Raw genomic sequence first — 221,165 nt, forward strand, 5'->3', positions numbered from 1 at the left:
TATTTGTAATCATATATTAAACACTGCTATGTAAAAGTATCAAATAACTTACCTTTACCATGTTAGTTTAGCTGTGGTTAAACTATGTTTGGTTTCACATTTGGTTGTATAGCAATATGTTTATTTTATCATATTTTGGGGACTGAGCATGTGCAGTGATTAATGAGTCACCATGTGCCAGGGTTTAAAAGTGCCACATCTAAATGAAAATCTTAAGTTCAGGTGGTAGAGTATCAAATGTAATCACATATAAACTAAGTCTGCAGATTTTTGGCAGCACAAATATTAGTGCCGTAAGTCAACACAGCATGTAGATTTTATCCACTTGTACATATTTTGAGGCAGGATATATAAAAAACAAACTAACAACCAAATTAAAAAATAGATATTGTATATTGAATAAAGGCAAATTGCTTTACAAGAAACAACACCACCCCTAGCCTGTAAGTCTTTCGACCTACTGCCTACAACAATTAAATGGTAAATGGTATCACATTTACTTTATGCTAAGGTAAAAAATATTCCATTGTAACAAGTAAAAGTCTTGAATTCAAATGTAAACAAAGCAAAATTATTACATTTAAGAGAACTGTACCATAATAATAATAAAGTTTTTCTTTGGACGTTGGCTGCCTGTTCACTCATTTTCAAGCCATTCCTTGAATCTGACTGCAGACTTCAGACTAATATTTTTCTTTGTTTGTTGAATGATTATGAATCGTTCAAGCTTAAAAGAGGCTCCTAACTCAAGGAGTCAACCAGTGTTGTGTCTACACACGTAATTGACAACTTAGCAGAGAAGTAATTTTATATATACCTTTAGGCACTAGCACTAAACATTTTGAGGAAACTAGACAAAAGAAGAAGCATCAGGCTTAAAAGATATCTGCATCAGATATACAGATCTGAAAGTTACATCCTTAAAAAATAGGAAAAAATATAGCATAGACCTGACACAGGACCTAAGAGATGCATCTGACCCTTCAGTTGATCCATCTACCTTAGCCTCATCAGAAATGGTCTCAGTGGAAGGGTGGCTGTCGAGAAGCCATTCTTAAGAAAAGCAAACAGAGAGAAAAGGCTGAGATATGCCTAACTACACGAGCACAGGACTGAAAATCAGTGGTAAAAACATCTTTAGTGAGCATCTAAGGCCTTCTGTCTTCTAGCCAACATCCAAAGAAGAGCTTCAATAAGCCTGGAGAATTATTCCTGAAGATTACTTCAAGAAATTACAAGAAAGCTTACCTAAGATATTTCAGACTGAATTGTAATAACTCTGGGGGGGGTTTTTTTCGCCTCGTATTTCCATTTAAGTCTGTACCTAGATTACCACCTTTACTTTACTACTTTCCAAGCAAAATATAATGAAATCAAGGGTGGCTCAAGAGTTTTTCACAGTACTGTATGTTTGAATTTCTACATAATTTGAGTATGTGCACATTAAAAGATCTATATGACCCAAAACTGGGATTTATTAGATGAAGTGGAATTGCATTATGAGACACAACACCATCACTGCAAACCTGATTACTGCCTCTAATCCAATTTGACCTGATACATACAACAATCTGTTGTGTGGCCCTGTTTCCTTTTATTTCACTTTATTCTGAATGTTTCTTACTTAAATTATGCTTGTGTGCATAATTCTATCAGTGACAAGATTCAATTAAATTCACCCTAGTGCATGAAAAACAAGACTACTGAAGCTGTATTTAGCACAGTTTCTCTTTTATGGATAATGCGGGACATTAGGTGTCTTTTTGCATTTTGTGAGAGTGGGTCTCACAGGTGGAAACTTTTTCTCTTGCTCAAATAAAAGAAGTTGTACTCCTTTCCCAGCACTAACTTCACAAGTGTGCTGCTGTTCCAAAGCTTTTAATGTGCAAGAATATTGTAAACCCTTAACGTTATTGGGAAAGCTGAGGTCTCTAGTATATAAATATATATATTTTGATACAGGCAGCCATGTAAAGTACTGTGAAATTGATTCATTTTGTTATAGATCACACAAATCAATATTAAATACACAAAGATTCAAATGATATTGAATTTTGTGTCTTTGTAACACAGCTTTATAAGGCATGTCAATCGTATCATTTAAGTGATCTATTGGGTAAATAAAAAAAGGCTGATTTTGAGGCGTATAAACCTTAACTTACACACACAATATTTGTGTATACACAGTTTAATTCTTAAAGAAACTAAATATACAAATCTTGTGAAAAATAGCAAGGAATAATATTATGGACATTTCTTTCTTTTGCTTTAGAAAAAGAAGATGCATTAATCCATGCAAATCTATAATCTGACATCATTAGATTATTAGAGCCTTATTCTCTATTCAATTCCATTCAGTTCAATTAAATTCAGTTGAGTTCTATTCAATTGTTTCTTCTTCACTCGCCTTTTTCATTCACTGTGTTTATACACAACTCTGAATTGCATCATTAGTTATTATTAACATTTGGCTCTTTTAGACAGTGTCTTTTGTCCTGTCTTCCCCCATCAACCACAACAGGTCATGGCAGGTGAGCCTGGTTATGCTGGAGGTTTCTTCCTGTTAAACGGGAGTTTTTTCTTCCAACTATTGCCTAGTGCTTACACAAAGGGGGTCATTTGATTGTTGGGGTTTTCTTTACCTTCTGGCTGTAGCTCAGGATGCAGAGCAGGCCATCTACCAATATTGTTCAATTGGTGGCTGCTCCAGCATGCATGTCAAATATCCTTGGGCAAGATACTAACCCCAAGTTGCTCTCCGATACATCTGGGTCTGAATGTGTGTGTATGTCAGATAAAAAGTACTCAAGCATGGAAAAAAGTGCTTGTATGACAGGGTGAATGAGATACGTTGTATAAAGTTTTGAGTGCTCACGTAGAGTAGAAATGTGCTATATAAGAGCGATTTATTGTGGGGTCTTTAGCTTACTGTGATTTGGCACAATATAAAACATCAAATGCAAGTATTCAAGTACCAATAAATTGTACATGTGAGATATTTCCAAAAGTCTCCATATTATTAAATTATAATGAAATATTACATATATAATGAAATATTTAAATCTTCATAATATTAAACTCACACCAATCAAACAGTGATGGTTGATTAGTTTGGGTGTTTTTTTGTTTTGTTTTTCTTTTAGATTAGGTTTTTAAAGTTACCCAAAATATTTATTTGTTGTATATTGAGAGGCTCATGTGTAATTGTAACTAACATTGTTAATTGGTATTAGTGTAACCAAATGCTTTGGTCCCTTTTAGTATCGAAGGCTTAGGTTAGGCTTGCAAACTTGGAGTACAAGGCCAAGCTTAATGGAAGAGAGGGATCTTTCATATTAGTTACCCTGTACTGTTCCTGTTATGTATAAATGTTTCCTGGAAATGTCTTCAGTTTTCTTCAATGCCGCAGCACTACCTATGCAGACACACAACAAAGCTACTTTACTTTAGACAGTTGAATATGTTTAGTTTTTCTTTCCTGAAAAAAAAAGGCATCAGGTCAACATTTCAAATGATCCTTTTCTTCGCAATCCCTACCAATCATATAACTACAGATGTAGCTCTGACTGGCTTAGATACTCATATTTTGGTGCTTACATAGTATTGATGCCCACAAAGTGATGCTGACAGATATCTTCATTTCCTTACCCAGAGTATCTCAGCTGATTTCTCTTATCTAGAGGGGCAGTAGTTGGCCATTAATTCCTTTGTTACAGCTTCATGAGGTAACCTTACTTTACCCCAAATTTGGGATCACTGATGAGCAGGTAGCTGAAATGGGCTAGCTGTCTTTTACAACAATTATCAGACTTTGTGGAAAACCAACTACATATAACATAGAGCTCCCAGTCTCCGTAATTGCTCCTGATTTAATTAACTTAACCACCACAGTATTTATTTATTTTCGTCATTTTATGATTTCGGTTTATCGAGGTGTAATTTGAAGAAAAATAGCAAAAGCATGCACAAGAACCAGAGAAACACACTCACGAAACTGTATTACCTACCAGATCTGTCATTCAGACCAGAAAACTCGACAATGAGCTTCTCTAACGATCGATTTATCTGCCAGCAGCTCATCATCCTTCCTTCCACTTCCACCTGCACACCGTTAACACAGTAAGCTAGCGACAACACGTTACTTCCCAGTAATACATTGCATCTACAGCCATGGCAGATCCAAGAACACGGCAGATTAAGATTAAAACTGGTATTGTTAAACGGTAAGGCTGGCTCTTCGTTTAACTTAACTAGTATTTCGTATGTTATGCAAGCTACTTATAGATGCTAACGTGAGGTCGGCGTTTTTGAGCTAACTAAGTTAGCCGGGCGGCCAGGCGAAAACCTACGCCGCAGGTCGAAATGTGTTACCAACCACATTTTAACTTTAGTGCGGTGTTGGGGCGCGGCCTATAGCTAGCGGCTTGAATGATAAGAAAGTGTATTCTGTTCAAAGCGGCTATTTCTTACCGTCGCTTAACCCTGAGTAGCTAATAGTTATAATGTGGGGGTTAGAGTTCACTGTTTGTTCAACCATAGCGCTGTATCATAATTGTAGTGTGTGTAATTCAGCTCAATTCAAAGTGGTGGTCGACTGATCCCTAATGTTAGCTAGGTAGCTAACACACTGCTGATCAAATAAAGTGTCCATTTTCTGGCTGCATTTTAAAACTTCCACGTGCTGATATCAACTGGGTCACTCGAACTCAAGTTCGTAAACTTAAGTTATCGCAACATAACATTAATTTTAATTGTCATTATAAAAAATTTTTCAGTGGAAACTCCCTCATCTTTGCTAATTGGAGCTGCTGCATGAAACAGCCCAACGTAGAAGCACCGTTATATTATTATTATCATTAAACTCTGCGGGTGTGGGAAGCACCTGCTGAGTAAGCTACGTAGCTCCGCATTGGTACCATGTTAAGGTGAGATGGACTTGGGGTGAGATTTTGCAAATACTTGCATCCCATTTTGGGGTCAGAATTGTTACAGGCAGGCAGGGATGACAACACAGTCTTGACACGTACATATTATAATGAGGAGTAAAAAAAATGACAACTAGTTAATGAATAATACAGGCCAGTGCACCTTCACTGCACTAAAGTACTGCTGCATATGTACTTTGGACTCCAGGCTTCCTTAAATTGGTAGATGATCATAACTGGTTTAATAAAAACTGTTGTTAAACATTTTTTTGGTGGGGGGGCTGGTTCAAGAAACCGTTTTTTCAGGTTGTGGATTTTTATTCATACGCAGTTTGTACCCAGAGTGTTGGGTAATTTAGGTTGAGTCGGTACAATTCCTACTGAAAGTTGCTATGTGAAAGTTATAAGCTACACAAATGGAGAACAACTGGAAGGAGTTAAATCCTACTGGCATAGGGACTAGTTGGTAGCCAGCTGGCAACCTTTGATCACTCTGGAAAAATATGTATTTGCAAACCTTTCAGTGAGTGTTCCTGGTGATTACTGGCTGTTGGTGGGTGAAATTGGTCGCTAAGAGGGTGCTACATTGAAAACCTTGTTGTGATTGCTTTGGTTGCAAGCATCTTGCTGTGGTTGCCCATAGTTTGCACTATACTTTGCATGGAAGACGTTGGCAAGTTAGGATCTTCCATTCAATCTATGAGTAACCAGAGTCATCTTTTAGCAGTTGCCACAGGACCTTGTAGCTTTTCTTGCGACCAGTTTCAGTGATCGCAGGCAGCCTCATGCAACCACTCACCAGCCTGCCGGGGAATACACATTTTTCCCAGCAGGTGGTGGCTAACAGGGCATAACTGACCGGTCTCCAGCCCAGTGTGACTGAGGCTTTGGCAGTCTTTTTCACAGTGACTGCCAGTAACCACAACCTGCCAGGAGAGTACACATTTTTCCCTAGCGACTGGTGATTCTCAAGCAGTTGCCAACTGACCCAAGGCCATGTGTGACTAGGCCTTAAATGTAACTCTAAACCTAACTGTAGCTGGTTGCCTGATGGAGTTTAAGAAGTTAAAACCTGGTTTGATGTTGTAAATAAAGTTTGTACCTACCTAACCCTGACCCCTAATCCGCATCAAGCATCATTTAAATGATTATTTTTTTAAAATTCATAAAACATGTAAGTAAGTTGTTTGCTTAGTTCTTCACGATCACACAGTACACTGGAGGGCAGTGGTACTGACAGTGAAGTCATGTGATTTGTGCACTGTGTTTGTCTGTGGATGTTCTCAGTCATCCAGGTCATCGTAGTCTAAGGAGCTTGGAAAGAAAGGCGTCTGGACTTCTTTAAGTTGCTTGAAGACGTTTCACCTCTTATCCGAGAAGCTTCTTCAGTTCTAGGGTCAAATTGTGGAGAGTCCCAGGTTTAAGCCCTGTGAGAGTGTCTCTCCCCCCCCAAGAGGGACAATGGATCCCCTAATGATCCTCTGCCTAATCACACGAGCGAAGGTGTGAAGACGGGTGTAGGTCACAATAGGGCTGTTCGATATAACGATATATATCGGGTGACGATATAAAAACGTCTATCGTTTCATTTTACACTATCGTTTGTTTCGTAGTGTGGCAAAATATAATGTTTACGGCAATATTTTTTTCATCGTTTTGATGGTCACTGTAGTGGTTATATTAATTTGTTAAAGTTCTCTTTTTCTCTTATATTTAATATGACCACACTACGGATGGACAAGCGACTGTTTTTACGCATTTCCATTAGCAACCACGACAGTAGAACAATGGCGTGGTTCCGCCGTCCGCTTGTTTGTTTTGCATATTAACCTTTCACAATAAAGCTCAAGATCCTGTTGAGACTTTTCAAAATAAACTAAATCCTGTGAAAGAGTATGCAGTGTTTACGGATGAGAAACAAAAAAGAGGCGTTAGGTGCTAAAAAATAAACCTTAGACTCAAACGTTAGAACAGGCTTTTCCCCGCAGCACGCCGTGTAATAAATATTCACAAAGAAAACGGCGGCCTTTACAACTTATGTCTAAAAATGTATCGCTTCATGGATCGGCTAAAAGTCATAACTCCAGGTACACGACGCCCAGCTGAAAACACTTCATGCAAGTCGAGCTGCCCGAGATTCACAGAATTTACAGAAAACTTAAATTTTTTGTGATTTATATCGTTATCGGGATGATAGATGTCTTATATCGGGATATGAGATTTTGGTCATATCGCACAGCCCTAGGTCGCAATCACCCTATCATGTAATTTACTGAGGTCAGATGGCCCAGGATGTGAGTGGGCGTTAAGGCATCTGGGAAGGGATCTCAGAACTGGATTATAGATGGCAGACAGTTGGTGTCATAAGCCACCACCTCTGTTCAAAGATGGTCGTTCGCAGTTGACATAGAAGGCTTCTTTCACTCCTAAAGAAAAGAAACCTTACAAGAGAAAAGTTCTTTACAATTAGATTAAACGTTTTTCTTTAAAATAGATGTGAGCACCACTAAACTGTTCTGTGTGCAGTGCAACCAGGACATATTCCAGTTCACAGTTACACCTTCCTTAAACAGATATCCTGTATTACACGCCCTGCAATAAACTTAGCCCTTGTGGCTTTAATGTAGAGTTTCTGTTTGGGCTTGGTGTAGAGAGATGTTTGTTATGCTGTTAAATTATGTTGCAAACGGCTGATGAATATCTAATGTCTTCTAATGTATGACAATCAGTGAGGACAGGCTAGATAATAGACTCACCTTTCAAATGCAATTAAATTGGAGATCAAGCATTTTCAGGAAAATTTGAAATAGTATTCATAAAAAAAGAACTTAGGGATGTTTCTGGTTTGTGATTTGAGTTGTTTAAATGACAGAAAAAAATTAGGCTAGTTAACTACCGTATTTCCCGGACTACAAAGCGCACCTGAATATTAGCCGCACAAGCTAAAATCAGGGGAAAATCCTGTTTTGTACATACATTAGCCGCACCTGACTAAAAGCCGCAGGTGTTTCAATGTTGACTTACCATATGTACGAGAATATGCACAAAGCGAATTGTCAGGAAAGAGATGGCTGTTTGGAGACACACCCCTTTTATTAATATTTTGAAAAACAAGTTATGGGTACATATTTGCATAACTTTAAGTATATGTACAAGTAGCAGTAATTACAAGTACGAAACATGTACTGTGCTTCATAAATGAGTAACAAATGTAGTACATAACAATAGGGCTGCTCAATTAATCGAATTTTAATCACGATTATGATCTGGGCTTTCAACGATCATTAAAAATGACTGAGCCGATTATTAGCCCCTCCCTCATTTATCCGCGACACCTTAAAGGCCGGTCCGTGAAAATATTGTCGGGCATAAACCGGTCCGTGGCGCAAAAAAGGTTGGAGACCGCTGATTAAGAGGACCCGAGGGAAGCTCGGAAAGCTAAGCAGAAGTTATTTGGAGAGTGACTGCCGTTGGTTGAAAAGAGAGTTTAAAAAAAAAAACTTCAGTGGTGTTGCACACTATTTTATATTATTTTTTTAAAGTCATTGTTAACCCTTTAAAGCCGGTCAGAGCAGCACGCTCCGTTTTGCGTAACTATTTTTAAATCCCTGTAGAACCTGAACCGTAGCGCAATAATTTGTTTTGCATATGAAACCGGAGGAGTTGTACTTACATCTGATGCCATCAGCTTGTCCTCGGTCACGGTTTCGTTCCACATATAGCTTTGCAAAAATTGCATAAAAAGCGCTTGCAGGAACAAAAACATAATATTGCAGAAACACGCTTTGCCGTTCCTATCAGCTGTTCGTAACACTTCCCACAGTGAAATGATGCACATGCTGTTTTCTTTGCAAATTTGCATCATAGGATTGTTTTTTGTTTTTCCTGCAGTATATAAAAATTGCTGTATCTCCAAAATAAAACTATGAAGACACTCAAAATAAATTTCCTGTGGTGGGAAACTATTTTTTGCAACTTTATTGTATTTAAAGTTTTGAGGGATAAACCTCTTAAATTTCTCCAAGTAGAAATATATGTAAACAAAACAAAAGCAATTTTCAATTTTTTTTGTAGTTTATTGCACTTTTTTGCAATTTATGTAATTACTATGGACTTAATGCATACATATTATTAAAATATGGGCTATAACAGTTGTATTGATGTATAGCAACTTGAAATGCTCCCACAAATGGCACTACAGCATGTAAAAAAATAATATAAGCTCTGGTGGACTTGGTTCTATAGTAGGTCTTAAAGGGTTAAATAAATATCGTCAAATAATCGTGATCTCAATTTCAGTGAAAATAATCGTGATTATCATTTTTGCCATAATCGAGCAGCCCTACATAACAATAACCTACAGCACACCAGAAAAATAGATTCGGCCTACCTTTTAGGCTCAGGTGCAGTGACATGGCTTTAACAAGAAGAAAAGTCAGTCATTCACCACCATCTTCCTGCGCACTAAAACCACCAAAGTCCTCTTCTCCAGTGTCGGATACGAACAGGCTCAGGATGGCTTCGTCATCCACTCTCAGCTCCTTTCCTTCGTTGTCACTTTCAAAACCAAAGAAATCCTCGTTGTCAGTGTCAGAGTCGAACACCCTCAGAAGGGCCGTGGTGGTGTCCTCCTCTCCATCATGCAGCAGTCCAGCCCTTCGAAATCCGTTGGTGATCATGGATGTTTTCACACTTTTCCACGCTGTCAGATTCCACTGGTGGAGTTGAGCATAACTTGCTTTTCGCAAGTTTATCGCCGCTAGTCATCCACACCTCCCGCTGTACGCGTAGCGCTACTTTGAAGTTTGTTTTTTGCGCTACTTGTACGGCACTATGTTGCCTGGCAGATGGACATGTGACCAACATACCACTCTTGAACCCCGATACTGTGTGTCTGATCACATGCCCTTCCGCCAGGCAACGTAGTGCCGTACAACAGCGGAACAAACAAAACAAATCGTCTTACGATATCACAAAAATCATGGACAATCCATGGAAAAGCTGCACCTGACTAAAAGCCGCAGGGTTCAAAGCTTGTGCAAAAAGTAGCAGCTTATAGCCCGACAATTACGGTAGTATAAAAACTGAAAAAAATAATTTAAAAGCACAGAATATCTTAAATGGACAAAGTTAAATAATGGCAAAACAAACATTTTGTGTATTTTAGGAGCTTCATGAACCAGTAATTGCAGTTTTACATTATTAAAATAACTATAATAGGTTTAACCGACTTGTATTTCTGGCGGCAGTTAACAACGGCATCAATGTTTAACATCAAGTTGGCTAGTTGCACAAACTCCTGGCAAGTTCAGACATCTTGTATTGCTTTTTAACTTTAACGGTACAACTGGGTGTACAGTAGCTGTTTCGTCCCATTTGTTTCTTCATTGTTTGCCTAGTTTTCCAAATTTTCTAATGAACATATTCCATCTTTATTCTTTCTCTTTTCCAAACTGTAAATCCTGTCTGTAGGCAAACACTGCTCATCTATAATGGTTTAGTGTTCGCTTCACTTCTAGATAGATTGATATGGGCCTTTTGATGTAGGACCTGCAAACTCATTAACTAGTCTAAGCTGTCCTACTAAAAGAGTTGGCATCTACTTCGAGCTTGGCTCCACATTTGTACAACGGCCAAATTTACCATGCTGGAATAGAAAATGTTGTAGACATTATGAGGATTCTTGAGATAATGGGCTCAGTTGTCTGTGGGATGGTTTGAGTGTACCTATCGTCAATCAGGCAGACCTCTAATTCCCTCCTGTCAGTGCTGTTTGTGTAATACGCTATCGATTGCACTTTGATGAGGGTCAGATTACCAACAGGCTCCCCGGTGGTAATGATGGAGGCTGGACATCCCAGAGAGGATAATGTCACAGAGTGTCCAGGAGTGGTCAGTATAGGAAAAACAACAATGCAAGGGTGCAGTATTTTATTAGCCAGTATCATCCCTGCTTTCTCTTCTGAGGTTTTTAAGTTGAGTATATTATTTGAACAAAAGATAAGATTTAAAATCTTACTCCCTCAAGGCCAACAGCTGTACGTTGACATGAACCTTTTATCAAACTGTTTAAGTGTAGAGTGTCATTGCTCTGTGTTGTGTCCTTCTCTTATAGTCTCCTTTTTGCCTCTGTTCCCAGCTTTTTCACTTCCTCTACCCCCTCTCTCTCTCTCTCTCTCTCTCTCTCTCTCTCTCACACTCACACTCACACTCTCAAGTATACACACACACACACACACACACACACACACACACACACACACATACATTTATATGTACGACTTTAGAGGAAACCTGCCTGCTCTTTTAGCCAGGCCTATTTCCAGTGGCTTCTGCACATTCCAGTCAGTGCCTTTCTGCCCTAGCGAGGCGGATGCCCTTAATAAAATGACAACAGTAATTTGCCTTTGTCATTCCGGTCCCAGCGCAGACTACATCGCAGCTCAAAAATACAGTGCTAGAGCAGGCGACCAAATGTGTGTGTCGGCTGGCTTCTAATTCCTTTTTTTTTTTCTATTTTCCAGAGAGCTGCCTTTTCCATTAAGCCTGAGGTGGCAGGTCTATTTAAAACCAGCCACGACCCCACCCCTTATTCGCACAGCGCTCCAAGTCTGGGAGAAATAAGAAATTAACATCAGGACTGGAAAGGGGAGGAATGGACATTTTGTTATTAGACTGTCCTTCAGTTTTATTCAAATTATTTCAGCCTTCCTACCTCCATCGTTTCTCCTCTCTTTGCCACCTTCTTTGACTCTTAACAGGTGACATAACTCATTCTACATTAAGCATGAGAGTGAAAGACAGGATCTGCTATTGCATACGGTGCCTGTTTAAAAGCTTCCTGATGGAACCGTATTAGAATGAGTGGTAATTGATGTAAAATATGACAGAGTGCTATTGGCTTCCTTGGCTAGGCAAAGAGCAGTGCAACGCGTAGGGAAGGGTCTCCAGTAATGTGACTGACTAATGAAGGATTACTCACTTACACACACACAGCTGATTTTATGAAAAATGAAATTTGTGTTGTCAGTCCCTCCAGCAGGCGCAGCCGGAAAAAGACTGTTAGTTGGAAATCATTATCAATAGCTATATTTTCAAACTCCATTATGCCAATCAGGGTCGGAATCTATTTAAGAGATTTAGTTCCATTTGGGCCGTAATTGATAAATAATCAGAATTTATCAATGTACTCAAGCCTATTTTCACTAATAATCAAGAAAAAGAGGCCCATTTACCACCTGACTTGGTCTAAATTAGGGATTGAATTGATGATCAATTAATGTCTAAAAAAGAACTAGTAGCTTCTGTGTGTGTGTGTGTGTGTGTGTGTGTGTGTGTGTGTGTGTGTGTGTGTGTGTGTGTGTGTGTGTGTGTGTGTGTGTGTGTGTGTGTGTGTGTGTGTGTGTGTGTGTGTGTGTGTGTGTGTGTGTGTGTGTGTGTGTGTGTGTGTCGAAGACAATAAAGGTGGATAAAGGAGCCAGATAATCATGTTGATAGGATGTGAGCTGGATGGCAGTATGCAGGTTACGCTGATTTCTGTGACATGCTAACACAAAAGACATGAGTGACATGATATAATGTCCTACTTTGCACATTTCAAAAGTGTATTGATAAAAGTAATATGTATGATGTAATATGATCTTTAGATGAATTCAGGGCAGAGACCTACTATTAATATTTTTAAATAAAGAATGAAATCTAAATGTGTTTTCAGAGGCTTTCCTCTCTGCAGTAAAAATCAAAACACAAAAAGATCTGTAATTGTCCAAATTCGTCTGCCACAGGCTCGATTTTCCAAAGCCTTTGTTAGAAGATTGGAAATCCACTGGGATTACTCAATTTTAGAATTTTTAAAATTCTTTAGTTAGCTTTCCGTTTCTATTACCCATTTTCCCTATGTATGTAAAGGAGAGAGTTAAATCATTTTAAAAAGAACCAGCCAAATGTAATGAAGTAATGCAGTTTCATGCATTCATATATCATCACTAGGTAGATTAGGCGAAATCATTTATTGCTATTAGATATGCAAAGGAAGTTGACTGACTTGTTGCTCTCATGTAAGCTGTATTGCTTTTTCTTCACATTGAAAATAAACCCTCCCGGCATTGAACCCCCACAGCTTTTCCATTTATTCCATGCAGAATGCTGGAAGTTTCCAGACAGAGCTACATTTATGTGCGTATATAGATTAGAGATGAACAAAATATTTGATGATTACAAAGAAAATTCTGTGTTTGTTGGTCAGCCTTCTCAAAAATGACGATTTGCGATTTTTGCTCTGTGACTGAGAAGTGTGTATATATATTAATTTCTTTATTTTCAGTGCACAAGACAAATGTGAACTTGGGCTTTTGAATCCCTTCTTTGGCCATTATGGCAGAAAATTTAATTGAATCATTTAGTATTATTATTATTATTATTTTAAATCTAAATTCAGTTTAGTTTAACATTTGTATCAGTGTTATCCTGTATGTAAGTTTATGATGTTGCATTCTGTGTACTATCGTTAAATAAGAATCAGATCTCACTCACTAGTGACGCATTCATATATTGTAATATATGAAGTTAAATAATATAATTAGTGAATACTGTTGACTGCAAGATGCATAAGTTCAAGGTTTAAGTGCTGCAAAAACAATAAGAGGATACAAAATGAAATGCATGTTATACAATTGATATATTCTTCCGTTTTAGAGCAGGCCAGACCGTGGACATCAACTGCCCCCTAAAGTTTTTTTTCTATAAAAGTTAACAAAAAACAATCAAATATATTACATTAAAATATATTGCTGGCAGCTCACTAACACTGGTGTACAGGCTAAAAAGCCCGATGTTTCTCCGATGGTTGTAAAGAAACCAAAAACAAAACAAATCTGACTGCAGATGAATGACAGTGTTGTGCTGTTTAATCTCAATTTTAAAGAGTTTAATAAACTCCGTTTTAACAAGTGAATAAAAATAATAAAACCTCATATACTCATATAAACACCATAGTTCTCATCCACATTATTTTCAGGCTTAGATCTGCTACTGCCAGTTATTAAAGAAAAAAACTGTTATCCGGTTTAAATTTAGTGTGAAGTGTTGCTCCTTTCCAGAAATAAAATGTCTTTCATGTAAATGCATCCTATTTTAGCCACTGTTAGAGCGCTGTCTAAATGATAAGTTGAATTTCAAAGCATTATTTAAGGCTGATCTCCACTTCAGAGCAGTGAGGAGAAGTGATGTGTTTGCTGCGTGTTATTGAGGTGTGTTTCTTGCCATCCTGTGGGAGATGATCTCACTGTGTCCTCCTCAGTCACAAGAGTGCTGGGGAGAATGAGGATAGATGGCCCTGTCTGTAAAAAGTGACCATCACAGTCTCCTTTTCTTGGTTCAGCCTATATTATCCGTCTGAGAGGCTGTGCGTTTACGTTTTATGTTTGATGGAACAACACTGTATGGCTGCCTTTAACCGTGTCTTTTCCGTCTTCTTGTTTCTGTGCAGGCTGGCCAAGGAGGAGATTGCGTACATAACTGAAGCGAAGCAGCAGGAAGAGAAGATCGAGCGCCTGAAAACAGAGGCGGCAGATGATTATGTCATCAAGAAACAGGTACATTTTGCTTCTTTGATGCTGTACAGCAATTATGTGTCTTAATTTGAAAGCCTTTGAATTATCCATTTATCACCACCTGTTCCTTCTGTTGATCTCAGCCAGTAAAGTGAGGGAGGGTTGTTGCTCTCGCATAGGTAGGGAGTGAATTGTGTCTTGATAATTCGAGTAGCCCTTCGTTCATATAATGAGGTCAGTCCACAGTGATAATGAAGAATTAGGTTTTGAGAGGAGAATCATTAGTGATTTTGTAATTTGCTTGATTCAGATGTAATTATATCATGTTACTTTAAAAGAGTTTGATAATTACTGACACATGCTGGTAATTTAGTGTCCCTAACAGATCACTGGCCCATATCCTGCTCTCCATTCTCACTGCGCCTGCATCCCTCCATCATTTGTCTGTACACAGGTTGTGGAATTTTCTCACTCCAACATGTTTCTTATGTCTTTTAAAATATTCAATTCAAATAATATAATAATATTAACGTTAGCTAGCAAAATGGACAGTCGTGTGGGCAGTTTTTGAGCTTTTTTTGCTTTACTTATGTATGACACAGACATGTATGGATATTAGGGCTGTTCGATATAACGATATATATCGAATGACAATATAAAAACGTCTATCGTTTCATTTTACGCTATCGTTTGTTTCGTGGTGTCGCAAAATAAACTGTTCATGGCAATATTTTTTCATCGTTTTGATGGTCACTGTAGTGGCTATATTAATTTGTTAAAGTTCTCTCTTTCTCTTATATTTAATATAACCACACTACGGACGGACAAGCGCCTGTTTTTATGCGTTGTCGTTAGCAACAACAACGGTAACACCATGGTGTGTCCGCTTGTTTATGTTCCACATAAACCTTTCACAATAAAGCTCAAGATCCTGTTGAGAATTTTCAAAAATAAACTGAATCACGTGAAAGATGCAGAGTGTTTACGGATGAGAATTAAAAAAGAGCCGCCAGGTGCTAAAAAATAAACCTTAGACTCAAACGTTGGAACAGGCTTTTCCCCGCAGCGCGCCGTGTAATAAATACTCACAAAGAAAACGGTGGCCGTTACAACTTATGTCTAAAAATGTATAGCTTCATGCATCTGTTAAAACACTCGACTCCAGGTACATGACACGTAGCTGGAAACACTTCCCGCAAGTCGAGCTGCCGGAGATTCACAGAATTTACAGAAAATGTTACACTTTTGTGATTTATATCGTTATCGGACGATAGAATTCTTATATCGGGATATGAGATTTTGGTCATATCGCACAGCCCTAATGGATATTGTATCTTATAATTCTAAACATTTTCATTATACCACTGTATATAATCAGATGGCAAACACTTGATGGTTTATAAACACCAAACATCAGAATGATATATACATAAATATATTAATGTGTCATCTTTGCAAGCTACATAGTCAAGGAACATAGAAACCAGTTTAGTTTTAAAGGTTTTGTCCTTGTGAAGCACTGCATCACTTTTAGCATTTTTGATATGGAAGCTGGAAGTCTGGTTCTCTTCCATGTGCACATTTACCCTTTCACCACAGCAAGGTCCATGGTCTGCTTCTTTGTTAGACTGGACCAATCCTCTGCTGATGAAAACAGTCTCTAGATATGGTGTCCAGAGCTTATAATGTCAAAGCCAGAAGAAGAATTTTCTTTTAAATTTGGCACATAAGCTCAACTTTGTCACATAGCACTGTGCCGTGAACCCAGTTGTTGTCCACCACCAGCGCTACTTGCCAAATTTGGCTTTTTACCATTTGCTTCTTCACAAAATAATATTGAAGTTAAAGTTAATGACACTACATCACTGTTTTGATCTAGTCGAGGAAATCTGGTGTGTGTTGCGGATGTGGAAGTGATCAGGGTGATCAGGTTTGCTGTTTTTTTTAAATAAATAAGCAAATGGAACTTTATGATTCCATGTGGTGTTGCAAGCACAGAGACATTTCAATTATGCCTCAAAATATATAACCAAATCATTACCCGCCGTGTACAGAAAATAAAAGGAAATGGCAAAATAATTTAAAATCGGAGTGTTGCGTTATGGGATCTTTATAGCCCTTATTTTGTAGGCTAGCGAGGGGGTTTATCAGCTTTAAATGTTAAATGAATTTCTGAATTTGCCTTTAATGTGTGTTTAATACCTGGGGGAAACTAAATTCACAGCTTCTCTTGATGTCTTTGCTTCATTCCAGTATCACAACGATAAAGAAATAGTGTGAAAAAAAGGTAAATAATACAAATATTTCAAGATCTTGTCAAGAGAGCCTGCTACTCATATATAGACAAATATGAGTTTTGCCTATTACAGTATTTTATGGTCAGCTTACACAAGATTGTTGGAAGGACGTGGTTTTTCATATAACTGCCCTTTATTTGGGCCAGTGTTCGCTGATGCGGATCCAAACTTGATTCAAACGGGGAGGAACTGAACCACAGATATCACATCTGATTATGTTTACGGCTTCCATTAAAATTCAGTGTGTGTGTTGTTTTGTTTGTTCATTCATAGAGTGGCAGCTCAGGCTGAGCAGCAGGCTTGGTTGGTGTTAAATGGGGAGATTGGGAGGCCAGATGGATTATGGTTGGAGATGAGAGGTCTGAGGCAGGATGGATTACAGGTTTTTATTTTAATGGAATCAATACGCTGTAAGTGTCATCTTTATCCTGTGCTGATGGGATCATTCCACCGAACCGGGAGGGCACCGTGACTTTTCTCTGTTTCAGTACTCTTTTGCCTACTCTAGCTTACCTTGTCACATCTAGATGGCAGCCAACTTGACAATTTGTCCACTATTTTTCGGTATGTCAGTTTAGGCACTTGGATGAACTTGTACGCCATCAGGCAGGCAGACTGTTAGTGTGCATAGCCGTGTAATGTACACATGTGCAACTGAGTCCATGTTTTGACTTTTTCCAGCTCGACACAGGCCTAGCTGAGGAAGCATCTGTCATGAGTGACTGTGTCTGACAGTGTTAGCCAGCTCTTCTCCGCTCTTTAGGGTGCCAGCTGGGGGAATTCCACATTAGCCGCGGCTGTGAAAGTACCCCAGGCTGCAACACAGTTACACTGCAGGCGTAGTAATACCTCTTTACGCCTGATCACAATGCTCTCGGCTCATTCATCCAGGTGTGGAGCCAGATCGAGGTGGTCCCCTGCTGCCCAACTCCCGGCCCGATCAATAACTCAATAACATTTTTCATACTGCCGGCTTGTTGAGAGATGTTAACCACAGCAGAGTGCATGAGGGACACCCTGCATGTCACTGCCAGGAGTAAAGCTACAGCACAATCCAGCCAGTGAATACACTTTGTCTAGCTGTTCAAATTAATGGTCAAAGCTTGGAAAATACATGTTCAGTAATGTGTTGACTTTTGTGAAGACCTGTAATGAAAGCTGGTAATAGGAGCAGTGGCAGGGGTTTTCGGATTAATAAAGGTGGTGATGGCACTGATGCGGTCTCTGTGTGCTTTCAGATGGAGGTGTTGCAGGAGTCCAGAATGATGATCCCAGATTGTCACCGCCGGCTGGCCATAGCACACGCAGATCTGCTACAGCTGCTAGTAAGTACCACCATGAGGTGAACTAAATTTTCATAAAACAACAGGACACAAGCTATTGTGATAATTAATTCAGTTGGACTTCTAATATCTCATGGCCTCCCTGAAAAAGAATTTCATGCCATGCGTTTGTGGGTAGAAGAAAAAATGTTCAGCTTATTATACTTTAAAATTCCAGCATCAAGAAAAATGGTTAACCCCAGCATTCAAGTTTTATTTTTAATCTTTTTTTCTCTTTTGTAGGTATATTTAATAACTAATTATGTGTTTCTTAGTAAAGCTTCATTAAAAATGCAGATTTGTAATTATAATTGTATGAAAGACACACAACTCTCATACTCTTGCTTTCTAAACATAGTATGGTATTAGTACTAGCGAATACCTATCCTTTTTCACATCTGGTAGACATGATCAACACCTGGATCATGCTTCATCCTTCCTGTCAGGCTTCATTTCACTAAAATAGTTAATAATTAAAATATTAATAATCAAAATAATTAATAATAAAGAATGAAAAGGCCTAAGATCCCCATTTTAATGTGTTTGGATTTCAGTTTAATGCCAGATCTTTAAAAAGTTGTCTTTCCCAATGAGACCAGCATGTAACAGAAAAAAAAACGATAATGGAAAAGACAACATCAGGTTATGGTTACTGGTGTGATAACAAGCTACATAGTTCCCTTAATGCTGTACCATAAATAAGCAAGGATGTAGTAGTAGTAGTAGTAATAATGTTCCTGTTAAATTTACTGCCATGTCACAACAGGCAGGAATGCCTAGAGACCAGTTACCCACAGTTTGCTAGGGAAAAAAAAGGTTTCCTTTACTGGTTGTGAGTGTTTACTGAAGGTTGCTCGCAGTCGCTCTGAAATTGGTTGCTAAGCCCCAGTCACACAGGGCCAGAGACTTTATTTTGAAGGTGAATGGTCATTTTTTTAGTATGCATTATTCTTTTTTCAAGTTTTTACTACAGTTTAGTAGTTAGTTAGCAAGTATTTGCAGACACATATGCATATTCCATTCAAATTACACAGGACAGCAACAGACTGCTAGTGACAAGCAATCATAAGGAGTTTTTTAGTGCAGTACCTTGTGGCAACTGATTTCACCTACCGGCATCCAGCAACCAGTGAATCGGAGAATGCAAATTTGAATGCACACTTGTGACCAGGGGTTGCCAATTGGTCTCTAGCACTGTGTGGGTGAGGCCTAGCAGACACTAAAAGCCCTTTTCCACTAGTACCTACTCAGCTTGCCTTGACTTTACGCTGTTTCGGTCGTTTTCCATTACAATCATTACCACCTAATGTGTGTAGGGTCCTTATAGCAATGCTGCCAAAAGTCCTGTGATGTCATTTGTATGCGACACAAACACCATAACAAAAGTGGACATCGAGGCGATTGTACACCTGCTGCTCAGTGTATGGCTTTTTGTCACACTTGGGGACCAGGATGTTGTTTTTTGTGCAGCCTTTTCCCTTGTTGTTGGGTTTCAAAAATGGTGGTTTTGATTTTCATGAAGACTCTCATGACTCAATAAGTGACGCCACTGACTAGCCAATTGGGGGAATGCTGTCTGTTGATGTCACGTTTTCGGATCGTCTCAGATCACTTGGAGCCCTGGCTAAGTGGGTACAAAAAAAAGTAACTGGTGTCAGGTACTCCCACCTAATGGTAGACCTTAAAATCCAAGTCGAGCCATGCCAAGCTGACTCAAGTACATACTAGTGGGAAAGGTCTACAATTGGCTACAGTTTCATGCCAGGACACTTGTGGCCACATAATTTAAAGTATATTGTGGTATCCTGGATATTCCAGTGTTGAGTCAGATGTTTTTTCTTTTAAATGTGTGTAGACTTAATGAACTGATCATTAGAATAAGCTCAAGCACCACACTTTGCACTTATATACAGATATATATACAGTATATATACAGCCACACAGCATGCCAAACCCTCCAGGACTTAAGCTGATATGGTGAGAGGCAAACATCAGCATGGATGTCTCAGGGTCATTGAAATTAATGCAGAGCAACAGTCAGACAGCTGGAGGTGTGAGTCACTCACATGGGAGCTGAATGCTGGGCAGGGGGAGCTAACCTGAAATTAGCAACCTGTCCCCTTCCCTGTTACTCATCCTCCCTTCTTTCTTCCCTTCAGACAGGCATACGCATATGCACATGCTCATCACAGGTCATTAGGAAGTGCTGTCACTGTGGTGACTACCAGAGGAATGCAAACACACTTCAGTGTCAGGTTTTACCTCATATCAACCCTTCCTGGATGAATTTGGTTCCTACCATTATGATACAGTTTGAAATATTTCCTCAAGAATGCTTTTATATGAAGACAACAAACCTGTTTGTCTAGTGAAGACAGTTGTAACTCCTTCTTTGGAAGTATAGTAGATGGCACTAAAACAAAACCTATATGTGTGTTTGTGTGTTTTCAGGAAACAGAAGAGGAATTGGCTGAATCAGAGGAGTACAAAGAGGCTAGAAGCATATTGGACTCAGTGAAGCTTGAAGGATGATTTCTGATGCATTTCTGTTCTCACTGTGAGATTCACTTGCTTAAATGTCCATTCCTTTCGTCAGGCCTTGTTTGGAACCGTGGAGGCCAACTGAATCCATTCAAAGTCTCTTTTCTTGATGTAATTATTTCTTTTCTTTACTGCTAACGTGCCACCACATTTTGATCACGCTTCTCCTGTGTGAAAAAAATAAAATAATTCCACAATAATATTATAAAACCTTCAGTTTATTATAGTAGATTAGTGTAGTGTTTTCTTTAAGTGTTGTTTGACCCTTTTATGCACTGTTTACACATTGAAACTGGGAGAAACACATGAAAGTTTAATGTTGATCTCATAGATTAATGAGATTAATGGCATTAACAGTGCTGTTATTCCTGTTAGCAGCAGTGAAATGGACTGTGTCTTGATATCTACAATAAAGGCAAGAGCTCTTTTGGTAACCCTGTCAGTCATATGACAAATGTTAGTGTGAGCCATGAATGACAAAACAGGCCTGTAATGTCGCCTCTGCAGTTACATCTATTACCCAGATGGCCTAAAATAATGACACCTTACATTAAGGCTGAGGGAGTCCTTCCTAAATAGTCATACTAATAAATGAACTCAATTGCCAGACAAATTAAGGTTACATTTGACTTGATCCTTATTTTACAGATTTCGATAATTATCGGGATCACCCCAAAGTCTCATTACCGCCCTAATGAGGCGCTGCTACTCCGTGACATCTACCCCGCTCCATCTCGTTAAGGAAATCGCTCTTCAATGCTGATTATTTTATTTGGAGGTATAATTATATTTCTTTCGGATAAATCACGGGCCTAATCGAGTCCGTGCAGAGGGCAGCGGCGCTAATTGAGGCATGAGATGCGGCGGCGGGGCGCTGCACCTGCGGGTTTGTGTGACCGGAGGACCCACGCAGGCTGCTGCTGACAGCTCGGAACGTGTCGTGGCCGGATGAGAAAGTAACGTGGAGAAAACACTGACCCGAAATCCTGTGTTCAAGTGGACGGAAATACTCGCGTAGACTGCTTATAAAAATAAAAGCACTAATCAGACGTAATAAAGCTAATAGTGGCATGGCAGATGTAGCTTTTTCCTGGTTAATCCGTTGAAATGCATTTTAATTTGCGTGCTTTGTAAACATGTTGCTCTGTAGTAATACATTTCTCAGACTGAGTACAAAGTGGACTACACATTTGCTTCTGAGATGCACGGGAACCCTGCGTCGCTGCTTTTTACAGCTGTCACCTAGAAGTTTCATTTCGCGCCTTCCAGAGTCACGTGACTTATCAGGAAATCCAATTAAGTCTTCAGAAATGACTCCATAATGAGCTAATTGTTATAACTTCGGAGCATGCTCGATAGCCATTTCCAACCTGAAAAAGGTTCCTTTTTATTCACCTGTTCTTTATTTGAAGTATCTACACTTAATTGTGGCATATTTTTTATTTTCCCCTATACTGTAGACAGTAGCCTTTATTTGCAAACTGTGGATTACTGTTAATAAAGTGGGTAGAGCCATACATATTCAAATTTCTATGCATACAGTGATTTTACATTTAAGGAAATGTTTTAAAGTAGGATATTATGTAACAGGCTACATGGTTTTACGCACAGCCCCCATCAGTCATTTCGGTCGACACGTTGTTTTCGTCATATTCTGCTCCTGAAACTTTGTCTGTGTCAAACTTCTTCTTTTTTTCCTTTTTTTTTCATTTCTTTTCTCTCTTTTTTTTTGCCTGACGCAGAGCGGAGAGCTGTAGGTTGCAGCCGAGTTGCAGCATCAGCTGCAGCCGTTTCTCAGCTCCCTCGCCTCTGTATAACTTATTACTCCAAATACCCCAGACAGCCACCAAATCAGCTGCGTGAAACAAGAATCTCATTTGTTAAACCGGGAGCTCGTGCAGATGGAAGATCAATTGTTTTGCTCCTCAGAAATCTCGAACTGAGTGAATCCAGACTGCAAAGGCAAAGCAGGGAGAGCGAAAGAGAGAGAGAGAGAAGTTGCAAACAGTGGCCTGGGCCATGGTTTGGAGAGCCTGCACTGTGAACCAGAAGGTCACGGGTTCAAGTCTGGCCTGTTATCAAAAGTGCCTCCACCAGCAGCAATAACACATGGGTTTGACTACACCACATCGAGCAGTGTTACATTTTTATTTTCAGATATTTTTTTTTACTCTCAGTTTTATTAAAAGTCCTCAGTTCTCATCTCCACAATGCGTGAAAATGTCTACTTTCCACTCAGATGCGCCGCATTAACTTTCGCGGGGGCGGGGGGATTTGTTTGTTTGTCTATTTTTATTTATATGACGGAAAAGATTGATGCGAGCATGTTAGAAGAATTTACAGGAGGATAAACGCAGTAATAGCTGTGCCTAGGTCATTTGCTTACCCTAATTAGCCAACAGCAGCAACACACACACATAAAATCTATTCACGCTGTAAGGTGAAAGGTTGCATTTAATGAAATACACTGTTATATAAAAGTAAACACTAACAGTAATAATATTAAGAAGGAATTAAAGATGTATGTCTGAGTCTCCATTGCACTGAAAACATGAAATATTTTTGATTTCATATTCTCGGTAATGGCTAAATCATTATATACAATCTAAAACAATTAAACCAGTTAAATAAACATGGGGGCCAATATTCCCAGCACTGATATTTAATAATAAATACATTAAAATAAACTTTGCATCCATAAAATAACTATCTCCTCTCCTTTATGTTTGTGCATAAAATTTTTAGGATTCGTTTTTTTTTCCCTTTTCGTTTTGTATCTCAGGCCCACATTCAGCACAAATATCTCACGCTGCTTGACATGTCATCATCACCTCTCACGTTGTGTCGACCTGCCGCAACGAGAGGAGTCATTCGCTCGTGTTTGTACAGCTATAAAAGCGTGCAGCTCTGGACAAGTCGTAAAACGAAGCGCACGATCCATCATCGGGGATTGTGAGGATTTGAAATGATCCTCACAGCTTTGGGGGCGTCAGGAAAACTTCCTCAAACACGATGCCAGAGGAAGAATATATTTCACTTCTGCATTCGAGTATTAATGCGATCAGTAATGACATAGACCCTTTTTGGTTTGTAAAATTTGGATTTAAAACGGTTAGCTCCGGCTTAAAAAAAATCTTCACAGCTACCTCAAGTCCGGCTTTCAAATGGAGCCTTGGAGAGAAAAAAATAGAGACGAGAAATATCTCCAAGTCCCCCCCCCCTTCCCCCCTTTGTTAAAAAATCTCCTCCACATCCCAAACAGACCCCCGAGCACGACTCCTCTCCGTCCGTCCATCCACCCATCCCTCCCAGTGTGTCACTTGTGCCACCAGATTGCATGCAAATAAAAGCTGCGCGGAGGCAACTGAAGTCCGGACGGACGAAGAAAAGAGACCCAATCGAGCCCCGGGTTCACGCTCGGACGCCTCCTTTGTGTCTCTATTTTTCCCCCCAGCACACAATAAATAAACCGGTTCTCTCAAAACGTTCCGACATCTGTCTTAAGTTTTTTTTCTTTTTAAATATATAATGTAGCAGACTGTTGTGTGCATGTGTGTGTAGGCTAGCAAAATAAAAATAAAAAAGCAGGCGTGCTAATTGAGTCTAATGGTGGTTTACTGACAAAGAGAGTTTTCAGTTAATTTTTAAAAGCTTTTTCTTGTTTCTTCAACATAATTTAGACAGATGATTTTTAAAAAAAACAACTGATGCCTCCCCCCATCCCCACCTGAAAGTGTTGGAAACATGATTACGTGGTTGCCCGTGTTGTCAGACTATCTGTTCAGGTGTCAGACTTTCGGGTATATTAGGCTGACTGTGTCCCTTTATCAAAGGCGAGCATCCTCACTTTACTGTTCGCTGAATTAATTTGCTCACACATCATTTAGACCGAGTCCCTCCCTGCCTGACAGTTGGAACTATACAGGAGATCACATCCACTTTATACTGCTTTTATTTCAAAGTGCTCAGATATGACGAATCTTATATAAACCTGCTGGCCTTGAACATTAGCCTGGTCACAAATAAAGTTAGTTGATTCCAGTAACGGGAAATAAAAAAAAAGAAAAAAAAGTCTGACCTCCAAGAGGTATTTAATGTCGTAAATAGGTGGATGATATCGTCAAGCTGACTAAAAAGAAAAAAAAATGAACAAGAACAAGCAGTATTAAAAGATGCAGACTCGTAGCTGTCATGTGGTATCTCTTTATGTGGTTCTTCCTAATACGAGTAATAATAATTCTTGTCCGAGTGGCTTGCTGTAAAAGCACACGCAGAGCAGCGTGCGCAATTAAACAAATATTGTGGTGATCCAACATTTCTTGAGCGGGTCGAAGCTTTCGCTCAGATATTAAATCAGGTTATTTTATTGGATGTAATTTGGGGGGAGAAATCAAAGCCAATTACAGGAATGAGGAGGAATGAACTTGTGGATGGAGAGGATGGAGAAGGAGGAGGAGGAGCAGGTGGAGTGGGTGCTCGGGTCTCGGGCTAAAGCTGACATACCTCAGGCTTCAACTCTGATTGGTCCTCGTTTGGAGAAGCTCATGGGTTCATTCCGTTGTTAAGCGCCTCCCCATTTCGCTAAACTACATTATAATGCAACGAACCTCCCTTTTAACCACAAACCGAATTTGCTTTCATTTAGGCTATATATTTTTCTTAAATAGGTTAAAGTCATAGAGATTTTTTTCTTTTTTTCGTTTCCTTTTTTTTTTTTGGGAATAGCATTTCGCCCTGGAGCGGTGCGCAATGCTATCTCATGCCGACCTCCTGGATGCTCGCCTCGGTGAGTTAACATCACCAAACTCCGGTCTTCAACTCTACTGTAAGCTGGAGGAACTTCTAATCTTAAATCAAGCTCAGAAATGGTCAATTTGCTTCTTATGTGATCTTAATGGGGCTGAAGTGAGCTAAACTCGCTTAATTCATTGGAAAAGTAATTATTATTATTATATTACTGCGTAATTTGATTTAACAATTTTCCAAGATACCAGTGTGATCAAATTGAATGAAGAGTATTTAAGGAGCAGATTGCAATGTGCATGCTGTCTCTTGAAAATAGCTGCAGTGGCTGTTTCTGTTCTTTTTTCTTTTTTCTTTTTTTAAATGTCTGTATTTGTGTTGAGGCGTTTAAAGCATGCACAACAACTGCTTCATCCTCTACTGCAGCCTAAACAATGCTTCAGCGGCTCCTAAATTCGCCTTTTCGCATGTAAGGCATGCTTGTTGTGTGCACTTGAATATGTCACTGCATTTGCCTAACGTGTTCCTTTTCCTTCCTGTATAGACCAAGTGTTTAATGTGCAGCTCTCACCTGCTGCGGTTGTCTGTGCAGGGATGAAGGATGCCGCGGAGCTCCTGGGCCACAGGGAGGCTTTGAAATGCAGGCTCGGCGGTGGGGGACCTGACCCGGGACACTCCGGGGAGCTCGGCCCGGGCCCGGACGGCGTGGAAGGGACTACGATGCTCCCGGGTGACGATATCACCAGCGGCGGGGGATCCAACCCGGTGCAGGTGAACAGCAAAGAGCAGGACAAACAACAGCAGCAACAGCAGCAGAACAACAACAGCAACAACAACCCCAACCAGTCTGGAGGGCAGCAGCCCCAGAAACAGAAGCGACACCGGACCCGCTTCACGCCGGCGCAGCTCAACGAGCTGGAGAGGAGCTTCGCCAAAACACACTACCCTGACATCTTCATGCGGGAGGAACTGGCTCTGAGGATCGGCCTGACGGAGTCCAGAGTGCAGGTGGGAGGCGGCTGGGAGTGTGATGTTGATAAGAAATGAAAATGAAGAAAATGAACTTTTGAAAGCCCAGATTTGAAACATACAGGCGTTAAAAATAAAATCTCCCGGAGTACCGAAAATGCAACAAAAATAATACCTGCACATTAAAGTGATTAAATATTGAACTATTAAAAAAAAGCCCAAATGCTTTCATTTGGAGCTCAATAGTTACTGCAACATAACACAATTAAGTTACTCTGCAGACGCTACAACGGCTCTTTAGAGGAAGCTTACCGAAACACTTTATTAGGATGCAAAACAAAAACAAAAAACAAAAAACAAAAAAAGCAGTCAGGGTTAAGATTTTAGATTCTTTTGTTTAATTTACTCTTTTATTTTTTCTCACAAAAACCAAATTCTAAGCTAGAGGAATGTGTTATATCAATTTGTGCAAATAATCAAGCTTATTGCTTGGTTGACATATCAAAAATATTGCCTAAGAAGGAATGCAAAAAACAAGTTTTAGTATTTCACAGAATTGTAGTCACTGTAAAAAATAAAATAAAATAAACGACGTTTTATGGCATCCGCCTATTATTAATATTATTAGGTTTTTATAGTTTAATTATTTTTAATGTTAATGTGTCTGACACACACTGCGGTTTATCTTCGCATTGAACATAACGAGTGCAGGTGTTATTAAAAAAGCTTGATACTAACATGCCATTCTTTCGTTATAAAAAAAGGTGCATTAATTGGGTTGTTTGTAGTATTTTATTTGATTTTATTCAAACTTTATAAAATATCACTTTTCTTTTAAAAACCGAGGTTGCTTTATTTTAATGTTTACTTATTAAAATGGCCCAAATTCCAGTGTCTGCCGCATGTAATCCATCTACAGGGAACCAAATGCTGACGGCAGCTTTATTATACTCGATTAATCGCCTCGTATCAACCTTTTAACAGTCCTGAACTAACAGTGATGGTCAGTCTACAACTTCATCAGACTGCATTTTATTCTCGCTGTAATGCTGCCACTTCAGTGGCTCACTCTTGCGCCTTATTGGATGAGAACGGAAATTGCGCTTGGATCGCTCGCATGTGAAATAATACCCCATAATAATCATTACTATTATTGCAAGAGTCCATTCAGTCCCTCCGCCATTTACATAAAATCAAAATTAGCGAAATGACGCTCATCTGCTATTATGACAGCGCTGAAAATAAGAAGCAAGATCCAGATTCGATTTAGCGATGGGCCTGTCACCGCTGTCTGCGTCTTAATGCCGGACGCGCTGAAGATGCACCCTGTCTCATTTTTATTTCTGTTTTTTAAGGGGGGATGAGAAATTGCGTTTTCTTTCCTTTGAAGTGTAATGCATTTCAGGCCGGATTTCACGGCTGGGTTACTCCGGGGAAAGAGAGTGCGATTGTCCCGTTCTTATTACTGCGCCCCACTTTCTCAACCAAATCTTCACATTAATCATAGACGCCCGCTTACAGCCAGACCCACAGAAGCACGGGGACTCCGGGACTAACAGAGCAAACCACCGCTCTACAGCAGCAATAACATTGCCTTTTTTTATCCCAGGCCGGATGTAGCACAGGAATCTGAAAAAATGTGGCTCAAACTATACGACGACTGCTACTACTACTGCTACAAATAATAATAATAATAATAATAATAATAATAATAATAATAATAATAATAATAATAATAATAATAATAATAATAATAAATAGCCCACAAAATAACTTTAAAGTAGAAAATATTTAACATAAAAATCTGGTTGAACCTTAAAAAAATAAATAGGTCTCTCTCTCTCTTTCTTAAAAAAAATAAAAAAAAAAAAATAAAAATCGGCACCACGATGTCAACGGCAATGAATAATTAAAATAATATAAAAATAAAACCTGGTACTCTTTAGTGTCATTTCAACATTAATGTGAATGTTCACTCATTACTGCAAACAGCTGTTATTTGAGAATTTAACCAAAATTCATAAATCTGTGTATTTCTGCTGTGATTTATTGCTGGTGCATTTCCATGATCACACATTGATATCATGACCTTTTTAAAAAAAATATATATATATATTATTATTATTGGTGCTCCCAGCGTTGGTAACGTGACCTGTCACTAAAGTCACTGACTCAGCTCCCCCTGACTCCTCCCGTCTTTGTCTGCAGGTCTGGTTCCAGAACCGACGGGCTAAGTGGAAGAAGCGCAAGAAGACCACCAACGTGTTCCGGGCTCCGGGGACTCTGCTGCCGACGCACCACGGTTTGCCTCAGTTCCCATCCGCAGCTGCGGCAGCAGCGGCTATGGGCGACAGCCTCTGCTCCTTCCACGCCAACGACACCCGCTGGGCCACGGCAGGTATGCCTGGCGTGTCTCAGCTGCAGCTCCCGCCCGCTCTGGGCCGCCAGCAGGCCATGGCGCAGTCCCTGTCTCAGTGCAGCCTTGGAGCCGGACCACCGCCCAACTCCATGGGTCTATCCAACATGTCGTCGAACGGCTCCGGGCTGCAGTCGCACCTCTACCAGCCCACTTTCCCCGGAATGGTCCCCGCGTCTCTATCTGGCCCGACGAACGTGACCGGGTCGCCTCAGCTGTGTAGCTCCCCGGACAGTGACGTCTGGAGAGGGACAAGCATCGCCTCTCTGCGCCGCAAAGCGCTGGAGCACACAGTATCCATGAGCTTCACCTAGTGACGACAGTCAGCGCAACGAGCTTTTCTTTCACCAACTACAGAGATCTTGTGCATTTTGTTCTTACCCACCCAGTCCACCCAAAGAGGCACAGTGGGACAAATACACCCGGGATATTTGTTCAGATAACATTTTTTCTTCTTCTTCTACCCAGTTCACGAGAAAGAGGGGGAGAACTGACATTATTCATTGGGCCCTTTGGCCTTTATTAACCATAGGACTGGTTCTGTTTTAGGCTATAATTTATTATTTCGCATGTAGCCTCGATCAGCTATTTATTTCTCTATTTAAACGAACCGATGCGTGAGTTCGGTATTTATTCACTTATTTATTTATTTATTGGGCACATCCAGCCCTGGCCATGATTGCCGCGGGGCACTCGGTTATATTTGCTCGGTGACTGAAGGTTTTTGAAGACAAATTCTGTGGATACTTTTAACTACAAAAACTAGATCACAGATTCAATCTCCCCCTTTCCCCCCCTCCTGCTGCACAGCATGCAACTCTATAAGACCAAAGGGATGCACACTGGCCACGCAAAAGCCACACACCTGGAGATTTAAAAGAAGGAAAACATGGACGATTCACCAGGAGGGAGACTGATTTGACAGGAACGGGGGTAAAAAAAATAAATAAATTAAAGACTTGACTGCATGTGCTGTCCAAAGCAAAAATAAAAAGGGGGGAAATACTCTGAATTAAGACATTGAAAGTGACTTAACTATAATCTGTTATATAGGATGTTTTGTGTAGCGGAAGCACTCTTGTTCCCATTTGGTCAGTTTGTGATAACTTATGTTTCCAAAATTATGTCTGTGCTTATTCTCAGCTATGACTTTCTTAAATGTTTGAACCGTTTTGTTTCATGGACATGTTTATATCAATTCAGTGTAAATGATCAAATAAAAACCATTTTCAATTATGCCACAACACGAATTAACCCTCGTTTCTTTACAAGCTCAGTCCAAAAGGTATTTAGATTTTAAATGATTGTAGTGATGAATCTGAAATTTTTGTTTAGCGTTAACTGTATCAAATTCTCTATCTGGTATAAACTTATTTAAGTTAAAAAAAAAAAAAAGTTATTTGTGATGCTGTTAACTTCTTTGCCTTACATCTATCTATCTATCTATCTATCTATCTATCTATCTATCTATCTATCTATCTATCTATCTATCTATCTATCTATCTATCTATCTATCTATCTATCTATCTATCTATCTATCTATCTATCTATCTATCTATCTATCTATCTATCTATCTATCTATCTATATATATATATATATATATATATATATACACACACACACACATAGATATATATATAGATATATATCTATATGAGCACTTCCACACTGAATGCTCAAAATCCAGAATCCACATTAGTAATTTAGGAGAGATCAAGCGTGTCAAACTCAATCTCAGTAAAGACCAAACTGACAAATTAGAGTCAAAGGTGTGTTTCTTCATTTTGTTATTTTTGTTATACAAATAGCACAAATAATGACCTCCAAAGCCCCAAACGTTATGGCTGCATCACAGAATGGCATTTACAAGCAACATGTAAGCATTTAATAAAATGTTTATGATACATTATGAATAATAAAGACACTTTTATTGGTGTACAGTATTTATCATCAATATAACATTTTCACATATTTTTATATGACTGCATTTTATTGACTAATCTCTCATTCTGCTTCTATGCCAGCCTCCAAATGTGAGTGCTTTAATACACTAATAAGCACTTCTGTCTGTTTCCAGCTAAATTATAGATTTAGTTGTAAGCAGACAGAATTAAATTACAGACTAAATTCAATTATATTTATTAGGTAAATTGATAATACTTATAAAACAGGCTTTATAAAGTAATACCCATCATTTATCTCACCTGGAACATCAATTAGACAAGGTTTATAAATCTCACGGACTCTTTCCAACTTGCTCCAGTGACCTAAATGTGACAACAGACCTGATGGCACTATCTAAAAGGTCTGCTTTCTGTAATAAAAGAATAAAACAGTGAGAAACAGGCTGAACTTGAATGCAGCATTTGTGCAACCAGCTGTGAGATCCTGCTTTTTGTATGGAGTCTATGCCGTACACATTTCAGTGCACTTCACAGTGTTGTATTAATTCATTACCGAATTCTACTTTTTAGGCCTGATCTAAGGCAGCTGGTTTTTTGTTGTCTTAAATTTTCTATCAGGAAGCAAATACACAGTGATAAGTTCAGGAATTTTGAAAACAAAACAAAGCGCTAGCTTAATTTAAAGCATCAGTTAGTAATGGCCTTTGAAATCCCTTAAACTACATATATACAGATATTTATATGTTCCAGTGTTTAGTTTCTCTGATTGTATTCCAGTGTGGAAACGGGACACGAAGCTGCCACTGAGGTGCAGCACAAAATGTGTGTTGGAGTGTTTGTGCTCCACACAGCAAGTGCATCATTTTACTTTACGTTGTTAGGAATAACACATCATGTTTAAGTTTATTTATAATCAGTAAATAATGCACTGCCTCTGCAAGAAAAGGCTATGGTCAGAAAAAATTTAAATAAAATAAAAGTCATTTTGCCCACAGTTGGCAATTGAAGTCAATGTTTCTTGGTTGGCTTTAGAGCTTCTCCTGTGCAGCACCTGTTTGTGTAACAGTCAAGTTTAGGGAAAGCCTTTTTATTAATTTTATGTTAAAGCCTTTTATTAATATAGTTCCTTTGTAAACCATCCATCCATCTTGTGCTCACTCAGTTCAGATTTGTAGGCGGTTTGAATCTACCTGTGATGAGGTAGAACCACTGGACAGGTCACAAATTTTTACAGGGCTAACACAGAGAGACAGATAACCATCCACACTCCCATTCACACCTACGGCCAACTCAGAATCACCACTTCTTCACCATGTTGCTAGATGTAGGAGGAAGCTAATGTCCTCAGACTGAGCCCACGCAGTTACAGCGAGAACATGAAATCTCCAAACAGAGAGCCCCAACCAGCAGGCAGATTTGAATCCAGGACATTCCCAGAGTGAGGCGAGAGTCCTAACCATCACACCTCTATTCCACTTCTGAAATGTAATCTTCAAATGGAACATAGACATTAAAGGCGGACCTTTGAGTTGCAGTTCAGGTTTTAATCAAGGGAGCCTAGTGACGCAATGTTTGCTGATGAAGCTGCAAATCTCCAAACAAAGTGAGTGGAAAGTGCAGTGGAAAAGGCCCTTTAAGCACTCTAATGAGAGAATTAATCAATTACATTTAGAGTTCCCATGATTATAAAAAACTAGAGCAGTAACAGTAGATATCTCAAATGTGAGTGCCTGCCAGCGAGTATCTGATACAACTGTACTTTTAGATTAGACAAGCATTTTGGTCAGCATTTTGGCAACAGAGATTTCCAAGGTATCCATTCACCTTTAAACGAGGAGTATGGATGCACTCATGTCTGAAGTGCAAGCTGCTCTTACACTTTTTTTTTCATTACTGTGTTAGAGATACATTTATATTATATTGAAAACAATACAATATTTTCTCTATTGTGAAATCCAAGCTAAGTAATTCCTCTTCCCCGACATCATATTGGCAAGTCCCTAACCCATATTCTGGAGAAAGGCAAAATGATTATGTGAACAGATTTCTGTGTATGTCAGTCAGAACTTCCCTGAAAGCCAAGATTTTGGAAAAAAAATATAATAATAATTTAAAAAAACATACAGAGGACTGTTTGTACATGGATTTAGGATTTATGGAAAATGGCCCTGCCAGTCTTCCGGATGTGTTATGCTAAATGTATTCTTTAACACTTTTATTTTATTTTACACAAGTCTGGATTCAAGTGTTCCTATACTTTTATAATCATACAGAAAGTTCATTCACCTACATGAAGAAAAAGTGTTAGCTATATTACATCCAATTACTGTTAATCACAGGCTAACTTTAGACAGCATGCTGTAATTAATGTATCCAGTTTTATACCATTCTCCTTTAGACAACTGAATACTTATGTCACCCCCGTGAAACAAACTCTCATCACCTAGAAATATAACACAGAACATAGCAGGTTATCATCTAAAGGATATCACAATACAGTGAGGCCTGCTGGGATGATTGACCCGTGTGTGTGTTTGATTGTATAATCATCAATGACTAAACCTCTACTTGCTTTATTGTGTATCAATTTTCACAGAAATGTTCTGACTTACTTCTTCTATTTGTAGAATACTACTACTTAATTAGCCAGCAGGTACTGTTCTATAAATTATTGTGAATCTTTTTATTTTGATGTAATTCCATGTCATAGACTTTGGCTTTCATTCGTGAGCCCCTCGGGATAAAGATTTTTGCAGTCTAGCAACAGATGTGAAATAATATTACATAAATGTAATAATTTGTTTCACTATCAGCCAGGTTAATTAGTTTGTGGAAATGGGTAACCTGTTTCTCATTGGGTAATTTGTCACACACTGACGCGGTAGCCAATCAGTGACCCTGCTGTTGGTGGGATCATTTCTCCCAGAATGCTGTGCAGCGAGGGTGTCGCAGAAAATGCGAGCGCGAGCCAATGTTTACCTCCTATTTATTCCACACAAATAAATGAAATCAGTCAATAAACCATCCAAGGGTGAATATGGCTCTCTCTATCCTGGATTATGAATGAGAGCTCATTAATTTTCTTGTGTGTGTGTGTGTGTGTGTGTGTGTGTGTGTGTGTGTGTGTGTGTGTGTGTGTGTGTGTGTGTGTGTGTGTGTGTGTGTGAGAGAGAGAGTTTAACAGTTTAAATGTGTGTGTTTGCATGCATTTTCAGGTATGCACGTGTGGTTATTTTCTTTCTGCACATATGTTTATGATGTGCACAAGAAGGATGTCAGAGGGACATTATGCACAAATACTAAAGAGCAATTAGAAATCAGAATGGTAACACACAAATATTCACACGTTTGTAATTATGTTTACAAAACAACAGCAGTAGACTGACATTTCAGTAATTCTGATATGATGATTAGCGGATCAATACAATACTCATACAAACTTGTCCACTGACAACAATGAAAACAGAGGGAAAGTGCTAACCTCTGAAGCTAGAAATTGGCCTATCAGTACCAATAAAGCTTAATAAATAGGTTTAATGTCTCTGTTTTTAATACTTCTTGGAATCTTTGTCAAAGCCACTCGGCCTAGTCATGAAACACAGAATAACTTCAAGTAGAAAAATAAAATAAGGTACAAATATTAAACTTCAGATGTGCACAAAAGTTCTTTTTTCATGCTATCTACACTAAGTTAATCTAAGTTAAACAGTATGTATGACAGGTGTATCCATAATACACACAGATGCTAATGAGGTCAGAAAAATTATTGGCCTGACTGAAAAAAGCAGGTTCAGCTCCTCCCTCTTTATGCCAGCAATCTTACTGACAATAAGATGAAATTAGTCTGCTATCAGTCTGCCATTGGTTTGCTACTGAATGGGGTCAAGTCCTCTGATGCAAAGAGACCTGTCACAGATGTGTTGCATTCATCAGTGCAGACTGACTGTTTAAGGAATCTGTCTATATTTATTTATTAGACAGCAATTATTTGCAAACCTTCGCCAATATCTTTGAGAGTGATTGCAATCAGTCTGATTCCCATTGCTGCTGTCTGTAGACTGGTTACTTTGCGCCAGGTGATTTATGAAATCATCCAGAAACAAGCAGTTTTTACTATATTGTGACTGAGCGACACTGACTCTCTTCTTCTCCCTTGTATTGATCTCTCCTCGACTAATTGCATCCACTGAGGTTGACCTGTTCACCATGCTTGCAGTGCTGGTGTCTTTTGGGGGCATTTTTAATAGAATTATGAAAGGCTCCAGCCTTTCACCCAAATATGATTGTATCTATCAATGCGATCATATCAAATCAGACTTTATTTAACATGAGCATAATAAGTGCTCTTTGAAGTTTACATTGCTTAGTTATAGTCTAATATAGATATCAAGCTGACACTATTAAAACCAATTGACCAATACTTAAATAGCAGTGTAAAAATTATATTAAAATTATAATGCAATATATCTCATAAAACAAGCTACAGAGAAAAAAGAAATTTATGTCTGAAGTCAGTTCAGGCCACACGTCCCAAAAATCTTATCCTCTTAGTTTTAAGGGGTACGGATACATTGGTGGCTTCAGATCCATGCTATGAATCCAAATTCATGGGAGCTTTAATGTTATTTGACAGGCAGAGTCTCGTAGTGTCTCGGTGATCGTTATTCCAGATGGTGGCAAGAAAATTCCATTTGAAGGTTTTATTAATTTTCGTTAAAATGGGGAGGTTCGCTGATGCTGTCTTTGCTCACTCGCTGACGAGGCTGACTGACATCTCGCTGCTCCCTCCATTTGTCTTTGTTTGAAAAGGTCTTAATTGTATTACATGCAAATGAAGAGATTTGATTTTTGTCCATTATCTATTCATAAGAGAAAATGAACAGAACATTAGAGGGTCACCAAATGAGGGAGGGGGGAGGAGGAGGGACGAGAGACTGAGACAGTGATGATCAGTTAGGCAGAGAGGAAGATAATACAGAATAAAGGAGAACTGGCAGCTTTATATTGTATTGGTGTAATATCTCCCAAGTTTTGGTGCTGTGTAAAAATAATCTTTCCACCCTCATGTGTAATCTGTACGTATGTAATACTGCAGGTCAAGGCTGATAATTAACCCATGATGACTGAAACACAGCAATTAGAGTCATGCTCATGTGACAAATCACAATGACAGATGCTTAAATGCATTCCTCCGTCCTGGTCAGCCCCAGACCACCATTACCTGCAATGTAGATTAAAGTCAAGTGCACATCCTGTTTCTGTTTAAATTAGGCGCAGGAGGAACCTACGAATTTAAAGGATCAGCACAGGATAACGAAGAAAAGACAATTTTGATGTCAAGAGAAAGCTCAAGATGCTGCTGACAGTCACTTCTGTGGGTTTTTAATCATGACAGCAGCAACACAAATAGACACAGACGTCTCAAACAGCTCCAAAGGTTACTTGTAATATGGAGAAATGTTAACAGTTACAAATAATTATGTGTTTCTAAGGTTTGACTGTGATTAGCTTATTTAATAAACCTAAACTTGTTAGCTAGAGCTATTTTGCTAACTTTCTTGCTATGAGCCTGAACACATCTTACACAAAGGCCTAAATTGCTACTTGCACATCCACTGCATCTACAAGAAAGGAAGGGTACTCTGGGATCATCCTGAAGTAAAATTCATAATAATTCCAAAATAATTCCAAAGACCAATTGAGCATTCAGAGGTATGCATCAACATCAACGACTGGGTGACCATTTTTGATCACAAGACAATTGCACAACCTGTCTCCAAATTGCTATAGTGTTATATCACCGTCACCAAAGTCAGCCTGAAACTAGCAACTGACTGCAATGGTTGGCTACCTGACGCCTGACTTCAAAACAACCATTTCAAAGGCAACAAAATTGCATGTTCACTGCACATTGTGGCAAAATATTTGACAATGCTCTGATCTCCATCCACGACTTTACCAAGTGTGTCTGTTGCATATAAGAAGGAAGTAGACTCAAAGGTCTGTAAAGTAAATCAAAATGGGAAGTGCCTTAAACATGCTTATCTTCTAATAGCCAGTAAAGGGTGAATCTTCTGGTTTCAAAGGGAACTCTGTACATAGGTCTGTAAGAAAATTACCAAACCTTTCACCATACTCTTCTTTCTTAATTTATGATGGTAGTAAAAATCTTTCGATGAGTTTACAGTCTCAGTCATTTATTTATTTTTGGTGGTATTTAGGTCATTATACTCCCATTTAGAGTGAAATAATGCTAAATGTTACCTTGGTTACCTTTCTTTCGGACAAGTGACTACTATCACATTAAAATGGAGCATCCTCAGCATCCCCAAAAAGAAAAGACGAAACAAATAAACAATTTCAAAGATTTTTATGCAATGAATGTACATAAAGCTGAGTGTCCCCAAACAATTCAGAGAAGCAGAATATATTAATTAAAGTAGCTTTATAAAGAAATTTACAAAATAGGTTTATGTTACATTTTATTTATTGATTTATTGATTTATTTATTTTTTCAATTTTACGTGTGATTTTCTATTTGGCTCTGCAAAGAACTCTGTAATTATGTTTTGCCCTACAAATAAAAGAATATTATTATTATTATCATTAGCTGCGAGCTTATAAAGGTGCTGCCCTGTGTGTTCAGGTCTAAGTGGAGCAGGCCCTCAGTAGATAAAGCAGAACACAGTGAACGCCTGATGAAGAGGGACAGTGAAGTGTGTTGGTCAGGAATGAGCCTATCTCTCTACAAGACCCCTCTGAACAGCAAGGGAGGGAGTGTGTTATTGAATACTGTTGTTGGCCCTTTGTTAAATTACTACTTAATTTATTTTCCATCATCATAACCATTTGTTTTCCTTACAGGCTGGAGATAGGGGGTGAAATCAGGCACTATGGTGGAGAAAGAGGGAGCACACAGACTTCTTTTCTTTCTCACCCTGAATCTGTTGGTCTTTAGTGCTTCAGTGACAATCACATCAGGGCTTTCACATCTTAGATGATTTCTACCATTGGTCATATTTGACACCTCGTCCTCCTCGGCTACAGCACTCAACAAACCCTCTTTTCCACATTTCTTCCCACTGCGCACCTGAATCTGTTCTTTAACTTCTGTTCTCTCTATCAACCTTATTTCCTGTATTTTTCAAAAATCTTGGATTGTCTACATTGTTTACATAATAATATCTGCCACTTGATCCAATTCATTCAATCCTGAAACACTAACAAGTGCTACCATCATGGCCACATGTTCTTCTGATTTTTCTCATTCTCTGACTTTTCATCTAGCACAATTTATTCAGTAACAGTAGACTCTCAGTAACAGGATCACGAGTCACAACTTTTCTAATAATTATATATTGATTCAAAACAGTGCTCTGCAATCTAAATTTTTGACCCATCCATTCAGATATCTAACAGATACTGTAGTAAAACAAACATTCTCACATCTAAAACCCATTCACTCCACCTCAACCGATCCCTTGCCCTAACCCTCCTCCTTTCTCTAGCTGCCCTTGAGCTTTTCTATTACCGCATGGAAAGCACCTCGCAGCCCCTGACAAGCGCAGCGGATCGACACTAAATCAGAAATCAGTGCCAGCCACAGATCTGAGCCACCATGAAGGTCACAGGCCCTACACTGCGTGTCGTCTCAATTGGGGGAGCAGGAGCAGACTCAGCTAGGGGTGCGCGTGTGTGTGTGTGTGTGTGTGTGTGTATGTGTGTGTTAACAGGGAATACACTCAAAGAAAGAGATTGTAAAGCTGAGGAAGAAGGTTTGGTTGAAGAGAAGGTCAGCATTATTGCAGAAGTCGATGAAGGAAAAAAAAATAAACAAGAGGAAGAGAGGAAACTGTGGGCAGAAAATGCTGAACTGACCCATCTGTATATAAAAAAAAAGAATTACATCATAATTTTTTTATACAAAAGGAAACAACTGATAAAAAAAAAGGATTTTCCTCACTAGTAGAGTTTTGAGACTTCTTCTGATCTTGTGTTATTGTTACACACTGCCATCTAGTTGTACGAAGAGGAATGACGCTCATTTAAAGATCTGACCTGATTCCAAAATGTGTTTTAGCAATATTGAATGTTTGAGCTTCATTGTGCAGACTGATGAATGTAAATAATTTGATAGTACTAGGCTGTTTTCATGTATATCTGCAGAATATTTCTTAAAGTGGAGCATAAAAAGCTTCATTTTTGAGTAATAACTGTTTAAAATATTTAAAAAAAATACATCCAGCTTTCCCAGATTAGACTGTTTCCCTCATTTTCTCAACAGCAAGTAATTTTTGCTGTGGATTTGCAGGCCTTGCATCTGACTCGCCTATGTACCAAAAAGGCAACCTGGGTTTTATTGGTTATATTTAACTAAATCTGCTTATATCGCTACTGAGCTTAAAAGTGCACTGAGACCCAGGTTTGGTGTGACCAACATAAAAAAGTGATTTCACTTTTGACTGAAATTCAACATGTGTTACCTTTGTAACAGGATTCATTGAGGTTGTTCCAAAGACTGACCTTGCTCAAGACCAGATTTCTGTCAGTCCCTGTTCGAGACGGAAATTCATAAATGAGAATCTCAAAGTAAAAAACAAAACAAAAACAACAACAAAACAACCCCTCCGGATTAAGTTGTTTTTGGTTTCTACAGGTCCACTGCTATTTCTATCAAGATCTATCCGTTCAACGTGTGTAGCTTATTATTTTATCATTAATTGCATTTATGTCGTTATTTATTTATATCGCCCAATTGTTAATTCAGTATTTTTATTATTATTATTAATACATTTCAAGGTTTAATGTAACATTATGCTGAAAAGTAAAGCAACTTCGGAGTGCAGATTTATTAGTTTTAAATAGGCATGGGCAGATTATTTTAAGCAAAACACACAAACGAATACAAACACTGCCTGAGTGGATGCTGGGTTCATTTTTCCAAGTGTCGCAAAAGTCCATGAAACCTTAAAAATGCGCAGCGGTCTAAATATATTTACTTCCCAATTATCATTCGACTTCAGTGAATCGTGTCCATGCAAAGCTTCCGTAGTGCGAGTCACATGAATGGTTTGTTGTGGTCGTGACTGAAAACCTTTTGAAACATGTAGCTGAAAACTGCAGTATTAACGTGACTCTCTCAGTTCTGGCGAAATTAAATTATCTGTCCAACAAACCGAAGCGTTACCCGCCGAAGCTTCCTCACAGTGAAAACGGCGAGAGGCTATTTCTGTGTGACGCTGGGGACTTTTCAGATAGAGAAGCTTGTAACGTTAGCTAGCTGCTTTGTTGTGCTTTGAGTTTTGGGTTCGTGTTCAGAGAAGCGTTTGTAAAAACTGGCTTTACTGTGTTTGACCGGCTGACGTCATGCTCCGGTGGATTCTCGGTGGTCGGGAAGCTCAGAGCTCAGCGGAGGTAAGCTGAGCCTGGGAGCTCGTGTTTGCAGCATACCTTGTTTGGGAATGCATGTGATGATTTTATGAGTCTACCTGTGTAACTTATGGAAATATGCTGTAATTTGTTCCATAAACGCTCCTCTCCTCCAAACTCCTCCAAAGACTCATGTATTCCAAAGCAGATTGTACCTCCATGTTCAGGAAGCCTGTCTCAGTATGTGATATAAATATCCACTAAATACAGGCGTAAACACTCACCGGTCACTTTGCTAGTTACACATTGCTAGTACTGGGTTGGACACCCTTTTACCTTTGTAGTGGTCACACACAGTTGCTGCCATCTTCCATTCCTTCACATCCCAATCCCATGGTAGACTGGGATTTGGTGACTGGAGACCATATGAGTACAGGAGCTCATTGTCATGTAAAAGAGACCATCTTAATGTGATCTGAGCTTTGTAACATGTTGTGTTCTGATGGAAGCAATCATCGGAAGATGTGTTCACTGGGGCCATGAAAAGATGGACATGGTCAGCAACAATACTCTGATAGGATTTGATGTTTAACTGTTGATCACTTGATACTGAGGAACCCAAAGTGTGCCAAAAAACTATCCCCGACACCGCATCTCTGTGAAGGTTCACAGTCATCCAGGTCATCCAGGCTCTTTTGACTATCCCCAGACCATTTTATCACCACCAGACAGAACTATTCCATGCTTTCAAGTTTTGTTTTGTTTTTTAACTCCCAAATTCTGACTTTACGATCCAAATTTTAAAGCAGAAATGGAGACTTATCAGACTGGGCAACATTTCATATCTGCTTCAAGGTTTGGTGTGTTGTGTCTTCAGAGGTGCTCTTCTACACGCCTTGGCTGTAATAAATGGTTGTTGGATTTGCTTTTATCCCCATTTTAGGTCAAAGCAGTCTGGCTGTTCTCCTTTGATCTCTGACTTTTTCACTGCTGTTCACTAGAAATTTTCTCATTGGACATTTCTCTGTAAACCCTAAAGATGGCTGTGCAGGAAAATCCCAGTAGATCAGCAGTTTCTGAAATAGTCAGACCAGCATGTCCGGCACTCCACGTTCACTCACTTAAATCACTTTTCTTCATCCTTCGCATGCTGAGTTCGAACTTCAGCAGGTTGTTTTTACCAAGTCCACCTGCTAATGAATGCACTGAACTGCTGCCATGTCAATGATTTATTCTGTATTTACTTTAACAATCCGTTAAAAAAGCAGTTAATAATAATAATAATAATAATAATAATAAAGTGATAAAGTGTTTTTTTGTTATTTTCAGTTTGATAAAAGACAGATAATTTCCTTGTTACTAAACTCAATGCTCAAAATATTTTATGCTGGCTTTATTCTCAAAGTAAGGCCAATATCAGAGATGTAGTATTTTAACATGGTGGTGTCAGACCATGCTTATACTTTGTGGACAGGACATAGACTGAAATGTATGATGGTTGCTGAGAAGCCCACTTACATTATGAAGTAGAACATGAATTACCTATATAATATGTATATCGCTAGCTATTCCAAAACAGTTTAGCCTATAAAACATAGGCCTTATCAGCTGTGTCAAAAAGGTATTTCAGGATAACAATGCAAAGTGCTTCCATAAGAAACCTGTAACAGGCACTAAATGTTAAGCACGTTCATGAGTAGTAACAATATCAGGGAAGTAATGAAACCCTCCACCCATCTTATTGTACATATGACAAAAAACTCCAACATATTGCCAGTTGGGATTTAAGTATGAGAAGCAAAACAACTCACTCTACAGAAAAAGTAACAATTGAACAGCTGGTATATTTGTCATGTTTTTGATATAAAATCAGAATGCAGCGATGGCTATTCTTTTTTTGTAAGATGGGTAAAGTAACAAAAACAAAAGTGAATAAAAATATAAATGCCAATTTGTATCCCTTAAAAATATATTTGCTTAGAAGTACAAGTTTGCTTTCCACTTCTTTCTTCCCGTACTCTTGTCTTCCCTATCTACTCTCAGCCTCAGGGCTGGGTGTACAGCACCGCGGCCTGTTTGTCTCACTGCTTTCCCTCTTGTGTCTGCAGAAAAGCCCTGTGCTGTGCATTGGAGAGGAACAGCCCAAAAACTGCTTCACTGAGCTGCAGGTGCTGAAAGGACATTTTGACATTGTTCGATTTCTGGTGCAGATTGATGACTTCAGGTAAGCCGACCGCAAACGGCCCCCTCTCCCCTTCCCCAACCCTCCCTCTCGCCTCTCCTGCCCTCTCTTATCTCTCTTTCCCTCTATAACCTCTCTCCTCTCTACCCTTGGCTGGCCTCCATCCCACTATGATTGACAGGAGATCCTCACCTACAACAAACTTACAGAGCATGACAGGAGCCCAATCATCACCACTATGTGATGGTGTGTGCATGGTACAGTATAACCAAAGCCTTTTAATACTGTCCGTACACACACACACACACACACACACACACACACACACACACACACACACACACACACACACACACATAAAGGTTTGCACCTGCTCTCCTCGTTTGCGCTGTATTGTGGAAGCATGCTACACACTGGGATGGCAGAGTGGACCTGCATAAGTGTAAGATTGGGATTTATACCCGACCTAAGTGTGTGTGTATGTCAGGGTGGAGGGGGGGTTGCTTTACGCCTGGTCTCCTCCAGTAATCACCTCCTCCTTTGGGTCTCGTCCTCTCTGCTCACAGGTCCACAGTTGGGGGCAAAGGCCAGAAAATTCTCTCCAGATTGCTTTTGAAGTCTGAAAATGTATCCTCAACACTTCCTCTCTTCTCATTTTGTCTCTGTTTTATCCGCTCATCCTGTCTGTTGGTTTTGGGAACAGGCAGTTTGGATGGTTCAGGGTCAGAAAGCAAGTAACGCGATAAGCCCCAGGACAGATGTATTTTTTTTTTAACATTTCTCGGTGGAGATGAAGCTGCAGGAAATGATTCCTTGTATGAATAGGTTGTATCTGCAATTGACTAGTCGACCTGCTAAAGCAGAGTCCTGCCAGTCCTACAATTCTCAGCTGAGGGGCCAGTGTGACACAGGAGTCTAAATTCAAGAAATAACTCTTACCTTTCTTCTCATGTTACCCAGATGTGCCTCAGCAGGGGATGATGGCCTTGTTTTGGTGTGGAATGTTGAGGTAATATGCTGCCAGTTTTTTTTCTTTCTTTCTGCGTCTTGCGAAATTGCACACAGCACAGTGGGACTAATTGCTAATTGCTTTTATTTTTGCTTGTCCGATTGCTAGACTGGGGAGAGGCTGCAGGAGCTGAGAGGCCATTCTCAGCAGATAACAGCCATAACCACCATCACCTGCAAAAATGAAGTCACACTGAACACCTCGCTTATCACTGCCTCTTCAGACCGAAGCCTCAGTGTATCCTGAAACAATGCACACAAATGTACAGCAAGTGTTTCATGAGTAATTCATGACTTTGTGATTCAGGCTTGATTCTCCTTAATCCTGCATGTCAGCTGTGGGACCCTGATACAGGCAACAGGGTCCAGACCATTTCAGATCTTCATTCTTCTGTAAAGGTAGCAAAAAACACCTTTGAAATCCCTAAAAACACACACACACACATCTTGCATCTGTATTATCAGCTATTTATTTTTGGAAGTGAAAATGGAAAACTGTGTATACACAGTTTTAAAATGCGCTCCAATCCTGGATATACAAATAGTAAAATAATACCAAACTGCCCCACTGACATCTTCAACAGTGTTGTACAAATGTACTCATGATACAGCTTCAATTGCTGGATCAAACCATCCAATTGTCTCTGTCGCTGCCTTCTTGTGAGAATTGGATGAATCCAGAATCTCAGTTTCTTCCTTTTCTTCATTAGAAACGTCAGGATCTGCTCATCATCTCTTGATGTTGGCATTTTTTTCCTTAGTGCCTTTCTTAAGGATGAATTTTCCACCAAATTATTTTGGTGTATATAGAAATTAAAAATCTAAAACAATTAAAAAAAAAAAAATCTAAAATGATATTTCACATCCTGATCCAGCTGTGTGTCTGTCTCAGTGTTTGCTGGTGCTCGAGCGACTGTGTGTGTGGCTCTCTGGTGGGGAAGAACTATGCGTGTGGAATAGAGACTTTCAGCTGCAGTGTCAGCGACCCAACCACAGTGATACTGGTGAGAAAAAAATGTCCGTTGCACAACCACATTTTTACTGTTACACCAACCGTGCTGGCCGCTGACGCTGATCAATGTTTTTGTGTTTTGACGTGTCGAAGGAATCACTGCTTTGATTGAACTGCCGAAGAACTACATAGCAGCTGCCATGGATAAAAAAATAAGTAAGAGCACAAAATATGGTGCGGATGAACAGATCAGTAGATTAAAAGTGCGTTATTTGAAACAAAATATTCCTTTGTCTTTGCAGTGATCTACAGCTTGACAGTTTCTGCTGATTCCTCTCTGTCAGTGGCTGAGATCCGCTGCCTCTCCGACCACCAGGATCAGATCCGAGCTCTTATCAACGTCAATGGTCAGTCTGAAACTCGGTGTGTCTGTTTGATTTTTAAGCTGCAAAGAGACTGCATTTTGAACCCACAGACCGTGTAAAAGGTGGATGTAGCTACTGAAGATCTGTTTCAAAGGCTTGAGATTAGCGTTTTCACCCTTTGTTATCTTGATTTAAAAACTAAAAAAACTAAAACGGGTCTGACAAAGATGTGCGTGTCTCACTGTTAAACTGCTTTCTCACTGGCTGTCGACTTTCCAATCACCAGCCGTTAGCTAATTAGTGGCCACAGATAATCCTCCTTGGTGAAACATAGTCCAAGATTTACAAAATAGACTTCACTTTTTATCCGAGATGGCCCAAAATGAGGAGCTGAGACCGTGAACTCATTTTTACAGAGTATTTAAATCGGTAAGCTCTTTTCCTGTAGAGTCTCTAGGACTGTTTGCAGCCACAGCCGCCATCACCTGGTCACCAGGTTTGATACATTTAGAAGCTATGTCAACACTTTATTCTCACTGTGTTTGTAGCCCTGGACTCATGCCTTTTCCTCTTGTGTTCTTCAGACGGGCTCTTCGCCAGCGGGTCCCATATGGGTGAGTTGATCTTATGGAATGCGACTGAGTGGAACCTCCTGGCCTATGAACACATTCTCTGGGAGGAGTCTCAAGACTACAATCAGACTGAAATACGAATGGGGGCTCCTAAACCCAGCGAGATGTCCATTCAGCACCTGACCACCAATGGAAATGTGAGGACAGGAAAGGGCAGGATGGGCTTGTATACTGGGAATACTCTGTTGTTTTATTGTCATTTAAAATGAGAACTTTCTGTTTGTGTGTTTTGTAGCTCATCCTTGCTGCTGTGGGCAGCGGTCTCTACGTCTACAGTGTTCAGACCAGAAGCGTGGTGGCCTACAGAAAGGTTGCCCACGACTCTAATGTGTTACACACCATGCTGCTGTCTGACTGGTAAGATCTTACACCTTTTCTAAGACTTCTTTTTTTTACCCTCTAGAACACACACGGGCAAAATACTTTCTGAAAGGAAAACTAAACAACCCACCTAAAAATCAATAGCTGTAGCTTGGGCAGTTTGCACATGCACTCCACGGTGATCTATGCTTACTTGAATACATTCATAAAAAAGAAACCCTCAGAGCTCACTCTCTGGTTAGTATTAACTTTTAAAGGAATACTTTTGTATTTTGTATGTATTCATTTGGTTTTTCTTTGTTCTTTTGAAAAGTACTTGAGCGGTTTGTAGTGTAGTAAAAATCAGATAAGGGTAGCATGATGGAGTTTCTTTCAACTTGAAAGAAAGGCAGATATGAAATGAGGTCAAATGTAAAAAATGAAAAATCTTTATGTGGTACTTCCTACATGCTGACCATAGACACTACAGTTGTAAGAATCATAGTGTCTAAGTTATACCTGCTGTTGGTTGTGGTTGGGGTGACCCTCCAACTCACAGCTCATCTTCATAACCGAACAACTGCAGATCAAGATGGTTGAGTTGGAGTTTGTCCAACTGAAGGATGAGAGTCTGGTGATTGCTATGACGGCAACGTGATTAGATTACTTGTGGGGGAAACGTTAGACACAAAGGATCAGTGAAAGCTTAGTACAATTTACTCAACTTTCAAGAGGGAGTGAGACTGACTCTATAGTAACATGTTCATGTTAGAGTAACATGTTCATGAGCAGTGACTGTTAGCCAAATTAATTCAGAGAAGCAGGTCAGCACTGTAATGTTATTAAAGTCTGAGTTAGCCGCAAAATTAAAAACAGTCTCAGTCAGGTTCATAGGTCAGGACATATTTTACTTAATTCTTAAGAGCATGTACAGTACCAGTCAAAAGTTACTTTTATCTTACCAAAGTTTGCTGATTTTACTTCTTGTTTTTTGTCCATGGTTTTATACAGGGCACCAACCAATTCAATAAGTCTTATTGTATAAAGGATCTAAATGTGCAAAATAAGTAGTAACTACAACTTTGAAATAAATGCGGTGGAGTAAATCTCTGAAAGCTGCAGGTATGAAAGACTGGGCTTGTAGACAGTTTAAAAAGATATCTTCCAAATATAAAGATTATGGAAAACTAAACAAGCAGTCATACAGTCAGCTGATGTTTTATCTTGTTCTTAACATATTGTCTTGCTGTGTGAAACAAACTTGTGGTGGAGCTGAAATAATTGCTTTTCCTCTGAAGTTGTTGAACAGGTGTTTTGATAAAGGACACTTTAATGGAGTTACAGGTGCTCAAATCAACTCCAGGCTGAAATATTTTCTCTCTTTCACTGAGTCAACCCTCATGTAGTTCAGCTGTAGCGCCAATACTGCCTTCCTGCTGTTTTCATCCATAACACTAAGGGAAGCCTCATTATTCCTGGTTTATGTAATGTTGAACCCTCATAGACTGAATCTTAAGGCTTTGTTGGCTTCTGTGCCTTCTCTACTGTGAATCAAGCTTCTGTTTATTATCTAAACATTAGTAGATTTATGCCTACAAGACAAGACGGCCACATGATAAATATGTAGGGAGTCATATCTTTCACTGATAAAAGATTTTTTTGGACAGCCATGAACCAGTGCATTTTTAATCAAATTTAATAATTAATAGTTTTGTTTTCAATATAATTATCTAGCAGTAAATCAGCCTGCGACTATTATTCAAATAGCTGTTGCTATGCAGACAATCTGTGTGTGTATGTGTGTGACACTGCCTCTGTTTTAGTGAGCTGATGTCCTGCTCTGAAGATGGCAGTGTGAGGATGTGGGAGATCCAAGACTTGCCTTTGCCGGCTGAACCAGCTTCTTCAGGTGAGACACACACACACACACACACACACACACACACACACACACACACACACACACACACACACACACACACACACACACACACACACACTGCTAAAACTAGATTCCCCATGATCTATTACTTACTTATGAATAATTATGACTGGAAACTTTAAAGACTGAGGAATGTGTGTGTGGAGGTGGGAGTGCTGTAATGTTGGCCAGACGTGGTATTGTGTATATGAAATAAAAGTGGTGTGTAGCAGGTTAGCACAAGTCAGTGTTCCTGTCACATCATTATTATGACGTTTAGAGCAGACCTATTAGTTACTATTCTGACAGTCATGGTAATGCTGTTTTTAGCCTATCCTGTCATCTGTCATCTCTACCCGTAAACACAGAAAATAAATTTTTAACAGCAATATCATCAGCAACAAGTACAGTTTCCTTGGGTATCCTGTAACAGTAATTTTCTGTCCACGCGACAGGGTTCTTTGGGATGTGGAGTTTTGGCCGTTCAAACAAACAATCTGGGCCTCCTTCAAAGAAGGTTATAGACATTCCCAACATTAGGATGCTAGAGTTGACTGGAGATCTGATTGGACACTCAGGAGCAGTCCAGGTACATAAGGCTTAAACTAAAGTTCTTTCTTATAATTATGTAATGCCAGGGCTGCAGTAATGTCTTTTGGACTTATTTCAGATGTTCGTAAGTTTCACGGAGAAAGGTTTGGTTACATGCTCGGCGGACCACCTGCTCATTCTGTGGAAGAACGGAGAAAGACAGTCTCGTCTCCGCAGCCTGGCCCTTTTCCAGAAATTGGAGGAGAGGGGAGGACTTTGACATTTATGTCACTCGCTTTAAAAAAAAGTTGGGAGGTTGATGCTTAATGGTGTTCACAAATGATTTAAATGTTAGTGTAATGGTTGGTGTTTACATTTATTCACTTTGCCTTTGGACTGAAGATGTGTATTACCTTAAATTCTATAAACTGTCTGTAAATACCTCATCTTCCAAATGTAACAGTACTTTTGTTTCCACACTGGAGTGTTTGAGCACTGTGATGCTGACATAAGTCATTTTGTACCAAACACAGTCTGTTATGGTTTTACATTAGTACAGCCCAATTCAATTCCTGCTCAGGCTTTACTGTAGATATACATTTGTGCCTCTTCATGTTGTGTAGGTCTGCTTCCATGTGCCAAGAAGCACTGTTGTGATCATCTAGCAGTGCAATGAGAGGAAGGTTCAGCAGCTTATACGTGTAATCATTTGCACTATTGCTGTTTTTGTGTGTTTGTTTGGTTTTTTAATATAGTTTGACAATATGCTTTGTGTTTTTGAGAGTTATGAGAATGACAGTGCTTTAGCAGTGGCATCATTCGATAATGCTTGTATTTTTCAAAAATATTTTCCACACTATACATTATCACTTTTTAATTATTGCCATGATTATGCAGTGTGTCTGGAAAGTATTTGCAGAACAGGTTCCACATGTTTTTCCTGTTACAGCCTTATTCCAGAATAAATTGAATTAATTTTTACTTAAAATTCCACACATACTACCCCATAATGAGTGAAAAGAGTTGAAATTCTTGTGAATCTATGGAAACTAAAAAATGAAAATATAAGATTTATATAAGTATTCATGGCCTTTACCTCAGAAACTGGTATCGATGAAGAGATTGGGGGAAAAAAGAAACATATCTGCAGCATTAAAGGTCACAGTGAGCTCAGTGGCCTCCATCAACCATGAATGGAAGACATTTGGAACCACCAGAACTCTTCCAAGAGTTGGCTGCCTGGCCAGTCTCAGCAATAGTCAGGGAGTTCACCAACAACCCAATGGCCACTGACAGAAATCCAGCGTTGCTCTATGGAGAGAGGAAAACTTTCCGGAAGGACAAGTATTTTTGCTGCACTCTACCCAGGCCTGTATGATACAGTGACCAGATGGAAGTGATTGCTTAGTAAAAGCCACATGATAGTTCAGCTGGAGTTTGCCAAAAGGTACCTGAAGTGCTATCAGATGGGAGCCCTTCCTTTTTATCAGATGAGAAACAAAATTCTCCGGTCTGATGAAACACAGATTGCACTCTTTGGCCTGAATGCTAAGCATCATGTCTGGAGCATCAGGTCTTTTAGTTGCCCAACCAGAGTCCAGACCGGAACCCAAACATCTCTGGAGAGATCTGAAAATATCTGTGCGCCAACGCTCCCAACCAACATGATGGAGCTGCAGAGGTGCTGCAAAGAAGAAAAAAGAATGACAGAAACTTCCCCCAAAAAGGTGTGCCAAGCCTGTAAGGTCACACTCAGAAATACTTGTGGGTGTCAAAGACTTTTAAGCATTTTTTTCATTTGTCATTAAGGGGTGTTGTGTGTTAAATTATGTATGAAAATTAATATTATCCATGTTGGAATATGGCTGTTTCATGTGGAACAGATTAAGATGCTATTATTACTTTCCAGATGGACTGTAATATATATAAAATACAGAACTGGCACATTATTGCACTGATGGACTGATGGACATCAGTTTTATTGATGAGAGGAAAATTTGCAATTGATGAAGGATTTTCTTAAAATATAACAAGCTGTTATACAATCTGCTTCTGGCTCAGTAGATTCAAAGCAAAGTGTTCTGTCACTGGCTGTAGTCGAATGTAACTGAGCTCATCATATTCTGCTTCTTACTGCTCATGGAAAAGACTGACATTTAAATCTGAAATATTTAAATTGTCTGTGTGAATAGAAATCTTTATCGTATACTAGCAAAAATATCTTCTCATAGTCAGTGATAGCAGCTATGAAACATTCAGAGGTGGAACTGCTTTTCAAGTCACCTTGAAAAACAGCAGGAGCACATAACATCCACAATAACACCCACAATAAAAATGTATGAAAGCAAAATATGTAGAAAGCTAAAGCAAAAATAATATTGGCTTTAAAAATCTCGTAGTTGTACAAAACATAGGAAAAAGTCTTGGGAGCATCATCACCGACTCAGAACTGTAGCATAAAAGTGTGTATCACCTCTAGAACACCACTAGATGGAAGTCAAAACATAGAAATCCCCCCCACTGGAAAAAAGAGGCCAAATGTCTTCAGCGTGAATTTTGGTTGCAGAATTCAAGCCGAAGTAAAACTGCTTAATCAAAAACCACGAACGAGAGAGAGATGCTGACTCTGCAGCTCCTTCACACCTTTGTCAGCCCAATGTGGGCTTTATTTAATCAACACGTCAACTAAAGGACTTGATGCACTGCATCCTGATCACAACATGTTTTGTACAACATTATATTATATTATAAAAATACATCCCAGCTGTAGTTTATGTCAATTAATGTCTCACAGATCGGAGATGGTGGACAGTTTTAGTTAATTTTGGAATCTTTTCCAACAATTTTTAAAAAACATTAGTAAATACCTTTAAACAAAATACACATAACTTATTCAGTTAGATTTCAGGATGCTGGTAAGTGACTCCTTTTATTTTGTAAAGATGTATCGTTTAGATTTTGTCCTCCAACTTTTGGGAAGAAGGCAAACATTTCAGCTTGAAAGGATTCCTGTAAAACATCTTTGTGCCAAAAACGTAACAACTTTATATTGAAAGAACTTTTTAATTGTCTCTCACAATACAACTTTGTGTTTGACAGAAAACATCAAAATAAGACCAGAGAGAGCAAAATACATTAAACCTTTTCAACAAACATGGCGGCTCTTACGGAAAGCTTTTGTAACTACTATGCTTGAGGCAGTAACATCTTTGAAAACATTACAGTTCTCATGGCCAATGACCCTCATATTTTTCAAAAAATATTTTTCCGCACTCTATACTATCTATCAATCACTTTCTAATTATTGTCATGGTTGTAAATGATAGAAAAGATAGAACTGGCACGTTCTTGCAGTCACGGCCAACAGTTTTATTGATGAGAGGGAAATCGAAATCTTTGTAAGTGATGAAAGCGTTATGTCACCAGCTGTAATCGAATGTAACTGAGCTCATCATATTCTGCTTTTTACTGCTCATGGAAAAGACTGTCTGACATTTAAATCTGAAGTATTGTCTGTGTGAATAGAAATCTTCATCGTATACTAGCAAAAATATCTTCTCATAGTCAACGATAGCAGCTATGAAACATTCAGAGGTGGAGCCGCTTTTCAAGTCACCCTAAAAAACCCCGAACAAACATAACTTTGGAAATTAACAGCAACACATAACATCCACAATAAAAAGGTATGAAAGCAAAATATGTAAAAAGCAAAGCGAAAATAATATTGGCCGAGTATTTACAAGAACAGCAGATACATTAGGTAGTTTACAGTGTATTGCAACAATAGCAGAGCTACACAGTGAGACGTAACAAGATTAAGGCGTTGATTAAGACCTTCATCGTCAGCATAATGACAACATCAGTGTGAATACATCGAACATGGAGGTGAACAAACAAGGAACGTGCGTTTTATCCAACTGCACCTGGTTCAGCTTCTGTCGTTAAAAATCTCGTAGTTGTACAAAATACATGGAAAAAGCTTCGGGGGCCGTCAACACTGACTAACTCAGAACTGTAGCACAGACCGTGATGCATCAGGCCAAATATCCTAGTTTTAAAAACATCTAAAACACATATGGCTTTTCTTCTTTTTGTGTTTTTTTTTAATTTTTAGTTTGTTTTTGTTTTTATGTCTAGAGGAGGAAATGTTTCAACAAAAATACTTGTGTTCTGTAAAGATGACCAAAGAAAAAGGCACCCTAAAGAGCTCTCTGTGCCTTTGGTTAATACTGCTTGATGTGCGTCTCCTGGATTACCACGCACATACTTGCACATGTAGACCAGCAGCTGAGCTGGAGAGTTGGGACAAGAACTGGTAATTACAGAAGTTCACCACATTAGTAGCCTATAGATATCTGGATATCGCCATTTTGATTTTTTGAATTTGTAAAATAATTTATTATGAAAGTCTTTTAAAGATTCTGCTGCTGGCAGTAGTGGATTCCAGTGCTGTTTTCACCTTCTGATATTAAAGCTTAACAGAGGTGATCTTAAATATCCAAGTCTAGTGACTAGTATTATTATAGTAGTATTCCATCCTCAGTCATAGTAGGATGAAATATAATACTAAACCAATTCCAGTCCAGCCACCTACACCCTTTCACTTTGTTTGCACTTTGTGGAGGCCACATTAAGTGCTGTTCCAACAAGCATTATGTGGTGGTGGGCTCTAGAGTCCGCAAAACACCAAGTGTGCACCTGTGCTGACTTACTCGCTACATGGAGGAAACACACTTACAGATAAGAAGGACTGTTTGAAGACTATCTCAGTATGAAAAACACTTTTGTGGAAGTTTTCTACATTTGTACATGTTTTTAAAAGTGCATCTGAATTTATTTGTTCTTATTTTTGTTGCAACAAATTCTAATAACAGAGAGCAGTATGTAAAATCACCATAACGACCTGGAGCATGTTAAAAATACCTGAATCAAACTGAAACACAACACGGCGTATTTTCCAATATGTCATGGACATATTAATACATTCATCTCATAGCGGCGCACATCTCCAAAGGAGCTGTTTGGAAGTACCTGTTTTCACCTGAGAAAGGTGAGGGCATCCCAGACTTTTTCCGCTTTATTTCTGCCCTCCTTCATAATTAACAGACTCTTCCACACAGTGGAAGTGCCAGATTGAAATTGGGCCTTTGTGTTGGTTTGATTTGATTCACGGACAACATGACAAATTTAGAGTCTACCACCTGTAGATGGAAGCCATATCATTCAAATGACACCCACCCCACCGAAAAAGGGGCCAAATGTCTTCAGTGTGAATTTTGGTTGCAGGATTCAAGCCTAAGTAAAACTGCTTAAGCAAAAAACACAAACGAGAGAGAGATGCTGGCTTTGCAGCCGTGCTTTTACAATCTAAACACGGTTTAGCAGCTCCTTCATCTGTTTGTCAGGTCAATGTGGGCTTCATTTCATCACTAAAAACATGTCAACTACAAAACCTGACACACTGTACCCCGACCAATTGCCAAGCATAGGCTCAAATAGAAAGCCAGTAACTATGTTGTTCAAATACTCGCAAGTCAATCATTTTTGGGGGGAGTGAAAATGTCTACAGTTAGTGTCACAAAGCTATGAGTGTAACATCTGGTAACTAAATAGCTCTGATACAGTGCAATTCTGTTCCTCCATTTGTTCGGACATGCAGGTTTGACAAGGATCTTCATTATCCTCATTAGCTGCTTTCACAGTGCACGTAAGATGGTGATGTAGAAGAAATGACAGTAGGTTATCAGGTGGCATTTTACAAGGTATTCTGCAACTATATGATCTCAGGATCCAGCATTTGTCACGAAAATAGCCCTACAATCGGCAATCTGTGGACTGCACCCTGGTACATAGGTAAGTACTCCTGGAAGTGCCCTTTCTTTTAGATTTTGTCTGAACAGGGCAAATGGACAGGGATTGAAGGGAATTTGGTCCCAGACACAAGTCTCTACGTTGTTTCACAGCTAATGCAAAGATTAATTCCAGCTAAGCACCTTTTACTAGCTGGAACTGTGAAAAAGGAAGTATGGAGATTTGCACTCGCTTGTACTAAAATGCATGCCCAGATCATTTCAGATTCTTGTTTTCAGTCAGTGCCTCTGGCAATTGTCACGTTTTACTTTCCATATTTCTTTTATAGCAGTATACAGATACAGAAAGGAAATATTTGCTTTAAAGAAAACTTCCAAAAGCAAAGTCAACAAAAAGGGAGTTCAAAATGTAAGATGTCATGATTAGCTAAAGTGCAGGTTTCTGTTGTATTACACTGTATGGTACAGATTGTCAGGTGACCTATCAGGTCCACACTGTACCATGGAGGTGCTATCAAGATATACTTTAGGGGGCCATAAAGTGGCAACAGGGAGACAGCCTCCAGTGACCACCTGTTCTCTACTGGTACCACCTCCAGCTAGAACCATACAAGAGGCTGTGATTTGAGATGGAAACGGCATATCTGTGTTCTTCCGATTATAAAATTTTCAGGCCGTATCCAGGAACCCCTGAGAGGTCACGGACTTCTGTCAAATCCCAGCTGAAAAGAGTAACTGTTCCACCGCAGGGCTTCATTCACTGTCCTACCCTGCTTGGAGTGATATATGTAAGGAGGGGATGTGGACTCGGTCACGAAGGAGGCGGAGGACGTAGACTCTTACAGTTCATCTCATCCAAGGTCTTCCAGTATTTGTAGTTCTCTGACAGGTGCTCCATTAAGCCAGGAAGAGTGGCAAAGGCTGCAAGGAGACACATTGAAGTTGGTAGAATTAAAAACAAACATGGCTACACAGATGTGTGTTGTTAGGCAGATTTCAGTCATAGTTAGTAACTAATTATAAATTCAAACCATTAAATCATTGAAATAATATTGCACAGATCCTCTTGGTTTCACCAAAATAGCTCAGACAAAAGACAGTGGACGATATCCTGTGATATCTGGCACCAAAGTGTGAAAGGCAGGAGATAAAACCGTCCATGGTTTGGACTTGATTTTCCATTACATCCCACAATTTCTCAATCAGAACATTTGTAGGCCAAATCATCATCTTGACTTCTTTGTAATCTTCCTCAAACCACTTTTGGACAGATTTGGTGTGTGTAATAGGTAATGTGCGCAGTGCCTTTTTCTCATAGTCCCATGGTTTTCCAGGTAAGCAGTTCATCTAGCTGTCCATGTGACGAAAAAGAAACATCACATTTCTCATACACGGCCATTACTTTATGATCCAGTTCGGACATTGATGGCATATTTGGTGATTGATTAGGTAAGCATGAGCACTCTGACTGGTCTGCACTTATATAGCCCCACACACATTACTCTGACACCTTTGTCATACAAGCAGAATTAAGAAATGACCAGACAGACCAGCCTTCACTCCCCACAAGCATGAGTTAGTGTTTGCCGCCAGTGACCACGTCACTGATTCACTGGTTTTTTGTCCATGGTTTGTTTTTTGGCACTGGGATCTAAACAATAAATACCAGGGACACAACAAAGGAACTGCTGTTTCGAAACCTTCTGCCTTCCAGCCTTCACAAATCAGCCCTTGTCACAGACTCTTGGATACTTCACACAAGCTGAGAGACTATTTATTGACACCCCTTCAAGATTCAAGATTTACTTTATTGTCATTCAGCACTACCTCAAAGACGCAATGCAGAATGAAATTACGTAGCACAAGCTTACATAAAGACATATAAAAATGTCAATAGAGTTAAAAAAAAAAGGCAAATTTAATAATTAAATAAATAAATATAAAGTCAGTGGTACATATTTAAAAAGCACAAATAAAAAAACAATTCAATTACTGCAAAAGAGAAATGCTGATTGTTGACCGATTGGTAGAGTATAATAATCTAGAGAACAGAAGCTGTTTTTGTGCTGTTCAGCAGTTCGATGGCTGGTGGAAAGCGCCTGAGGTGCGACCTGCACCTCAGGCTATGATACCGTCTGCCTGAGGGCAGAAGTGAGAACAGGCTGGGGTTGGGGCGGAAGGTGTCCCTGATGATGTTTTTTGCTCTGGATAAGGAGTGTTGTTTGGCTGGACCCTCAATAGATGGCAGTGTGACCCTAATAGTCCTCTCAGCTGATCTCACCACTCTTCTCAGGGCCTTTTTGTCTGAAGCACTGCTGTTCCTGTGCCAGAGAGAGATGCTGCTTGTCAACACACTCTCAATGGTGCCTCTGTAAAAGGTGGTGAGAACCCTGGCAACCTCCGGTCACTTAGGAAAAATGTCTACTCTCTGACTAGTTGGCAAATAGTTGTTGGAGGTTGTTGTCAGTTACTGGAAATGGACAACATCAGCCTTCAGCATTAAAAGCTTCAACCAAAGGTGCAAAGGGTGCAACTAGAAGGCATTCTGGTTGTCCTCAAAACTCTTTACAGTATGATTAGTGTCTTTGTAGTGTTTGCAGACAAATCCATGTCAATCAAAGCATTATCAGAGTGCTTTTTATAGCTATGTGCAATTTCTTGCTAGCAACTGGCAATAACCTTCAGCAGCCGGTTGTGGAATACGCACTTTTCCTAGCCATTTCTGGTTACCAGTGGGTCACTGAATGGTCTCTTGGCCTGCACAGCTGGGGCATTAGCAATCGCTTTCACAGCTACTGCCAGCAACCGCACGCAACTGGTCTCGGTATATGTTTTTTTCCCCAAGTGACTGGCCTCTAGGCCCCTATCCCTGTGTGACTGAAGCCTAAGACTGCAACTAAAAAACTTACTGTTCCCGTTGACACTGTAGTTTTTATTCATTTCACCTGATAGTGGTTTTAAAAAATGTGAAACATATATGGTGACAGATGACAGCTGGCAAAAGATTAAAGGGACACCTGCAGACATAGCCTGGTTGGTCATATGTCTCATATCTATACAAGTAATTTTAATGTATCAAGTCTCAAAATATCAGATTATTCAAAGAACCATGAATAATCCCAGTAGAGAGAATGCAACAAACACATATGTAAATTATATTTTCAAAAAACAAAACAAAAAACAAAGTAACAAACAAACACACACACACAGACACACAAAAACAGGAAATCAGGGATAAACACCTACATTTGCCACTGACTTCCTGTTATCATTCCACACGGACTGTTAACATTTGTAAGCAGGCTATGTGCAGTCAGTTTGTGTACAGTTGCTAATGCTACATAGACTCTACAATGGTTCTCCCACATTAAAGGTCAGCTGGGGCTCAAAGGTCTCTCTGCCTCTCTCTCTCACACACACACCCACAGCCTGAGGCACCACAGCTTCGGCTTGTGTTGTTTACATCCTTGTTTCCGGCCTTGTTGATGAGCCACACTGCATCTGTGGAACTAACAATGACCCCTGCCTTGTCCTGACAGTGACCCTGGTGAATTGAAAGAGGCTGCATGTGTGTTTTAGTGTTTATGTGCAAGTGAAGTTCTGCTCGGCTGCTTGTCGAGTGATTGTAGCCAACCCTTCCACCCTCATCCCTGCCACTATTTCCCTGACTTCCACTCCCCTGATACTCTTGTAATTTCTCCTGATCCCACTGGCGTTTGGAATCTTTCCGTGACATCAGAGCTGACAGTAAACAAGCTGCCTCTCGGGGAGACTATGCTAAGAGGGGAATTCAGTGGGAATGGGGAACTAGTACAAGCAGCATACTATCCCGTTCCACTCATCATCACTTTCTCTCACTATCTCTTTCCTGTCATTTTCTCTCTTGCAATCTACTAAGAAAAAAATCACTGACGGCAATAAAAGAGGCCAGGAGTCAAGATGGCACTGTCAGAGGTTTTGTTTTAGTTGGACTGAAATGCCTAATTGTTTCAATTATTGCATTTGAGTTATGGAACAAACTGGAAATGTGGGAAGTGATTCAGAGGTCTTAACCCAGACTGGTTTAGTGTCCCCAAAGAAAGGTTACACTGAGCAGACACAACATTGCAGTAAGTAACATTAATCATGTTACAATGCAATTTCCTGTTGGGACAGGGTAGGTCCTGGCATTCATGCGGATGTTACTTATCCCCCTATCCAAAATCAAGTGGGATAATGCGCCCCACCACATGCACAAATACAGCTTGAGGAACATTAGAGCTGACCATAAGGCTGTAGCAGGAAGCAAGATTAATAGGTTAGTGAGCTACGACGAGCTTGGAGGTAGAGTCTTCTGTGTCATGAAAGTGGCTCCCTTTCTACCTGGCTAAATCACTATGGTAACTTATGCTGAACAGACAGCTGGAAGAGTCACGTTTTCATTAACGCTTTTATTTTCAGCATATTTTCTCTGGTAGGTGAATAAGTTTTACATGTGCAAGCTGTTAAGCTCTACCTTACTAATGCAACAAATGAAGCCCAGCTGTAAAGTTAGAGGAGAGCAAACTGTTCAGTGATGATAACAAACTGGAGCAAACTGCACTCATAGTAATGATTTTGTGCAGCAGAAGAGTTATATGTGAATGCGCTCAGATCCTGAAAACTAAAACCTGGCTTAACAGAGAAAGAAACCATTAATACACAAATCAGCAGCCATTTGAAGATATTAATGGAGGAGCTTCTTTAAACTGAAATCAAAGCAAGTAGGGATGGGTATCGTTTAGGTTTTATCCGATACCGGTGCCAAATCGGTACTTTTGAAACGGTGCCGGTGCTCAAACGGTGCTCGAACCGGTGCTTAAAGAATGGAGAACACAAACTTTGTCCAAAAACCTCTCATGTTCAGCTGGTTTTTTTTGTAAAAAGATAACAATGTGTGCCTTTTCTGCAGCTATGTGGCATATATGGCATCACTCTTGGCTGGAAGCAGTGCTTAAACAATGGAAAAAACACAAACTTTGTCCAAAAACCTCTCATGTTTAGCTGTTTTCCACTTTTTCTTTGGTCATTTTAGCCTTTTTGGCCAGGGTGAAGGGAGTATCTGCCATCAAACAAGAAGACAGCCGCATGTAGCTATGATGATGTTTGCTAGTTCACCTTACATGCATTAATGTAATAACGTGGTTAGCCTACTCAACGTAAATTACACACGAACAACATGAAGCTACTCATGCAGAGAAGAACGGCTGCTGCTGCCATCATCATCCGTCATCATTTCTGCTACACTGGCAGGGCTAGGGGCCAGGACTCTATTCTTCGGGTTTTTGGGGGATGTTGCTCCGGGTCCGATAACTGGCAACCCACCCAACGTGCACGGTGTGAGGTCTCGCAGCAAGCTATCAAATACGGCGCATTTCTTGGCTTTTAAAAAAAACGCTATGCGTCGCCAGCTGTTTAATCGGATTCTTGGTGTTACCTCCTTTGACAGTATCACAGTATCAGCTTAAAGCACTTGTTGCAGGCTGCTGAGTTTGCATATTTTGCTGTGAAGTACAGCCAGACTTTTGACCGCTTCGCCTTGGACATTTTTAATCTGTAGCTCTGCTCTAACAGAACGTACGTACCTAGCCCCGCCTACTATCCTCGGAAACGTAAAATGATTGGCTAGAAGTGTATCACAGCTCAGGAAAATAAAGCACCGAAATGTGCGCTGCTTTTCGGTCTGGTTACTACCGTTTATGTCAGAACCGGTGCCATCATGGCACCGGACACCGGTACCCATCCCTAAAAGCAAGGTTTATGGTTCAAACAGAAATCATCATCTAGGCTGATGAGCAGAGCCACTTGCTGTTTTTGGAAAAGGATAACTGCAGGACCCTGCACACTCACTGGCTATCAATTTGTGATTGATCCGTTGTTAGCATAACCTGGATAATTCTCCTTTTTCTGATCCAGAAAAATTAAATTTTTCCTGTTTTAGAATCCTGAGCCACAGTATTTCCTAATAATAATCATATTTAAGAAAATGTATATGTTTTATTTCAACATGAGCTGACACTTGTGACTGACCACACAAAGTTATTAGGAAAGTGTCTACTGAGATCACAGCACACGAGAGCAGAGGGCTGTTTTCCCATGGACCTCTATGTTACCAGAAGTTGTTTTGCGGAGGCGTTGCATCCTATTGACCACGGACCGGTTTATGTCCGACAGTATTTTCACGGACCGGCCTTTAAGGTGTCGCGGATAAATACAACAAAATAGAACCAGTACCGGTACAAAAAAAATAAGATTTATTCATAACACACGGGAAAAGACCCAGGGAAACCGAGTTAACGATAACGCTGTCAAGTCGAAGCCTTGCAGGCTCAAAGTTTTGTATTATTATTTGATTCATTCAAAGCACCTTCAGGCAACTGTTGTTGTGATTTATTGCAAGTTATTAGGGGCTTGGCTTTGAGTGACAGGTGGTTGCTGTTTTGTCTTGTTTGGTATATAAATTTACAGTTTAGGATTTTCAGTCGCCAAATTTAGTGTTCCAGTTAATATCAAGCTGATTTATGGATGCAGCTTTCTATTCTTTCACTCAAATCTGGCCTTTCTGGCATCCCAAAAACGAACAAACAAAAGAAAAAAAACCCTTTTATGTCATGGTCTGGGTGTGTGGCTGTAAAATTCCTGAAGGTCTGGACCTCCCTGGTATCCACCCATGGGCAGGGCCTACAGCCTCCCTCACCTGAAGCTGATTGAGGCAATCAGGTTGGAGATTTAAGCTGCTTGCTGACACTGCTTCCTCACTAGTTCGTCAACTACCCTATTTACTCCAGGAAATTCCAGCACACTGAACCACTCATCTTGGAAATCTGGTTAACCCGCCTGCTTTCAGAATCATCTCCTTGCCTCACCTGCCTGCCCTTGCACCACCTCGGGACCTTCACCGCTCAGGACAGCTGCCACACACCACCAAACCCACCTGGACCGCACCACCTCTCCTTCAACGCTTCCATCTCCCACCTGCACATACGTACCTAATCACCAGCCAGCTGCTGTTGCTTTCTTGGACCTGTCCCCTTGCTTATCCCTCTCCCCTGACCAAGACCCTCACGCCCCATGTGTCAAGCCTTAAGTCAGGTACTATCGTAAATGTCATTTTTGTGCTAGTTGATAAACCTTTGTTAAACCCTTTCCTCAGCCTCCGCTTTGGGTTTTCTGCACGTGGGTTTGATTTTTGGTACTCGGCCTCCGGCCGTTTTGTGACATTTTAAATGGTGGTCTATGAACCAGTCAGCAACTGTCCAGCTTATATTACTAGTTTTTGACTTTGTCACAGTCTTTATTTTGCAATCTGAGCAAATCTCACCAGTTTCTGTTGATGACAGTGTTGTCGGGAATGCATTTTCTTTTTATCAATCTCACATCCACAGATGTATTTAGAAACAAGAGAACAAGACTGCTTGGACTAACAGAAGCAGGCTGGTAACTTTAGGACATTTAGTAAAGATTGCAGTCACATGTAGAATGTGAAACAATTATCACTTCAAGAGAAAAGATGTGAAAGATCATTTGGGAAATGGTCTGAGTGAAAGCATTAGAGGAATCCTTAGCAAGCAAATGGCTTCTTATAGAACAACAGTTACTTTTGTTCTGTGAAAGTAAACATTTAAACTTGTTAAGCAGCAAGTCCCAATCTATGATTTATGATCCTGACCTTTTAGCTGCACAGTCAGACTTAATATGTGTGTAAATATAATACTCCACTCTATTGAAATGGAAACAAAGAAGAAAATGACTAAGAAGACTGTGTGGAAAACCACCCCTGAGAGAGAAACACAGAACACAGTTGAATTTTTTGCTCTTACCATCCCAGGCGTCAAACATATCAGTGATGAAGTAGTCTATGAAGGAAATCTGAGATTTGGGGACACTGCAGGTGTTCCTGTCGAAAACGGGCATCACCACTGGCAGCCCTTGTCTCTTCTCCTCATCTGTCTGCAGGGAAACACACATAATTCAATAAACAGGGAGCTTAGACGGCAGGAGGCCATTTATCTAATAAAGTATGCAAAGTGATTAAGCAAAAACAAATAAAATTAAATGAACAGTTAACTATCTTCACAGTAATGATTCTGTTCTAAGCTTTAAACCCGCTATTAAACTAAGCTGTTTTACTGATGCTCCCACACCTGTGCAAAGTACTCCTCAGAGATCCGTCCAGCCCACTCGATGCAGAGCTCGAGTGGTCTGCAGGGGTTTGCCACATCTGCACACTTGATCAGCATCCTCTTTATCAGCAGACGATTCTCTGGAGAGTTTCTGATGTTGGCCTGACCCTCACAGTCACTGTTCACGCTCTGTGGGAAAGACACAGCAGATATAACCATCTGGGACATCCAGAAAAATGAAGGACATAAGACACACAAACACATATACTGAGACATATAGTCTCATCACATATCTGTTTTGTAACTCTGATTTCTAATAACTTCCTGGAACGTTTCCTGGAAAGAGCTAATGTGGAACCATTTGTATTGTTTGCAAAAAAAGAAAAAGAAAAAGAAAAGTAAACCAAACAGGAAGTGTTGCTCTTTTTCTCCCCAGGCCTTCATCCTTCGGCAGACTAAGCAAACTACTGCTGACCAGTTAATCAAATTTTAATCTCAGTCACAGTTTCCCCCTCCAGTATTCAATGCATGAGGTTTTGGGAGTTTTTGCAGCAAAAGAATGATACAAATTAAAACTAATCAAATTTAAAATTGATATTTCATTTCTTGTCCTTCAATAAACACTCCAGTTTCAAAGATTAGAACATTCTGGCTACAATGAGTTCATATTTCAGGCTTTATGGGGTTAACACATATATAATAGTCGAGATAGAATTATTAATTGTTGTAATTAATTGTTTTTTCTTTTAAAAAGTTTATTACATTCAGTATTTTTCCAAAATGTATACACCTTATTATTTGCTCTTACTGAGTGTCTCTGAAGCTATCTGACACTTACACTCGTGCTGGTCTCCTCTATGGCAGCCATTGGCTTGTTGATACTATTCACAAATTTGCTGACGTGTTCAAAGTGTCTGGTCATCTCTGTGGCCAGCACCATGTCTATGATGGCCTGTCGCAGCGTTCGGAACTGAGTCCTGTATGCAAAGGGTAAAATAAAATCAGCATCTATTCACATTCTGCATTGTTGCTGCATGCTAATGTAAATCAGCTGTGACTAAGTAGAAAACAAAAAGAAAAAAAAAAGCAGGTGTGCTGCTTCTACTGACCTGTCGATGTTCTTGAAAATGTTGCTCTTGCTGTCACGGACAGTGAGCTGGAAGGCGAGGGCTGCGTGGTGGCTCTCCAGAACGGCCGTGTCATTGTAGAGTATGGCCAGTTCACTACCTGCATTACACAAGAAGGAGTTGGTCCTGCCTGGGTGGTCCACATCGTGGACTGCTGCTGCTATCAGTGCTGCCACCTCATCCAGCTGGTCCAGACTGCTCTGAAGAAAACAGTGGAAACAAAAGGCCACATCAGTACTGGACTGCTCTGCATATATGGATGCAAGAACTTGCTGGAATAGGTCCTGGCATCTCTGTTTAGATTGCTCCCCTCGTGTTCCAAAGCCAGTAGCAGAAAATGATGGATGGATGGATTTTATTTAATCTTCATAATAAATACTATATCTGTATTGCACGATGCTATATGAGGCTTTTTTCAGTTGCAATTGCAAATAAAATAAAAAAGTGAATTTAAATCCATCCACCATCATTTTCTGCTGCTTATCTGGTTTTAGAACACAAGGGGTGCCGTGAACAGAGACGCCCAGTCCTATTCCAGTTAATCTGTATGTGTATCCCAGCTTTTTTGGAATTGGGATTGTACAATGAATCGTATTCAGATTTTTTGCTTGTGTTCCTTTTAATAAATGCTGGTATGCAAACATATCTAGAGTTTTTTTTTAAATAATCTGCATAAGCAAACAACATCTTCTATCAACAGTATCATTACATTTTTTTGTTATTAGCATAACATGTTTTTTTGGGTATATTTTTGGTATATTTTCCTTAATAAACCAAAATATACAATTCATTAAATGTGTATATATTATTTAGTATCTCCTGTTTTAGATTTATCATTCTCATGTGCCGCTCACTCAGTTTATATGTGTGCTTTTCTTCTAACCTTGACTCTCTCTTTGCGTAGGAAGTAGGCTGTAGCGTGCAGCACATCTGCAGCGTGTGTGGAATTGTGGTAGGAGTTAGAGGAGTGGTAGCTGGCCTCAATGAGCTGCAGCCAGGAGCGCAGTGTAGCCTCCGAGCAGTTTAAGAACTCACACACTCCAAAACTTGTGCAAATCTTCAGGCCTAGGTATGTCAGTGGTCTGCAGGGGATCACACAAAGGACTGGATGAATATGCGTGGAACAGGTTAAAGTAAGAAAAATGCAGCAAAACAGATCACTACTGGATAACGAAATGAATTGAAGCCAATAAGCATACGTAGCTTTTTCGAATCCAAGGAATTTGATATTGTTTGGACTCTCTGGATTAAATCATCTTTGTACCTTTTGTGTGTAGCTGCCTCCAGCTCCAGGATGTTGAATTCCCAGCACTCCTCATCATTCAGCATCTCAGCGATGTTTGGAGGAACATCATTCAAAGTGACTGGGATAGCCAGCTGGCTCTGACTCATGTCTAATAGACACACACACATAAAAATGTCACCATAAAAAGACCAACGAACTATTGTACCTGTGTTGGCTCTGTAATATTTATACCAATAGTTGTTCTGAAAATGTAAAGACTGTGGTAGCAATACAGTGTGCAATAAAATTATTTAGAGAAGTGAAGGAGCACCGGTGGTGTTGCAGTTACACTTACAAAGACACAGCTTTCAACATAATGACAAATTAGACCATATCTCAGAAAATTGACTCTTGCTTTGGGTCATCTCTCAGTTAAGTGCTCTTGTGACTGTAGTCATTATAATGGGGTTATGTAATAAACTGAGATGGAAAAATACACACTCTACAATGTTACAAGAACATTGCGACTCTTTCATCCTGCCAACAACAACTTCAAACTTAATATTTATTCAAGAGATTCCATCAAGACAACAGACCACATTCAACACCCAAAAGGCAACACCCAAACATATCTCTAGTCCCACATGTTTTTAACCTAATGCTTCATTAACAGCTAGCTACTATGAAGTTATTGCCCCGGTGTTGCCAATATATTTATACATACATTGAAATATTTACATAATGCACAGGATTATTGTGCAATATATATTGATTTTTCACCCCCTTGTTGTGGATATTCACTCATGAAAACACACCAGTGTGCAATAGTACCCACTGTATTCCTCTGTTTCTTTTTCTTTGTTGCCATTGATATTACAGTGCATTAAAACTTACTTTTGCAGAAAACATATTCATTCCCAGAGAGTCTGCGCAGCCCATCCTGGAGGGGAAAAAAATGAAGAAAATGATTTTTTGAAAATGATTTTGTTTCTTGAGACAGACAGTGAGCCTATTATTCTTAACATCTGACTATTCCATTAGAACCCCAAAACAAATAATGTGGCAGCCTTGCTCAATATTTCAACTTGCACACACAGTGCAACAAACTGGAGTGAAAGATGCATTTATTGGGGAGAGTTGGTGGATTAACTAAGCATCAAAATAAACCCAACATGGAAGACAAGAAAACTGCCGTTCTCTAACTGACCACTCGAGTCTGCTTCCAAAAGTGAGCCACTCCCCACAGAGATGGTGAAACAAGTAAAACTTCCAAGGAGAGAAAGCTTTTTAAAACTTTATTTTGCAGAGTTTCTTTTGTAGTTGTGCCTCTGTATACCATTAAAAGTGTGTTTCAATTATTGTAATTCAGTGCAGCGCTTTAACCAATGGAGTTTAAAAGTACTGCATTAACTGTTTAGTTTAGATATTTTTATATACAGTACCCCATCATCAGAAAGGCACTTTCTGAAGCTGATTTTGAGTGTTGAACTTGCATTTGGTGTCTTTGCACTGGAACTCTTAACTATAAGGTCCACAGAGATATTGATGCAAGTGAAGGAGGCCATAATTAAGCAGTGGAACTAAAATAAACCCATCAGAGAGATTTTGATGTGGCCAAATCAACAATCTGGTATATTTTTTAAAAGAATGAATGCACAGCAACACTGAAAGACAACTAAAGGGGATAATTAAAGAATTATGTTCTTGGTTAAGACAAACCTCTTGACAAGAAGACTTTTGTCAAGACTCAAAGTCTTTAAGCAAGAGACGCCTTCATAAACGGACATACAGTGTTTACAACAAGGTGCAAACCATTGGTTACTTTCAAGAACATGAAGGCCAGATAAGACTTTGTCAGAAAGAGCCTGTTTTGAAAAAACTTCTTTGGAGAGATGAATACAAGATGAGCCTGAAGGATGAGCCTGAACCATAACAATAGGAGGAGAAAAGTAGAGCTGGTATCTCCTTTACCATCACATTGTCACTGAATTGATGTACTTTTGGTAGTTACTAGAAAACACAGCAGATCTATACTGCGGAGAAAAATCATACATTAAACAATTTGACTGATAGACTGCATCAGCGGTCTATAATATTGCTGCTGGAACCTAAAACTTGCTTTCAAAACAGAAATGTATGCGTGCAGTGACTCACCTCATAGTTGGGCTTATTCAACAAATTCAAATTAAATAAAAACTGTTGGCAGTACAAAAACACAAGCGTGATTGCTGAAGGCAAACATTTCTCGGCTGAATGAAAATACCTTTTTATATTTTATATGCATGAGGTAACAGTTTTACACTGTGATTAAAAACAGCCTGTTTCTTATGTCTCCTTATAAAGTGTTTCAGGCATCTCAACTTACGAACCAATGTTTAAGTACGTATACTAACTAATTCTTACACTCATAAGCCCGCCAACCAGGTCGCTTGTGTGTGGGTCATCTTCTTTGGAGGCAAGCTGAGGGGAGTAGAGCTCAGTGGTCCTCAGGATCTCCAACACACGGTCCAGAGCTTCGGCTACCGTTACTGGACTGCTCTCCTGAGCTGCATTGATGATGTTTATTACCTGGGAATGAGGGAAAAGAGTAGCCAGTTAGCAGTTAGCACTTCCTGTTATTGCTGTGAAAGGTGGTCCCTCAAGCTACTAAATGCTTGATATGTTAGATATTATAAATGTGTCCAAACACTTCCAGTTTGTTCCTGAGTTACTTGGACAACAGCCACAACAGTGAAAAACATTATGAAGTCACAATAAAGCTGACTTTGGAAATAAAATGCCACTATTTTACTTTTTCACAAACGGAGGTTTCATTTTATTTGTGTACAATGCTGTCATCAAAAGAGTATGAAATTTAAAGAGTTATAACCAAGAAAAAAAAAGTGTTTTCGGAGCTTCAGTGACCTTTAACAGGTTAAGTCTTCTAAGTTCTTTGTTGAGTCATTGTGACTTCTTGTAATGAAAAAAAAAAAACCCCAAAACAGATGGATGAACGTACATGCTGAGGGCTAGACAGACAACCCACAAACATATTGTCTCTGGCATCGAAGGATAAAAACACAGTGCAAGTTGTGACTTCTGGTCATTTTTACATAGCATTTGCTTTGGTACATTTAAGGTTTATTTTACTGTAAATGATTAACTCCACTGCTTAAAGCAGCATACCTTTGTTATTGGAGCCTCAATGGTCATAGAATGAATCCTGGCCACAGAAGAGTATCTTCGATTTTGTAAACTGGGAGCTGCAATGTAGAAAACATTATGGTATTGGTATTGTGATCACTATATTATGGCTTGTGGATTATCAGTAATAATAACACGATTTTGGCTTTCATCAAAATGCTCATGAATGAAAGAGATAAAAAAGAGCAAGAGAAAATATTTTGAGGGTGAGCAGAGGAGAAGCAGCATGCAGCTGAGATAACTTAAAATAGCAGCTGCGTCAAAGTGAGTGGAAGAGGGAGGTATGCATGTTATCAGCCCTCAACATCTCTCTGTACGATCTCTTTAGTTCAAGCACCTACCATAACACAGTCTGACTCACTCTCTCATTCGCTATCTCCAATCATTCCTTCATTCTTTCTTTACCCACTCCTATTTTGTGTTCTCCTTTGCTTTATTCACATTTTTTTATTATGTTCAATCTACTACGGTTGTTTTGTGTTCAAACATCTTCTTCAGATATTTAGCTGTAGACCATGGCTCCCGTTACATTGTGTTGTTTAGTTAGCGCTCCACACTTGCCGTACATCAGGATTGGGGCCTGTTTTGTTTATCTTCTCCTCATTATAATCTTAACTGTTATCAGCTTTAGCCAAGCCAATTGAAAATATGTTTAGATGTCTGGTTGTGCTTTTGGAGTGGCGCAAACTAGAGTTGTACCAATTTAAACAGAGGCTCAAAAACGTAAAACACATTTTAAATATCCTTACCGTCACTACTACGGGAGCTCACCGATCGGTCGTCCATCGAATCTTTTCTTCTGTCTCGGTGTCGTAGAGAATAGCACTCTGCGGATGGAAGTAATGCATGTAATACGATCAAGTAATTTCATCTTTGAGAATAATAACAAACGTGGACTTGTTTACTTTGGTGACCCCCTTACAATATCCACTGACATTTAAAGAGAGCATGGATAGGACAGCGGAATTTAACAAAGTAGATTTACTCAAGGACTTAGCTCGAGTACAGTTTTAATGTACTTGTAGCTTGTTTAAAGTTCACTGTTATTCAGCATTCTGCTTCAACTCCATTGCATTTACAGTGTTTTACTTTATACTCCATCACATTTATTTTAAAGCTAAAGCTACGTAACAGTCTGCAGTCTTAAATACTGGAAATAAGGTTACCCAGCAGTTAATAAGTCATCTACATGTGCAACATTAAAATGAAATACACATTAATGAACCAAAAATTATTAAACCAACAGTGTCATTTATATATTCTGCATAGATAATACTTTTGCTTTAGCTGCTTGATTTGATTTAATTTAATTTAATACACTTAACAGCCACTTTACTAGATACACTTTACTAGTACTGGGTAGGATCCCCTTTTTCCTTCAGAACTGCTTTAATTCTTTGTGACAAAGATTCGACAAGGTGCAGAAAACAGTCCTCAAAAATTCTGCTCCACATGCATTTGCTTTATGTTTGTTGGCTACACATCCATGATGTAAAACGGTTGGTTACAGAACACCTTTGGGATGCGGTGAAACGGGAGTTCTCTATCATATCGAGACTATCTCTCCACTCAGAATATGTGACATTCTCTCACTCAGAGAACCAAGGTTACAATGCCTTATGCATTTGAGTACAGCCCGCTGTCATATTCAAGAAACCAGTTTGAGATGATCCATCCTATTTTCTCATTGTCAGACCATTGTGGATGAACTCTATAATTTACCTTCTCCAAATGGAGCCTATCCGAAAATAATTCCATATCATTCTATATTTATCTATTAGTTCTACTTGCGAGAACCATAAAATACACCTCTGCAATTAAGAGATAAAGGAACTGTGAAAGAAAAAAAAATGTTGTAAGATACCTGAGTGAGAATTTTCCCCGCTGTATCTCTCCTCCTTGTTGAACTTGTGGAGCTGGTGGACAGAGAGCAAGAGATGATTAAAATTTAGGTGCGCACTGTGGATATGCATTTACTGTGATGGATATAATCAGACGCATTTGGGGCTAAAGCAAAATGCTGGATTTATTTTAACATTCTGTATATTTTAAGAATTTGTTCCAATCTTATTTCAGCCTTCTGTATCATTGTTAAGATATAGCAGTCTATAAAAATTATTGATTTAGGCAAAGGAACTGCAAGGAATATACAGGTTTGTATTACTATAACAGAGCATTGTGAATACAACCTATGTATGACTGGAGAATTCAGTATGACTATGAATACAGTATTAAAGTCGTTAAGTAAGTAAAGTGGATAGCCTGCAAAGTGATCCAGTGTGTTACCAACGTGTTTGATCAGAATGGATTTATGTAGTATAAAAATGGCATATCATAAAATGTATGTCTGCAGGACAAGATCTTAATAAATATAAACCCACCCTGTCTCTGTATCAGTGACATAGCACTTCTTAATTCAAAGACTAAAAACTAGTAACTACTTAGCATGTTAACACACACTATAGGCTCAAGCGCAGTGACACTAGCAGTATGCTAATTGCGTTTGATTCTTTATATAGTGATATTTATACAATTCTTATGAGTCAAGCTAATGGTAACATACATTTCAATGCACTAAATCATAGATTCATTTATTTTTTAAAAAGTTAAGAAATTTGTGTTTGGTGGATTATGTCTTTATTGTAAGAGTGCTTCTTGGGAATAAATTTTATTTCCTTGTAAGTAAAACACATCTGTGGGTGGAGCAACAGAGTTGATTACGTGGGTTGTGCCCATTAAGAACTTGCAAAATGTCCTCTGCCAATGCTAAGCAGCTTATTCTGTTATTTTCTTTTTTGTGCTAAGGTCATGTGTGGGAGTTCCCTGCTCATGCCCTGAAGCTCTTGGTACACGGTTTTCATGCTGATGTTAAAGGAGTCTGAAGTCTGCACACCGATGGAAAACTTTTTTTCGCTGTGCACTTCTTTGCACTCAGCAACTTTACATGGTCTCCTACTTTGTGGCTCAGGTGCTGTGGTTCCCAAATGTTTCCACTTTGCAATAATGTCTCTTAAGGTTGATTATGGAATATCTAGGAAGGAAGGAATTTCAAGAACTGACCCAGTACCATTGTCACATTCTATTACAGTAACTACTACACGTGATTCAGTGAACCTTTTAGAATGCCCCATTCTTTCACAAATGTTTGGAAAGGCATAACTCATGGCTATGAGCTTTTGTGTATTTCAAATCAAATCACTTTTATTGTCACATCACATGTGCAGGCACACTGGCACAGCACATGCGAGTGAAATTCTTGTGTGCGAGCCCCACAAGCAACAGAGATGTGCAAACACAACAACACAAACGAGCAAAATACAAGAAACTTGTTTGCTGTGTCTGCCTCTCTCTCAATATATATGTGTGTTTGCATGCATATATTTAATACAGCATATTTATATAGGTAACAATTTGCATGGTACATCCTGTTAGTCACACTCAGGTTCTTCGGATGGGTAGAGCCTCTAATCAGGTTAAGAAGATTTTCCTTACCCAGTGACTCACTGCACCTATGCAACTTGCTGACAGCGCAACCTGCATGTTTATGCAATCATTTATGCATGTATACAAACACTGTCTATAACTGTAAATCATTTTTACATATTTAGGAACGTGTAATTTCGCTATGGAGCAATGAAAACTATCCCTTGAACACTTCAGCTACATGTCATTTTTAAAATCCATTTCAATCTCATAGAATTGGCTAGTTGGTCTTTCTTTATACCCCCTTTGCTTAAAGTTTTAAGCAAAGGGGGTATAAAGTATTAGGCATTGAGTGTGTCTCATACTGAGTAAATAGGATTAAGACAGTGTAAACATGTCTAATGACATGCAAAGTTTCCAGATTTAACTGGCTACAATTTAATGTTCTTCTTGGGCTGCAAAGCACAAGCAGACATCTAAACATCTTTTAAATTGGCTTGGCTAAAGCTTGTAATAGTTGAGATTATAATGAGGGGAAAGACAAACAAAACTGACCCAAAACCTGCTGTAAGTCTGGAGTGCTAACTAAACAACACAATGAAACGGAAACCATGGTCTACAGCCAAACATCTGGGTGGGAAAAGATGAGGAGTAATGTGGGGCTTTAAGTGCTCAGAGGAAAAGATCTTAAGCGGGTATCCAATGTCACATAAATGGTATCCTGAAATGGCCTTTGTGGCCTTGGGTTGTCAAATAGATAATCTCAGTGAAGATGTACTACATGCCTCGGGTCATGATTTAGTTCTAGAGAGCCATCAAATGCTAAAACTTTGTTGCTTCTTTGCATCAATTCTCTATGGTAATTTGTGGTAAAAAATGAATAAAATCTAGAAATGACACTGTGATAATACCATCCAGTTTGACACTGCACATCTTAGGTTGTGGGGGATGACTAGAATCGGATCAGTCGCTGCCATGCCTAAGGATTCCCAGCCCCGACAAGCAGGAATGAGTGCCATTTGGCTTTGGCAGTCAAATGTCAGTGGCTGACTCACCTTATGCACACACGATGAAAGAGAGCAATGAGCTAAACCTAGTGCCTGTGCAGCTTTGCCCAGGGTATAAATAGCCTTGGTGCCTGGCTGCTCGCCTTCCTTAGGCCTTAGTGGGAGATCCTGGTGCTTAGCTGTAGCTTAGCATAGTATGACGTTATTGGCTGGGAACCCAGCTGAGCGTAGCGGCACCTGCTTCAGAGTAGCTGTGCATGGTGCTCAATAGTGCTGGAAGCCTGTGAGCCCACATGTTTTGTTGAGGTATTGAAGTAAATCTGACACTTTAGCCTACAGATCATTTGACGCATTTATATAGATGTAACTGCCAGCAGAGTTTGCAATCAGTGACTAAGTGCAGTTTGGACTCAGTGGTATATTTCATCACCAGACTTGATTGGGCCAAAAAGCACTGCAGCATTAGCGCTGCTGATAGTTTGACATTTGTTTAAGCTCCACAACACAAATAATATTTTGTAGCTGCCCGTTTTCTTCTTCTTCTTCTTCTTCTTCTTCTTCTTCTTCTTCTTCTTCTTCTTTTTTCAACTACAAGCACCTGCACGTAGGAGCTGAATATTTTTCATTTAGGGATGGGTAATAACCAAACACAAGAATATGATTTTTTTTTTCAACAATATGACTTTGTTGTTGAAATTGTTCTTGTCTCCTCACCCCCAACTTGGTTGCGGCAGATAGCTGCCGCTTTCTGAGTCTGGTTCTGTTGGGAGGTTTCTTCCTGTTACAAGGGAGTTTTTCTTCCCACTGTTGCCAATTGCTTGCTCATAGGTGGTTGTTATTGTGATTTGGCACTACATAAATATATTAGAACCGAATCATTTAAAGATGTGGCTATAGCAAAACCCAACCAAAACCCCAAGTAAGCAAAGAAAGAGAGTCCCACATTAGAATCCTTAAGTACCTGAATGAGTAAATATTTGATTAAAACCTTTAACTTCTAGTTGTTATTGCCGAAGCTCCTGTTTCACTCCTTGTATAATGACCTCTCCTTTGCCAAGGTTTGTACAATTAGCTTCTACACTAGGTACAGTATTATTAAAGAATTAGCCATGCCTCACTCATACTAAAATTCAGATTGGTATTTCTTTTTTGCAGTGTTAGTGACAAACTGATGGAAATGATTGTCCCTGCCTTGGGTGGAAGGAAACTTTTCAGAGTAAACGATCAGATGATCATTTCACCAACCTGATTGTTGTTGTCAATATGCGGTCTCTTGATGGCTACAAAATGTCGAATTTTCCTGTGGGAAGAGGACAGGAATCAGAGATTTCTTTCTAGGAGCTGTACACTAACAACGTTCGCTTGTTTAACTTGGCTTACCCTCCTTGGCCGATGACTGGTGTTATCCTCACATGCTGTTGTATACTGTCCCCTGATTTCTTTCTGGCATAATAAATGCCCTGCCATTCCTTCAGAGACGACAGACCAGTCAGGGTATGAAATGCTGTCAGATCTCACAGATAGGTTGGATGGAGATGAATGGGTACAGGACTGACCTTTCCTTTTTTGATACAGTTGTTGATGGTGTCCAGCAGATCAGCTCTGTTCTTGTCACTCTTGGGAAGTTCAGTCAGTTCTTTCCCGATCAATTCCCCTTTGTGATAGCCCATCATCCGTTCAAATGCTGGATTCACGTACTGTGAAATAACCACAAAACTATTAGATTAAAGGAAAAAGTTGTATATTTTTCTTATTGTCCTCTTATGTCTAAATTTCCCTGATCACCTCTTCCCCATACAGAGGGGGAAAGGATAATCTGTCTATAAGGAGGTACATGCTGTTTTGCGGTGACTCGACTTCGACTTTTTTATGTAGCACATTGTTGTTAATGTATGTAAAATCTGTAAATGTGATGCTTTGTTGTGTTTCTATTTATTTCACAATTGCCGCGACCAAGACAAAAACTAAGAGAGACACAGTTTATATGTAAAGGTATTAAAGTCATACACAGTTTTTTTGGATTAACTACTTGAGGATGAAAGCCACAGATATTACACAAATACTGACTATCACTAGCTTTGTGATTTAAAGAAAAGCTTTTGCTGCGTTGGAAGGTGTGTAATATGTTTACCTGTATTATGTGGTCCTCACTGGTGATCTCCACAGCTTCTTGGCAGTGCTCCAAGGCAGTGAAGATGGAATTACAAGCCCTGTGGATGAATAAAGCCACCAGACTAAGAATTAGGAAAGTCAGTACCAAAGAACACTTACACAGTATATGTCTGTGCATGTTCACATAATTGCATGATATGATCTATGTGTCTTTGCCCTCCACTTGTACCTGAGTTTGAACTGGCAGCGCACCTCTCCATGCTCCATCTGTATGAGCTCATTATAGCATGCTGACACACTGTTGTTCTCCACAAACCTCTGGAGGCCAAACAAGGTTAAGTGACATTTGAAGGAGAGAAAGGGGGTGGAAAGATTGAATGAGTCAGTAGCAAATCGTATTGAAACCTCCAACGTCATTTTCACACCATTAAAAAACATGGACAATAAGTGCCTCTTTCAAAACTGGCAACACGCTGCTGTTTAAGTGTTTAAAACCTTTAGATGATCAATGAAACGCCTCAAGGAGAAACAAGCATAACACATTGAGGGCTGCATCTGATATAAACAAAGTCACAAGCACAGGCAAAAGTTGTTGGACGTACTCTGCTAAATCCAGCGCAGAGGAGAGGAAGAACAGATGGCTCTTCTTGGTCAGACGGTCTATACAGTGACAGAAAAGAATGATTACCATCTGCAACCACAATCATTTTTCAAAATCATGCTTGGAGTGGTCTGCTCAAACAATGAATGGAAAACTGTGCAGTTTAAACTCTCAAAAGTCAGTCAACTTTTTTTTAATATGAGTGATTGCATCCAAAATGAACAGCACCAATTGAAAATAACAATTGTTTCAATGGAGTTTGCAATGTAAGGTAAAGACTCTACAATAATATAGAGAAAATCCCCAAAATCTGACAACCCCCTATGAGCAAGCACTTGGCAACAGTGGTAAAAAAAACTCCCTTTTAACAGGAAGAAGCCTCCGGCTGAACCAGGCTCAGGGGGGCGGAGCCATCTGCCGTGACTGGGTTGAGGGTGAGGAGACAAGAAGATTTTCAACAGCAAAGTCATATTATTGAAAAAAAAAAAGTTCTTGCATTTGGTTGATACCCATCCTTTTTTAATAGACATTTCTTCTATTTTGAACAAACAATCTTAAAATCAAAAAGTAATACTAAATTATAACATCATCTCGCAACTGAAAATTTGTCTGTTTACCATGTGACTAAAATAAAATCCACCATCCAACCATAACCGTAGACAGGTTGCTGTTGACCTTGCAGATTTTAAGAGAATTATATAAAAATATATGAAAATATTTTGAGGAATAACTTTTTTTTTGGAAAGTGTTGGAATAATCGGTTGATGTGCTGATTTTCAAATTAAAAGTCTAGTTAAAAAATGAACCTGATAGAGTTCATGGTTGCTTAATATGGTTAAAAAAAGTGTAATGCTGTACATGAACCCAACATAGTAAGATAAAATGCCTTTGAAAGACTACCCCATTCAAAGGCATCCATACTAATGGGATACTGTAAACATCTGAAGTTTGTTTTGAAGTTGAGCCTTAAAGACCTTAAAGTCTTATGTGAATAATTTTCTAATTAATTATTAACACAGAATATTAAAATTTACAAAGAAGATTAACTCAGACTTACTTTTGTGGCACAACAGCTAGAATAACTGTGTTTTCAGAGGGCTTTGTGGCACGGATCATCCTGAAAATAACACAAATACAGATACAAAGTCAGCAGGAGTTCAGGAAAAGTGGCTTGGACTCATGTACAGGACAAACATGTGGACAGATTTGGGGGTTGATGTCATTGCTTCAAAAGGAGGACAGAACATTTCTGCGTTTTACACAGAAACACCAAACCAAACATGTACCTCAGAGGATTGGCCACAAAGCCACAAGGCCACTGGCAAAGCGTAAGGGAAAGGGGCCAGGAGGTGGAGGAGGAATGAGTATGCAGTGTTAGAGAATGAAAGCAGGAACAGAAGGAATGGATTATGGAAGAGATCCTCATGGTGGATAAGGACGGGAGGTGGAAAAGGCAAAAAAAAAAAAAAAAAAACACATTGAGGAAAGGAGCGAAGGAGGAAACAGGGAGGAGTTGCCAAACTGTGGTATTCTGGAGACAGGGGAGATAAATGGATCTGTTCCTTTACTTGAGGAAATAACGAAGCACTTAAAATAAATCACAAGAAAATATATGGGCACAGCTTTTTACTATAGGCCAATAACTAAAAGGTCTGGAGGAAAACTAAATCAAACACATAAGTAGTAGTCACTTGTCTTGGCTAAAAATAATATGGAATAAAGTTTTTCTTTAAATAGATGCCAAAAAATCGAAGGAACATCCAGCTTCGATTTATTTATTAAAACAAAGAATAAGCTGACTTGAAAACCTGAAAGTCATGTTATTTACGTATCCAGAACACAGGACTACAGGTCGTTCTCAGTAAATAAATAAGTAAATGAATAAACAAATGCACACAACTCTATGAGCAGTAAGGATTTAACATCTGGCACAGGACTGGGAGTGAACGGGATCATTTCGCAGGCGCATATACTTTTGAAAAGCTGCCAGCACAGCCACGGCCACTTTGGACAAATGGGCAAAAAAAGCTTTTTCAGGCTTTTGGCTGATTTCATGTCAGCAAAGTGCAGACTCACTTTAGTGCCTGCTCAACTATGGCTTCCTATAACTTGGGAAGTCAAATATCTTGTACTTCCTTTTGGAGAAAAACTGAATAAAGAAATCTGTAAATATAACTTGGAGCATCAGGTTTCAAGTTGTAGACTTCTGTGTTGCTTTCAGTGAACACCAGATGGCACCAACCAGTTCTTCACAACAGAGTCCGAAAGCTATAGGAGCTTCAGTACTCACTGCTCCTTGCTATAACTTTTGACTGATGTAGTTTGATCTATATATTGCACATGATTACGTGCAAAAATGTGGATTTGGTTAAATCATTTCTTTGCTAGTATTTTTTTCTTTTTCAGTTTAAGGAGATGGTTTCCAAACATTAAAGAAGTATCAATATACTCTTAAATATGTAATACAACACCAAATTACTTCCTAAAATGTCTTCTCCCAGCTGCTGGGAGGAAACACTCTCAAAACATTCACTGAAGTGAAAATAGAGAAATTACAGAAAATATAGAACCAGTGACTGGTCAGAAAGACTTCACTCACCGGCAAACAGCTTCAGGCTCAAAATAGCGTGAGTGACGTCCATCAATGATTATTATCTCATGGTGCTTGTCTAGGAAACATTCAACAGCAGACTCAGGCGTCCGTGCAATGTTGCACCTGAAACCAGCGCGGTCACAGGCCCACCAGAAGGCATCACTTTGGCTGTCCTCCTTTGCAAACACGAGCAAGACCTGGAGAGAGACAAGGAAATGGGCATGGGGGTAAGAGAGTACTTCTATTGCTGGGATAATTATAAAATAGATATTTCACTTTGTCTACTACTCAGACAGGACACTATTCAGGACAGCAAACCAAGAACATTTTATGTGCCGGTTACATTTTTCACAAGGTTACAGGACAAATGAGGCTACTGACATGTATCAGTGAATAGCAACAGGTACAAATTCTGGCTTAAATTATATCCACTCCTCCCTTTTTGTAGATTAACATAATGCACTGTTTATGGAGTAAGTAAGTAACTGGCTGCATGAAAGAAAAATTAAACAGCCTTATGTTGACGTAATGCAAAATTATTACGCTCAAATCCACCGTTTTAAATCCAAATCACCACTTAATCTACCATGCATATCTTTGGACTGTGGGAAGAAACATGTAGAACATGCAAATGGCAAACAGAGAGGCCCCACCCTAATGAAGAAACCAAAAAGCACGAAATACTGCTCGCATCAGGATCGCTGCCTAATGTTATTCTTACTGGAACCAAAAACAGCTCCTTCCTTTGCCTGTGCTTAAAATGTCAACAAATTTTATGAAATCAAGCCTGGTTGTTTCTTGTCTTTTGCTAAGAACAATCTATATCTTATTATCATTATATTACAAGGCTACGAAACATGACAGTACATAGAGAAACGGCTAAAAAAACAGAAACAATTTATTACCTTCAACATGCATTACTCATAAAATAAGTGTGTTATTGTACCTTTAGGGATAGCCTTAGTGATGGCATGTCATGGGGGCAGTAACCTCTTAAGTCTTACCACTGTACCCTCTTTCAGGGTATTTATAATCTGGTGGTTTGCACACTGCAGGGGCTGGTCTTGGACCTCTGGTGTCAATTTTGTATCTTAATCTTGGGGTCTATCTCAGGAGCCTTTTACAGGCGACATGCAACAAAATGTACGGTACAGTCCACAGAGGTCGGCAGTTCATCACAGGACGAACACATGGAGGCTGCCTTTTCACATCCACACCTACATCTAATTTTAGAACCACCAATTACCCTAACATGCATGTTTTTGGACCGTAACAGGAAATCAGAAAAACAGCCTCTCGGCACGGGAAGAACAAAGATCCTAGAGAGACTTTGCTTGGGAACATCTATCTGTTTGGCCCCTGAAATGGTTGTTCCCTTGAGGTCTAATAATGAGCCCTAAGGAGTATATTCATAGATGCACAGAAATCGAATTTTAACATTTCTGAGAAAGTAATATATAAGAATGTATCGGGCATTTGTCTCTAGTGATGGTTTTCATTTTGAAATGAGCACATAATGTTCCCTTAGTGTTCGTGTAGGCTTGACAAAACAGGAAGTTTATCTGGATGTAATGAAAAGCTAAAAAACCCTACTTCATTTGTAAAGCTTGCATAACTGGGTAAAGTAAAACATAGTATTACCACCTTTATTTGTTTTGTTAGTATAGCGATGTGAGTAAAATCAAAAACTGAGAAAAATAAACAGCGGGAAAATGGTCAACTGTGTCATCATCAGTCTTGATTTTCAGTCTCAGCTCTGTTGCTTTTTCTGGGTTGAGTTTTAATTTTCTCTCTGGCGATTTGTGGATTTCCTCCCAGAGTCCCAAGACACGCATGCAGCTTGGGAGAAATATTGGAAATTGTGTGTGCTCATCCGTGTGCTTGACTTTCCTTAGATAAGCTGGCAAATTGTGCATGGTGCCTCTCTATCTTTTGTTAAAAGCATGCTAGGAGAGTCTCCACCTGCCTGTCCCCCCGATTCTGACTGGGGAAATTTAAAATGGATGAAATGAATAGCTGAATAACCGCCATCATGTAAACGTCATGGTAATGCCTTCTCCAAGAGGTGAATTACTGCTTTGACTGAAACTGAGCAGCGCAGAATCATGACAGACATGAAACCTGCAGAGTGAGGACATGTTTTAGATCCCACACTGTGTTTTGACCATGAACACACCAACCACCTTTGGTACAGTGGTGAGGAAACACAACATATACACGCAGGCAGCTGGACTGCAGCCAGAATCAACAGTACTCAGCTCTGCCTCGCAGCAGCATCACCTCCTGACTCCCTCTAAGGACAACAAAGGATAGAGTGACAGATAGAGTGCATGGAAGCACAGCAGAGAGAGGGGAAAGCTAATGAGTGAGTGGGTGAAATAAGCAGAAGGGAGTCCAAGTCATGATTCTCCACAGTAAAATCAGGCAGAGAGCATTTCAGAGTGTTCATATGTTGTCCTTCACAGGCGGCGACAGAAACAATAGAAAATGAAAAAGAAGAGGTGAGACTGCCAAAAGACGATGTCAGAAGGAGAGGACAGGAGGAGAAAATGGGCTCCCATTTTCGAGTGCCTGTGAAAGATCTACAGTCTTTGATCCTGTGCTGGCTTGTGTAACCATGGTGCTAACATGTGAAATTCCACACACACAGTACCTAGCGTACCCTGGGACAACACAGACCGCACACATCTCTGACCTGCCACCCAAATATGTCACCAATGACAAGCCTGATAGGAGGCGCCGTTGGTCTTAATACCACCATCTAATATACACACAGTCAAACATATTTAAACACATGGTTGCACTCCATCACACCAACATCGTATCTGTCAGAGCTAGACGCCTCTCTAAATGCAACTCACTGTTAATGGTAGGCAAATGGATGTGTGTTTATGCAATTAATTGGTTACAATACCCTTAAAATACAATTTAAGTTTTTAAACCTATCAAGCCACCCAAATGACACAGTTAAGTCACAGCCTTCAAAGTTTACATGAAAACACTGTTCAGCTAGCACAAAGGCTTATCCTCCTGGGCTGCTGCTGTTTTCAGAGTTCAGAGGTTAATCTGCCATGTTTGCACACCCAAGTCAGATGCCATTTAACACTGGGAGACTTCCAAACAGATGTGTCACTGGGATAACTACCTTTGAGCCATTTAACTGTATATCAGGTCAAAGGCTGGCCAATGAAATCTTTTCTTTCAGCTTTCCAGCATTTTATTTTAACAATCAACTTTTTTGGGATTGCACAGCATTATCATCCCTTGTTCCCCTGTCCCGACTCTTGTATGCAAAAGCACACACTGCAGGATGTGCATTTTTCTGGATTTTAGCCAATGGATATGGAGAAAGTAGGGGAGGTTTTTATCATGTTCTCAAGCAGGTTAAGTCTTTGCTGGCAATGCTTTGCTCAATGGGGGAAGTTGCAAGACACTACAAGGTCATAAGCTCTGTAGAATTTGGATGAATATGATGGAAACTGCCCCAAAGATTAGAAAATGAAGTGATAAAAAACTGCAGAACAGGGAAACTGTAGTGTGCAGTGATACAGTATTTAAATGTGGGATAAAAATTAGAATTGTCAGGTGTGGCTCAAAAGAAACTCCACATGTGCACGCCTATTGAGATCCAAGGTAATTACAAGACAGAACAGCAGCTCAAATAGCGGTTAACAACAGTTTTGACTGAGCTAGATATTACTGGGATAAAAAGAGAGTACAAGAGTGTAAGATGACTCTCACGTAAGACTACAACAAAAGCAACTTTCCTCACTATAGCTGGGGAGTTGGGAAAGTTAGTTAAAAAAGTTTTTTCCTTCATATGAATGATGTCAAAACTATAACCTGCATAGTTTATCATGTATATTTTGGAGTACCTCCCAGCTTAGCATATTCTACGTACACATTACACACACATCCCAGAATTAGTTTGAAAATTGTAGACAGTGTTTAGGTCAGGCTGTTAATGAAACACTGATTTCATGCTTTTTAAATATAATTATAAAGTAATGAATTCATTAAAAATTACCTTTCAGTCAGCATTCCAGTCTAAACCTTTTTTCTTTCTTTTTTTTTTACTTTGGCATATTTTAGCTCTGCTACTTATGTTGAGATATTACAAATTACTTTAAAGTCCCATTTTAAGATGACTTAATGATGATAATTGCACTACTGCAGTTTAAACAGTTTAAAACAAACTCATTACATTTTGCATTGTACAATTTTATGCGCTCCAATAAGCATGTTTTAAAAATTTATCAATAAATTAAAGAAAAACAAAAAATAAGAAGCACAAAATCCTAACACCGCTTACCTAACTAGTTGTGGTAGGATTTGGTTAATGGCCATCAATTTTAACTGGATTTTTATCATTTTCTGAATATCCACATGGAAAATCTTTTAAAAAGAAAAGAATTGCAATAAATAAATAAATGTCTGAGGACTTATTTCAGATAAATAAATAACCAAGTAAATCTGTGTCAAAGTTAGAGGACACAAAGTCTGTATGAGTGAGTTGTTTTTCAACATATCACGATAAACTAGATGCAAATCAAAGGTGTGATGCCTTTAACTTACATATAAAATTGTCAAGGATTAATTAGACACAGAAACATTGCTTTTACATTTAACAAGCTCTTATTTTTAGTAAACCAATGATAAAACTTCCTTCCATTAAGGATTCTGCTGATGAACACATGAATTATTTGAGCAACAGCTTCAACTGCAATTGCAGTTGTTTATATAGTTGAGCTTACACACAAAAAGGCATTAAAAGTTTAAAGATACAAAATGACAAAAGTTTTCAACAACAGAATTACCTTTCTTTACATGAATCTGCGATATAATTACAATGCACTTTAGATTATTAATTATGTGTGTAACAAGTGAAACCACATGAAGCATTAGATAAGCTGATGGAGGAGGTATGTAGCAAATCTGAAACTCTCCAGGGCCACTAGGCAGTAATAGTAAATGTCAAGGAAAACCCACAATATATAACTCTCTGCTGCAGAACATTTTATCTCTCTTTTCATCTCTCTGTTCCTGTGGAAGGAGTGAAGTAGAGGAGGAGCGACTCAGGTCATGGATCCAGCAGAAGGTTGGACGTAAAACGAAAAGAGCAGTTTTAGGGTTTTATGGGCCATGAGATGAAGTCAAAAAAGGCTTTTTAATAAAGCCCTCGGTCCCACCACCTGCTTGCATGCTGCCAGAGATTTCAAGCTATAGTGCTTTTGGGTTTGGTAAATAAGGAGGAGGGTGAAGGGATAGAGTGGGATTCTTTAGCTCAGCATGAACACGAGTGGCATGCCAGGCCTCTCACATCACCACACTGGAGTGGGAGCTGAACTGAACTCAAAACCCCCCGGAGATGGGTCAAAGCAGCACAGCTCAAACCAAAGCAAATCAAATAAAAGCAATAAACGAGCAGCTAATAAAGTAGCAGAACTGCTGGAATAAGGAATGCTTTGTAATCTAACCAGCTAGTCACCTAGAGCTCTTACTTTCTCTGTTACATAAGGATAAATCTTGTTAGCACATGTCCTAATCCCTAACCAGAAGATGAGTACAGACAGTCCCTGACTCAACCCTGCCTAACCTCACAATATTACTCGAGTTCTTGATAGGCAAGATGAAATCTTAGCTAGACCGAAATTACAGAGGACAGACAAGGTGTCTACAGGTATTTAAGATGCATAAAATTAATCTAAAATGGCAAACTATATCCAGAAAACATCACAGCAAATATGTCTTAGAGCACTGATTCAAGAATGAATGCAACGCAAGGGATAGAAGATATTATTTCGGGGACATACAAAAGAACATTTTGGACTACAAAGGCAAACAGGGTTTATGTGGCTAAGATCATATTTTACTTTAAATCAAAAAAGTAAATTTATCTTCAACAACTTTAGTCAGGTAAATCATTATCACAGCAAATACTGTTAACCACACTGTGGATAAAGTCACTTTACGAATAAAAATCAATCTGCAAAAGTATTCTCGTCCTTTAGTAGAGATGGAAGGATTTTTTTCTGGGATAAAATCTGAAGAAGTCCTAATGTGATATAAACTATAAGCAGTATAAATGGTATAAGTAGCATAGGCAGTGTATTTGTTTTTCCCTGTTTTAAATGAAGTTGCATATAGAAATTCCAACTGGACACAAACAGGGAATTCATAGTACATTTTGAATCCGTTTTGTTTATCTAGGAGACTAAATTACACTTATGGGGGTGGAAATTTGGTGCCATAAACTGCACTCATCAGTTGTTCTTAAACATTAGATATGAACATGACCCAACGGGCTGTCTTACTCTTACCTGAATTGGCTCTTGAGACAATCTCATGGGTCCTACACATTCTTCTGTAGCTGAAACCTGTTGAAGAAACATGACAGCACTGAGAATGGATAAATCACTCACTTAAAAAAAAATACAGACAGAGCAAAAAGCTGTGAATATTTCTTACCATTTTACCATTAATGTCCAGCAGCATATTAGCATATTGCTTTTCCTTCCACAACCTGTCTGCCCCCGCTGCACTTCACAAACTTTAATCGTCTTCCTTACCACCCACGTTCAGTCCCCAGTGCAACAAGCCAAGTACTTCCTCTTACAAGCCAGATGCGTGAAGTCAAACAGGATAACAAATAGCCTTTTAAATCTACAACAAATATCTGTATGTCTGGAGCCTTAACTACAGATTTTGTGATGACTCTTCTATGCTGCAGACACGCATATTTTCATGCCACAACACCAATCCAGAATGGAGCCGCCCGCTACAAACTTCTTTAGAAGGTATTAACCACCAGCCGCAGATTGAACTCACAGGTTTACCTGATAATCCCACTGCAGGAGCATCACATTCTGCGCTCTATATGTGTGTGCGTGTGTTTTTGCAGCTTGTCTGGACAGCTTCAGCAGGCTCCTTAAGCACATGCGTCACTCTGATGTGAATAAGCAACTCAGCTACATGTGCATCTCTTGAGCATATGCATGCACACACATGCTTACACCACACTTCAAAATACACATTGAGTCAGCAGTGCACCATATCATACTGTATCATAGTGGCCAACATGTGTGCAATACCCAGTTATTTCTTTCTTTCTTTGTATTAGTGGCTTTTTTTCTCATTAAAAATGGAACTTGTTATTGAATGCCTTTTGCTGCTAAAGTGTTCATAAACACAGACTTTTAAACACTCAGTATTAAAATTCCCCTCCCCATGGAGAGAAGCTTGTACTCTTTCTACATGTAAACAGAGAGAGAGATGGAGAAAGAGTGGGAGGAGGATGTCTGTTAATTCCACAAGAAGCACCAGTGCCATAATAACGCATGCTATACACAAACTCTACTCGCAGTCATACAAATTGTATGACTAAAGCAGTGAGGCGGGCAGCAGTCGATGACTTAACCACCCATCATTACAGCATTATTTGTCAGTGGTGCTTAGGCTTGAAGCTGAACATATTTCTGCCCACATTTCAAGAAGCCACTATCACAAACATCAAGACTTCTGGTACAGCACTTGAAATATAAGAAGCTTAATTTTATTAAAGCAAACAGCGACTTCCAGGACTGAAAACTGAAACTAATGGGGAAGTGGCAAAAATGACAATTTGTCAAATAGCCACTTGAGGTTTTAACATCTATGTTAAAATGCAGCAAAATTAGCATCTCTGACTAATATCATAGGCTGTTGTGTGAAGTTTACACTCTAGTTTTTCTAGTCTGTTGCTCAGCACCAACCAACAGATAACTGTGTCTTTACATTACATCTGAGTTGGTCACTTCCACACTGGCTGGATGCTACATCCATTGCATATTCTTCTATCTCTTTTCTTTTAAATGCAGTCTATTGGGCACACATTAACCCATCTTTGCATATTTCCATTTAGTGCCCCTGAACCTTTTCAGCCTCATATGTATAAAGTCCAGCACTGTTTCACCTCTGAGCCACGTAGGCTGAAAAACCCCCCCCATAAAAGCACACACAGAAAAACACCCATTGTCCCATGTTGTCTTGCAAATGACAAAGTACCACAGTTTACTCATGCACAAGAGCATGTGCATTTTCAACTAAAGCAAAACTACTAACTTGAAAAAATAATAAAGCATGTGCACAGAAAGAGAGAGAGGGAGACAGAGTTATATATGGAATGCCTGATTGTAATATAGTGGAGACAATATGTTTAATTTTTTCTCAGTAATAACTTGGTGAAGTTCTGTCATTTTCCAGCAAATGCAAAGCAGGTGTGCAAAGTGCTTTGTGATTTTTCTGCTTCACAGTAAGAAGAGAACTAGTCGCTGTTACTGTAAAGCACCTGTAAAAAGTAATACGTGGATTAAACTTAACATTGTCACGGTCCTGGGTCTTATGGCCCAGTGTTTTGAGTTTTAGTTCATTTTGATGTTTATAGTATGTTTAAGCTCATGTCTCCTATGTTCATTTGCTTATTAGTTCCCTCTTGTGTATTTCAACCCCTGTGAAGTCTCCCTTGCCCTTCGTGTGTTTCATGTCTGTTGTCTTATGTTGTCATGTCTTCCTCTCATGTTTCCAGTTTTATTTTGAAGAGATCTCGTGTTTTTATATTATGGATTATGTTTTGAGTCTTTTGTTGTACTGCTTCCTGTTTCCCTAGATTTCAGTTATGGTTACCATAGGTTTAGTTCTTTGGCTTTGTAATATGGCTTCCCTGTGTTCCATGTTATGTCTACTGTGATGTTTTTGTACCATGTTTCAGGTTCCTATGTTCTGTCTCCCCAGTTGCTGTTGAGTTTGCATGTTTAGATTTCAGTCAGTGAGTTTCCTGTTATACTTTGAAGGTCCATGCCTCATGTGAGTGTTTCTAGTTTTGCTTCCCTTGTCTCGTCCAGCCTGATTACTCCCAGCTGTGCTCTCCTTCTGTGTCTCATTCCCCCTCGTTATCCCTCAGTGTATTTAAGCCCCATGTTTCTCTTTGTCAGTGTTGCGTCCTCCCTCATAGCTGTGTGATTTTTCCCTGTGGCTCCTTGTGCTTTAGTTTTCCCAGTTTAGTTTGTGTTGTTTTTCGTGTCCCACTTCACGCCAGCAATAAAGCTGTGTTTTTTGAGTTTACCTTTTGACTCTGTGAGTTTGCGTTTGGGTCCTACTCTTGCCTGCACACGGCCGTATTGTGACAGAAGGACGCAACCAGACAATGGACCCAGCAACTCATAATCCCTCCGCTGAGCTCCGGGAGGACATGATCTATGCGGTGGAGTTTCTATGCCAGGAATGGTTTGCGCTGCCCTTTGAAGAATACCAGGAGGAGTTAGCCATCCGTCTGCAGAGGATGGTTTCTGGACTTCCCTGGCTATTTGATGCGCTACACCCTCTCATCCAGGACTTCCTCGTTTCCACCGTACACGTCCGCCCGGATCGGCCTCTCCACTATGAAGACTCGGAGGAGGTTCAGCCCGGTCCGCTGGAGGATTCGCGGGCTGGCACGTCTCCTCCCCCTCCTTCCCGGAGAAAACGGCGTTCACGCCGCCATCGTTCCACAGCAGCTGAGCAGACCACTTTCACGGGTAAAAGTGACTGTTTGCCACATTCTCATTCCAATCCTTCTGCCATTTCATCCACGGTTAGTCATGCTGCTCCTATGAACACTTTAGTTTTTCAACCAGCTCCTCCGAACCTTCATGATTCCAATCCTGTATCTGAGATTCTACGTAATGCTCTGCCAGTATCTCAGGCAGTTATTTTTTCTGTGCCTCAGCTGGGAGGTGTAAATAGTAACAGAGTGCCTCCTACCATAGTTAAACTGGCTAGAAGACTTGGACTTGATGCCACTGAGCTCATGAATCAAGTTGAATTTTGTGTTCCACAGCCAGCCATGTTCAAACACACTCACCATGTTTTAGAGTCAGACCAAGTTCAACCTGCACCTCAAGTGACTGTTTTGGGTGTGGCTTCACCCCTGGACTTTGCTGCTCACCAGTCAGCTTATTCTGAGACTGCCTTTGCAAACCTACCTACTCCTGTGACCACTCCTGAGCTCCGCTCTCCACCACCTGTCCCGGCTCCCAGGGTGAGGCCAGCCAGGACACAGCCTACCTCCGCACCCGTACCTACTCCTCGGGTGGGAGTGGCTCGTGTCCGGCGGGTGCCTGCACCCATTCCTGTGTCCGCTGAAGGCTCAGGTAAGCCTATCCAGCCCCTGTCCTTGTGTTCTGTAGGCTCGGAGATATGTCAGCAACAACTACCACAATCACTACAACCTCTCATTTTTTTCCATAGTTCAGTCTGTTGCTCAATTAGCTCAGTCATGTGGTCAGGCTTCAGTTTTGTCTCCAGGTCAGGCTTCAGTTTTGTCACCCATGCCGGTCCCCAGGGTGAGGTCAGCCAGGATACAGCCCGTCTCCGCACCCGTACCTACTCCTTGGGTGGGAGTGGCTAGTGTCCGGCATGTGCCTGCACCCATCCCTGTTTCTACTGAGGGCTCAGGAGAATTCAGTCTACAACCCACACCGCCATCACTACTGCATGCCTTTCAGTCATTAGCTTGGTCACTAGCACTGTTAGCGGCCCAGTCCATAGTACACTTTCCTGTGCTTCCGTTAGCTCAGCCCTTAGCCCACTGTGCCGCTCAGTCATTTGCTCCATCACCTGCTCAGCCTTATGTTCAGCCGGTGGTCTCTGCACCTACTGCTCATGCCTCGTCAGCTGGGGGTTCAGGAGAACCGCACCAGCCTCATGCCTCGTCAGCTGGGGGTTCAGGAGAACCGCACCAGCCTCATGCCTCGTCAGCTGGAGGGCCCGAGGAGCCCGTCCAGCCTCATGCCACGTCAGCTGGGGGTTCAGGTGAACCGCACCAGCCTCATGCCACGTCTGCTGGGGGGCCCGAGGAGCCCGTCCGGCCTCATGCCACGTCTGCTGGGGGGCCCGAGCTGCCCGTCCGGCCTCATGCCACGTCTGCTGGGGGGCCCGAGCTGCCCGTCCGGCCTCATGCCACGTCTGCTGGCGGGCCCGAGGAGCCCGTCCAGCCACCTTCTGCCTCTGCTCCGCCTGGTCCGGCTTCGGCTTCTGCTCCGCCTGGTCCGGCTTCGGCTTCTGCTCCGCCTGGTCCGGCTTCGGCTTCTGCTCCGCCTGGTCCGGCTTCGGCTTCTGCTCCGCCTGGTCCGGTTTCAGCCTGTGCTTCGCCTGGTCCAGCCTCAGCTCCTGCTTTGCCGTCGCCTGGTCCAGCCTCAGCCTCTGCTTCTGTGTCGGCCTCGCCTGGTCCTGCGGCTGTGTTGCCACCGCCCAAGCCATGTTTTGCCCCTCGGAATCGCCGGCCGCTTTCCGGGCCGTCAGCTGGACGTCGTTGCCATCGGGGTCGGCCGCCTGAACTGTTGCACTGTGACCTGTGGTGCTCTCGACCTCCGGGTCGGCCCCCTGAACCTTTGAACTATGACCTGCTATGCTGTCGACCTCCGGGTCACCCCTGAGCTCGTGAACTATGGACTACTGGACCGTTGGCCTCCTGGTCGGCCACCTGAACCATGTGAACTCTTGTGCTGCTGTCGTCCAGGTCGGCCACCTGGACTGTTTGACCATGAACTCCTGTGCCGTCGGCCTCCGGGCCGGCCCCCTGATCACATGAACTATGAATTTCTGGACCGTCACCCTCCGGGTCGGCCCCTGAGGAGTCATGAACTGTTCCCTGCGCTCCTGTGATTTTGATGGACATTTGGTTTTTTTTGGCCTTGTTTCTGGCCCTCCGTCCTGGACCCCCGCCACCCGCCCTTGGTGGGTTTTTGGTTTTTGTTTTGTTTTTCGTGGTTTTTGGGCATCTGGAATCCGCCCTTGAAGGGGGGGCTCTGTCACGGTCCTGGGTCTTATGGCCCAGTGTTTTGAGTTTTAGTTCATTTTGATGTTTATAGTATGTTTAAGCTCATGTCTCCTATGTTCATTTGCTTATTAGTTCCCTCTTGTGTATTTCAACCCCTGTGAAGTCTCCCTTGCCCTTCGTGTGTTTCATGTCTGTTGTCTTATGTTGTCATGTCTTCCTCTCATGTTTCCAGTTTTATTTTGAAGAGATCTCGTGTTTTTATATTATGGATTATGTTTTGAGTCTTTTGTTGTACTGCTTCCTGTTTCCCTAGATTTCAGTTATGGTTACCATAGGTTTAGTTCTTTGGCTTTGTAATATGGCTTCCCTGTGTTCCATGTTATGTCTACTGTGATGTTTTTGTACCATGTTTCAGGTTCCTATGTTCTGTCTCCCCAGTTGCTGTTGAGTTTGCATGTTTAGATTTCAGTCAGTGAGTTTCCTGTTATACTTTGAAGGTCCATGCCTCATGTGAGTGTTTCTAGTTTTGCTTCCCTTGTCTCGTCCAGCCTGATTACTCCCAGCTGTGCTCTCCTTCTGTGTCTCATTCCCCCTCGTTATCCCTCAGTGTATTTAAGCCCCATGTTTCTCTTTGTCAGTGTTGCGTCCTCCCTCATAGCTGTGTGATTTTTCCCTGTGGCTCCTTGTGCTTTAGTTTTCCCAGTTTAGTTTATTTTGTGTTGTTTTTCGTGTCCCACTTCACGCCAGCAATAAAGCTGTGTTTTTTGAGTTTACCTTTTGACTCTGTGAGTTTGCGTTTGGGTCCTACTCTTGCCTGCACACGGCCGTATTGTGACAAACATTGCAGACATGCAGGACTGTGTTGTCTCACACTTGTGGTCCTTACATCAGAGATGTTTGTGTCTAAGCACAAAGACATTCCTGGAAAGCTGAGCAGGGATCACTATCTACATAGTGTGGTCTAACAGGACAAAGAAACAAGGTCAACCAAGTAAGAAATGACCCAACAGAGTTGGTAGGAAAGACTCAGAGCATCTGGTGGCTCGGTGTTAAAAGCATAAACGTAGTTATAAGAAGACTGAGGGGAATGAGTCATTGTTTAGTGCTTCAGTGACAACAAGAAGCCCAGTTTCAAAATATATAATTGGGTTTGAGTGTTGGTTTCTTGAGTATACGAGCAATTTTGTTTTACTTGAGGACGATACAGGAAGGAAGGCAGTAGAAATGGGACTGTTAACCAGTGCTGAGAGATCAATTTGGAGAAGGATGAGTCAGCTAAGTTAGTTAGAAGATGATGGAAGAAGTGTTAAGGAAAGCCATCATTGGGGACCATCTCTTCTTAGAATAGCTGACAGAGTCCTCACGAATAGACATTAAGAGGAAGTAAGTGAAAGACTTTGGATCGAGTGCAGAGACAGATGCTTCTTCGTGTTAAAATAACAGGTATAAATGAGACTATGAAAGCTTTCTTGTATATCCACAGCAGCTGAAAACCAACAACCTAGCTAACAGAAAATGGAAAAAAATAAAGTTGATGCCGATGGCTTATAAATTAAACTTGGTTGAAAGACTGACTGACCTAATGCTTTATGGAGTATTAAAAGAGGCCCATTAACCATGACATGAGACAAAATTTGTTTTCAAAGAACATAATTTGTATCATCTGTTTTTTGTTTGAATCCAACACCAGCAGATATGTAGAATGACAGAGAGGGAACAGAGGATTCTCAAAGTCACTGAACTGAAAAGCAACTACAGCATAATATGTTTATTTAAGCTCAGTCTCAATGTAATGCAGCTGTAATACAAGTTGAATTATATCGTGCAGCCAGTGTCCTGGCAGAAAGGTAAGGTAAAAGTTTTTTCACTCTTCTTTATAAAGTATTCAGTTGTCATGTCCAGGTTTGTGAAACAAGCCATATAAGCCTTTTCTCAAGAACAAGATAAAATAAATTATTGGTTTTAATTAAATGTCCCATACTACCAGCAGCTGTCAGAAATCAGGCAGGTCGTTTTAGGACAATCTTCTTGTATAGCTCCTGTACAGAACTTTTGCTCTGTTAAAACCTTTAAAAAAAATCATAATCTACTTTTACACACTACACTGTTACAGCAACAAGTCGCAAAATATACTGCTAAGATACACTTTAACAAAATGGCACAAAAATACACTAAATTACAGTAATATGTTCTTTGTAAACAGAGCTAAACACTGTAAAAGGATGCTGCTGCTGTACAACGTACAGTACAACACAAATTAACAAAAAAAATAATCAAGTCATTTCTGTTTATTGATTCAGGCCATAATTAATTGCCAAATTATGCTGCATGTCCCACTACCTCATGCGATGTAAAGAAATTAAGAAACAATGTTTGTTGATTACACAAATGAATAATAGGGGTTTAAAGATTTATTGATCTACAGTATTTAAACACATATCACATTTTCATAACATCTTATTATGGCGATTACAGTGGAAACAATAGTGTAATAGCAAAAATTAGCAATATTAAACAGTCACTCAATGACCTCGCTCTGTAACTTTCTGTGTTCTGACACTTGGCAGTTGCTGTGGTTCCAAAATACCATTTACACTTAATTGCAGGATATCTAGGAGTGAAGAAACTTGATTTCTTGAAGAACTTGAAGAAACTGATTTGTTGCAATGGTGGAATCCTATTATAGCACCACACTCAAATTCAGCGAGCTCTTTAGAACAAACCATTCTTTCAAAATGTTTTGAAAGGCAGACTGCACGGACAGGTCTTTGACTAACTGTAGCAATGGGACTAAAAACACATGAATTCAAAGATTAAGACGTGTGGCCCATATAGTGTATGCTAGTATCTATGATCACAATGGACAAATAAGCTACTTTGCTGTACTGAATTGCTGTTTACGTTTTAAGTGAGCTTTCAAGGATATCTGTAACTCTGGAAAACAAACAAACAAAAAACTAGAGTATAACTTATTATAATTGTATATGTACATGTAGTATATGTACCCTATCTCCTCCTTAATGGGCGAGCCAATCTGAACAACACTTTGCACAAACATCGTCACACACAAAGTGACTATTATTTTTTATGTGCTTTTAAAAATCCAATCTCTTTTGATTTTCATGAAAATGTACATTGAGTGATTCTTATATAGCGTTTTTCTACTCTCCCGGAGTACTCAAAGTGCTCTACACAACATACCACATTCACCCACCTATGCTTTTAAGCGCTTACTAACTACCCAAGGATATTTGGCATGCAGACAAGTGGGAGACAGGGATCAAACCACCAACCTTCCAATCAGTAGATGACCTGCTCCACCTCCTGAGCTACAGCCACCCCAAAATGTGATGTTATACTCTCCAGTTGACAGTCAATATGCAGTGGTTCTGTATATAGTGTTTGATTTGGCATTTTAAAACATGACACCAGTGTTCACAAAATTCAGAACAACTCAGCAGTAGATAGATAAGTATACAAATAGTTAATATGAATAATCATTTGAGTCTCTTTTCTTCCAAGCAAAAATGGAAAACAAAACAAAACAAAAATCCCCTGAAAAGGGACGGTTTATTGGTTTTTGTTTTATTTTTGTTTTTTCACACATTTTGCTAAATTAATTATACCACAAAGTAACATACAACACACAAACCTAATATTTCACGTCACACAGCCCTTCCTTCCCACCCCCCTTAAAAATGGCTTCGGTTTTTAAGCCTATGACTTAGATCTTCGACTAATTACAAACTTCTGAACGTTGGAGCTGCCTTCATCTTGGAGTAATTTCAGTCTTTGTTTTTGTGAAGCACTTTGTAATGTTGGCTTTGAAAGGTGCTGTATAAATAACCCCTTAATTGTTTCCTGAGGCCAGGTATATAATGTCATTTAATATACTGTACACACATTGTTATGATACAGATCAAACATTGCTTTCATTGTGAAGGACCATCAAACATTTCGCAGCACATTTAATTGAACAGTTTATTCCCCAGAATGCAATAAACGTAACAAACTTAGTGTATGTTTGATGTGGTCCTTTGAAGGTGTTTTCTCTGTTGATGTTAGATTATGAAGATGACTGGCTAGTTTACAGCATGGCTAGAGAACAGAAACGCTTACGGGCCAGAGTGTAATTGTTTTGAGTAATGACAAAGCGGGTGAATTTCTCATGTAGATTCGACCTTATGAGTGGCTCTTTTGTTGAAAGTCAGACTGTTTAGAAATCAGAAGTGATACAGAATGACGTTACTGTGTCCTTCAGAGCAGGGATAAATCTTTTTTTCTGCTTCTATGCATTATGTCACTTTCAAGTTTATCGAAACCAATAAAGAAATGTTTTGGATTTTCATTTTGTATATTGCCAGATAAATACCAAACACTTGGCGCTTATCGAATTAGGTTCCTCATCATTGTTAACACCAGGCCTTGGTGTCTGCATGAATCACAGTCCTTGCAACAAGGCCTCACCTTATCTGCACTGAAGTGGCCTTCTTAGAATGTCTACATGGACTTGAGGTCGGCCTCTGTCTTATCTGTTAGACTTCTGTCCACAGCATGAAGTCAATGATAAGCTTTCAGTGAGAGTCTGATATTTTGACGTGGCTTAAAGCTGTCGTCTGAACAAACTTCTTGACTGCTACCTTTAGGTGTTAGGTTCATCCTACAAGTAACAGCAAACTGTAGAACTGTAGAGAATAACAGCTCTTGATCACGTTTCTGGATTTATCATGTTTGGTTTGCATAATTTAGCATTTTGAAAACATGCTAAGATATTTTTATTAGAATTGTCAATGTTATTAGTTAATGTCAGGGAATAAGTTAAACATTACATGTTAATCTAGTCATTGTTAGGAAGCAGGTTGGCACTCAAAGAGCTGCCACACAGAACAGCATTTGAAGAAATCGGTCAAAATCAAAGCTTCTCAGTATGCCTCTATGTAACGATCTAGGTATTTGCCTTAAGGTTGAGTCGGGTTGAGTCCAACACTTTGCACGCCATGTTGACTGAGGAGTCCAATTTGACTGGAGCTGTAAATATTAACAGTATCAACATTCACCCTGTTTCAGCTGCAATGTAACTGCGAACTGTTTAGTTTATTCTGTTCCTATTTATATGCTGGGACTTAAGGAGGTTGCTATTGTAGTGTTACTCTCCAACTTACATGAGTGGATTGGGAACCCAACCTAAGTCCTGCATCATCCTGTAGGTCTCAAGCAGGAGGAGCTTTCAGTCAACTTTATGTGGAGTAAAAAATACAGTCGTTTACCATTTGGCGAGGGAAACTCAATTTCAGTATTTAAGCATGATTGTTCCTGGTACTGCTCAGTCACCATAGAAAAAAACTAAATAAATAACACAGAAAAGCTAAGTACACCCTCACTGCTTCATCTTGCAATTAAATGCACTTGATTAACTGATCATCAGCAAGGGTGAGCTCCTCTACAAAAACAGAAGTATAGGTAGTTTACTGGCCTGAAGCATTCAGGTGTGTGTTAACACAGTGCCAAGGAGAAGATAAATTACCGATGAACTTAAAAAAGGAATGTATGCTGCCCATCAGTCTGGTAAGGATTAAAAGTAATTTCCAAACAATTTGAAGTCCATGATTCTAGACAGAGAAAGATTCTTCACAAGTGGAACACATTCAAGTTCCTAATAATCCGCTGACTGGATGTACCAGCAAATTGATCCCAATGCTCAGAAATCCTGAGAGCTACATGTCAGACTCTACAGGCCTCAGTTAGCATGTGAAATGTTAAAGTTCAGTACAAATAAGCCAGACAGTACAATTAGAAAAACACTTGACAAGTATGGCTTGTTTTGGAGGGTTGCCAGAAGAAAGCCTCTTCCCTCTTAAAAATAACATGGCAGCACATGATTGGTGAAAACCAAACACAGCATATTAGCACAAACAGTGTTAATTATGATGATGGTGTGGGCTTGTTTTGCATTCACAGGTCCCGTGCACCTTGCAGTCATTGAGTTGACCATAAACTCCTCTAGAGGCATTCTAGAGTCAAATGTGAGCCCATCTTTCCAACAGCTAAAGCTCAGCCAAAAAGGCTTCGTGCAATAGGACAATTATCCCAAGAAACACCAGAAAATCTGTAACAGAATAACTGGAAAAGAAAAGAATCACAATGCTGCAATGGCCCAGTCAGAATCTAGAGCTGAGCCTGATCAAAAAAGAAAGCTGTGCATAAATGAAAGTCCATAAACCTCAATGAACTGAAGCAATGTTGTAAATCAGAGTTGGCCAAAATTCCTCCATGGTGATATGAAAGACTGATGAAGTCATACAGAGAAAAACTACTTCAAGTTACTTCAAGCTATTCTGCTAAAGGTGGTTCTACAAGCAAATGAATCACGGGGTGTAGTTAGTTTTCATAGTTTCTACATTTTGGCTCAGCTTTTGTTAAATAAATAATGACACTACAATACTTTGTGACTATTATTTAGTATCTATAAGATTTAAGATGATTTTTATTATATTCTGACATGTAAAACCTTAGAAAACAAAACCCAATATATCAACTTAGGGTTACCTAATCTAGCTACAAGAGCATGCAAATACATAACTACATATGACCACTTACAAACATGATAAGTCTAACTGCAGCAGAGCAGCATATTTTGTAAATAAAGAAAAACTATATTAGAAAAATATGAAGAGATTGATCACATAGTGCAGACCCAGAGCAAGACAGCCACAGCAGTGCTGTGCTAGTGTGTTTGTATGTGTATAATAAAAGTGCTGTATTATTGTGTGATTCTACTCAAATCAACGAAGGAAAGATGAGAAGAACTGGCAAGTAGGCTAACTTCAGGAATGGTGAGACTATGTGCCAGAGAACTGACTGGCCAATTTGAAGTGGTTTTGTATGCGATGATCTCTTATCTCAAGCAAAACCTCTTCACGAGTAGGCTAAACGTGTTACTGTGACGATGAACCCACCTTGGTAACACAGAAAACCCAGGGTTAAAACTGAAGTTGGCTCGCTAAGCCCCTAATCCTGCTTTGTAATGCAGGCTTCTGTTGAATTCTTCTTCTTGAACCTCTGCATTAAGATGTCCATGGGCCTTTCCCATCTGTGACTTTACGATTCACTTGTTCAGTGCTGTCATCCTTACAAACAGCTAAAAAATTCACTGCTGCATCAGTGCTGTGTAAAACACTGACATAGGTTTCCCACCCCCCATCCAAACAAAAAGCTCATTTGAATGTTTTTAATATTATATTTTATATATATATTATATTATATATTTTTATGTTTTTAATCTTATATTTATGGCAAAAAAAAGTTGTTTTTTAGTGTGAAAAACAGGCTCATACCTAAAATAAAAAGAGAACACAGAGCTTGCAGTGGATGTACGAGTTCTCCTTAATAGCAAAATAAATTGTTACATTGTTACTTCTTACTGTTATGCAAGACATCACTGATGTGTTTAAATGAAATCAATAATCTGAGTTAAAGAGTAATTAGAGAGGAGGAGGGACTCTAATGCTTGTAGGGCTCTTGCTTTGGTTTTGATGCATTACAAAGGACGTGAGGTTTGTGTATGCTTAGCTTTGGTTTGGTGTGCATACTTGCACAGTTGTCATGTGTAAATCAAAATTACAATCTGGAAAGCCAATGAAACAAAGTATAATGGATCCAGTCTCACAATTTATATGATAAACATTTTCTTGGTTATTATGTGTTTTGTCTGTTTATTAGATATGCTGACTTTGCAGAATAAATTGCATCTTCACAAATTATATCATCATAGCACTGGTCTGTTTGTTGCTGACCTACAACTTTATGTATTACCAGCAGCAACATTCTGTTCCAATCCTGATCTCACTTTTGTTTGCCAAAGAAAAAACTTAAAATAGACCTTCTACAAACTGGCATGAATTTATAAGAATTGTGTTAACTGGGTTTGGTCTGGTTTATTTTATTTTTTAAGAACACAGAACTTTATCATTGCTGAATTTTTGCATGTTTAATCCACGTTGGACTTGTTAAATATGAGTCAATCCCCAGGGACTATCACGTTATAACATGTAAATAATGCATAGCCTGGTACAAAGGTTTTTGGCCTCTAAAGCCGATTTGCTCCAACAATATAGAATTCATTAAATAATATATAATTAACAATTAAGGCCTAGAGTTAGAGGCATGGCCTCTTTTTTAACAGGAGTGCTAATATGGGCAGATCGTATCTGCTATGGCTCATGTCCTCTAATTAAAGTCTCTATAGTTGTGGTTATGATTGTTGTGTTGGTCATTGCGGATGCCAACTGTGACATCAACCTGCAGAAATGCAGTGCTTGAGGTACGTGGGATTTTCTGCAGTTTTCTTCAGAACGTCTCATCTTTTCCAACTGATGCGGCACACTCCCTCTCTGTCATCTGACAATCTCTATTCCCCTACCCTGAAGTGTTATTAAATGCTAGTAAAGACAAACTTATTTGTACATTTGTGTCTCTAACCCAGCCTCTAACACTGGGTTACCGAAACTAAACTAGGTGCCGAAACAACACCAAATGTGTTAGCATCTGCTACTATGCAAGTTGACATTTGCATGAGCAACACTGACAACCATAACGTACTAGTGAACTAGCCGTCTTTAGAGTGTTTGCGCTGATTTGAGCATTTTCAATGAAATTATCTAACAAATAACATGCGTGCTGTCTGAAACAAAGACTGGGATTCCGGTATTTAAGTTTGTTTCTCTGCAGTATAAGCAGAAATGTGAGTCTGTGTAATGCAGATGCACCTTGCTAACCAAGTTTGCTAGCATAAGCTGATAATTTTGCACTTCACCCTATGGTCTGAATATGGTCCCTTGTGACCTTGGAAACCATCAGCACCAACAAAGAGGAGTTGCAGACTCCAGGAACCAGTGGGTCACGTCACAAAAATTACTTCCATCTTTTAAATACAGCCTGTGTTCTAAACAAAATGTGTCTGGTTGATTGTGAGAATCTGCCAATTCATGCTTTTGTTGGTGTATTCCTTTTTTAAATCAGCGCCTTGGCATAAAGCCCTGTGGGGAAACCAGTACCGGTTCTTTACATGTGACACTCCTGATGTACTGACCAGAGGGGTAAACAAATGACTGGTGTATATAAACACACACACACACACACACACACACACACACACACACACACACACACACACACACACACACACACACACACAGGAGTGTGATCAACACTGTGTCAGATGATCAAGATCCTGCAGGGTAAGGCAGATGGCTTTAATAATAAATGGCATCATTGATCCTGTCTCAGTCATGGAGGGGGGTACTGAGAGAGAGCGGTAAGGAACTGCTGACAAACCAGGACACACACACACTGTCTGAGCTACACTTAACTCATGACACAAATCTATAAAAAGTACTCAACTGCTGAACCTAAATGTTACCAAACTGTTTGCTATAATTCCAGCTCCTGGCAAGAAGTCTAGGTTAAGGTGACTAAATGTTTTCATTCGTGGGAATGACTCATGTCATATCGATGTCTTGTCGTTTCACGCGTGCCAAATTTCTTCCATATTAGGAGCAGACAAGACAAATATCAGGAAAAATGAATGAAAAGTGTTAAAGACTATCCACAAATGTGAAATAAGGACAATTTAAAAGCTTTTTAATATGAACAATCAAAAACAACTGGAACCATGCTAGCCTCAGAGATAAAAGTCTCTGAATCTCATCCAGGCCTGAATGGGTTAATGTATTCTCAGAGTCTGATGACACGATCATCTGCTAGACTACTTCTTAGCAAAACACAGTTATATCCTCTGGGGTTTGATCATAAATATGAAGAAGTATCTGTTCACATGCTTCCTCATGAGAGAAATCCTTCATCAAGTAAAAAGCACACGAACTTCATGAAAAGATTTGAAAACTGCTAAGCAGAGCAGAGCAGCGCTGTGCTCAGTTTTGTCTCAGTTTTCACGTGGTTATCAACGTTTTAAATATCTGCAATATGTTGATTAAGTGAGCCGCTTACCATTTTTTTCAGTATAAAAAATAGTGTTTATTTTTAAAAAACGTGTTCTCTGAAAACTTTGAAATACATTTAATGTACTTATCCACAAAAATGTGGCTGTTTCCGAAAGCTTGACTCCTGCATTACAGATTATTACATTAAATTAATAGCAATTAATTCTTTTTTCCACGATGACTCAAATAATAATCCTCTTCATAATGACTTAATTTATTAGATTAATAGGTTTTTACACATCTTAAAGCAAACAGTGTCATAAATGGGGTTGATATAAAGGATATAAACCAAAGTTATCAAATCTGAGCTGATCCTCTGACTTTAGGCAATCTGAAACACACTTTGCATTTTGTTGCTGAAGTACTGACCCACTGCATGTACAGTTGCTCATTTCACGTCTTTGTCTGCTTCCGGGAACCTCTGCCTGGAGCTTTGGGGCTGTACTCAGAGATAATAAACAAAAGCCTGCAAACAAGCTTTTCTTATAGCACAGATTTAGACTACAAGAGATGGCTGATGGCGAGAAACACGCTAAGTGGGGATTTCAGGGAAAGCTAGACCCGAGTTTGGGTTTTTTTGTAAAGTAAAAACTTCTGGTAACTCTTGCCTTTAAAACTCTGTAGTACTTATATAGAACATGGTTTCATAACACACTGCAGAGTACATATGTAATCATGTATAAGTGCTTAGTAACGCATTTATGAGCAATTATAACTCTCCTGTGGATGCAATGAAGTGGAGTGTGGTGCAAACACGTGTTATAAAGAAATACTAAACACAAATATGGTCCATCTTCTGCAGGTACTCTTCAATAGAAACTTAAAATGCCCTTATCTTCTTACTGTGTTACACACTGCTACAGAGTCCTCAGTCAACGTGTAAGCTCATTCTTAAGATTAACACATTTTGTGCATTAAAATGCAATTATGCAGCATAACACCCTGCCTACACCAGATCCTTTAGTAAGGCCACTGTCATATGTCATACATTCAATTATCATCATTGTTACACACATGGCTGGCTGCAGGCATGGCTTGACACAGGGCGAATTAATGAGGAGGGATTGAATGAACTGCAGCCAGATTTCTAATCCCGGACCCACAGGTTTGGGCCTCATCAACTAACAAACAACAACAACAATGGCCCTCTCGCAAGTGCGCTTTTCACTCACGACTCTGCTGATGCGGTGACCATATGCCAGCACACCCATGTTCGGTTCTGTCACAGCCACTGTACCTTGACGCTGGTGTGGCTGGTCTGCGTCTCGGCCTCGATGCGGATGTGCCCTCCGCTGTTCTCCTTGCGATCCCGGCACGAGTTGTTGCGCGAGTGCCGACTCTGGTAGGTGATGACGGAAGGGATGGTCTCGGCCGCATCGGTCTTGATGAAGAGCCCGTGGAGCGTGGTTGCGTTGCCCTGAGAGATGGTGGTGGTCTGGTGGGGGGAGTTGGATTCGTCTGAGTCTCGGCAGTAGATCACCCCGCTCTGAGAGACGTGGATACTGGGAGCGCAGCCCATACCTCAGCGACGTGCCTCCGGAGTCAGATCCCAGATAATAAACACCGACTCGTGGGTACCACCTTCCTGTTGTCCACAGCTGCCTGCACACAGGCTGCTTTTTTCTCCGGGCATCGGCTGCAGGGTCGAATCGCTCTGTTCTCCACACACCTCCGTTCGAGAACATCAAGGGAGGGAAAACGTGAGATGTAGATAATTATTTAAAACATGCGACCTACGAATTCGGTTTTGTTCTCAAGCTCCCGCTATTGGCGGATTTTGGACTTCGACTTCATATTGAGGACAAAATGTGTTTCAGGCTATGATCTAAAGCTTCCCGATAACCCGTTCTCCCCGCCGGCGCTTCCATCAAATGACCCGGACTAATGAATAAAATGAATAGATGGTCTAAACCACCTGGCGGCTCTTCATCACCTCTTGCTTCATATCCGGCTTTATTTCTCCGATCGTCCTCGGTGACATGGTCGCATTATCGGCCTGTGATGAGTAGCCTTTATGAAATCTCTTCTATCTCTCTACTTTAGCTATTCTGCTTGCTGATCATTGGCCACGGTCCATCTCCCTCTCTTCCTTTCTGCTTCCTAGTCTCTCTCTCTCTATCTCCATCATACCAACATTGTATAATTTTTGACTCTGCAGAAAACGAGCCTTCATAACTCCCAAGAGGCCATGCTGTGACTCCAGGGGTCCTTTAAAGCCCCACGTGAATTATGCATAATGCTATCACAGTAATGGGGACCTGATGAAACACCACTTACTGTTCAAACAACCCCCTGCCTCACCTTTAGGCACGTGGTTAATTTAGAGAACAGGGTATATTTACTCTTCAGCCGAAATGGGGGGGGGGGGGGGACATAATTGTTTCTTGAAGAAAATGTTTTATAAAATGTGCTTATAGACCATTATTTATTGCCTTTTGTTACAGTTCTGCTGCAAAAATAAACTAGCGTTTGACATGTAAGCACAATAATCATTATAATATTTCTATTTAAACATTCTACTATTCTTCCACTCAAGATTAGGATAGTTGGTAATAACGTGCTTATTTGTTTATTGAATGTGATGCTAACTGGATCAGAAATTCTGTAAATGCCAGTTATTATTTGATATTTTATAATTTATCCTTAAACATAATTATGTTTTTCAACTGAGTATCTAAGCAGATGTGTCACATAATGCATTTAAACTGTAATAAAACTGCACTCCATTGTATTTTGTATTAAACTATTTGCTTTGATATTTTGGATAAAAAGATATTATTATTTTCCATCACTAAAATTAAATGTGGGCTCTAACAATGTGGGCTTGTTACCGAAGCGTGACCCGGTGATGGGTGTAATCTTAAACCTCTCTGGTCAGTGGTCAGTTCTCCATATATACATATACATATATATATATATATATATATATATATATATATATATATATATATATATATATATATATATATATATATATATATGTGTGTGTGTGTGTGTGTGTGTGTGTGTGTTAGGGAACAGGGCATTAGGGAACAGGAAGTGAAGTATAGAGCTGAATAGAATAGAATAGTCACAAAGCAACATAAATTCATATTTGGCACATTTGGCTTTAGAGTAAAAAATTGCAGTCTGTAATAATACAAGAATATGACAACCAAAAAAAGTCTTCAAAATGAAAGCAAAATTAAAATAACCATCTTCCATGACATCTTATTTAAAATATTCACAGCTGTAGGAATAAAAGATGTTTTTGTAAACCCTTTTCTTACCCAACACGACTACATAACACCAGTCTGATGTTAACAACTGAAAGGACTGATGGTGGGGAATTAATCTGACCTGATGTATAACTCAGAAGTTTTCATGATACTACTTGCATATTGCTGGTATTCCATTACTGAGTTCATGATGGCCATAGCGTCCAGGTCTGAAAATCATAGCCATAACTACAATGAACATGCATTTTTTTGTGGCCCCTGGGGGCGTTACCTGTGGTAGCAGAAATACTCCAGTTTCTTTGGGAGAATGATCCTCTGCCCTGACCTCTGCAAATACTTTCCTGATGTATTTATTGTCTTAATTATACTTTTTAAGTCATATTAAATAAAACATTTAGTGCACGTTAGTCCATATATATCAGAAAAAGAGATTTTTCAGTTTAAGCTAACTTGTGACTAACAACTGATTAGACAACAAGAATGTGGTTTCACAGTCAGATCCACCTCTAGTTTGTCATACATGCTTTCAAAACACCAAGACGGTGACAGCATGAACACTCAACCCGAGGATTCAAACTGAACCTCACCAGCCAGTTGGTGATGTCATGGTGGCTATATCCATCTTTTATACTTTGCACTTTTTGGTAGGCTACCTATTACTACAGGATGCAGAATGACCATCAAAACAAAATAACAATATTTCAGGAAAGGTACAGTGATGATTTCTACATCATTAATAAATGCCTGATATACAGTCCATGCACAAACTCTTAAACTTACTGTGATGTTTAATATACTCATTCAACATGTGATAAACTTATTTTGCTCTGGACATACAGTCAACTGCATATCATTTACTTAAAATCTAACTGCACAGTTTATTCATATTAACTTATGTTAACTTTGTGCTTTAACTAACTAATTTAACGAGGTACTTTGTCCTGAATTATTTTTTCACACTAGCAATTAAGGACTTAAACCACTAACACACTTTGCTCAATATTCTATTATTATTTTCAAGTTTCAATCATTTTAACCATCAAGCAAAATGAATAAAAATTACATGAACTGCTTAATAATTCCACAAACAAAAGAGTTTTTGTTTTCTTTTCATTGTCACTTTATGCTGTGAATTTGAAAGCACTGGATGACAAAACAAGCAAACTGAAGACATTGCCTTGGGGTCTGGGAAACTGTGTTGCACTTTTCCCCCCCTTTTTTGTGAATTAAACAATAAATTAGTCAATTAAAATTATTTTGAGGCCATACCCTCCATTATAATTTGTAAAACTTTACAAATATGAATGACATAATCTCAGAACATATAACAAACATTTGTTTAAACATATTCTTACTTAGTGCTGCATTTAGCCGTAAGCAAAACAGTCATATTTAGCTTTTTATTTGCAATCACCCACCCTTTATTCATTTAGGCAAGACTCCTAAATGAGGACTGCACATAAATAAAATATTATTTTTCCAATCTATTCTATAATGTTTTAAAAAAATTGCTGGTATATTTCGTCAGTGGAGGGGGTAGTGTTAAAACCTTTCGAAAGTATTCCTGCTGATAGTGCTTTAAAACAGTTATTCATATAACTGTATGAATATAGGGAAAAAAAAGGCTAGCCATCAAAACAAAGCAAAAACATATACAGTTACAGAGTGTTTTCTACATGAGAATATATTAAGAGAAGCACTTTAGCAGTGCCTCTAGCAGCAGGTCTGGTTTATGTCCATGTGGGCAAGCAAAGCATATAATTTCAGTGAATGATTCTCTCAGCATCACTTCAGCCATTCCATCCACATGTACCACATAACTATACAACTGATTTGATTTATTGACCTGACAGGTGATCCCTAGAGACAGACACATAGAAATAAGATATGGAAGAAATGGTCCCATACTTTTGGAGGTTTAATATTCAAAGATGAATAGGGAGAAGTGAAAAAGCTGTATTGATAAAGTTTTTGTCCTTTGTCAAAAGTAGCCACGTAGTACAGTTAGTAGTTGTTTTAAGCTGCTTTCCTTCTAATTCACATTCACTATGGGATAGTTTACTTTTGCTCAGCAAAATATGTTTATTTATATATATTTATTTAGGCATTTATAATATATAAATGCAAATAATTTATTTATAAATCTTTATAAATTCCATCCATCCATCCATTCGCTTCCGCTTATCCTTTTCAGGGTCGCGGGGGGCGCTGGAGCCTATCCCAGCTGTCATAGGGCGAAAGGCGGGGTACACCCTGGACAGGTCGCCAGTCTGTCACAGGGCCAACACACAGGACAGACAACCATTCACACTCACTTGCACATTCACACCTAGTGGCAATTTGGATTATCCAATTAACCTATCCCCACAAGCTGCATGTCTTTGGACGGTGGGAGGAAGCCGGAGTACCCGGAGGGAACCCACGCAAACACGGGGAGAACATGCAAACTCCACACAGAAAGACCCCGGCCTGATGGTGGAATTGAACTCAGGACCTTCTTGCTGTGCGGCAACAGTGCTAACCACCGTGCCACCGTCTTTATAAATTAAGTTAAAAAAACCATATAACATGTAACTACACTAAACATGTGATTTTCTTATAATTTGTGTTACATAAGTAACTCTATTGAACCACTTAACAGTATGTAAAAAACACTGAGCTCTCACAGTTGCAACATTTGAAAGCTGTGTACACATGCTGTCACACATACGTCACTAATACTACAATGTTACATTCAGTTTTTTTGTTATCAGCTGCAACAGCGTAGCACTATTTCCCTGTGTGATACTGTGTGTGGGTGTGTGATCATGACAAAGGCAATTTTGAGCACACTGGCAGGAGTTTATGTGTCTGTCAATGCATTTGTCAGCACACTAGCGTCAAAACACTTCAAGATGCAGTCATAAAACTTTAGTGGTGTCTAGCTGAGCGTAGAATAAAGATTATGTTTATGTGTGTATATGTTTGCACTGATTGCCTTAACAATGTGTGTAATCCGACCCAGTAAAGAATGCCAGAAGTAGGGGCTTAGATAAAAACAACAAACATTCTGGCACAGTTTTTTGTTTTAATCTGGTGTGTAGTTTGTTCAATTTCACACATGTATGTAGTCCAAGAACTCACTGATGTCACTCCTGTGAAGTGATCGAAATATGGTCTCTGGTTTAAGGATCTAAATAAATAATAAATATATGGATACCTAAATGAATACAATTCCTCTAACGCTGTTTTTAAATACAAAATGTCTGGTTACTTGCATATAAGAGCACTGAACCTACAGTGAAACCTAATTTTACTTGCTCAGTATGCAATAGGCTTCTGCTTAGAAGGCCCTCTGGTGGCCGAGCTCATAAACTGCTGGTTTACATGGTAAATAAACAGAAAGAAACACAGTCAGGTGGTTGTACAGGATAAAATATCCTCATACGTGCTGAGGGTTCGTCATCACAGCTCTTCAGTTATCTAGGCTATATTTTAGGGGAAAATACTTGCTTTTCATTTGCCAGCTTGGCTGACGACAACTACAAACTATGTAGCGATGTTAATGAGCTTTTCTGACGTGGTCTGCTCAGAGTTTTACACATGACGCGTATAAAACAAGACAATCTAATTTATGATTTGATTATTTAAATAAAACAACACAACGTTGTTTTTTTCAAGAACTACACAGAAATAAAATAACGGCTATGTTCCAATTAAGAACAGATACTACCACTTTTCACGGTAGTAAGTGTAATTTATAATCTTAGATTTCAGCCTGTATTATTTCCTCTTTTTTAGTTCCTTGCTACTAGCCTTAAGCTATAGGCAGTAAGTCTGGAAGTGTACGGTGACAACTAACATAAAGTTTTTTCACTTTAAGCCCAAAATAAGAGTTGGATTTACTTCGGCAAGCGCCTACCTTTCGTGGTCCATTAGGGGGGAAAGACTCTGGTGACAGTCCGCTCATGTTTCAAAACCAAATATTTTGTCCTTCAGTATATAATGCAAGCAGCGGGGAGTTTAAGTAAGCACTGGTTCCGCATCTGAGACCTGTAGGAAGAGCGGCAGAGTTACGTGGAGCTCCACAGGTAGAGAGTGCTGGATGGTTAGTTAGACGCTGGCCTCTGAACTCCATAACCTAGGTTCAGATTGCACCGGGCAGGCCCGGTGTCCGTGCGGCCCTAGTGCCCTTTACACGAACTGGTGAAAAGCAGTAGTAATGTGATATTCTGTGAAGTTGACACAAAAAGAAAAAATGGAAAAAGTTCAAAATTTTGTATAAAGACATGTAGGAGGCATTCATACTCCACCATCAGGTTATTTAAAAACCAGTATATCTGACAGTTATAGTCAGCACCGCCTGAGCTCACTTTCCAGTATTCAGCAACACATTTTCAATATAACTTTATGTTAGTAATAATACCTGTGCATCCTTGTAATTTTATAATCTGCATTTACCACAAACTGCAGTCTATTTTCAGCCTGTCCCAAGTCTCTGCCTTATGGTATATTATTATACAGCGCACAGCATATTATATGACTATTTGAAATTGAAATCTCAGAAGCTCAGAAGAGTTTATCAAACACCACGATTGCATAATTTGAATCTGGAAAGTCATGTGAATACATTTCTTTCACCAGCTGCCGTGATACTGGCTGTACTTCCTTTTATTTGTTTAACAGCTTTAAAGTGCTCTGCTTCTAAAGAGCTCATTATCATCATAAACTGTGTTCCTATAGATTAAACTACCAAAAGAGATATTAAGTATATTTAACTCCACCCTTAGCATCTACAACAGTACAAGACTACTAATAGTACTATTGGGTTAATCAGATGCAGTATTTGATTTGCATGTTAAGCAAAGTTATAACTTTTTAAAAAATCACAATGTAGTAATTTAGTTTATTTTTAGCATGAGTTTGCTAATTTCATACTAAGAGGGATTTTCAGGAGGAAGACATGAGAACTTTAGAACAGAAGACAAACTGTAGCACAGAAATGCATAATCAGTTTGTGAAATCCTCAGACTCACAGTCAGGTAGACATTAAAGTCTCAATATGCAATAATGTCTCCTTAGACTAAAGTGACCAACTGTTAAAGAGAATCTACCTGTCCCCCCTTTAATTTTAGTTTCTTTTGTAAGTGCATAATTTTGTTTCAGTACTTTTTGTTTGTGTGTCTTCACACTTGCAATAAGTTAACAATAATAACACTGACAGTAAGACACCAGCTTTTACAGTCAGATAGACAGACTGTTGTTGAGACTGAGTCAAAGTAGTAAAATAATATTCTGATTAAAAGGGACCTTCAGAAGTCAGACTTTCTGTTGAATTATGCATTTAACCTTTCCTGTGAGAAATAAAAGCATATAGCCTACAATAATGACACATTAGTGTCCTGGACATGTATTTGTCTGTGTGAATACAATTATTTTCAAGACATATTTAAAAAAAGAAAGAAAAAAGACAAGAAAAGCAGAATGTTTTGCATGTAATATATAGTATTGCTTCAGGTTTGCTGCTTGTATACTGGCTGGGAGTTTTTATGTGTGGAGTTTGGAGACATGCATTAATTGGTGATTCTAAATTGGCTATGAATCAATGTCATCTCTGTTTTAGCTCTGTAATAGACTTGGGCCCTTTTGATGGTGTACATACCCTGCTTTTTGCTCTGTGACAGCAGAGGATAGGCTCCAGCTCCCCGTAGCTCCTAAATCAAAGAGGAGGATCATAAGATGAATGCTTTTTTATGATAACTGCAGTGGAGATAGACACAAAAATTGCAAGCAGAGAGGTTAAAGAAGAATTCTCCCTGAGAGGGAGTGGAATGGGGGCTCCATGTGACCATGTGGTCTTAACCACTGTGCCTGGAACCTGAAAAATCATTTGAAACTGAAAAATAATGGACGTCATTTTGTTATTCTTTAGGCTTTTATCTCCACACTATCCATATTAAGCTTGCTGAAATCTGATACAGTAAAGTAAAAAAAAAAAAAGCAATATGATCCTTAATAATCTACATATTTACAAGTTTTGCTGTCTTGTTCAGTTTCATCAGTGGACTCTTTAGTGCTATCACTAAACAAGCTGTAGGTCACATACAACTGGAAAGTGGGATGCAAGAAAGCGAGGGCTTAAAATTTTTAAGTCACTGATTAAAATGTTATGAACAATATTTACAAATGAACACAAGAATATTTACTTTCAATTCTGGAGCTTGAAATTTGCTAAATGGTAAATGTGCTTTGTGTGTTTTTTACTCTGTTTGAGCACTCCAACCTACTTCTATGTTTAAGTGCTTCCTAGCAAACATTCACCTCCTGATGAATGCATCAGGAGCAGGTTGGGGTTCAGGATTATGCCCAAAATACTGAACCTGAGAACTGCAGACTGGATGGACCGACCTTCTGAGATGACCTGTTGGATGTCCTGAGCCACAGCCACATCCATTTGCACAAGTCTTCTTCCGCAACATTTCCAGATATGAATTTTATTGAAACATTTTATATCTTAACCACTTATCCAGCTGAGCTTGGATGTTGTTTAGTCAGCAGTCATCACAAGGTTAACCACACACACTCTCACCAGTTACTCTAATAAGCACGCTTTTGGATTGTTTCCTAGAGAAAACCCACACAAACAGAGGCAGAACATCCAAAGATCACACAGGAGGTGGGAACTCAGAACCCTCTCGCTGTGAGGGTGCCTATCTAATGAAATGTATCTCATTTTGTGAGTCAGCAACACTGCGTGTGCATACAGTTTGAGCAGAAGCTGAAGTTAGAGCCAACACATGCATTTAAAATATGTCATTTGTAAAGAGTGAAGATGCATGATTAACTTTGCAAATGATAACTTTCAGCTAACTGTTAAACTTCTGTCTTTTGATTTGCACTGAAAATTCACAGAAACATTAATGATCAGTAAAATATGTAAAAGCTGGTGGACAAGCTGAAAAAGGTGGATGTGAGTTACAGGTCCATCATCCAGCCAGCAGAGGGCATGAGAAGTACAGTGGATGACTTCCCATTACTGCAATATATACTGACCATTGAGAAGTTTTTCTTTTTCTTTAATATTATTAAAAATTGTTGACTGTGTGGAAAACAACATATGCAGTAGTTATAATAAATATAAACACATGTAAAGGGCTATAAAAAGGCTTGCACCAATTTTGTCTGCTTAAAAAATGAGGAAATACCTTTCTAGGAAGACACCTACAAGCTAAAGATGCTGAATATGCTCTCACCCTGTTTACCAGGAAGCTGGATTTTAGTCTCTTCTGCCTAACGTGCAAGAATGTGTAGCTTAAACTGTTATGACATAAGCAGGCCTTTGTTTCTCTAAATCTGAATTATGCATGGCTGAACTGAATCCTTCTCACACACACACACACACACACACACACACACACACACACACACACACACACACACACACACACACACACACACACACACACACACACACACACACACAAAAGCCTACTTCATCCATCAAAGTGTACAAAACATAAGCCTTTGTGTAAGTGTGTGTGTGTGTGTGTGTGTGTGTGTGTGTGTGTGTGTGTGTGTGTGTGTGTGTGTGTGTCTTTGTATGCATGTTTGTCCAAATATGCATGAGTCCATGGATACATACCTTTCGGTTCAATCATCACTTTTCTCTGTGGATGTCACTGTGTAGGACTGTTTCATAGAAAGCAAATGTATTTTAAGATTATTGCATTATTATTATAATATAACATTGCTGATGTAATAATACATATTCTAACAATTTCTCACCCCAGAAATAAATCTGATATGTATGTTCAGTGGTGTAAGAAGTGTAATATTTCTCTGAAATGAAATGTAAGTGTATTAGTATCATGAAAAGTAAACAGGAGGAATACGATACAAACAAATTCGAGTTGTCAGTGGAGCAGGATACAAACGTGTTATTAATATCCCTCCAAAAGTTGTCATGTTTTCTTCACTGTTTATGTTTGTGTCTTCAAATGAGCCTTTAGTGTATTTTTTAGTAACAGGGTAATATCAACAGCTGTCCCAAGGATCCACAGTTCATTGCTTCTCTACACAGAAAGGCCATGACCAGATGGTGGATTTGAACCAAGGACCTTCTTGCTGTGAGGCAACAGTGTACCATCACACTACCCAATAACATTTTTTTCAACAATCTACATCATACAGCTCAAAGACAAGCTATGTTATGCTTGAAATAATATCACATCAAAGCATGTAATAGACACGCCGGTCCACTGTGTCCTTTTCACGCTTTGCCTCTCCAAAACATGAAATGTACACTCATGCAGAAGTTGTACTAAACTGGAATAACAGCAGAGGGAGGTATTTTATTTCAAGCCAACATGAAAATAATCATGAGAAAGTGTTTAAACAGAGTTATTAATGCACTTACATGTAAACATATATTATCCCCATAGCTAATGATCAAGTACTTTGTGGCTTTAAATATATTATCTCCCCCTGCTATTAATGCAACTTCTGCATGCCCGTCCATTTCATGTTTTGGAGAGGCAAAGCATGAAATGGACACGGTGGACCGCTGTTGCCTTAATGCTCTGTGAACTGCAAAGTAAAGAGCCTGCAATATTAATCCAACAGTCTCATTTGCCTCCATGAGCAAGCACTTGGTGAGAGTGGGAAGGAAAAACTCCTTTTTAACAGGAAGAAATCTCTCCAGTGGAAGTAGTAATGACTGAATGAGGGTGAGGGGAAAGAATCGTCAATAGTGATGCTGACTTGCATTCAGTATACTCATCTGTGCATATTTGTTTGCTTACTACTGAATAGCAAACATTTGTTGCAAACTTGTATTCTGTGCATACTGAAACACATTTTTATTATTTGTGAGTGTTATGTATAATTGTGTATTTGTTTGCATGTATTGGCTTTAAAATAACAGTTCATGTAAGTTCCAGGAGCTGCTTTGTGGTTTGGATATCACTTAGGATAATTAGCAAAAAGAAATCCATACAGTAAAGCAGAATTTTTTAAAATCCATTATTAAGTTCTCTATAAAGAGGGTCATTGTTCTCAGTATCTTCCACTGAAAATTCAGTTCAATTAGTGCTAATGAGGCGGACAACACCACAAAGTCACAAAAATATGGATAGAAATTGTAGCAAGATTATACATTAGTGGCAAAGCTTTATCAGTGAGATGAACAGGTACTGGTAGATGTGTCTCTGCATGCCCCCTCAACAGGTGGTGATTGAAGAAGATGGCACTGTGGCTTAACAATAAGCTCAGAATGATATGATCAAACCTGGACCTGTTCAGCTATTTATATTGGTGTGAGCATCAAACTGTAGAATCGGGGGACTATCTGTAAGGTGTGACAATTTATGGTGTGATGAGAAATGCAATTTTTTTATTAATGAAAATATATTAGCGCCAGAAGAACTGCAATTTTGCTAATGATTTAAGTTTTCATTAACTGACTTTCCAATGATTGTGAAGCCATTCATCAGTGTCAGAGAAGAGCAGATACAAGACAGTGTCAGAGTCAAGTCACAGCGTATCAGTCACACTGTTTGGCTCCTGTGAGGCAACATGTTCAGAATTTGTATTGGCACATTGAGTGCTGTTATCTGTACTATGCATTTATCTGTTTTGGCACATCCATCTTCCCAAGAGAATGTGTTATAATGATTTGTCCTTTAGCTCAACCAGCAGGTCATGGTTTCCACTGACCTGCACATTATCTACACACAGTGGATTAACACTTTGTTGTCTGTCAAGGATATTATCGAAAAACCACTGAGCTGGTGTCGTGAAACTTGGAAGAAAAATGGGGACCAAGCAAAAACAGAACCCAGTACATTTTGGTTTGGATCTTTAAAGCTGCCATAGCTCATTTGCTTTGTTTGATGGTGAGGTTTCCAAAAGCCCTTCTAATTATTATTGTTAATAATTTGCCATTTCATTGTGTACACAGCATTCTGCAACATACGTTCTGTGTCAATGTTTTTGGACAGAGTGATGGATGGATAGATGGATGGATGGATGGAACCGATACTAAGTCCATCTTTTATGTAAATTCGATGGACATCACCTACGCTTAGTGACCCCTGCTACTCAGCAAAAAGTCTTACTGCCAAACGAAAACCTACAGAATCCCTCAGATGGCCAGAATCTTCTCAGATTAATTAGCTCATCAAAAGACTTTTTCCACACATGGCTTAAAAGTGACAGAAGATATATTGCTCGAATGCTAGAACGATAACAATTTGTGTGCTTCGTGCAAAGTGTATTTGCGATTGAAAATATATGTTCTTTGCAAATTATGTGCATGTAGAATTTCTACCATAGAAACGGCCACAGTATATTTACAATAATGAAAAACACTTTGCCTTTGTTAGCAGTTAGGTCCCAGCTACCAGGTGAGATGCATATAGCATTTGACATTTATTACTATTTACAATAATAAACAAAGGATAAAAGCTTGTTTATTACACTCCATTTAAAAAAAATGGTGTGTGCCTGTTCAATATGCATAGCAAGAAAAAGATTTAATTTGTTTGCATTTTAGCCTCTATGTTTTTACTTAAGCGTAATACAGCCGACTAGCAACAGCTTGACCACAGCTCTGCCTCACAAGAGAGTAAAGACACAGTAAACTCAGCTCCTTTACTGTTTGAAAGGCACTTAGATTAAACTTTTATTTGGTCAACATGATGATAAGCTTTTATAGACTGATGTCTATCATCTCTGTCAGGAGAAATTAAAATCTCACCGAATAAAACTTAACTTGCATATCTCTATGATGCTCTTTTAAAAAGGCAAAGTTTCTGGTTTCTTCATGAAGTTTGGATGGTAGTCCAAATGTCTTTAATGACATTTGCCATATAACTAATTCCATTACATAACATTTAACTAATAGTCCATTGACAATCTGTAGTTTGAGCCAACATAGTTGTTTTGTATGGATAACTTTAAAAGCCAAACCATGCTGCTTACAGACTACTTCAAATCACTGAGAAGAATTTAGGAAAAAAACCCAAATGCACAAAACATCTTCTTGAATCTCTTGCAGTAGGAATATCTTATACAGTTACCCATCACTTTATTAGGTAAGCCTGTTCAACTTCAAAGCAACATTAACATAAATATCTAATCAACCAATCCCAAGGCAGTGAACCAATCCTCTTGGGCATCATCAAAGATGATATGAGTGACTTTGAAGGTGGCATTGTTGTTGGTATCAAGCAGGCTGGTCTGAGTATTTCAGAAAACAAAGTATTCCCTCTCATTATTATTAAAATAATATTGTTTATATCAATATATTACTATATTTGCTTTTTAAATAATAACCTTGAACAGTGGGGGGACAGGTATGCAATTACTTTTACAAATGCTATATTGCAAAAACATACATAAAAATTCGATTTGCCTTAAGGGTGTGTGAAAATACGGTAATACATTTTCCAGTTTCTTTAAACATAGTCTTATCTTGGAGAAACAAACATGTTGTTTTGAGTGTGGATTACACCGGCATTAGAATGGATTGACCTTTTCAACAGCCAGAGGCACCTGCAGACCTCAGGGACTGAGCCCAGACAGGTGGGAGACAAGTATTCTGTGTCCTTGACTCTTAATGAGAATGCAACTTGAAACTTTTCACTGCAGTATTGCACTTTACACAAATAATGTGTGAATATGCCTTTTCAGACCCGGAAAATAAGCAAACATTCTTTACAAATGCAATTTGTTTTTCTGTTAAATCATATTAATTAACTATGGTATGAGTTTCTCTTGGATGAAAAATTTTAGGATGACATTTTAAGACACTGCGTGGTGTTTTGTGTTTGGCTCGAGTTTTCTCACCCTAAAAAACAAGTCAGACTGTGCTGAAAGCCCCCAGGGCTTGTTATGACTACATAACATGAGGCAGGCGTAGTGAATGAACTCTGGGTGAGAAGTGAATGGTGTGGAAAACATTGAAGGTTGTTACATGAATCAGTGTTTTTTTGGTATAAACTTCCCATTAACCAACTGTGCTGTGAGACAATCATCCTCTGTCTCAGCCTGTGTTAATCTAGTTTCTGTTGTGTTTGACATTCTCTACATTATTATTTGAGTTAAGAGTAAGCTACACTGTTAGTTTAACTACATATTTGTGCTTAATCTACTAAAAAGTACAAACAGTTTTTGCATACATTCAAACAGTCCAGAGTAAGAATGATCTGACTTTTTCATTCATTTTCTTCAGTCCTTATCCAACTTATCCAAAGCTGACACTAAGAAAGCGACAGGGTACATCCTGGACAGGCCACAAGTCTGTTGCAGGGCTAGCACCATGCCTCAACAGCACTATCTGTATTCATAAAGGAATGGAGATGGTTAGCAACAACACTCAGGTAGGTTGTGGTGTCTCAACATTGCTCAGGTGGTATTAAGGGGTCCAGAATATGCAAAAAAAAAAAAAAAAAAAAATCCCTTACACAATTGTACCACTGCCAGCAGTGTGATACAAAGCATGTCACAGTAAAAATCTAGACTCATCAGACCAGCTAATCCAATCTTTTTTTGTGCATTCAGAGATGCTCTTGTGCATATTCTGGTTGTAACAAGTGGCTATTTTAGTTATGCTTTGATTATACTCCATTGCAGAAGCAGACATGGAAACCTGAGAGTTGAGTAATCATTCTTATTATGCTTCTTAGATGTCCACCACCTGGATGCATCAGTAGTTGGTGCATTTTAATGTAAATTCTGCGCAGACAAGTGTGAATGGTCACAAAAAGCAAGCAAGTACATGGATGCCCACATTGAAGGTTCTAGAATATCTTTTACCTTGACAAGACCAAGGCCATGGTTGACTACAACTGGTAGTTTCTCTTTGCCAGGGAAAAAAGGATTTGTTTTAGAGTGCTTATTGTTTTAAACAGTGCCAAGAAAAATGAATTTCAGTGAAGGTCTAAGAAGAATTGTAGATTTATACAAACTGGGAAGGTCTCTTGGAGTCATTTCTAACCAACTGCAGATTCCAAGATCATCAGTTTAAGAACCGCAAGTTCAAGTTATTTGCATTTATGATGGTGTCGACCAAGAAAGAAGGCCCTGCTCCAGGACTGACACTTTCAAACCTATGAACACTGTACAAATGTCAAGCATGGTGTTGGTAGTATTATGCCACCATGGGGTTGTTTTGCTGCTTCATGGTACAGTTACATTACCTCCAGGAAAATGACCAATTTAAATGACTTCCATCCATCCATATTCTAATGCTTGTCCGGGTGTTTTGATAGCATAATCATTTCTTGTTTGCTCCCAAATAAAATTTCAATTAGAATTTATTGACATAGGTCTTAGAAATTGTAAAAGGAAAAAGAATATTCAGTGTGTCATATTATTTTCATAAAAGATAACTGCCATCATTAATATTTTGTCCCACGAAGAAACAGTGCTTTAATTTGTCACTTACAGATGTAACTTCTGATTCATCAATGAAAGTATCCATAAAGCAGAAAGGGGAAATAGGTCATGTTCAGTTAAGCTCAAGTAAGGAATGTGTATTTTGATTAACAACACCATTTAAGAAGTCATGCTTTTAAAATGTTTATATTTCCTATAATGAATGGGCAATGCCTAACATTTCCAAACATGCATCTAAAGTCATTTAGCCCTGGGGCAGACTGACAGAAGCGAGGGTGCCATATTGCGTCATCGGCCCCTCTGGCCAACACCAGTAGGGTAAAGTGTCTTGCCCAAGGACACAACGACCAGGACAGAGAGCCCGGGGATCGAACCGGCGACCTTCCGGTTACAGATACACGTCCTAACCCCCTGAGCCACGGTCGCCCCAAGTCATGGACATCAAGTCATGGACCACATCAAGTCATGGACCATGGATTGGCCTCTGAAGAACCCAGACTATAGCAATATTGAGAACTGAAGAAAAGGTAACCAACATTCAGACAAGAGCTTTGAATGTCCTCTGAGAATCCTGGAGGACTTTTTTTTTTAGCTAATTCTGAAGACTATTTGAAGAAACTGCAAGAAAGCATGAAAGGTGGTCATAACAACGATGCACAACTATGTTTTTGTCTTATATAGTTCATGTTCATGTGTGTTTTCACATTTCTCAATAGATCATTGCACCTGTGTTCAATAATCCTATACAATATTTTAAAAGGTGTGGCTCAATACTTTTGCACAGTACTGAAAGGATTTAATATCCTTTTTGTTACACAGTGTAAAAGGCCCTTGTGCATGCATCACTCGTTTCACTTTTGATTTAGAACAAAGAGAAGAGGGCAAACATGTTCAATGTGAGTTGTTTAATGATCGGTATGAGTCTGGGAGGGCTGCAGCAGCTACCTGAGTCGCTTTGAGGGAAGATGAGTGGGAAGGGAAGATCAGCTTTTCCCTTTCTGTCTTTGTTTTTTCATCCATTCGTCCCTTGCTCTCGTCACAGCTACGCAATTGGCTGCTTAAGGAGTGGATCGTATGGGAGGGGAGGGCGTCCACGGTGGGCGAACATGTCACTTGGTCCTTACAGTATTTGCTCCTATAAAAAGCAGCGCTTGTCGCGGAGGAGCTCAGACTTTCTCCGCTCAGGTGAGCCTTGCAGACAGAGATGCGCGTTATGGAGCGCACTTTCCGGGAGCAGCTCTTCTTTCTGGTGTTGTGCTTGTCCGTCCTCAAGGGAGACTCCAGGTATATTGAGGTAAGTGTCCGGACAGATACAGAAACTTCTTAGAAGATTCAAAGGTACAAACGAGACGCGCCAAACTTCTCTCCCACTCTCTGTAGAACAACGAAATCACAAAAGATGAATTATATTCATTTTTCAACTCGGAACTCAAGAGAGAAATGCCCGAAGAGTTGATGTATCGCCGACCTTTACGTAAGTCACGTGACATCTATCTATAATATTTTAAATAAACATATAATTGATGGTTTATGCTGGTTTTCCTTGTTTTTGTTTTTTAATTTTTGCAACTTATGCGTTTGAAGAACAGATAAAAGGGGAGGTAGCGTTTTTGTATACTTTTGGTAAATTAGACTTGTTTTCTGTCTCTTAATTTTGGTTTTACCAAAATTGCTCTCGATAAACACCTAAGTATAATCAATAGGCTAAAAGAGCTGGAATGTAGAGAATGAATGAAAACGCAGCAGAAAAATATATTTATATTAAAAAAGGATAATAAATATAATAAATAGTAATTAGAGTAGATCAATGTGTTTTCATTTATTTATAATTTTTCATATTTGGTTGGCAAAGTTTTCACATTCTTTCCTGGAATGCCTTTCAGGTTGTCTGGACATGGTTGCAGTGGAGGGCCAGTTCACCTTCACAGCAGAGCGCCCTCAGCTCAGCTGTGCCGCTTTCTTCATGGCAGAGCCCAATGAAGTGATCAGTGTGGATTATGACAGCGTTGACATTGACTGCACGGGAGGAGACTTCATCACTGTAAGCTAACAGCGCTTCTCGTGAAACACCTTCCCCCTCCTCTTATATTGAGCAAAATATCACAAGATGGGTAGATGCATCTGGTCACGTTGAGCTTGAAGGGCTTAAAACGTTATTTTATTGCATAATTTTTGTATAATTACAGGAAATGACATAGACTTTTTTGTGCTTTTGTGATAAAGCTTTTGCTCTGTGTTTCCATGTCACCAAATACTGGGGTCTGTTATCTTGGTTCCTAATTAGACAAAATGCTCTTTAAACATAAAGTAATTGGGCACAAACCTGCTTCCTTTAGATGAGCTACCTGAAAATCACTTCCCTATTGTTTGCATACTGGTTAAGTTTCGGCCTAAAGAGTTTAATATTCTTTCTCATCATTAGTAAAACCATCAAGAAATAATTTGCGATTAAATATAAAATTCTACTTAAAGCTTCTGTCTTTTAATATATATCCCATCAAGGTGTTCGACGGCTGGGTGATGAAAGGGGAAAAGTTTCCCAGCACACACGATCACCCACTGCCTTTGTTCGAGCGCTATGTGGATTACTGCGACTCTGGATCGCTGAGGAAAAGTGTGCGCTCTTCTCAGAACGTGGCCATGGTCTTCTTCCGCATTCACAGTGCCGGCAGCAGCTTCACCCTGACAGTCAGGAAACACACCAACCCCTTTCGTATGTAGACGGTCATTTTCAGAAGTAAACTCTAAAATTCCCTGCATGCACATAAACATAACCATTTGAGCTTTCAGCCCATTTACACTGCAATTAATGTGTAATTCAGTGGTGATACTGGCAGCCTGACATGGTGCTTTAGTCATCACTTGCACCATTAGTAGACAGTTTGCCACCACTGTGTTCCTGGATGAGGACCAAGGACAGGCTGCAAATGCTCTCCCACAGTAACATGAAAGGAAAGGGCAACTTAGATGATGAACCTGCTTTTTAAGTGTTTTTGAGATTGACCTCAGTGAAGGCATTAAAGTTTTCTTCATTTTCTTTGAAACTACCTGATCTTTACTAATTAGATATAATAATAATAGTGAAATAGTGCTTTGAAAAATGCTTGTGTAACAGACCACAAGCATAGAATTATTTTTGACCTTTTGACATTTGTCATTCAATGCAACAAATTGAAGAGGTACTTTAACACCATGTATATATGAATCATGCATGTACAACCCCAGCCTTTAGGTTATGTGTACATTCCTATGCTTCTATCTGAACATCCATCAAAGTGATCATATTTGCAACATCCACCCTTGTCTATTGTTTTGCAGCCTGCAATGTCATGTCACAGTCACCAGAGGGCAGTTACACAATGGCGATCCCACAGCAGCACAGAAACTGCAGCTTCTCCATCATATATCCAGTAGAGATCAGCATCTCAGAGTTCAGCCTGGGCCACTACAACCACCTCCCCAAGGTAAAGAAAGTCACTAAACACCCTTGAATATTGCCACAGTGCTTTTAATTCATCTTCAGTGTTACAGGGTTTCTCAGTTTATATAGCAACTGAAACCTTAAGTAAAAAGTGATTTTTGCATTGAGAATATTAGTGATTTTAAGTGACCAGACCCCTAAAATTATAACAAATTCAGATCTCATACTAAGGTATAAGGTATATAAGGAATAAGATTCAAATCAGTTATGGAGTGATTTAAATGAGAGTCACAACAAGGTGTAGCTCCAAGAGATGAAATGGCACCAGCCTGTGCTTTCTCTTAGCTCTAAACAGAATAACATCAGCATAAAAAAAGGTAAAAAGCTTTTAAAGTGTGCTTGGTAGGACATTTTCTTTTTTTACAAACTTAAAATAATTTATCTTAGGATATTTTTTATTAAAAAACATATTATCATAATATATGTTGTCCTTAAAAATTCACTATATGTACCTTTATTTTGCACAATAAGTATTTAGTATTTGTTAGTTAGTATTTGTATCACACTCTATGTTGATTTCCATAGAGATCCATGCCCGGATGTGCAGAATCAGGAGACTTTGTACAGCTGCTGGGGGGAAACGGCATTGATACATCAAAGCTGCTTCCCATTACTGACCTCTGCATCGCTTTCACTGGACCAAGTAAGTGCACACCATCTCTCTGCCTCCTCTTCTCTTTAAATAAAACACCAGTCAAGACTTAAGATTTCCTTTTGCTCTACCTGCAGCTCACATGAAGATTGGCTGTGATAACACTGTGGTGAGGATGGTGTCCAGCGGGAAGTTTGTCAACCGCGTGTCTTTCAGCTACAGGCTATTAGACAGCCAGGAGCTACAGACGATCAAACTCAACAACGTGGAAGATTTCTGTTTCAATAACTGATCCTAACAGGATCTTATGTGACAAATGTAGCATTTGACTGCAAATGTTTTTAAAATGGCTTTAAGTGAAAGTAACAGTCAGTCCCTCTGATTAGATAAAATGTCTGAGGACATTGAAATAAAAGTGTATGAAAAATAAAAGATAAGTGTCATAGGACTATTATGATATTACACACTCGACTTTACATTTATTAAAATAGATTTTTCTTTTAAATTTCATTCATCTTATTGTAAATAAATTTAATTAAGTGTCCTTTTGTGTTTGGTGGAACCACACTTGTTTTTATATGCTGTGAGCGCCCTGTGTGCATTTATCAGAATTAGACTTATAATGTTGTTTTGGGAGTTTGTCATCAACATTCTTGATAAGGAATGGTGCTAAAATGAATGTCACCTTCTGTTTGTGTGAGTACTGGTGATGTGCTGAATCATGGACATGGAGGGTGAACGTAAAGTGAGGGAGTATGCCATCGCCATTATGAGGGGATTTGATTAAAAAAAAGACCAAAAATGTTTTTTGTAATAAAATGATATTGCATGACAAAGCACTCAACCGGGGTTTTCTTATTATAAAAAAAAAGAAAGAAAAAAATGGACTCTCTTTTAATTCATTCATAAAAAAGCAGTCAGATCTCAGGTTTTAAGATATTACCTTTATTTGACCTTTTGACCTCTACTTTGACCTTGGATTTGATCTCCTAGTACCAGAAAAATTTTTAAGCATATTAAAATATCCCAAAGATAATATAAGCTATTAACGTGGGTCAGATCTATCTATCTATCTATCTATCTATCTATCTATCTATCTATCTATCTATCTATCTATCTATCTATCTATCTATCTATCTATCTATCTATCTATCTATCTATCTATCTATCTATCTATCTATCTATCTATCTATCTATCTATCTATCTATCTATCTATCTATCTATCTATCTATATATCTGACCCATGTTAAAGTAATGGACTGAACATACACACACCCACTAGCACTTTATATAGCCTCTGTAGAAATTAGCCACATATTTAACTTATCTTAACTGCACTACTGTATAATTCTGTATAAACAATCATTCTGTACAATATGATAATTATAATTCTACAACTGTTTATAACTTGCATATTTCTGTATAGTTTCATATTTATATCCTCTTCATAGACTGTACATAGCTTGTATACCCACTACAGCCTGTACATACTTATAGTTATAGCATATTCATAACATACTTTCATACCGTGTACATTGTAACATACCCATAATAGACACATTTTTGTACCTTCATACCTATAACAGACCCATTTCTGTAATATATCTATATCATGGCTAAAGCACTTCTGGATGGATGCAAACTGTATTTCGTTGCCTTGTACTTGTGACATGTGCAATGACAATAAAGTTGAATTCTATTCTATCCTATTCTATTCTATTCTAGTTTACATCGACTGGTTATTTTGCTAAATGCTTCCTAAATCTTTTTTTTTTTTTTTAACTCATGTTCACCCTCTAGCATGCTTAAATAATCCAGTTTTTGGCTCCATGCTAACATTTGGTGCTTTTAATCTATATACACAACATAGAAATATTCATGGTAAATGTAGATTGCCAAAAAACTAAAACAGAGGTGGAGTAGGGTCTGCAAATCTTAATAAAATGTGTCTGTCATCTCTGTCACAACTACAGTTATGAATGAGTTATTTGCAAAGATATAAGAAGAAACATGGATTCACTGTTGAAAGTAATTACGTGTCACCAGTTAAATGCAGGAGATTTAGGGCATATCAGGTGAAGTCAGACATTGTGGGCTCCTGTCTTAGCAAACCCATGTCTGCAAAACCATCATGTGTTCAGTGGAGTACGTGTTTCTTCATCATTACCTCATATGTGGAATGATGTCACTGCCTTTGATGACTGTCCTGGGTACATAACGAACTCTTGTTGTCACTACAGAGAAAACAGCAGGCGGTATCTCTAAAATATTAATGCCTGAATCACACAAACCAATGGGGCGACCTGTGATTAAAGGCCTGAAGGTGTATTATCATTGAGAGACATGTGCAGGCACAAGCTGGTGATGAACGACTGCCCAAGACTTTATAGCCAACAACTGTAGGTCTGTATGCGTGTGTGTATGTGTGACAGTGTCCTGAAGCCACATTGGTGGTCTTTATCTTTTTTGAATAGTGTGGACAAAGTTGGATACAAAACATATGTGCCGCTGCTGCTATTGACGCTAAATAATAACCTTGTATTTATATTTTGTGAATATCAATGAAGAAAACTGTCACCTGTGCAACAGTGTGCTTCACAAAGGTGTTGTTCTTAATAGTTTGTGGATACAAAAGCAATGAGTGGCAAGACCATTAGGATCTCAGATGCTTTACAGCAGAAAATCCTTTTTGTTAAAGCCTATGTGTTACATGTTTTTCTAATTACACGAGTGTACATTACACCGACTGTACCATCATTCTCAATTATGTTTATATGTTTAAAAATGTGTTCTGTTGCACTGTGTTACTAAATCAAGCAGCTTCCTATGTATTCTCTCTGTGCTCAGTGATGTAGTTAATGAACAAGCCAGATGACGCATTTACTCCATGACACAAAGAATCTAAGACATTATTGGCTTTTTCCTGTCCTGTGCGTACAGTATGATAGACGTTGAATCGTCAACCAAAGCTTTGCAGCAGCCACATCACATTCTTTGTATAAAGCCGTAGTTTAGTTCAAATGTTCCTCACGTGTGTATTTTGGACTCACAGCTTGCTTTTGATGCTGTCAGTTATACCGAACTACTCTGTTATTCTACAGAAAATTATGTTTGACATTTGAATCTGGCCTTTCTCAGCGAAGATGATTAATTATTTGTCGATCACTCAACAGGAGATTAGAGCAGATACAGGCACTCAATATTTTGAGTGCAGTGCATCTCAAAATATCACAGTTGCATAATCACGACGCCACTTTTCAGCAATATTTTTTGCTTTTATAATATCCTGTATTGCATTAAATCTTTACAAGAAATTCAAGACTTTTGTACCCTATACATACACACATTTAGGTTACACACATTGTGGATCTTGAACCACAATGTCACATGATGAGGTACTAAAAGTGTTTCTTACATTTCCATACAGGTTTGAAATTGAACATTATACATTTAACAGACCCACAATTCCTGTTATAGATGAACAATTTATGGAAACATGAGCACTGTCTTGAAGTCCAGAGTACTTCTCCTGGTCGTGTAGTTTCTTTAAACCACAGTAATATTGGAGTTCAGGAAGTGTCCTCTTATTTAACAAATGACCCCAAATACATTGTAGCTCAGTGACACAGAACATGCTCAGTTTCTTGCCAAAGGTCACTACTTACTGAAAGCCGTAAAGTAATAAGACAGGCAGGTGCCAGCAGTCGTCTTTGGTCACATATCAAATCCTATTTAAAAATGATCTTTGATATTAAATATCCTTTATACTGAAAATCATATTTGCTGATCTTCACTGACAAAACTCCAAAGAGTCCATATGTCTGTTTTGACAAATAACATTAATGATTAATTGATGTCCTTAATTAATCATTAATGACCTTACTGTAATTAGAAAGGCCTCCTGGGAAGTTTAGCTCAAACCCAGATTTCGTCTTGAAGCAGCTTCAGTTTAAAATCTCGGCATCAGTTTAGTAAATTCTTGAGTAGAACAATTTTCAGTGAAGAACTGCACCAGTAAGTGATACAAAGGCTGGACTATCAATGAGAGACAGATCAGGCCATACATGTTCCAGCAGGGGCAGCAGGAAAGTGTTTTTTCTCTTGTCCTCTTGTCATCCTCTGATGAGCACACCACTTTCCCAGATAAGGCAATCTGTTGTAGAAAGTCTGCCCCCCTTATTTGTTACTAAGCAACACCAATATGTGTTTAAAATAAATATTAATTTGTTCTTTACAAAAACAAAAACAAAAAAACCCCTGTCATTTTCATTTTCTGGCTGAGTCACAGGGGAGGCTGACCAAGCAAACATGACCAGACTTCATAAATGAAGCTAACTATACCATTTTAATCAAAATACATTATCATCATACATTAAGTACAAGGTTAGTACACAAAGACAACATGCTTTATTCCCCTAAATACAATCTAATAATCTGTTAGGCTGCTTATCCCTCATGTGTGGTGTCGTTTCCACAACTGAGTTCTCATTTTCTTGATTCACCTAGTTATATGAGAACCAAAAAACCAAATACAAAAAACAAGCATCTAGTCCTTTTTATAAATCGGTGGTAGTGGGAAATAAAACTTCATGAATTTTTAACAGAAAACAACTTGGACCTTCTTTATATTTACAAAAAAAAGAAAAGAAAAGAAAAGAGCCACAGTTTGCAGGTGAGTCAGAAGTGGATGGGAATACACAAACCACACGCTTGTGTATTCCCACTGATATTCCCAAGCCCTAACCCTAACCCAGACAGTGTCTGATGTAATACCCTGTGCCAAACCACATATTTTATTGTTAACCTCAAAGAAAATCTATTGAATAATGTTGCCTTGACATTTTCTTAGACTTTGAATTTAGTTTGTGTGATATATAAATAAAACGTTGCTACTAATAGCACACAGTCAGTATTGGAAAATAAAAAGAAATCTCTAATAGGGGATTTTATATTATATTTAAATTATCTTCTCTTATTAGTTTATGTCTTATTATTACAATATTTCTTTACAGATGTAAACAACAAATGATTTCAAATTTAAATGCTCTCTTCACAAAGTTTTAAATGCTTATCAGAAAATTAAGAAACCAAAAGCATTACACACACACTCACAAACACAGCTCACTCCTAATGAGGAGTTCTGGCACGAACGGTGACGCACAGAGTGACGAAAAGGGGGAGCGGACAGCATGTGGGAGATAAGGGCTCGAGGCATATTTTAAAGACGTCACAGGTAGCAGCTACATTTGGATGGCTGACACTTGGAGTGAGGAGAAACTGTCCCAAAAAGCTACAACTGTGCTCAACTCAGTCAATTGAAATCACAATTTTTGTGCCATATTTGGTAAAACTGAAAATACTAATCTGAGGCACATTTCCTGGATTGATTTCCTGATGCAGTTTTATCTAGAGTTTTATAAACAACAACAAAATGTGTTCAGGGAATGAGTCTTGTACTTTGCCAAGTGCTAGAGATCAATAATACTAATAATATTTCATCAGTTGTCTCTTATGTCCTCTTTAATATCCCGTTATCTCTCTTTGAAGTGTCAAAAACACTCTTCTTTTTTTTAAACAATTGTTTAATATTTAATATTATTTGTTTTCTCCATCCTCTTACATTATATTAGGTATAGATTAAATTATGCTTTTTGGAATTATAGTTTTTTTTTTAACAAATAAGAAAATTACTACATTATATAAAATTTCTGCTTTAAAAATCTCTCTCTAGTAATGTCTTTGTGCTAGAAAGATGCAATTGTGCTTTAGGTGCAACCACTTTTATGTTAACAATTTCTTAGCTGCCCCATATAATTTGGATGCATTTCCCCCCACAATAGCTGAATGAATACACTGACACAGGACATGAAGATCTGATCACGGCTGATGACTCAAACTTTGTGTGATGGGTAGGGTTTTTTTTTTTTTTTGCTCTGCTAGAAGCCAGTTCCTGAACATGACGCTCACAGGAAATAAAGAGACAATCACATGAACATTCGGAAGAGGTTTGTGAAAGTGGAGGGCAATCACACGAGTGAGAATATAAATATCCACATTTCAAAATTATCAAATGACACTTAGAATTGATTGCAACCTTTTAAAAATTGAACAAAATGCATAATTATGGCATGGCATCTTCCCATGGGGTGATTATCCTGCTCGATTACAGCCAATCACAGACAAATTGCATTGTCGTGGTGAGGGTTTGTGCAAGCACCATCTGCTCACATAAAAGCATCAGACTTGCCTCTGGATTTTGTTTCAGTAATTTTGTCCACGTCACAGCTGAGAATATCACTGCAAATGAACTGTCTAGTTTGGTATTTTGGGAAATGGGCTGAGAGCAAGAGAAAAAGAGAGAGAGAAAGGGAGGAAAACCCTTAGAAAATACAGCTTCAGTGTACACTTTTGTCCTTCCCAAGGTGAGAAAAATCTGCATTTCTGCTTGAGGGGATGTTGTAGCTGTGTGTTTGGCTGATCCAGCTGGACCCAACTTGGGATCACCATGCGTCATAAAGACATAGTACACAGTCATTTCCCAAAAGGGAAACTCAGGTAGAAACTCGTGCTGAGTATTTCAGTTTTATGCTCATCTAAACTCATTTGCTTTACCTGATTCAGTTTGTATGCATATTATATATAACTGCACTGCAATAAACTGCACTCCATCTGTGTAGTCTTCCTATATGTCCTTAACGGGCCTGAACAGCTCTTTCAATTCAAAATTGGATAGAAATCGAAACAAATTAATCCAGTTGTGCCACAATAAAGAGCTAATAACCCCACAGCTGTGTATTGTGAGCCTTTGGAGAGGTGTGGGTTCCTTGCAACCTTTAAAATTGTATATTAAGTATTTAACTTGAACAGCTATCATTAAATGCCTGATGCTTTTCACATATTTTAATTAAATCAATTACCTGTTTTCTTATGATACAGTTTTTGGTACAATGTTGCATTTACTATAATAGTAATTTTATATTGTAACAATTTACTGTTTTACTGGAGTTTGAATGCACTGTAAGCTTTACAGGATAATACAGTCGTGCAAGACAGTGGATCAGCATAAAATAAGTCACACAGGATAGATTTACATTTATTAAGTGCATTTACTTTTAACATGATGTCTTCAAGAATCTTTAGTAGGTTTCATTTGTGGCCATATAAGAAATTATTGAAAGACAACGCTGAAGTCAAATCTTGTTCAAAAGTGCACAAAATACCACACATGGCATATAGCAGTGAGACATTTATTCCTTTTACAGGGGAACGCTTGGCTAAATCACTGTGGGCCTGCGTATTTTTCCACGACTCTAATTTTGTGCCAGGAAAAGGTAATTCCCCTTAGGGAACGGAGGCTAAGAGTAAATGCGAAACTGTTCATTGCATCCTTAACATATTAAATGAACATATGACCTTTAAAACTTCCAGACATCTGTTGGAACAAAATCTTGTAAGGATTTAGGAAAGGTTTTTAGATGACCACATTATCATTTTTAAGGAAAATACCTCTGAATTAATCAACATTAAGTTATTCTATTCTTTCTTTTGCAGACTAAACTAAAAGAAAACCAATTACACATTTATGCACAAAGGTTTGGATGAAACACTTCCATACACAAAAAAATCAACAATAACAACACCATGGAGGGCTTAAGGAAAGGGTTTTTCTAGTTATATTTATAACAAAAATAATAAAATAATTTGTAAAAGACAAGGTCGATGTGAGATCAAGTGATTGTTTAACAGCTCCAGTCTGTACATTGTTACATTTACATCCACAAATGACAATCCTATGCTCTGGGAAAACTACGACACAATTCAGCTACAGCTTAAAATGTGGATGGACATTGGGTTTTTTTGGACACCTATTTCTTTTTTTTCTGTTGCTCTTGGAAGAAGTCGTTGCAGGCAACAGTCAGAGCTGCCACCAACACAACAAACTCATTGAAATCCACCTCGTTGTCCTTGTTAGAGTCCAGGTCATTCATGATTTTCTCCACCAGCATGGGATCTTTCTGAGACTGAAAACAAAACACAAACAGATAGTGATTCAACAAATATGCAACTGGAATGATTATGTCTTTGTGACTCTTGTAATGCCTTGTAATGATTTTTCCATAAAACAAACTTGTTACCAATATTATCAACTTCTTAGCCAAATACCTTCAACGCTTCTAAGCTTCCGGTAATAATGCATAAAATGTGACTGTTACTGGTGGTTGATATTGACTCAAGGCAAAGCCCCATGTCCGGTGGTGAGCAGAGTGATGCTGCCACTAAATGACCCGTGAGCCTCAGCTAATCAAATGCGACATTTATTACTTTGCTCATTTCCTCCATGACTGGGAAACAAGACGTTTTTTTTATTCGTCCTCTAACCTCCAAGGCACCAGTGATCTTTCTGTTGTGGCACTAAAAGTCAGCATTTCTCAGAAGGTTAAAATTAAAATCCACACTGGGGGTTAATTTAAATTAGAAAAAATATCACCACAGCAGTTTTGCATTTTCTAATGTAGTTTCAATTTAAATTTGGTCTGAAAAGCTCAAAGCTACGTTAAAATACAAAGTCACCTTGAGTGAGTCGACAGTAGACATAAACATGAAAAATGCAAGACTACCATTTTATCAGTAAATAAATCTAACAATCTTAATCAAGAGCACACTTAATTTGAATTTTGCATTACTTTTTTAAAATTCTTTCAATTCTATCAAGACAGAACATGTAGTAGTAAGTACTGTATCATGCTTTGGTTGTCAAGTGTCAAAGTTTCCTGTTGGCAGAAACTCAGGGTGAACGCCACTGTGTCTATTCTCAGAGGTGACTACAGCCCACAGGGATGTGATGACATCACGAGGGTGTCTATATTTGGAGGTGATATGGGTCACTGATGATGATGATGATGATGTGTGAGCACCTGAGGCCTCCCACCCACATGAAGGGGGACGGACAGTAACAAGAAAGATATCTGAAGGCATCAGGTTTTAGACCTTGGCTGTTTTGTTGATGCTGTGGTCTCAATCATTTGAAATTGCAGGCTTGTACGCGCTGCTATCACACAGACTCAGGGGCAGGGATTTATCTCAAATGACCTTATCTATCTCTCTCCCCGCATCATTTATTTGCCATGGTGGTCATGCGAGAGCCACAAGCAGTTACACTTTGACAGCAAGAAAGCAATCAATGAAAAAACAATTTCCTCCAACAAGGTCAGGATGTTACATCATTTGAACACATCACTCTTAAGATTGACTTTTAAGTGAATAAGACTTCAAAGTGTTCAAGATCCATAAGCAAATTAATGCAATTACTATTGGTCATTATAGTTCAGTTAATGAAATGCATAGTCATACTTCAGTACACCAGCATGTTCCCATTAATTTAAATCCATACAGGGATTGTGCTTCCTGTTGAAAATTCTGCATGACATCAAATCTTTGTCTAAATGCCGAACAGATAAAACAAACAACAAAATAATCATTGCATTTAAACATCAGCCTTACCGTGAGGAAGTCAGTGAGCTCACTGTTCAAGAGTTCCTTCAGCTCACCCTTGTTGAGCTTGTATTTATCTCCATCATGTCCCGAGTAATTGTAGAAAACTGTCATCAGTGCATCCATTGCACTCTCAAGCTGGCTTGGCATTTTGCTGGAGAGATTAAAGGTGCGCTTGCAGTTTCCTGAAAAATAATGTAAAACAAATAATACAAAAATACACATGCACACACACACATATGAAAAAGCATTACAACAACTATTAGCTCATAACAGTGGTGTTCCTACCTGGTTAGAGTCCTGCAAAAATGAGATCACAGACTCTTCTGAATGGCTTGTTTATCAGGAAGTCAGAGGATGCAACGTGGGATAATTAATTCCACAGGTGAGACCCCCATGGCAACAGTTCTTTCCAGGTTTTAATCAGTGTAGCTAAGTGAAAAACAAACCATGTATCATGGGTATTCATCAAATCCTGAGCCAGACGTGAGCCTTGACGCATGTGTATCTTAATATATCCCTGAAGTGAGTTCAGTACTGTGCAATATACTTCATTAGAGATAGAATAGGTTAAAACTTGCCTACCTGCTCTGATGTGTTACTCATAAAAGGGCAGCATGGAGATACTACTTAGAGCAGGTGCTTTCTGATCATAACAATGACAAATGAACACGAAGCATCTCATGGCTTTTATGCCTATCCTTTAAATATTCATTCATTCCTTTTATTTATGCATTTGCATTTTCTAAGGCATTAGGCATGGGTCTTTCAGCTGGATTAGCTATGAATGTTTACGCAATGAAAGATACAACTTCTGCCCAGTTGCAACTAGACACACTTTGTTGTAAAATTTGCTAAAGTTTCTCAGCCTTTCTGGACATTGGTGTTTTTTTCATTCACTTTTAGTCTAGTCCTTGTGCTGACTGTCAGGACTAACCAAAAAACCCAGCTCAAGAGCAGAGACCAAGACAGGATTATAGCCGTAATAAATACTTTTATTGGCTAGAATGGTTTGAGGCTCCATTTCAGTCAGTGGTGTTTGAGATTTTGTCAAAATTGATAGAATTCTGAAGACATAAAAATAATCTCAGATTGTGTTCTACCATGCAATACCATCTGAAAAAATTCAGAAGCAAGAGCTTAATTTTGCAGCATATCAGTCATACCAAATACACTGCCAATGCAGTAAAAGCATACCTGGATAGAAAAACACAAACTGGAAAACTATCCGTTATGGACTGATAGCAGTGTGGGAACATCTTGAAACCAAATGCATATTGACGTGGAAAAAAAGGTTTGAGTGTCCTTCAAGAAGGCTATTCCTGAAGACTGCTTAAAGAAGAGTGTTAAAGAATAAAGTTGGCTATACCAGATATTGACTTCCAAGCTTTCAAGAACTGCAGAAATTTCTTTTTTTGCCTTATATACTGAATTTCCATGTGTGGAGAAGTTTATAAAATGAAAGTTGCATTGAGTGACTTTGCTGCTTTTCTTCTTGTTCTCTCAGGCTGACCTTGCGATTCAAATGTTTTGATGTTCTCGTTCTTGGGTTTATTTTTAGTAACTGCAGCTTTCATCCTTTGTCATTCTGTGTCCCTCTCATACACAGTCGCCCCTCCTTTGTCACCGTGTCATAACTGAGAGAGGAGAATAACACTCTATTCAGCTCCGAGCCCTCGTGACAACACCTGAGAGATGTTCGTTGTCAGGTGTCCCTGCAACTTCTCTCCCACTTGCAGCCACTGTCACAAAGAAAATGACTTTCCATTTGTTAAGGTGATGAAATTGTTTCCTTCACAGCTGCTGTTAGTAATGATTGTGCAGAAGGTGCCCTGTAAAACCATAAACTGGCATTACATCAAACACTGCAATGTGTCTCATTACACAATTATCTTTCAATAAATACAAAATTCTTGTATTTTCCGCAAGATGATCCATGTCTATCATGTACAACTTAACAGATGTAGAGTGAAATTCTAAGCAACAGGCACTTTGATGAAATGATGCACATGATCACAATACTCATCACTATAGGCCATTAAATGATCATTTTTTTTACCCTATGATAAACCAGGAATCTTGTTGCTATTTGAAAATGAATTTAAAGACACGCTTGTCTCCTGCTCACTTGGCAGATGCTCTTCCACTTTAGATCCCCTCATGTTCTCTCTCGTCATTTGCAGCAGCTTTAAGATCACTACAAAGAGAAAAGATGATGTGTCCATTTTGTTTACAGGTAAAATTTGACCTTTTTCATTGCAATAAAGAAAACATGGCTTCAATATAATAACTGTTTTTAACACTAATAATGTCCAAAATTATGCATTTAAATAAAAGGCTATCATTAACATTCCCATTGAAGAGCGCCTAATATCTTTAATTGAGGAGATAGGAATTGAACTATGAATAGCTAAGATAAGAAGAAAGTGTGTTCAACATCTTGTGGATCAATTCAGAATACATAAATTCGTTTAAATATGTTATTAAATATTACTATATGCATTTTTTGTTTTTGCACTGTATTTGTATTTGCATTTCAGCCAAAGCTATCACCCCCAAGTAACCATCAAAAATAATGTAGGTTTAAGATACAAAGTACTTACTGTAATTGCAGACATGCCAGTGGAGTTATTCTATTTTATCGTCAGAAAGTATATGTAGTGTTATGTACTGTCAGTGTACCTGGGTCATTGACCCAGTGTGTTCAGTTTGGACTTTTGTCAGTTTAGTTCTATTTCCTGTGTCAGTGGTGTTCTCGCCTGTTTCCAGTCATTATCATTATCCAGTCTATTTAAAGACTGGAAGAAAAAATATGTGGAAAAAGAAAAAAAAAGAAAAAATATGTGGACTATGTACAAAAGTTAGAAAAAAAATAAAACAGAAGGAAAGGCCCATCATCACTGACTAACATGTATGGAGTTATGACTCCATGACTCCATAACTGTGAATTGAGGTTGCGTTTAGAAGTTCGATTTAAAAAAAAAAAAAAAACTGATAAGGAATGAAGCAGAAATGCAGAAGAAAAATTGTTTAATTCTTGAAAAGCAGATAAAAAGTAGGAAGAGCTGAAGCAAAGTATGGCATGGCTGGTGTCTCCAGAGAGATTAAAAGAGATCTCAAAATGCTAGTGGAAAAAAATATTGTTGATCATTTTGAGAATAAAGTTGTAATTTTGAGATGAAAGTCGAAACAGTATTTTGGGAAAGAAGCTGAATTATGGTTTTGAGAAATTGTTTTTTAGAATTTTTGAGATCACCATTGTTTCAAGAAACACTGCCATGTTTGCAATATCCTCTACAAAATGCCCTGTTTAGATGAGTGGCTGCATTGTAATCAGTTGTTGGGAAAATTACATCATGATTTTACTGTATACTTACAGAACTTTAAATATGTTAAATTCCTTTAAGCATCAAAGCAATCTGGGAACTTTCAGTAGTTTAAAAAAAAAAACTTTGGAAGAATTTCCAAAAGCCTGAAGTTCAACAAGAATTTGTTCAAGATCATCCGTCCATGCATTTTCATCAGCTTATTCAATTCGGCATCACAGGGGTGAAGGATCTGTGCCAGCTATCACAGGGTGGGAGAACAGGCCGCCTATCTGTCACAGGAGCACTCAGCACTTTAGACCACTCAGCAGAAAGACGTAAACTCAAAAACACAGCTTTAATAGCTGTGATTAAATTTGAAGTAAACAAAACAATAAAAATACAAGACAGAAAGAAACTAATTGGTAAATGGAGATTCCTTAAGCTGGAAGCAGATTCCAGCTCACCCCTCCTGTGGAGCATCTGTAGTGCCTCCTGCACAAACTGATTCATCCTAGTTCTGGATCCTAAGTCCATTATCTTCACATCACAACCTGCCTGCCACGCTCCAGCATTGCCACTAACCTGTTCCCTGGAAAGGAAATATTGCACCCTTCTCGGAAGCCCCCATGGAAAAAGTAAGACTGTCATCCAATATAAATTCTGTTAATCAACGACCTGGAACCAATTAACCTTCTCTCCTTCGCTTTAAGATCAGCCCTTGAATTGCCTTGTTTTTCTCCCCTCACTGTCACTTTCTTAAAGGTGATGACAGCACGGGAGCCCTTACTGAATGAAGCTGTGTCAGACTGGGAATAGGACCTTGCGTTGCTTCAGGATCTTTTTGGGAACCTGGTCATTTACACTAGTCTGTTTCTTTCCGCTCCGTGCCACAATTCTTCACCCGCTCTGTCTTCTTGAAATGGCTGGAGACTGTCTTCCATCATAAATTCTATTAATTTATGGCCTGGAAACCTGATTAACCCCCACTGTCAATTTCTTAAATAAAATTTCTGTAAACCGCTCATTGGTTGACAGAAATTTTCATCTTTTGAATTTTGGGTCCTGACTTCCTAAAATTATAACAGCATCCTACTGCAAGTATTTCCTCTGCATTCCCATTAGAAATTGGTTCTCAATTAAAATAATTCTACCATAGCTGTAATGTACAAATTATTGTAATAATTTATTGTGTGAAGAAAGAATGACAAGCAACAGAAAAATTGAAATTAAACAACAAAAACGCTGTTTACGTGCTATTAAAGATTCACTCCCACTAATTGTTGCATTTTGGCAAACATTTCAATGTTGTTTAGTACAGATATGTTGGAAGAGAAGAAAATACAAATTATATGAAAGTGATCCGTGGTGTTTTGTGCAAAGCTGGAAGACTTCACTTGTTCTTTACTGACTGATTTCTGACCAAAAATCTATCAGCTCACCATAAAATGCATGTTGAAATATGGTGTTTGTAGGAAACTCCTACAAATACTTATGAATTGCAACAATAACATCTAGGATCTAAATTTAGATACTAGTGTAAAACAATTCTTTAAAGTTGTAAAAGTTCAAGTACATCACCTTCTTTACTCAATGAAAGAACCTAATTCAGACTTGCAGGGGACTGGAGCCTATTGTCATGGTTCGGGGTCCTTTTGACTTGATTTTGTGTTTCTTGTGTTTTTATGACCTGTTGTGAAATGAAACTAGTTCATGCATTTATTATTTCTAGGCTGGACTACTGTAATTACTACTGTATTATCAGGAAGTGCTAAAAACTCCCCGAAAAGCCTTCAATTAATCCAAAATGCTGCAGCAAGAGTCCTGACAGGGACTAGAAAGAGAGAGCATATTTCTCCTGTTTTGGCTTCCCTTCATTGGCTCCCTGTTAAATCCAGAATTGAATTCAAAATCCTGCTCCTCACATACAAGGTCTTAAATAATCAGGCCCCATCTTATCTTAATGACCTTGTAGTACCATATCACCCTATTAGAGCACTTCGCTCTCGCACTGCAGGCCTACTTGTTGTTCCTAGAGTATTTAAAAGTAGAATGGGAGGGAGAGCCTTCAGTTTTCAGGCCCCTCTTCTGTGGAATCAGCTTCCAGTTTGGATTTTGGCTTTTTGCTAAAGCATGTAGTTTGGGCAGGATCAGGTGACCCTGAATCCTCCCTTAGTTATGCTGCAATAGGAATAGGCCATCCTGTTCATCTCCCCAAGTGTCTCTCCAGCTACATTTCCATGTTTCAGGTTGTTTAGTTTTATGTTTCTAGTTTCATGTTTAGCTGTCCCCAGTTTAGGTTTTTGTTAGTGGTTTTGTGGTAATTCTTACAGCCACAGTAAAGGCTCATTTTCAGTTTGAAACAGTCTCTCCTGCATCATTTTCTGTGCCTGGGTCCACACCTCTCAATCTCCACACGGTTTGCCTCACAAACCGTTACAGCTATTCCACCTGTCATAAGGCGAGACACCCAATCTATTCAATTCAATTCATCCATCCATCCATCCATCCATTCGCTTCCGCTTATCCTTAATTCTCAATTCAATTCATCCATCCATCCATCCTCATCCGCTTTGTCCGGGGCCGGGTCGCGGGGGCAGCAGCCTAAGCAATTCAATTCAATTCAATTTTATTTATATAGCGCCAAATCACAACATAAGTCGCCTCAAGGCGCTTCATAGATACAGAGAAAAACCCAACAATCATATGACCCCCTATGAGCAAGCACTTTGGCAACAGTGGGAAGGAAAAACTCCCTTTTAACAGGAAGAAACCTCCGGCAGAACCAGGCTCAGGGAGGGGCGGGGCCATCTGCTGCGACCGGTTGGGGTGAGAGAAGGAAGACAGGATAAAGACATGCTGTGGAAGACATGCTGTCTCTTGGCCTATTGCAGGCCAAGAGACAGAAAAGACATTATTTGTCTTCAGATCCTAAGACCATTTGTGTGCACAGCAGGGGTGATCCGAGGATCAAACCGTTAGGGTGGCTCAGCCCCCAATAATAATTTCCTGTGTACAGTACCATATAAATATACTCAATCCTTTTCATCTTTGCAAACATCAGTTCAGCTGGCTACACATTCAAATGTTACCTTCAACAGCAATCTAATTAGTTGGATGACTTATTATAGTGTCTAAGAGTGACACTACAATAGGTTTTGATTAGCACCACAGGGACATTCTGCAGTCCAGCCTCCAAAGTTATGCATCGATATCGATAATTGAGAATCACGGATCTCAAGAAGACAATCAATAACTGAGCAAAGCATTGACATCTTGGCAACAAATAATAATGTATAACGCAATAACGAAGAACAAACTGAACTGGCGAGACAGATGAATCACTGTAGACACTGGTATCATCATACTTAAACATAAACATTTAGCAGCTAACGTGATTTTTTTCTCAGGAGTTGAGTTGCTGAAAGGTTAAATATATAAAAGTCATGTTCTTCAAGCTGTATGTTTATGCCATCTCCATCTTGGATTTTAGAAGCCAGCCATCAATTGCATGAGGAAACTGAGGAGAATCACTCCAAATCTTTTCTGCCTTCAGGGCCGCCCTCCCTCTATACAGGAGGACAAGATCATTTAGCTTTATACCTGCCAGTTTGCTACACACTTTAATACTTTGGTCCAACCTTTTCTCATTCTTCCAGCTAAGAGACCCGGACCAGCAGAACACAAACAGGGGGCAGGGATGACATTTTTTGTTTAAGATAAGATAAGATAAGATAACCTTTATTAGTCCCACACGTGGGAAATTTGTTTTGTCACAGCAGGAAGTGGACAGTGCAAAAGTTATGAGGCAAAAATTAGAATACAATAAGAATAAATACAGTACACAACTGTACAGAATAGAATAAAATAAAATACTATATACAGTAGAATAAAATAAAATAAATATACAATAAGATAAAAATAGAATACAAATACTATATACAACTGAGTAAAAATACAACGATGACAGAAAGGATTATTGCACTTAGTATTATTGCATATGTATGGATGTGTGTGCTTGATCAGTTAAAGTCTTTATTATGGAGTCTGACAGCAGTGGGGAGGAAAGACCTGCGAAATCTCTCCGTCCCACACCGTGGGTGCCGCAGTCTCCCACTGAAGGAGCTGCTCAGTGCTGTCACAGTCTGCTGCATGGGGTGGGAGATGTTGTCCAACAGGGATGACAGCTTAGCCGCCGTTCTCCTGTCACTCACCGCCTCCACTGGGTCCAGAGGGCATCCTAGAACAAAAATCAATAACCATTTCCTTTGTTTTTTAACACCCAGAAAGGACTGTCCATACCATGCTACAAAGTCATCTGCAACTGGGCCATGGTCACGATCTGCATCCTGGAGCAGAGAGACATTCACTGAGTCGTCTGCAAACTCGATTATATGTTTGTCCTGGTAGAGACTCTAACACTCATTTTTATTAAGGACAAATAAAAGTGGGGAAAGGACACACTCTCACGTGGAAGATAAAAGTGCATCTGATAAGATGACTCTCCCTTTCTGAGGACTATCCGTTAGAGTTGGATGTCTCAAGACCGGCCTCGAGACATCCAACTCAACTCTTACGTGGTCTAGGTCTTGTCTTGGTCTCGACGGACTTTGGTCTTGGTCTTGTCTTGGTCTCGGATCCTTCGATCTTGTCTTGGTCTCGCTGTCTCGGTCTTCCTGTCTCAGATCGACATAGTGGTCGGGAGATTTGGAGTCAACAGTATCCATGACACACAACGTAACGGTCGATAATTTGTCATGTGCATCAGCTCTAAGAGCCGTGCTTAGAGAGTGCTTTGTAGTGAATCAGAAGAGTCGACTCCTATTGAGTGAGAGCCGGCTCCTCACTTAATTTCCTTTTGCTGCTCAGCTCTCACACAGTGGCTCAGCTATGCTCCAATCCCTCCATATTGTGGCCAATCACATGCGAGGATATAGGATAATATCATTATGTGAAAAACAGAGAGGGTGAGAGACGCGACAGTCAAGTGGAGCGTGTGTCTGTCCTCTCAGTAAGTGAGTGAGACAGTAGACAGCGGTGAGGAGGGCTGTGCGAGTGCATCGCAAAAACACATGAATATGCCCGACACCCAGAAACGAAGCAGCATCTGGCTGCAGTTTAAAGACTTTTTTGTCTCAGTCTCGGTCTCGTCTCGACTTTGTTTTGGTCTTGACTCGGTCTGTCTTGGTCTTGGTCTTGTCATGGTCTCGATACCCTCTGGTCTTGGTATTGTCTTGGTCTTGGTTTAGGCGGTCTTGACTACAAGTCTACTATCCGTAAGTCAATAAGCCAAGAAATCAGATCCAAATCAAGATTACGTGTACTGGTGAGATGTCCTGCTAAAATATGGAGCTGGATACAAATAAAAACAGATCAAAAATCCACAAAAACAAACAGTTTTGGACACCATCCAGGTACTTTAGAACCATATGGAGCAAGGTGCACACAGCTACCCCTCTCTCCCCCTATCTGTTCAGCAAATTGGAGGGTCAATTCAAAAATTCCGTTTTTACAAGTTTCTTGGATAATCTCATCACAGGGGAAGTCAAAGCAAAAGGCTTTGCAAAATCATTTAAAAATTAAGTGCTTTCACTTTAGGCACTGGTACAATAGTCCTTCTAGATTTGAGGGACTTTCCAAAACTCAAGAGACTTTAAGAAATGAGGAGAAAAAAATCCCAGCCAACTCATCCACACAATTTTTAAGGAGAAGGCTGTTTATTTTATCTGGGCCTGCACCTTTCCTCTCTTTCACGCTCCTAGGGAAACATCCCCATACTTCACATGTCTGTGAAGGTTCTCAGTCATCCAGGTCATCGTAGTCAAAGGAGCTTGGAAAGAAAAGCATCTGGACTTCTTTAAGTTGCTTGAAGACGTTTCACCTCTCATCTGAGAAGCTTCTTCAGTTCCAGGGTCAAATGATGGAGAGTCCCATTTTTTTGGGCTTTCATCAAGTCAGGAAAGATGCACAGTAAAGAAGATCAAACACCAACTAGGTAGGATCAGAAAGACAAATGCAACAACATTAAAGCTAATGTTTTGGGGTTTTTTCTCTTGTCTTCTTTTTTTCTCTCATGTGTTTGTGTACTGGGCTTTGTTATACAGTCCTTGCAAATGAGTGTTTTTGCTCACCGTTGCTTGGATTTTGCTCTGCCTTTCTCTGCATATTTTCTCCAATTCTTGTTTCTCATCCTCAATATTTCAAGATTTTTGTACTTTGCTGCATTGCAAAACACTTGCAATTCAAAATCTTTCAGAACTTGTTGCATCTATTTCTGCATCTCCTCCAGTTCTTCCTTCTCTTTTAGCAGTTGGGTATTTCTTTACAGCTGTTCCACACCGTCTCCATACTTTTGTCTTGCCATCATTCTGGTAGAGGTTGATCTTGGCTTCATCTGTCCAAAAAATATTTTTCCAGAACTGTGCTGGCTGTTTTGAAGGGGTTTCTCTTCACTATTGAAATGATTCTGTGATCATCCACCACTGTCTTCTTCTGTGGATGTCCAGGTGTTTTTGCCTTGCTGAGTTCACCAGTGGCTTCTTTATTTCTCAGGATGTACCAAACTGTAGATTTTGCCAGTGCTACTATTGTAGCAATTTCTCTGATGTTTTTCTTTCTGTTTTTTCAGCTTAAGGATGGCTTGAACTCCTCTGAACAGGTTGTCTGTTCACAGCAAAATCTTCGCATTAACAGGATTTTGCTTGCTCCAGGCCTTTTATTTGCTTAATTAATAGTGACATAACGACAAAATTGCCCACACCTGCCTTTGAGTCCAATTACTTTTGGTCCCTTTAAAAAAGGGTAGCACTTGTTAAGGAGCAGAAACTCTTAAACCCTTAATGCAATTTGAATGTGAATACCCTCAAATGAAAACTGAGAGTCTACACATTATGTCCATTATATAATTATATTTGGAATATGTTTCGGTGAACAGGTATTACTTTTGTCATTGTCCAAATATATATGAACTGTAAATCCTTTGTTTGTAAACGGTCAGTTAAATGTTGACAACTACTCTTTCAAAAGACTCCTAACAAATATCAGTAGTTATTAGACTTGCTGTACTTAGTGGCAGATTTGTGGGAGACTGGGAGTAGAAATTTCAAGTACAGGGGAGCAAAACAACAGGTAAGAACAACTGAAAATATTTTTTTGAGGGTGGATAAGGCTAAGAGTCAGGCCTTGAAATTAATTACAATTTTGTCTTGGTGTTTGGTTGACTATCAAGCTAGAGTGAAAGATTGCTGCCACCTGTGCTTTGAGGATTCTGACAGTTAGGATGACTTGGAGGTGTTGATTTATTTAAACTAATATAATCATCCTGCTGTACCCAGGTTTCTGCAATGCAGATTAGATCAATATGTTGATTCATTATTAAATAATTTGCTAGCACAAAGAGACCTAATGTTTAATACACCACATTTAATTGATTTACTCTTTGATATAATGGTAATGGTAAATGGACTGATTCTACAGCACTTTTCTACTCTCCCGGAGTACTCAAAGTGCTCTCTGCAGTTGAGGTAGTTATAATATTCTGTCTTTGTGCATTTTTATACTAAATTCATATTTTTATGATGATATTTGTGATTATTTGGGGTTTGTCTGAGTTTTGCTCTATCTATAGTGGGATTGATGTAGTCTCCTCATAAAATCAGGTTTTCCCCAGTAAGGTTTTCAATTCAGTTATCCATTATTGAATTAAAATGTGGCTAAGCATGTCAATCCTGGTCTGACTTGGAAGTGGACCAGAGAAAAACTACTTTAGCAAAATTACATGTTGACTCAATATTAATTTTAGTGATGCAGCCAGGTGTTATTACTGCTATTGTCAATTAGAGTCTTACCAAATCTGTGCCTATAAATCTATACGATGACACATTGACACGTGACATTGCCCCCTAAATGAACAAACTGATGCTTCCACAATGATATTCAGTTCTTTTTGTTTGTTTGGCAATAAACTGACTGGAGGCTTTGCTTTCCACTCCAGCAGAATCTGTTACAGTGAATGTAAACCTTCACCTGAAGATGAGGCCAGACATTAATCTGTCGCTGCAGGTGTAATCCATGTTTTCACTGGTGTCAACACATACTATCACACAGCCTCCAAGAGCAGTTACACAGAGGAAGGATGATAAAGACAAGAAAAAGATAGCCCTTCAAACTGCTCAGCCCTCAGGTGTTTCCAAGAGATTTGGTGTTGAAAATATTGTTCTGTGTATAATATTCACACAAATATATCAAGGCCGGCTTATCTACGTCAACTCTCTTGAGTGAGGCATCAACCTTTAACCTTTTAAGTTTTCCCTAAACTTTTGTATTTGTTACTATTTTTGTGTGTTGCAAGTGAAAAGAGTACTCTTTTAGTTACTAACTTATCTTACTAATTACTCATTTCCAGTGCATTTAAAATTATCAACATGACAACTCGTGTCATAAGTAGATATTTATATATTTATACAGATATTTTTATATTTTATATATTTTTATAGTAACAAATAGTAGTATATGTAGGTTCCATTGGTGTGGCTGTCTTTCTTCTCTTAACCTTCTCTTTGGTAAAAGAGGCTGGTGGCTTGCAAATGCACAGAAACTGTGGACAGGCTAAAGGAGCTTTAAATATATGGGACATGTGAATAGGATTTGTGGGGCCAATAACTAATCTCAATGGCATGGACAGTGGCTCATTCCAGCTAGTGTTTAATTTAGCAACCCTGCTCTAAATATTCTATTTATCATTTAACATTAAACTTTAACATTAAATGTTTTTAGCTTGATACATTTATGGACCCAGAGGTGCTTTATGATTTCTATGGCAAAAGCTAATAGAAATTTCATAAAACAAATAAGCCAAAAATGGCTAGTGATTAATGTATCTGCTGAAAGTATTTATTACTATGTCACTAAAGCAACTATGGTAAGTAGAAGTTCTAGAAAGCTAAAGCTTTGGGTTGCGTTAGTAATACATCTTCACTCTGTGTTACCATTTTTAAAACATAAAAAAAGACATTCAAACATCACATTGTGCATCTTCTCTGCTGTGTGTCCATTCCACTGATTATGTTTATGCTACACAGTGCAGTTCCTCATCCACTGAGGAGGATTTCCTTTTAGTCACTGCTCTCTTGCACTATATTCTATGACTTCTCTGCTCGAGACTTGATTGCTACTGCCCTCTATTGGCAGCTATAAAGAAGTGTGCTGATCACATAAGAAATGAACATTTTGTGCAATTGGACTCATGATGAAGTATTACGATTATCTTCTTAATACTTTGAATTTTCTGTTGTGTTCAGTGAGTTGCTGGGCGTTCATCATAATTTTACTCTATTTTATTATACATTTCAGTATACACAGTAAAAATTGTTAGTTGTTATAACTGAAAAACTAAAATAGGAATGTATTTAATGCACTGCACTGTGTGTGGAAAAGTACAACCTTATTTGTCATCCACATGAATTAAAAGTGCTGTAGCAGCCAGGTACTGCTAAACAAATCCACTGAAATAAATGATCGTCAGCAAGTGACCATAAAAGCAGTTTTAGCAGTATGATGCAGGGAACACATAGTGTGGTGGTAAGTGTCATTGCCTTGCAGTAAAAAAGTTTTGTGTTAAAATCCAAACAGGACACTACTTTCTGTTGCTTCATATCCGCACTGTGCCTTGGGTTCTCTCTGGGTCCTCCAGCTTCCTCCCACAGTTCAAAGACATGCAGTGTTGTGTTCAGTCATGATTCTAACTTGGCCATAGATGTGAAAATCTCTTTTGTGTCAGCTTTCCCCTTTGACAGATGGGATAGGTTCTAGTGATCCTAAACTAGTAAGAAGATGGAGGTGTTGTACAAGAAACATGCAGCAGGCAGAAAAAATATAATAGGAGACAGAGTCTTATGGAATATGCAGTACATACAAAAGAAATATTTCAGTAAGTCTTCCATTTGACTTGACCTTGCTCTAAAAATACAAACTCTTAAGATTCTAGCCTAACTGTGGCCCTGAATTGGATAAGTGGAGAAGGTCAATGGATGGCTTGTTTGGGAGAAGATTCTTCTTTTCTCTAAAAAAGATGATGGCAGCATGGGTGATGTTTGCAAAGTTGCATCTGAAAAAAAAAAACACTCAAGGCTTCTGGACAGACATGTCCAAAGTAGAGCTGTTTGGCCATAATGCACAAAACCACATGACAGTTGATGATTTAGGTTTGTTTTAAAGCCACAACACCTGGCCTTGTAATCATTAAGTCAATCACAAACTTCTCTGTATACCAAAGTATTAAAAAATTAAATGTGCCATCTGCCCTGGCAGCTAATACTTAACTTAAGTTGGAGTCATACAGCAGAACAGTGATCCCAAGCATGGCAGCAAGTGACCGCAGAATGGCAGAAACATGTTGCATGTTGCTTTCAGCCAGTAAATACAGTTCATGACTGAACTCATCTACTAAGTAAATGACATCAAACACACTGGAGAGATGAAAGCAGACTGGACTATGACAACATTCACATTTAACTCATGTAGTTGTTACAGAATGGAGCTCTGCTAGTTGAGACTGCAGGCAAACAGGTGTTGACTCGTGCAGTTTAATCATTTTTCAGGTGATTTTTTTAAATCTTTATTGTGGAATGGGTACAACCTGAAATACAGTAAAGTAAAAATTTGAGACAATGCACAATTACAAGGAGTAAATAAAAGTTTTTATTCTACAATGCAACTGCTTTTCCAATATCATAAATTTTATGTTTTATTTGTATTATTTTTAATTTACCCTTTGTAAAGCTAAGAAATGTGTTTGTACAGTTTAAGATGTGTGTGATGGTGTTTAATGAAACATAGCTGTTGAAGACAGAAAACTGACCAAATGTATGCCTACAGAACATCACATGAAACCTATTAAAATCTCTGCTGTGCAAAATTATTTTATCATACTATAGAAGCAAGAGCTGTGGTCTCTGCCCCACTTATGAATAATAGCATCATTTCTTTTCTGTAAACAAGCTGAAACTGAGCAACAAGCCAATTACTATTCAGCATCAGAAAGGAAGTGCTTTTGAATGCATGTCTCATTTGACAACTTTTTAGTGATTAATTACTGTTTTGGTCTGATGTTGTGTGTATTGGTGTGTGTATGTGCGTGTTCCCTGTCTTATGATTTGAGAGTGAGGGGGCAGAAAAATGAAAGGGCTGATTGTTAACATGCAGTAGTGAAAATATAACTTGGTATGTTTTTTTCTGAGAATGTTAGGAGCTAAATGACATCGTCTCCGAGTTGAATTCTCAAGAAGACGGAAGCTCCCTCGATGATTTGGGTCAAAAATGAGAACTGTTGAGGCCCGGCTCCTGAGTCCTGGCTGCAGTCCTTGTGCCCATGAAAAAGGGCCTTTAAAAAGCGCCTTCTTTTAAAATGCATGGGGGTGGAGGGGATGGTGGAGGTGGGGCTTGAACATACATAAGAGGCTAAGACAGTCCACCAGTCCAATTTGGCACACCATCACCAGGCAATTTGCTGTCGCTTAACCTATTACGAGGAAGCTTGGATCCCTCTTTTCATTCAGACCCTCTTTATCCTCTTTGGTTGCTTGTTAAAAATAATCCTATTGGATCAGCCATCTTTGGAAGAGAAACGCCACATTAATGATGAGCGTGGGCGGGTTACTCAGAACTGAGACTTTATCTTGGATGTCATATGTAGACAATGTGACTGGGGATTATTCCCAGGACTTGGTCCTGCAGCCTATTTGGGACTATCTCCGTCAGAACTACCACGACCTCCTAAGAAGTCCTCTCTTCCCCGTGGTCCTCTCAGTCACTACCTATTTTCTCCTGGTCGCTCTTTACACTGTGTTGGACCTGCTGGCTCCCACCTGGCCGTGCATCAACCGCTACAGGCTGCATCCAGACAGACCCATCACCTGGCCTAACATTTGGCCCACCTTGGGTGTCACCATTTACAACCACCTGCTTTACATCTTTCCTGCTGCAGTTGCACAGTGGCTGTGGAGGCCACCAACCCCTCTACCCCCCGAAGCCCCCACTCTGTTCAGTTTTTTCCTGGGCATCCTGGGCTGTATGGTGGTCTTTGACTTCCAGTACTACCTGTGGCACCTGCTGCACCACCGGGTTGCTTGGTTGTACCGCACTTTCCACGCCATCCACCACCAGTACAACCAGCCTTTCAGCCTTGTCACCCAGTACCTGTCTGGTTGGGAGTTATTTAGCGTGGGATTTTGGGCCACAGTAGACCCCATCCTGCTGCAGTGCCACTGCCTCACAGCATGGAGCTTCATGGTATTCAATGTCTATGTTTCCACTGAGGATCACTGTGGCTATGACTTCCCTTGGGCCACACATAACTTGGTGCCCTTTGGCCTCTGGGGTGGTGCTCCGAAACATGACACTCACCACCAGAGACCTGGCACTAACTTTGCCCCATTCTTCTCTCACTGGGACTGGCTGGGGGGCACCCACACTGTACCAACCGCCTCCAGCCACTCTGCCACGGGAGAGCCAGAAGAGATGAAAGAAAGAAAAGACTAAAGAACTTGAATTAATCTTTCAATGACTCCATCGCTAGTTTACTCAAACTGCCTCTTTTGTTGATGCTTTTATTCCAGCAGACTCATTTTTCCTCTTTACTCTCCTGCAGACTAATTTCTCTCTTTTACGTCTCCCACTCTTAACTCTCACTTTGATAATAACGATTTCCACTATGTGGCTATCTTTGACTGCATGGATATTTTTCACATTTTACGAGCTGATAATCAATCTAACATTGTTTGACAGTGTGGTAAGTTGTCAAAAGATATTTTTTATGTTTGTATTTTGTACAATGATAGTATAGATTATCTTATACTTTTGTGCAATGAACATATATCTCTTATTCATAGAGATTTTCCACTTATGTCAGTGAATTGATGTGCTGTTAATTGTCTCAGTGGCATTCTCAGGTCAGGTACCTTACATGTGTAATTTGTTTGGAGCTACCAGAAATATAAAATAAAATTTAAAAAATGATTTGAAATCCTTCCTTGATTTGTCGAATGTCACTGAGTAGCTCTGAGTCTTTGCTGACGGAGGATGGTGTGATCTGTCAGAGTGATTACACAGAAGTTTGCACGTACATTCTTCCTCTCTCCCTCCTCAGCAATGACCCTCTCACTCCCACGCATGAATGGCTGCCTTTTAGCTGCATCCCAGTATGATGCGTGGGCGCAATACTAATCCATCATTCTCTCTCTTTGAGACAAAATGGTCCTGCAGGAAGAGTTCTTAATTAAAGCCCCCGAAGAGAAACTGCAATAGCTGCCCTGACAGCTAATACTGAACTGCAGGTGCTGTTCTTTTGAAAAATTTTTATTGACTACGATAGAATATTATTTGCTTTTATGAACATCAAATGATTTTTCGCTCTTTTTGATTATTTTTTTTTACAAATTATTTAAAAGTAGAATCACAACCTTTTTTTCAGGTACAGTTTTTCCCAAATAACTTGGTGTTTAAATAAAATCATGAAATCCTAGTTTATATTATTACAAAGAAACCAGTAGGGGTCAGTCTTTTTCCAAACCACAAAAAGAAGAACAAGTGTACAAATACATGTAAAGCAAAAATTACATCCCACTGGGAAAAAACAAAAAAAGACCAAAAAAACTCCCAATGCATTCTTGGTTATTTTCCAGTTATGCTTCTGGTTATATCACAGTTCTAGGCGATAGGGATTCATACTTCTGCAGTAACAGTTATTGTGACTTATCTGTCCTTGTTATTCATCACTGTGCGTTCCTACCTGCAGTCTGAACCGGTTTAGCATGTTTTTTGTGCTCAAACATGTTGCGTTTATTTTAGAAACACTGCAGACAGGGCTCTCGGGCACAACTTATTCTTTTGTTAATCCTGTTCTAATTATGGGATATGCATGTTGAGGAACAATATGAATAATGTGTATATTTTTAACATGAACTATTTTTTTTTATTGCAAATGAATATATGTAACACAAGAGTAATATAGGTATTTTCTTTCAGGACAGTATTGAGGTTTAACTTATTTGCCTCAATTCTTATTTGTTTAACTCTTCTCGGAAAAAAAATCTATTCCCTTGAGCAGAAGTTGTTCTTGTTGTAATATTAAATTCAACAAGGTTGTGTTAGGTCTGTTATCTCATTTTCCATATGTCAGTTAGAGCACGCTTCAAAAACATTGCATGTGTAGAGCAATGACAAGAAGTGACATCATCATACACATCACATCTTCGGGGGTGGCTGTGGCTCAATAATTACCTCTTCCAAACCATCAACGTGTCTTTCAGAGCCCATTCCTACAAAACTGCTCAAAGAAGTCCTGCCATTAATTAATTCTTCGATCTTAAATATGATCAACCTATCTCTAATAATCGGCTATGTACCACAGGCCTTCAAGCTGGCTGTAGTGCTATGCAGAGGACACCCAGCTCTATCTATCTATGAAGCCAGATAACACACACCAATTAGGAATGTCTTAAAGACATAAAGATCTGGATGGCCGCTAACTTTCTGCTTCTTAATTCAGATAAAACTGAGGTTATTTTACTCGGCCCTGAAAAGCCTAGAAATATGGTATCTAACCAGATTCTTACTCTGGATGGCATTACCTTGGCTTCCAGTAACGCTGTGAGGAACCTTGGAGTCATTTTTGACCAGGACATGTCCTTCAACACACATATTAAACAAATATGTAAGACTGCTTTCTTCCATTTGCACAACATCTCTAACGTTAGAAATATCCTGTCTCAGAGTGACGCTGAAAAACTAGTTCATGCATTTATTACTTCCAGGCTGGACTACTGTAATTCATTATTATCAGGAAGTCATAAAAACTCCCCGAAAAGCCTTCAGCTAATCCAAAATGCTGCAGCAAGAGTCCTGACAGGGACTAGAAAGAGAGAGCATATTTCTCCTGTTTTGGTTTCCCTTCATTGGCTTCCTGTTAAATCCAGAATTGAATTCAAAATCCTGCTCCTCACATACAAGGTCTTAAATAATCAGGCCCCATCTTATCTTAATGACCTTGTAGTACCATATCACCCTATTAGAGCACTTCGCTCTCACTCTGCAGGCCTACTTGTTGTTCATAGAGTATTTAAAAGTAGAATGGGAGGGAGAGCCTTCAGTTTTCAGGCCCCTCTTCTGTGGAACCAGCTTCCAGTTTGGATTCGGGAGACAGACACTATCTCTACTTTTAAGATTAGGCTTAAAACTTTCCTTTTTGCTAAAGCATATAGTTAGGGCTGGACCAGGTGACCCTGAATCCTCCCTTAGTTATGCTGCAATAGATGTAGGCTGCCGGGGGATTCCCATGATGCATTGAGTTTTTCCTTTCCAGTCACCTTTCTCGCTCACTATGTATTAGTGATGGGACGTTCTGTATCGAGGCTTCGGAGCGTGTGTCGAGTAATGGAGGGGGCGTTTCCGCGAAGCGCGTATCGAGGCTTGCTTCATTTATGGGAGGAGCTGAAAATGATGACGTCCGAAGCCTCGCTGCCCGGCTGTACCACGTGACTGGTTCATGAAGTGGTTCGAACTTTGCCGCGAGATATGACAGCGATATAAACCCCTCAGACTTCATTCAAAATGTGGGTGTTTGATGGAGAGTTGCGGTTAGAGAGAGTTTGGAGACCGTTTGGAGGTTTATGAGAGTGAGGAGAGAAAGTCAGGAGAGAATGGAGCCAGCTAAGAAGAGGAGGATGTCCTCCCCTGTGTGGGAACATTTTGATTTTATTCCTCCCAACAAGGTATGTAAATTTCTACAGAAGATGTATTGTCATGATACTGATGGTGCAATACAATTTATGTTGAGCTGTCTTGACTTTTGTACAAGGTGAAGTGTTTGCTATGTGCCAGGGAGCTGGGATATAACAACAACACCTCATCCATGCTTAGGCACTACAGAGCTTTGCATGAGAATAAGAGGAACACCGATTGTGGAGCAAGACCAGGTGAGCCATCAAATGCAATGATAATATAGCATGCAGTAATGTTACTAAATGATATAACAATATTATACAACTGTTATAAGTTACGTGTGTGATATTTATATTTGTGCTTTGTCTTTATTGTCTTTCCTCAGGAGAACAATCTCAAATAGATGAAGACCTGGTCAGCATGGTGATTGAGGACTCCCAGCCATTTAGCATTGTGGAGGACAAAGGATTCAAAAGATTTGTTAAATCATTAAATCCCAGCTATGTTCTCCCCACTAAAAAGGACGTAAAAGCAGTGAAAATTTAGTTTTTACAGAATAAAATGTGAACAGGCAGGACTGAGGCTCAAAGCCTCAGTGTGTAGCTGTCCACACCTCAACGTTACAAAAGCACAACTACTGTCCACACCCCAACCACACCTCACCTCACAGTAAATGATCATTTCCATTTCAAGCATTTCCAAATAATCATTTCCCATACTGCCACTATAAATATACACAGTATACTGCCATCACTACAATATACATGTTTTACACACTCCTTTTGTTGTTGACATTTACAGGCTGTGTGCAAAATGCCACACTCTTCAAATTCATGCCAGCTATTATTTTTACGTCCAGTAGGTGTCCTGCTAGAGCAAATGAAGCTTCATGAAGCTTCGCGTTGGGGTGAACCAATTGGATGAAAAGCTTCAGTGCTTCATGGGGCTTCATCTGCCCATCACTACTATGTATTAACAGACCTCTCTGCATTGAAGCATATCTGTTATTAACCTCTGTCTCTCTTCCACAGCATGTCTTTTATCCTGTCTTCCTTCTCTCTGTTAGGTATGGCTGTGTGCAGGCAGGAATAGGACCCAAGGTGCAGACTCTGGAGACAGACGTGAACTCAAAAAGGCTTTAATTTAAGACTCAAAATATAACATGACTGAAAAACTCAAAACAAACTTAAACTAGAAAAATGACAAAACACACAGCTTGGTAAACGGTAGATCGCGACACGGACACAGAAAAACACAGGGCTTAAATACACAGAGGGAGCAATCAGGGAATGAATAACAGGAGGGAAATACAGCTGGGGCAAATCAGAACTGACGAGACAAAAGGAAGCGTAAACTGAACACACTAAGACAGAGACCTTCAAAGTAAAACAGGAAACACATAACACAGACTCACATGCAGGCACTACAGAGGGAATAGAGACGTGGGACCAGGGCAGACACAAACACTGACTGAACACGGGGATATAGGAACTAAGGATACATAGAGACGCGAACTAGACAAGGGGATGCAGGTGATAGGGGAGACAGAGCAACTAAAGAAGACAGAGACATAAGCCATAAGACGGAACTCAAAGAAACCAAAAACTAGAAATTATAAATAATAACATAAACTCAAAAACCCTGGGTCGACGACCCAGGCATCCTAACACTCTCACCCCAACCGGTCGCAGCAGATGGCCGCCCCTCCCTGAGCCTGGTTCTGACCGAGGTTTCTCGAGTTGGATGCTCGGATGGAGCCCGAGTAACATGGAGATGGGGAGGAGGTGGATTGAACATAGGTGTCTGCGAGGTGGAATGACAGATGTTGGCGGTGTGCAAAACAAACCATGACATGAGTGGGGCAATGACAAGAAGTCAAATCAGTGGTGAAAAAATTATTCAGACATTTATTAAAATAAAGTTTATTCCTACAATCACAACTTTGCCATTAAATTATCAACTCATATTGAAGAAACTACTTATCCTACTTCACTGCTGAGTGCTGTATTGGACAGACATGTGTTATATTCTTTGTGATCACCGTGTGTAGTGTGACTATATCTCTAAAAAAAATTGTTTTTTCATTTCACAGTGAATTTAGAGTGAATTAAACTATAAAATAGTGACTTATATAAGGGCCAAATGAGTTAGAGTAAATACAAAATACAAATACAAATACAAAAGTGTCCAGATGGTGGATCAACCTTTTGACTAGTTTAAAGTGTGTTTAAATGTGTAACAGAAATAGAATGACTTCCTTTGGTTTAAGCATTTTTTAAAAATTATTTGTTAAATGAGCTAATGTTTTGTCACAACATCCTTATTGAGACAAAACATGTGATTGCTTAATTCTAGGTGACGTGTTATTTAATTCCCTTTAATTCCATTTGTCATATGTGAAAAGTCTTTTGGCTCTGGTCTCTTCGGACCGTAATTAGTTACAGCTGTGATCCCACCTGTTTCCCATGCTCTTGTTGACCTGTGTTGACCCCTGCTGTTTTTAACTTAAAGTCCTAGTTTGAAACCTGCAAGAGTTGCTGGTAGTATATTTATACAGCAAAGGTCACAGTGGTATAAGCATGCTACGTAAAAGATGACAAATGTACAAAATGTGTTGTATTTATAACTAGACGAGGTGTACCTCTTCCTGTATAGACAGAGGTATACTTCAAATAGATCTGTGTATGCATGTGTGCATTTGCTCAGCATAGGGGGGAGGCAGAGTAAAGTGCATGACTGCTATGAAACAACCTCTTTTATTATGGTCAGGACAGGAACTTCATAATTTAAAATTTCCTCCCAATACATCAGTCATAAAGTCAACTATTTGTCCTAGATGTTGTTAAAGCCAAATTAAAGCCGTACAACTATGACAAAATTACGTGTTACCTAAAATCCTGCATCTTCAAATACCGGTATCTGTATTGTAGGGCAATACTGACCTTGCTATATCATGATTGTGTTCAGTATTTACAATCAGCTTAATGAAAGATGTAATAAATAGGTCCAATAAATATGTTATGAATACAAAAGTGTTCTCTTTATCACAGTAATGTGGAGGAGGATACTATGTTATCTCTTCTGTGATTCATATTAATGATCTATGAAAATTCATTTATGTTGGGTTTAAGTGGACCCTGCTGGTAAACAGAACCTGTTGCTGAAAGCAACCACACAGACACCAGTGTACATTTTACTTGCGAGGGGAGCGTTGGAGAGCAGTGAGTGCGACTCGCCTGTCCAAGCAACTCCAATTCCTCTGCGTCCGCCTCACTCTTATTGACAACAGAGGTTACACATATTTCAGCTAACCACGTGACAGTTTTAAGCAGGCATATCTGTACAACATCAGTGTCTGTATTCTGTGTGTTTCTAGCTATACCATACGTAGGCATACGACCTTTCAATGAATTTAAACTGTGTATGAGGTATGCAGAAAAGCAGAAGTAAGCATCTTGCTAAAGTATAAAAACAGTGACCCTTCTGTGTTTGTGCTTTAGTGTGTCCTTTCTCCTGTGTCACAGCATCTGTAAGTTCTTTGACTTTTTGTTTTAAACTCGATTAAAGGTCAGTTTAACTTCACCAGTTTGGACATTTCAAAATGCAAAATCTTCATGCATTTTGAACATTTTGTACCTTGTTCAATAGCACACTGTTTTGTAACATCCAACACTCCTGTGCTTTATTAAAACCAGGTTCTCAAGGTCAAGGTAACTTTATTTATACCCAAAGGCAAGGTAAATTTGCTTTACAGAAAAATGACAGCATTTGGCATCCCTTTAAAAACACACATACCTAGTATATATAAAACTCACTGTGGCACATATATAGTAGTTTTGATATTTCGAATCAAAAACAGTTTTTATTTAATTCAGTGACAGCAACGGGGACAAAGCTATTTTTATAACGCTTTGTCCTACATCTCGGAAATAGAAACCTCCGTCCTGAGGGAAGAAGCTGAAATTCACCCCTTAGAGGATGGGAACCATTTTTAAGGATTGATAAAGCCATCCTCTGTACCTGCTTAGAGTACAGGGAGGCTAAACAAGACTGTGGCTCACCTATCAGACGACTGGACCATCTCACTATCTGATTTAGAGAGTTTTTCTCTGTGACAGAGGTCTGACCAAACCATGCCACCAAACAAAAGGATAAAACAGACTCAATAAAAGAACGATAAAACAAAGTTAAAATTTTTTGGTCAATGTGGAAGTGAACAAGTTTCCTAAGACAATAAAGGTGCTGGTGACCCTTTTTACAAACTGATTTGCAATTTTGATCAAAGTTCAGTTTTTCATTTATTATGGTCCCAAGATATTTATATGATTGTACTTGCTCTATTTTCTGACCTTTAATTAAATCTGGTGGTTAATTCTTGCCTCTTTTTGGTTAAACTATCTTCCTTTCCTTTCTTTTTTTCTCTTTTTTTTGTGGCTTACCAATATTATGCAAACTCTATTTCTAATTCTAAGGTGTGAAACCCATGACACACCAACAAATGGTTTACTCTGGGCAGACGTGTAAAACCTGCCATAAAAATGTAAGTCGCCCCTTTACTGATGAATAGCAAATTGAGTCGGGGCCTAAGAAAGAGCCCTGGGGAACACTAGGGATGACTGGGGAAGCTTGTGATGTGAGATGTTTTAACTGTACATACCTGATTACAATCTGAGATTACAATTTACAACATGACACGGAAAGTGCCTTATTTAAAAGAATATCATGAGAGACAATATCAAAGGCAGAGCTCAGATCAAGGAGCATTTGGTTAACAGCCCAGTGTCAGCTGCCAACAGAAGATCATTTGTGATTTTGACCATGCCTACCCCTGCTCTATGAAGTGGCTGAAAACCAGATTATCTATTTATAATTTTATTTATCAAATAATTCAAAAAGATGATTGCTAATAAGTTGAAGTTAGATCTAAACAACAAGAGTTATTTCCCAAAGGTAAATTAGCATATGGACAATAATTATTTGAAAGGGTCTGTATGGGGTTTCCTAAGAGTTGGCATTATCATTGCTTTAAGCGGTGCAGGAAAAAGCCAGATATTAGGGAAGAGTGAATAATATCAGCTAAAGACAGAGAGAAGATAAACAGGATTTAGCCACTTGAGTGAGAAATGGGTCTTTATTAAGATTTCTTAATAAATCCAGATATTTCCCCAACAGTCAGGAGGAAAGAGTCCTAGTATTCCCTTGAGCAGACCTGATGAGTGTTGTATAATATTCAAATTAAGGTGTAGACAGGGCATCCTTATTGTGGTGCATGTGTTCCTGATACATGAACCAGGGAACATAGTGGATGAAAGAGAGTCTGACAGTTCTGTGAATTTTCAAAGGAGTGAAGTCCATAATTGTATTAAGACACCAGTTTATCAGGAGTACATAAATTATCTCTTCGAGGCAGACTGTCAGTTACATGGGAGAAAGTAGTTATGTCAATGTACTTAATGCTTCAATATGAGAGAGTGAAAAGAGTTTGACTTAAATATACAGTTCTTAGGAGTAACACCGGAAACTCAAAAGGGATCAAGAATATGGCCATTAGAGTGAGTTAGGAAATTACTGAATTCTGATTAACGAAAATGATCAAGACATGAGAAAGAATATTGCCTCTGTAAGAGTATCCGTGACATTTTCCACACATACCGTATAAGAACACATAAAGAAAGCAAGGTGCAAAAAGGCAATACTTTTTCCTGTGTGATTTCTCATTCTTACACATAACTTAATTCACAAACATCTGTGATTTTATTTCTTTATATGGGTGGAACACATGGGTTGGTACTGACATCTGGTGAGAATTTTATGTCAATAGCAACTTTAGAAATATATTTATTTAGAAAATTGATGGCGTGTTCATTACTTATTTTACCCTCTGAATATTATTAACCCCCCAAAAAATAGCAGTGTGGGGTAAATAAAGATGTTTATATTAATAAAGGCATGGTTTGGTGACCATTAGAATAGTTTCGGAGAAACTGAGACCCTCACTAACCTTTGATGTACACTATAAGCAGGCCTGTAATATGAAAGAAACTGCTCAGTTCAAAAAAGTTTTAGGCACCTAAGAGTCTAAGGTGGCACCAATTCAGCGTGAGAAATTTATTTTCACCATTTTACATTTTGCATGTGAAACAAAGTTTGCTTTGTCTGCGGTTCAGCATGTCATAACCACAGTGCCACTGGTTTTATTTGGTCTCACGCACTGCTACTTCACTGCTAGTTAAATGTAGCAGTAGTTATTGCCATTATTCCAGCATAGGCAGATCATTCAAAAAAAAAAAATGTCTTACGCACACAGAGGTTAAAGTGAAATTTCCACCATGCTCACTGTCTGCATTCTTTGTTTACTTTAATAACATAAAACCAGACTTCTGTTAAGTGGAAGTCTTTTGGCTTAAACCACAGGCTGCATTTCCTCTTTTCTAGTTGGCCCAGCTGGAAACCGTGAGGTCTTTCGGTAAATAAAATGAGTTGCAGAATGAACAGCAACCAATAGCAGTCTTTTACATATACAAATTTACATGGAAGTCTGGCTCATTGGAAGCAACATATTCAAAAAAAATAAGTGGCAATCAAGACATTTGCAGAGTATTGTACATCTTGCATATTGTCTGATATCCACCACTGTAAAGGTCAACAATGGAACACATTGTACTGTAATCATATTAAACAGAAGTACAGAATCACTGCAGCCATTTGCGTTGAGACTGAACCTGTGCACTGACTATTTGGAGAGCTAAATGTGATGTGGAACAAACCATCATAATTGGAGCCTTTCCAGCCTTTTCTACATGAATTCTGTTTCAGAAAATGTGAGTCCTTTCATAAGTTCCTAACTTTAAAGACTCACAACCAAGTCCTACCTTCATGAAACCAGTAATATAAAATATAAAAGAGCTTAAACTCATCATTTATAGAAGCTGAAGCCATATCCATAAAACCCATCTTTGAGTCCTATTTTTTTAGCAGTTTTCTGTACCAGTCACGCAACGCTTTGTTAAAAATAATTTTGCTCAGAGGAAATCCAACAAGTGGTTCTTGAATAAACGGGAACTGTGTCTGTGCCTGTGCCTGTCTGTGGAGCTACGTGAATGCAACCAGGGCAGGGTGTGTCCTGTCCCTGCCCCCAACATGTGCAAAGAACGCATTTTACACAGAGCGCTGACAAAAGGTAAGGTGACACTCCATAACAATCATTTACCTCAGAGCGCTCCCACAACCAGTCGTTAAATGGGAAGCAGCATTCTTGGCCTGTTTGTGTGTGTACGTGTACCTGGGGGGGATGGTGGCAGGTAAATGGGTGGGGTCAGTGTTTGAACCACGGCAGTTTACCTACTCCTTATCTACAGAGAAAAGACTGCAGTAGATTTTCCCTTTATACATTTGTTGACCATATTGTCTTTTAGACGCTGGCAATGTCGACTGAAAAAAAGTGTAACAATACTGGCCTCTAAGAGGACTGCACGCCATTAATTTTTTTTATAAAATACAAAACACTAACTGGGTTAAACCAAATGAATAAAGATGACGTGAAACTAGCTATTTATGTTTCAGAGGTGAAACTAGTCTGCCACTAAAACCACTCGGTAGAAAATGCAATTATATGTAGGTCGTCCTCACTGATCTGTTAATCATTCCTCAACACTCTCCACTCTAAGCTCATTTACCGAACAGGAGTGAACATTAAAAGTTCAAGCTTAAAACGCTGGCCTTTACACTGTGTGAAGTTGCACCGAGTTTCTGCACAACAACATTCCAGGAATTACTGCCCGAGACTCATCAATGACACTGCGTCTCATCCAGATGCAGGACGAAAATGAGAATAGTGACGAGTCACAGGAACGTTATCAGTTACGTAATAGCACAAAAGAAGTTTCACAGATACTAAATCCTGTTGTTTTACCATTTATTTAAGAAACTTAGTAACAATGTTAACTGTTCTCCCTTCATTTTTTTTTGTTTTGAATAAGCAAAAGCGTGATAAAAGGGCTTTAAAATGACAAAAATAAAACTTGCTGGATGCATGAATTGTGTGTGTATATAAAAAAAAAGCAAATTTATCTCATAAAAATCAATATATTTACAAGCTCTCTGAACAGGTTAATGTGTCTATAGTATAAATGTCATTCATATTAAATTACATTTCTATTGATATTCAAAGATAATCAGTCAAAACCACAGGAAGAAGCACATTAGTCCATTCAAAGCTCTGCATGTCAGTATGAAGCAGGTGTGGACCTGTAACACAGGCACTCATATACATTTCACATTTTAATGCCAAGCGGCTCAAATTATAAATAAAAGTTCATCTTTGGTTACCAGAGTCCATCTGGTATGTGTTTTTTTAGTTTTTTTGTTTACAGTGTTTACACTGTAAAAGCACAACCAGGCCTGGAATCAGAGTCTCTCCTCTCCTTTTCTCACTAACAGGTGCTGCTCTGCGTGGTCCCAACATCTGACACGTATGCTTTGCTCTTCTTGGAATATTTCATGGAACTGAAGGAAACTCTCATTTGCTCCACAGCCCTGCTGCTCCTACACAGCAGAGTGTTCTTCACATGGTTTCTGAAATCCTCAGACACAAAGTAGTAGATGAATGGGTCCAGGCAGCTGTTGAGACTTGCCAAGCACAAAGTAGAGATGTAGACGTTGTAACCATGATTTCCTATACTGTTCTTTTGTAAACCGTAATGCACCAGCAGCATGATGTTACTGGGAATAAAGCACACAAGGAAGGTCACCAGGACGATTCCGATCAACACCACAACTTTGTGTCGGTTCTTTGATGCTGTACTTTCCTCCATGCTTGTCCCCAGAGCCTTCAGCAACATAGCATAGGCTACAATGATCACTATGCAAGGGATTAGGAACACAACTGTTCCCATCATGATAAAGTAGATGAATGGCAACCTGATAGACTCGAATGGAATTTCTAGGTCCTTTATGACAGTCACATCATGACATGTGGTTACATTGGGGTCTTTTAGCTTGGTCGTGTGGTCATACAGGTACAGAGGAGTGGTGGTGACCCAGATAAAAGCCCAGATAGCTACAGAGACACCAATGGCAATTTTATTATTCTTCCTCTGCTGAGAGAGCGGGTGAGCCACAACCCAGTACCTCTGCACGCTCAGGCAGGTGATGAACAGAATAGAGCAATACATGTTCCCGTAGAAGAAGCTCACTAGGACTTTGCAGAGAGGCTCTCCATAGATCCAGTTGTTGCCGTTTATGTGGTAGTGTATTTTTAATGGAATCCAAATGACAAAGAGCAGGTCAGCCAGAGCCAGGTTGGCCATGTATATTGATGAAGGGTGCTTCTTTTTGGTCCTGAAGAGAAAGACCCAGATTGCCATGCCATTGGCCGGAAGTCCAACTGCAAATATGATGATGTAGACGATCGGGAAGAAGACTGTGGTGAGGCTACTCTTAAGCGTAGCTGATACTTCCTCATCCACAACAACTTGGTTTGAATTTTCAGGGTCCTTTTGTCCGATGAACGTCCGGCCTCTCTCTAAAACACATATACAAACGGAAATAAATATTACAGTTTAAATTACTGATTAAACAGCAGACAGAACACCAATGACAGCTTATCATTTAAGTTGTTATTACAGACCCCCCGCCCCAAACTAAATTTGGGTTTAGTTCTGTTGGCTGAGCCAAACAAGTTATTTGAGGCATCACAATGGCCTCAGACAGGAGTCGTTTCATTAGAGACAGGAGTCGTTTCATTAGGTACAGAACCTTTTGGTCTAAAGCATACATGATAATGATAAGGATCTGTTAAATCCGTAAAAACGATCCTGTGTCAAGTATCTTCTTAAGTTTTGAAAAGTAAGCCTTTATTTCCCGAAAGTTTTCTCTTTTGTGAAGTTACTACAATCCCAGTTTAAAAAGAGCTCGGTTAAAATATTTGCTCTTTAGACACCCGTCTTTAGACCGTGACAACAACAACAAAACAAAACATGAGCCGAGCTCGGTATAACAGCACCCTGACATTTCGAGACAGCGCAGGGATTTTGAACTTACGTGATGAGACGGAGCCGCAGCAGAAAATAACCAACAGCCACAGTAACCGTGTTGAACCCATGTTTCTATCACTGAGACTCTCTCGGTGCAAATTCTCCTTTTCTCGACCTCTTAACAGCCAGCTGAGTCTTAAATGTCCGACGACTTCTCCAACATTGAAGGACACACCCCGAGAGTACCTGTTCCTACGCTTGCGTCATGTCCAAACCCGCCCGCCCGGTCCGCCCTCAGGTGCATTTCCTGTTACGGGTTTCTGTGGAGCTCCGTTGATTCAGTGAGAACAAAACACGCAGTAAATAAACATGCCATATAAGTTACAGGCACCTTTACCACACATTATAAAGAATTATTTTATTATCATTTTTAAAATTCCGTTGTCAGTGGTAAATGAAGGGTGGCTGAATTTTATTGATACTGAAGTAGAAACTTATTTCAAATCTGACATTAGTTTTTTGAGTGTTTATCGTTTAGAAAAAAAGAGAAAACATGGCCAGCAAACAGGGGCCCGTTCTTCGTACGTCGCTTACTACATCCAAGATCAAATCATCGCGCTAACCGTGAGCTCGCTAATCCGGTTCCCCGAACACACCTGCTGTTGACGATTAGTACAGCTGGACGCAGTAATGTGACATCACTGGGTGTCGTAAAAGGGGCCACGCATCGATAGTAGAAACATTGATCGGCAACCCTCTGATTGGTCGGCGAAAATGTCGACGGAGCGCGCTCGGCTCGGTATTTTTCGGCAGCAGAGCAAGAACTCTTGAGTGAGGGATTTCAGGAGTTTCAGAGTTTAATCAGAACGCAAGGGAACACTGCAAAGGCTGCAAAAGCAAGGAGCGAGGGCTGGCAGGAAGTTGCTGACAAATTAAACTCGTAAGTAATTTAATAATAACAATAATAATGGAGTGGATTGATATAGCGCTTTTCAAGGCACCCAAAGCGCTTTACAATGCCACTATTCAGTCACTCTCACATTCACACACTGGTGGAGGCAGCTACAGTTGTAGCCACAGCTGCCCTGGGGCAGACTGACAGAAGCCAGGCTGCCATATCGCGCCATCGGCCCCTCTGGCCAACACCAGTAGGCGGTAGGGTAGATTTATTATATTACACTATATTATCCAATATTATATTACATTATATTATAATATGTTATATTTTATCCTCTTTCACATTAGAGCCACGACAGGACCCACTAGAACATGGGAACAGGTAAAAGTGAAATATAAGAATATCCTACAGAATGGTAATATTTATCACTTATATTGCTTTTAGTCTCTTGGAAAGAGACCCTGGAATAATCTGTTTGTTTATAACAGCAACCAAGAAAAGGGCAGAGGAAAAAAAGACAGGTGGTGGTCCTGCACCCCCTCGTCAACAAGTTGGTTAAGTGAATAATACCCTCACGGGAAAATCGATATCTCTCTATGAGCACACTGTCGCGCTGAGCTAAAGGATCCTGTCTATCCCGCAATATACGCTGAATTCTGAGGACTCTCCTTATCAATCTTGCACCTTCCGCAATGGGTGGCTCGCGTATACGGACAGGACATGGCTGCGACAGGCTTCCCAAATCCACCTTCGCTTTTATAGCCGTGGTCTCTCATCTTGATTACACGAAGTAATTTACAATTGCTACTCTGAAATATGAATTGAATCTGTAATAATCACATACATGTAATAGAATCTAATCCGGCTAACCTACTTAGCGAGGTACGAAGAACGGGCCCCTAAAGTCAAACACGTTAAGTTGACGAATGTTCTGTTGATTGATGCTTTAACTAGTCATTTGGTTTTATTTTCAGAGTTACAGAAACTACAGACCACCGCACAGCAGACAGGAAATATCAACACTGTAAATATATAAATGAACTGTAGGGAAAAGGTGGGTCTTAAGTATGTTTTTGTGTGGCTGAAATTATGATTTTGTGAATACACACTGTTTGTTTTTTGATATCATGCCATCTCTCTTCCTCTTGGTATCTAGCCATGTAAATAATTAGTTAAATTATATGAAAATAAGCGCAAAAGGGGCAAAACATGTAACTGTGTAAGTGATATGATCTGTCTCTCCTGTGTAGGTGTGCCGAGGTGTGCTGTGGTACATTCTGTACAATCCGAGCTTGTAGAAAGAAAGAAAAAAAAATTGTATGAACTCATAGTTCCCTTTGTGAGGGAACTTCAGGAAACCCAACTCTGCTCAAAGGCAAAAATTATAACTGTATATTTAATGCAGGAATTCTCACTGTACTGTAGTAAGTGATCATTATTTGGCAGGTCATGAAAACAAGAAGACCCAAAATGAAGCTCTTTAGTCCTCCAATGAGATATTCAAAGTACATGATTTGTGTATATATCTCTCTCTCTCATATATATATGTATGTATATATATATATATATATATATATATATATATATATATATATATATATATATATATATATATATATATATATATATATATATATATATATACACATACATACATACATACATACTGTATATATCTCTATCTGTGTGTATGTTAACCCACCAAAAAGAACAGCGGCGGAAATTTCTGGAACACACAGCTGACTGCGTTTTGAAAATAAGGAACATCTAGCTTGACATTTCTAAGTGTTTACCTGATGATACAGTCAGAGGAAATGTTGATGACCAAACAAAGTGAGTAACAGAAACACTTTTAATGCCACATGCAATGGCATTTATGCAACTGCATACTTGTTTCACAAACTGTCAGAAGCATAATGGAAAACTGATAAAAGCAATATCATTTAATATTATATTACATTTTCCAGTTTTATAAAACATTGTTTTTACTTATTAAATTAATGGCACTGAAATCAGAGAACTTCAATTAATTTAAAGAATTGTGCACAAATGTAACCAGTTCGGTTAGCAATAGTGAGCTGATGGATGACACCTAACAAGTATGCAGTGAGAAAGCACAATTAATTGAGGTGATACTTTTATTGAGAACCTTTTAAATATAGTAAAAAGATTTACCAAAAAACAAACAAAAACTGACTTCATCTTCTTTGATATACGCTAAATGTTATGTAAGCAAGGCAGCAAAGCACTCTAGCACAAGCTGTCAGAGTTGCTCTCAATAAAAATTATGGCACAATTTTGGACACGTTTGTAATGTCTAAAGCAATTGATCACATCCTGGATAAATTAAATTAAAGCAGCTTTAAGAAATGTTACACATTAAACAAGAAAAAAACAAAAAAAACCAAATGAAAGCAAAGATTTTACAAAACTTTAAAAATCAGTAACATTAAAAGTCAAACTGACTTGTTCACCTGTAACAAACCAGGAAGTAAAATGATAAAAACAAGTCTTAAAAAAAAATAAATCAAGAATTCACTAACAATCCGTGCTCCGTGTGTTCCCTGACCCTGACGTATACGAGTTGCTTTTTTTGGAGAACTTCAAAGCGCTGAAGGAGACCCTCATCCTCTGCGCTGTCCGCTCACTTCGACACAGGAATGTGTTCTTCACGTGCTCCCTGAAGTCTTCGGAGATGAAATAGTAAACAAAAGGGTCAAAACAGCTGTTGAGACTGGCCAAGCACAGGGTCGTGATGTAAAACCCATACAAGTTGTTGTCCGCCCCTTTAAGCAGGAGGATGTAATGCACCATCAGCATAATGTTACTCGGGGTGAAGCACAATAAAAACATAACAAGGACAGTGACGATCAAGACCACAGCCTTTTTGCGTCTCTTGGCAATGGCAGGATCCTTCATGCTGTTCCTGAGAGCCTTCAGCATGAGAACATAAGATACGATGCACACAATAGTGGGAACGACAAATCCCAGCATTCCCATTGTCAGAAAGTAGCCTGCTGCAATCTTCTTCTGAGAGGGCTTGGTGACATCATGGCAGGTCAGGATTTCGAGTCTTGCTATCTTAACTTCTTGATTATACAGATAGAGAGGGATGCTGATGAGCCAGACCACCACCCAGATAGTGACGGAGACAGAAACAGCTACACGGTTTCTCTTCTGTTGCTGAGACAGCGGGTGAGCCACAGCCCAATAACGCTGAACACTTATACATGCAATAAAGGCAACTGAGCAGTACATGTTGCCGTAGAAAAATGCTACCAGCACTTTGCATAATCCTTCTCCGTAGATCCAGTTGTTGCCATTGAAGTGGTAAGCGATTTTTAAGGGGAGCCAGATGACAAAGAGCAGGTCAGCCAGAGCCAGGTTGGCCATGTAGATCGAAGATGGGTGCTTTTTCTTGGTCCTGAAGAGGAAGACCCAGATTGCCAAGGCATTGGTGGGGAGACCCACCAAAAACACAATTATGTAAATGATTGGGAGAAAGACGGTTGTAAGGCGACCGCTCAGGACGTTTTCGTCATTTGGATTGATCCACAGGCTTCCATTATTCTCTGTACCTGTGAAGCCTCTGGTTTCTGTGAAGTCACAATATGAAAATATATGAAAAGCAGAAGAATAACAGGTTTACGGTGTGTATAGGAACAAATGTCACACCCAGTTCCTTAAGCTTAGGGCACTTTGACCCGTTTGCGTTAGTTTATGAGTCACCTGTATGCATTACAACATCCATTAAACTGTAGCTGTTTCTGACCAATCACACTGATGCAAACAAATGAATGTATCCAAGACTAAAACATCAAGCAATGACATAAGACTTCAGCACTTTAAAAAAAGATCAAATTAATAAATCAAAACATCCAATTATTTTCAAAATGAACAGTTTGCCAGTCACTACGGTATGGTAATAATGGCTAAATCAACAGGTTGAAATATTACCTGGGTGCATCGTCAGGCAAGTTTGTGTAAAACACAAAATCAGGAACAGGTGAATCGATCCTGTAGTCCACGACATGACTGCAAAACTTAGTTTAAAACACAATATTATAGCGAACGCGGTCTATCGGCAGCGACCTTAAACCATGTTTTAACCGCTAGTGCCGGCGAACTAGCTGACAGAGCCCACAGTCAGCTAATTTACATACCAGCGTGATGTCAGGTGACTTTACAAGAGACCTTGCGTAAGACTCAGGCCAGCCCTGTCTGGGCTTGACTTGCGCTTCTAGCCGAAGCTTTATGGCAGTGCTTTTCCAGCTTTGCTGATCAATGTTCAGGGGTATGGCGTGTTATTATTTATTTAAAAATAAATCCGCGGAGAATTTCACGATTTTTGTATGATACTAAAAGCACTGAAAGTTACATTGAAGATTTTACGGACCTAAACAATAGTCAGCGAAAGACAAACACTACCATAAAACAATGGAACCACAAGAAAATTTAACCGGCGGGTGCGGCTTATGCATCCTCTGCCGCCCCAGACTGTGATGTGAAACGCAGTCTCAGTACATGTTGTTGAAGGATGTCTGAATTCCTAAAATGCATCAGAAGGACAGCCAAGATGGATTTGGATTTAATTTCAACTTGACAATGCAGAGTGTTTGTGGAGAGTGTTACTTAACTGTAATGTAGCGCTACCTGCTGGAGAGAAAGGCACATGGACATTGCTGCTTACAGATTTAAAAAAAAACCATCTCCAATGTGTAGATGTTTATTCTACAAGGTTTTGCATGTATTTCAATACAAATAAAAAATGAGTATCCCAGATATTCTGCCTAATAAAAAGGAAAAAAATAGAAGACACATTTTTTTAATCAGATTATCTCAGTTATGCAAAGATGAACAGCCCAATATGCACAAAACGACCTCCAGCAGGACACTGGTCTGAATGTATCTGACCAAACAATCAGAAAGGTCTCAGGCCTGAGCTCCTGATGTCCTCTAGTGGGCACTGTGCTCACTGCCTGGTGCCATGGAGCCAGATTGGCATTTGCCATAGAATACCAGAAATACCAGGGCGACCGCTTGCACCTTGTGCTTTTCACAGATGAGAGCAGATTCCTATGGAGTAGTTATGTTGCCTGTAAATCGTTCAGCATGACAGATTTGGAAATGGGTCAGTGATGCTCTGTGGAGGCATATCCATGGAGGGATTCACAGTGCAGGGTTCTTGTGGTGCAAGACAATTTGAGAATATACAGGCAGTTCCTGCAGAATGAAAGAATTTATACCATTGACTAGACCTCACGGCCGCCTGACTGAAATCCAACAGAATACCTCTGGGACATTATATTTGTGTCCATCTAATTCTAGATAGCTAGAAGAAAAAAAAACACAATACACATAATAAAAGATTAAAGTACAGTTTATTAAACACAGAAAAAAAATACTTCTGAACTGCCCAAGACCAACAACTCCTGAACCACACGTTGTCTTTATTTTCTAAGATATAATTACTCATAATGTTAGCTTTGCAAGAGATGGGCAACTTGCACAGGTTGGACCCCACCTCTTGTCCTATGGAATGTATATTGTTTATGTAAATGCATATTTTCTCTCCTGGTGTTTTCTTTCTTGTTTCTTAAAAGGATCTCTCATTGACCATGTGTAGCCATGACCCCAAGATTTAAAACTATTTCTGTTGACATGACCGGTTCACAAAGAAGTGGAAGGTATTCAGTTTATTCTAATCATGAATATAGAGAATTTAAAATCTTCCTGTTAGCTACATGCTCTTATGTCAGCAGCTTTGACAAATTATGACAAATTGCTGATGTTATATTATAACTTTAAAATAACAGTTCAGAATCAATGAAAGTGTGACAGTCAGTCAGGCTAGTAGTTTCTTGTTTGGCTTGTCCTTTTTTGGCTTTTGAGGCTTGTTTGGAAAGAACCCGCTCTGGTAACTGAGGTCTTGATTCTGGACTTTTCTGTTTGACTGGATTTCAGCATTTGTCTTTTGCTGAATCTTCATAAATAAGACGGTGAATGAGTGCTATTGTCATTATTACACTTCAACATATTGGATAGTTGTTTCCGGAACTGCGAGGATCCAAAGTAGTAGAGCAGGGGATCCAGGAGGCAGTTCAGACTTCCCAAACAGAGAAACACCAGATAGAGTGCGTAAGAGCCATCAGGTGCCTCCTGGCTCTTCTCTGTGTTAAGTTGCAGGTAGTGTGCGAGCAGCAGGCAGTTTGTAGGCACGAAACACAGTAAAAATATCAATAGCACAGTCAAAGTCATCACTACTGCTCTTCTTTTCCTGTGTGATGTTTCTGGAACATCATATTGGAGTCTGCTCAGCGAGCAGATGACTCCAGTGTAGGACACCAATGTGATGAGGAGAGGTATTAAGAAGAGGAAGCAGCAGAGAGTGACGAAGTATGTCTTTAACCAGATGATCTTATTTGTGGAGTGGACATCATGGCAGGTGGTGATGTTCAACTTAGTTAGGTTAAAAGTCTGATCAGAGGAAACAAGAGGCACAGAGCCAGCAAAGGATAACAACCACATGGTTATGCAGGCTATGACTGTGGTCCGTGAGCTTCTCCAAGCCAGAGAGTCAATGGGATAAACTACAGCAAGTAGACGGTCCACACTGATGCAAGCTATGAGAAGAACAGAGCAATACATGTTCCAGTAAAAGGCAGCAGTGACCACGCTGCACATGGTCGAGCCAAATTTCCAGTTGTTGCCTTCAAAGTGGTAGGAGATCTTGAAGGGGAGCATCAGTGCAAAGAGCAGATCGGCTAAGGCCAGGTTCAGCATATAAATTGCAGCTGGCGTCTTGGGACGGATCCAACAATTGAAGACCATTATGGCAAAGATGTTAATTGGCACACTGATAAAGCAGATCAGTGTGTAGAAGCAAGGTAAAAGGATGGTGGACACAGGGCCAGTAAGAAACTCCAGTGCCTCTTCTGAAGTAACTCTTTCTTTTGATGATGGTAGGACAGCAAAACCTGCTTCAGTTGGTGTCTTTGTTTTATTTTTTTGAGTGCCTAAAAGGAGAAAAAAACACTGTCACTGTGATCTAAGATATAGATATGGAAGCAGAAGGAACATTAAATCTCATAATAAAGGAGGAACTCCAAAAACTAAATGGGTAAAACACAGAAACATGAATAAAGCAAACACAGACGACATGGCACAGAAGGAAGAAAGACTGAAGGAGGGATTAAACTAAAGAAACTGAGAGCTATAGAAAATACGCCAAGAATACACAAAACAAATATGCTGAAAATATTAAACAAATCAGAATAGAACATTTAAATCAACAAAACTTTAAATGACCCAGTGCCTTGACAACATTTTACTGAAAAGTTAGTATCTTGGCTGTTATTCTGAAGCGCCACTCTAGCTTGTAACATGAGCCATTACTTTTTGACACTTTTTAGCCTTAGACATTCATGATAGTTATAAGACGTGATCTACAGGCAACTGAAACTCCGGAGGTTGAATGAATGAATTCTTAAAAAATAAACCTGTCGCTAGAATAGACTACTTTCATGTTAATATTTTAAAACATTAGGCACATCCTGAGATTCCTCTCTTTTGTGCACCGACCCCAAATAGGCTGTTGTGGCTGTGTATGATTATTCCACCCTGAAGTACTGGATTGTTAAAAGAAGATTGTTAAAAGAATAGATTGTTTAACTGCCAATGTGTGTTTTTACTTCGACAAATGACATTAAAGAAGAGCAGCATATGCTGTTCACCATCAGCATGAGTACAACCCACATACTCAACTCTGTTGCTCAACCTAAAAATGCATTTTCCTTACAAATTTGGCATTATTTATGTCAGGGGGTTGTGTCATTAACCTTTGGCTCTCGTCCCTCTGTGTCCACTTGCTCTCTCGCCCCGTGTGTTTCCACACCCCTCCTCACCTCTCTGTTTATTTATTGTGTGAGTTTCCCTTTGTTCATCGTCACGTCGTCTGGTCTTCTCATGTCACGATCCAAGTTCCCATGTTCAGGTTTTGTTATGCCCTAGTTTCGTGTTCTATGTCCTTAGCATTTAGTATTTGAGTTCTCCCTGTTTAGTTCTTGTTAGTTTTGTCTTACTGTTTTCCTGCCTTTTGTTTTGTATGTTTCACCAGCCTTATTAAGTGACTCACTTTTTGTTAAGAATTTTTGCTTCCATGCCTCTGCAGTTGTGGACCTCGACAGTTTAGGGGGACAGAAAGAGGTTTTCCAACAGAAATAATATTTATTGGCAAGGAGCATAGTTATCATCAAGAAATAATGAACCAACCACACATTTCTTTAGTTTTTCTGCTAAGGTATTATTTTGTGATTGAAATGTGTTGCAGGTAGATTGTCTCTAGATAATTGCATAAATATCTTAAATAAATAAATAAATAAATAAATAAATAAATAAATAAATAAAAAATACTGACTCTGTGTAGGATACTGAGTTTAAAATATTAATAATGACAGGTAACAAAATCTTATTAATATATTAATATTCCCTCTGTATATGAGTAGAGGGCAGAGACTGAACAGTTCAAGACAAAACAGTGTTTTCAAGCTTACCTGAGGTATTTGAGGCAGAAATGCAGCAGAAATTAATGAGAAGGAACAACAAGAAATGTGGTGAAGCCATGTCTGTAGCTCTCTTGTTAGGAAATTATTTGACTTCCTTAAAGGTTTCCGTCTCCTTAAAATGCCAGCTTCAACGAATACACCCTTAAATGACACGTTTGGGCCTGCTGTTTGCGTCATATCTGCCTGTGTGATCTGGTTCAGGTTTCTTCGGAGCTCCATTTACTCAGTGGGAAAAAATTATCGGTAGCCAGATACATTAAGAACACATACTGAAGAACATTTTCCACACTCATGTATGTATCTTATCATGCTGTCAGTGGCAAAAAATAGTGCTTTTATTTTATTCAAACTAACGTGAAACTCTTATTTTCAGTCTCAGTAAATTTGGCATTACTTTCTTCACTTTATTTATCATTTGTTCATGTTTATTTTTTAATAAATGTTTATTTGTGATCTCACTTCTTAAATTAAATAAATTAAGCATTGTCTTTGCCATATTTTAGGTTATGAAAGCAAGGACAGATGATCTAATCCCATTTTTACAAAATGTGAAATGTGAAAAATGTGATCAATATGCGTTTGCGCTTGCCAACGGCCTCACAATTTACTACTTCTACGCACTGTGGGCCTGCACAGGTAAGTTTCCTGGCAGGTGACTTTAGGCAATACCATTCAGGGAAATGAAGTGACTGTTGTGTAAAGAAATTAAATCTCGTATGGTTTCCAAATCCTCCTGTGCTGACTTGTCCTTTCCATTTGTCCCTCTTCTTTGTTGCTCTCTCTCTCTCTCTCCTGCAGGGGACTGCAGCGTTTGCTGTAAACTCAAACAGCTTTTATCCAACTGCAATAACACGTCTGAATACTGCTACAATAAAATCTCCATCACGCCACTCGTATTAATCTATTCGCTGACTGAAGTATGTATGTGGGAATGTATGTGAATGTTTGCTGATACTATTCTTATTAGCACTTTAAGTATTTTATATATTTTATTTTTTGATTTTATTGAATTTTATTGTTTTATTTATATTTTGATATTGTTAGGGATGATGCACTGATCGGGAACCATTTTTAATTTCGTTGTACCTGTGACAATGACAATAAAGACATTCTAATTCTGAGTTTCTGCCCTTTAATTTTGCACATCTGGAGGAGCAAAGTTCACCTGTTTGCAATCATGTCATCTCCTTGCTCCTATTTAAAGTTGAGGTAGCTTTGCTGTTGATGGCTGATTGCTGCACTGATCCTGATAGTGAAACTGGTTCCTTTTGTCTGAATCTTTCTTTCTGAGAAGCCATGTAGATCTGAGGGACAATCTGAACAGTGATGATCCAGACGAAAATTCTCTCAGTACCTTTATTTCTCATATTAATGATAATATCATAAAACTGTTTATTTAAGGTAAACCTGTATTTCCTCAACAGTAAAAAAATCCAGACTATCAACACAGTCATGCACAGTCGAGGAGCGTGTGAGGATACATTTCACTGCATGTTGTACTGGTATAACTATGCATGTGACAAATAAAGAATCTTGAATTTTAGGGAGGAGATTTCCAAATAAAACCCTTCCGATTCACCTTCCTTTTACTACCTCCAATGCCAAAATAAAAGACAAGAAAAAGAAAAAAGGACGATGAGCCACGGATGACAGCAGAGAAATATGACGTTATTCTTAAAAATGAATTAAATACAGCTTTAATATTAATGCAAGGTTGCCACCAGCAGAGGGCAATATACAAAAACTTATCAGGAAAGATGTGTCACTGCTTCTCAGTCCTTCCTTGTTTAAAACACAGTAACAAATGAATGTTTTCGAATCCTGTAACTGAAAAACATTTATTCATATCGTTTCTTTTAAATGAATGTGATGTCTAAAACTTTACTACATACTTTTACACAGAGAGTGCATGTTTTGTTTATGATATGTTCTACATTTGGATCTACTACAGTATTAACGCCCTCAATGCAAAGGTTTTTACTTCACTTCACATGCAGCAACCAAAAGCATCTGTCATTTAGGGGAGGCATGAATTGGGTCAGCTCTGTCTTTAGGGTCAGTGGGTAACCTGGAACTGCACTAACTGAGCTAGATACTTCTAAATAAATATGCAGATCATCAAAAATAAAAGTGGGGAATGACTGCTTCTGAACCACAATGAGCATCACTCTAAGTTGCCTCTGGTGTCCGTGTCTGCTGGTTTGTATTTCCAAGTTCTAAAATTAAAAAGTACAGACATTCTGAGGTCTAAATACTTATGTTAAAATGTACTCTGATAAAAGTTGAAGTACTGATTCAGCTTCTTTGCTCAAGTAAAAGTGGAAATGTAGTCTATGAAATGTACTCAAAGTAAGTAAAGTAAAAAGTGGCTCTTTTGAGGACATTTCGACCAGCTTTTTTGTGTGCAAAGATAACTGAACCTTGTATAAGTTAATTTAATACAATTATATTAGTAAATTACAGCCCCTAAATTGTCAGTGGACAGTTCATGCTGTCGTTATTATAGATGGTACAAAGTTGGTATGTGTGGTAGATGAGAAATTTGTCTCATATCATACCTTCATTGTTGTTTTAAATGTTGTTTTGACTGTGTTACATGCAATGGGAATGTAAAGAGAAATGAGTAGTAACACTTTTGCCTTGGTTGATTCTGTATTGACTGGTTGTTAGCTGAGTGTGAGCTGCGTGCCAGTGTGTTCATTCATCTCCCTTTCGTATGTGAGTTAAGAAGACATATTTACTGTTACAGTTCATGTTTTTCAACGGTTTAAACAGAAAAGAAGGTAACTTAGTTTGGACACTGAGTGCAGCATTTGAAATGACCTGACACTTAAAGTTACTCCCTTTAGCTAGATGCTGAAGTACAGTGACCACAGCCTAAAGACATCTCCACTCATTACGTTGCTGTGCCGAACAAACCCAAAATAAAAACAAAACAATACAACGCTATGATGATGCTATAAATTATGCATGCTTTTGCCTCTCTGTATGCGATAAGCCCAGGCAACTGATACACCATTAAGATTGTCTTTCATGTGTTACTGTGCAGACTAAAAATCAGTCTAATGTTTGGCATGCGATGTGAAATAATAACTCCTGTCAAATTTCTTAAACCAGAAGTAGCAAGCCTATTTGAAAAATTTAAAGAGTAGACAGTATGGTATGATGCCATTCTGTCTCTCAGTCTGTCCCATCAAAATAAAGTACCACCCCCACCTGTGGATTCTCAGCAGAGCTGAAGATTTTTTTTTTACTGTGTATTCTGAAAATCAGAACAAATAAACTGCAGAAAATAGTTTATATGAGAGCTAAAATAAATTTGAAAAAGTACAAACCTACTTTTTTTCCTATTTTATTTTGTCCATCTAATCATACAAAACTCAACAAGTGACTTGTTACGAGTCTAGCCTCCTGTTTATTTGATGCTTTGCTATCCAAGACATCTCAGTTTGACTTTTCTGGCAAATTTGATGTACCCTGAAACTTCATCTTGTATGTAATTTCTCTCTGACATGTTTTACCCTAAAGAATTTATAATTATAAAACCATGAATGAATATAAAATCAAGTTTCTATATAATTATAAAAACCCGTTCACAGGTGAAACTTGGATGTTGGACAAATGATGTCTTAATAATGCATAAATACACATGTCCCTATAGTACAGCTACAGCACATGGTTTGGCCTTATTGTGCTTAAATCTACAAACCCTTCCCTTAAACTTTTCCTTCTTGTTTTCCTTAAAACCAACAGTGTGTGAAATGCTTGTTGACAACCTTGAGAAAACAGACCCTAAACCTACCTGCTGTACCTGTTGATTTAGTAATATCTTCCTGGATGGCCTGGTTCCAGGTTTTCTTGGAACAGTGAAAACCAATATTGTAAATAAACAAACAGATGATTAATTCAACATGCATTCTGAAGGAAAACTGACACATGCAGCATAATAGACTTGTGAGAAAAAAAAACATAAAAAGCTTCTGTTACTGCACGAACTGGTCTAGATAACTAGGAAGAAATATTCCCATCATAAAAGATAAAAGTAGAATTTACTGAAAACATAAGTAATGCTTATAACCTGGGCAAGACTGCTCCTGAACCACTATGAGTTTTTGGGTTGGTGTTAGAGCCCCTTTGTGTTTCTTTTTTTATTTCTGTGTTTGTTTTATAAACACTAAAAATGGTTGCCCTGGAACAGAATGGTGACTTGCCCGGGGTTTACCTTGCCACTTGGCAGCTGGGATAGGCTGCAAGAAGGAGACGGTATTCACTTTTAGGACTTCCTGAGCTTTTACAGGTCCAATTGACTGCACAAAGTCGCACAGTGGTGAGGCTAGCCTTCAGTGTATCTGATGCTGCATGTGACAAAATGGGTGAGAGTACCACTTGTCCATATTCTTAGTTAACATTCTTGTTTTGATTTAACCATATTTCATGTGTAGTCTGCAATAAACAAACCCTGGATAGTAGATGTTTGCCTATCTTTTGCACTTTTGCAGATTATATAACATCACATCTTGGTTTAAATCAATTTTTGACAAGTTTGTTAAGTTAACATGTTATTTAGTTCAACTGTTAATTCGTCTTGTTTAAACTCACCTTACCTATCTGTGTTCCAGGAACAAAAGGAGGAAGGCTTTACTTCCTGTATTTATACTGTAGCTTACTGGTTAATCTGAGGTCACAGGAAGAGACCAGGAGGAGAAGGGGGAGAATCCTTGTAATTTAATAAAGTTGATTTTAGAGTGTTAGTAGGGAAATTGATTTGTTGTAATATGTATTGACTATACCTTAGAGTTTTATTGCTAGGAAGAGTAGCAGTACAGGTTGGAGTATAGAAGAGTTTGACTTACCTACCTTAATCGATTAGTACAGGGGTGAATGAACTATTTAAACAGATGAACGCAGGTGTTCAGGGAGGAAGGATCAGGTCAGTGTAGCTGTGTGCAGTTTGACCTTAATTTCCGTCGATTTAAGTTCAGTTATGTTTATTTGAACTGAGTTAATTATGGAGTTGAGTTTTTTTATTTATTTGTGTAAATATTGGTCACAAAATGGTGAATAAATCATTTGCTCACTGGACAGTATCTGTCTCCTGCACTTCTTTGGCTGCTTAAGTCAAGTCCTACCACACTGCACTATCATATAAATATTTGAAAAATTCTTTTTTTTTTACATTTTGAGAGCTCGAAATTATGTTTGGGTTTTTTTTTCTAGTGCTTTCAACACTATCGCAGACATAAATTTGAAAGACAAGCTGGAGTGCATCTCACCACATGGATCCTGGACTATCTTACCAACCGCCCTCAGTATGTAAGGATCCAGACCGTGTGTCTAGTAGAGTAGTTGTGCCTGCAGCAGACACTCCACAGGGAGTGTCTGCTGCAGGCACAAACATTCTCTACCTACACCACTGAACCTAGGTGTTCACATGACTTGACTGGACACACCCTCTTGACCCAGTGGAGGTAGCCATAGGGGAATGGTGGTCAAACTGTCATCCCTGCTGGAGAACACCTCCCACCCCCAGACAGATCACCCGGACAGCACTGAGCAGTTCCTTCAGTGACAGGTTGCTGCACTGAGCAGTGAATGTACAGATGTGAAAACACACCACATATGCACAGACTGTGGTCTGTACATATCTTAGTGTGCAGTACACAATACCTGCAGCTAATAACAGCCAACCACTGCATTGTGACACGATCTGTTTTCCTGCTACTAGTAAACCGTATCATTTTATCATATACACAAAAACACATTTAATGTTTATGTACATATATTAAAATTATATTTCTTCTACCCTGTATAGTGTATATTTTCTTCTATTTTTGCAATATATTATTGTTGTTAGGTAAGTTGCATCTATTTATTCCTGTCTACTTTGCTGTTGTAACAACTTCCCCATGTCTTGGGCTAATGAAGGCTATCTTCTATCTCATCTTGTCACTGATAAATTAGTATCACTGGGTTTGATACTGTTGACTGAGCCAGATGAGTTATTTTGAGGCATAACACTGGGGTGTCTTTTCATTTTTATCTGACACGTTTTAGCCTGAAACATTGATCATAATGCTAAAAATCATCCACGGGGAACTGAAACAACAACACTGGGTAAAAAATAACTGTTAAAATATATATCCACAATTCTAAAAGAAAATATAAAAATTATGACCCACTGTAAAATGTAAATAGTATTAGAATTAAATCATTTGCAAATCTCATAAACCCATAGTTTATTCACATTGAACAGATATCAAATGTTTAAAATGAGAAAACGTATCTTTGTAAGAAAAAAAAAGTCATGTTGAGTTTGACAATAATTCAATTTAATTTTATTTATATATCAGTTTTATATTTTCTTTTTTGGCTTCCTTAAAGCCAACTGAAATGTCTGCTAACAGTTCCAGCCTTGAAGAACACACCCTAAACCTACCTGTTTGTACCTGCTGTTTCAGGCTTCCTGCCTGGCCTGGTCCCAGGTTACTTTGGAACACTGTTAATCTAGTGAAAACAACTCTACTCTAAATAAACAAACATACAACCTAAATTCAACATGCACTCTAAAGAGCATTCCAGGAAGTCTTTAGCGAGCATGATTGTTCTAAACTGAAAATCCTGTGTGTGAAGAGAAATAGGTTATGATGCACACAACAGTGGGGATTACAAATCCCAGAGATCCCACAATCAGGAAGCAGACTGGTACAGTTTTTTTTATTAGCGGGCTTGGTGAAGTCATGTGCACAGGCGAGTTTAGATCCATATAGTATCATCCTTAAAAAGAAGTATAGAGATATTAGGAATTGCTCTGACATCTGCTTTCTCTGTTATATTTTACTTCCTGATTACAAGGGGTCACGACAGCAGGTAACCCCACATGTGGCGACTAAATTTAAAATTTAAATTTAAAAAACAAAACAAACTTCTGATTAGAAACGGTTTATTATGAATAGTACAGATCCCACATATTTATCTGATCAACCTAAATGGTGGCACTTTAATATTACTGCATTAATATTACTGCAGTTGATGATGATAACCCTTTATTTCAGACATATAAAAGTTCAACCAAAGACATGCAAACATGAAACACATAAAGGTTGAGGGAAACTTAAATACAGGGGAAGAAGACACAAGGGGAATCTAATAAAGAAATGAACTTGGCTAACTTAATGAACTTAAACATAAACATCAAAATAAACTAAAACTTAAACGCTGGGTCAACAGACCCAGGAATGTGACATTCTGTTGATTTACCTTATCCATCATTACCTCCACTTCCCCTCAGCACTGGCATACGCTTGACACAAAGAAAAAAAAAGAAAGGAAAATCGATGTATAAATGTAGATATAATGATAAATATAATTCAGATCAAAATCAGCAAATGGAACTATGAGGGAGGATGTTTGAGGCTTATTTTTTATATGCAGTGGAAAAATCGTGTTTATTTTTACGATATGTCCTAGATTTGGATCAGTTTTTAACATATACCAGTTCAAAGGTTTTTTACTTAATCTGCACTAACTGGTCTAGATAATTAAAAATAAATATTCACATCTTAAAAGATACAAGTAGAATTTATTGAACACATAAAAACACATCAGGGTAAGCCTGACTGCTCCTGAACCATCATGAGTTCTCCTATTGAGGATTGGTGTCAGTGTCCCTTTTGGCATCTGTGACTGATCATGTGTGTCTATGAAACAAAGATTTAAAGCTGTTTCTGTTGAGATAGCCGTGGAAGGTATTCAGTTCATTCTGATCATGAAGAATGATATGCCCAGAACTCTAAACGCTCCTGCTAGCTACGTGCTCATGTTCACAGCTTCTGAAATTTCATGACAAATCACTGATGTTATTTTATAACTTTAACAGCTAAGAGTCATTTAAAATATCAGCTCAGAGGAGTAGTATTTTCTTATTTTGGCTTCTGAGGCTTGATTGAAAAGAACCCCCTCTGGTGGAGATGTTTTTTCCAGACCTCCTGAATCTCCATGAAGAAGTTGCTGACTGAGTGATATCTCTGCGCTGTGTAATGCTCTTACACTTGACCATGTTGGATAGTCGTTTCTGGCACTGGGAGGATCCAAAGTAGTAGAGCAGGGGATCCAGGAGGCAGTTCAGACTTCCCAAACACAGAAACACCAGATAGAGTGCGTAAGAGCCATCAGGTGCCTCCTGGCTCTTCTCGGTGTTAAACTGCAGGTAGTGTGCAAGCAGCAGACAGTTTGTGGGCATGAAACACAGTAAAAATATCACCAGCACAGTCAATGTCATCACCATTGCTTTTCTTCTCCTCTGTGATGTTCCTGGAACATCATGTTGGACTCTGCTCAATGACCAGATTATCTGAGCGTAGGACACCACTGTGATGAGCAGAGGCAGGAAGAAGAGGACACAGCAGATGGTGAGGAAGTATGTCTTTAACCAGGCGATCTTATCTGTAGAGTGGACATCATGGCAGGTGGTGATGTTCAACTCACTGACGTAAAATGTCTGGTGGATGGTAAAAAGGGGAATCGAGCCAGCGAAGGATAGCATCCACATGATTATGCAGGCTATGACTGCAGCCTGTGGGCTCCTCCAAGTAAGAGATGCTATAGGGTAAGCTACAGCAAGTAGACGGTCCACACTGATGCAAGCTATGAGAAGAACAGAACAATACATGTTCCAGTAAAAGGCAGCAGTGACCACGCTGCACATCGACGGGCCAAATTTCCAGTTGTTGCCTTCAAAGTGGTAGGAGATCTTGAAGGGGAGCATCAGTGCAAAGAGCAGATCAGCTAAGGCCAGGTTCACCATATAGATTGCAGCTGGCTTCTTGGGACGGATCCCCCAAGCAAAGACAATCACGGCACAGAAGTTAATTGGCACACTGATGGAGCAGACCAGCGTGTAGAAGAAAGGTAAAAGGATGATGGACACAGTGCCAGTTAGAAACTTCAGTGCCTCTTCTGAAAGTCCAAAAGATGTTTTATTTGATGAATTATGTGGTGAATTATTATTATCATAGTTAAAAACTGCTCCAGATGCTCCATGCGCTCCTGTTTTAAAAACAAAATAGACTTGTCAGTGAATTCTAAAAAACAGAAATCAAAGGTTATTTGCTGGATATAAAACTATGATGGTAACATTTTCTTAGAGTTTACAAATCAGAAACAGACGCAGTTTTAAATCTGTTTGTCCGCTGAATTTACTTTTTAAACAAAAGAATTAAAACACATCCAAAGTCTTCTCTTGTCTAGTTTTGCCCTAAAACTTGCACAAAGCTCAGCGACTGGGATGGTTTGCCAATTAAAGGTCTCTCATCTCAGTTGCAAGCAACTGCAACCAACAAATAAAGCTTATCCATCCATCCATCCATCCAAAATAACATTGATGAGGCTAGTCTTCGGATGCTGCTGTTTGGTCACAACAACTCAGTCTGACCTTTACGTGTGCACAAATTTGACAGACCCAAGAACATTATCTCAAATATATTTTAAAAGGAAATGCATATCACAGTTTCAATTTCTGAACATGGTGAATATAATCTGATGTAAAATTTGTGTATACCTTTCAACACTAATGTTCCTCTTCAGATGTGCAAGCTGCCAGTGCCATAGCCATCAGTGCAAGACTATACATGCAGGCTTTTGAACTAAGGGCTGATAACATGCCTGATGTTTGCTTTCCTTTTTAGTCTGTACCAAGGTCATTATAGTTAACTAAAGCTAAACTAAAACTAAACATGGATGTGAAAAAAAAAGCATTTTAAATAATTAAGATGAAATAAAAACTACAAATTTGAACAATTATGTGAAGTTGGAAACTAAAATAAAACTAAAACTAAGGTAAAATATGGATGAAACATCTTTGCTTTCTGACATATGCCCTCCATCCAATAATTATAATTTAAAAAACTATAACAAACACCGAAAGCCATTCAAAATGAACTAAAACTTAACATAAAAAATTGAAACTAAAACAAAAATAATCCCCCTCTCGTCACTAACTGACACTAAACAAAACGGGAAATCTTTAAAAAAATCATTAGAAAATATAAAAATATAACTCTTGTCTGGAGAATGCAGTATTTTGTTCTTTTTAAAAAAGATTTTGAAAGCTTGAATCGTCTCACCACAAAATAGTTTTGTCCATTTTAAAATCTAACATTGTTCTTGAAATAGTACACTTTTTTATGTCAGGATTTCTATTGAAAATTATTGCATTCACCAAAACATTTTTTGAATTAGTCTTGTATTTGTTCTAACACAGATAACAATAAGTAATTTATTTGGATTTTATGAGTAGAGACCAACCAATTCAAGACATCACAGTATTTTCAAACTTACCTGAAGTGTTCGCGGCAGAAATACAGCAGAAACAAAACAGAAGTAACAACAACTGTGTTAAAGCCATGTTTGCTTCTCTCTTTCTTTCCTTTTTGGCATCCTTTAATTCAACAGTGTCTTAAATGTCTGTTTTAGAGAACAAGAAGAACAAGAACATGCCCTTAATGTACTTGTTTGTACTTGCTGGCTTTCTGCCTGGCATGATTCCAGGTTTCCTTGGAACTCTTACACAGGGAAAGGAAAATTCCTGGATGTTGGATAAATTGCTTCTCAGTTCTACATGGGGTGGCAAAATATCCTTAGGCAATATACTAACCCCAAGTTGCCTTCCGATGCATTCATTGGAGAAAAACACGTTTTTTTGAGTCAATTTTTACAACATTTACAACAATATTTGTAACTTTTTATATTAAAATCTAAATGTTACGTCTAAATAGAGCTGGGCGATAGAACGATAACGATATGTATTGCGAAATAACTTTTTCTCGATAGAAAAATTTAACTATTGCGATAGGCCTCACCGCTCTTGTTCTCTTAAAAAAAAAAGAATAAAAAGAACAGCCAATCCAAATTAAGTAGTGCAGAGCCGAACCAATCACAGCCGCAGCGGCACGTCACGTGACTTGTTACATACAGCACAAGTGCCAAGCCGCACATGTGTATTTGTTTTGGGAAGCAGCCCGCCGCCGTGCCGCCCCGGTAATGGAGGAAATGAGTGTGCCGATTAGAGAAAAATCAACCGAGAGTGTGACCGAAGGTTACCGAAGAGAAAACAGATGATGGCTCCAATGCCGGAGAGATTGTTGAACGGAAGAGCCATAGAAGTTCCGTAGTGTGAAGGTATTTCTGCTATTTCAAGTCAAACAGAGTAGCGCGCACTGTAAATTGTGCCGAAAGCAAGTCTGGAAATACAATAAAGCGGTGCATGCTCAATCTCTGACTGGAAGCGCTAATTCGTCATTCGGCTTTTGTCAGACTAAAGTAACTGTTAAAACTGTTTGAAAAGCTAAGCTATACAACAAGGAGAGATTGAGAATTTCCTTTGAGTTCTCAGTTTATTTGATATTGACAAAAGTTAGTCAATTTTGTCTGTTCTTCTGTAAAACAAACTAATATTTATTTTTAGAATTAATATTTTGTTTCTAAGTGGAATTGACAATTTAGTAGTCTGTTTTGTTTGTTCTATTTTGAAACGCTTTAGCGGCTGCCTTTTGTGTAGTTTGCAATATTTGCCATTATTTATCTGAAAAAGTCTCATGTTCCTTAAGTACATCTACCCTGTTGAACTTATTATGGGAAATAAATATTTAAATAAAAACAAGCTGCTGATTATTTCACATTTTACTTGTGAGCAACGGCACATTTAAATCTTACAAATATAGTTATTTGGCTTATATCATGATATATATCGTTATCGCCTGAAATGAAAAAAAAACATATCGTGATATGAAAAAATCTTATATCGCCCAGCTCTACGTCTAAATGTTTAGCTAATATGCACATTTATCCTGCTGGTCAGAGGAAATACCAAAATAAAAGCTTTGTGAAAACTGTGCCTGTAGTGGCGAGGATGTGTGACTGTGGTCCCCTAACGGTTACTTCTAACCGCCATATGTTGCTTCAGTTATTTCCTACGAGCATTTCTGGTAACTTAACTGAAAACATTAGAAGAGCCATTTTGGTGGTGCAATTTTAGTGGATGCAGTCTCCACAATCACCAAAGCACTTGGTGAGTTTATTGCAGGGGTGGGCAAACTTTTTGATTCGTGGGCCACATTGAGTTCTAACATTTGACAAAGGGGCCGGAACAGGAGTAGATAGATGGCATGCTTTGAAAACATCACCTCATTGGGGGAAAAATACACATCTTGGGATATGGAGAAAACATGTGCTTTAATTTCCAATGAAAATGAAGAAAAGCATTACAATAAAATCTCTGACTTCGAAATGAGCCTTTAAACACTGAAAATCAAATAAATGAACATTTTATTTTAAAGCACTGAAAGTTCTGTTATCCTTCAGGATATCACATCACTCTCCTCCTAACTCTTTTTTTTTTTTTTTTTTTTTTCAAAAACGGTAGGAGATGCAGATGTACTTGTCCTGTTCCTTTTATTCAATTTGTTTCCCCGGTGCCAAAAGTCAACAACGACCAGTGCAAGGACGAAACAGTGTCAGCAAGTCAGTCTGTGAAGCGTTATATTTGATCTGCGCGCACTGTTCATTTTAACAACGTGCGCATCACGGAGAGACACACATTTTAATGGGAACAGTGTTGTTGGTCTCCTTTTTTAACCAGCGCATCAAAGTCTGGAGTTAGTTTTGTTGTGGCGATTCTCAGGATTGATCTGAGGTGTAGGTCTGTTAACTTGGATCTGTGGCTGGCTTTGTTGATGTTCATGACGCTGAATGTCTGTTCACACACGAAGGTAGAGCCGAACAAAGCCAACATCATCTGCGCTTTTCGCCTTAGATTTGGAAACGCGGCATCATTGAGTGAAGCATAGAAGTCATTTAGTTTCAGAGAGCTGAATTTCCCTTTTAAGGCAGGGTCGGACTGAAGGTCGATGAGTTCGAGCTGAAGCTCCTCTGGAGCTGTTTCGGGGTCTTGTGACAGAGGAAAGGCCACCAATTGAAGTGACTTGTCAATTTTATCGAAATCCAAAAACCGACGGCAGAATTCTCTGTGCAGTGCATCCAGTGACTCACTGTATTTCTTTACTTTTGCTCCGGCCTCTTTCAGCGTGGCTAGTGTAGGAAAATGAGTGAATGACTTGTTCAAAATCTGCCTGGAGAATAAAGCCAGCTTTAATTTGAAGGCTTTCACGTTTGTGTGCATGTCATGCACAAACTGGTCCTTCCCCTGCAGTTTCACATTGAGCTCATTCAAGTGTGAAAATACATCCGTAGCAAACGCGAAGTCACACATCCAGCTCTTGTTGCTCAGCTCAGGAAATTCATCAGTCTTCCCCTGCCGCTCCAAAAACACGCCAATCTCCTCTTTGAGCTCCCACACTCGTTGAAACACTTTGCCCAAACTCAACCAGCGGACACGGGAGTGATAAAGCAGGTCCTGGTGATCCAGGAACGCAATGAACTGACGGTGCTGAAGTCCCCGTGCGCGTATGAAGTTGACAAGTTTCACCACAGGATTCACAACATGATTCAGCTGTAACACCGATTTACATAGAGATTCCTGGTGGAGGATGCAGTCGAGGAAAATCACATCCTGGTCAGGGTTTTCATCTTTCACTTTATTCTGGATTCTCCTCAGCAGGCCAACGTTTTTTCCCGTTAAATTTGGAGATCCATCTGTGGTGACGTTAACAAGCTTACTCCAGGGAAGCTTCATGTTTTCGATGGCAGCAGACACTCGTTCAAACAAGTCCTCACCCCGTGTTTGTCCTTTCAGAGACTCCATTGTCAAAAACTCCTCCGTTATTTCAAAGGTTTTGTTGATTCCTCGGATAAAAATGAGGAGCTGAGCAGTGTCTTTGACATCATTGCTTTCATCCATTAAAATAAAATATGTCTTAAATTAAAATAAGTAAACTGTCATGTTTATTGCTGCCAAAAAAAAAGTTAAACACATTTGGACAGTGAAGGAATGTCAGGATTCTTGCTCAGAAAAAGGAGCTGATCAACATGCTCTGAAGTCAGAGCATGTTCCAGTCCACGAAAAAATTATTTGTAACAAAATATCGATTTCTGCTGTCCCTGTATCAATACATTATTAGCAAACAAAATATCACGATACTACACAGTATCGATTTTTTCCCCCACCCCTATGAAATAGTCAGTAATTTAAAAAAAGTAGAATATAACCGACAGGGGCATGTGATAGGATGTGGTACTGCAAAAGAACAAGAGCAAAGTAAAGAAAGAAAAACCTATTGTGTTTAGTTTTGATAAATTAAAATTAAAATGTATCATTACACTCAGAGGATCAATATGAAATCATAAAATATGCAACTTCTGTATGAAGCACATGACTGATAACTGTTCTGTCCTGAGCTTTTTGTTTCCTATAGCACCTGCTTGACCATAACACCACGCCTAAGGAGGGTAATTGCAAATATTCGAGGGAGGAATATCACCAAAAGTGGGAAAGGTAAGCCCTGATGGGGGTGATAACACCATGAATTTCACTTATGGTCAAATTCTTAAAATTCGACACCAAACATAAAATTTCTCCAAAATTTAGAGACAGAGTGGAGCTCATCTAGATTTGGAGGGTTTGAATCTATAATATTTTGAAATAACACTCAATATAATGTTGACCATGTTGATTATGTTTATACTAGTGTGCAAAGGTTGGCTAATCTGACCAGGGAATGCAATAAACAGGAGTGTCGGAAAAGTTGGTGTTAAAGCCACCTCTGACAGTCCAGACTAGGATGGCGTTGGACATCCTCGGATGGGAACAGGGTTGGTGTGACCAAGGTGTGGTTTGGCTGGTTGTATGTATATTTCAAAATAATACAGCTACCAGTTACCAGGGCATGGAAGAATGACAGACATTATTAAATGAGAAGGAATTTTCTGGGATTGAAGATCCTCTGGGTAAGTGTTTGACCAAAGCATGCATAAAATAAAAGCTATCATTTTGTTATTGATTGGTAGTAGATTGATAATTGGCCACATTCAAAGCTGTATTGACTTGTTGTGGATGCAGTCTACGTCATGTTTAAGAACTCTAATTAACAGATTGAAAACAGCGACATTAAGGGAAGAATATGCAGTGCCGCACAATCAGATGCCAGTGACGGTTGGGCTCAGTGATGAATCAGGTGAGCTGGATTCATGGCTGAATCAAGACATAAATTCCCCTGCTGTGGGCAATAAGGGAAAAACAGTGGGTAAAAAGGGAGTTACAAATGTGAAGTTCATATTAACACACAGGTTTTGTTTCTAGGCAGTTCTGCGGACGCAGGCTCTGGGCGGAGCCAGATCTAATATGATAATTAAATTGATTTCATTCCCTAACACAGGATGACAAGACTGGAGCAACGATACTTGAGAGAAGAATTTCTGATTTTTATATTATGATAGGATGTCACTAACCTTTTCTTTTAATTTTCTCCGATGAATTGACACATGGGAGTGTGTCAAAAAGGGGGGAAGTTGAGTTTTAACATCAAACAATGGTTTTATGAACATTTTTATGACTTTAGTTGTGTTTTTACTAATTTAAGTATGGTAAAACTTCAGCTTATAATGATCCAAAAGTTCCCAGACATTTTTAGAGAACCAATGAGAAGCATATAGCATTATTTTCATGTTTAAGCATTAATGATTGAAATAAACTGAATAGCGTTTAGAAGATAAAATGCCTGTGTTCATGAGAAGCTGAGTATCATACTGGAGAGGAAACTGTGGGACGGCAGGCTGAATGAAACACATGATTTTTGTGAAAAAGGTGGCAAATGTTAGAATTAAAAATGGTTAATTTGTTTTTGATTTCTTTTACTAAACTAAGTGGTTATCATTAATTTCAAGGTTCAAGGTTCAAGGTTCTTTATTTGTCACATGCATAGTTATACAAGTATAACACACAGTGAAATGTAGCCTGACACGCTCCTCGACATGTGCAAAAATTGGGGGGGGGGTGTAGAGGAAGAACATTTTATATATATATATATATATATATACATATAATGTTCTTCCTCTCATATATATATATATATATATATATATATATATATATATATATATATATATATACACTCAACAAAAATATAAACGCAACACCTTTGTTACTGCTCCCATTCCCCATGGGATGGACGTAGAGACCTAAAATTCATTCCAGATACACAATATAACCATCCCTCCCAAACAGTGATCACAAATCAGTCCAAATGTGTGGTAGTGGGCACATCTGCTATATTGAGATAATCCATCCCACCTCACAGGTGTGCCACATCAGGATGCTGATCTGACATCATGAGTAGTGCACAGGTGTACCTCAGACTGCCCACAACAAAAGGCCACCCTGGAATGTGCAGTTTTTTGCGCTATTGGGGGTCTGGGGACCCAGAACCGGTCAGTATCTGGTGTGACCACCATTTGCCTCATGCAGTGCAACACATCGTCGCATGGAGTCTATCAGATTGTCAATTGTGGCCTGTGGAATGTTGGTCCACTCCACTTCAATGGCTGTGCGAGGTTGTTGGATATTCGTGGGAACTGGTACACGCTGTCGTATACGCCGGTCAAGCACATCCCGAACATGCTCAATGGGTGACATGTCTGGTGAGTATGCTGGCCATGCAAGAACTGGGACATTCTCAGCTGCCATCTGCCCTGAACAATGTGAACCATGATTCATCCGTGGAAGCGCACACCTCTCCAACGTGCCAGACGCCATCGAATGTGAGCATTTGCCCACACAAGTCTGTTACGGCAACGAGCTGGAGTCAGGTCAAGACCCCGATGAGGACGACGGGCATGCAGTTGAGCGTCCCTGAGACGGTTTCTGACAGTTTGTGCAGAAATTGTTTGGTTGTGCAAACCAATTGTTCCAGCAGCTGTCTGGGTGGCTGGTCTCAGACGATCTTGGAGGTGAACCTGCTGGATGTGGAGGTCCTGGGCTGGTGTGGTTACACGAGGTCTGCGGTTGTGAGGCCGGTTGGATGTGCTGCCATATTCTCTGAAACGCCTGTGGAGACGGCTTATGGTTGAGAAATGAACATTCAATGCACGGGCGACAGATCTGGTTGACATTCCTGCTGTCAGCATGCCAATTGCACGCTGCCTCATTGCTTGTGGCATCTGTGGCATTTTGCTGTGAGACAAAACTGCACATTCCAGGGTGGCCTTTTGTTGTGGGCAGTCTGAGGTACACCTGTGCACTACTCATGCTGTCAGATCAGCATCCTGATGTGGCACACCTGTGAGGTGGGATGGATTATCTCAATATAGCAGATGTGCCCACTACCACACATTTGGACTGATTTGTGACCACTGTTTGGGAGGGATGGTTATATTGTGTATCTGGAATGAATTTTAGGTCTCTACGTCCATCCCATGGGGAATGGGAGCAGTAACAAAGGTGTTGCGTTTATATTTTTGTTGAGTGTATATATATATATATATATATATATATATATATATATATATATATATATATATATATATAGTATATACACTGGGTGAATGTGCAGTAGTAGCAGCAAGCAGGTGAATTCTGTACATTAATATGAATAGACATCTGAGTATTTTACAAGATAGACAATATAAACATATTTAAAATTAAAGGAATTGAAATGTACATTGTGCCTTGGTTTAGAGTGTCTGTGAGGCACGCTCAGGGATTAGGCGGACACCCTCCCGCGCTCATCTCCCCTCTGGATGGTTTATGCTCATAAAGTGTTGAATTGTATGGAATAAAAGATTGTTGATTGAGCATTTATACACAGAGTCTTGTCCTTCCTTCAGCCCAAAGATCAAAAGAATTGGTAGTTGGTCCAGCAATGCATCTGGACCAACTACATAGACCTACTACCTCCACTGGAATATCATAGTGCTTGGTAGGCTTAATTACTCATGTAAATTAGCTGGCAGAATTTTATATTTCCGTGGTATAATATTGCAGTTGATTCATTTTAAACTTGCATTTTATAATTGTCAAAGTAGTAATTCTGATTCAGTATACATTTTTAACTTCTTACAGCTCTAGCATGAGCAGTGTCACATCAGCACCAACAACATTAATCCCACTCACGTGCCTGCCTAAAATACAAATCTCTAGCTAATCTGTCACAGTTTAATTACCTTGAATTGCCCATCTTTTGTTACAGAACTATGCTTATTGGCATAATATTTGCTGTGTTCTAGGATGGTTACCAAGCAAACCAGGCATCAAATTTCCAACGTTTCAAAATGTTAATTCCCTAAAAACATCTTTTACTGAAGCAACATCTTGTCATGGTCAGGGTGAGTGCAGTGTTTTTCCATAGAGCTGGGGCTCCACCTCAGGCCAGAGTCTCCATTAAGCCATCTCACCTGTCTGCAATCAAGCTACCCATATTTAAGACCAGCATACTCAGAAGTTCTCCACCAGATCTACAGCTAATCAGTGTTAGGCTGCCAAGCTAACTTGTGATTTCCTCAGTATTCTCGCTTATTGTGTTTTCTCTTTTCTTGTAACCTGGCTGGTCATCACGTTGCTTTTTTGAACAATACTCAGCTTGATTTTGGACGCCGGTCTTCCTCCAATCACACAGTCTGGTTACGCTCACTTCCCCGCTGCACTCCACCTGCCTGCCTCCCTGCCACAGCTTCTGGAACAGTACATCTTGGGTTCACTCAGGACTGAAACTTCACCCAAACCTTTGGACTGCGCCCCTTCCACACCGTACTCCACTTGCAACGTGTAAGCCATTAGAAACATTTCCCATCATACTTACCGTTAATCACTGGAACCTAGCAGACTCCCTGTTTACTCTCATTCTAGTGACTCTGCACTTTTCTGGCCGTGCCACAGCCCCTTCTTCCCCCATTGGATCACTTTCATGGACTTTTGAATTTAACATTAGTTCACAAATTACGCTTCTCGTTTCTGGTTTAGTCTCATAGTTCACAGTTCATCGTCGATACCTTAAAACTATTGTCATAGTTCACAGTTTATAGTTGTCACCTTAAAGTCTTGTCTCACTTTGTAAATAAAGCACTGTTTTCACATCTACTTGAGCCTCAGGCTACGTCCACACGTACCCGGGTATTTTTGAAAACGCAGATTTTTCTATGCATTTGCATCTTTCGTCCACACGTAAACTGTGTTTTCGGTCACTGAAAACAGAGATTTTTAAAAACTCCGGCCAGGGTGGATATTTTTGAAAACTCAGTTTTTGCATTTATGTGTGGACGACGAAAACGGAGAAAACGCAGCGTCAAAGGTGTGCGCCTTTTTTGACGTCACACTGTGCGCCACGTTATTGTTTCAGTGAAATGAATTTCTACAATACTGTTACTGTTAATTGTAGTCTCTGCAGTGTTTAAATGCTTACATATACACACACAGTTACTGTCCTTCCACACATACGACTCGGTTCTGCTTCTATGCCCCATCCTTGTTTACTATTTCCCACCGAGGCTTCTATTGGCCAACATTTCTACACGGTTAGGAATATATCGCCACCTGTTGCTTTGGCATGTTCCTAGCAGCGTTTTCCTTCATTTCTGCGTTTACGTGTGGACGGGATTATTTTTTTAAAATAATCCGAAAATCTCCATTTTCAAAAATACCCGTGTACGTGTGTACTTTTAAAAAGTCTGTGTCTGCTCTTTAAGTCCTTGCACCTAGTCTGACCTCTCAGTTGTGACATGTCTATCCTTTCCAAATTTCTAAGAGTTACTGCAAGACTATAATATCTGTGTCAAAATTCAATATAATGACTGACAATACTTTGGATCAGATAGTGTTCAAGATAAAAACTGAAAATCCAAATGATAGAGAAGTGATGCTGAGGCGAAGTCTGTGTTCTAAAAACATAGTGGTTCAAAGACAGCATGTAAGAGAGTCACTGTGGAGGGTGTTCTATCTACAGAAAAACTGCAATAGTGAGTTTGCTGTTCACGGTGCATGGTATGTTTCTTCAGTGCTCCAACAATAATCGAGCTGAAACCATTTACTGCAATTCTTGGACAATTTGGCAGACCCCTGCACATCAGGACTGATCATAGAGGAGAGAACCCTCAGATATGGAAGAACGTGTGAGCAAGCAGGGGTGAAGGCTCGGTCTTAATAGGAAGTTCTGTGCACAACTCGGATCGAGCATTTTAACCGACACTTAACCAGCAACTGCAGCCATATTTATGCACCTGTATTTTATGAATTTGAATAGCTTGGTACCCTACAGGGCAGGGATAGCTCAGTAGGTAGAGTGGTTGCCCCATGATCGGAAGGTCGGGGGTTCGATTCCCCTTAACAGCTACCCTGAGGTACCCCTGAGCAAGGTACCGTCCCTACACACTGCTCCCCGGGCGCCCAATGGCTGCCCACTGCTTCACTGAGTGAATGGGTTAAATGCAGAGAGCAATTTCCCCACGGGGCACAATAATGTACACACTTCTTATCTTCTCAGATTTTCCTTCACTTTTACCAGGAAGAAACCAGGCTCAGGGAGCGGCAGCCATCTGCTGTGACTGGTTTAGTTAATTTACCTCTAACATAAAGCGTTTGTAACTGGTGTTTGTATTGCCATATTATGATGAGAGGAGCCTAATTAACATACTTGTGCAGGCATGGTACCAAACAAGCTATCCTGATTTTTGAGCTTGGGAAAAATCGGGTGATTTGTGAATGAAAAACACATCAGGGCCTTTGAAGAGCCAACCACCACTCACTTTTTTCTGGCTCTGTGATAATTAAAATGTTCATTTGTTTTCAAATACAAATATTTGTATGATCATGTATGTTGAAGTTACAATTATTAATAGTATTGCTGCAATTGAGCCAAGTGACTTGATGACTGACAAAAAAAAGTCATGTATTCTTCTTTTTCTTCCAGGCAGCAGTTTATGTGAAGAGAGTCAGTTGAGGCTTCTTTGCCTTCTTTGGAAAAAGCTTCCCTGCGTCAAACAGAAAGATTCATGTCAGCGAACACCGGGGCCCTGTGCCTGCGTCTGTGAATGGGCAAGAAGACCTCTATTATGAGCATACATTGCAGTTAATGAAATTGCTGGCTTATCACATTCACATGTTTTGTGCGTGGAAAATACGTTTTATTAGTAAATTATAGTCAGGAATATAAAATACATTTTTCACATTCATTTGGATAACGTCAGTCTAATTTGAAAATTTTTATGTTCATCATTACTCACCATTAATCATTGCCATTATTCATTTATTCGACATAAGGCATGATTTTTGCTTTAAATTCATGTATAACAATAGTTTTTCATGTTTTCATGGTAGTAATGTGGAAGTAAAATCCTCACATCAAAAATGAAAAAGAAGTGGCAGTTCCGATGGGATAAAGAGCCAGAATAAAGATGCCTGTATACTAGAGAAAACATGGAGTCAGAACGAGTCAAAAGGGAACATCTGTTTATTTTCTTGCAAGAGAATAACTCACAGGTTTCAATACAACCATGCATTTAATAGGAAAACACCAAGCAAGCCATTTAGATATGACACACTTTAACTGATATTTTCCTTTTTTATCTACATCAAGGCTTTTATTACATATTTGCTGTGATTGTTATGCCCCATACTGCCAGTAGCTGTTGAGCTTGAATAACTATGCTGTAACTCGTCAAAGCTTTTGAGGTTTTCATGCAAATGTAAGAAGGATAAATGTTAGTTATTTATTTTTTAAGACTTTTTGGGTGTCTAGAAATGTCATATATCATTTGATGGTATCCCAACGTCTAGGTTTCAGTATAAGGGTGTGGTTTGATGGTTGTACAAACAAAAACAGCTAAGGAATTGCAAGAGAAGATAACTCTATTTGCTGCTCTTTCTCACAGAAAACACTAAATATCCATTATAAATACTCATTACTTGCAGCCCAGCACAGACGTAAGATTAAGAGCTTACACAAATAGGCAACCTCACTTATGATACTATACTTTTACATATTGACATATCTGTTAGCATTATTTTGATGCTCATATTAATACATTGTGTTATTCCAAATAAATCAATTCATCAAATAAAGAAGCTTGAATTAAATATACAATAATTAATGTAAAGTTTGCACCAGCAGGGGGAAGCATAAAACAAACTATTTGGGCAGATATTTCACTCCATCTCAGTACTTCAAGCTCAATAACAGTTTAATCAACAAACATGCATTCAGAAAGAAAATCATTAAAGAATAGAAAAAATAATTTTACAATGAACTTTAACTTTAAATAAACTTTAAAATTATACATAAGAGTTAATTAAAATGTCAGCACAGTGTGAGAGTTAGTCAGACTAGTAGTTTCTTGTTTCGGTTGTTGAAGATGGAAAGAGTCCACTGATGTGTTTAATTCAGAGTGTTTGGTATTTTGCAGGTTTCTGGGTTTCAGCATTGTTCTTGCGCTTAATCTCCAGGAATCAGTTGTTGAATGAGTGATATCTCTGCTCTTTGACACCTTGTTACACTTCAGCATATTGGATAGTTGTTTCTGGCACTGCGAGGATCCAAAGTAGTAAAGCAGGGGATCCAGGAGGCAGTTCAGACTTCCCAAACACAGAAACACCAGATAGAGTGTGTAAGAGCCATCGGGTGCCTCCTGGCTCTTCTTGGGTTCTTCTTTTAATTGCAGGTAGTGTGCAAGCAGCAGACAGTTTGTAGGCATGAAACACAGTAGAAATATCACCAGCACAGTCAATGTCATCACCATTGCTCTTCTTCTCCTCTGTGATGTTCCTGGAACATCATGTTGGACTCTGCTCAATGACCAGATTATCTGAGCGTAGGACACCACTGTGATGAGCAGAGGCAGGAAGAAAAAAATGCAGCAGATGGTGAGGAAGTATGTCTTTAACCAGGTGATCTTATCTGTGGAGTGGACATCATGGCAGGTGGTGATGTTCAACTCACTGATGTGAAAAGTCTGGTCAGAAGAAACAAGAGGCACAGAGCCAGCGAAAGATAACACCCACATGGTTATGCAGGCTATGACTGTGTTCCTTGGCCTCCTCCAAGCCAGAGAGTCAATGGGATAAACAACAGCAAGCAGACGGTCCACACTGATGCAAGCTATGAGAAGAACAGAACAATACATGTTCCAGTAAAAGGCAGCAGTGACCACGCGGCACATGGACGGGCCAAATTTCCAGTCATTGCCTTCAAAGTGGTAGGAGATCTTGAAGGGGAGCATCAGTGCAAAGAGAAGATCGGCTAAGGCCAGGTTCAGCATATAGATTGCAGCTGGCTTCTTAGGACGGATCCCCCGAGCAAAAGCCAGCAGAGCACAGATGTTAACTGGCACACTGATGGAGCAGACCAGTGTGTAGAAGGAAGGTAAAAGGATGGTGGACACAGGGCCAGTTAGAAACTTCAGTGCCTCTTCTGAAAGTCCATCTTTTAAAAATGTTTCATTGGATTTATTAACTATGGTCTCATATGTCTGATATGTTAAACCTGCTCCAGATGCTCCGTCCGGTCCTCTAGTATTGTTTGAAGTGCCTAAAACGAAGAGAGAGATTTAAAGAAAAAAATGTGTCACTTTAACATATGTCAACTATGTAGCTTTAATATGGAAATTAAAGCTACATCATTGAGATTATTGGATAAAAGCTCTGTTAACAGAAGGTAAGAATGTTATTATGAAACTAGTGATTTAAGAAGTGAAATGAAATACAGATAATTTACTGGCTGATTTCAGGTGTAAATATCTGAATATTTATTATTATTTTATTTTTGTATTATTATTTATTTTTCCAGGTAAAAATCGAATTTCCAAGAGAGACCTGGCATCATGACAGGAAAAGTTTAAACATTGCAAATTTAACAACTGGTCACAAATGAACGACTTTCATTCTACAACTTATAAACAGGTTGTTAAGTGCGCTCTAAGTTTAACATATGATGAGTTAAAGCTTTCTTATAATTATTGCTTGCAGGAAAGATACACATGGTTAGTGTGTAAATACTTCTTTTTGCCTCTTTTTATATTATTCAATAGTCTTGATTTAGAAAATTGTTTATAAAAACTATGATAGTTGATCTTTATAATTTTTTTCACAGGTTACATGACAAATAGATTAGTTGAAGCTCTGAATCAGTAAAAAAGAAACATGCCAAATATTCTGTTTTGAACTTGTTGAACAAGATTTTAATGTTGCATATTTAACAATTAATGAAAATAGAGAGAATTGGGAGAACAAAATGAGAGACTGGCAGATAAAAACAAATTGTTTGTGTTATTTTTTCAGTGGTTAACACATGCAGTAAAAAGTAAGTCCATCACAACTAGAAACAGAAAACTCACTTACCAGGAATGTTTGTTTGTTTTTTCTTTATTATTATTGTTATTTTCTTGTTATTTTCTTCTTAAATATAACTGCACACTTTCTATAGGCTCATGTAAAGCTGAGGAACACGAGCCAATGAATTTAATTATGAGTAAATGTGGCTACACTGTTTATCTGTATATGACAATAAAACTTCAACCATGAAACTATTATTTCTGCTTGATAACTGTCAAAATTAAATTTGTTTTAGAAAAAACTATAATATTATGTAGATTGACAAAATTATAAAATAGTCTGATTTCATCTCTAACATATCCATCAATTGTTTACTAAAAGTGCCTGTGTTAATTTAACATTAAATAACTCAAAGCTTTCTTACCATTGTTGCCTGCAGGAAAGGCACATGCACACAACAGAACCCACAGAAGATGTTTCCGAGGCACTAAAACCGTGGCCATTAGGATAATGGTATTAAATTCAATTAATCTTCGTTCACGTTCCTACTGCTGGATGTTCAAGTAAATGAGCTCTGCCCAAAGTCCAACCAGTCTATTCCAAACGCGCTCCTCCACCAGTCAGAGCAAACTGCACTTAGAGACACTGTCTGCCTTTTCTCATTTCACAATCTCTACATCCTTGATATTCTCAGTGAGACTTCCCTCTTCACGTCCCTCCCTTTTAACAGCAAGAAACCTCTAGCTGAACCAGGCTCAGGGAGGGGCGGCCATTTGCCATGACCCGTAATTTACTCATAAATTATCATTTACTGATAAATTATAATGCACTCATGAATCACAATTTACTCATAAGAGTGAGGCCTTCATTGGAAAGACACACACACACAAACTGCAAAAACACAAAATTAATATCATATCACAGTAAGAGGTTGGGGAAATGGAAATGTTTATTTAAATATTTATTATGCTTACAGTATGAAGTCATACCATCTTCTTGATAGGCCAATTTAAATGCACTTAGCCTTGCTATAGTTAGGACAACTGTAATGTCTCTCTAATATGGGACAAATGAGAGAGGTCAATGAGCAAGGGGTTGTTGTACCAAACAATTCTTTAATTACAGTGCTTTTTCCAATTCTTCATTTAGTATTTCATTGTGACGCAAACAAATTTTGTCTTTTGGTAGTGGTAATGGCTTCCTTTAAATGCTTAATTTAGCAGTTTTGTGATTATTTTACAGTCATCTTGAGTTTCCACTTGGTGAATGTATATATTTTTTTTAATTGTCTTTGTGACCAAGAACAGAGTAAAGGTTTCTCTAGCAGGCAACTGTGAGTTAATTATATACATGTAAAATGAATGTCAACCACTTCCTCAATCTGCCAGTGGTATATACCACGAAGGGGCTTGTCCTTACATGATGGTTCCTCCTCTTCCTCCTTTTTCTTGGGTTTCTGCAGTCCGAGGTAACAGAAATTCTGACCTCTGGCTCATAATTCACCTAATCCTGTCAGTCCCAAGAATTACTTCCTGGAACCATGTCGCACAATCATGTCCCTGCCACTCAAGTTCATGTAACCTGTGCTAATCAGTGTTGGGACTAACGCGTTATTAAGTAACGCGTTACAGTAACTACGTTATTATTGTGGTAACGAGCACGGTAACTAGTTATTATTCCAAAATCAGGAACGCGTTAGTCGTTACTGGGATTTAGATAGGGTCGTTACTCGTTACTTCGTGTGGTGGCTATCGCGGAGCTTCCACAGATTCAATAACATTAGTAAGTGGTGGAGGCCAGCAGGTGGAGGAGGGAAAGGGGTCGCAGAAGGAAAAGAGACCCGAGGCGGCCGCCGGTCCAAGTGTGAACTGAACTTCAGGTAAGAAGTTATGACCTGCAGTCTCTCTGGGTCAGATATGAACCAAGTTTAGGTGGAGTTTATTTCCGTTATTCTGACTTTTTCCGTACTGCGTACTAGCTAGCATGACGGAGTTTCTATACAGCTGGGTGGGTGCTATGATGTTAACGATGTTAAACTTTATTTTGTTCATAAGTTATTAGAGTTGCCAACCGTCCCGTCTGGTATTCAGAGAAAATATTACACGTTTCTTATTGAGGTGAAAAGGAACAGTTTGTCCCGTAATTCAGCTACAATGAAAAAGGCACAAAGCTGGAGTTATTCTGTGTCTTTGCTGCACAGCTGCCTCTTCTTCTTTCATTCTCCCCCCTCCCTCTCCTGTTTCTACTTCAATCATGAAACTGATCAATGATCAGCTGATCGGCTCTCTTGTTTGTTTATCGCCCACTTTGCGCCAGAAAGAGGAAACCGGCCGATGTCGCGTTAAACAACAGCAGCACGTTTAAGCTTGATCAGCTGTTGTTAGAATTTATTTAATATTAATTTCTAGTATCAGCTGATGTTTGCTGGAGCCACAGCTGCAAAAAAGCTGCTGGTCATGATATCGTTTGGTTATCTGGTGAGAGGGAAACATGAAGATGAAACCAGGAGATGTCCTTACTGGATCATCAGAGCTGAACAGGTGATGGAGAAACAGCTTTATCTTTAGGTGACATGAATGAGTTGAAGGGAAGTTATGAACTGTTTCTGAGAGACAAATAACACCAGGATCCTTTTTTAGGTAGCTGACAGCTGGTAACTGTGCAGGTGCGGATATAGCAAAGTTTTTCCAGGGGGGCCAGGTAGGGCATTAATAGGGAGAGGGGGGCACAAAGAAATACTTTTCTTTCTTATTCTCATTTAAAATGTCTCGCTTTTAAAAAATAATTATCTGAATCTTACAACAAACGATTGATAGATTGATGCATATATACCATCAAGACAGTGAACATCACTGTCACAACAGCGTTTGTTGTGAGACTTTATGATTTTTCCTATAATGGTGGGCCGGTCTCTAGTCAAAATGCCCGTGCCAATTTTTTGTCCCAGTCCAGCCCTGTATGCAGCTCATCTGCAGTCTGGTGTTACCTACATTTTCCTATTCAGAAGGCAGAATTTCAGAGTTCTGAGTACAATCGAAAGCACCGCGACTTTCGTTTAGTTTTAGTTTAGTTTCTACATCTATAAATAGTATTGCCACACTGTTGTATATAGCCCCCTCACTCACTCCCATCTCATTAGTGTCTGTGTTCTCTCGTAAATTAATTAACGTCACACTTCGAGTACTTGTGTGTTGTATCTGCCCTTTTAGTCCACTCTGCCTGACAACCGGCATTGACAACAAGACTGGAATGAAACTCAAAGTTGGTTTTGTTCAACTTTTGTTTTCTGAAAACGCTACATCCAGATGAACCAAAGCAACTTTCGGAGATTTACTTACCTGGATGATTGAGCATGCATCAAGACGAAACTCAAAGTGTTGATCTACGTGATGGAGAACTGGTTAAGCACTAATGGAAAATAGGGATGGGTACTGGTATCCGGTGCCATTATGGTTCTGACATAAACGGTAGTAACCAGACCGAAAAGCAGCGCACATTTCGGTGCTTTATTTCGGTGCTTTTTTTTTTCTGAGATGTCATACACTTTGTATTCTAGCCAATCATTTTACCTTTGCGAGCATAGTAGGCGGGCCCAGGTACGTACGTTCTTTTAGAGCAGAGCTACAGATTAAAAATGCCCAAAGCGAAGGGGTCAAAGTCTGGCTGTACTTCACAGCAAAAGATGCAAACTCAGCAGCCTGCAACAAGTGCTTTAAGGTGATACTGTGCAAAGGAGGTAACACCTCGAATCCAATGAAACACCTGGCGACGTATAGCATTTTGTTAAAAGCCGAGAAATGCACCATATTTGATAACTTGCTGCGAGACCTCACACCGAGCACATCTACTGCGCGTGGGTTGCCTGTTATCTGACCCGGAGCAACATCCCCCCAAAACCCGTAGAGGAGAGTCCTGGCCCCCAGCCCTGCCAGTGTAGCAGAAATGATGACGGATGATGATGCAGCAGCAGCCGTTCTTCTCTGCGTGAGTAGCTTAATGTTGTTCGTGTGTAATTCACGTTGAGTAGGCTAACCACGTTATTACATTAATGCATATAAGGTGAACTAGCAAACACCGTCGTAGTTACATGCGGCTGTCTTCTTGTTTGATGGCAGATACTCCCTTCACCCTGGCCAAAAAGGCTAAAATGACCAAAGAAAAAGTGGAAAACAACTAAACATGAGAGGTTTTTGGACAAAGTTTGTTTTTTCCATTGATTAAGCACTGCTTCCAGCCAAGAGTGATGTCATAAATCCCCTATAGCTGCAGAAAAGGCTAACATTGTTATCTTTTTATAAAAAAACAGCTGAACATGAGAGGTTTTTGGACCAATTTTGTGTTCTCCATTCTTTAAGCACTGGTTCGAGCACCGTTTGAGCACCGGCACCGTTTCAAAAGTACCGGTTTGGTACTGGTATCAGATAAAACCTAAATGATACCCATCCCTAATGGAAAACAGGAAACTAGAAGCCTAGAAAAGAAGTCTCCTGAGCATCTGAACCATTAGCAAGGCAATTAAGGCAATTTGCCGAGAATTACTTTGTGTCCATGTTTGTTGACATATATGGGTAAGTCTTATATTACAGACTAAATTTTCCTGAAAACTATAAACAAACAATGGTGTAGTGGTGAAATAATGGCTAAATGGCTTTGCTAACCACATTCACTCACACCCAGGCCAGTTTGGTACTGGGTGCAGACAACAACGTCTGTTGTCCTGCTCGTGAGATAATTTCATATATCAATTCTTAATGGCCTGTTAGTATGTGGGAGACATATCTTCAGCTCTGCTGAGAATCCAGTCATTGGGTGGGACTTTATTTTTATGGGCACACCATACGTCAATCACATTGTGTGAAAGAAGGAAGGTGGGAGACCTTTCAGAGTGTAGTGGTATAGGGCAGGTACCCAGAGAGGTGGGGAACACCCTTGATTTAAATACAAGTGTTTCAGGAAAAAGTGAAATAAAAGAGTAGCACCTGGCTGAATTTCAATGATATTGGAGACAGAAAAGCTGAGTGCCAAATTTAAAAAAAATTAGGAGCTTTCTAAAGTGATACCTGTTTCTATTTTCAGCCATTTTCCATTGTGGGGGGCAAAAGGTTTCAAACTTGTCCAGGCGTTAAACCTAATATCTGTATCTATTACTAATAAATGCATAAAAATACGGCTCTTTTGAAAACACTGAATAAAAAAATTGCTTCCTTGAACAAGACTACATTTGCAGTCCTGTATTGAATATTGCATAAAATAAACTACCGGTATATACAATGTGTCTTTGAATGGCTGAGATGCAGAAATTTCTGCAAGTAGCACAGAGCCATGGCTCAGTTTCTGAGTGTCTGGATGAATCTCACAAGCCTGAATGTGCGTTTTAAACTATTTATAGTTCTTACTGTATGTCACGGTTTGTGGGGCAAGCTGTGTGGTGTTGTGAAAAAAGGACCCAAGATGCAGGCAAAGGCTGTGATGCAAGTGAGCTTTATTAACAGTGAATGATAACGAACAAAAGCGAGGATGGCGAGGCCAGAACTAAGACATAACCTAAACTGGGAAAATAATAAACGAACCTGGAACCATAACATTCAGGGTGAAACACGGGGCGGGAAGCAGAGAGATGCAGAGAACACCATGAAACACAGATGGACCGACAACCAGCATAGACAAACACACACTATATATACACATGGAGGGAAAGAAGGAAGGGCAAAAGAGGAGGGAGGCACTGCTGATCATAATTAGAACTAGCACTTAGAGTCCCCCGAGAGCAGCAGTGCCCAGCCTTCAGTGTCCAAAGCAACTGTTCTTTTCTTGCCTTCTTCCCAGCTACATGAGAGTGAGCCAACTCTCTTGCAAGCTCCACCGGGAAGTCCACCCGTCTTTCCTTCGTCCCGGTGCATGCTTGATACAGCACATGTGCATTCAGTGCTGCCATGTCAATCATGTTGTAAAATACGGCAACTGGCCAGCGCCGTGTTCCTCTGCAGACAGTGTACTCCCGAACCATCTGGTCCATCACATCCACGCCACACTTTGTTTTGTTGTAAAGGGTGACAGTGTTTGGCTTCCTTTTGGTAGTGTTGGGAAGCTGGGAAGAAGGCAAGAAAAGAACAGTTGCTTTGGACACAACCCTCCACACCTAGCCCTGGAAAAAGAGCCATGTGTCAGGTCAAACACAAATGCAAGAACAATCATGCCACTGTGCGATGTGTTCACTGCTACAGATACACATGTGGTAAATGCAGACTACAGATACCATGGCAGTGCCAGGATTGTGAGTGATTGCTGAAAATGTTGAAATGTACTCACTCACTTTTTATTATTATTTGTAAATATGTGTACAAATGGTTGGTTTTTTGTACTGTTTTTTATCAATAAATCTCAGCAACAAAGGACATACACCCATGTGTGTTGATTTCTCCCTAAGATGGCAAACTGAAACACTCCAAGTTTCCTTGTGGCTCAGGAAACTAACCACTCCAAGTTGGTGACTTTTGGAGATTTATTTCCCTGGATGATTGAGAATGCATCAAGACGAACACAAAAAGGAAGTTCACAGCTTTTAGCAGCTCCCCCACCCCCTCATTCACACACCCCCACTCCCCTCCAGAATTCTCAGGTAACAACCTAATTTACATATGAATGACTAGACAATTTAGCTTCCACTTGGCTGAAGCTAAAGCCTAGCTAAACACCTACCAGCCATTTGGCTGGAAGGCGGGTTTTAAAGGTAGAAAAGCCAAATGGCTGCTCTCGGGGGACTCTAAGTGCTAGAAAAATGTGCATTTCCTGCGAAAATGCTCTGTAAATGCTGTAAAGCTGAAGCTGTCTGCTGAAAACAGCTGAAAATAGCTGAAGAAGCTTAAGTCAGTGTTTGAAAAGTAGGTGAACTTGTAATCGTTTTGCTCAAGCATAGAAACTTAGTAAAAATATAATAACTTGGCAGAAATGGTACAACACAGCAGAAGAATTGTAATTCAGAAGAAATGTTAATATTTAGCACAAACATAACAGCTTGGAGGACATGGTGTAACAGTATAATAGTATAACTTTGCAGAAATGAAGAATAAGATAAAATATATAAATTAAAGTTGAAAACAGTTATTTTATTTTCAACTTTAATTTATATATTTTATCTTATTCTTCCCAGTTAAATTTACCCTTCATTCTAATTTGTGTTGTACAGTTATTTCATTTTTAACCTTAATTTATATTTTATTCCTTCCTAGTTAAATTTACCCTTTTTAATTTTTCATATTTATTTCCTATCTTATTCATAGCCTTTTCCTTTTTTGTTTTCTTTAGGTCACGAGCAGTTGTCCAAGCATTTCACTACATATCGTACTGTGTATGACTGTGTACGTGACAAATAAAAATTTGAATTTGAATTTGAATTTGAAATGTAACATAGTAGCAGAAATAGTATAATTTAGTGGAAAAGTAACTTAAGCAGAAATATTGGAAAAGAAAACTGGCCAGCTGAAAAAAGCTGAAGTTTTCTCAAAACTACTTGTTTTTCAACTGTGAAAAATTGGCAGAAACATTAGAAAAGCAAGAAGGAACAGCCAGCAGATACACAAAATTACAAATTGCACGCACACATGCACACAGACGCTCACACAAACACACAGACATGGAGCACGGAATGGCAAAAATGACATGCCTAACAATGTTTACAAATATGGACACACACACAGAGAAATGCAGTGACACATAACCCACATCCACAAAGGAATATTTACAAACATGGATGCAAACATAAACACAGACATAGAAACATACACACACAAGGGCACACAGAGACACACAGAGCATGGAGTGTCCTGTGTGTTTCTATGCCAGTCAACAGTGTTGGGGAGTAACGGAATACATGTACTGCCGTTATGTATTTAAAATACAAAATATGAGTAACTATTCCGTTACAGTTACCGTTTAAAAGGGTGGTATTTAGAATACAGTTACTTTGTTGAAATAAATGGATTACATGGCGGTATTTTCCTGTTTCATATTGGCGGGTCAGGACTATTTGGGCTTTGTCTGACAGCTACGTTCTGTAGTTCCAGGCGGCAGCATTACGGTTGCCATGGTTACAGGGCGACGCGCTCTCTCTGCGACTGTGTGTTTCCTGGGTGAGAGAGCTGTAAATGCGAGATTCTAGCTCTGCATGAGTGTCGCCTGCAGTCAATAAGTAATATACAGATCAAAAAAGAGGTGAAGTATCTGGGCATTGTAATTTGCAAGGATACGATATCAACAGAAAATAAGAATATCTGTGCCAATATAGAAAAGTGTAAGTCAATTTTAAACAGGTGGCTGCAGAGGGACATAACTTTGTTTGGGAGAATCTTGCTAACCAAAATGGATCTATCCAGCCTTTTCTCTGCCCTTACCTCCAAAACTAATTAAATCTATAAATAATCTTAATTTTAGGTTCATATGGAAGAACAAATGCCATTATATAAAGAAAAATGATATTATTAAAAATTATGAAGAAGGTGGGGCTAATGCCATTGACTTTGATGTTATGAGTGGTGTACTAAAATTGAAATGTTTAAGATCTTTCATTAGGAACAAAAATTCCTTTTGGAACATTATTTCCAATGTGATTTTTGGCAAAATGGGTGGAACAGACTTTTTGTTACGTTGTCACTTTGATTGCAGTTCGTTACCTGTTAAACTCTCAGCTTTCCATCAGCAGGCCCTTCTCTATTGGAAATTAATCTATAAACATAACTTTACTCCTCACAATACCCCTATATGGAACAACAGGTATATCCGTTTGTGCAGGAAATCTGTGCACATGGATGAATGGAGATCTAAAGGGATTTGGGCTGCAGCTCATTTTATGGACGAGAATGGGGTCTTATTAAAACATGAGACGTTTTGTGAGAAATTTGATGTAAGATGTACTGCTAAGAGATATAAATCCCTAATAAAAGGCTGGTGGAACATTTGCCATTGGTCCTTTTGAGATCAATGATAAAAGAAGATATTGTGCACTCTAAAATTTCTCCTGGACTGAGACAGCTCTGCATAGCTGGAGTTGAATTTGGTGACAGCAGGTTTACAAACAAGGTGATCAGGAATATTTTGATAAATGAAATTTGCCCTAATCCAGTTAAAATAAATTATATTCTTAAAGAATTCGAGACCATGGAGGTTAAGGCGATAAGAAGAAAGTACACTCAACAAAAATATAAACGCAACACCTTTGTTACTGCTCCCATTCCCCATGGGATGGACGTAGAGACCTAAAATTCATTCCAGATACACAATATAACCATCCCTCCCAAACAGTGGTCACAAATCAGTCCAAATGTGTGGTAGTGGGCACATCTGCTATATTGAGATAATCCATCCCACCTCACAGGTGTGCCACATCAGGATGCTGATCTGACATCATGAGTAGTGCACAGGTGTACCTCAGACTGCCCACAACAAAAGGCCACCCTGGAATGTGCAGTTTTTTGCGCTATTGGGGGTCTGGGGACCCAGAACCGGTCAGTATCTGGTGTGACCACCATTTGCCTCATGCAGTGCAACACACCGTCGCATGGAGTCTATCAGATTGTCAATTGTGGCCTGTGGAATGTTGGTCCACTCCACTTCAATGGCTGTGCGAGGTTGTTGGATATTCGTGGGAACTGGTACACGGTGTCGTATACGCCGGTCAAGCACATCCCGAACATGCTCAATGGGTGACATGTCCGGTGAGTATGCTGGCCATGCAAGAACTGGGACATTCTCAGCTGCCATCTGCCCTGAACAATGTGAACCATGATTCATTTGTGAAGCGCACACCTCTCCAACGTGCCAGACGCCATCAAATGTGAGCATTTGCCCACACAAGTCTGTTACGGCGACGAGCTGGAGTCAGGTCAAGACCCCGATGAGGACGACGGGCATGCAGTTGAGCGTCCCTGAGACGGTTTCTGACAGTTTGTGCAGAAATTGTTTGGTTGTGCAAGCCAATTGTTCCAGCAGCTGTCTGGGTGGCTGGTCTCAGACGATCTTGGAGGTGAACCTGCTGGATGTGGAGGTCCTGGGCTGGTGTGGTTACACGAGGTCTGCGGTTGTGAGGCCGGTTGGATGTGCTGCCATCTTCTCTGAAACGCCTGTGGAGACGGCTTATGGTTGAGAAATGAACATTCAATGCACGGGCGACAGATCTGGTTGACATTCCTGCTGTCAGCATGCCAATTGCACGCTCCCTCATTGCTTGTGGCATCTGTGGCATTTTGCTGTGAGACAAAACTGCACATTCCAGGGTGGCCTTTTGTTGTGGGCAGTCTGAGGTACATCTGTGCACTACTCGTGATGTCAGATCAGCATCCTGATGTGGCACACCTGTGAGGTGGGATGGATTATCTCAATATAGCAGATGTGCCCACTACCACACATTTGGACTGATTTGTGACCACTGTTTGGGAGGGATGGTTATATTGTGTATCTGGAATGAATTTTAGGTCTCTACGTCCATCCCATGGGGAATGGGAGCAGTAACAAAGGTGTTGCGTTTATATTTTTGTTGAGTGTATATCTCACTTCCTCTTTCCCCTAAAGTAAAAGAGGTTAACTTTAAAATTATAAATGAGGTTTATCCAACCAATGAATTCTTAAGACGGAAATTTAACTTAGATGTGAACGCCTGCACATTTTGTGAAAATGATATTGAAAGTCTGGATCACTTGTTTTTCTACTGTGAATCAGTGCACTCCTTCTGGATTGACATGTGGAGCTGGCTACAGTCCAGGAGAATTCAGTTATTTGACGGTGACAGTAATACAATTTGGAATACTTGCTGAGAATGCAGATTTTGACTTGATGATTAGGACGGTTTTGTTACTGGGAAAAAAATTTATTCACAAATGCAGATACTTTAAAGCTAAACCATGTATAAACAGATGGCTGAATGACTTTAAACTCTGGGCTAAATCGCTGAAACTTGTGAATAACAAGAAAGCTCAGAAACTTGTTAAATTATTTAACAAGTTTGATCTATGTTAAAAAGAAACCTCCCTATTTAATGATCATGATTGCCCCTTTCTTTGTTCATATTCCTTTTTTTGCCTTTGGTTTCAAACCCTTCAATGACTGTTCTTTCTTTTTTTTTGTTGACTCTTTTTGGCTTTGTGTTTATTGTTTTGTTTTTGCATTTTTCTTTTCTCGTTGTAACGCTCAACCGAGGATATAACATATTCAGATTAATGATGGTGCCTTGTATGTTATACTGTTGTTTATAAATAAAATTCACAAAAAAAAGAAGAAGAAAAAAGAGAGAGCTGTCGCTACCCAATCTGTACCGGAAACGGTACTACAGGAAATGCATTTTATATACCAGTTTCAGTTACTTTTGTTAACATGTTAACAGACTAAGTTCAAATTGTATTAAAAATAATACCATCAATATGTTATGTTACTGGACTACACTTACTGGACTTATGGCAGTAATTTGAGAACCATAAGAGACTCTTACAAATGTTTGAAAGAAAAGATTTTGTAATATAGATGGAGACTCATGTAGAAATATGAAGCAATATGAGTTTATAAAATTTGATTTCTATCATGGTGTGCTGTGATAGGCAGGTTGTAGGACCCAAACTCAGGACTCTTACGTAGAATGAAACTTAAATTGGCAGCTTTTATTGCTGGAAAAACATTTTCATTAGAGATAAACGTCACAAAAAACAAACCAAAAACTCAAAACTCATATAACTGGACTCAAGAAACTAAAAACTAAGAAAAAAGAACTAGGAAAACAAGTCAGGAACTATGAATAAGAATTAACTAAAGAACACGAAGGGAAAAACAAAACACCCAGCCCACTGAAAACTACTGAAACCCCCAAAACATGAACAACAATCATCAAGGAACACATTTACATATTTACAGTTACTGGAACACCAATACTAGATCGCAGACCCAGTGCGGTGACAATTTCAGTTTCAGTGTCAGTCAGTGTCTTTTGGTCTGCAACAACAGCAGAACAGACTTTTAAGTCTTTTGAAGAAGCCCTTTTTCTTCTTCCTCTTATTGATCTGAAGGTCTTTGGACTTCATACTGGATTCAGGTTCAGGAAAGTTCCTCACAGGGAACATCAGGCTCTGGCACACTTTCTGAAAGAGGTCCTTCGATCTTAAGGTCTTGAGAACTCAGACTTGATGCCCTTTCAGCAAGAAGTTCCTTACAGAGAACGTCAGGCGCTGGAACACTTTCTGGAAAAGACCCTTCGGCTGGTGGAACATTTGCCATTGAAAGACAGTCAGAGGAGGGTTCTTCATTTGTGTTCTTCACAACAGGAAGAGTTGAAGGAGGCTCAAACATTTCAGATATCTGGATCATTGCTACATCAGCAATGGTCTTCAGCAACACTGGCGCAAAGTTTGCAATTGTGATAGACAGAATTTCTTGAGGAAATTTCTGTCTGATCTCCATCAGGATGCTGTCGACCATATTGTCTCGGATGGAGTGGGTGAAGATGACCTGTGTTTCCATCGCTGTGAGACACGATCCAAAGTGGCCTTGGTGACACTCGTGGAGAGGATGCTTAGATTCTGGGAGGCCATGTTTAGGAGTGGACAAGGAGGAAGCTCCCAGAAGCCATGGAGAACGCGGGGAACTTCCTCGATCACTACCTCCTGCGCAGTGAGCAGTTTGGTGTTATGCTGTTCCAGCTGCTTCTTTTTCAGTGTAGTCCTTCACCATGCTGAGGAGTTTAGTTGTTCTGTAGAAAAACATTATAAGAATTATCTTTTAAACATATTCAAAGCATCACTTAAATATTGAAACACTGTAGCTGGACTGTTAACCCTATAATGCCCTTTGTATCATACTTGATACATGAGTTTCTGAGACCTCTGTCTCATCAACATGATCAATACTTGCCATAATTTCAAAATGTTATGGACAAAACTCTTTTTTTTGTCTAAAGTTAACATTGTTGTTAACAAAAAGTTGCTAAAAACATCCGATGCATCAAATGCGATACAAAAAATATAATAAATACATAATAAAAGTATATCATACACAACATGACATAGCAAGAAACAAATTTGTGTATCTTGTTTAAAGGGTTAATAAACATCTCAGTTCCCCTCTCTGGAGGGGAGAGGGAGGGGAAACAGGAGGACAAAGGAGGGGGGGGACAAGCTGTAGTGTCATGGTCCCTGTGCCTCGCTGGCCGACCGTCTATTAGGCAATATGTTTGTGGTTTTTTCCTCTCTCGCTCTCTCTCTCTCGCCGCGGCGACGCTCATTGTGGGCTCCCGCTGCTGGCCCACGCACCTGCTCTCATCACCACACCGGCCGCTGATCCCAGCTGATTACTGCACTACTTAAGATGGCGAGTCTGCGCTAGTCTTCGGTGGATCGTTGAGCTATCAGCGTCAGTCAAACGTGTGTATCTGCCGACCTGAATCTTGAAAGCCCTTTGTTATTATCCTAACTAACCTGACCTTTTGTGTTTAGATCGTTTTTGGAACCGGATTCTGAGAGGAGTGACTGAGGAGGAGGAGGAGGAGCTTTTTGTACAGAAAGTGTGGAGCACCTTTTCCCCTAACCCTGTTTCCCACGGACCCTGGCGACCCGGACCCCTTTCCCCCCTGCACGTTGTATATAGCCACTTGGTGATTGTGTTCACCGTAAAGAAACGCACTGTTCTTCGCTGAAAGGAATACCCTGGCCTGCGCCTGAGTCTCTTTCGGAAACCTTATCATGTAGTGCCTTTTCACTGTGCAATACTTTTTGCTAATATTCAATGGTCTAATAGACTTCAATAATTGAAATGTGCAATTCCCTTGTATTCTTATTCCTATTTATTTTATTTATCCCTTTGGTATAATCTTTATTTATATATGTCTCTGTATTTATATATGTGTACATATAGTATTCTGCTCACATTCTGTAACTTCTGTCGGTGCTGTGCTATTTGGAAACCGAATTTCCCAGAGGAACCCACCCGAGGGATTAATAAAGTTTTATCTAATCTAATCGCAATCTAAAAATAAAAGGAGACATTTATTCACCACCACTCTTAGGTCCTCAGAAATTACCTGATATTTTCTGTCAGCTTTGGTTTGCATGAATCTGGGTCTTACCTGAGTCCTGTAGCCCAGAAGATGCCAGCAGATCTTTACAACTGTTTCATAAATCGAATCGGTGTGTTGAACAGCACCTGTCAAAGAAATAGCAATCTAGTCATTGTTACTTAAAATGATTTTTAAGTTTGTCAACTTTTAAAACTACATCAAATTCTTCAAATTATTGAAATGCAGTAAAAACAAAAACTGTTACATACCCTGATAGGTATGTAACAGGGTGGGCCATTTATATGGATACACCGTAAGGTTGGTGATATTAAAGTCCTGTTTGTGGCACATTATGGTAAATGGCCTGCATTTGTATAGCGCTTTTCTAGTCCCTAAGGACCCCAAAGCGCTTTACACTACATTCAGTCATTCACCCATTCACACACACATTCACACACTGGCGATGGCAAGCTACATTGTAGCCACAGCTGCCCTGGGGCGCACTGACAGAGGCGAGGCTGCCGGACACTGGCGCTACCGGGCCCTCTGACCACCACCAGTAGGCAAACACGGGGTTAGTATCTTGCCCAAGGATATTTGGCATGCAGCCAGGAGGCAGCCTGGGATCGAACCACCAACCTTCTGATTAGTGGCTGGCCTGCTCTGCCACCTGAGCTACAGTCAGTGCTCAGAGCTACATTAGTATATGTGAGGGGGCAAACTCCTCAATATGGGTGGTGACCATGGTGGCCATTTAGAAGTCGGCCATTTTGGATACAACTTTTTTTTTCTTCAATAGGAAGAGGGCCATGTGACACATCAAACTTATTGGTAATGTCACAAGAAAAACAATGGTGTGCTTGGTTTCAACGTAACTTTATTCTTTCATGACTTATTTACAAGTTTCTCTTTGTTCACAGCCATTGACATGTCGAAGAGGTTAACACGTGAGGAGCGGATCGAAATTGTGTTGATATCTTGGATCTCTCCAAGACTGTTGGAACAACAAAAGTGATGGTTTGGTGTGGTATATGGGATACAACGATAGTGGGTCCATTCTTCATATCTGAAATTGCTACATGATTATGTGTTTCCCTCTTTATGCACTGAAGCTGGCACGTTCCCTGAGTTTTTCCAGCAAGATGGTGCACCACCACATTATGGGTGCCAGGTCCGAGCATTCCTAGATGAACAGTTTCCTGGAAAGTGGATTGGTCATCGTGGGCCAGTTGAATGGCCCCCAAGGTCTCCCGATCTGACCCCCTTAGACTTTTATCTTTGGTGTCATCTGAAGGCAATTGTCTATGGTGTGAAGATACGAGATGTGCAGCACCTGAAACTACGGATACTGGATCCCTGTGCTGGCATTTCTCCTGTGGTGTTGCTTTCAGTATGTGAAGAGTGGGAGAAGAGGGTTGCATTGACAATCCAACACAATGGGCAGCATTGAACACATTTTATAAGTGGTCAGAAACTTGTAAATAACTCATGAAAGAATAAAGTTACGTTGAAACCAAGCACACCATTGTTTTTCTTGTGACATGATAATAATACAATAATACCCAAAATAATTAAGTCATTAATTACTAGGGTGCCTACTGACATGTTTTCTTAGTTAGTCATATTTAGAGAGGCCACATTCGTCATGCTTCACAGGAGTTCAGGATCAAAGTGATGCTACATTAGAGTCTGTCTCTGGACTGGTTGTTTGCTGCTCTACGAGTTCAGCAGGAGGAGGTGAACCCACAGCTGGGAGCGGTTCCCTAGTGGGCGGGAGGATCATACTTCAGGTTCAATATTATACTTATGTTCATCCTGGTCTAAACCTGGTCAGAAGAACTGACTTCACTTTTGAAAATTTAATACTAGTCTGATGTTATAAAAGGTAACCCCAAACTGTCTACAATGGTTGTTTTCTGTCCACCAAAGCAAATTTGATTGAAGAGGTCTGTGCAATATGTGAATAATAATAAATATTAATTCTCCTTCCTTTTCCATAAAAAGGGATGTCTCACATGCTCACTGCAGTTAAAGTAGTGTTACTAGAAATATTAAGACACAAATGGCAGTAATACTTTTTAAAAGGCCTAATGACTAAAATCAGGTAACTTAGGTACACCTGCTCAAATATCTAATCAGCCAGTCACATGACTGGAAATTGGTGCAGTAGTCATGCAGACCTAATCATGATGACCCTCTGAAGGTCAAACCTACTACCTTTAGGTGACTGAATGACATAAGACAGCAACGTTCTGGTATTTGTAATTTTTCTGTGACCTTTGTCTCTGTGTTTGATCATCAGTCTGCAAAGGCAATGTGTCTTTTGGTACTGTGAAAATTTTACACATGTACTCTGCATACTGCAACAGAGCACTGATCTTTCCTGCTATTTTACATTTATTGTTCTTAGAGTGCAATATAAGATTTCCCATTTATAATATTTTCCATACTTAACCTTTTTGGATACTTTTATGTTGTTTGGCAGGATAATGCCATCACATTGAATTGTAGGTTTTAAAAATACACAGTGACTGATTTTCATGTCAACAAATAAATAAATATTCTGATGAAGAGCCACTAAAGGAAGTTTTTGGAGTAACTCTCAGCAGTAATTTGCACATGAAATAATTGGTAGACATGTTATTAACCCTATGAGAAAAATCTTTAGTTCTATTCAGGTAGAACAGGCCACACTCTTAATGAACATGGGCTATTAAGAGTGTGGCCTGTGTGTATCTATGACAAACAGCCTGGAACTGCTCAATTTCAGTCCACCAATCAGAGAGGCTAGTTCTGTCTGTTCCTCAGGCTGTGCACTTTTTCCTGTCAATACAGCTGCACCCCTTGCACACACAGACACAGACAGAGGCTTTCTGCAATGTATTTCCGACATGGAGCGTTAACATAACGTCTTAACAAAAATATTGTGACTTAACAGAAACATAATAACTTGTCACAAATACTAAATTTGGTGAGGAAACAGGAAACACGTGGGGAACATGGCTGGGGCTAGCAACACAACTAGACAGAACATGCAAAACTGAACATAACACATCAAACAAGAAACCTTCAACCTCTGTTGGTGTAGCGTTCACGTAGCTGCTCTGCTCTGTGTTGGTACAGGGCATTGAAGATTATAACAATGGGTGGATTATATTCTTAAACTTATTTACAGCATTTTCAGAAAGACATCTACTGTGATTAAGTCTATAATCAATTGTTGTAAATTTTAATGTTATCAGGAAATGATCAGAGAAGAAAGGGTTTTCAGGAAAAACTGTTAAATGTTCAGTTTCTATGCCATATAGTGTGACTGAAGTGGTGGGTGGGTTCTTTCACATTTTGAGAGAAGACAATTGAGCCTAACAACAGATAAAATGCTTTGTTGAGGCTGTCATTTTTACTATCTACATGCATGTTAAAATCACCCACAATAATTATTTTATCTGAGCTGAGCACTAAATCAGATAAAAAGTCTGAGAAATTAGAAACTCTGCGAAAGGCCCAGTTGGACGATAGGTGATCACAAATAAGACTGTTTTTTAAGTTTTGCAGCTAGGATGGACAAGGCTAAGCATCAAGCTTTCAAATGAATGAAAAGTCTGTCTTGGTCTTTGGTTGATTAATATGCAGGTGTAGAAAATTGCTGCCACACTGCCGCCTCCACCTGTGCTTCGAGCAAGGGTGTAGATTTGACATGTCCCCACCAATATCCAGCGATTATTGAATTATCCCCACCAATAATTTGATCTGTTCGAGTAAAGAAAAACAAAACCGATAGGCAGAAAAAAACGTAGCGGTGCAGAAAGAGTTAAATTACGTTCTCTAGTGGAGTCCTACCTCATGTGACAAATATGGCCAATGTGATTGGCTGTGCCTTTCAGGGAGCTCTGTTTAATTTTAGCAGTGGCAAGCCTGCGCTACGAAGACCCGCAAGGAGGAGAGGAGGATGGCAGCAAAAAAGAACCTGGATATAAGCAGTGTTGGGTAAGTTACTTTAAATTAGTAACGTAGTTACATTACTAGTTACTTTGAAAGTAACGAGTTACTAGGGAAAGTAACTTTGGTTTTACTCAGAATTTTCTTGTTAATGTGTTGCTTCCATAACTTTGCCAGTCTTCTAGCTTGCTTACTTGCCACAAGTGCACTGTGCCACCTAACAATAGAAAGGAAAAGATAATGTGCATATTTCCACGAGAGAAATCCCACGCCTGGACCGTCATTGACCACCGCCATGATTCTAGCCTACGTCACAGTGTCATGTGCGCCTTTTACATCCAACACAAAAACCACAGTCATGGTGCTTTCGATTGTACTCAGAACTCTGAAATTCTGCCTTCTGAATAGGAAGATGTAGGCAACACCAGGCTGCAGATGAGCTGCATACAGGGCTGGACTGGGACAAAAAATTGGCCCGGGCATTTTGACTAGAGACTGGCCCGTCATTATAGGAAAAACCATAAAGCCTCCCAACAAACGCTGTTGTGACAGTGATGTTCACTGTTTTGATGGTATATATGTATCAATCTATCAATCGTTTGTTGTAAGATTCAGATAATTATTTTTTAAAAGCTAGACATTTTAAATGAGAATAAGAAAGAAAAGTATTTCTTTGTGCCCCCCTTTCCCTGTTAATGCCCTACCTGGCCCCCTGGCAACACTTTGCTAGACCCGCCCCTGCACAGTTACCAGCTGTCAGCTACCTAAAAAAGGATCCTGGTGTTATTTGTCTCTCAGAAACAGTTCATAACTTCCTTTCAACTAATTTATGTCACCTAAAAGGTAAACCTGTTTCTCCATCACCTGTTCAGCTCTGATGATCCAGTAAGGACATCTCCTGGTTTCATCTTCATGTTTCCCTCTCACCAGATAACCAAACGATATCATGACCAGCAGCTTTTTTGCAGCTGTGGCTCCAGCAAACATCAGCTGATAGTAGAAATTAATATTAAATACATTCTAACAACAGCTGATCAAGCTTAAACGTGCTGCTGTTGTTTAACGCGACATCAGCTGGTTTCCTCGTTCTGGCGCAAAGTGGGCGATAAACAAACAAGAGAGCCGATCAGCTGATCATTGATCAGTTTCAGGATTGAAGTAGAAACGGGAGAGGGAGAGGGGAGAATGAAAGAAGAAGAGGCAGCTGTGCAGCAAAGACACAGAATAACTCCAGCTTTGTGCCTTTTTCATTGTAGCTGAATTACGGGACAAACTGTTCCTTTTCACCTTAATAAGAAACGCGTAATATTTTCTCTGAATACCAGACAGGACGGTTGGCAACTCTAATAACTTATGAACAAAATGTCATATGTCATATCATATACATCATTATATACCAGCTAGCCCAACTTCAGTAACCCAACAAACGTCACTGCTGTTTAGTTTCCTGTCTTCATTTATGCTGGAAGTGATAACAGAGCTGTACGTTTTAATTTGTTTCCAAAACCCCGCAGTCAGGACATGCTATATTGTATTTAGATAGAAGCTAGCGAGCTAACTTCCTGCTAACTTCTAACTCCCTTAAATGTCATAAATTCCATTTTTATGGATGCCTGGATGTTAAACTCAATTGTTACACCTGGTAGAGCAGAACGCTGATCATTTTATTAAAGATGAAAGACTTTAGACAGTTTTTCAACTCTCAGTAATGCCATAGTGATTGTTTGATATATGGGCCTGCTAGTGACGTCAGACTGAACAACCTGATAAGGCGTTAGTCCCAACACTGGATATAAGAAAGTAATTTTCAAAGAAACCTGTAAGTCACTTAAAGTCAAGTTCATTCATAAAATGTGTCCCTCATTATAATGTTACACGCTATGCTACACTACGCTATACATGCCAACCCTCCAAATTTTTTCCAGGAGAATCCCGAATTTCGGTGCCCCTCCCGATAATCTCCCAGAGCCACCATTCTCCCGAATTTCTTCCGTTTCTTCTGGACAACAAAATTGAAAAACCATGTCTCAGATTGGCTCAGCTAATTCCAGTTTCCAACAATTGCTAACACTACTGCAGCTCCTTAGTTTTAGTATTACTCTTATTACTCTTTCTGTGTCGCAAAATAAACATTTAACATATTTTCAGGCGAGAATGTAGCTGTGTAAACTTTAAATATCTGAGCCGGGGAGAACAGCAAGCTCCCGGCACATCGTTTTAGGCTTTGGCCCACATCAGTCTAAAATTGTATGTAACCATGAATAACGTGTTGCCATGTCCACCAGGAGAGGACAGTATAGATGTCAAAAAAATATGCCAGCAGTTTATCTCAGTTAACGAGAGGAGAAAGCATGTGTTTGGCTCCTTCACATAGTGGCCATTGGTTGTTGTGTCCATGACTGTTGCTGTAACAGTAGTTCATGTTTAGAATAAGAAAATACCAGCTCACTGATTTGATCGGGGCAATAGTGTGCCTAAAATGTTGCATAATTTTGCTGAGAGATCTTTTACTTTGTGGTAATCTTAGATGAGTAGTTTTATGGACAAAAATCACCAGGTCATTCAGTTTTCCCTTAGTGCTAATGTATAAGAGATGTTGGTGTACTATAACTGAAGTAATGTTGTTAAGTCCTTAAAGTCATATTCTTTTACTGTCATGACTGTATTTGAAGCTATTTTTATTTTTGTTTGATACCTGATTTATATGGAATATGGCTGAAGTAAACTAAAGTCTAAAATACTTAGTCATTTGTTTAGTAGTATTTAACATGATATAATTCACATATAAGACTATGAATTGTAATTTTAAATGGTTTAAAAGCATGTAGAATAGCATATGTAGGCAAGTATATTTCTCCTTTTTTTTTTATCAAGAAGCAAAGACAAAAAGGAAAAAAAAGAAACAGGGCAGGGTTTGGTGGTTGAATCATCCATCCTGATAGTTTGAATGACTCGGGGGAGTTGATTCATTTAAACTAACATAATCATCCTGCTGTAATCAGGTTTCTGTAAGGCAGAGTAAATTGATTTTTTGAGCAATTATTAAGTCATGGAGACCAAAACAGCCAATCAGATTTTTTTGCATCCAAGTCTGTGATTGGCTGGTTTTGTGGCACAACTATAACGGTGTATAGAAAGAGTTGAATGTTGAGAGCGCAAGCAACACATTGCGAGCAAGCGCAAATGCAAACACTGAGCGACAGCGGCTGCTATTGTGTGTGTATGGATAATAGCAAACACTGAAATACAGTTTTTGCACGCAGCAAAAAGTTCACTCAAATTTAGCTTTTCTTCGCTCAAAATAAATTTCTCCTCAAAATGCAACACTTGCACCTGCAAATTTTTTTTACGTGCGCGCAAATTTATTTTACGTGCGCTCAGAACAGTGGCACAAAAATAACGCCATATAATTGGGCTTTCATCAGGTTAGCAAAGATGCACAGAAAAGAAGATCAGACACCAACTAGGAAGAATCAGAAATACAAACGCAACAATATAGTCATCCCCTGTGGGGCTGGATTATCAGAAAAAACCCAGGAGAGTCTCCAAGGACAACATGCCACTGTACTTCAGACCCAACCACACACTCAGACAAAAACTGTTTTATCCCAAAGACAAAACTCCTGAACACAAACTTAAGAACATATCCTGTATCCTGTTGCAAGGAATGCTCAGACATCTACATTCGAGAGACAAAACAGCCACTTGATAAATGCATGGTACAACGTGGAAGAGCCACCTCCACGGGACAAGACTCGACTGTCCATCTGCATCTAAAGGACAAAGGTCAATGTTCACATTTTGGACAGAGAAGACAGATGGTTTGAAAGCGGAGTGAAAGAAGCCATCTATGTTCACTGTGAACAACCGTCTTTGAACAGAGGTGGTGGCTTACGAGACCAACTGTCTGGCAAAAAATAATCCAGTTTTGAGATCCCTTCCCAGACATCCTGGCTCAACCTCAATAAATCACATGATATATTTGGGCAAGGTTTCACAATGGGTCCACCCAAAGCCTTGGCTGATTGTGACCCACACCCGTTTTCACACCTTGGCTCGTGCGGACACTCCCATAGGGCTTCAAATCTGGGACTCTCCACTGATTGCATTTAGAATTGAATAAGCTTCTCGGATGAGAGGTGAAACGTCTTCAAGAAAACTTAAAGAAGTCCAGATACTTTTCTTTCCAAGTGGTTTTGAATTCTTCCCTTGCAACAATATTTATAGTAATAATAATAAACACCTTTTATTAGTAACTTGATTTTGTGCTCACTTATGTTATCTTTTTTAATATTTACATTTATTTGATGATATGAAATATTTAAAAGTGATAAACATAGAAAAAAATAAACAAGAACAAGAAGGGGGCAAATACTTTTTCACACCATTGTATGTGACTCTTCCCTTACTGTTGTGTACTGTAACTTTTGAGCCTGGAAACCTTCCTCAATCCAATTCTTCTTCATCCTGATCCTGAGACAATCAAGCGAATTTATACGAGAGCAAAAGAAGAGACAGAAATGATTTCTTTCTGTTCAAATCTTAAACTTGCTCCCAAGCTATAGTAGAATGGCAAGCGTTATTTCAAAACACCTCTCTCTTCTCATTTCATGCCAATTTCATTTCCTGGTAAATGAAATTGTAGCCACTTTATTATTTTGGGTCCCACAGATCCCACTGCTGTGAAAACATGTAAAGATTATTAATCGTTTTGTATGCTTTGTGGACTGTGCGTGTACAATGCTTTCACTGACTTTCCACAAAATTAGTAAGTCATGTGCAAGTATATCATGGTGACAATACAAACTGGCATCTCTCTGTTTTCTTTTGTTTGTTTTTATAAGCAGTACTTCTAACTTGATTATTTTGATTCTCTTATTGCAAAAAGTGTTTTGTTGAAAATTTTAATTAGGTGCAGCCCAGCACAGAAGCATATACAAGCTCCTTAAAAGCAGCTTAAAAATAAAAGCATTTTGGGCCACATTCTCAGTTATTTTACAGTTTTGTAACACTACCTGCAAGAAACACAGAGGCAGGGATGCTGGTGCAAACTTAGCTTGAAAATATCACAAGGCTTCTCATGCATGTTAATATATTCCATAAATAAAACAAAAATTAGGTTTAAACAATGTATTATGAATGTTGTACATTCCATTTTTCTAACGAGAGTAAATACAACATTTAATTACTACATTTTGTAATACCGACATATCTTCTTTTTATATATGACACATTTAAATAAGCTTAAAATAAGCTCAATATGGCAAGAACATATTCAGGTTTTTCACATGGCATAATGTGCACAAGAGCTGTCCACCTAATTAGAAAGATACAACCACCAGTTGCTGGAAAAATGTGTATTCTCTACCACGGGTTGTGTCATGGTCCCTGTGATCAAGAGCTGATCCTGTATTAGGCAGCATGTGTTTTTGTTGTTTTGCTCTTTCTCTCTCTCCTGCTGGGGCAGTGCTCATTACGGGCTCCCACCCCTGGCCCATGCACCTGCCATCTCCACACCTGCCGCTCAGTAGTTTGAAAATCTGAATCTGAATCTGTGAGTTGCTTCCATCAGTTCGTCTCTAACTGAAGTTTTTGTGTGCAGATCTTTCCCGGACTTTTCCCTGCCTGCCTGTAATCCTGTGAACGAGTGTGTGGATGTGTGTGACCCAGTTACGGAGTGAGGAGAGTGATTTGGAGACCCTTTGGAGCGCGTTTGATCCCCTTCCTTTCCCTCACGGACCCTGGAGCCATGTACCCCACCCCCCCACCCCCCAGCATGTTGTATATATTATCACCTGGTGTTGTCTGTATAAATAAATTAACTGTCTTCTCTACAAGGATTCCTGATCTGCGCCTGAGTCCGTTAACAGGTTGACATTGAATACATAATGGGCTTGGATTTACAACATTATGAATGAAATGTGCTCTATTTGGAAGCAGCCACCCCCCTCCCCTTTCGACGGGTTGCGTGTGAAACTTTAAATCATCAAACTGTAAATTATAAATTTTAAATTGTTACTGATCCTTTTACCCCGAGTCCTAAAGTATATATTTATTTTCTTACTCTTCTTATATTTATTGTCTGTTTACTTGCACTGCTGTAACTGGAGCCACGTTGTCTCGTCTCTCTATATACTGTAGGGGAGACCGGGGATAGTTGTAACATTTTTGACATTTCTGTCTGTAAATTGGAGCTCTTTTAAGGTAGTGGATTCAAAATGTAATGCAAAGTATTTACATGTCTCTGCTATTAAATAGTGCAGCTATTTTCTCTGCAGCACAATTACCCATTGCATGGTATGGTCTCAAACACAAAGAGTGAAATGTTACAATTAACCCCATAGTCTGGGTTAGTTGTAACATATCCTGGGGTAAAATGTAACACAATGAAATAAGGGTACTAACAAAACATTAACATGTAATCTTTGTTTATTCAACACATGAATGCACTTAGAGCCATTTATGTAGTTATGTGTGTGTGTGACAGAATGCAGAAATCTAACTTTTGAACATATACCAACCCCCCAAAAAAGACAAATTATGGAATTTTCTGCAACTGAATATTTCATTAATTTTGGTTGGTCTTCCTTGCGTTTGGCCTCATTGGTCCAGTGGGCATTATAACCTACAACTCTTGCACCAATTTTGAACATAACAATGAAGCTGAAAAAATGTAGTTGTTCACCAGCATCGCAATTCCATTACTTTTTATCATGGCTTACCTTGGTGTGGTTTGCAAAGTGCTTCAGAAAGATGAGGAAATCTGTTTCTTGCACCCATCCTGATTTATTTCCACTACCAAAACTTCCTACTGGTCCATCTCTGACACAGTGTGAGAATGTGTATGTGTGGGAACACAAACAGTGGAGGAATTGTGTTGCCAATGGCATTAACCGCATATACAAATGCGACCAGTGAACCTCTCTCTGCTGATGTCGTTGCCCCAACTTGTTTAATATAAGTTAAAGTAATAGTGTGGTAAGTTGTAACATCTGCATTATTGTTACAACTAACCCAGACTGTTGCTGTTACAACTGACCCAGACTCCTATAGCCATGAACTAGCTAACATTACAGCCAACGGCTAAAACATTAGCACTAAAGACTTACACAGAATATATCCCCATAGACATACAAATAACATAATTTAAGTTTGATGAGTTTAACTGCAAAGCAGATAATGCTATTAGAAATTGAAATAAAGTAGAAAAACTTACTTTTTGGCATACAAATTACTTTTTTTCGTGTTAAATTGTTTGTGTTTGACAAAATGTGCTGATTTTTCACATGTGATAGCACAACTGAGTTGGGCATGCACAGGATTAATCACATCATTTGAAACTTAGCCCTGATTGGAGAAATTGGAAGTGTTACAACTGACCCACGTTACAACTATCCCCGGTCTCCCCTACTGTACTGTATGTAGCGGAGATGACAATAAAGTTTACTTTGACTTCAGCAGCGAGCAGGCGCACCGAGGGCTCTCGCGCTCACGTTTTGCATTTTTTTTTTGCATCCAAGAATTTCGAAAAAACATCAGTGCAAATTATAAGTCTGTATCATGATGTCTGGTCTTTTCGTGTTTGTTGGTTTGTTTTTTATTTTGTTTTATTTTGTGAGCTGGTAGATGCTGCTCCAGCCAGAGAATCCCCCGCAGCCCCGCCCTCTCCCAGCAAATGGGCGATAGAAAACCGATCGGTGCCTATGCCATTCCCACTATGCGCTGGCATGACGTCGGGGCAGCATGAGTATGAGCAATTTTTTTTTTTGGCCGATACCGTGATGCCGCCCCCCACCACTATGCCGCCCCGGGCAACCACCCGTGTCGCCCGTATCAAAAACTGCTACTGCCCACCCAGGCAATGCAGTGATTAAGTTCGCAGATGGTGGGGCTCATCTCTGGTGGCGACGAGACAACATACTGAGCTGAGGTTCAGAGGCTGTCGGATTAGTGTGCAGACAACAACCTGGACCTCAATACAACCAAGACAAAAGAACTGGTAGTCGACTTCAGAAGGAGGAAATCTGAGGTGCAGCCTGTCAGGATCAATAGGGGAGAGTGTGGAAAGGGTGTCCAGTTTCAAGTTCCTGGGTGGGCACATAGACACACACCTCCAATGGAGCTCAAATACCTCAGCGGTTTTAAAGAAGGCCAACAGCTCCTCCACTTTCTGAGAATCCTCAGAAAAATGGAGCTGAAGAAGGAGCTGCTGATTGTCTTCTCCTCCATTGAAAGTGTGCTGACATACTGCATCTGTGTATGGTTCTCCAGCTGCACCATGGCACACAAAAAGGAACTTCAGTCATCAATATGGCCCAAAAAAATCATTGGACATCCTCTTCCCTCCCTGAAGGACCTGTACAGCACTCGCTGTCTCAAGAGGACACGCAGCATCCTACGGGACTGGACACACCTGGGACACCGGGGGTTTAAGCTGCTGATGTCTGGCAGGAGATTCAGCTACTGATGTTGGGGACAAACAGACTTAAGCACAGCTTTTACAACAGGGCAATAGCCATAATCAGTGCGAACAACCGAAGTAGTAGAGCAGGGGATCCAGGAGGCAGTTCAGACTTCCCAAACACAGAAACACCAGATAGAGTGCGTAAGAGCCATCAGGTGCCTCCTGGCTCTTCTTGGGTCCTTCATTTAATTGCAGGTAGTGTGCAAGCAGCAGACCGTTTGTAGGCATAAAGCACAGCAAAAATATCACCAGCACAGTGAAAGTCATTGTCACTGCTCTTCTTCTCCTATGTGATGTTTCTGGAACATCATGTTGGTCTCTGCTCAATCACCTGATTACTTTGGTGTAAGATACCACTGTGATGAGCAGAGGCAGGAAGAAGAGGAGGCAGCAGAGAGTGATGAAGTTGGTATTTTGTCAGATAATATTTTCTGTGGCGTGGACATCATGGCAGGTGGTGATGTTCAACTCACTAATGTTATAAGTCTGGACAGAGGTAACGAGAGGCAATGAACCAGTGAAAAATAACACCCACATGGTTATACAGGTTAGAACTGCAGTCCGTGAGTTCCTCCAAGCCATAGAGGAGAAAAAGAAAAATGGGGATTGTTTTGTTCCGAGAATTCAGGATAAAAACAGCAGCAGCTGACAATCACAGTGTATGACCTGAAATTTTTGTTCTACATCGCCACTGGTGAGGGAACCAGCCTGTCCTCAGCAATGGCAGGCCTGCTGCATCTCACAACTGCAGAACTGAGTACCCAGGGAATATTTCCAAATATTTCCAGATCACAGTTAGTTTAGGTGGCATTAAAAAAATACCTTTTTCAGTTGACTTTAATCCAAACATCAAAAATTTTCTTTGGCTGATCATAGATAAATCAACAAATTGCCCATTTCATCACCAATGTACTCATCATCATTTTTTAACAGTGTAGTGGACAGTTTTCATATGATTGTTTGGCTTTTCTCTGTATCTATGAAGCGCCTTGAGGCGACTTTTGTTGTGATTTGGCGCTATATAAATAAAATTGAATTGAAAATTGAATTGAATTGAATTTTCTTACCGTTATTGCCTGTGTGGGAGACAGCACACGTACATAACAGAACCAATAAAAAAGTTGAAACTGAAAACTTTCTGCAGGTGAGAAAAAAAGTAGCTAAATTAAATAGCGGAACAAAGCCAACACTTTGCTGTTATTCTCTTCACGTTCCTTTATGTATATGATTCCATGCCTCTCCTGCTCCCATTCATCATCAAGAAATATATAAGTGGATATAAATATGTAATCTGTTTGAAACGCACCCCTCCACACCAATCAGAGTGGTTTGCACATAGAGATGTTACACTCTTTTCTCATTTCACAGTTGCACATCATTTCCTCTCCTCACGTTTTAGTTCCTCCCACCAGGGAGTAGCAGAGGCGCCAATAAACAGATAGATGAAAAACAAGTAGAGACAACAGCAATTTACTGAAGTGAATCCTTGGAGTCTTATTTTATAGAGATATCAATTAGATATGAAGAGCCCTAACCCAGTCCTTCAACTGCTTCTTTTTGTAGAGCTTTGACAGCATTTCAAGGGCAGTATAATGTGATATATGCCATGGTATGAAGAGTCTAGGATCACTAATTGCAGATTTTATTATTATCATGATTATTTATTTATTTATTTAAGAAGATGACAAACATGACATGTTACGGGTTTTCACTGTTTATAAATAAGTGCTTAAAACTTATTGGCAATAATGTATAAACAATAATATATATTAAATAGAAAATGGTTTCCTGCAATTAAGTGTAATGGCTATATAATTACATATAGCTGTGCATGTTCTAGATTACTATCTGTGAAAAATGTCTTTAAATTATTATTATTTTTTTTATTCATTCACTCTAAAGACCTCTGCCATCACACATCTGTGGTATCTGCTGCTTTTGTTGGGCAGTATAAATAGCAATTCATCAAAACAGACATGAGTGAAATACAGCGAATAAAGCAAAAACAGTTTTTACAATTCTAACTAGCTTGAAAGTCAATATTTGGTATGACCACTTTTATTCTTCACCATGACTTGAACTTGTGAAAGCTTTCATGTAATTTGTTTAACTAGTCTTCAGGAATAGTTCTCAAGGCTTCTTGAGGGGCATTCAAAGCTCTTCTTTGGATGTTGTTTCCCTTTGTTCCATTCTCTGACAAGATGATGTCACACTGCTTGAGTAATGGTAAACGGACTGGTTCTGATCTACGCAGGCACTCAAACCACCTGGTATTTCCATCCAAGTTCTAACCAGGCCCAAACAAGCTTAATGAGCCCCTGTAGTCCCTGAACTATTGTGATACCTTGGGTTTATATTGGCAGTCATGTTCATAATTTTTTGAAGTACAAACAGCTTGGAGTGTTTTTTCAGACAAGCTGTACTACACTACATGTTTTCCATTGGCCATGTAGCCACCGACAACAAAGATTTAGCTAACAGGCTAACATGACTGGGACTTCTGTATTCAATGATAACCAGAGATGGGTCGAGTATCCAAAAATTGTACTCAAATAAGAGTAAAAAAGTACTTGGTGAAAAGACTACTCAAGTAGTGAGTAACTGTTTGAAATGTCCGATTTATTTTTTAAATAAATGCTATCAGACAAACAAAAATAAATAAATATACAAATTGTAGTATTTTCCAACAGGAATATATGTAAAAAGATCAACAAAATAAGGCACAACAATTCTAATTTCCAGATTTCAGTTTTTCCACAACATAAAGCTTTTTTCACCAATACCTACAGTAAATAATATAAATATATAAACAGTGCAAACAATTTCTAGTGACAAGATATGCTGTAAACTTTATATTCATTTTGCTCCAAATGGCACAGCAGCCTCAGAGAAAACATTAGAACACGGCAACTTCAACATACAAGGCAGCTCAGTTTACCATAAGTTGTATGGGTGTGCATTTATTTCTGCA

At 39.2% G+C, this 221,165-nt stretch overlaps 13 protein-coding genes and 3 pseudogenes across 20 annotated transcripts; 6 read left to right on the forward strand and 10 right to left on the reverse strand.

Moving 5' to 3' along the window:
- The first annotated feature begins 4,067 nt into the window (after window positions 1-4,067).
- tbca (tubulin cofactor a) lies at window positions 4,068-20,846 on the forward strand. The gene is made up of 4 exons (XM_085414447.1): window positions 4,068-4,223; window positions 14,413-14,518; window positions 18,012-18,098; window positions 20,547-20,846. Exons 1-4 carry the CDS (start codon window positions 4,171-4,173, stop codon window positions 20,625-20,627), a joined length of 327 nt encoding a protein of 108 aa, XP_085270573.1. The 5' UTR covers window positions 4,068-4,170; the 3' UTR covers window positions 20,628-20,846.
- A 3,715-nt stretch (window positions 20,847-24,561) lies between these two features.
- otpa (orthopedia homeobox a) lies at window positions 24,562-30,060 on the forward strand. Of its 4 annotated transcripts, none has more exons than XM_085414443.1 (3): window positions 24,562-25,461; window positions 25,924-26,387; window positions 28,557-30,060. In XM_085414443.1, the coding sequence occupies exons 1-3, from the start codon at window positions 25,386-25,388 to the stop codon at window positions 29,076-29,078; spliced, it is 1,062 nt and encodes a 353-aa protein (XP_085270569.1). In that variant the 5' UTR covers window positions 24,562-25,385; the 3' UTR covers window positions 29,079-30,060. The 4 variants fall into 4 exon arrangements, with proteins under 4 accessions (XP_085270569.1, XP_085270571.1, XP_085270570.1 ...); XM_085414445.1 differs by having other exon boundaries at window positions 24,566-25,461; window positions 25,972-26,387; window positions 28,557-30,059; XM_085414444.1 differs by having other exon boundaries at window positions 24,567-25,422; window positions 28,557-30,059.
- Window positions 30,061-39,727: 9,667 nt separating this feature from the next.
- wdr41 (WD repeat domain 41) lies at window positions 39,728-48,697 on the forward strand. Its single transcript, XM_085414451.1, has 13 exons — window positions 39,728-40,084; window positions 42,148-42,263; window positions 43,182-43,230; window positions 43,339-43,467; window positions 43,566-43,628; window positions 44,122-44,233; window positions 44,335-44,397; window positions 44,484-44,588; window positions 45,131-45,315; window positions 45,414-45,535; window positions 47,302-47,387; window positions 47,855-47,988; window positions 48,070-48,697. Exons 1-13 carry the CDS (start codon window positions 40,037-40,039, stop codon window positions 48,208-48,210), a joined length of 1,353 nt encoding a protein of 450 aa, XP_085270577.1. The 5' UTR covers window positions 39,728-40,036; the 3' UTR covers window positions 48,211-48,697.
- Window positions 48,698-49,841: 1,144 nt separating this feature from the next.
- On the reverse strand, window positions 49,842-106,247 carry pde8b (phosphodiesterase 8B). Of its 3 annotated transcripts, XM_085414449.1 has the most exons (23): window positions 106,064-106,199; window positions 100,182-100,613; window positions 83,473-83,529; window positions 77,159-77,349; window positions 75,617-75,676; window positions 74,561-74,618; window positions 74,188-74,276; window positions 73,978-74,056; window positions 73,403-73,543; window positions 73,227-73,315; window positions 73,092-73,146; window positions 69,281-69,332; window positions 68,166-68,243; window positions 67,399-67,475; window positions 66,637-66,801; window positions 65,128-65,173; window positions 64,273-64,402; window positions 63,892-64,090; window positions 62,991-63,208; window positions 62,720-62,858; window positions 61,903-62,070; window positions 61,579-61,708; window positions 49,842-54,661 (listed from the first exon to the last, which is right to left on the reverse strand). In XM_085414449.1, the coding sequence occupies exons 2-23, from the start codon at window positions 100,461-100,463 to the stop codon at window positions 54,552-54,554; spliced, it is 2,613 nt and encodes an 870-aa protein (XP_085270575.1). In that variant the 5' UTR covers window positions 100,464-100,613; window positions 106,064-106,199; the 3' UTR covers window positions 49,842-54,551. The 3 variants fall into 3 exon arrangements, with proteins under 3 accessions (XP_085270575.1, XP_085270576.1, XP_085270574.1); XM_085414450.1 differs by lacking the exon at window positions 100,182-100,613 and having other exon boundaries at window positions 106,064-106,247; XM_085414448.1 differs by lacking the exon at window positions 106,064-106,199 and having other exon boundaries at window positions 100,182-101,245.
- A 10,413-nt stretch (window positions 106,248-116,660) lies between these two features.
- On the forward strand, window positions 116,661-120,456 carry crhbp (corticotropin releasing hormone binding protein). The gene is made up of 7 exons (XM_085411354.1): window positions 116,661-116,833; window positions 116,920-117,013; window positions 117,423-117,580; window positions 118,042-118,252; window positions 118,858-119,003; window positions 119,546-119,663; window positions 119,750-120,456. The coding sequence occupies exons 1-7, from the start codon at window positions 116,744-116,746 to the stop codon at window positions 119,902-119,904; spliced, it is 972 nt and encodes a 323-aa protein (XP_085267480.1). The 5' UTR covers window positions 116,661-116,743; the 3' UTR covers window positions 119,905-120,456.
- Window positions 120,457-126,974: 6,518 nt separating this feature from the next.
- Window positions 126,975-129,279, reverse strand: s100z (S100 calcium binding protein Z). Its single transcript, XM_085411357.1, has 2 exons — window positions 129,115-129,279; window positions 126,975-127,634 (listed from the first exon to the last, which is right to left on the reverse strand). The coding sequence occupies exons 1-2, from the start codon at window positions 129,253-129,255 to the stop codon at window positions 127,479-127,481; spliced, it is 297 nt and encodes a 98-aa protein (XP_085267483.1). The 5' UTR covers window positions 129,256-129,279; the 3' UTR covers window positions 126,975-127,478.
- Window positions 129,280-144,044: 14,765 nt separating this feature from the next.
- ch25hl2 (cholesterol 25-hydroxylase like 2) lies at window positions 144,045-144,947 on the forward strand. The gene has a single exon (XM_085411358.1). The coding sequence runs from the start codon at window positions 144,045-144,047 to the stop codon at window positions 144,945-144,947; it is 903 nt and encodes a 300-aa protein (XP_085267484.1).
- Window positions 144,948-147,805: 2,858 nt separating this feature from the next.
- On the forward strand, window positions 147,806-149,090 carry LOC146666420 (uncharacterized). Of its 3 annotated transcripts, none has more exons than XM_085411360.1 (4): window positions 147,806-148,177; window positions 148,264-148,381; window positions 148,513-148,550; window positions 148,990-149,090. In XM_085411360.1, the coding sequence occupies exons 1-4, from the start codon at window positions 148,076-148,078 to the stop codon at window positions 148,999-149,001; spliced, it is 270 nt and encodes an 89-aa protein (XP_085267486.1). In that variant the 5' UTR covers window positions 147,806-148,075; the 3' UTR covers window positions 149,002-149,090. The 3 variants fall into 3 exon arrangements, with proteins under 3 accessions (XP_085267486.1, XP_085267487.1, XP_085267485.1); XM_085411361.1 differs by having other exon boundaries at window positions 148,987-149,064; XM_085411359.1 differs by having other exon boundaries at window positions 148,513-149,087.
- Window positions 149,091-156,028: 6,938 nt separating this feature from the next.
- Window positions 156,029-158,952, reverse strand: f2rl1.2 (coagulation factor II (thrombin) receptor-like 1, tandem duplicate 2). The gene is made up of 2 exons (XM_085414452.1): window positions 158,169-158,952; window positions 156,029-157,650 (listed from the first exon to the last, which is right to left on the reverse strand). Exons 1-2 carry the CDS (start codon window positions 158,227-158,229, stop codon window positions 156,560-156,562), a joined length of 1,152 nt encoding a protein of 383 aa, XP_085270578.1. The 5' UTR covers window positions 158,230-158,952; the 3' UTR covers window positions 156,029-156,559.
- Window positions 158,953-160,724: 1,772 nt separating this feature from the next.
- Window positions 160,725-163,166, reverse strand: LOC146666422 (proteinase-activated receptor 2-like). The gene is made up of 2 exons (XM_085411362.1): window positions 162,957-163,166; window positions 160,725-162,595 (listed from the first exon to the last, which is right to left on the reverse strand). The coding sequence occupies exons 1-2, from the start codon at window positions 163,030-163,032 to the stop codon at window positions 161,538-161,540; spliced, it is 1,134 nt and encodes a 377-aa protein (XP_085267488.1). The 5' UTR covers window positions 163,033-163,166; the 3' UTR covers window positions 160,725-161,537.
- Window positions 163,167-163,743: 577 nt separating this feature from the next.
- On the reverse strand, window positions 163,744-167,680 carry LOC146666423 (proteinase-activated receptor 1-like). The gene is made up of 2 exons (XM_085411363.1): window positions 167,552-167,680; window positions 163,744-166,015 (listed from the first exon to the last, which is right to left on the reverse strand). Exons 1-2 carry the CDS (start codon window positions 167,619-167,621, stop codon window positions 164,985-164,987), a joined length of 1,101 nt encoding a protein of 366 aa, XP_085267489.1. The 5' UTR covers window positions 167,622-167,680; the 3' UTR covers window positions 163,744-164,984.
- Window positions 167,681-175,360: 7,680 nt separating this feature from the next.
- LOC146666424 (proteinase-activated receptor 1-like) lies at window positions 175,361-177,965 on the reverse strand. The gene is made up of 2 exons (XM_085411364.1): window positions 177,899-177,965; window positions 175,361-176,608 (listed from the first exon to the last, which is right to left on the reverse strand). The coding sequence occupies exons 1-2, from the start codon at window positions 177,963-177,965 to the stop codon at window positions 175,464-175,466; spliced, it is 1,212 nt and encodes a 403-aa protein (XP_085267490.1). The 3' UTR covers window positions 175,361-175,463.
- Window positions 177,966-180,158: 2,193 nt separating this feature from the next.
- On the reverse strand, window positions 180,159-181,415 carry LOC146666425 (general transcription factor II-I repeat domain-containing protein 2A pseudogene; annotated as a pseudogene).
- An 8,372-nt stretch (window positions 181,416-189,787) lies between these two features.
- On the reverse strand, window positions 189,788-192,268 carry LOC146666426 (proteinase-activated receptor 1-like). Its single transcript, XM_085411365.1, has 2 exons — window positions 192,190-192,268; window positions 189,788-191,022 (listed from the first exon to the last, which is right to left on the reverse strand). Exons 1-2 carry the CDS (start codon window positions 192,266-192,268, stop codon window positions 189,788-189,790), a joined length of 1,314 nt encoding a protein of 437 aa, XP_085267491.1.
- An 11,448-nt stretch (window positions 192,269-203,716) lies between these two features.
- LOC146666427 (uncharacterized) lies at window positions 203,717-211,705 on the reverse strand (annotated as a pseudogene).
- A 6,546-nt stretch (window positions 211,706-218,251) lies between these two features.
- Window positions 218,252-218,785, reverse strand: LOC146666428 (proteinase-activated receptor 1 pseudogene; annotated as a pseudogene).
- Window positions 218,786-221,165: the final 2,380 nt, after the last annotated feature.

Source organism: Rhamphochromis longiceps, linkage group LG7 (genome assembly GCF_057381845.1).
Source record: "Rhamphochromis longiceps isolate RC_006_pf linkage group LG7, R_longiceps_female_GT1.1, whole genome shotgun sequence".
NCBI lineage: Eukaryota > Metazoa > Chordata > Actinopteri > Cichliformes > Cichlidae > Rhamphochromis > Rhamphochromis longiceps.

Excerpts from the sequence above, each read along its gene's own strand:
- tbca (XM_085414447.1), top strand. The coding sequence starts at position 4,171 with ATGGCAGATCCAAGAACACGGCAGATTAAGATTAAAACTGGTATTGTT. Across the intron at positions 4,224-14,412 it reads AAAACTGGTATTGTTAAACG|GCTGGCCAAGGAGGAGATTG; the intron begins GTAAGGCTGGCT and ends GTTTCTGTGCAG. Across the intron at positions 18,099-20,546 it reads CAGATCTGCTACAGCTGCTA|GAAACAGAAGAGGAATTGGC; the intron begins GTAAGTACCACC and ends GTGTGTTTTCAG.
- otpa (XM_085414443.1), top strand. The coding sequence starts at position 25,386 with ATGCTATCTCATGCCGACCTCCTGGATGCTCGCCTCGGTGAGTTAACA. Across the intron at positions 25,462-25,923 it reads CTCCGGTCTTCAACTCTACT|ACCAAGTGTTTAATGTGCAG; the intron begins GTAAGCTGGAGG and ends CTTCCTGTATAG. Across the intron at positions 26,388-28,556 it reads TGACGGAGTCCAGAGTGCAG|GTCTGGTTCCAGAACCGACG; the intron begins GTGGGAGGCGGC and ends CTTTGTCTGCAG.
- wdr41 (XM_085414451.1), top strand. The coding sequence starts at position 40,037 with ATGCTCCGGTGGATTCTCGGTGGTCGGGAAGCTCAGAGCTCAGCGGAG. Across the intron at positions 43,629-44,121 it reads ATCTTCATTCTTCTGTAAAG|TGTTTGCTGGTGCTCGAGCG; the intron begins GTAGCAAAAAAC and ends TGTCTGTCTCAG. Across the intron at positions 45,316-45,413 it reads ACCTGACCACCAATGGAAAT|CTCATCCTTGCTGCTGTGGG; the intron begins GTGAGGACAGGA and ends TGTGTTTTGTAG.
- pde8b (XM_085414449.1), bottom strand. The coding sequence starts at position 100,463 with ATGGGCTGCGCTCCCAGTATCCACGTCTCTCAGAGCGGGGTGATCTAC. Across the intron at positions 73,316-73,402 it reads ACTGTATCAAAAAAGGAAAG|GAATGGCAGGGCATTTATTA; the intron begins GTCAGTCCTGTA and ends TCGTCTCTGAAG. Across the intron at positions 64,403-65,127 it reads TGAATATGTTTTCTGCAAAA|ACATGAGTCAGAGCCAGCTG; the intron begins GTAAGTTTTAAT and ends TGTGTCTATTAG.
- crhbp (XM_085411354.1), top strand. The coding sequence starts at position 116,744 with ATGCGCGTTATGGAGCGCACTTTCCGGGAGCAGCTCTTCTTTCTGGTG. Across the intron at positions 119,004-119,545 it reads ACTACAACCACCTCCCCAAG|AGATCCATGCCCGGATGTGC; the intron begins GTAAAGAAAGTC and ends TGATTTCCATAG. Across the intron at positions 119,664-119,749 it reads CATCGCTTTCACTGGACCAA|CTCACATGAAGATTGGCTGT; the intron begins GTAAGTGCACAC and ends CTCTACCTGCAG.
- s100z (XM_085411357.1), bottom strand. The coding sequence starts at position 129,255 with ATGCCAAGCCAGCTTGAGAGTGCAATGGATGCACTGATGACAGTTTTC. Across the intron at positions 127,635-129,114 it reads AGCTCACTGACTTCCTCACG|TCTCAGAAAGATCCCATGCT; the intron begins GTAAGGCTGATG and ends TTTTGTTTTCAG.
- ch25hl2 (XM_085411358.1), top strand. The coding sequence starts at position 144,045 with ATGATGAGCGTGGGCGGGTTACTCAGAACTGAGACTTTATCTTGGATG.
- LOC146666420 (XM_085411359.1), top strand. The coding sequence starts at position 148,076 with ATGAGAGTGAGGAGAGAAAGTCAGGAGAGAATGGAGCCAGCTAAGAAG. Across the intron at positions 148,178-148,263 it reads ATTTTATTCCTCCCAACAAG|GTGAAGTGTTTGCTATGTGC; the intron begins GTATGTAAATTT and ends CTTTTGTACAAG. Across the intron at positions 148,382-148,512 it reads CGATTGTGGAGCAAGACCAG|GAGAACAATCTCAAATAGAT; the intron begins GTGAGCCATCAA and ends GTCTTTCCTCAG.
- f2rl1.2 (XM_085414452.1), bottom strand. The coding sequence starts at position 158,229 with ATGGGTTCAACACGGTTACTGTGGCTGTTGGTTATTTTCTGCTGCGGC. Across the intron at positions 157,651-158,168 it reads CTGCGGCTCCGTCTCATCAC|AGAGAGGCCGGACGTTCATC; the intron begins GTAAGTTCAAAA and ends TATGTGTTTTAG.
- LOC146666422 (XM_085411362.1), bottom strand. The coding sequence starts at position 163,032 with ATGTCGTGGACTACAGGATCGATTCACCTGTTCCTGATTTTGTGTTTT. Across the intron at positions 162,596-162,956 it reads TTGCCTGACGATGCACCCAG|AAACCAGAGGCTTCACAGGT; the intron begins GTAATATTTCAA and ends GTGACTTCACAG.
- LOC146666423 (XM_085411363.1), bottom strand. The coding sequence starts at position 167,621 with ATGGCTTCACCACATTTCTTGTTGTTCCTTCTCATTAATTTCTGCTGC. Across the intron at positions 166,016-167,551 it reads TTCTGCCTCAAATACCTCAG|GCACTCAAAAAAATAAAACA; the intron begins GTAAGCTTGAAA and ends TTCTCCTTTTAG.
- LOC146666424 (XM_085411364.1), bottom strand. The coding sequence starts at position 177,965 with ATGGCTTTAACACAGTTGTTGTTACTTCTGTTTTGTTTCTGCTGTATT. Across the intron at positions 176,609-177,898 it reads TTCTGCCGCGAACACTTCAG|GAGCGCATGGAGCATCTGGA; the intron begins GTAAGTTTGAAA and ends TTTTTAAAACAG.
- LOC146666426 (XM_085411365.1), bottom strand. The coding sequence starts at position 192,268 with ATGGCCACGGTTTTAGTGCCTCGGAAACATCTTCTGTGGGTTCTGTTG. Across the intron at positions 191,023-192,189 it reads CTTTCCTGCAGGCAACAATG|GCACTTCAAACAATACTAGA; the intron begins GTAAGAAAGCTT and ends TCTTCGTTTTAG.